The sequence below is a fragment of the Pistacia vera genome, unplaced genomic scaffold (assembly GCF_008641045.1).
Source record: "Pistacia vera cultivar Batoury unplaced genomic scaffold, PisVer_v2 Contig174, whole genome shotgun sequence".
NCBI classification, from domain to species: Eukaryota; Viridiplantae; Streptophyta; class Magnoliopsida; order Sapindales; family Anacardiaceae; genus Pistacia; species Pistacia vera.
Window position 1 is genome coordinate 111,905 of NW_022195833.1, and position 275,615 is coordinate 387,519.

Below are 275,615 nucleotides of genomic sequence, written 5' to 3' on the forward strand. Positions count from 1 at the left end.
CCTACCACTCATAGTGAGAGACGGAATTAAGGAAATGCCACAACCTCACATGATTACACACACTTCAGTGATTAAATCTAAGGATAATATGAAGAGCACCATGCAGAAAACTATTAAACCCTTGGGTGGAATAATTTGGTGAGAACTAACCTTGTTGTACTAAGCATCTGCATTAGCTTTTTTGAATTGGAACGACACTGATTGACAAGATCAACAATCACCTCATCTTTTACCGCCTACATGTAGTAGCCAGAAAACAGTTAAAAAAGATTTTACTCTGTAGTAGAATTTTGGAAATCCTCATTTTGCATACCTCACGGTCACCCGGGTTCACAGCTTGCAGCATGTCACCTAACAGTTCCATAACATCCCGCATTGAATCCAAGCTTGACAAACTAAATGGTTAAATAAAATATCAGCTACAAAGATATTTTAAGAACACACACTAAAAAAAAAAAAAAAAAAAAAAAAAAAAAAAAAAAAAAAAAAAAAAAAAAAAAAAAAAAAAAAACGCAGAACAGTACTTCGAGACGATTGCAAAGTACGGCAAACAAGGACAGGAGGGATCACAATAGGGTGAGTAAGCCAAAAAAATCCTGACCTTAAACTTTCCACTTCTGATGCCATGGTTTCATCAAGCCTTCTGGATGAACTGCTTGGCATTCCATAACCAGCTTGGGCAGGTCCAAGGGCGGGATGGGTAACAGGCGGGGTAAATATTGGAGCAGCATCTGGGGAACGCTGGGGAAATTGTACTCCAGAACGCTGCCATCATACAGGTCACAATTAATAAATTCCAGTTATAAGAATTCAATTGCTTCCTAATCATATAGTGATAGATGGAATGTCAGTATCCAGAATAAAGCAATCGTATCCTTCAGTGAAAGACAAAATTAGAGGTCAAAGTATCAAAGGTAATTGATACAACTGCATCATCTTTATCAACAAAGTATTTATCATTGTTGACAAAACCTTGAGAAGGAGCTGATCGAACCTAAAAATCCTCTCATCCCTAGGAAGTGAAAATCACAAGAGATTGAAATTGAATATAATAAGCTATATGCTTACCCTTAATTCCTCATATGCCCAGTAGTACTGAGGATGTTTTCCTCCGCTTCCACCAAATGCTTCCTGCCAAGAGTCTAACAAAACCAAGATTTTATCTCTCACTTGCATATCCGCCTGCAAAACACATCCAGATATGTGATTTAAAAACCCTAAACAGACATAGCTGCTACCATAAGAGACAGAAAGTTCCATGCAATAGATGATGGTAATAAACATAAGAACAGAGGGGGCTGGCACCAATGTGTCTCCCCAAAATCCAATTAAATTCCAAACACAAAACCCCCAAAAACACTACTGGAAATTTATCAAGTCATTTCCGCTAATTCAATGATTTCTTGAGGAACTTAAAACAACTCTTACAATCCTTCTAAAAGCAATCTCTATTCACTTCGTTCAAGTGGACAAAACTTAAAATAACCACCCCTACAAGGCCATGATGCAAGTTCTTACTTTCTGATTCTAAGGAACACCGAGGCTTATCACAGGTAAATAGAATAGTTGCTTCTCTTAAGGGCAGGGATTAATATCAGATTGCCTTCACATGGAGCAGTCAAAAAGGAAACAAGAGCACAAAGAATCCCATGAGCCTGATTTCTACACAACTTATCAACATCTTTTCCACAGTACTGAAAGATAGAGCTCAGCAATATCAAGTCCAAGCTCTTCATGATTGATAAGCAAATAAACAACAAAACTACAAGAAGAAAGGAGAGCAAACATGAAATAAAAAGCTGCAACCATGTAAATTATAGCTGCCATGCATTTCATGCTACAGTACAAGTGAATTAAAGAGTCACCTTCTTCCTCACAATTTTGACCATCTCCCCCAATACATTTCTCTCCGCAATTTGAAAATGAACAAAATCACCACAATTCTTCACCATCGTTTCTAACAGCTAGAAAATAGATGCAGCACACAGTTGATCAGTACTAATCCCAACTCCCGAACAGATGAGTTGAAACCCAAAACTAAAAAAAATAAAAATAAAAAAAATAAAAGCCCATAAAAAAGAGAAGAAAACAAAGGCTAAGCCAGTAAAGCTTAAAGGTTCCAAGTCAACAAATATGGAACAGTTGCTACAAAAATACCGTCAAAGCTAGAAGTTGCACTTTCCCGTTCTTGTGCTGTAACCTTTTCTTCACTGCTTTTACAACATCTTTTGCCTGCCTGAACAATTCAACAAATACTCATCAACAAACACACACACACACACAACACACACACACCACAAAAAAAAAAAAAAAAAAAACAGTTTGTATTGAAAGAAAAAACAGACATAAGCTAAAGGAATTATCTCCTTTTCCCGAACGCAAGGATACTTTACAGTGAAGCTTCATGTTTAAATAAAATAAAATCTACATAAACCGAAAAAAATTGTTCCTTCGATTATAATTACATGTTTCATCATGTAAATCCTCCAATTAAGCATAATTAAGAAAATCAAGAAAATTAAATAAACAACATAAGTCAACAAACAAAGTCATCAATAAGCTTTTAACATCAGTCTTCATCATCATAAAACAGTAAAAATTACAAAAACAAACAGCTGATAGAATCAAAATAAACAGCAGTACCATAATATCAACCGAAACAATATGTTTTCATTTTCAAATTTAATTAACAAAACCCTAGTTATAAAAAATTAAAATAAAATCAAAACCGTATGAATTATTTACCACTGATGAGAATTGATTGAATCACAGATATCGATGTTCATAGTCCAATCAGGACTTATTAAAAGCTCGCTCGTCGCCTTCTCCACAGCAACTGTAGCTGAAGACGAAGACGAAGATAAAGACGAAATCATTTTCTCTCTCTCTCTTCTCTTCTCCTCTCGTCAAAATTTCAGACATAATACAACACGAAAAGAAATTTTCCTCGTCTTTGTTTGGTTACTAAGAAAATCTCATCCAAAATACTCTCTCAATTTCCCGGAAAATACACCGTCATGATTGCTTGTTTCATCTTAGAATTCTCTATTATTTTTTCTCTCTCTCTCTCAAATTCTTTCTCCAATGTGTAGTTATTATTTATTTATTTAACTTGTAACTGATTCTCTCATTTATTTCTTTTGCGGAGACTTCGTTTTTTCGTACCTTTCTTTTTCCGTCATAATAATCCCAGTTTTAGCGTGCCCTTTTCAAAGCTTCAACCTCCACGCGCTCACTCAACACGTGATATCACGCACTAATGAATAATGATCACAGGTTGGGATAAGTTAGAAGTATCCACGTGGAGCGAGTATGTTAAATGTGTACTTGGAGGCAATTCATGTCTTTTGCTGCTTTTTAGTTTTGGTAATTAATAAATGAAAATTGAAATTTTAGTAAAAAGAAAATAATAATAATAAAAGGTGATAAAAAGTCGTAGTGGAATATGGAATTGAGTGGACAAAAAGATAATTAAAAGTCACAATCGGGGCCGGCATGGTCTGTTTTATTTGAGTGAGTTGCAGTTTTGTCATATGGGCCAAGCCTTTTACTAAGAAATTTATAGATATTGTCAACTTTTTTATTAAAATAAAATAAATAATAAAAACTTTATTATAGTAGAAGTACCGGTCTATACAAAACTGCTTCTCCTATTATTTTGACATTATTTGATAAGATTCCTTGTCTTGGTTCAACACAAAAACTTTAGATTTAATTATTTATTTTCAAAAAAATATATGAAGGTGGGACGAGTATATATTCGGGACAACATTTTATTGGACCAATTTATTAATAATAATATACATGTTTAACTTTATCTTTTATTAAGGTACTTAACTTTATACCTCAATATCATACATATTCCTTAAAAAATTTTATAGAGATATTTACAATATTTAAGTAATATGTTAATTAAATAGTTATGCTACATTCATTGGCGTAGCGAATATTTTTAATTGATGAGATCAAAAGATCTAAATTGATAAATGTACTATAAAATATAATAAAAAATAAACATCATCTTACCTTATAACATGGAGAAATTATGAGAGAAGTCAAAAGACGACAAAAAAATGAAAAAAATATATGGGTATTTTTGAATCCTAAAATCAATAAAATATGAGTAATTTTTAACAAAATTGTTAATTACTATAAAATATATACCTATTCTTCGTAATTTTAGAATTTTAATGGGGTCAAATAATATAAAAAAAATATATGGGTATTTTTGAATCCTAAGATGAATAAAATATGAGCAATTTTTAATAAAATTGTTAATTACTATATAATATATAACTATTTTTCGTAATTTTAGAATTTCAATGGGCTCAACTAATATCAATTTGTAAATTGATGGTATAAAAGAAATTCAAAGTGTAATTAGTTACTTATGGATGTTAATCTGATATTGATTGAGATTAGAAGGGAAGACACGTAGAGATACATTAATTGGAGTCAGCTTATCCAGTGTTATTAAATATTTGATTATGGTGATAATTAAAGGGCAGGAAAGATAACATGTGGTTTCTTAAAAATATTCCACCATTCAATACTGGACAACGATGGCTAGTAGTTGGAGCCGTAGAGCTTTGACTACTGACTAGAGCAATGTGACACTAATTAAAAAATTTAAATCTTAATTACTTAACTTAATCCACTTGTTTAATTGACATTGAAAACGACAACGTAAAACATTCTATTCATTCAATTGCCAGCTACCTTAATTAATGGACAATAGTAATTCCCATCACGCTTTGATTAGGAAAAAGTTTTCAGAAAAAAGAAGGAAAGAAGTGGATGGTTTAGAGGCATCCAAAGCTCTCTGATAGAGAGCAATGGCCATGCCGCGGCGCCATGGGCATTTTCAATGGCTGATGATGTTTCATGGGACTACAATCATTGTCCATTTACTGCAATTTGCAACAAAGGGCATTCATTTCTAAATCTATTTTTATTTTTTTAATCATGTTATGTAGGGTCCAAGGTGAATTATATTTGAACGTTTTTGTCGAAATAAGATTGAGTAAACGACTTTTTCCAACCCAAGGTTTACCTTAATGACACTTTTCCACCCAAAAAAATTTAAAATATTACATTTTCATCCAAAGTTAATATTCTATTACTATCCAAAGCCAATTTTAACGGCGAATATTCTCTCTGTCACTACCATTTAAACCTTTGTCTCCTCTTTACAAAACCCCTCTCACTCCAGCATCTGATTTTCCGTTGATTGTCAGCTACCTCAAAACTAGGGTTTATTGTTCTTAGATAATTTCCAGTTGATTCTAGTGGCGAATATTCAATCGGTCACTATCATTCGATCCACCGGCCTCCACTCTATAAAACCACTTTTACTGTGACTTTTGGTAACTCGTCGAAGGTCGGTTGAGAAAGTGAAATGTATTTTCGGTATTAACGGAATATAAGCTCTGGGTGGGAAAGTGTCATTAAGGAAAACCTTGGGTGGGAAAAAGTCATTTACTCAAATGATTTTACACGTGCATACAACAAACTAGAACAGAATAAAGCAGCAACATTCTACACCACAAGTATAAAATTTGATACTTATTCCTACAATAAAATTATACTCCATAACCAAGGATGGACAGGAAAATAGTCTACAAAGTAAGATGCATTTGACCAGCCAGGATAATCATCAAAACCACTCAAGTCACAATAATAAAAGCCTGAATTATAACAGTCATACGCGATAACATATATGTTAGGATAAGAGTTGGCGACTATCACACTGTGACCGACGCTAACATTTCGATATAAATGTTAATGTATGTCGTATCTAGACAGATGATAGATGAGTTTTCAAAGGTATTGTCCTCTTTGGGTCTACACGGTTTTGTCCTGAAAAGGGTGATGAGGGTATCCTTGTGTTATATAAACGATCAAGACCCTTGTACCCTCCTCTCTTAGAGGCGTCTTTTCAGAACAAAATTGTGCAGATCTTAAGATCGAAAGCAGAAAATATCTCTAGAACCCATCTACATATGTTTAGATCTGGCATACATCAACAATAAAGATATGATACATAATTTTTCTGTTGGATTATCAATTCTGGATCTCCTGCCTCCATGGCTTTTAATTTTGATTTTGACCGGCGTGATTAATCTCATCAAGAATCACAATTAGCGCAACAATGAATGCGTAATCAATGTTCGGATAAACTGTCACCATAAAGTTGTCCTTCTCCTTCCCAATCAAGACGCTTTCAGCTGTATGCTTCTTATGCATCTGCAGTATTTCCACAGTTACCAAAGACAATATATTACCATGTCAACATTAATACTGTGATTAATTAGTCTAATCAAAAGATTAAGCACCATTTAATAATACCTGAGCAATTATAGTGTCTGAATCACCGGCATAAATGACACAAGATCGATCAAGCCAGCTGCCTTTCACCTTAAAATCGCAAACCTCCTCTTTTGTATTACTTCCCAAAAACACGTCTAATTTAGTCTTGAGTTGCAGTATAGAAGATGTCTTAGCACTGAAAAGCAAATCCTCTGCCTCTGTGCTTTCTCCCTTAAAAACTTGCCATCTATAATGGGCCGTCATTACCTGCTTAAACATATTAATGCATAATTAAAAGGCTAATCCATTTCATTAATTACATGTTTTCATAACTAATGAGAGGGTAATTAAATTACCTTTTGTCTAAGAGTAGCAATGGGATTGCCCGCGCCATCAAGCAAGACTCGGCGCTGGTGAGAATGAAGGTTAAGAGGACGCCTTTAACTTTGAAAAGGATGTTGCTATTTGTGTCTGTGACAACAAAGTTGCCATCGGAACCACAACAGGGTTTTTAGCTGACGCTGCATCACTGCTTGGAACTTGATTGTGCCATGAGATATGCAGAAAGTATGGGACTGTGTACACTTTTGATTTCTTTCTTTGCTCTAATGAGACCTTTGAATATGCAAATTGTAAAAGAAGGTACAAAACAGAGGACTAAGTCATGAAGTAGAAGTCAAGTGAGGAGGATGTGTTAGGATCCACATCAGGATCTCACACCCACGAAGTGTGGTATTTAAGCCTAGGGGCTCTCCTATCAGATCAGTCTTTTGGGTTGGGCTTAAGTTCTAACATTGATGCTTTTCGTTGAGAGTTGGACTACGGAAAGAGTTACCTATTGGCTAGATTAAGGTGTTGTATGCTCTTCTTGAGAGGGGGTGCTAAATCAAATAACTGATAGGTAAGTGAGACCACCCAAAGGGGGAAAGGGCTACCATCGAGTCAATGTCAATAGAGTGAAAGCTGTCGTGGACATCGGCTCTTGAAAGTGGGTGCAATGTTAGGATCTTACATTAGGATCTCACACCCATCAAGTGTGGTATTTAAGCTTATGGGCTCTCCCATCTATCAGGCATGGACATTGGCTCCTGAAGGGGGGTGCAATATTAGGATCTTACATTGGGATCTCACGCCCATCAAGTGTGATACTTAAGCTTATAAGCTCTCCCATCTATCGGACCGATCTCTTGAGTTGGGCTCTCTCCTGGGCTGGAGTTCTAAAAGGATGAATACACCATTGAGTATTTAATGGACTACTGAACTGGATTTTTCTTATTGCTATCGTCAAGTAGTCAACCCCCTTGGTTGGTCGACCGAATCCGCCATTAATAAAAAAATTTAGACTGTTGACTAATGTTGTGCTTGCACTAGTTAAAGAATTAAGACTCCGGTTTGCCTTGGAAAATTACACTTTGTTTTGGCTAATTCAATGAAGTTCAGATTGATGGTTTTCAGATTTATATGAAGTTAATCCTAATTGTCAAAAGTTTTCAAACCCAAAACGTAGGACTCTGTTGTCTTCCTCTCCCAATTGGACTATAGCCTAATAGTTAGGTAAGATAAACCCACATGCAGCTTTTACGTTGCTTTAAAACTCAAATGGAGTCCCCATTTCAACAAAATTTGACATAAAAAAAATATTATCTAGAACAGTATCTATGTAAACCCTCGAACTGGCAGCAACCATCTTATTCATTAAAAGTACAGGGGATTCCAAATGTTACAAAGGCACATAAAGCCAGACAGAGTCTGAGATAAAACATCATATTATTTCTATTTATAGTAGCGATTATTTATGAGCTTCAACTTCTCACACGTCAACATCATCATCAGCGTTAATTGCATCGAGGATAACGATAAGGGCTACTATAAACGCATAATCAATGTTAGGATAAACTGTCACCATGAACTTGTCCTTTCCAACCAAGACGCTTCCCACAGTGTGCTTTTTGTGCATCTGCATTTCCAAAAATTCCCAGCAAAGATTAGTTTAAGTAATTAAACACTCTATATCTTCTTCAATTTGTTAAGGTAACAAAACCAAGCCACATCTTACTTGTGCAACAATGGTGGAAGACTCTCCAGCATAAACAACACAAGCTCGTTCCAGCCAGCTGCCTTTCACCTTAAAATCACAAACGTCCTCTTTAGTGTTACTAGCCAAGTACACATTCAAGGTTGTCTTAAGTTGGATCACTGAAGATCTCCCCACCGTAAAGAGGAGATCTTTGAAATCTGTGCTCTCTCCTCTAAAAACATGCCATTTTTCGTGTAAAGACATGATCTGCATAAGCCCAAAAAAAAAAAACGAATTGTTAAATAATACTTATATAAGATTCTTAGCTTTTCATAAAATTAAAGGGGAAAGAGCTAACTTTTCGTCTTATTGTGACAAGAGGATTTCCAGCACTATCGAGCAAGACCCGATTGTCATGAAGGCTTAAAACTTTGCCTTTCACTTTGAACAACATATTGCCATTGACGTCAGGACGGCAAAATTGCCATCACTAAGGGTCAGAACTTTTCTACAATTGAAAGATCCACAGGATAGGAGCACAAAACTGAGGGCCGATAACCGAAACAGGACTGGAAATGCATTTGGCGCTGGTGGAGCTGGTTGCAAGAGCGAACTCGGCTGTGCCATAGAGATGAAAAGTGGGAATCGCCTGTGCTAGGGAGATACATTAGATAGGATGTTTCTTATACAAAACGTGAAGGGCCGTCATTGGTAAGTGGGATGTGACATGCAGCAGGAATTTACCACACAATGAAGAAAATATCTGGAGGAAGTCTGAAAAGAAGAAATAGTTCTTATAATTTGTCCTGCATCAAATGATACAAAGATAGGTTGATCATTATCAATGTCTTAAAGCACTGAGAGATGGACCTCACCGAGTGCAGTCAGTGACAGGCACGAGTAAAGCAATGCCCACTAAGATGAGATTCGTCTGCTTCCAGAAGCAGAACCTTGTATAGTGGTGAGGTTGAAAAACGTGTAAGTAGTAAGACTTTGGGTTCGCCGGAAGTTGACATCCGATAATCTCCTCAGTGACCAATCTTACCAATCTCTTGAATATTATCCCACAGTTCTAATTGACATTGGACTACTAAGTTATTGAAACCCTTTTAAATTATTTATAATTGTATGATAATTTATTAATCATATTCTTATAATCTAGAACTTGGAATTTGTTAAACTTTCATGATTAAATAATAAATTGACCCAAAATTTTAAATTATTAAACAAGGTTTCATTAATATTTAAAACTAACTCAAAACAAGCAGCATATCTTATTACACGAGAATAATCACTTGATAGAAAATGAAAAATACAATTTGATGGGGATAATAAAATCAACATATCCTTTTCTAATCAATATCTTTGAGCTGACACCCTTAAGGGTCGATATGACATAAAGACTCTTGGGTGTATTACTTAAAGGTTCTAATTTGATTCTTCTTAGTTGTAATAAGGTGACATGAAAGATTTATTTTGGCATTAACTTCAGGATCTTGAAAGATTTTGTTCAGCTAATTTATAATTTTCAAGTTGTTTTTCTAATTCTCTGAAGCCTTTCTATAACTCGTCCGCTGATCAGTCCCCATTTCAACATAATCAGCCACTGTCTTCCAGTAATGTTCACAAAATTTATGGAAAAAGTGTGCACTCTTTGCTTAAAAAGTCTAAAAATTATGATCTAGAACAGAATCTATGTAAACCCTCAAAACTAGAATCAACCATCTTATTCATTAAAAGCAAACAAGAACAGAGTCTTGCATGAAACACCCATATTTTTTTCATTTATAGTAGCGATTATATCTCAACTTCTCAGTCATCATCACTGTTGATTGCATCGAGTAACGATAAGGGCTACTAAAATGCATAATCGACGTTAGGTAAACATGTCACATGAACTTTGTCCTTCCCCAACCAAGATGCCTCCCCACGAGCATTTTCTGCATCTGCATTTCCAAGATTTGGTTAAGTAAACACATTATCTCTTTAAGGAAACATAAACAAAAGCCGCCCTTACTGGGCAACAATTGTGGAAGACCTCCAGCACAAACAACACAACTTTTCCCGCCAGCTGCCTTGTGACCTTAAAATCACAAACATCATCTTTAGAGTTACTTGCTAAGCACACTTTCAAGGTTGTCTTAGCTGGATCACTGAAGATCGCCCCACTGTAAAGAGAAGTCTTTGAAATCTGTGCTATCTCTCTAAAAACATGCCATTTTTCGTGTAAAGAATTACTGCGAAACCAAAAAAAAAAAAAAAAAAAAAAAAAAAATCGGTAAATATGCCTCCATTTTGTTAATAGTACATTATTACTTCAATAAGATTTCTTACACTTCCAATATCAGTCAATAATAAAGGGAAAGAGTAACTTTCGTCTTATTGTTACTAAAGGATTTCCAGCACACATCGAGCAAGACCCGCTTGTCATGAAGGCTTAAAAGTTTGCCTTTCACTTTGAACAGATATTGCATTGATGTCAGTGACAGCAAAATTGCCATCACTAAGGGCGGAGCTTTTCTAACAATTGCAAGATCCAAGGATAAGGAGCACAAAACTGAGGGCCATAATCGAAACGGACTGGAATATGCATTTGGTGCTGGTGGAGTTGGGTGCAATTTAACTTGGCTGTGCCATGAGTGATAAAGTGGGAATAAAAAAAAAAAAAAAAAAAAAATCAAAGAGAAAGGCGTTGGATTGAGATCCTGGGATTGTGGAGAGAAGTTACGGAATTTTGGGCGGAGGTGAGAGAAATTCCCAAGGATATTATCGAAAGTGGGATAGAGAGAGAAACGAAAAAAAAAAAAAAAAGATTTAGAAATATTGGAGAAAGCACAAGAGGTTTAAAAGTTTCAATATATTTCTGCCTTTTTTTTTTATTTAGTTCATCTACGTTCTACAATTAGGGTTGAACTGTAGTGTTAAGAGAAAATTTAGCTGACTGAGAAAATTGGGAGAACTTGGCTGTGCCATGGAGATGAGAAAGTGGGGAATCGCCTGTCCTATATCAATGAAGAAACTACTTCGTGGAGACACGTTAGATATGAGTTTCTCAGAAGCGCCCTCTTAAGTTATTTTATAAGCACGGGTAATTACAAAATTAACAAGTAATTTTATCTTATTGCACTAAAATAATCTACTGATTATATGGAAGAAAAATACAATTTGATGGGGGAAATAATAAAATCAACAACCGTCACCAGCTGCAGTTGCACAAAGGAATTTTCCAGTTTGTAGGGATCCATGACTGCATTCTACAGACTTAATTGCATCAAGAATGTATCAAGAATCACAATAAGGGAAATGATAAATGCATAATCGATGTTAGGGTACGCTGTAACCGATGAAATTCAAGGGATGACATGGTGTTCTTCTGAGTTACTGGGACAAGAAAAGTAGAGGAGAAAGCAAATTAAAAGCACATATTTTTATTGATAACAAAATCTATGCAAACCCTGAAACTAGCAGCAGCAACCATCTTATTGATTAAAAGCTCATATTGATTTAATGAAAGTTACTAAAGGAGGGGATCCGAAATGTTGCAAAGACACGTCGAACCACACAAAACACTTGCATAAAACAGCAGATTATTCCATTGATAGCAAGCATTTTATAGCAGAACTTTTCAGTCAGCACCATCATCATCGTGAATCGCATCGAGGATAACGATAAGGGCTACTATAAATGCATAATCAATATTGGGATAAACTGTCACCATGAACCTGCCTTTGTCTCCCACAGAAAGCTTTTTGTGCATCTGAATTCCCAAAAATTGCCAACAACATTAGTTTATGTAAACACTCTTATGTCTTCTTCAATTTGTTAAGCAACGCAAAATCATCTTACTTGGGCAACAGTTGTGGAAGACTCTCCAGCATAAACAACACAAGCTCGTTCCAGCCAGTTGCCTTTGACTCTAAAATCACAAAAATCCTCTTTTGTGTTACTGGCCAAGTACACATCCAAGGTTTTCATAAGCTGCACCACTGAAGATTTACCGACGGTAAAGAGGTGGTCTTTAAAATCTCTGCTCTCTCCCCTAAAAACATACCATTTTTTGTGTAAAGAAATTATNTAAGACGTTGGGTTCCCCGGAAGTTGACATCCGATAATCTCCTCAGTGACCAATCCTATCAGATCTCTTGAATAATATACCCAACGATTCTAATTGACTATTGGACTACCTAACAGTGGTTATTGAAAATCCTTTTTAAATTATTTTATAATTGTATGATAATTTATTAATCTATATTCTTTATATAATCTAGAACTTGGAATTTGTTAAACTTTCATGATTAAATAATAAATTGACCCCAAATTTTAAATTATTAAACAAAGGTTTACATTAATATTTAAAACTAACTCATGAAACAAGCATCATATCTTATTACACGAGAATAATCACTTGATTAGAAAATAGAAAAATACAATTTGATGGGGAAATAATAAAATCAACATATCCTTTTTAATCAATATGCTTTGAGCTGAACACCCTTAAAAGGTAAGATAAGAAGATAAAGACTATTAGGTGTATTACTTAAAAGGTTCTAAATTTGATTCTTCTTAGTTGATAATAAGGATGATCATTGAAAGATTTATTTGGTCATTAACTTCAGGATCTTGAAAGATTTTGGTTAGCTCAATTTAGATAATTTTCAAGTTGTTTTTCTAATTCTCTGAAGCCTTTCTATAACTCGTCCGCTGATCAGTCCCCATTTCAACATAATCAGGCCACTGTCTTCCAGTAATGTTCACAAAATTTATGGAAAAAGTGGTCACTCTTTGCTTTAAAAGGTCATAAAAATTATGATCTAGAACAGAATCTATGTAAACCCTCAAAACTAGAATCAACCATCTTATTCATTAAAAGCAAACAAGAACAGAGTCTTGCATGAAACACCCATATTATTTCATTTATAGTAGCGATTATATCTCAACTTCTCAGTCATCATCACTGTTGATTGCATCGAGGATAACGATAAGGGCTACTATAAATGCATAATCGACGTTAGGATAAACTGTCACCATGAACTTGTCCTNTTAAATACAGGTCTAATATTAATATTATAAACTAAAATTAACAAAGATAAACAATGTATTTTACCACACTAAGATAATGGCTCAACTACATAAAAAGAAAAATACAATTGAGCGGGATCAACAACCGCCACCAGCTGCACCAGATGCTCCAGCTGCAGCAGCTGCTGCAGAGTTAATTGCATCAAGAATCACGATAAGGGAAATGATAAATGCATAATCAATGTTCGGGTTCACTGTCACCATGAAATGGTCCTTTCCGATCAAAATGCTTTGAGCCGTGTGCTTTTTATGCATCTGGGCAACAATTGTGGAAGAGTCTCCAGCATAAATAACACAAGATCGTTCTAGCCAACTTCCTTTGACCTTGAAATCGCAAACATTCTCCTTTGTATTGTTTGCTAAGAACACATCTAACTTGGTCTTCAATTGGAACATCGAGGATCTTTTAACTGTAAAGATTAAATCACCGGACTCTGTACTCTCTCCCCTGAAGACTTGCCATCTGTCGTGAGCTGACACTGCCTGCATGAACGAAAACAATCAACTAGTTGAAGAAAAAGAATCAAGATAGTAATTAGCAGGAAAAAAAAAAGATAATATCAATCACAATACCTTGCGTCTTAAAGTGACAATGGGATTCCCAGCGGCGTCGATTAAAACACGGCGATCATGGATGCTCAACAAGGCGCCTTTGACTTTAAAAAGGATGTTGCCATTGATGTCTTGCACAACAAAGTTGCCATCGGTTATGGTCATAACCTTTCTCACGATTGCAAGATCGATGGGATAATTATGAGCACAGAAATGGGGGCTTATAATTGAAACGGGATAAGTTACCGGTGGAGAAGAACCGCTGAAATGTGCCATATTGAAAGAAGTGTGATGAAGTATATCTTTGGTTTGTATTTTGATGAGAAATTCTGAAGGGTAGTTTCTTATATATATATATATATACACAAAATAATGAAAGACCTGTCAAACGCGGATACATGGATATAAACATGAAAGAAGTCAAGAACAAGATGATCGGATTGAAGAATTTTCAAAGAGACGACTTTTCGCAAGTTAGAATTTTACTTTTGAAAATTTTGTACTTCAGTTTTCTAAAGCCTCCATCGTTGACCCAACCAAGCTAGACGAAACCACCCCACCCCAGCCCATTTGGATCCAATACTGTGGTAGGTTGGTTAATGGGTACGATTAAGTTGTGGGTTTATCCACCTAACCTACTTTTAGTATTTATTTTTAATATATATTACCATAACTTGCTTATTCAGAATTATTTTCTAAAACTAAATTTATTATTTTTAAAAATAAATGTGACATTAATAGTTAATTAAAAATAATTAAGAATTAAGTAATGAATGAGGTGATATTGTAGTTGGATTATGGAATGATCGTAGAATACTAGAATAGGTGCTCTCACCTGGTTCAATTTGGTTTTTCGGTTCAATTCGTTTTTGGTTTTTCTTTGCACCCCTAAGTATAACCGATCAACGGAAGAAAATCAAGAGCTGTTAATGGCTTTATTTGGGTTTAATATAACAATAATGCTAGGGACACTGAAAATTTTACACCGAAAATGTGTACCGGCCAACGTGTAACACGCATCTGATTTGTTTAACAATCTTTTTCTAGTGAACGGTCGTCCATCAAATTTAGACGACTGTTCACTCACATGGACGGCCGTCCATATTATATGAATGGGCGTCCATATACAAGGGACGGACGTCCCCATTTAAAGGACACCCGTCCCTGATTAAAATACAATAAATTTTTTTTATAAACATTAGGGACGACCGTTCATAAATTTTGGACGGCCGTCCCTTACGTTTGGACGGGCGTCCATGCTTTAAAAAAAAAAAAAAAAAAATTTCAAAACCTCTTCTACTTCGTTCTTCTTCTTCGTCTTCATTCCCCATCTCCGTCTTCATTCCCCATCTCCTGGGTTCTCATGTTAGTTCTTAGATTACTGCCAGTTTCATTAATTGGCATTCCAACATCACCATATAAATCTAGGTTTCTTGATTCTCTCTCTCTCTCTCTCTCTCTCTCTCTCTCTGTGTGCTGTATGTGCTTAGCTATTCTTGCCATCCTCGCCCATGAAAATGTATTTTAATTTGCATATTGTTCGTATGAATTATTATTATTCGGCTGGGCCACTTGGTGATCTGGAAATTTCTGAAAGGCACATTTAGTGGTGTTTAGAGAACTATCTGGTTCATGTCCTGTGGTATTTGTGAAGGCAAGAGAGATCTTCTTCATGTTTACAGCAAATTAAAATGTATTATATTGTTGCTTATATGGTTGGCCAAGTCTCATTGTTTTCTTTTTTCTTCTGTTCAGGCTGCCTGTGAGGAATTGAGAAATAGCAGAATGTTTCTAAAGCTTCTAGAGGCTGTACTTAAGACTGGGAACCGCATGAATGTTGGGACAAACCGTGGTGATGCTCACGCCTTTAAGCTTGACACACTCCTCAAGCTTGTTGATGTCAAGGGTGCCATGGAATGAAGACGAAGTTGATATTCTTTGTGCAGTGATTTGGCCAAAAAAATGGAATGTAACAATAATGCTCGTTGTTAGTGATTGATTATTGCCAGTTTCAATAAGCAAAAGAAAGGAAAGCAATTAATGCAACTGGCAGTAATCTAAGAACTAACATGAGAATCCAGGAGATGGGAATGAAGACGAAGAAGAAGAGCGAAGTAGAAGAGGTTTAGAATTTTTTTTTTTTTTTTTTTAAAAGCATGGACGAAATGGACGTCCGTCCAAACGTAAAGGACTGGCGTCCATTCTTAATGGACGCTTATCCAAACGTAAGGGACGACCGTCCAAAATTTATGAACGGTCGTCCCTAATGTTTATAAATTTTTTTTATTGTATTTTAATCAGGAACGGGCGTCCTTTAAATGGAGACGCCCGTCCCTTGTATATGGACGCCCGTTCATATAATATGGACGGGCGTCCATGTGAGTGAACGGCCGTCCAAATTTGATGGACGGCTGTTCACTAGAAAAAAATTGTTAAACAAATCAGATGCGTGTTACACGTAGACCGTTACACATTTTCGGTGTATCTAGCATTATTGTTAATATAAAGTTCAACATTGTCTAACATATAAAATCAGTAATATATTTTATTACACTAAAATAAAAACTTGACAATGTACATTTAAGGAAAATACAAATTATTGAGGAGAGAAAATCAAATTATCGTCGTTATCATCATCTACATCTTCTACTTCAACCATTAGACTGAGGCTTTCAGGGAATGAGGATTCATATATCATAGTCTTCATCATCATTATCGTCAGCTACATCTTCTACATCAACCATTTGATGAGGTTTTCAGCTGCATCAACCATTTGACTGACGTTTTCAGCTACATCAACCGTTTGACTGAGGTTTTCAGGGAATGAGGATTCATAATAGTCTTCAGCATCGTCTTCGGAGTTAATTGCATCAAGAATCACAATGAGGGCAATAATGAATGCATAATCCATGTTGGGGTACACTGTCACCATGAAACGCTCCTTCCCAATCAAGATTCTTGGAGCCGTGCGATTCTTATGCAGCTGCATAAACAAGAAGAATTGAATTAAGCTTTAAACATGATCAGTAAAAGATGAGATAGACTGTGCAAAATACAAAGTAAAAAAAAAACTTAATGGAATAAAATATTGAAGTTCTTACTTTGGCAACAATTGTGGAGGACTCTCCGGCATAAATAACAGAAGATATGTCCAGCCAATTTCCTCTGATCCTGAAATTACAAAGACTCTCCTCTGTATTTTTTGCTAAGAACACATTAACGTTGTCCTTTGATTGGAACAATGAGGCTCGTTTAGCACTAAATATTAGAGTCCTAGATTCTATACTCTCTCCCCAGAAAATTTGCCATCTCTTATGAACTGACCTTATCTGTATAAAAGAAAAGAAATTATCTGGTTGAAGATAGTGAATAATTCAAATCCTTACTGATTGTGTAACACCCCGTACTTTTTTGTATGGAATTTTATTAAAGTTTATTTTATGATTCTGGGGTAAAGTGTAAGAATTTGAAAGTTTTGGAAGAGTATACAATAGCTGAAACAAGTGGGGGTTAAAATAAAATTTTTAGATATTTTTATGAACATCGGCCATTCAAAGAAAAGAAAAACGGAGAAGAAGAGGGAAAATAGAAAAAAAAAAAGAGGAAAAAGAGAGAAGAAAAAAGAGAGAAAGAAGAAGAAGAGAAGGAGAGGAAGACGAAAAGAAAGAAGGGAGAGAAAGATGAAACCCAGAATAGAGAGAGAGAGAGAGAGAGAGAGAGAGAGAGAGAGAGAGAGAGAGGGGAGAGAAGAGGGTGGTGGAGGTGGCTAGAAAAGTAGCTGTGGCGAGCAAAACTCCAGTGATCAGAGAGTGAGGAAGATCAAGCATATGGGAGGTGAGTAAAGCTTAAAATTTCCCTTTTTGATGAGTTTTAGTTCATTAGATTTGTGTTGATTATAATTAAGTGTAATGACATAAGATTTCACTAAAATGGAAAGATCGAGTTCAACAATGTTATATGCATAGAACACATATGTGTTTTCTAAACAAAATTTAGTTAAAGATGTGATTTTGATACAAGGGTTCACTGTATAAAAATTTGACCACCTGAAATTTCGAAAATTGTTTGTATGTTTTGGGTTTTTGTTTGAAGCTAAATTTCGGATACATTGTTATAGACTTCTTGAGGAGTGTTTAGAAAATTATTTCACTCAAAAACTCGAAGAACTGAATTTTATACGGATTTTTTAAGTTGTCATGTGAATTTTGGAATTTTCATTTTCTGCAAAACATATATTTTTGGATCATACCCCCCATTCCGTAACCATCAATTTTACCGTCTACAAAAGTGAATTGTGAAGCCATGAGTTTCAAGGGACCAATTCCAAGAAGCACATAGGAATTCTTCAAGCCCGTGTTAGGCTGTTACGTTATATAATAAATGAACCACGTAATAAATGTAATATATATAGTTTAAAAGAGAAATTCTGATAGGATGTATATGTAACTAAAAATAAAAGAAGGGATTAAAATATAATAGTAAAGGAAGAAACGGGGTTTTATGTTTTATGTTCATTTACATCACTCTATTTATGTATGCATGAGATGGTCGATATAATTTTGTGTCAAAATTAGAACGTGGTGGAATCTCCACTCACAACAATATATTCCATATTGTTAATTATATGATTTAAAATTGATTAACTTGGTCATTCTTATTTATCGCTTTCATAAAGAACAGTTGCAATCCTGGAAAACTTCAGAGTTGATCAAATTTGACCAAGTTTACCTATAAAGCAAGCCATGTAATCAAAAGATTCAAAACTAACACAAATATAAGTAGATTAAAATAAATCATTCAATCACTCGAACTAGCTAGGTGTAAATAGTTGATTTCGTTTCTTTTATTTTTTTAAATAATGAAAACAAGATACAGTTGCTAGAGGAAATAAAATCAGAAATCAAGCCCGGCCGCTTAGCTAGCTACCCACCGGCGTCCCCACAGAACTTTGAATCGCATCAAGAGTCACGATAAGTGCAATTATGAATGCATAATCTATGTTCGGATTAACAACCACCATTTTCGTCTCCTTTCTGAAAAAGGCATGGCCTGTGTGCGTCTTGTTAATCTGCATTACCCAAAAAATCAGTTGAACTAATGTGCTTTGTTATAATATTAGCATATTATTTATTACTTTCTATAGACAACAACACATAATTTATTGGTTGCTTCTTCACGTAGAATTTATTGTATAAGAATTCTTACTTGTGCAACAGCTGTGGAGGACTCGCCGGCATAAACAGCAAAAGATCTTTCCAGCCAACCTCCTATGAGCTTGAAATCACAGAAATCCTCTTTTGTGTTGTTAGCTAAGATCACATCTAACTTGAGCTTTAATTGGAACATTGAAGATCGTTTAACACTAAAAATTAGATCACTGGTCTCTTTACTATCTCCCCTAAAAACTTGCCACCTATCATGAGCTGACTTCATCTGCATAAAATGGAAATCTTGTTCAGTTGAAATATTGAAGATGGTGATCAAGTCGAATCAAAAGCAAGAAATTAAAAGATATTATAAAAGATAGATTAATCAAGTACCTTTCGCTGTATAGTGACAATGGGAGTTCCAGCAGCATCATATAATATGCGGCGGTGGTGAAAAACACTAAACGCCACACCTTTCACGTTAAAAAGGATGTTTCCATTGCTGTCTTGTATAACAAACTCATTAACATATTTACCGTCAGTTATGGCCAGAGTGATAGGATGATTGTGAGTGCAATATTGAGGGCCGATAATTGAAATAGGATTACGTACTGGTGGATTAATACTAGTACTGGGGAAATCTGCCATTGAAAGAATGTTGATGAAAACTCCTTCTGTGTGAAGCTTAAATATAGATGATCAAGGGCCAGTCGCCCACGGATACCTATGAGACCAGGGGCGGATCCAAAGTGTATTAAGGGTGGGCCATGGCCCTCAATTTAAAAAAAATAAAAATTAAATACATTATTCTATTTAGTTGGACTTTGGCCCACCCTTTACTGTTATTGTCAAATATTAAAAAATTATGGCCCACTCTCAATTTTAGAACTAAAAGTCTTAGCCCACTCTTCCCTTTAATACTCAAAAACTTGCCCACCACCTTCAAATTTTTAATAAAACGTGTAAAAATAAAATCTTCCTTTGCAGGTGCAATTTGCAGATTATTATTGATAAGAAATACCGGATGGGATAATCTACTTGATGAAGTTTCTCATTTTTGCATTGCTCATAATATAGATGTGCCAAATATGTAAAAGAAATTTGTTGCACGAGGGAGATCACGGCGTAATGTTCAAAAGATGATAAATTTATTTCATTATCGTATTGAGTTGTTCTATGCCATAATAGATTTATAACTATCAGAGCTTAACAGTCGTTTTAATGAAGGTAAAACAAAATTATTTATTTGCATGGCTTCCTTAAATCCAAGTGATTGTTTTCAAGCATTTGATAAGGGAAAATTAGTTCGTTTTGCTCAATTTTATCCACTTGAATTTTCTTCTACTGATCTTATGGCACTTGAACTTTAACTTGATAATTACATTGATGATATGTGCTCAAATAGTGATTTTTTAGAATTAAATGATATTACTAGTCTTGCTCAGAAAATGGTTGAAAAAAAGAAGCATCTTATTTATTCATTGGTATATTTGCTCATCACATTAGCTTTAACCTTACCAGTTGCAATTGCAAGTATAAAAAGGGCATTTTCTGCTATGAAAATTATGAAGACTCATTTACGCAATCGGATGGGAGATCAATTCTTGAATGATAACCTAATTCCATATGTTGAGAAAGATATATTTGACAGTGTTGATAAGGAGATGGTCATGCAATGATTCCTCAATATGAAGCCCTGCCGAGGACAATAGTAAATGTTGTTTTTGTGACAATATTGATTGGAAAAACAGAATATGATACTTGTTTATTTTAACTTGTAAGTACTTCACAGACTATTACACTTTTTTTTTTCTTTTTTAAGATGGAGAATCGAGTATAAGACCGTGCACATATTTATAATTAATAATGCTAGATGTACAAAGAAATTTACAAAGATTTTTTATACAAAGTGATGTGATAGAAAATGATTAGAATAGTTTGTATTCACTCTTCCATTCATCTCCTACCGCATCACTTTGTACAAGAAATCTTCATAAATTTTTTTGTACATCTAATATTATTGATCTACAATATCCTCAATTCGTCATAACCATCTAAACTATTCACAGATGAGTTTGGTTGTTGATGATGTTAGAGTGTGAATCATTTCTAAGTATAATTTAATAATTTTTAAATAATAAAATGGTATTTTAAAAATCTACTGAGTAGAAAAGTGTTATTAAATCAATTATTTAGGTGGAAAAAAGTCGTTTACTCCTCAACCCAAAAGAAAAATACAATGAATTTAGGAAATAAAATAATTAACCGCCAAATTAACCAGGTATGCCAAATACACCAAGTACTAGATCCAGGAATACATGATCATGATCATCATCTTCATCTTCATTGGAAACTCCGGAGTAAATTGCATCAAGAATCACAATAAGAGAAACTATGAATGCATAATCCACGTTAAGGTTCACTCTCAGCATGAAACTCCCCTTTCCATTCAACAGATTTTGAGCGATTTGCTTCATATGCAACTGCATTTCCCAAAAGCAGTAAAATTGGTTGCTGTTCAACAGAAAACTTGGGTTAGGAATCAAGGTATTAAATTTCTTTACCTGTGCAACAACTATGGAGGACTCTCCAGCATAAATAACAGTAGAACGTTCCAGCCCATTTCCTCTAACTTGAAATCACAAACATTTTCCTCAGTGTGGTTCGCTAAGAACACAGTTAACTTAGGTTTTGTAATTGATTGCAACATTGAGGATCGTTTAACACTAAATATTAGATTTCTGGACCCTGCACTATCTCCCCTGAAAACTTGCCATCTTTCATGAGCTGTTCTTATATGTATAAACCAAAATAAATCAACTATTGCAGAAAACAGTGATGAAGTGAAGTGAAATTCGTACAGGCAGATACAAAAAATAGTGATACAAGATCTGTTAGATATAAAAGTATAGGCTGTCCCTGTTTTGCTAAGCGGTGTCGTTTTCATCAAAGTGACAGTAGGATGGTGTGACGTCGTTTTGTAAAGACAATGGGTAGATAAAGTGAGTCTTCAGTACTTACTAAACTTAACGAAAATTAGCTGAATGAAGAACTGAAATTCTCTCTAAATTTCATCCTCTATTCGTGAACCCTAACCTCCTTTCATGGTATCAGAGCACCATTGACTAACGTAAAAAAAAAATGGCAGGAAACTCTGATAGTTCAAGATCTGATGATTTTGAGAAGATTGCTCAACAGTCATCCAGCTCGCCAGTATCTGCAACTTCTGCAATTTCATCAAGTCTTCAGGTCATCACTCCAAAGCTCACCAAAGACAACTATAGATTCTGGCGTTCTCAAGTGTTATTCGCTGTAGGAGCTCATGAGTTGGAAGATCACTTAACAGGCCTGCTTCCATGTCCATCTCCTCTAATTTCTTGCAAAATAGACAATTCGAAAGATAAGAACACAGATCAAATTAGTGATTGTTTGATAATTGAGAAAATTAATCCAGCTTATTCCTTGTGGAAAAGAACTGACAAGTTCTTAGTTAGCTGGCTTCTTGCTTCAATTTCGGAAGGAATGTTTAGAACAATTTCGAAGNAAAAAAAAAAAAAAAAAAAAAAAAGTTATGAGCATGCAATTTTAGTATGATGTGAATTTTTTTTAATGGATTATATAATCAATGTGTTTAATAGACAAGGCATATGAATTTGATAATACAACCCTGTGGTGAGGCAAGTGACTAGTAAAAATAGTGATTCAGGGCATGTTAGATGCGGTTATTATATTTACTATAATGCTACGGACACCGGGATACTTACACAGAAATCTTGAACCGGCCTACGTGTCCCCTAACTCACACCAAACACGTTTGACGTTATTAAATTTTTTTCTAGTGAACGGTCATTCATCAAATATGGACGGCCGTTCAATTACATGGACTCCCGTCCATATTATATGGACAGGGGTCCATTTACTACGGACGGGCGTCCCCATTTAAAGGACACCCGTCCATCAGTAAATGTAATAAAAAATATAAACAAAAATTAGGGACGGTCGTTCATAGGTTATGGAAGACCGTCCATAAATATTGGATGGGCATTCATATGTTAATGGATGCTTGTCCATTAACAATCGTTTTTAAAAATTAAAAAACATTTAGGGACGGCCGTTCATCAATTATGGACGACCGTCCCTTAATTTTGGATGGGCGCTCGCAAATAAGGGACGCCCATCCATAATGTAAATATAAAATTAAAAAAAAAAACTTTGGACACCCATCCATAACTTGTGGAAGTGCGTCCCTAACGTGTGGATGGACATCTGTAAGGAATGGACGCCCGTCCATAATGTGGTTTTAAAAAAATTTAATAAAAACTTTGGACGCCCATCCATAAATGGTGGATGGGCGTCCCTTACATGTGGACGGGCGTCCGTAAGTAATGGACGCCCATCCATTATATTGTTTTAAAAAATTTAATAAAAATTTTTGACGCCCGTCCATAAATTGTGGACGGGCTTTCGTAAGGAATGAGCACCCGTCCATCATGTATGACCAAGCGTCCGTAAGGAATGGACGCCCGTCCATTATGTAAGGACAGCCACCCGTAAGTAATGGACGCCCGTCCATAAAGAATGGACGACCATCCTTTAGTTTTGGACGGGCATACGTACTGTAATTAAAATTTAAAAGAAAAAGTAACAACGTATTAGGTTAAAAAAATTTGGGGGAAGTTTTTAAAATTAAAACACAACAGCCGTGGTCTTCTTCTTCGTCTTCCATCTGCGCTTTTGCTCTTCGTCTTCCTCATCTGCGCTCTTGTTCTTCGTCTTCCTTATCTGCCATTGGTAATTAGACACTTTCGTTTTTCAAATTTTTTTTTTTATGTTGGATGAATGTGTTGGATTCTACATTTGTGTTGAATGGATTGAGTTGATAAAGAGAAATCCAGTCAATTTGGTGGGATTGATTTGTGTGATTGATAAATAGAAGTGTTCTGCTATTGGTAATACTTCGAATGCTCTGTCTTATGCCTCATTCTAGTTTATTTTAAATGCTGAGAATTTAAGAATTACAATGAAAGGAAAATTGATATATACATTGCTAATTTAAACTATTTTTGATTTACCAAGTGTTGGATCTGTAGTTCTTTTACGCTAGGATGAATGTTTTGTGATGAGACCATCAGATATGTGGTATACAATAAGAAATCCAAGGGAGGCAAGTAGGAGACTTTGAGTTGTAAAAAGAAGATTCCGGTGAGTAAGGTGTTAAAAGCTAAGTGAGGTGTTAAGAATCAATTATTGGGTGGCCAGATGGCAGTAAGGGATGGGATAAGGGAAGAATTCTATTAGGAGGAAAAGAGAATTAAAAGGGAGGCAAAAGAGAGGCAGGGGTATCAGAAAAATATATGGGAAATGGATGTCAAGGTTGTATATAATGCTCAATGGATGGGTTTGTTATTACTCTAGGCAGCTTATGTTTTGGTTCTTTTAAAGCTTATTGAAAGCTAGTTCATTGCTGAACTGGTAGTTATTTCTGACAATTGAGGATATTGCATGTGCCCTGAAAAGTTTTCATCTTTTTCTAATTTGTTACTTCATCTTTCTAGGCTATTGACTTGAATATTGCACGAAACTGAATAAAGCAGGTTTATTGACATTATCATCTAGATAATGATGGTGAGGCCTCAAGTAATGGTCAGAACTCAGATATTCATATTGAGAATTTACGGAACAGAATATTAAGGATTTGTATATCCTGTTAAAAGAAGAAAAATTTTGCCTTGCTAATGACTTATACTTTTTGGATAAAAAAAATATTAAAACAAATAGAAGTTAGTTTTTTGGGAAATAAATCATGAAATGGAAATGCAAGTTAGAATTATTATTATCAAAATCCTTTTTACTTGACATAAAATGAATACTAAATTCAGATGTCACAATGGCATTTTCAGCAGTGTTTTTTTTTATTAATGGTGTTGATGTTGATCGTAATTAATTTTACTCTGGGATGGCAGCTGAACCATGCATTAATTTTTAGTAAGAAGGTAATCTAGAACTAAGAAGAGCAAGCCCCCACACACCGAAAAAAATAAAATAAAATAAAAAATAAAAAAAGAAGAAGAAAATGATAGAAGGTAAAAAAATCTAAGGAGGTTTCCCACTGCTTTGCTCACTACATATTTGGTTCTTGTTTTGATGCTCTTGCTATGTAAAATTTTTGGGATATTCTGCTCACTGTAAATGGTCTTGGTGAATTGTAGCTTTTACTCTTCGTTGTTCTAATATGTTGTTTCAGCTCTTAGTGTTCATTCCATTAAATCTGAAATTATTTCATGTTTGTCATAACTGCATGCACTCTAATCTATGTAATCAATTTAGTTGTTCTACTTTGATTTTTTGCAATTGATTTTTTTGAGTCTTTGTTAAAACTGTAACAATCAATTCATAGGTCTTCATAGATTCAATAGAACGGAAATGGAGCCTTGCGTGTAGTTGAGCAAACTATTTCCACTAGCTCTATAGCAGAGCATATTTGTTAACAAAATATGCATATTATAATTTCCTCTAAGAGTGTTGTCATTCATGATGAAAAATTGTTTCGGTTTTGAAGTGCATGGGACGGGGACTTTTACTGGATTTACGGAGTAAAAGTTTTGGTCAACATATATAGCTCTTTTGAAAGATACTGGTGTGCCTCAATCTTGAATTTCTTATTTGGTGACTAATTATCCACTTGCAGCATGCTCGAAACATTCTAAATTTTTCAAGATTGTCAATGAGGTTGAGGAAATGAGATTCAATCCTGCCCAAACTCTTTTTGTCTTATGCCTCAATCCATTGTAATAGACAGTCTTAGAATGCATATGAAAGTGTATTGGTGCTGTTCCATTTTAGTTGTTGCCATCATTTCCTGCACATGTTTGGAGGTTTTATATGTAAATATTATTCGTGGTCAGACCACGATCCTAATGTGGTCTGTTTATATCTTTATATCTTTTCTCTCTAGATGGAATCATGATGTTGGCATCCTATTGAATGAATTCATGATTATGTATTGAATATTGCAATATTAGCATTTGAAATGATATTAATGCTAAAAGCTAAGAGTCTTATCTGTTTAATTTAATCCAATTTATGTGCATGATGTTATCTGTCGGTTTATTAGGTATCCATATCCGTTGGTTTAGGTTTGGCAGATTATGATGATGACTTTTTTATGTATACAGGTTTTAGAAGAAAACAGAAAATGGTGAGAACAAAAAATATAACCATTCCTCATGAAGGCACATCATCATCTGCAATTCAATTTCGAGACTTGCGACATAAAAAATAATACGAGGACATGTCGAAAAGGGATATTTGCCTTGGAAGAAGTTTGGATTTAGGACTTCTAACAAGTTTAGGTTTAGGTAATGAAATGAATGGTTGGATTAATAATTTGAAATGGGACCTTGGTCAGTATTAGATATGATGGATATAAACATTTGATCTATGAGTTTTTTGGTAGTTTGGAAGTTGTGGAGACAGATACTGATGAGTTTCTGGCGTATATAATGTTTTTTAGATTAAAGAATCAGAACTTTGCAGTGAGACCACAAGATTTAGCAACCTAGATATGATTTGATTTTGAAGGTTTGGAAAATGTATCTAGAACCTGGGATTCCAAACAAGCTTGGATTGATGTTTTCGGGATAGGGACTTACCATCCACATAGGTGTAAATCTACAAAGTTAAAGAATTTTGCTATGAGAGTATTTCATAGATATCTGACTTACACATTTAATGGTAGGAAAGAGACAAATGGAAATGTGACGGTTAAGGATTTAATGTTCATGGAAGCAGCAGTAGCAAGGAGGCAAGTTAATTCAGTGAAGTTATTGATTAAGAAGTTGTGAGAGATTCAAGCAGAAAAAAGAGAAATACATTGGGGGATGCTTGTTACATTAATATGTGAGAAGTTGGGTATTGAGATCACCCCTAATGATGTAGCAAATAAGATTAAGTTTTCTGCAAATAATGTGTTAGGGGATGTGATATTGAATAAAATGGGTTTGATTAAAAAGAATATGGCAGGAAAATAGTTTGTGATTAGGGATGAAATGGAGGGAGATGCAACATTTCAAGAAGGTGTCAGTGTTTCAGAAGGGGTTAATAAAGGACAAGTCTATGTGCGCAAAAGAAGAAGAACGAGTATTGAACCTGGATCATCTGAGAATGTAGAAGATATGTCTTCTCATACTTTAGAGGAAATAGAAAGCAGATTTGAGCGGATGAAAAAGTTTCAAGAGGAGCATTTTTCACGTATTGAGAGGCAAATGCAAGAACAACATGATCAATTGCAAAGTGATTTCAACACGTTTGCATCACAAATAGAAGAAACATTTTACATCATTGGGGAACGCATGACAGAGATTTTCAGCATGATGAAGAACTTCTCAACAGCCTCCTCCTCCTCTAGTCAACCTCCACCCCCTGCACCATGATGAAGAATTTCTCAACAGCCTCCTCCTTGTCAACATTCTTGGGGAACGCACTATGAATGTTAATTATGATTATGTGTACTTCAAATATTTTGCTTTATGTACGAAGATTATATTTGCATTTTGCTTATAAATAGATTGATTTCAGTGGATGTTCTTGATAAAGATTGTCTTTTGTTTATAAATAGATTTGCCTTTTGTTTATACATATCTGAACTACTCTTTTAATTGCATATGTATATGTAATACTAGACATACCCAAAGACATCAAAATTCAAATCTCAAATGAAATGCATATCCAAAATTCCATCTACAATCGGAGTCTGCAATGTGACGATAATATATACTGAAAACATTCATAATAAGTTACATTAAGGTCATTATCATGAATTCACTACCCTACGCAACCAATGACAAAAATATTAAAAACAAAACAACTGAATCAGCATACAACTCAACTACATTCGACAGAAATTAACCAAAACATGAAAAATTTCTACCAAATACAATTCTATATGCTTCAACCTTTCAACAATATCAAACATCTCCCAACGAGACATGTTCATCATTTACAAACTCCTGTCCTATGTAGAAATTACTTTATCCTGCAAGATTCTGAACTGGACCAGTGGACATCTGTCATTGTTTAACAACCACAATTTAGCACATGTTATAGAAAACTTAAGCCAATTACAATTATACAAAATACATAACACATACCTAGGTAGTAACAACATCATTCGACAACACTTGAGTTTTCGTATCGGCCACAGAAGTACATGAAAGAAACTGTTCCTTTTGTCGCTATACTGATGATCCTTTTCCTAAAAAGTACCCTAACACATTAATAATCAAGTCGATATTATTCTAAACTTCAAATAAGTAAATAATGTTTCAAAAAAAAAAATCATGTAAGCATAGGTGTATAACTCATACCAATTCTTTGTTTTTGTAATTTTTTCTTTTTAACCCTACGTACAATTTCTTCAACCTTTGATTGCTTTCTTTTACATGGAGGACGAACTTTGCTACGAACTACCTGTGGACTAATAATTAGACTATTCCTCTCTTTCGGAGGACTGTCCCCATCTTGACTACTCAAACTGGTTGTGGAAGAGATGTTCACTTTTGTACCAAGCCCTCCCTCACTTTCCTTTTGCTCTAACTTGTTCCTCGTGTCAATCATAAACTCTGTTAACATATTATAATCTTCCTTATTGTTTGATGCCATATTAGCTACTGTCAACATTAAATTAGACAACTTATCAAAACGTTGTCCTTCAATGTTGGTGCTCCACCTATTATAACTCACCTTAATTTTCGTATGACATCTGTTTATATTTTCCCTCCAACGCCATAAAATGTGTGAAACTCTTTTATGAATCAACACCATAATGGCATGTCTGCATAAAATCCCTCTGAACTCAAACAAATGACAAGTACAATGAATATCACACGAACTTTCTTCAAAGTATACTGCAAACGGAATACGGTGACTACTATCTCCAAACCAAACATCTTCCAAAACTTGATACTCCTCGTATGAATCACATTTATTCAAAAAAGATAACTCACAATAAATCTTCCCCGCAATCTCTTCTTGAAACTCTTTAAACTTTGCAGTTGTGTATGCACTTTGAAATTGTTTCTCAATAGGGTAATTAGTTATGCATGGTATCCAAGATTTGAAAGATCTAAAATCAGCCTCCATTTCTTTTTCCACTTTATCTCACAATGCATTATCATATTGTTCCACAAATTGTCTCAAAGTAGTTTTGGAATTTACATACCCATCAAAAAATGTATGCATACTTTCACTATGTTGGGTAGTAGACATACCTGCCCAGAAAGTATCTTTAAGAAATGCAGACACCCATCGTACTCTTTCTTTGTACAATCCACATAACCATGCATTCTCGTGAAAGTTGTGCGCATCAATAGATTGGTTCCACCATTCTTCGAACTCTTCACGAGTAAAGGAATCATACACAATATTTTGCAACTTAAACTTTATAGTTTCATATTTCTTATACCTTCTTAACTTTTCAAGTAGTTTCTTCATTATATGCCACAAACACCACCTATGTCTTGTACCAGGGAAAACAATCTCAATTGCATTTTGCATGGCCTTATCTTGATAAGTGATAATTCCATTAGGAGCAAGATCCATGCATTCAAGCCAAGAACAAAATAGCCATACAAATGTCTCAGTGTCCTTATGAGAAATTAATCCGCAACCTAATAAAATCGAATGTCCATGATGATCAACCCCCACAAAAGCAGCAAATGGCATATCATACTTGTTTGTCAAATATATTGTGTCGAATGTGACAACATCACCGAATTCTTTATATGCAGCCCTACATCTAGCATCAACCCATAGCACATTCTGTAATCGACTCTCTTCATCTACATCAATCATGTACCGGAAATTTGAATTCTCCTTTTGCATTTTCATAAAATACTTAAGTACTGCCGAAGCATCTCCAACTCCAAGTCGTAGCCTTCTCACTTTTTCAATGTAGTTCCTACAATCTTTTTGTAGAAACGTCAAATTCTTTACACCTCCCGCCTCAATTGAACATGACTGAAAATTTTTACATGGTTTAATCCTAGCCACATCATTAACTTCAAGTCGCCTTTTCACATAAGGTTGTGTTGTTCAGTTAACCTTGAAATATCTTATTTTTATTGAACTTGTAAGATCATAGTTATGTTCAAGTACAACTGATTTAATTTCTCATTTGCATTCACCATTCAAAGCTGCATTAATCCGACTCTTACAATCTGTTTTGGCAATAGGTTATTTTTTCAAGGTATTTCTAGACTTACATCTCTCCTTCCCAAAACGAACATGCCACTATCACATATCTCATCTCTCTATCATCACCTTTTTTTGACGTACGTATCATTGCTTCAAATCCCATTTTGTTACCATACCGTTTGTAATACTTCACCACACTATCAACTGAATCAAACGTCATTCCAATATGAGGCTCGACTTCTTCCTCTGCACATTCGATATCTTCTAATTCATCACGTTTATTTTCCTGATCATTTAATAGTTTTATAATAGACAAAATTAGAATGTACTAATACAACACATCAAAAGAAACAATACGATACAATAAATTTAAAATTATGTTAACGAAAACGTTAAGGTTTCAAGCACAATTTACCTCAACATCATTGAAATGAGGCAAATTGGACTCTTCCATATTCTGTAATTTAATGCAAAACCAATACTAGTGTTCGTGTTCACGAATTTGATTAATAACAATCACCAACAAATATTCTCTATCAGATTTTTGCTATTGTAACATATATTCAATCCAAAATAGAATACCAAACTAAATAAATGCATAAGTTAAATAAAAACCAGTTAACAACCTCAACAAATCTTTTTAATCTGGACAAATTTTGATCTTCTTATCTCCCTTTCCACTGTAAACAATTGTTGGACAAAAAATTTATAGCTTTCATTCTTGTCACAGTAGCTAGAAAATGAGGAAGAAACGGCTGTTGAGGAAGAAACTCGAGAAGAATGCAGACGCGAAGAACAGACGGGAACGATGAAGCAGAAGCCAACGATAGGTATAAAATGGGTTCTTTCTTTTTTCTTTCGCTCGAAAAATTTTCACGTTGGTTTTTGGAGAAGTGTATTGGAGAAGCTAATGTTTTTTGGCAAATAAGTAAAAATTTTTAATTAAAATAACAATTTATTATATTATGGACGGTCATCCATATTATGTGGACGACCATCCTTTACATAAGAGACGATCGTCCATACATAATGGATAGGCATCCTTTCATTACGGACGCTCGTCCATACTTTAGGGATGTCCGTCCACAATTTATGGATGGGCGTCCAAAATTTTTATTAAATTTTTTAAAACAACATAATGGATGGGCGTCCATTCCTTACGGACGTCAGTCTACACGTAAGGGACATTCGTCCACAATTTATGGACGGGCATCCAAAATTTTTATTAAATTTTTTAAAACAACATAATGGACAGACATCCATTACTTATGGACGCCCGTCCACACGTAAGGGACGCTCATCCACCATTTATGGACGGGCGTATTAAATTTTTTTAAAACCACATTATGGACGGGCGTCTAAAGTTTTTTTTTTTAAATTTTATATTTACATTATGGACGGATGCCCCTTATTTGCGAGCGCCCGTCCAAAATTAAGGGACGGTCGTCCATAACTGATGAACGGTCGTCCCTAAATGTTTTTTAATTTTTAAAAACAATTGTTAATGGACGGGCGTCCATTAGCATATGAACTCCCGTCCAATATTTATGAACGGCAGTTCATAAGTAATTTTTGTTTAGATTTTTTATTACATTTACTGATGGACGGGTGTCCTTTAGATGGGGATGTTCGACGGGAGTCTATGTAAGTGAATGACTGTCCATATTTGATGAACAACCGTTCACTAGAAAAAAATTTAATAACGTCAAACATGTTTTGTGTGAGTCAAGGGACACGTAGGCCGGTACAAGATTTGGGTATAAGTATCCTGGTGTCCGTAGCATTATTGTTATATTTATTATTGAAGTTGACAGAAAATAAACAAATGAGATGATGGGTATGGAGAAGCAATCTATGTAACTTCATTTGGGATGGGAAGTAAACTATATTTATGATCTTCAAGCTTACTGGTTAGCGTGTAACGCGGTTGATGGAGAAAATGATGCGCAGAGCAGTATTGAAGAAACCTTGTTCTGTAAATTTCATTCATAAATTGCTTCGTCTTATACAATGACATTCAGTGGCTTTTTTCTAGAGATTTTGGATTATCAGATTTTGACGACAATTCAAACCGTGTTGTTGGGGAAGTTGACAAAGTCTTGTGCGTGTTCACTTGTTGCTAAGTTTATAATATGAAGAGAATATTAGATATGTATGTTTTTTAAATTTCTCATAATTATTAGATATTAAAAAACAAAAAGGGAGGCAACTCAAATTTAAAAACAAAATAGATTAAAATAATACAGAAAATATTTAATTAATTAGGTAAATATTGTGTAACTCCTCTGGTGGTTGGTGGACTGAAGTGGTTATTGCAAAATATTAAAAACTCCGCTTTGGTACGGAGGGATCCATGCTCCAATCCAAGTCCTCGTCTTTCGAGTCTGTTGGTGTCCGATGGTAAGGAGAGTAACAAGTAGAGCTACCACAACACGAAAAAAAGCACGACATGATAAGACATCATACACAAAAAAATGTGGTATAACACGGCTCATGATCATGCAGACTATGTCGTGGGCATTAAAAAAAGGCACGCGGACTAGCATAGTATGACACAAAAAAAAAAAAAAAAAAATTTCTAACTTCGTATTTGTAATTTATAATTATAACTTATAAACAATAAAAAGTATTAAAATTTAATTAATATTTTAGGATGTGTTTGATTTATTATTTTGGATAGGATTTTGGGAATAGTATTGGATAGTTGGATAGGGTTATGATTATGAGAATAGGATTTGCATATATGTGTTTGATAGAGTATTTTGACCTTGATATTTGTGTTGAAAATTTAATTAATATGTTTTTTTATAAATGATTTACTAATATAATATTTTGTTGCATTTTGTTAAAATAATGTATTATTATATATATAACTTATCAAGTTACATTTTAATAATACTAAATATTTTATTGGTAATTTTGTCACCCATAGATATTAGAAAACAAAAACTCATATTAATTTCAAGTACTAATCCAACTGTTTAAAAACACTGTATTAATACATATATGACAAAAGTACTAATTATCAACCCTTATAATCATTATTACACGTATACTCCATTAACAACTACGACATGGTTCACTGTACTGCCCACAGTGCATTCGTTATATTATCCCATACAGTTGTCTATAATACTTTGTTGCGATTGACTCGGTCCTTCTCCATTTCGGGCATATTCTGCCCCGTTTTGACGATCACAATATACTTTTCAAAGTTAAAAATGGTGGTGAACTGAGAAAGTTAAAAATGGTGAAGTGTTAAAGTGAGAAATGTCAGTGAAGAATAATGAAAAAGCTGAGAAAAATAAAAGCCAACGGTTAAAAAAAAAAAAGTGGGAAATGTCAATGAAGAGAAAGCTGAGAAAAATAAAAGCCAACGGTAAAAAAGAAAGTTAGAAAACTGTCAGGAAACATATTTTGTAGATTGGATTGTGCAAATAATAAAACAAACATTATTTGAAAAATCAGATCCAGAATATGGATAATAATACTGAACTTTTATTATATTTCATAATGATTATATAGTTTTTAATTAACATAAATACAAAATTCACTAAATATAATATATAAAATATTTTTATAATAATTATTAATAGTAAATCAAAATTACTTTAACTTATAAATATTAAAAAAATAATTTATAGGCCAACCCACAAAGCATGCGAGCAAACCCATAGCATGACCCACGGCACGACACAATATATAGCTGGCCGTGCCATGGGCCTTCAAATGTGGTAGGTCAACACAACACGACAAAGTATTAATTTATGTGGGCTTTGGCACGACACAACCTACGACATGACATGCTTCGAATTTTTAAGCCCGGAATAGCACGAATCAGCCCACCGCCAGCTCTAGTAAGAAGAAAGGACAGTAATCCTAGTAAAATCAAGAGCTGCTAATGACTTTATTTGGGTTTAATATAAAGTTCAACATTGTCTAACATATAAAATTAGAAACATATCTTATTACACTAAAATAAAAACTTGACAATGTACATTTAAGGAAAATAGAAATGATTGAGGAGAGAAAATCAAATTATCGTCGTTATCATCTCCTACTTCAACCATTAGACTGAGGCTTTCAGGGAATGAGGATTCATATATCATAGTCTTCATAGTCTTCATAGTCTTCATCGTCAGCTACATCTTCTCCATCAACCATTTGATTGAGGTTTTCAGCTACATCAACCATTTGAGTGACGTTTCCAGCTGCATCAACCATTTGACTGACGTTTCCGGCTACATCAACCATTTGACTGACGTTTCCGGCTACATCAACCATTTGACTGACGTTTTGAGGGAATGAGGATTCATAATAGTCTTCATCATCGTCTTCGGAGTTAATTGCATCAAGAATCACAATGAGGGCAATAATGAGTGCATAATCCATGTTGGGGTACACTGTCATCATGAAACGCTCCTTCCCAATCAAGATTCTTGGAGCCGTGCAATTCTTATGCAGCTGCATAAACAAGAAGAATTGAATTAAGCTTTAAACATGATCAGTAAAAGATGAGATAGACTGTGCAAAATACAAATTAAGTAATAAAAAAATCTTAATGGAATAAAATATTGATGTTCTTACTTTGGCAACAATTGTGGAGGACTCTCCGGCATAAATAACAGAAGATCGTTCCAGCCAATTTCCTCTGATCCTGAAATTACAAAGACTCTCCTCTGTATTTTTTGCTAAGAACACATTAACGTTGTGCTTTGATTGGAACAAGGAGGCTCGTTTAGCACTAAATATTAGAGCACTGGATTCTATACTCTCTCCCCGGAAAACTTGCCATCTCTTATGAATTGACCTTATCTGTATAAAAGAAGAGAAATTAACTGGTTGAAGATAGTGAATAACTCAAATCCTTACTGATTGAATATACATACATACATACATACATACATACATACACATACAATGGAAATTAACCGGAAAAGAGATGCTATCAAATTATCAAGCACAAGACCTTATCTCTTAGAGTGACAATAGGATTTCCATAAGCATCGATTAAAACGTGGCGATCGTGAAAGATTGAGTCTGCAGCTTTCAATTTAAAAAGGATGTTGCCATTGATATCTTGCACAACAAAGTTTCCATCTGTTATGGTCTTGACCTTTCTCACTATTGCAAGTTGAACAGGATAAGTATGAGCGCAAAACTGAGGGCTTATAATGGAAAAGGGATTAGCTACTGGTGGATGAGTACTACGGGAATGTGCCATTGAAAGAAAGGTGATGAAGAATCTTTGATATGATTTTGGGATGAGTAATTCTTCAGTCTAGCTTCTTTTATGTACATACATGACCAAGGGCATGTAATACGCGGAAATATAGACTAACAAAGAACAAGTGGTGATGACTGAAGTGAAGAATTTTCCAAGAAAGCAAAATCATGACTTGACTTTAAAGTCTTCTCAAAATTTAATTTATTTAATTATTTCCACTAAAGCTTTTCTTTAGATTAATAGGAATATGATTGGTGATGTTGTCACGATCATCTTCTGAGATGGGGAAAGTACTGCAGGGTAGTCTGGTAGATATGAGATTAAAATTAGAATTTAACAAGTTAATGCACAATTGTTTAAACAGTCGAATGAAATTAAAATTAGAATTTAACAAGTTGATGCACAATTTTTTAACCAGTCACATGAAATTAAAATTAGAATTTGACAAGTTGATGTACAATTGTTTAATCAGTCACATGAAAAGGCCTTTCAAAGAAGAAAGGAGCATGTCAGAGATGCCCAATCGACCTTGGAGGGATTAGATAGGGTGTGTGTGAGGTTACGAATAATCAACTAGGAACATACCAGAGAACAAATAATGGATGGGAAAAAAACGATTTTTAAAGTGGTTTGGCGAGTTAGAATCAAGCTTATGTTTATTGTTATTAGAGGTGGGTATTTGGGACTGAGTCCAAAAACCCGGTCCTAGGAGGCTCGGTCCCTCCATTGGGCCCTCTTTCAAGGCCCAGGCCTGGGACCAGGCCCAAATTTTTTTAAATATTTTCATTTTAGTCCTTTGTACAATTACTAAAACCCTCTATAAATTTTGAAATAAACATAAATTATAAGGGTTAAAAGAAAAAGAAAATTTTATAAAATTTATAAAAGAAAAATTTTTTTTACTTTTCTTTATAACCGTTGGCAGCAGCCAGCCAACGGTTATATAACCATGCCTCTCATTTTATTTTGATATTATCTCTATTTATATTTTATTTATTCTTTTATATGTTTTCTCCATGTAATATTTCTATTTTCTTTTCATTTACCATGGATTTTTTAAATTAAAAATCTTAATATAGATATATATATATTTTTTTTTTTAATTTAAGTGAAGTTTCATTAATGTTTATGCAATATGATATCATATTCAAATAATTAACTAGTATTTTGCACGAATTATTGAGGGCTTATTATCAAGGAAAGAAAAATTTATTATGCATAAATTATTTCAATCTATTTTTGTGAGATTTTCCCGTTATTAATTATTATTAAAAAATATTAAATAAATTTTTAATAAAAAAATAATTATTTTGTCTTTCTATATTCTTTTCATTATAATACTTCATATGAATCAATATCATTCATAAACACACTTTATTGATTTAACTTATGAGTTATTTCAAATACAAAACAATTTTTTAAGCTTATTATAAATAAACATAGATAAGTTTAATAACTTTTCCCACCCAAATAATGCTTAATGACACTTTCTCACCCACAAACTTTTAAAATATCATTTATTACCTAAATTTATATTTCGACGGCGAATAAAGAGCAAACTTAGTACAGGCTTTTAAACTTTTAAAGAGTCCCAGCCGATGAGACTAAAAAAATATTTTACAAATGAATTACTATCGTGGTTTGCTCGACAAGTGTGGGATTCGTGTTTTTAGAGCCACCTGCTTGGCAAATAGTCCTATCAAATTGTAGGGTCCAAGGGTTTAGGGCTTAGTTTAACATCATATACAGTTGGGCCTTTTTCTTTGTATGAGAACTGTACAATGGAAGTGGAGTGGAACGTTCATGAGAGACATCAGACCCTGATGCAGACCTCCTCAAAGATCGAGCAAGTGGACATATATGGAATATGGCAGAAGTAGCAGCTCCAGTTTGTACATACATGAACCAATGAGCTGAATTGCTACCTACAAGTGGACCTGTCCTTATACGATGAAAGAGAAACGGACATGGATACTCTTCAATGGTCGAACCAACATGAAAGTCGATTCTCCATTGTAGCCTAAATCACGTGACATTTTATCTGTGCTAGTTTCTACAATTGCATCTAAGTCAACATTTTCAACGAGTGGTCGGATTGTTGAAGACATGAGATGTTCTTTAACCGATGAGATGATTGAAGTGATAACGTGTTTACGGGATTGGACTCATGCAGAAAGAAGACTACAACAACATCCTGAAGATCTTGAACTACTCGAACTCTTTAGGATATAGATTGAATGATGTAAATATTATTGACGATGAAGATAAATATTTAATAAAAAATTATTTAATTGTTTTTGTGAAGCGTGAATGTGTGAAATGTGAATATTACATTTATATTAATTAACTATTAATATAAAAAAAGATCATGGGGGAAAATAAATTTTCCAGCCCATAAGACCGGTCCAGGTCCTAAAATTGTCATGGTCTGGGACCGACTGGTCCCATTTGGACCAGTCCCAAACGGGCCCAAGCTCGGGCCTGCTTGGGACTGGTCCTGACCAACTCTAACCGTTATGCTATTGCTTTGTATTTGTCTTACACTCAAATTGATTATGAAAAATATGTAATAACAAGGACAAACTCTCTCTAAGTGGTCTTCTATTCTTGGTGAATAGTCAATCCCCCCAGAACGAAGGTATCCGCTATCTAGCTAGCTTATCTTGGCTATTTTATGTTAATTGATGTTGGTTTACTTGGAGTTATTTTACAGAGTCAAAAATTATGAAGGATGCTTTGATGTCTTGCTTAACAAATTACCATAAACCATGGTCATAACGTTCTCTGTGGATAAAATTTTGTGCATTAAAATGCCTATAAATTAACTGAAACGCTAGCTTATTGCAACTGTAGGTGCGTAAATATTGTTAAATGGTCATCGAGAGTAGTTTATTGAAAAATTACACTTTATTTATTTATTTTTATGAGAAATTCGTTTTAAGGCTCTTATTATACGAGGGCTTGTCAGATATACGGTTGTATTATTAGAAGTTGACAAAAAAATAACAAATTTATATGGGTGAGGAGAAGTTTCACAGAGACCAAGCCATCCAAAGCAATATATGTAACTTATTAATTTGTAAGCAATATAAGATACTGTTTATTCAAGTTAAGTACTTCCACAAACTTTCATTCTGTTTTTTTTTTTTTTTTTTTTTTTTTTTTGAGATGTGGAATTGAACATGGACCGTGCACATATCCATAACTAGTATTTAAACATGGATAAAGAAATTTATAAAGATTTTTTGTATAAAGTGATGTAGCAAAAAATGATTAAAAGTGTTGATATGATGAGTTTGACTTTTTATATTCACTCTTCCATTCATCTCCTACCACATCACTTTGTACAAGAAATCTTCGTAAATTTTTTTGTACATCTAGCATTATTGATCCACAATATCCTTAGTCTGTCTTAACCATCTAGACTATTCACGGAGGAGTTTGGTTGCTGATGATGTTTAAGTGTGAATCCTTTCTAAGTATAATTTAATAATTTTGGATAACAAAGTGATATTTTAAAAATCTACGGGTGAAAAAGTGTCATTAAATCATTATTTAGGTGGAAAAAAGTCGTTTACTCCTAAACTAATCACTGAACAAGGCAAAAGAAACAGAGCAATGCTATAGTTACCGAAGAGTACACACTGAATTCATGCACTGAATGACATGGTACCATCATATTTTCTTAAAAAAAGAAATTCATAATTAATCAACGGTTAAGATGATATCACGTTATTCGGTGCATGAATTCAATGCACATTCTTCGGTAACTGTATTATTTCCGAAAGGAAAATACAAAGAATTTAGGAAATAAAATAATTAACCGCCAAATTCACCAGGTACGCCAAATAGTCCAAGTACTAGATCTAGGAATACATGATGATGATCATCATCATCTTCATCTTCATTGGAAACTCCGGAGTAAATTGCATCAAGAATCATAATAAGAGAAACAATGAATGCATAATCCACGTTAGGGTTCACTGTCACCATGAAAATCTGCTTTCCATTCAACAGATTTTGAGCGATTTGCTTCATATGCAACTGCATTTCCCAAAAGCAGTAAAATTGGTTGCTGTCCAACTGAAAACTTAGATTAGGAATCAAGGTATTAAATTTCTTTACCTGTGCAACAACTGTGGATTACTCTCCAGCATAAATAACAGAAGATCGTTCCAGCCAATTTCCTCTAACCTTGAAATCACAAACATTGTCCTCAGTGTTGTTTGCTAAGAACACATTTAACTTAGGCTTTGTAATTGATTGCAACATTGAGGATCGTTTAACACTAAATATTAGATTTCTGGACCCTTCTACTATATCCCCTGAAAACTTGCCATCTTTCATGAGCTGTTCTTATATGTATAAACCAAAATAAATCAACCATTGCAGAAAACAGTGATGAAGTGATATTCGTACAGGCAGATACAAAAAATAGTGATACAAGACCTTCTCTCTTAGAGTGACAATGGGGTTTCCAGCAGAGTCGATTAAAATGCGGCCAGAGCTCGACTTCTTAACTTCAATTTGAAATGGATGTTGACATTCATATCTTGCACAACAAATTTTCCATCGGTTATGGTCTTAAGCTTTTTATCTATTGCAAGCTCAACCGGACAAGGATGAGCACAAAACTGAGGGCTTATAATTGAAAAGGGATTAGCTACTGGTGGAGAAGTATAAGCGAAATGTGCCATTGAAAGAGAGGTGATCAAGGAATATCTTATACAGCAAACTAACAAACAAAACAAAAATCGGATGAAGAATTTTCGAAGTGACTAGTAATGGAAAGCCTTTTGATACTTGTTTATTACAAGTTAAGTACTTCACAAATTTTCATTCTATTTCTCTAAAGCCTTATCTAGATTTGAATTGGTTAAAGGGATTTAATTGGCGAGTAGCCAGACACTGAACGAACACACCTTACCGAATTGAATCCAGTCAAGTGGGAGGCATGAGAAAATGGGGAGGATATGCACATTCCAAGATTTATAATTCGAAGTGAAGCCGAAAGGCGAGAAGAGAATTGAACAGTACCGTTGGCGCTTACCAAAAGCAAATTCTATTGGTTATCATTTCCACAACTTCAACAATTAATGAAACAAAGGTCCTGTTCTGTAAATGTCATTCATAAAGCTTTGTGTTAGACCACATACATGTTGATGCTTGATTTTGACACCAACGATTTTTACGTATAAAGTGCAAGCAGACTTAGAAATTACATGTGATATGAAAATTGCAATGAGAAATAAATAAGGAGCGGTTTTTAAAGTTGTTCGGATGCTTAAAAGTAAATCCTACATCCTTAATAGGTGGTTACAGTCAGGTCACGTACATCGAGTTAAATTACAATCTAGAGAGATAAAATAGAGAGAGAGAGAAGAGAGGGAAGGAGGAGAGGAGAGAGAGAATATGCTTTTTTAGACTAAAGATGAGCTAATCTCGTAAATGAGAGAGGAGCCCCTATTTATAATTGGGGGATTCAAGGTAGTAATCATGACATTTGCAGTCGGACAAGTGTAGTACAATTCCTAACCCACTTCTCATTGGTTATCTGCACAGAGAGACATCCTTAAATCGCATAGGACTTGGACAAGTAGACAATTTCTACCTCTACAAGCTTGGCATATTGGAAATTTTTTAGTAGTTCCTGAGGGATTGTGACTGTTCTAAGTATAAATGAAATTTCATAATTATTAGACATTAACAGTTGAATGCTATAAACAAAACTCCATAAAAAAGATCACTAGTAGACTTGGAAAACTTCAGAAGCGACCAATCAAGCCCCAGAAAGCCAAGCAATGGCAAGTCTCAAGTACATATTGACTTCAAATAAAAGAATAGAGGAAAATCAGAATTCAACGCCAGAAAGGATGTCAGAGCCACCCCAGATCCACCACCGGATTCGGTTGTTGATTGCATCAAGAATCACAAAAGAGAGACTATGAATGCGTAATCGATGTTAGGATATACTGTCACCATGAACTTGTCCTTTCCAAGCAATATGCTTTCAGCAGTGTGCTTCTTGTGCATCTTCAAATCAAAGAATTAATTCAATTAGTGACTAATTACTTGTATATTATCATCTATTATCTGATTAATAATACCATATGGTTTTATTAATGTTCTTACCTGGGCAACAACTGTGGAGGACTCTCCAGCATAAATAACACAAGATCGCTCAAGCCAACTTCCTTTGATCTTGAAATCACAAACATCCTCTTGTATTGTTTGCTAAGAACACTTAACTTGGTCTTTAATTGAAACATTGAAGATCGTTTAGCAGTAAAGATTAGATACTTAGCTCTGTACTTTCTCCCCTGAAAACTTGCCATCTATCATGAGCTGTCATTATCTACAACAAAGAAAATAAATAATTAGTGAGATATACTTGCAGATAGAATGTTCTCTTGCAAAAAAAAAAAAATAAAAAAATCAATCACGAGACCTTTCCGCAGAGTGACAAGGGATTCCAGTTGAGTCAAGTAGAACCGGCGATCATGAACGGTTAATAAGGTCTTTCACTTTAAAAAGGACGTTGCCATTGATGTCTGCACAACAAAATTTCCATCAGTTATGGTCAAAACCTTTCTCACAATTGCAAGATCAATGGGGTAAGTATGGCCACAAAATTGAGGGCCTATAATTGAAACGTATTAGCAACTACGCTTGTGGTGGTGGTGGAGGAGGAGGAGGATAAATATCAGTTGGTGTGGTGGTAGTGCCAGTAAAATGCGCCATTGGAGTGAGTTGCAGAATGAATCGCTTTGATTTTTGATGAGAAATCCTGCTGTGATGCTTCTTAAATATAGTGATTCAGGGGGTGTCAGACGCGGTTATTATATTCATATAGAAGTTGACAGAAAATAAACAAATGAGATGATGGGTATGGAGAAGCAATCTATGTAACTTCATTTGAGATGGGAAATCCTATTTATGATCTTCATGCTTAGGTTAGCGTGTAACGCGGTTGATGGAGAAAATGATGGCGCAGAGTAGTATTGAAGAAAACCTATTGAATGAGGTTTGACAGAAAACAAAGGGTCTTGTTCTATAAATTTCATTCATAAAAGTTCGTCTTATACAATGACATTCAGTGGCTTTTTCTAGAGAGTTTGGATTATCAGATTTTGACGACATTCAAAAACGTGTTGTTGGGGAAGATGACAAAGTTGTGCGTGTTTACTTGTTGAATTTGTTGAATAGATCGACACGACAAGACATGAATTTGTTTGAGTTTTGGTATGATATAGCCCACAACACGACAGACCTTGAATTTTTACGCCCAACATAGCACGATGCAGCCCACCATCAGCTCTAATAAGAAGAAAGGACAATCATCCTAGGTTTTTTTCGTTTTTCTTTATCGTATAGCCAACGTGCTCTTGGGCGTTTGTATCCCTTGTTGTGTCTCTATTTGGGAGGGTGTCTGCTTTGTGTTCTATTTTCGAGTTTGCGTGCTTTTGAGACGGGTTCGTGTGCCTTATCATTTTTGTCTTGGCTTCGCGGTACTTCGTAACCTCCTTTTATAAAAAAACTTACTTACCCATTGTAGAAGCCTTTAAATATCATTCCAAAACCCTTATCTTCGTTTCAGATCTGTTCACATAGTCCTGAAACTCAAATGGTCAGGTCCTCTCCCTTAAAGCGCGCCAATCCTTACCTTAGAAAGCACAGAAAATGGCCATTGTCACCCTACAAAGCCAAATGGCACCAAACTTCAACCAACAACAAGCCATGCAAAATCTTAAGCAATCTTTAACAATGCCACCGGCAATACAACAACAACAACAAAAATCAAACCAACCATATATCCTCTCTTCTCTTTTACACTCCTTTGACATCTATAATGTGAACCAACCCGGAAGCCTACCACTTTATCATCAAAACCCTAGCAGAAACCTCACAATTTTGTCAACTTCTCTCTGTTCTTGACTACCTTGAACAAGGAATGAAAAATTCGAAACACCTGAGATATATGTCTGATCTTATTAAACTTTATGCAGATGCTAATAAAATTCATGATTCTATTAATCTGTGTTATAGGATTTCCAAGTTCAGGTGTGTCCCTTCTGTGTACTCACTCAATACTCTGCTTTCTGTTCTTTGTAGAAATAAAGAACGTATTAAAATGGTCCCTCAAATCTTGTTAAAGAGTCAGCTATGAATATTAGAATCGAAGAATCATGTTTTCGGTTATTGATCCGTGCTCTTTGTAGAATAAATAGAGTTGTTTGCTATTGAGATGTTAAATGGAATGATAAATGATGGATTAGTGTTGATTCAAGAACTTTCTCTTTAGTATTGGCACAGTTTGTGAAGAAAAAGATTTGTCAAGTGTTCAGGTTTTAGGCTTTTGAAGGAATTAGAAAGTTAGGGTTTTGTCCTGGTATGGTTGATATATACTATGGATTAGGTGTTTGGTGAAGAAAGAAAAGGGTTTGGAGGCTTTGAATGTTTGAATAAGATGAAATTAGATGGTATTAAAACTGATATTGTTGTTATGGTATGGTTATGAGTGGGGTTGTTGCAGATGAAGATTATGTGAAAGCAGAGAAGCTGTTGATGAATGCTTGTGTTGGTTTGGTTCCTAATGTTATACCTACAATGTGTATATAAGTTGTTATGTAGAAAAAATAATGTTGAAGCCGGAATCAAGATGATTGCTTGTATGGGGAGTTGGGATGCAAGCCAATGTGATTACTTATTACACGTTACTGAGGGAGGGTGTAAGGTTGGGGAGCTGGGGAGGTCAAAGGAGTTATGAGGGAGATGGGATTGAAAGGCAATGCAATGAATTTGCAGACGTATACTATTATGATAATGGTTTGGTCAGTAAAGGTGAAGTTATTGAAGCTTGCTATTTGTTGGAGGAAGTATGGATAAAGATTTTTGCCCGCCAAGTTTGATGTTTGATAAGGCAATTGTGGGGTGTGCCATAGAGGTTGGTTTGTAGAGCCCTTGAATTGCTTAAAAAATGGGTGAGAAGAATGTATCTCCAGGGGCTAGAGTTTGGAAAGCGCTTCTTCTTAGCTCCGGGTCCAAACTTGATTTTTCAAATACCTCTCTGACTGGTTTGGTGGATAACTATCTTGATAACTTGAAGTATGATATTTGATCAGTAACTGAGTTACTGTCGGTGGTGTGCGATCTCTGTGTGTATTAATGTATATGCCTTTCTCTTTCCCCGTAAAACAACTAATAAATAGCTAAAGATCTAGTGGTGGCTTATCACTGCTTCCATGTGCAAGTGTCTCTTTGGAGTCCCTTTGAGTGAAGTAAAAGGACATCCTCGTTGATTAAGCACTAAAAGGTCTTTGCTTGAATTACACTCTGTGGAAATACTGAAGATCATTTCCTTCTGATTTCAGCCTCTGTATCAAGCATGCCATTCTAGCTACATAGCATTTGCTTGTAAAGGTGATCAAGCTGATTCCCTCTCCCCCGGTACCGACATCATGGTGTACAATAATCTGATGACATGTTTGTTTGTAAGCTTGCGGTGTAACTAGTTTACTCATATGATGAATTAAATTTACAAGTGATTCGATAAATGAGAAAACCTACGCCAGAAGATTCAATTCGTAGCTCAGCACTTCAAAATTTTCAGGGCAGTACTATCAGTTTTTTGCAACTGGTCTCAAGTTCCCTTGTATTGAAAATATTCACCTGCAGCCCATTGGCTTTTCTAATTTGACTTCATTTGTTTCGTTCCTGTTGTTATGTCATTTTCTTTAGAGAGATTGTACAAAGACTCATAGTAAAAGATATTTGAGAGTTGTGAACGTTATCCAAACTTTTAAGTCTGTGGTTCTAATGACAGATACGAAGGAAAAAGAGTACTACTTTAATGATTCGGGCATACTTTCCCTTACATGGGACAAAAGTTATAATTTATTTAGGATGCCTCAATCATTTTTAAAGGAAAAGTTAAAAGTAAGAAAATTTATTTAGGGCACCTTTACTTTTGTCGGTCAGAAAAGTGCTCTTTGGTGCAAGAAGAAAACGTATCAATCTCAAAACAAAACTACAGTCCACAGGCATGCAAAAATGTGAAGCTGCTCTCACTGTGTCATTATTTCATTGGCAAACCCTTTACTCAAAGGCTTTTTTTTACAAGTTCTGCAAATCTGTAAATTATTTGCCAACTACAACATTTAACTGAAACGTTAGTCAGATGTCTTGAGTTCGATCTATTTGGATTGCTAATAAAAGTGGTTATTGAGAAATTTATCTGCTATCAACTTCAAGACCCTAAAAGATTTGTAAAATACAAAAAAGTTGGCCCGAACAACCCTGCCCCCATGTCACAAAAAAAAAAAAAGAAAAAGAAAAAAAAATATATATATATATTTAACATGAAACAAGAACAATTAAAGAAGTGGGTCATCTGAATACATGACAAGCCCAGGAATAGAAGTAAATTGTCGCAATTGTCAATTTTGATAAACCTTATCTTATACTGACTGCATGCAATTAACTCTCTGGTTAACACTTAACAGTTAAAAAATCATTCAAAAGTTAAATAGAAATTAAATGCGGTGCTGTTACCTAACAAAATAATGATAATAATGAAGAACAGATTGGGATCAGATTTAAAAAAGAATGACCATCCTTTTCTGTACTACCTTCCAAAACTGCAACCGGGAAAAAGTCCGCTATCTGGGTAAATGGAAAATCATACATTCTTGGAATCAAAGAAAAGAGTTTCTGTGCTGTGTATGGCTTTTCATTGTCAATCAACGTGGATTTGAAGGAAGAGAAGGAAGAGATAGAATAGGCATGTGGTGGTTCCTTGTATTGTCCCCAGGTGGTGCTACCGACTTTGCCTGTTCAAGAAAGACCAAAAGTAATCTCTTTTATCATAAATATGATGAGTTAGTTAGCTAGATTTACATAGTGCTGATTACTTGATCCTATCAATGGCTGAAAAAGAAAGAGAAAAGAGAAGAAAAGAAAGGAAGCTAGATGAAAAAAACCCCCTTAATTTCTCCTTAAATCTTTCTTTGATGTTCGACTGCTGCTTTCTTTTTCTTATCTTTAAAACAACTAATCATCCTAGAGGGCTAAAAAGAATATTGAAGAAGAAATTGTACTCTTGCCACTTTAGATATAAATGATAATTCTATTCAAAAGTTGCACTGCATGGTGGTTTGGATGAAATTTCTTTGAATTTCTTTCTCAGGTACTCTTTCTTTACTTCTGTAGTACCACTCACAGAGTTGTCTTAATATAAAAAAAAAAAAAAGCAAGGAAATTAGAAAACAGAAGAAAATCATCACTCAAAGTCGCAGGAGAACAATTTTTAGCTAAAATGAGTTCCTTGATTAAGCTATTAATCACATAGAGTACATTTTGTCAAGGAATTGTTATGATATATTACATATATACCACTTAAATCCACAAAGCAATTTTTTATGCATTACCAGATTATAGTTACCTTGTTTTTGCTGCATAAAAATTTGCATTCGTTCAAATTCGCGTTTTGATTGTTCTGTGTCGTCTGTGTGTTATCTTGAGGAAAAAGGAATCAGCAAATTAAAAACCCTCAATTGGAGTTTAACCAACTCACGGCGCCCCAGATTCTGACTCCAAAACCTTGAATGGTCTCATATTTCTTTTATTATGACAATAGTATGATAATTCGGTCAATGTTTATCCAACCCCACATTGCTGAAATTTCACTCTAATCATTCTCAAAATCAGTGCCTGCTCATCTTCCTTAGCCTTATCGATCCCTACATTTTCTAAAAAACTATTCATAACATAAATCTTCAGATATACGAGACGACCAGAACTTACACAGAACGGTTTTGTTCAGGGAAAAAAAATGTCATCAAATAAATATTTAAAACAAGATTTTGATCATAAAATCACCTGAAATGGAGCTTTACTTCCCTTTCTTGATTGGTTTGATGATGATTTTTGCCGTGAAAATCTTTCGCAGTAGTTTAGTTGAGTACTGTTTATTAATTAAGGTGCAGTGGTCATGATGGGGAAGATGGGCACAGAAAAACTAACTCACTGGAGATAACACAGAACTTTTGAGTAATTGAAGGTATTTAAAACTCGCAGCCAAAAATGTGAGTTAGTAATGCACGTCCCCTGCTTCTCCATCTTGCTCTACCACAACCTTCTCTTATTGCCGCAACTTGAAGCACCCAACTCATTAAAATGGTGTTGGGATGCACAGCTGCAAAAGTATGGAGTTGATGCTCCTCATTATAACGAAAGAGGCAAATCTTTGAGTTTAAAGGGCTAGAAATGAAAAGCTATGTAAATTCATTTGGGATGGGAATTCAACTATATTTATGATCTTCATGCTTACTGGTTAGCGTGTAACGCGGTTGAAGGAGAAAATGATGGGCAGAGCAGTATAGAAGAAACCTTATTGAATGAGGTTTGACAGAAACAAAAAGGTCTTGTTCTATGAATATTCATATATTGCTTCGTCTTATACAATGACATTCAGTGGCTATTTTTCTAGAGTGTTTGGATTATCAGATTTTGACGACAATTCAAACCGTGTTGTTGGGGAAGTTGACAAAGTCTTGTGCGTGTTCACTTGTTGCAATCTGCAGAGAATATTATTCTCATCATATTAGATATTAAAAAACAAAGAGGAAGGCAACTCAAATTAAAAACAAAATAGATTAAATAACACAGAAAATATTTAATTATTAGGTAAATTTTGTGTAACTCCTCTGGTGGTTGGTGGACTGTTACTGCAAATATTAGGATTCGTTTGGTTCATTATTCTGATACTTTTTATAATAATATTTTGAAAAAAATTAAATTGAGTGACTATTACAATGAAGATTTAGAAATTAACAAAAATTATCTATGTTTGTTTATTTACTAAACACCTTTATAATAAGATATTAAAAGTTAACAAAAAACTCCAATCCATCATTAAATACGGACAGTCGGCCACACCGTCGGAGGGTGGTCGGAGTCACCGTATCGACGCATGACCGGTTGAATCTTGCATGTCATGCGTTGATATACTTTTCTAGCCAAATCTACGATGGATTAATCGAAAAATGTCAGATCTACAGCTAGATCTGGCCGCATTTGGGCGTCAACGACGGCCAAGATATGGTTGTCGTTGACAATCAACGACGGCCAAGATGGTCAACGACGGCCGAAGGCACTCACGAAAATCTCATATTTAGTGAGAAAACTTTCAATTTTTTTATTCAAATTCGTATAATACATGAAAATTAAAAGATATTATAAAGAAAGAAAAATAATAATAAAAGAACACGTATGGAGCTAGAAAATAAATGAAGGTCCAGTATTAATATTTGTGAAAATTTTCTGATTAAGTACAGGTCTAACATTAATATTATAAACTAAAATCAACAAAGATAAACAACATATTTTACGACACTAAGATAATGGCTCAACTACATAAAAGAAAAATACAATTGAGCGGGATCAACAACCGCCACCAGCACTAGCTGCAGCTGCAGCAGCTGCACTGGCTGCAATGGCTGCACCAGCTGCTACAGAGTTAATTGCATCAAGAATCACGATAAGGGAAATGATAAATGCATAATCAATGTTCGGGTTCACTGTCACCATGAAATGGTCCTTTCCGATCAAAATGCTTTGAGCCGTGTGCTGCTAGAAACATATCTTACACACTAAATAAAAAACTTGACAATGTACATTCAAGGAAAATACAAATGATTGAGGAGAGAAAATCAAATTATATATCGTCGTTATCATCATCACTCTTCTACTTCAACCATTGACTGAGGCTTTCGGGAATGAGGATTCATATATCATAGTCTTCATCATCATTATGTCAGCTACATCTTCTGCATCAAACATTTGATTGAGGTTTTCAGCTATATCAACCATATATTGTTATGCCTGGAAAATCAAGGGCTGACGTAGGAGATCACGTGATTGGTTTGGGGGGGGGGGGGGGGGGGGGGGGGGTTGACCTGCTCCCGTCAGAATGGTAAGCACACGTCAGGCCTGCTAATAGCTACGGAGCTCCCACGTGTCCCTTCCCGCTCCAAATCGCGTGAAATCAGTTTGGAAGATGGAAAATGTGACATAAAGCCGGATTTAATCCTGACATTCACACCAAACATGGATTTACTGATGATTACTTGCACTCACCTCACTATAAAAAGAGGAAGACCCTTCATTAAGGGGATTCGGGCTATTTTACACTTGGAGTTAGCTCTCTCTCTCTCTGATAACTTTGATTTTTTTTTTTTTATCAATCATTTGTAAGTCAGTCCGCTATTGCGACGCATCTGATGCACTATATTAATACAAATCAGTGGACGTAGGACTTGCTACCTTAGCATCCGAAACCACTTTAAAAGGCTCTCATTGCATTTATTCTACATTTTATCCATAATCAGTGTGTCTCTTGACCAATCAACGTTACGCACGTGTCAGTTAGTTGGTGCCAAAAATCACGCATCAAACAGTTTGGCACTAGAAGGAGGGGTCAGATTTAGTGTTCATCCTTCCAGGAGAATCTCTAACCTACTAGTCCTACAGCAATAGATGGCCCGCAATCTAAACCTGAACAAGCTAACCAGTGCGTTGAGGGAGTTCCAGACCAAGGGGATACCTCTTCCAGAATATTCCATCCCCACAAATTGCCGTGGTGGATATCCAGCAACTTCGCAGCTTGACGCCGCCATCAGAGGCTACCTGGAGAGGTTCGACAATACTCTCCAGATGGTCAACCAAAGGTTGGACGTCTGGACCAAGGCGTGCCCTCTAGAACAGTTGGGGCGGTGCAATGCCAAAAACGCTTGCAGGTTGCGCGAAAAGCGCGGCAAAGGGTAATAGCCCGTGCCGCGAGCACTGCAAAGCGTAGACGTAAGGGTAAGCAAGTGGCAAAAAGCAAGCCTACAGGCTACAAAGGGCCAACGAACACAAACGTACCCCGAGCAAGGTGCCGGCAAAACTAAGACTTGGCGAAAAAAAATAAATCCCGAGCTGTCCCATGCCACATCGCAGGTGAACCCAAACAAAAGTGCTGGGTGAGGCGATTCTTATCACCGCCAGCGGAACGATCCTGATCGCTATCGTGAGGATGGCCTACACCTCGCGGGGTGGTTGTACCACCGCGAGGGTCGTGAAAATACCCGACACCACCACCGCCTTCACACGCCTTTAGCCAGCGTGTGTCGAGAGCGGCCGAAAACGTCGATCAAGGCGAAGAGGAGTCCGACCTCCAGACTCTCTGAATCGTAATCGCGAGGGCCGGACTCGCGTGGGTGAAAGCAATCCCCAATGACTCTATTACCGCAAATTGAGGAGTTACAGCGAGCTCTGGACAGGCTGAGGAGAGCAGAGAACGAGCAGGCCCAGGTCGCCCCATCCCCCTTCTCTCCCGAAGTGTTAGTTGTCCACTCTACCAGGTTTTTAGAATGCCCGACATGCGGCTGTTCGATGGGAACCATGACCCGCAGGATCATTTGTATGAGTTCAAGGACTGATGGAGCTCCACCAGGTTTCGGATCTTGCAAAAATGTCGTTGCCTGGCTGTGACTCTAAACTCCATGCCAAGCGATGGCTAAGGTCGCTCCAACGCGGAGAAAGATCAGTTCGTGGCCTCAGATGAGCACGAGTTCCTATGGCATTTCCAAGCAAATCGGAAGTTCTCGATGCCTTGAGCTATCTCAGGAATATAAGGGCAGAAAGGGACGAGTCCCTACAATTATATCGACGCTTCCATAGGAACTCAACAAGGTGCTCATGCCCCGAAGAGTCAATCTGAACTCTCATAATAGCCGGAATTCGCCCGCAAACTGACTATGGAAAGAATACAGGCTGAGGACGATGCTTCCTCTCACAGATTCTATAACTCCACGGAAAAGTTCCTCCATATAGAGGATTCATTGGCGGCACATACGACGTCGCGATCACGGATCTTCGGGCAGTATGTTTGGTGGGGGGAGAAGGTAGAAGAGCTGATCGTCAAGGAGACATTGACGATCAGCGAAAAGGAAAGAAAACCCCGCTACGAGCACAAGAAAATCTTATGCCCGTGGTTCCTCGTCTGACCGCGAACAGGCCCCAATATACTCTGCTGAACGCCTCTGTATCTGCCATCCTTGATAAATTTGAAGAAGCCAGTCTGCTCAGAGAACCGAACCATGAAAACCCTGCAACAGCCAGAAATAATAAAAAGTACTGTCAATATCATCGGGACAATGGGCATCATACGACGAGTGCCGAGCCCTGAAACAAGCAATTGAAGAACTATCAAGAAGGGGCATTTCAAGGAATACATCGATGACTTTGCTCCCTCGAAAGAAAAAGATCGGGGGGAGCCAAGTAAGAAGAGTCGCGATCAGAAAGGGGGTGCTCGTCTCAACTTGATTTTTGGGGGACCACACTTCGCTGGAAATTCACGAGGTGTCCAAGAAAGGTATGCTCGTGAAGCTCATCACGACCCCATAGAGTAATGAGTGCGGATCGACGACCACAAAAAGGTTCGCCGGGAGGAAGAGATTTCCTTCTCCGAACAGGATGCGGCCAGGTTACACCATCCCACGATGACGCCTTGTAATCACTCCCTGATAGGGCGCTATAACACCCAGAATGCTGGTGGATACGGGAGTACTGTGAATATCTTGTTCGTATCTACCTTGCGAAAATATGAATTTGGAACGAGGCCGAACCTGAAGCCACCTCGTCCCGACTATACGGATTCATAGGAGACCATCTACTCCCCAAAGGAACAATCTCACTCTCGGTCACGCTGGGCGATTTTGACGAAGTGACCAAAGAATGATGAATTCTTGTGTGGACTGCGTCAGCCTTAACGGGATCTTAGGCGACCTCTACTAAGACAGTTTAGGCGGGTCACTTCAATTTACCATCTGAAAATGAAGTTCTCCACCCCGACGGGGATCGAGGAAGTCAGCGGCTCTCAGCGCGCATCGCGCGACTGCTATGTAAAAGCAGTCCAGAGAGAGCGCACAAAGGAAAGGGCATTCCACGAAATGCACCTCGCCAGCCATGGCGATCAATAGGATCGATCCACGACCTGGCCCAGTTGAGGATAACCTAGACCCTCGCATTCAAGATGCCCTCCAGTGGGCTAGTTGAGGACCTGACTGAAGTCCAGGTCGACAGAAAGAGCGAGCGAGGGTGTTAAGAGTCGGTAAAAATTCAAACCCCAGCTCGCTAACGAACTGATAGGTTTCCTCAGGAAAACGTCGATGTGTTGTTGTGGTCGCATGTAGATATGCTCGGGATCAGTCCAGAGTTATTTGCCATGCGTAAACATCGACAGCAGGCCAAGCCAGTTCACACAAAAAAAAGAAGAGCAATGGATCCGGAGCGGTATACTGCGTTGAAGTCAGAAGTGGAAAACCTCTTCCGAAGTGGATCCATCCGAGAGGCACTCTACCCAATGTGGGTTGGCCAACCGCGCAGGTCCTAGTAAAGAAGCCAAACGAAAAATGGCGGACATGCGTTGATTTTAGCGACCTCAACAAGGCTTACTCGAAGGACAGCTTCCCTCTATTGGAATCGACCGGCTTGTGGATGCCACCTCGGGCGCACGAGTGCTAGTTTCATAGATGCATATCGGGATACAATCAGATCCCTATGTATGGCCCGACGAGGAACACACACCTTCATTACAGACTGAGGGTTGTACTGTGTATCAAAAGTTGCTTTCGGCCTCAAGATGCTGGCGCAACCTACCAGTAGCTGGTTAACCGAATGTTTCTCCGACAAGAGGAAGAACAATGGAGGCTATGTGGATGACATGCTGGTCAAATCCCAGGTCGCCTCAGAACACATTGGACATCTCGTGAGATGTTTGACATCCTCCGGCTTACAGAATGAAACTGAAATCTCAAGTGTTCATTTGGGGTATCATCAGGAAAGTTCCTGGGATACATGGTTATTAACGAGGGGATAGAAATAACCCGAGAAGATTCAAGCTCTGCTCGATATGGAGAGCCCCGACCAGCAAAAGCAGGTCATGAGCCTAAATGGGCGAATAGCAGCACTAAGCCTTTCATACGAGACTAACAGATTGTTGTTTGCCCTTTTTCAATGTTTGAAGGCCAATAAGAAGTTCGAATGGACTCCAAAGTGAACGAGTGTTCCAAAGTATAAAAGAACACCTCGAGAAGCCCCTCTCCTCTCTAAGCCTCTCCTACAAGAGATTTTGCCTCTGTACCTGTCGTCGTCTCGCAGTCCATGCGCGGTCAGTGCAGCCCTAGTTGAGAAGAAGAAAAAGTTCAATGGCCATATTATACCCGACGAGGAAGGCCTTGTCCGGCAGTGCCCCGCTATGCGATATCCTGAAATGAAATGGTTAGCTTATGCTATACTGATCGCTTCCAGAAAGCTACGACCTTACCTTCACGCCCATACAATCCATGTAAGACTAATTACCCCCTCAGGCAGGTCCACCAGAAGCCGGACAAGCCTCAGGCAAACTGCTTAAATAGGCAATGGAAATTAAGCTAGTTCGACCTGAAGTACAAGCTAGGTCGACCATCAAAGGGCAAGTTGTCGCCGACTTATTTCAGAATTCTCCTATCTCCCGAAATGAGTCAGACCAACAAGCCCAGTGAAGTCATCCAGAGAGCATCCAGAACCTATCGACCTGGAACCTCTATGCGACGGATCATCGACCCGAAAAAGGGCAAGAGCAGGCCTCCTGTTGAGTCCGAAGGGGCATCAACATCATGGACCTGCGTTCGGATTTAAGGCGACTAACAACGAAGCTGAGTACGAAGCTCTGCTCGTCGGATTACGGTGGCCAGAGAAATGGGTGACTCTATGATGCGGTCGTCAACCAAATCCCTAGGAGAATACCAAGCCAAGAAAGAGAGAACATGGTCCGGTACCTAAAGAAGCCAAGGTCGCGCTTGAGCAATTCAAGCATTTTCACGATTCACTCAGATCCCCAGAGATAGCAACTTGTGGCTGATGCCTGGCAAAAATAGCCACGTCGCTGTGGACTCTGAGGCACCTGATGACATTCCTTGTGTCGTTATATCGAGACCCAGCTCAATCATCAACGAGACAGGCCATGAATGTAAACACAATCAAAACTCTTGGATGACGCCCCGTTTACAGGTATCTCAAGGATGGGATCTTACCCGATGACAAGATCGAGGCGCCGGGTCCTCACGAACAAAGATCTAAGTTACACACTCATCGGGGATTAGCTGTACAGGAGGGGATTCAGTGCCCTCTCCTCCGATGTGTGCAGCGGAGAGGTAGATTATATCATGAGGAGAAATCCATGAAGGGATATGACGGTAATCACACCGCCGCACGATCTCTCCGCGAACAAGGTTGTGTCCAAGGAAGGTTATTGGCCCGGAATCCCAAGAAGACTCCACAATTTGTCAAGAGGTGTGAATAAATGTCAGAGTTGGTCAAACATTCCGTGAGCCCCATCTACGAACTGGTAACGATGTCTAGCCCCTGGCCATTCTTTATGTGAGGGATCGACCTCATCGGCCCCATGTCGGTCGGAAAGGGAGGAGTTAAATATGCCGTGGTCGCGGTAGATATTTCACAAATGGGGTGGAAGCTGAACCACTGGCGCGATCACGATCAGGAAAGCTAAAAGACTTGTATTTTCAAGAACATAGTGTGCGCTACGGAATTATCACACCTCATTTCGGATAAGGGAAACAATTCGACAACGAGGAGCTCAAGCGTTCTTGCGCCGAGCTAGGCATTCATAAAAAATTTGCCTCAGTCGCAGATCACAAGCAAAATGGCCAAGTGAAGCTGTCAACAAAACCAATCAAGCACACTCTAAAAGCCAAACTTGGGGCGGCCAATGGAAATTAGGCTGACGATCCCCCGGAAGTCCTATGGGCATACAGGACAACTCCAAGAATCTCCACCTCAGGAGACGCCCTTTCACTAGCCTATGGCTGCGAAGCAATGATTCCCGTGGAGGTGGGAACTGGTTCTCTTCGGGAGGACTATACGATGAAGTTGAAAACGAGATAAAGCACTTATGAGGGCGAGTCTGGATCTTATTGAAGAGCATCGAACAAGGCTTCGCTAAGGATAGCAGTCTACCAAAACGTGTGAAAAGGTTCTTCGATTCAAAGGTCAAGCGAAGAGACTTCTAGGTCAGAGACCTTGTGCTGAAAGAAGTTCTCCTTGGAACCAGGGAACCAAGTCGGGGGGTACTAGGACCTAACTGGGAAGGTCCATACGGGTCGACAAGGTGATCAGATCGGAGACTTACTATCTCAAAAGGTTGAAACGGTTCCAAAGTACCCCGAGCTTGGAATGCCGGGCATCTCCGACCATACTATCAGTAATCCCGAACTCAACCCTCGTTATAAGTAGTTGATTTGTCAGTTCCTAATTATTGTAAAGTATTATTCTGTTCGCTTATAATAGTTCAAATTTTCTGCTCGCTTGTAGCAATTGTCGTGTAATATTGCTATGTAAACAAACTGAATATGAATAGCAATCTATGTATGATAAAGCGAACAAATTGAAAGCCAAATGTATTCTCATTTATTTACAACAAAAGTTAAGGACCTGTTAATTCAAAAAGGGGGGGGGGGGGGGGGGGGGGGGGGGGAGGGGGGGGGGGGGCAGTCTCATTACACTAGCCTGGTCAGTGGGGGGATCCTTCGAAGCAAGACCCCTAACCCTTGCCTGATCGGACCCTTGGACGGCACGGCTGCTGCTGTGCTGCTGCTTCATCATCTTCCCTCGCCAAGATCTGCAAGGTATCTTGCCACCCGGTGGTGAGGGTCAGACATATCCAGATCTGGGTTCTTTGCGTTGCCAGCGTATAAATAGACCCGATCGCCCAATCGACGGCCTTATCCGCGATCTCCTCGGACTGAATCCAGTATTTCTTGACTCAGGGGAAGCAAATTTTTTCCCGACTCTCTTGGAGTTCAGCCCGGAGAGCTAGTTTTCGTTTCAAAGGCCTCTCTCTCTTGCTCTGCTTGTGTGAGTGTGAAGGTCAATGTAGCTGTCTTGTCTTCTCTCGACTCCTTAAGAGCTAGGTTGTCCTGGGTCTTCTTTTAATCTTACACGCGCTCAGCTCCGCTTTTGAAAGTCACACTATCCGCGATCGCACGCCAACTTCTGTTGTTAGAATATTTACTTCGACTTGCGCAGCGGGCAGTGCGGTCTTTCTGACACAACGTCATTCAGGCTCTATTTGAGGCTTCGCGATCTCATCTTCAGGTTTTTTCTCCCTTCGGGCCGGCCCCAGCCGAGCCTTTTCCAGGGACATTCTCATGGCGAGCCAGAGCCTTGCGAGAAAAAAAAAAGAGTTAGACAAGAAAGGCGGAACATTCTACAGAATAAGTCGTTTACCTGCTTAAGTGGTGAAACGACATGGTCACAGGTCGACGTTGGCCCGAAGGCAAAATGATCATATAACTCCGATAGCCCACACTCGAGTAGGAGAGTAGACTATCGGCTGCAGGTATTCAGGCAAGTTCCAAGTGCATCCAGCATTGGTGGTCCTTCGCATTGTCGGCAGCCACCGTCTCTTCCTCGGGTTCACTTGCCCGACCTCTTGACTTCCTGCTCCGACCTCAGTGGTGTCTTCCTCAGACTCGGTCTCTAACTCGTCGGCCTGAGATCTGCTTCTCTTCTTCGATCCGCTGGGGCCGGCGCCTCCGCTTTAGGCGAGAGCAGGTGGTGGTTTACGACGATGTTCTGTTATGGTCACTTCTTGGCTAGAAGAGGTCTGCGGAGGCATGGTAGTTCGCACCAGTTGTACCACCGTGCGGGGGGAGCAGCTTCGGCCTCCCTTTCTCTCCTCGATCAGGGGAAATGAACGGCGCTCGTCGGGGTTGTCCGGACTCCTTCGGAAGGCATGGTCGTTGCATTGTAAATCGCTTAGTAACCAACACAAAATACTATTTCTAACGACCAGAAGGGTATCAGTGAATTAACATTCTGGAGGACTCTAAGATGCTCTCTTCTCACTAAGAAAAAAACGTACTATCACGCAAAGTTCGCGGCATCATGAGGCTATCCTACCCATCCCGGCTTTCTTCGGGGAGGGACTCCAAATGACTCATGCGCATGTCTGGGTCGGGTGAAGCAAAGTCTTGGTGAGTCGTCTGTTAACTGCAAAAGAATGCAGGTCGTTAGAATAAAGGAGGCTACACCAATGACCTAGCAAGAAGAAAACCTACTTGGGTTTTGAAAGTGGCAGTGGGCCGTAGATAGCAGGAAAAAGAAGAACTTCGTCTCATAGGCCCCCGCATTGTTGGATAGCTATGTATCCTTCGGCGATGGTAGGTCGCCGAGACAAGTAATAGGAATCCTTGTCCTACTTTCTTAAGAAAGTTACGCGCACAAGAGCTCCGCTGCCGTTTAGTTCGCTCAAGCACTCTCGCAGGCACGCGATGTACATCGCGACTGCCAATGACATACGCGTTTGGCGCAATTATATTGGTGCGATCCCGAAGGTGATCCAGGACCGCGACCTAACAAAAGGGTGGAAAGGAATCACCCCCCACCTGAAGATCTCTTTAAGATCACGGCTAGGCCATGGCAGGATGCGCGACGAGATGCGGGGCATCAAGGAGAACACCATCTGCTCGGACGTCAGAACTGTCTTTATCCTCTCGAACTTTCTCAAGTGAGAACCGAGAAGACGCGAGGGATGCGTTCGGAAACATCCGCGGAAGACGAAACGCTCCTTCCTCAGGTCGAGACATTGAAGGTTCCATTCCAAAGTCTGCACCAACGACAGGACAAAGTCATTTAGCATCGCACGGTGCCTAGCACGGCGGTGTGAAACAGCCCATAAACTCAACAGTAGCTCGAGCCGCCATTCACGACTCGAACCTGATTCCGCGTTGCGTCTCTAATGAAACACAGGCGACCCAACGCCGTTGCACCCCCAAAATAAAATAAAATAAATAATAAAAAAAAAAGACCTTACCTTCTGGGGCACAGTGAACTGAGGACAAGTTCTGTTTCAGATATCGGAGAGATGCTGATCGAAAAAAGAGAACTTTCGGTTTGCAAAAGTCTTTCACTCGAGGCAAAAAGAGGTTCTGGTGGAATGATTGAAAAAAACGTTGGCTTTAATATAGACTATGAATCGATGGTTACACCCCTAGAACGAAACGACGCGCTTCTTCTCTCTCCACATTAAATGCGCCCCACGTCGCATTCAATGTTGTGATAGAGGGTTGTGTCGTTCGAAATATATCGCGCATAATGCTCTGTCAAAGCAACTTTGGGTCAGCAAACAAAGCATTTAATGCTCTTGACAGACGCCAGACATGCGCAGAGCGCTATCAGCGTAGAGACGACTCATTTAGTTCATCTCTAAAGCAGTAAGAGTGCCCGATGAGGCTAGGTCACTTAGGGGATGATGTAAGGTCGTTCGGGCGAAGTTTGTGCGAGGATGTGTTCACAAAGGCCTTGTCCCGAGCTCCTTCCATTCGGGTCGAAATATCCGAACCTCTAATTGCGGCATGATGTTAGTTTCAAGGTTCGATCCTCAAAACCTTAAAAACTAGGGGACTTTGTTATGCCTGGAAATCCAAGGGCTAACGTAGGAGATCACGTGATTGGGGGGCGGGGGTGACTAGATTTCTGTCAGAATGGTAAGAGCACACGTCAGGCTGCCAATAGCTACAGAGCTCCCACGGTGTCCTTTCCTGCTCCCAAATGCGTGAAATCAGTTTGGAAGGTGGGAAATGTGGAATTAAAGCCGGATTTAATCCGACATTCACACCAACCATGGATTTACTGATGATTACTGCACTCACCTCACTATAAAAAGAGGAAGACCCCTTCATTAAGGGGATTCGGCTATTTTACACTTGGAGTAAGCTCTCTCATCTCTCTTGATAACTTGGTATTTACTTTTTTTGCCAATCATTTGTAAGTCAGTCCGCTGTGCGACCTGACCCACTTATTAAAATAAATCAGTGGACGTAGGACTGCTATCTTGCATCCGAACCACTTTAAAAGGCTTCATTGCATTTTATAATATATTTACCCATAATCAGTATCTCTTGACCAATCAAACGGTTACGCACGTGTCAGTTAGTTGGTGCCAAAAAATTCACGCATCAACATATATGATTGCGTTGTTCAGACTACACAACGTTTTACTGAGGTTTTCAGGAATGAGGATTCAATAATAGTCTTCATCATCTCTTCGGAGTTAATTCATCAAAGAGAATCACAATGAGGGCAATAATGAATGCATAATCCAGTTGGGTTACACCGTCACATGAAACGCTCCTTCCTAATCAACAATCTTAAGAGCCGGTGATTCTTATTGTGAATAACACTAAACGCCAACCTTTCACGTTAAAAAGGATGTTTCCATTATGTCTTGTATAACAAACTCATTAACATATTTACCGTCAGTTATGGCCAGAGTGATAGGATGATTGTGAGTGCAATATGAGGGCGATAATTGAAAATAGGATTACCTACTAGGGACTAATACTAGTACTGGGGAAATTTGTCATTGAAAGAAGTTGATGAAAATCCTTCTGTGTGAAGCTTAAATATAGATGATCAAGGGCTAGTCGCCCACGGATATATATGAGATCAAGTCAGCAAGGCGACTTCTTATTTTATTTTTCCCGGTAAGCCTTTCCCTTGATTTGAATGACCAAAAGGATTTAATTAAACAAGTTGCACGCAAGGTTTAAGATGCAAGTTGGTAGGGTTCATCGAGAAATGAAAAAAACAAAGATCTAGTCTAAAATATCATACGGTTACTTTAGTTGTTCAGATTATAAAATAGATATAAGCCATGTTATCTTATAAATTTTAAGATCATATATGGTCAATGTATCAGACGTCTAAAACTTCACTGTAAGAAGCAAAAGTTGACAAGTCTTGTTCAGTTCATAAATCATAAATCCCTTTAGACGGTGCTTTTAGCCTGGTGATTATGTCATTTGTTGTATACTTGTTTATGACAGTATTCTGAATCTGCTGAGTAGCTGCTTTATCTTGGGCTATTTATGTAGGGTTGTGCAAAAAAAAATTCTGATATCTGATCCAAAAGAACCAGATATCCAAAAATTCGGATTGGATTCGGATATTAATTTTTGGAAGATCCAGATTTGTGGATCAGATATAGTATGGCTCTGCAAAGAAATCAGGATATCGGATCTGATCCGTTTTGTCCATAATACAAGTTTTAAGAAGTTATTCAGGGTGCTAGATGAAAAGTGGTAAAGTATGTGGATTTTTCTGAAATATGATGAAAACTTTGGGTTCAAAAGGAATGAAATGCTAAATGTGGTAGGGGAGTAAGAGTAATGCAAAATTTAGGGTTGCAAATTATATTTTCATGAAAATTCGGATAAAATTGGATTTTCGGGTTATCCGATCTAAATATCCAAATCGGATCAAAACCGGATCAGGCGAAATCCAGATCGGATTCGGATCAGGTTTCGCCTATTCAAATTTTCGGATCGAATCAGAGAAAATATGCAAAACAGATCGGACTATCTAGTTATGACACTCCTAATTTATGTTAATTGGTGTTGGTTAATTGGAGTTATTTTACAAGGTTAAAAATTAATGAAGGATTGCTTGAGGTCTTGCATAACAAAATACCCATAAAACATGGTCATAACATTTTCTAGGATAAAAATTTTGTGCATTAAAAGGGCCTATAAATTATAAAATGGAAACGCTAGCTTATTAGCAACTGTAGGTGGAGGTAAATATAGTTAAAATGGTCATCGAGATGGGTTTATTGAAAAATTCCACGATAGTTATTATTTTAAGAGAAATTTTGTTCAAGGCTCTGATTTACGAGTGCTTGTCAGATAATACGGTTGACAAAAAATAAACAATTTGTAGGGTGAGGAGAAGTTCACAGAGACCAAGCCATCCAAAGCAATATATGTAACTTATTTTGTAAGCAAATATGATACTTGTTTTTGTAAGTTAAGTACTTCACAAACTTCACTCTTTTTTTTTTTTTTTTTTTTGAGATGGAGAACGAAATGAGACTGTGCACATATTCATAATGAATAATGCTAGATGTACAAAGAAATTTATAGAGATTTTTGATGTGGCAGAAATGATTGAAGAGTGGAATAATGAGTTTGACTTTTTATATTCCCTCGTCATTTCATATCGACCACATCACTTTGTACAAGAAATTTCGTATTTTTGTACATCTAGTATTATTGATCTACATAATATTCCCAATTCGTCTAACCATCTAGACTATTCACAGGATGTGTTGGTTGCTGAATGTGTTGAAGTGTGAATCTTTCTAAGTATAATTAATAATTTAAAAAATAAAAGTGGTATTTTAAAAATCTCATGGGTGAAAAAGTTCATTTTAAATCAATTATTAGGTAGGAAAAAAGTCGTTTATCCGTAAACTAATCACTCAACAAGGGAAAAAAAAAAAAAAAAAAACGTTGAAGATAGTTGTTAAGTGTAACCAATACTTGCAGATAGAAAGTTCTTTGAGCAGCAGCAAATCAATCAGAAGACCTTTTTCCGCAGAGTGACAATGGGCTTTCCAGCTGAGTCAAGTAGAACGCGGCGATCATGAACTGTTAACAAGGCACCTTTCACTTTGAAAAGAGTGTTGCCATTGATGTCTTGCACAACAAAGTTTCCATCAGTTATGGTCAATAACTTTCTCACAATTGCAAGATCAACGGGATAAGTATGTTCGCAAAATTGGGGGCCTATAACTGTTACGCTATTCGCAACGGGTAGTGGTGGTGTTAGTGGAGGGGTAGAATATATACCCGTTGGTGCATGTGGTGGTGGAGGAGGAGAATATGTGCCAGTTGGTGCTGGTGTTGGTGGAGGAGGAGAATATATACCAGTTGGTGCTGGTGGGGGTGGATGAGGAGAATATGTACCAGTTTGTGCTAGTGGTGGAGGAGGAGGAGGATATGTACCAGTTTGTGCTGGTGGTGGTGGAGGAGGAAAATATATACCAGTTGGTGCTGGTGCTGGTGGAGGAGGATATGTACCGGTTGGTGGGTAATTGCTGGTTAAATGTGTCATTTTGAGAGTAAGTTTGCAGAAAGAATTGCTTTGATTTTGATGTTGATGAAAAATCCTTGTGTCTGAGGCTTAAATTTATATGATCAAGGGCCACTCACAATATTATGAAAGAATTGATAAATAAAGTATGAGGCCGTGGTCATCCAAGGCGACTGTTTATATATATTTGCAACTTCTTTTTGGGAAGTCACTTAAGTACTAATCGGAAACTTCTAACTGTATTTCTCCCACAAGCTTTTCTCTGAATTTGAATGAGCAAAAGGATTTAAATCAAACAAGTTGCAGGCGAGGTCTGAAGATATGCAAGTTGTAGGATTGCTCCAGAAATGGAAGTCTGATATGTCATGCATTAATTTAGTTGTTTAGATTATAAAATTAGATATAAACCACGTGATAAAATTATAAAGTGTAAGTCCCTTTAGCCGGCGCCTTTTAGCCTGGTTGATATGACATGACTTTGAAATATGCTTAGTCTCTAGCTAGCTTTATCTTGGGCATTTTTATGTTAGTTGATGTTGGTCTAATTTGAAGTTATCAAGGATGCTCTCACTGTTGTCTTGCATAACAAATTTAACTACCATAAGCCATGGTCATAAGACTCATAACGTTTCTCTCTATTGCAAGAACGATAGGATAATTCTTGTCGGAGTTGTCAATCACTCCAACAATAACGAGCCATGAAAACGCATTAAGGCGTAGGTTGATAGAGAAAATATAAGGCAATATATCTCTATAATGAATTATTTATCCTTACAAATTACGAAAATAAATTAGCATAACGCAGGTTGATAGAGAAAATGATGTGCAGCAGCATGAAAGAAACCTTCCGAATTGAATCCAGTCAAGTTGGGAGGNATTTGCAACTTCTTTTTGGGAAGTCACTTAAGTACTAATCGGAAACTTCTAACTGTATTTCTCCCACAAGCTTTTCTCTGAATTTGAATGAGCAAAAGGATTTAAATCAAACAAGTTGCAGGCGAGGTCTGAAGATATGCAAGTTGTAGGATTGCTCCAGCAATGGAAGTCTGATATGTCATGCATTAATTTAGTTGTTTAGATTATAAAATTAGATATAAACCACGTGATAAAATTATAAAGTGTAAGTCCCTTTAGCCGGCGCCTTTTAGCCTGGTTGATATGACATGACTTTGAAATATGCTTAGTCTCTAGCTAGCTTTATCTTGGGCATTTTTATGTTAGTTGATGTTGGTCTAATTTGAAGTTATCAAGGATGCTCTCACTGTTGTCTTGCATAACAAATTTAACTACCATAAGCCATGGTCATAAGACTCATAACGTTTCTCTCTATTGCAAGAACGATAGGATAATTCTTGTCGGAGTTGTCAATCACTCCAACAATAACGAGCCATGAAAACGCATTAAGGCGTAGGTTGATAGAGAAAATATAAGGCAATATATCTCTATAATGAATTATTTATCCTTACAAATTACGAAAATAAATTAGCATAACGCAGGTTGATAGAGAAAATGATGTGCAGCAGCATGAAGAAACCTTCCGAATTGAATCCAGTCAAGTTGGGAGGCATGAGAAAATGGGGAGGATATGCACATTCCAAGATTTATAATTCGAAGTGAAGCCGAAAGGACGAGAAAGAGAATTATGAACAGTACCGTTGGCGCTTACCAAAAGCAAATTCTATTGGTTTATCATTTCCACAACTTCAACAATTAATGAAACAAAGGTCCTGTTCTGTAAATGTCATTCATAAATTGCTTTGTGTTAGACCACATACATGTTGATGCTTGATTTTGACACCAACGATTTTTACGTATAAAGTGCTAAGCAGACTTAGAAATTACATGTGATATGAAAATATGCAATGAGAGAATAAATAAGGAGCGGTTTTTAAAGTTGTTCGGATGCTTAAAAGTAAATCCTACATCCTTAATAGGTGGTTACAGTCAGGTCACGTACATCGAGTTAAATTACAATCTAGAGAGAATATAAATAGAGAGAGAGAGAGAGAGAGAGAGAGAGAGAGAGAGAATATGCTTTTTTAGACTAAAGATGAGCTAATCTCGTAAATGAGAGAGGAGCCCTCTATTTATAATTGGGGGATTCAAGGTAGTAATCATGACTTTGCAGTCGGACAAGTGTAGTACAATTCCTAACCCACTTCTCATTGGTTATCTGCACGAGAGACATCCTTAAATCGCATAGGACTTGGACAAGTAGACAATTTCTAGCCTCTCACAAGCTTGGCATATTGGAAATTTTTTAGTAGTTCCTGAGGGATTGTGACTGATTCTAAGTATAATAATGAAATTTCATAATTATTAGACATTAACAGTTGAATGCTATAAACAAAACTCCATAAAAAAGATCACAAGTAGACCTGGAAAACTTCAGAAGCGACCAATCAAGCCCCAGAAAGCCAAGCAATGGCAAGTCTCAAGTACATATTTGACTTCAAATAAAAGAATAGAGGAAAATCAGAATTCAACGCCAGAAAGGATGTCAGAGCCACCCCCAGATCCACCACCGGATTCGGTGTTGATTGCATCAAGAATCACAATAAGAGAGACTATGAATGCGTAATCGATGTTAGGATATACTGTCACCATGAACTTGTCCTTTCCAAGCAATATGCTTTCAGCAGTGTGCTTCTTGTGCATCTTCAAATCAAAGAATTAATTCAATTAGTGACTAATTACTTGTATATTATCATCTATTATCTGATTAATAATACCATATGGTTTTATTAATGTTCTTACCTGGGCAACAACTGTGGAGGACTCTCCAGCATAAATAACACAAGATCGCTCAAGCCAACTTCCTTTGATCTTGAAATCACAAACATCCTCCTTTGTATTGTTTGCTAAGAACACATCTAACTTGGTCTTTAATTGAAACATTGAAGATCGTTTAGCAGTAAAGATTAGATCACTTAGCTCTGTACTTTCTCCCCTGAAAACTTGCCATCTATCATGAGCTGTCATTATCTACAACAAAGAAAATAAATTAATTAGTGAGATATACTTGCAGATAGAATGTTCTCTTTGCAAAAATAAAAAAATAAAAAAATCAATCACGAGACCTTTCGCCGCAGAGTGACAATGGGATTTCCAGTTGAGTCAAGTAGAACGCGGCGATCATGAACGGTTAATAAGGTACCTTTCACTTTAAAAAGGACGTTGCCATTGATGTCTTGCACAACAAAATTTCCATCAGTTATGGTCAAAACCTTTCTCACAATTGCAAGATCAATGGGGTAAGTATGGCCACAAAATTGAGGGCCTATAATTGAAACGCTATTAGCAACTACTGCTTGTGGTGGTGGTGGAGGAGGAGGAGGATAAATATCAGTTGGTGGATTGGTAGTGCCAGTAAAATGCGCCATTGGAGTGAGTTTGCAGAATGAATCGCTTTGATTTTTGATGAGAAATCCTGCTGTGATGCTTCTTAAATATAGTGATTCAGGGCGTGTCAGACGCGGTTATTATATTCATATAGAAGTTGACAGAAAATAAACAAATGAGATGATGGGTATGGAGAAGCAATCTATGTAACTTCATTTGAGATGGGAAATCAACTATATTTATGATCTTCATGCTTAATGGTTAGCGTGTAACGCGGTTGATGGAGAAAATGATGCGCAGAGTAGTATTGAAGAAACCTTATTGAATGAGGTTTGACAGAAACAAAAGGGTCTTGTTCTATAAATTTCATTCATAAATTGCTTCGTCTTATACAATGACATTCAGTGGCTTTTTTCTAGAGAGTTTGGATTATCAGATTTTGACGACAATTCAAACCGTGTTGTTGGGGAAGATGACAAAGTCTTGTGCGTGTTTACTTGTTGAATTTGTTGAATAGATCGACACGACAAGACATGAATTTGTTTGAGTTTTGGTATGATATAGCCCACAACACGACAGACCTTGAATTTTTACGCCCAACATAGCACGATGCAGCCCACCATCAGCTCTAATAAGAAGAAAGGACAATCATCCTAGGTTTTTATTCGTTTTTCTTTATCGTATAGCCAACGTGCTCTCTTTGGGCGTTTGTATCCCTTGTTGTGTCTCTATTTGGGAGGTTGTGTCTGCTTTGTGTTTCTATTTTCGAGTTTGCGTGCTTTTGAGACGGGTTCGTGTGCCTTTATCATTTTTGTCTTGGCTTCGCGGTACTTCGTAACCTCCTTTTATAAAAAACTTACTTACCCATTGTAGAAGCCTTTAAATATCATTCCAAAACCCTTATCTTCGTTTCAGATCTGTTCACATAGTCCTGAAACTCAAAATGGTCAGGTCCTCTCCCCTAAAGCGCGCCAATCCTTACCTTAGAAAGCACAGAAAATGGCCATTGTCACCCTACAAAGCCAAATGGCACCAAACTTTCAACCAACAACAAGCCATGCAAAATCTTAAGCAATCTTTAACAATGCCACCGGCAATACAACAACAACAACAAAAATCAAACCAACCATATATCCTCTCTTCTCTTATACACTCCTTTGACATCTATAATTGTGAACCAACCCCGGAAGCCTACCACTTTATCATCAAAACCCTAGCAGAAACCTCACAATTTTGTCAACTTCTCTCTGTTCTTGACTACCTTGAACGGAATGAAAAATTCGAAACACCTGAGTATATTCTTGCTGATCTTATTAAACTTTATGCAGATGCTAATAAAATTCATGATTCTATTAATCTGTTTTATAGGATTTCCAAGTTCAGGTGTGTCCCTTCTGTGTACTCACTCAATACTCTGCTTTCTGTTCTTTGTAGAAATAAAGAACGTATTAAAATGGTCCCTCAAATCTTGTTAAAGAGTCAACTTATGAATATTAGAATAGAAGAATCATGTTTTCGGTTATTGATACGTGCTCTTTGTAGAATAAATAGAGTTGGTTATGCTATTGAGATGTTAAATGGAATGATAAATGATGGATTTAGTGTTGATTCAAGAACTTTCTCTTTAGTATTGGCATCAGTTTGTGAAGAAAAAGATTTGTCAAGTGTTCAGGTTTTAGGCTTTCTTGAAGGAATTAGAAAGTTAGGGTTTTGTCCTGGTATGGTTGATTATACTAATGTGATTAGGTGTTTGGTGAAGAAAGAAAAGGGTTTGGAGGCTTTGAATGTTTTGAATAAGATGAAATTAGATGGTATTAAACCTGATATTATTTGTTATGGTATGGTTATGAGTGGGGTTGTTGCAGATGAAGATTATGTGAAAGCAGAGAAGCTGTTTGATGAATTGCTTGTATTGGGTTTGGTTCCTAATGTTCATACCTACAATGTGTATATAAATTGTTTATGTAAGAAAAATAATGTTGAAGCCGGAATCAAGATGATTGCTTGTATGGAGGAGTTGGGATGCAAGCCTAATGTGATTACTTATTATACGTTACTGAGGGAGTTGTGTAAGGTGGGGGAGCTGGGGAGGTCAAAGGAGCTTATGAGGGAGATGGGATTGAAAGGCATTGCAATGAATTTGCAGACGTATACTATTATGATTAATGGTTTGGTCAGTAAAGGTGAAGTTATTGAAGCTTGCTATTTGTTGGAGGAAGTATTGGATAAAGATTTTTGCCCGCCAAGTTTGATGTTTGATAAGGCAATTTGTGGGTTGTGCCATAGAGGTTTTGTTTGTAGAGCCCTTGAATTGCTTAAAAAAATGGGTGAGAAGAATGTATCTCCAGGGGCTAGAGTTTGGAAAGCTCTTCTTCTTAGCTCCGGGTCCAAACTTGATTTTTCAAATACCTCTCTGACTGGTTTGGTGGATAACTTGAAGTATGATATTTGATCAGTAACTGAGTTACTGTCGGTGGTGTGCGATCTCTGTTGTTATTAATGTATATGCCTTTCTCTTTTCCCCGTAAAACTAACTAATAAATAGCTAAAGATCTAGTTGGTTGGCTTATCACTGCTTCCATGTGCAAGTGTCTCTTTGGAGTCCCTTTGAGTTGAAGTAAAAGGACATCCTCGTTGATTAAGCACTAAAAGGTCTTTTGCTTGAATTACACTCTGTGGAAATACTGAAGATTCATTTCCTTCTGATTTCAGCCTCTGTATCAAGCATGCCATTTCTAGCTACATAGCATTTGCTTGTAAAGGTGATCAAGCTGATTCCCTCTCCCCCGGTACCGACATCATGGTGTACAATAATCTGATGACATGTTTGTTTGTAAGCTTGCGGTGTAACTAGTTTACTCTATATGATGAATTAAATTTACAAGTGATTCGATAAATGAGAAAACCTACGCCAGAAGATTCAATTCGTAGCTTCAGCACTTCAAAATTTTCAGGGCAGTACTATCAGTTTTTTTGCAACTGGTCTCAAGTTCCCTTGTATTGAAAATATTCACCTGCAGCCCATTGGCTTTTCTAATTTGACTTCATTTGTTTCGTTCCTGTTGTTATGTCATTTTCTTTAGAGAGATTGTACAAAGACTCATAGTAAAAGATATTTGAGAGTTGTGTAACGTTATCCAAACTTTTAAGTCTGTGGTTCTAATGACAGATACGAAGGAAAAGAGTACTACTTTAATGATTCGGGCATACTTTCACCTTACATGGGACAAAAGTTATAATTTATTTAGGATGCCTCAATCATTTTCTAAAGGAAAAGTTAAAAGTAAGAAAATTTATTTAGGAGCACCTTTACTTTTGTCGGTCAGAAAAGTGCTCTTTGGTGGCAAGAAGAAAACGTATCAATCTCAAAACAAAACTACAGTCCACAGGCATGCAAAAATTTGTGAAGCTGCTCTCACTCGTGTCATTATTTCATTTGGCAAACCTTTATACTTCAAAGGCTTTTTTTTTACAAGTTCTGCAAATACTGTAAATTATTTGCCAACTACAACATTTAACTGAACCGTTAGTCAAGATGTCTTGAGTTCGATCTATTTGGATTGCTAATAAAAGTGGTTATTGAGAAAATTTATCTGTCTATCAACTTCAAGACCCTAAAAGATTTGTTAAAATACAAAAAAGTTGGCCCGAACAACCCTGCCCCCATGTCACAAAAAAAAAAAAGAAAAAAGAAAAAAATATATATATATATTTAACATGAAACAAGAACAATTAAAGAAGTGGGTCATCTGAATACATGACAAGCCCAGGAATAGAAGTAAATTGTCGCAATTGTCAATTTTTGATATAACCTTATCTTATACTGACTGCATGCAATTAACTCTCTGGTTAACACTTAACAGTTAAAAAATCATTCAAAAGTTAAATAGAAATTAAATGCGGTGCTGTTACCTAACAAAATAATGATAATAATGAAGAACAGATTGGGTATCAGATTTACAAAAGAATGACCATCCTTTTCTGTACTACCTTCCAAAACTGCAACCGGGAAAAAGTCCGCTATCTGGGTAAATGAGAAAATCATACATTCTTGGAATCAAAGAAAAGAGTTTCTGTGCTGTGTATGGCTTTTCATTGTCAATCCAACGTGGATTTGAAGGAAGAGAAGGAAGAGATAGAATAGGCATGTGGTGGTTCTCTTGTATTGTCCCCAGGTGGTGCTACCGACTTTGCCTGTTCAAGAAAGACCAAAAGTAATCTCTTTTATCATAAATATGATGAGTTAGTTAGCTAGATTTATCTCCAATAGTGCTTGATTACTTGATCATATCAATGGCTGAAAAAGAAAGAGAAAAGAGAAGAAAAGAAAGGAAGCTAGATGAAAAAACCCCCTTTAATTTCTCCTTAAATCTTTCTTTGATGTTCGACTGCTGCTTTTCTTTTTCTTATCTTTAAAACAACTAATCATCCTAGAGGGCTAAAAAGAATATTGAAGAAGAAATTGTACTCTTGCCACTTTAGATATAACTGATAATTCTATTCAAAAGTTGCACTGCATGGTGGTTTGGATGAAATTTCTTTGAATTTCTTTTCTCAGGTACTCTTTCTTTACTTCTGTAGTACCACTCACAGAGTTGTCTTAATATAAAAAAAAAAAAAGCAAGGAAATTAAGAAAACAGAAGAAAATCATCACTCAAAGTCGCAGGAAGAACAATTTTTTAGCTAAAATGAGTTCCTTGATTAAGCTATTAATCACATAGAGTACATTTTGTCAAGGAATTTGTTATGATATATCTACATATATACCACTTAAATCCACAAAGCAATTTTTTATGCATTACCAGATTATAGTTACCTTGTTTTTGCTGCATAAAAATTTGCATTCGTTCAAATTTCGCGTTTTGATTTGTTCTTGTCAGTCTGTGTGTTATCTTGAGGAAAAAGGAATCAGCAAATTAAAAACCCTCAATTTGGAGTTTAACCAAACTTCACGGCGCCCCAGATTCTGACTCCAAAACCTTGAATGGTCTCATATTTCTTCTGATTATGACAATAGTATGATAATTCGGTCAATGTTTATCCAACCCCACATTGCTGAAATTTCACTCTAATCATATCTCAAAATCAGTGCCTGCTCATCTTTCCTTAGCCTTATCGATCCCTACATCTTTCTAAAAAACTATTCATAACATAAATCTTCAGATATACGAGACCAGAACTTTACACCAGAACGGTTTTGTTCAGGGAAAAAAAATGTCATCAAATAAATATTTCAAACAAGATTTTGATCATAACTCACCTGAAATGGAGCTTTACTTCCCTTTCTTTGATTGGTTTGATGATGATTTTTGCCGTGAAAATCTTCGCAGTAGTTTAGTTGAGTACTGTTTATAATTATAAGGTGCAGTGGTCATGATGGGGAAGATGGGCACATGAAAAACTAACTCACTGGAGATAACACAGAACTTTTGAGTAATTGAAGGTATTTAAAACTCGCAGCCAAAAATGTGAGTTAGTAATGCACGTCCCCTGCTTCTCCATCTTGCTCTACACACACCTTCTCTTATTGCCGCAACTTGAAGCTACCCCAACTCATTAAAAATGGTGAATTTGGGATGCACAGCTGCAAAAGTATGGAGTTGATGCTCCCTCATTTATAACGAAAGAGGCAAATCTTTTGAGTTTAAAGGGCTAGAAATGAAAAGCTATGTAACTTCATTTGGGATGGGAATTCAACTATATTTATGATCTTCATGCTTACTGGTTAGCGTGTAACGCGGTTGATGGAGAAAATGATGGGCAGAGCAGTATTGAAGAAACCTTATTGAATGAGGTTTGACAGAAACAAAAAGGTCTTGTTCTATGAATTTCATTCATATATTGCTTCGTCTTATACAATGACATTCAGTGGCTTATTTTTCTAGAGTGTTTGGATTATCAGATTTTGACGACAATTCAAACCGTGTTGTTGGGGAAGTTGACAAAGTCTTGTGCGTGTTCACTTGTTGCAATCTGCAGAGAATATTATTTCTCATCATTATTAGATATTAAAAAACAAAGAGGAAGGCAACTCAAATTTAAAAACAAAATAGATTAAAATAACACAGAAAATATTTAATTAATTAGGTAAATTTTGTGTAACTCCTCTGGTGGTTGGTGGACTGTTACTGCAAAATATTAGGATTCGTTTGGTTCATTATTCTGATACTTTTTATAATAATATTTTGAAAAAAATTAAATTGAGTGACTATTACAATGTAAGATTTAGAAATTAACAAAAATACTATCTATGTTTGTTTATTTACTAAACACCTTTATAATAAGATATTAAAAGTTAACAAAAACACCTCCAATCCACTCATTAAATACGGACAGTCGGCCACCACCGTCGGAGGGTGGTCGGAGTCACCGTATCGACGCATGACCGGTTGAATCTTGCATGTCATGCGTTGATATAGTCTTTTCTAGCCAAATCTACGATGGATTTAATCGAAAAATGTCAGATCTACAGCTAGATCTGGCCGCATTTGGTCGTCAACGACGGCCAAGATATGGTTGTCGTTGACAATCAACGACGGCCAAGATGGTCAACGACGGCCGAAGGCACTCACGAAAATCTCATATTTAGTGAGAAAACTTTCAATTTTTTTTATTCAAATTCGTATAATACATTGAAAATTAAAAGATATTTATAAAAGAAAAATAATTAATAAAAGAACACGTATGGAGCTAGAAAATAAATGAAGGTCCAGTATTAATATTTGTGAAAATTTTCTGATTAAATACAGGTCTAATATTAATATTATAAACTAAAATTAACAAAGATAAACAATGTATTTTACCACACTAAGATAATGGCTCAACTACATAAAAAGAAAAATACAATTGAGCGGGATCAACAACCGCCACCAGCACTAGCTGCAGCTGCAGCAGCTGCACTGGCTGCACTGGCTGCACCAGCTGCTACAGAGTTAATTGCATCAAGAATCACGATAAGGGAAATGATAAATGCATAATCAATGTTCGGGTTCACTGTCACCATGAAATGGTCCTTTCCGATCAAAATGCTTTGAGCCGTGTGCTGCTAGAAACATATCTTATCACACTAAAATAAAAACTTGACAATGTACATTCAAGGAAAATACAAATGATTGAGGAGAGAAAATCAAATTATATATCGTCGTTATCATCATCTACATCTTCTACTTCAACCATTTGACTGAGGCTTTCAGGGAATGAGGATTCATATATCATAGTCTTCATCATCATTATCGTCAGCTACATCTTCTGCATCAACCATTTGATTGAGGTTTTCAGCTATATCAACCATATATATTGTTATGCCTGGAAAATCAAGGGCTGACGTAGGAGATCACGTGATTGGTTTGGGGGGGGGGGGGGGGGGGGGGGGTTGACCTGCTCCCGTCAGAATGGTAAGCACACGTCAGGCCTGCTAATAGCTACGGAGCTCCCACGTGTCCCTTTCCCTGCTCCAAATCGCGTGAAATCAGTTTGGAAGATGGAAAATGTGACATAAAGCCGGATTTAATCCTGACATTCACACCAACCCATGGATTTACTGATGATTACTTGCACTCACCTCACTATAAAAAGAGGAAGACCCCTTCATTAAGGGGATTCGGCTATTTTACACTTGGAGTTAGCTCTCTCTCTCTCTCTGATAACTTTGTATTTTTTTTTTTTTTATCAATCATTTGTAAGTCAGTCCGCTATTGCGACCTGATGCACTATATTAATACAAATCAGTGGACGTAGGACTTGCTACCTTAGCATCCGAAACCACTTTAAAAGGCTCTCATTGCATTTATTCTACATTTTTATCCATAATCACGTGTGTCTCTTGACCAATCAACGTTACGCACGTGTCAGTTAGTTGGTGCCAAAAATCACGCATCAACAGTTTGGCACTAGAAGGAGGGGTCAGATTTAGTGTTCATCCTTCATCAGGAGAATCTCTAACCTACTAGTCCTACAGCAATAGATGGCCCGCCAATCTAAACCTGAACAAGCTAACCAGTGCGTTGAGGGAGTTCCCCAGACCCAAGGGGATACCTCTTCCAGAATACTTCCATCCCCACAAATTGCCGTGGTGGATATCCCAGCAACTTCGCAGCTTGACGCCGCCATCAGAGGCTACCTGGAGAGGTTCGACAATACTCTCCAGATGGTCAACCAAAGGTTGGACCGTCTGGACCAAGGCGTGCCCTCTAGAACAGTTGGGGCGGTGCAACTGCCAAAAACGCTTGCAGGTTGCGCGAAAGCGCGGCAAAGGGTAATAGCCCGTGCCGCGAGCACTGCAACGCGTAGACGTAAGGGTAAGCAAGTGGCAAAAAGCAAGCCTACAGGCTACAAAGGGCCAACGAACACAAACCGTACCCCGAGCAAGGTGCCGGCAAAACTAAGACTTGGCGAAAAAATAAATCCCGAGCTGTCCCATGCCACATCGCAGGTGAACCCAAACAAAAGTGCTGGGTGAGGCGATTCTTATCACCGCCAGCGGAACGATCCTGATCGCTATCGTGAGGATGGTCCTTACACCTCGCGGGGTGGTTCGTACCACCGCGAGGGTCGTGAAAATACCCCGCACCATCCACCGCCTTCACACGCCTTTAGCCAGCGTGTGTCGAGAGCGGCCGAAAACGTCGATCAAGGCGAAGAGGAGTCCGACCTCCAGACTCTCTTGAATCGTAATCGCGAGGGCCGGACTCGCGTGGGTGAAAGCAATCCCCAACTGACTCTATTACCGCAAATTGAGGAGTTACAGCGAGCTCTGGACAGGCTGAGAGAGCAGCAGAACGAGCAGGCCCAGGTCGCCTCCGCATCCCCCTTCTCTCCCGAAGTGTTAGTTGTTCCACTCCTACCAGGTTTTAGAATGCCCGACATGCGGCTGTTCGATGGGAACCATGACCCGCAGGATCATTTGTATGAGTTCAATGACCTGATGGAGCTCCACCAGGTTTCGGATCTTGCAAAATGTCGTTGCCTGGCTGTGACTCTAACCTCTCATGCCAAGCGATGGCTAAGGTCGCTCCAAGCGGGAACGATCAGTTCGTGGCCTCAGATGAGCACGACGTTCCTATGGCATTTCCAAGCAAATCGGAAGTTCTCGATGCCTTTGAGCTATCTCAGGAATATAAGGCAAGAAAGGGACGAGTCCCTACAATCTTATATCGACTGCTTCCATAGGGAACTCAACAAGGTGGCTCATGCCCCCGAAGAGTCAATCTGAACTCTCATAATAGCCGGAATTCGCCCGCAAACTGACCTATGGAAAGAATTACAGGCTGAGGACGATGCTTCCCTCACCAGATTCTATAACCTCACGGAAAAGTTCCTCCATATAGAGGATTCATTGGCGGCACTACGACGTCGCGATCACGGATCTTCGGGCAGTATGTTTGGTGGGGGAGAAGGTAGAAGAGCTGATCGTCAAGGAGACATTGACGATCAGCGAAAAGGAAAGAAACCCCGCTACGAGCACAAGAAATCTTATGCCCTGGTTCCTCGTCGTGACCGCGACAGGCCCCAATATACTCTGCTGAACGCCTCTGTATCTGCCATCCTTGATAAATTTGAAGAAGCCAGTCTGCTCAGAGAACCCGAACCCATGAAAACCCCTGCAACAGCCAGAAATAATAAAAAGTACTGTCACTATCATCGGGACAATGGGCATCATACTGACGAGTGCCGAGCCCTGAAACAAGCAATTGAAGAACTTATCAAGAAGGGGCATTTCAAGGAATACATCGATGACTTTGCTCCCTCGAAAGAAAAAGATCGGGGGGAGCCAAGTAAGAAGAGTCGCGATCAGAAAGGGGTGCTCGGTCTCAACTTGATTTTTGGGGGACCACACTTCGCTGGAAATTCACGAGGTGTCCAAGAAAGGTATGCTCGTGAAGCTCATCACGACCCCATTAGAGTAATGAGTGCGGATCGACGACCACAAAAGGTTCGCCGGGAGAAAGAGATTTCCTTCTCCGAACAGGATGCGGCCAGGTTACACCATCCCCACGATGACGCCCTTGTAATCACTCCCTTGATAGGGCGCTATAACACCCAGAGAATGCTGGTGGATAACGGGAGTACTGTGAATATCTTGTTCGTATCTACCTTCGAAAATATGAATTTGGACGAGGCCGACCTGAAGCCTACCTCGTTCCCGCTATACGGATTCATAGGAGACCATCTACTCCCCAAAGGAACAATCTCACTCTCGGTCACGCTGGGCGATTTTGACGAAGTGACCAGAATGATTGAATTCTTAGTGGTGGACTGCCCGTCAGCCTTTAACGGGATCCTTAGGCGACCTCTACTAAGACAGTTTAAGGCGGTCACTTCAATTTACCATCTGAAAATGAAGTTCTCCACCCCGACGGGGATCGAGGAAGTCAGCGGCTCTCAGCGCGCATCGCGCGACTGCTATGTAAAAGCAGTCCAGAGAGCGCACAAAGGAAAGGGCATTCCACGAAATGCACCTCGCCAGGCCATGGCGATCAATAGGATCGATCCACGACCTGGCCCAGTTGAGGATAACCTAGACCCTCGCATTCAAGACTGCCCCTCCAGTGGGCTAGTTGAGGACCTGACTGAAGTCCAGGTCGACCAGAAAGAGCCGAGCAGGGTGTTAAGAGTCGGTAAAAATCTCAACCCCCAGCTCGCTAACGAACTGATAGGTTTCCTCAAGGAAAACGTCGATGTGTTTGTCTGGTCGCATGTAGATATGCTCGGGATCAGTCCAGACGTTATTTGCCATGCGTTAAACATCGACAGCGAGGCCAAGCCAGTTCACCAAAAAAGAAGAGCAATGGATCCGGAGCGGTATACTGCGTTGAAGTCAGAAGTGGAAAACCTCTTCCGAAGTGGATCCATCCGAGAGGCACTCTACCCAATGTGGGTTGCCAACCCGGTCCTAGTAAAGAAGCCAAACGAAAAATGGCGGACATGCGTTGATTTTAGCGACCTCAACAAGGCTTACTCGAAGGACAGCTTCCCTCTATTGAGAATCGACCGGCTTGTGGATGCCACCTCGGGGCACGAGCTGCTAAGTTTCATAGATGCATACTCGGGATACAATCAGATCCCTATGTATGGCCCAGACGAGGAACACACAACCTTCATTACAGACTGAGGGTTGTACTGTTACAAAGTTATGCTTTCGGCCTCAAGAATGCTGGCGCAACCTACCAGTAGCTGGTTAACCGAATGTTCTCCGACCAGATCGGAAGAACAATGGAGGTCTATGTGGATGACATGCTGGTCAAATCCCAGGTCGCCTCAGAACACATTGGACATCTCGCTGAGATGTTTGACATCCTCCGGCTCTACAGAATGAAACTGAATCATCTCAAGTGTTCATTTGGGGTATCATCAGGAAAGTTCCTGGGATACATGGTTAATTAACGAGGGATAGAAATAAACCCCGAGAAGATTCAAGCTCTGCTCGATATGGAGAGCCCGACCAGCAAAAAGCAGGTCATGAGCCTAAATGGGCGAATAGCAGCACTAAGCCTCTTCATATCGAGACTAACAGATTGTTGTTTGCCCTTTTTCAATGTTTTGAAGGCCAATAAGAAGTTCGAATGGACTCCCAAATGTGAACGAGTGTTCCAAAGTATAAAAGAACACCTCGAGAAGCCACCTCTCCTCTCTAAGCCTCTCCTACAAGAGATTTTGCCTCTGTACCTGTCCGTCTCGCAGTCCATGCGCGGTCAGTGCAGCCCTAGTTTGAGAAGAAGAAAAAGTTCAATGGCCTATCTACTACGCGAGGAAGCGTCTGTCGGATGCCGAGATGCGATATCCTGAAATGAAATGGTTAGCTTATGCTCTACTGATCGCTTCCAGAAAGCTACGACCTTACTTTCACGCCCATACAATCCATGTAATGACTAATTACCCCCTCAGGCAGGTCCTCCAGAAGCCGGAAGCCTCAGGCAAACTGCTTAAATAGGCAATGGAATTAAGCTAGTTCGACCTGAAGTACAAGCCTAGGTCGACCATCAAAGGGCAAGTTGTCGCCGACTTTATTTCAGAATTCTCCTATCTCCCGAATGAGTCAGACCAACAGCCCAGTGAAGTCATCCAAGAGAGCATCCAGAACCTATCGACCTGGAACCTCTATGTCGACGGATCATCGACCCGAAAAAGGGCAAGAGCAGGCCTCCTCCTGTTGAGTCCCGAAGGGGCTCAACATTCATGGCATCCTGCGGTTCGGATTTAAGGCGACTAACAACGAAGCTGAGTACGAAGCTCTGCTCGTCGGATTACGGTTGGCCAGAGAAATGGGTGACTCTATGCTGGTCGTCAACCAAATCCTAGGAGAATACCAAGCCAAGAAAGAGAACATGGTCCGTTACCTAAAAGAAGCCAAGGTCGCGCTTGAGCAATTCAAGCATTTCACGATCACTCAGATCCCCAGAGATAGCAACTCTGTGGCTGATGCCTTGGCAAAAATAGCCACGTCGCTGGACTCTGAGGCACCTGATGACATTCCTGTTCGGTTTATCGAGACCCCGAGCATCAGTTCAACCGAACAGGCCATGAATGTAACACAATCAAACTCTTGGATGACGCCCCGTTTACAGGTATCTCAAGGATGGGATCTTACCCGATGACAAGATCGAGGCCCGGGTCCTACGAACAAGATCTGCTAGTTACACACTCATCGGGGATTAGCTGTACAGGAGGGGATTCAGTGCCCCTCTCCTCCGATGTGTGACCAGCGAAGAGGTAGATTATATCATGAGAGAAATCCATGAAGGGATATGCGGTAATCACACCGCCGCACGATCTCTCGCGAACAAGGTTGTTCGCCAAGGATATTATTGGCCCCGGATCCAAGAAGATACCCACAATTTTGTCAAGAGGTGTGATAAATGTCAGAGGTTCGTGAACATTCCGTGAGCCCCATCTCACGAACTGGTAACGATGTCTAGCCCCTGGCCATTCTTTATGTGAGGGATCGACCTCATCGGCCCCATGTCGGTCGGAAAGGGAGGAGTTAAATATGCCGTGGTCGCGGTAGATTATTTCACAAAATGGGTGGAAGCTGAACCACTGGCCGCGATCACGATCAGAAAGCTAAAAGACTTTATTTTCAAGAACATAGTGTGCCGCTACGGAATTCCTCACACCCTCATTTCGGATAATGGGAAACAATTCGACAACGAGGAGCTCAAGTTCTTCTGCGACGAGCTAGGCATTCATAAAAAATTTGCCTCAGTCGCCAGATCACAAGCAAATGGCCAAGTTGAAGCTGTCAACAAAACCATCAAGCACACTCTAAAAGCCAAACTTGGGGCGGCCAATGGAAATTAGGCTGACGATCTCCCCGAAGTCCTATGGGCATACAGGACAACTCCAAGAATCTCCACCTCAGAGACGCCCTTTTCACTAGCCTATGGCTGCGAAGCAATGATTCCCGTGGAGGTGGGAACTGGTTCTCTTCGGAGAGACTTATACGATGAAGTTGAAAACGAAGCACTTATGAGGGCGAGTCTGGATCTTATTGAAGAGCATCGCACCAAGGCTTCGCTAAGGATAGCAGTCTACCAACAACGTGTGAAAAGGTTCTTCGATTCAAAGGTCAAGCGAAGAGACTTCTAGGTCAGAGACCTTGTGCTGAAAGAAGTTCTCCTTGGAACCAGGGAACCAAGTGCGGGGGTACTAGGACCTAACTGGGAAGGTCCATACCGGGTCGACAAGGTGATCAGATCGGAGACTTACTATCTCAAAAGGTTGAACGGTTCCAAAGTACCCCGAGCTTGGAATGCCGGGCATCTCCGACCATACTATCAGTAATCCCGAACTCAACCCTCGTTATAAATTAGTTTGATTTTGTCAGTTCCTAATTATTGTAAAGTATTATTCTGTTCGCTTATAATAGTTCAAATTTATTCTGCTCGCTTGTAGCAATTTGCGTGTAATATTGCCTATGTAAACAAACTGAATTGTGAATAGCACTCATGTATGATAAAGCGAACAACAATTGAAAGCCAAATGTATTCTCATTTATTTACAACAAAAGTTAAGACCCTGTTAATTCAAAAAGGGGGTCTCATTACACTATGCCTGGTCAGTGGGGGGATCCTTCGAAGCAAGACCCTAACCCTCTGCCTGATCGGACCCTTGGACGGCGGCTGCTGCTGCTGCTGCTGCTTCATCATCTTCCCTCGCCAAGATCTGCAAGGTATCTTGCCACCCCGGTGGGAGGTCAGACATATCCAGATCTGGGTTCTTTGGTCGCAGCGTATAAATAGACCCGATCGCCCAATCGACGGCCTTATCCTCGATCTCCTCGGACTGAATCCGTATTTCTTTGATCAGGGAAGCAATTTTTCCCCGACTCTCTTGGAGTTCAGCCTCGAGAGCTAGCTTTTCGTTTTCAAAGGCCTCTCTCTCTTGCTCTGCTTGTTGAGCCCGTGTGAAGGTCATATGTAGCTCTTAGTCTTTCTCTCCGACCTCCTTAAAGAGCCTAGCTGTTGTCCTCTGGAGCTCTTTTATTTCCTCTACACGTCGCTCAAGCTCCGCTTTTTGAAAGTCAACTATCCGCATGGCAGCCAACTTCTGGTTTAGATATTTATTCGCTGCCTCAGCGGACAGTGCTCTTTCTGACTCAACGTCATTCAGGCTCTATTTGAGCTTCGCGATCTCATCTTTCAGGTTGTTTTCTCCCTTCGCGGCCCCCAGCCGAGCCTTTTCCAGGGACATTCTCATGGCGAGCAGAGCCTGCGAGCAAAAAAGAGTTAGAACACAGAAGGCGGACATTCTTACAAGAATAAGTCGTTTACCTTGCTTAAGTGTTGAAACGACATGGTCATCAGGTCGACGTTGCCCGAATCGGCAAACTGATCATATAACTCCGATAGCCCACACTCGAGTAGAGAGTAGACTATCGGCTGCAGGTATTCAGGCAAGTTCCCAAGTGCATCCAGCATTGGTGTGTCCTTCGCCTTGTCGGCAGCCACCGTCTCTTCCTCGGGTTCCTTGCCCGACCTCCTTCTGACTTCCTGCCTCGACCTCAGTGGTTCTTCCTCAGACTCGGTCTCTAACTCGTCGGCCTGAATCTGCTTCTTCTTCTTCGATCGCTGGGCCGGAGCCTTCCGCTTTAGGCGAGCAGGTGGTGGTTATGCGACCTGTTCTGTTATGGTCACTTCTTGCTTAGGACGAGTCTGCGGAGGCATGGTAGTTCGCACCAGTTGTACCACCGCGGGGGGAGCAGCTTCGGCCTCCCTTTCTCTCCTCGATCAGGGGAAATTGAACGGCGCTCGTCGGGGTTGTCCGGACTCCTTCGGAGGCATGGTCGTTGCATGTAAATACGTTAGTAACCAAACAAAAACTATTCTACGACCAGAAGGGTATCAGTGTAACTTACATTCTGGGGACTCTAAAGATGCCTTCTCACTAAGAAAATCGTACTTCCGCAAGTTCGCGGTCATCATGAGCTTCCTCACATCCCGGCTTTCTTCGGGGAGGACTCCAAATGACATGAGCCTGTCTGGGTCGGTGAGCAAGTCTTGGCTAGTCGTCTTGTTAACTGCAAAAGAATGCAGGTCGTTAGAATAAAGGAGGCCTACATCCAATGAACCTAGCGAAGAAAAACCTACTTGGGTTTTGAAAGTGGCAGTGGCCGTCATAGCAGAAAAAGAAGAACTTCGTCTCATAGGCCCCCGCATTGTTGGGATAGCTATGTATCCCTTCGGCGATGGTAGGTCGCCGAGACAAGTAATAGGAATCCTTGTCCTTACTTTTCTTAAGAAAGTACGCGACACAGAGCTCCGCTGCCGTTAGTTCGCTCAAGCCACTCTCGCAGCACGCGATGTACATCGCGACTGCAATGACATACGCGTTTGGCGTCAATTATATTGGTGCGATCCCGAAGTGATCCAGGACCGACCTAACAAAAGGGTGGAAAGGAATCGTCCCCCCGCCCTTGAAGATCTCTTTAGAGATCACGGCTAGGCCATTGGCAGGATGCCGCGACGATCGGGTGGCATCAAGGAACACCTCTGCTCGGACGTCGAACTGTCTTTTTATCCTCTCGAACTCTTCTCAAGTGAGAACCGAGAAGACGTCGAGGGATGCGTTCGCAGAAACATCCCGCGAAGACGAACCGGCTCCTTCCTCAGGTCGAGACATTGAAGGTTCCATTCCAAAGTCTGCACCACCGACAGACAAAGTCATTTTAGCCATCGCACGTTGCCTAGCACGGCGGTGTGAAACAGTCCCTAAACCCTAACAGTAGCTCGAGCCGCCATTCACGACTCGAACCTGATTCCAGCGTTGCGTCTCTAATGAAACACCAGGAGACCCAACGCCGTTGCACCCCCAAATAAAATAAAATAAAATAAAAAAAAGACCTTACCTTCTGGGGCACGTGACTGAGGACAGTTCCTGTTTCAGATATCGGAGAGATGCTGATCGAAAAAGAAGAACTTTCGGTTTGCAAAAGTCTTTCACTCGAGGCAAAAAGGGTTCTGGTGGCATCATCTGAAAAAAGTTCGGCTTTTATATATAGACTATGAATCGATGGTTACCACCCCTCAGAATCGAAACGACGCGCTTCTCTCTCTCCACATTAAATGCGCCCCACGTCGCATTCAATGTTGTGATGAGGGTTGTCGTTTCGAATATATCGCGCAATTAATGCTCTGTCAAAGCAACTTTGGGTCAGCACACAACGCATTTAATGCTCTTGACAGACGCCTGACATGCGCAGAGCGCCTATCAGCGTAGAGACGACCTCATTTAGTTCATCTCTAAAGCAGTAAGGAGTGCCCGATGAGGCTAGGTCACTTAGGGGATGATTGTCAGGTCGTTCGGGCGAAGTTTGTGCGAGGATGTGTTCACAAAAGGCCTTGTCCCGAGCTCCTTCCATTCGGGTCGAAATTATCCGAACCTCTAATTGCGGCATGATTTAGTTTCCAAGGTTCGATCCTCAAACCTTAAAAACTAGGGGACTTCTGTTATGCCTGGAAATCCAAGGGCTAACGTAGGAGATCACGTGATTGGGGGGCGGGGGTTGACCTGCTTCTGTCAGAATGGTAAGCACACGTCAGGCCTGCCAATAGCTACAGAGCTCCCACGTGTCCCTTTCCCTGCTCCAAATCGCGTGAAATCAGTTTGGAAGGTGGGAAATGTGACATAAAGCCGGATTTAATCCTGACATTCACACCAACCCATGGATTTACTGATGATTACTTGCACTCACCTCACTATAAAAAGAGGAAGACCCCTTCATTAAGGGGATTCGGCTATTTTACACTTGGAGTAAGCTCTCTCTCTCTCTCTGATAACTTGGTATTTACTTTTTTTTGCCAATCATTTGTAAGTCAGTCCGCTGTTGCGACCTGACCCACTATATTAATATAAATCAGTGGACGTAGGACTTGCTATCTTAGCATCCGAACCACTTTAAAAGGCTCTCATTGCATTTATAATATATTTTTACCCATAATCACGTATCTCTTGACCAATCAACGTTACGCACGTGTCAGTTAGTTGGTGCCAAAAATCACGCATCAACATATATGATTGACGTTTTCAGCTACATCAACCGTTTTACTGAGGTTTTCATGGAATGAGGATTCATAATAGTCTTCATCATCATCTTCGGAGTTAATTTCATCAAGAATCACAATGAGGGCAATAATGAATGCATAATCCATGTTGGGTTACACCGTCACCATGAAACGCTCCTTCCTAATCAACAATCTTAGAGCCGTGTGATTCTTATTGTGAATAACACTAAACGCCACACCTTTCACGTTAAAAAGGATGTTTCCATTACTGTCTTGTATAACAAACTCATTAACATATTTACCGTCAGTTATGGCCAGAGTGATAGGATGATTGTGAGTGCAATATTGAGGGCCGATAATTGAAATAGGATTACCTACTAGTGGACTAATACTAGTACTGGGGAAATTTGTCATTGAAAGAATGTTGATGAAAACTCCTTCTGTGTGAAGCTTAAATATAGATGATCAAGGGCTAGTCGCCCACGGATATATATGAGATCAAGTCATGCAAGGCGACTTCTTATTTTATTTTTCCCGTAAGCCTTTCCCTAGATTTGAATGACCAAAAGGATTTAATTAAACAAGTTGCACGCAAGGTTTAAAGATGCAAGTTGTAGGGTTCATCGAGAAATGAAAAACAAAGATCCTAGTCTAAAATATCATGCGTTACTTTAGTTGTTCAGATTATAAAATTAGATATAAGCCATGTTATCTTAAAATTTTATAGATCATATATGGTCAATGTATCAGACGTCTAAAACTTCACTGTAAAGAAGCAAAAGTTGACAAAGTCTTGTTCATGTTCATAAATCATAAATCCCTTTAGACGGTGCCTTTTAGCCTGGTTGATTATTTCATTTCGTTTGTATACTTGTTTATGACAGTATCTTGAATCCTGCTAGCTAGCTAGCTTTATCTTGGGCTATTTTATGTAGGGTTGTGCAAAAAAATTCTGATATCTGATCCAAAAGAACCAGATATCCAAAAATTCGGATTGGATTCGGATATTAATTTTTGGAAGATCCAGATTTTTGGATCAGATATAGTATTGGCTCTGCAAAGAAATCGGATATCCGGATCTGATCCGTTTTGTCCATAACTACAAGTTTTAAGAAGTTATTTCAGGGTGCTAGATGAAAAGTGGTAAAGTATGTGGATTTTTCTGAAATATGATGACAACTTTGGGTTCAAAAGGAATGAAATGCTAATGTGGTAGGGAGTAAGAGTAATGCAAAATTTTAGGGTGCAAATTAATATTTTTCATGAAAATTCGGATAAAATTGGATTTTCGGTTTATCCGATCTAAATATCCAAATCGGATCAAAACCGGATCAGGCGAAATCCAGATCGGATTCGGATCAGGTTTCGTCCTAATTCAAATTTTCGGATCGAATCAGAAAAATGCAAAACCAGATCGGATATCTAGTTTTGCACACTCCTAATTTTATGTTAATTGGTGTTGGTTTAATTTGGAGTTATTTTACACGGTAAAAAATTAATGAAGGATGCTTTGATGTCTTGCATAACAAAATTACCATAAACCATGGTCATAACATTTCTCTAGGATAAAATTTTGTGCATTAAAAGGGCCTATAAATTATAACTGAAACGCTAGCTTATTAGCAACTGTAGGTGGAGGTAAATACTAGTTAAAATGGTCATCGAGATTGAGTTTATTGAAAAATTACTCTATAGTTATTTATTTTTAAGAGAAATTTTGTTTCAAGGCTCTGATTATACGAGTGCTTGTCAGATAATACGGTTGACAAAAAATAAACAAATTTGTATGGGTGAGGAGAAGTTTCACAGAGACCCAGCCATCCAAAGCAATATATGTAACTTATTTTGTAAGCAACATATGATACTTGTTTATTGTAAGTTAAGTACTTCACAAACTTTCACTCTTTTTTTTTTTTTTTTTTTTAGATGGAGAATCGAATATGAGACTGTGCACATATTCATAATTAATAATGCTAGATGTACAAAGAAATTTATAGAGATTTTTTTGTATGTGGCAGAAAATGATTGGAAGAGTGGATATAATGAGTTTGACTTTTTATATTCCCTCTTTCATTCATCTTCTGCCACATCACTTTGTACAAGAAATCTTCGTAATTTTTTTGTACATCTAGTATTATTGATCCATAATATTCCCAATTCGTCTTAGCCATCTAGACTATTCACGGATGTGTTTGGTTGCTAATGATGTTTAAGTGTGAATCTTTTCTAAGTATAATTTAATAATTTTAAAATAATAAAGTGGTATTTTAAAAATCTATGGGTGAAAAAGTATCATTAAATCATTATTTAGGTAGGAAAAAGTCGTTTACTCCTAAACTAATCACTCAACAAGGGAAAAAAAAAAAAAAAAATACAAAGAATTTAGGAAATAAAATAATTAACCGCCAAATACACCAAGTACTAGATCCAGGAATACATGATCATCATCATCATCTTCATCTTCATTGGAAACTCCGGAGTAAATTGCATCAAGAATCACAATAAGAGAAACTATGAATGCATAATCCATGTTAGGGTTCACTGTTACCATGAAACTCTCCTTTCCATTCAACAGATTTTGAGCGATTTGCTTCATATGCAACTGCATTTCCCAAAAGTAGTAAAATTGGTTGCTGTTCAACTGAAAACTTAGATTAGGAATCAAGGTATTAAATTTCTTTACCTATGCAACAACTATGGAGGACTCTCCAGCATAAATAACAGAAGAACGTTCCAGCCAATTTCCTCTAACCTTGAAATCACAAACATTGTCCTCAGTGTTGTTTGCTAAGAACACATTTAACTTAGGCTTTGTAATTGATTGCAACATTGAGGATCATTTAACACTAAATATTAGATTTTTGGACTCTGTACTATCTCCCTTGAAAACTTGCCATCTTTCATGAGTTGTTCTTATATGTATAAACCAAAATAAATCAACCATTGCAGAAAACAGTGATGAAGTGATATTCGTATAGGCAGATACAAAAAATAGTGATACAAGACCTTCTCTCTTGGTGTGACAATGGGGTTTCCAGCAGAGTCGATTAAAACGCGGCAGAGCTTGACTTCTTAACTTTCAATTTGAAATGGATGTTGACATTCATATCTTGCACAACAAATTTTCCATCGGTTATGGTCTTAACCTTTTTAACTATTGCAAGTTCAACCGGATAAGTATGAGCACAAAACTGAGGGCTTATAATTGAAAAGGGATTGGCTACTGGTGGAGAAGTATAAGCGAAATGTGCCATTGAAAGAGAGGTGATCAAGGAATATCTTATACAGCAAACTAACAAACAAAACAAAAATCGGATGAAGAATTTTCGAAGTGACTAGTAATGGAAAGCCTTTTGATACTTGTTTATTACAAGTTAAGTACTTCACAAATTTTCATTCTATTTCTCTAAAGCCTTATCTAGATTTGAATTGGTTAAAGGAATTTAATTGGCGACGGGATCAAGACTTGTCACGATCTTCTTCCTGATGGAGACAACTTAAAGTAGAGATGAAAAACAAATTATAATTATTAAGTTGATAGAAGGTTACCGAAAGGAAAGTTTAGGCACGAACTAGGTCGTCAAGCGATTCGATAGAGACCCTTGGGTGTATTGTTCAAAAGGTCGTGAATTAAAGTCCCTCCTCAATTACTAATAAGGGTAGCTAGTAGAGCTCTTATGTAGCTGGTAGTTTCAGGGTCTTTGAAGATTAGTTGAGAGACGCGTAAGTTTATCCGAACACCCTTAATCATAAAAAAAAAAAAAGTTTTGGGCATGCAATTGCAGTATGATGTGAATTTTTTTTAATGGATTATATAATCAATGTATTTAATAGACAAGGCATATGAATTTGATAACACAACCCTGTGGTGAGGCAAGTTGACAATGTCCTGTACATGTTCATAAATATCTTTAGCTGCCTTAATTATTTCATTTCAGTTGCATATTTGCTTTCCTCTGGGTACTAAATTACTACTTTGTTATGTGAAAAAATATAGTTAATTATCTTAAGCATACATAGTTCCCGGTTGCTACCTTGAATTGGTTTCGAGTTGTTTTACACTGGAAACCGCTTTTATAGTTGAAATTTATAAGGATTTTGGTAGAATTCAAGTTTCTATTAACCTTCAGAATACCCAAATTCGGGTGTGTTCCCTTCAGTTTACCCATGAAGGATAGTGTTGAATCAACAAATTGCTGTTAATATTGATGTAATAGGGTTTCTTGACTATGAGAAAATTAGGGTTTTGTCAGGGTAAGGTTGATGATACTAATGTCATTAGGTGTTCGGTGAAGAAGAAGACAAAAGATTTGAATTGCTTTAAGAAAGAAGAAATTCAGACGGTATTAATTTGGTTTTGTTTGTTGTACTACGAATCTATGATTATGAGTGGGGCCGTTTCAGAAGGGGATTATGCAAAAGAGAAAAAAACAGAGGAGTTGGCTGCTGTATAGATTGTATAATTGGGTCAACAATTCTATCTCGTAAAGTGTAATTATATTCCATATTCTTAAAGGATTAGACTTTTGCACCAGTCTTTCTTCCTTAATTTAACAGCTAATTATTGAACCGTTTTTAACATTTATTAGTCAGTCCATCAAAGAGATCAATAAATAGACTTGGAAAACTTCAGAAGCGACAAATCAAGCCCCAGAAAGCCAAGTTATGGCAAGTCTAAAGTCGACAACAAGCAGAATATTTTATCACACTGAAAATAATCACTCAACCACTCTTTTTTCTTTTTCAATAGAAGATACAAACAAAAGAGGAAAGAAAATCAGAATTCAGAAAGGACGTCAACAGCACTCCCTTCAGAGTTAATTGCATCAAGAATCACAATAAGAGAGATTACGAATGCATAGTCGATGTTAGGATAAACTGTCACCGTGAACTGGTCTTTTCCCAGCAATATGCTTTCAGCAGTGTCCTTCATGTGCATCTGCATGGTGCATATCCAATAATTAATATTCAATTAGTCGCTAATTACTTGTATATTATCATCTATTATCTGATTATACCATATGGTTTTATATTAATGTTCTTACCTGGGCAAGAATTGCGGAGGAGTCGCCAGCATGAATAACACAAGATCGTTCTGACCAACTTCCTTTGACCTTGAAATCACAAACATCCTCCTTTGTATTGCTTGCTAAGAACACATCTAACTTGGTCTTTAATTGAAACATTGAAGATCGTTTAGCAGTAAAGATTAGATCACTATGTTCTTTACTCTCTCCCCTGAAGACTTGCAATAGTCATGAGCTGTCATTATCTACATATATGAAAAATAAATTTAATGAGTTGAAGATAGTTGTTAAGTGTAACCAACACTTGCAAATAGAAAGTTCTTTGAGCAGCAGCAAATCAATCACAAGACCTTTTTCCGCAGAGTGACAATGGACTTTCCAGCTGAGTCATGTAGAAATGACGATTATGAACAGTTAACAAGGCACCTTTCACTTTAAAAAGAGTGTTGCCATTGATGTCTTGCACAACAAATTTTCCATCAGTTATGGTCAATAACTTTCTCACAATTGCAAGATCGACGGGATAAGTATGTACACAAAATTGGGGGCCTATAACTGTTACGCTATTCGCAACGGGTAGTGGTGGTGTTGGTGGAGGGGTAGAATGTATACCAGTTAGTGCATGTGGTGGTGGATGAGGAGAATATGTACCAGTTGGTGCTGGTGTTGGTGAAGGAGGAGAATATATACCAGTTGGTGCTGGTGGGGGTGGAAGAGGAGGATATGTACCAGTTTGTGAATGTGGTGGTGGAGGATAATATGTACCAGTTTGTGCTGGTGGTGGTGGAGGAGGAGGATATGTACCGGTTGGTGGGTAATTGTTGGTTAACTGTGCCATTTTGAGATAAGTTTGCAGAAAGAATTGCTTTGATTTTGATGTTGATGAAAAATCCTTGTGTCTGAAGCTTAAATTTATATGATCAAGGGCCACTCACAATATTATGAAAGAATTGATAAATAAAGTATGAGGCCGTGGTCATCCAAGGCGACTGTTTATATATATTTGCAACTTCTTTTTGGGAAGTCACTTAAGTACTAATCGGAAACTTCTTACTGTATTTCTCCCACAAGCTTTTCTCTGAATTTGAATGAGCAAAAGGATTTAAATAAAACAAGTTGCAGGAGAGGTCTGAAGATATGCAAGTTGTAGGATTGCTCCAGAAATGGAAGTCTGATATGTCATGCATTAATTTAGTTGTTTAGTTTATAAAATTAGATATAAACCACGTGATAAAATTATAAAGTGTAAGTCCCTTTAGCCGGCGCCTTTTAGTCTGGTTGATGTGACATGACTTTAAAATATGCTTATTCTCTAGCTAGCTTTATCTTAGGCATTTTTATGTTTGTTGGTTTAATTTGAAGTTACTAAGGATGCTCTAATTGTTGTCTTGCATAACAAATTTAATTACCATAAGCCATGGTCATAAGACTCATAACGTTTCTCGATCTCTATTGCAAGAACAATAGGATAATTCTTGTTGCAGTTGCCGACCACTCCAACAATAGCGGGTCACGTAAACGCATTAGAGCATAGGTTGATAGAGAAAATATAAGACAATCTATCTCTATAATGAATGATTCATCCTTACAAATTACGAAAATAAATTAGCATAACGCAGGTTGATAGAGAAAATGATGTGCAGCAGCATGAAAGAAACCTTCCGAATTGAATCCAGTCAAGTTGGGCGGCATGTGAAAATGGGGAGGATATGCAGGTTCCAAGATTTATAATTTGAAGTGAAGCCGAAAGGACGAGAAAGAGAATTATGAACAGTACCGTTGGCGGTTACCAAAAGCATATTCTATTAGTTTATCATTTCCACAGCTTCAACAATTAATGAAACAAAAGGATCTTATTCTGTAAATGTCATTCATAAATTGTTTCGTGTTAGACTACATACATGTTGATGCTTGATTTTGACACCAACAACTCACACGTGCAAAGTGTTAAGCGGACTTAGAAATTACATGTGATATGAAAATATGTAATGAGAGAATAAATAAGAAACGGTTTTTAAAGTGGTTCATATGCTTAAAAGCGAATCCTACATCCACTGTGGTTGTATTAATAGGTGGTTACAGTCAGGTCTCATACAGCGAGCTGAATTACAATCTAGAGAGAATATAAATAGAGAGAGAGAGAGAGGGGGAGAGAGAGAGAGAGTGTGCTTTTTAGACTAAAGATGAGTCAAACCCGTAAATGAGAGATGAGCCCTCTATTTATAGTTGGGTGATACAAGGTAGTAATCATGACCTTGCAGTCGGGCAGGTGTGGTACAATTCCTAACTCGCTTCCCATTGATTGACTGCACGGGAGACATCCTTGAATCGTGTAGGGCTTGGGTAGGTGGACAATTCCTAACCACTCACAAGCCTGACATTCACTTGCCACACTGACGATGGCCTTACCTCTTTCGTCCTTGCGCGACGTGGCAGTGTCTAGAAGCACAAAGTCTTCCTGAATTCTAATTTGCCCTTGCTAGCGTGAGCTCACGTCAACCCTGATTTTTTAGGCATAACAATACATATAGTGACACAACAGATTGTGTTGTTGGGGAAGTTGACAAAGTGTTTATACTTTGTTGAGTGATCGATTATTTGATTTCATTTGTATGAGTTATTGTGTTTCTGGTAGCTGAATGTATCATCTGCACTGTAGAAGATATTCTTTACATGCATATTGGAAATTGGAAGTGGAAACGTGTCATGAGAGACGAGCAGGACCTGATGCAGACCTCCATCAAAGATCGAGCAAGTGGACATATATGGAATATGGCAGAAGTAGCAGCTCCAAGTTTGTACATACTGAACCAAATGACTGAATTGCTACCTACAAGTGGACCTGTCCTTTATGACGATGAAAGAGAAAACGTGACATGGATACTCTTCAATGGTCGAACCAACATTGAAAGTCGATTCTCCATTGTAGCCTAAATGGCACGTGACATTTACTTGTGCAGTTTCTACAATGCATCTAAGTAAACATTTTCAACAGTGGTCGGATTGTTGAAGACATGAGATGTTCTTTAACCGATTGAGATGATTGAAGTGTGATAAGTGTTTACGGGATTGGATCATGCAGAAAGAAGACTACAACCAACATCCTGAAGATCTTGAATACTCGAACTCTTTAGGAATAGGATTTGAATGAGTAAATATTATGACGATGAAGATAAAATAATTTAATAAAAAAAATATTAATTGTTTATTTGTGAAGCGTTGAATGTGTGAAATGTGGATATTACATTTATATTAATTAACTTTAATATAAAAAAAAGATCATGGGGGAAAATAAAATTTCCAGGCCCATAAGACCGGTCCAGGTCCTAAAATTGGCTCATGGGTTGGGACCGACTGGTCCCATTTGGGACCAAGTCCCAAACGGGCCCAAGCTCGGGCCTGCTTGGGAGTCTTGACCAACTCTAACGTTATTGCATGCTTTGTATTGTCTTACACTCAAAGTGATTATAGAGAAAATATGTAATAACAAGGACAAACTCTCTCTAAGTGGGTCTTCTATTTTGTGTGAATGCAATCCCCCCAGACGAAGGTATCCTGCTATCTAGCTAGCTTATCTTGGGCATTTTATGTTAATTGATGTTGGTTTTAACTTGGAGTTATTTTACAGAGTCAAAAAATAATGAAGGATGCTTTGATGTCTTGCTAACAAAATTACCATAAACAATGGTCATACGTTCTCTGGGATAAAATTTGTGCATTAAAATGGCCTATAAATTATAACTGAAACCTAGCTTATTAGCAATGTAGGTGAGGTAATATTAGTATAAAATGGTCATCGAGATGAGTTTATGACAAAATTACACTTTATTTATTATTTTTATGAGAAATTCTGTTTTTTAAGGCTCTATTATACGAGGGCTTGTCAGATCATATAATCTTGTGTATATAGAAAGTTGACAAAAAATAAAAATTTATATGGGTGAGGGAAGTTTCACAGAGACCAAGCCATCAAAAGCAATATATGTAACTTATTTAATTGTAAGCAATATAAGATACTGTTATTCGTAAGTTAAGTATTCACAAACTTCATTCTGTTTTTTTTTTTTTTTTTTTTTTTTTTTTTGAGATGTGGAATAATTGAACATGAGACGTGCACAATATCCATAACTAGTAATGAAAAGATAAAGAAATTTAAAAGATTTTGTATAAAGTGATGTAGCACAAAAATGATTTTAAACGTGTTGATATGATGAGTTTGACTTTTTATATTCACTCTTCCATTATATCCTACCACATCACTTTGTACAAGAATCTTCGTAAATTTTTTGTACATAGCATTATTGATCAAAATCCTCTGTCGGTTAACCATCAGACTTATCACGGAGGAGTTGGTGCTGATGATGTTAAGTGTGAATCCTTTCTAAGTATAATTAATAATTTGGATAACCAAGTGCTATTTTAAAATCTACGGTGTGAAAAAAGTGTAATTAAATCATTATTAGGTGGAAAAAAGTCGTTTATCCTAAACTTCCTGAACAGGCAAGCAGAGCAAGTATAGTACGAAGAGTACACACAACATGCCTGATACATGGTACCACTTTTTTAAAAGAAATCATATTAATCAACGGTAAGCGAATCACGTTATTCGGTGCAGAATCAATGCACATTCTTCGGTACTGTTATTTACGAAGGAAAATCAAAGAATTAGGAAATAAAATAATTAACCGCCAAAGGCCACCAGGTCGCAACTAGTCCAAAGTACTAGATCTAGGAATACATGATGATGATCATCATATCTTCACTTTCATTGGAAACTCCGGAGTAAATTGCATCAAGAATCATAATAAGAGAAAAATGAATGCAAACCACGTTAGGGTTCACTGTCACCATGAAAATCTGCTTCCATTCAACAGATTTTGAGCGATTTGCTTCATAGCAATGCATTTCCCAAAAGCAGTAAAATTGGTGCTGTTCCAACTGAAACCTAGATTAGGAATCAAGGTATTAAATTTCTTTACCTGTGCAACAACATGTGGATACTTCCAGCATAAATAACAGAAGATCGTTAGTTGCAGCAATTTCCTCTAACTTGAAATCACCAAACATTGTCCGTGGTTGTTCTAAGAACACATTAACTTAGGCTTTGTAATTGATTGCAACATTGAGGACGTTTAACACTAATATTAGATTTCGGACCCTTTAACTATCATCCCCTGAAAACTTGCCATCTTTCATGCGTGTTCTTATATGATAAACCAAAATAAATCAACCATTGCAGAAAACAGTGATGAAGTGATATTCGTACAGGCAGATACAAAAAATAGTGATACAAGGACCTTCTCTTAGAGTGACAATGGGGTTTCAGCAGAGTCGATTAAAATGCGGCCAGAGCTCGACTTCTAACTTCAATTTGAAATGGATGTGACATTCATAAATCTGCACAACAAATTTTCCATACGTTATGGTTAAGCTTTTTATATTGCAAGTTCAACCGGCCAAGGATGAGCACAAAACTGAGGGCTTATAATTGAAAAGGGAATAGCTACTGGTGGGAGAAGTATAAGCGAAATGTGCCATTGAAAGAGAGGTGATCAAGGAATATCTTATACAGCAAACTAACAAACAAAACAAAAATCGGATGAAGAATTTCGAAGTGACTAGATGGAAAGCCTTTGGATACTTGTTTATACAAGTTAAGTACTTCACAATTTTCATTCTATTTCTCTAAAGCCTTATCTAGATTTGAATTGGTTAAAGGGATTTAATTGGCGAGGGATCAAGATTGTCACGATCTTCTCCCTGATGGAAACAACTTAAAGTAGAGATGAAAAACAAATTATAATTATTAAGTTGATAGAAGGTTACCAAAGGAAAGTTTAGGCACTGAATAAGGTGGTCAAGCTGATCGATAGGGACTCTTGGCCATATTGCTCAAAATGTGTGAGTTCAAGTCTCTCTTCAATTACTAATAAGGGTAGCAGTAAAGCTTTATTGCAGTCGGTAGTTTCAGGGTCTTGAGGGATTAATGAGAGACGTGTAAGTTGATTTGGACACCCTAATCATTAAAAAAAAAAAAAAGTTTGGGCATGCAATTGCAGTATGATGTGAAATTTTTTAATGGATATAAATCAATGTGGTTAATAGACAAGCATATGAATTTGATATACAACACCTTTGGTGAGGCAAGTTGACAAGTCTGTACATGTTCATAAATATCTTTAGCTGCCCTAATTATTCATTTCGGTTGCATATTTGCTTTCCTCTGGTACTAAAATACTACTTGTTATGTGAAAAAAAGTATAGTTAATTATCTGAAGCATACATAGTTCCAGGTTGCTAGCTCGAATGGTTTCGAGTTGTTTTACACTGGAACCCGCTTTTATAGTTAAAAATTTATAGGGATTTTGATAGAATTCAAGTTCTATTAACCTTCAGAATACCCAAATTCGGGTGTGTTCCCTCAGTTACCCATGAAGGATAGTGTTGAATCAACAAATTGCTGTTAATATTGATGTAATAGGGTTTCTTGAATATGAGGAAAATTCAGGGTTTGTCAGGGTAAGGTGATGATATAATGTCAATAGGTGTTCGGTGAAGAAGAAGACAAAAGGTTTGAATTGCTTTTAAGAAAGAAGAAATTCACGACGGTTTAATTTGGTTTTCTTTGTTGTACTACGAACTCTGATGATAGAGGGGGCCGTTTCAGAAGGGGATTATGCAAAGAGAAAAAACAGAGGGGTTGGTTGCTGTATAGATTGTATAATTGGGTCAAACAATTCTATTCTTCCTTCTTTAGCAGCTAATTATTGAAACCGTTTTTTAAGTTTATTAGTCAGTCCATCATAGAGATCAGTAAATGACTTGGAAAACTTCAGAAGCGACAAATTCAAGCCCCAGAAAGACAAGTTATGGCAAGTCTAAAGTCCGACAACAAGCAGAATATTTATTACACTGGAAAATAATCACTCAAACCACTTTTTTTTTTTTTTTTTTTTTTTTTTTTTTTTCAATAGAAGATACAAACGAAAGAGGAAAGAACTGAATAAGGTCAGAATTCAGAAAGGACGTCAGACAGCATCCCTTCAGAGTTAATTGCATCAAGAATCACAATAAGAGAGATTACGAATGCATAATCGATTTTGGATAAACTGTCACCGTGAAGTGGTCTTTTCACAGCAATATGCTTTCAAGCAGTGTCCTTCATGTGCATCTGCATAGTGCATATCCAGAATTAATATCAATTAGTCGCTAATGACTTGTATATTATCATCTATTATCTGATTATACCATATGGTTTTATATTAATGTCTTACCTGGGCAAGAATTGCGGAGGAGTCGCCAGCATGAATAACACAAGATCGTCTGACCAACTTCCTTTGACCTTGAAATCAACAAACATCCTCCTTTGTATTGCTTGCTAAGAACAATCTAACTTGGTCTTTAATTGAAACATTGAAGATCGTTTAGCAGTAAAGATTAGATACTAGTTCTTTACTCTTCCCCTGAAGACTTGCATCTGTCATGAGCTGTCATTATCATACATAAATCGAAAAATAAATAAATGAGTTGAAGATAGTTGTTAAGTGTAACCAATACTTGCAGATAGAAAGTTCTTTGAGCAGCAGCAAATCAATCAAAGACCTTTTTCCGCAGAGTGACAATGGGCTTTCCAGCTGAGTCAAGTAGAAGCGGGATCATGAACATGTTAACAAGGCACCTTTCACTTTGAAAAGAGTGTTGCCATTGATGTCTTGCACAACAAAGTTTCCATCAGTTATGGTCAATAAACTTTCCACAATTGCAAGATCAACGGGATAAGTATGTTCGCAAATTGGGGGCCTATAACTTTCGCTATTCGCAAGGGTAGTGGTGGTGTTAGTGGAGGGGTTAGAATATATACGTTGGTGCATGGGGTGTGGAGGAGGAGAATAGTCCAGTGGTGTGGTGTTGGTGGAGGAGGAGATATATACCAGTTGGTGCTGGTGGGGGTGGATAGGAGAAATGTACCAGTTGTGTAGTGGTGGAGGAGGAGGAGGATATGTACCAGTTTGTGCTGGTGGTGGTGGAGGAGGAAAATATATACCAGTTGGTGCTGGTGCTGGTGGAGGAGGATATGTAACGGTTGGTGGGTAATTGCTGGTTAAATGTGTCATTTTGAGAGTAAGTTTGCAGAAAAGAATTGCTTTGATTTGATGTGTTGATGAAAAATCTTGTGTCTGAGGCTTCTAAATTTTATGATCAGGGCCACTCACAATATTATGAAAGAATTGATAATAAAAGTATGAGGCCGTGGTCATCCAAGGCGACTGTTTATATATATTGCAACTTCTTTTGGGAAGTCATTAAGTACTAATCGGAAACTTCTAACTGTATTTCTCCCACAAGCTTTTCTCTGAATTTGATGAGCAAAAGGATTTAAATCAAACAAGTTGCAGGCGAGGTCTGAAGATATGCAAGTTGTAGGATTGCTCCAGAAATGGAAGTCTGATATGTGCATGCATTAATTTAGTTGTTAGATTATAAATTAGATATAAACCACGTGATAAAATTATAAAGTGTAAGTCCCTTTAGCCGGCGCCTTTTAGCCTGGTTGATATGACATGACTTTGAAATATGCTTAGTTCTAGCGGCTTTATCTTGGGCATTTTTTATGTTAGTGATGTTGGTCAATTTGAAGTTATCAAGGATGCTCTCAGTTGTCTTGCATAACAAATTTAACTACCATAAGCCATGGTCATAAGACTCATAACGTTTCTCTCTATTGCAAAGAACGATAGGATAATTCTGTCGGAGTTGTCACATCACTCAACAATAACGAGCCATGAAAAAGCATTAAGGCGTAGGTGATAGAGAAAATATAAGGCAATATATCTCTATAATGAATATTTATCCTTACAAATACGAAAAAAATTAGCATAACGCAGGTTGATAGAAGAAAATGATGGTGCAGCAGCATGAAGAAGAAACCTTCCGAATTGAATCCAGTCAAGTTGGGAGGCATGAGAAATGGGGAGGATATGCACATTCCAAGATTTATAATTCGAAGTGAAGCCGAAAGGACGAGAAAGAGAATTATGAACGTACCGTTGGGCTTACCAAAAGCAAATTCTATTGGTTTATCATTTCCACAACTTCAACAATTAATGAAACAAGGTCCGTTCTGTAAATGTCATTCATAAATTGCTTTGTGTTAGACCACATACAGATGTGATGCTTGATTTTGACACCAACGATTTTTACGTATAAAGTGCTAAGCAGACTTAGAAATACATGTGATATGAAAATATGCAATGAGAGAATAAATAAGGAGCGGTTTTTTAAGTGTTCGGATGCTTAAAAGTAAATCCTACATCCTTAATAGGTGGTTACAGTCAGGTCCACGTACATCGAGTTAAATTACAATCTAGAGAGATAAATAGAGAGAGAGAGAGAGAGGAGAGGAGAGAGGAGAGAGAGAGGAATATGCTTTTTTAGACTAAAGATGAGCTAATCTCGTAAATGAGAGAGGAGCCCTCTATTTATAATTGGGGGGGTCAAGGTAGTAATCATGATTTTGCAGTCGGACAAGTGTAGTACAATTCCATAACCCACTTCTCATTGGTATCTGCACGAGAGAATCCTTAAATCGCATAGGATTGGACAAGTAGACAATTTCTAGCCTCTACAAGCTGGCATATTGGAAATTTTTTAGTAGTTCCTGAGGGATTGTGACTGATTCTAAGTTAATATAATAATGAAATTTCATAAATTATTGACATTAACAGTTGAATGCTATAAACAAAACTCCATAAAAAGATCATAGTAGACTTGGAAACTTCAGAAGCGACCAATCAAGCCCCAGAAAGCCAAGCAATGGCAAGTCTCAAGTACTATTTGACTTCAAATAAAAGAATAGAGGAAAATCAGAATTCAACGCCAGAAAGGATGTCAGAGCCACCCCCAGATCCACCACCGGATTCGTGTTGATTGCATCAAGAATCACAATAAGAGAGACTATGAATGCGTAATCGATGTTAGGTATTACTGTCACCTGAACTTGTCCTTTCCAAGCAATATGCTTTCAGCAGTGTGCTCTTGTGCATCTTCAAATCAAAGAATTAATTCAATTAGTGACTAATTACTTGTATATTATCATCTATTATCTGATTAATAATACCATATGGTTTTATTAATGTTCTTACCTGGGCAACAACTGTGGAGGACTCTCCAGCATAAAAACACAAGATCGCTCAAGCCAACTTCCTTTGATCTGAAATCACAAACATCCTCCTTGTATTGTTTGCTAAGAACACATCTAACTGGTCTTTAATTGAAACATTGAAGATCGTTTAGCAGTAAGATTAGATCAATTAGCTCTGTACTTTCTCCCCTGAAAACTTGCCATCTATCATGAGCTGTCATTATCTACAACAAAGAAAATAAATAATTAGTGAGATATACTTGCAGATAGAATGTTCTCTTTGCAAAAATAAAAAAATAAAAAATCAATCACGAGACCTTTCGCCGCAGAGTGACAATGGGATTTCCAGTTGAGTCAAGTAGAACGCGGCGATCATGAACGGTTAATAAGGTACCTTTCACTTTAAAAAGGACGTGCCATTGATGTCTTGCACAACAAAATTTCCATCAGTTATGGTCAAAACCTTCTCACAATTGCAAGATCAATGGGGTAAGTATGGCACAAAATTGAGGGCCTATAATTGAAACGCTATTAGCAAACTATGCTTGTGGTGGTGGTGGAGGAGGAGGAGGATAAATATCAGTTGGGGATTGGTAGTGCCAGTAAAATGCGCCATTGGAGTGAGTTTGCAGAATGAATCGCTTTGATTTTGATGAGAAATCCTGCTGTGATGCTTCTTAAATTAGTGATTCAGGGGTGTCAGACGCGGTTATTATATTCATATAGAAGTTGACAGAAAAAAAACAATGAGATGATGGGTATGGAGAAGCAATCTATGTAACTTCATTTGAGATGGGAAATCAACTATTTTATGATCTCATGCTTAATGGGTTAGCGTGTAACGCGGTTGATGGAGAAAATGATGCGCAGAGTAGTATTGAAGAAAACCTTATTGAATGAGGTTTGACGAGAAACAAAAGGGTCTGTTGTATAAATTTCATTCATTAAATTGCTTCGTCTTATACAATGACATTCAGTGGCTTTTTTCTAGAGAGTTTGGATTATCAGATTTTGACGACAATTCAAACACGTGTTGTGGGGAAGATGACAAAGTCTTGTGCGTGTGTACTTGTTGAATTTGTGAATAGATCGACACGACAAGACATGAATTTTTGAGTTTTGGTATGATATAGCCCACAACACGACAGACCTTGAATTTTTACGCCCAACATAGCACGATGCAGCCCACCATCAGCTCTAATAAGAAGAAAGGACAATCATCCTAGGTTTTTATTCGTTTTTCTTTATTATAGCCAACGTGCTCTTTTGGGCGGTTGTATCCCTTGTTGTGTCTCTATTGGAGGTTGTGTCTGCTTTGTGTTTCTATTTTCGAGTTTGCGTGCTTTTGAGACAGGGTTGTGTGCCTTATCATTTTTGTCTTGGCTTCGCGGTATTCGTAACCTCCTTTTATAAAAAACTTACTTACCCATGTAGAAGCCTTTAAATATCATTCCAAAACCCTTATCTTCGTTCAGATCTGTTCATAGTCCTGAAACTCAAATGGTCAGGTCTCCCCTAAAGCGCGCCAATCCTTACCTTAGAAAGCACAGAAAATGGCCATTGTCACCCTACAAAGCCAAATGGCACCAAACTTTCAACCAACAACAAGCCATGCAAAATCTTAAGCAATCTTTAACAATGCCACCGGCAATACAAAACAACAACAAAATCAAACCAACCATATATCTCTCTCTCTTCTACACTCCTTTGACATCTATAATTGTGAACCAAACCCGGAAGCCTACACACTTTACATCAAAACCCTAGCAGAAACCTACAATTTTGTCAACTCTCTCTGTTCTTGACTACCTTGAACGAATGAAAAATTCGAAAAACCTGAGTATATCTTGCTGATTTATTAAACTTTATGCAGATGCTAATAAAATTCATGATTCTATTAATTGTTTTATAGGATTTCAAGTTCGGTGTGTCCCTTCTGTGTACTCACTCAATACTGCTTTCTGTTCTTTGTAGAAATAAAGACGTATTAAAATGGTCCCCTCAAATCTTGTTAAAGAGTCAGCTTATGAATATTAGAATCGAAGAATATGTTTTCGGTATGATTCCGTGCTCTTTGTAGAATAAATAGAGTTGGTATGCTATTGAGATGTAAATGGAAGATAAATGATGGATTTAGTGTTGATTCAAGAACTTTCTCTTAGTATTGGCATCAGTTTGTGAAGAAAAAGATTTGTCAAGTGTTCAGGTTTAGGCTTTCTGAAGGAATTAGAAAGTTAGGGTTTTGTCCTGGATGGATTGATATACTAAGTGATTAGGTGTTTGGTGAAGAAGAAAAAAGGGTTTGGAGGCTTTGAATGTTTTGAATAAGATGAAATTAGATGGTATTAAACATGATATTGTTTGTTATGGTATGGTTATGAGTGGGGTTGTTGCAGATGAAGATTATTGTGAAAGCAGAGAAGCTGTTTGATGAATTGTTGTGTGGTTTGGTTCCTAATGTTCATACCACAATGTGTATATAAGTTGTTTATGTAAGAAAAATAATGTGAAGCGGAATCAAGATGATTGCTTGTATGGAGGAGTTGGGATGCAAGCCTAATGTGATTACTTATTACACGTTACTGAGGGAGTGTGGTAAGGTTGGGGAGCTGGGGAGGTCAAAGGAGCTTATGAGGGAGATGGGATTGAAAGGCATTGCAATGAATTTGCAGACGTATACTATTATGATTAATGGTTTGGTCAGTAAAGGTGAAGTTATTGAAGCTTGCTATTTGTTGGAGAAGTGATTGGATAAAGATTTTGCCCGCCAAGTTTGATGTTTGATAGGCAATTGTGGGTTGTGCCATAGAGGTTTGGTTTGTAGAGCCCTTGAATTGCTTAAAAAAATGGGTGAGAAGAATGTATCTCCAGGGGCTGAGTTTGGAAAGCGCTTCTTCTTAGCTCCGGGTCAAACTTGATTTTCAAATACCTCTCTGACTGGTTTGGTGGATAACTATTTGATAACTTGAAGTATGATATTTGATCAGTAACTGAGTTACTGTCGGTGGTGTGCGATCTCTGTGTTGTATTAATGTATATGCCTTTCTCTTTCCCCGTAAAACTAACTAATAAATAGCTAAAGATCTAGTTGGTTGGCTATCACTGCTTCCATGTGCAAGTGTCTCTTGGAGTCCCTTTGATGAAGTAAAAGGACATCCTGTTGATTAAGCACTAAAAGGTCTTTGCTTGAATTACACTCGTGGAAATACTGAAGATTCATTTCCTTCTGATTTCAGCCTCTGTACAAGCATGCCATTCTAGTACATAGCATTTGCTTGTAAAGGTGATCAAGCTGATTCCCTCTCCCCGGTACCGACATCATGGTGTACAATAATCTGATGACATGTGTTTGTAAGCTTGCGGTGTAACTAGTTTACTCTATGTATGAGAATTAAATTTACAAGTGATTCGATAAATGAGAAAACCTACGCCAGAAGATTCAATTCGTAGCTTCAGCACTTCAAAATTTTCAGGGCAGTTCATATCAGTTTTTTGCAACTGGTCTCAAGTTCCCTTGTATTGAAAATATTCACCTGCAGCCCATTGGCTTTTCTAATTTGACTTCATTTGTTTCGTTCTGTTGTATGTCATTTTCTTTAGAGAGATTGTACAAAGACTCATAGTAAAAGATATTGAGAGTTGTGTAACGTTATCCAAACTTTTAAGTCGGGTTCTAATGACAGATACGAAGGAAAAGAGTACTACTTTAATGTTCGGGCATACTTTCACCTTACATGGGACAAAAGTTATAATTTTTTAGGATGCCTCAATCATTTTCTAAAGGAAAAGTTAAAAGTAAGAAAATTTATTAGGGCCACTTTACTTTTGTGGTCAGAAAAGTGCTCTTTGGTGGCAAGAAGAAAACGTATCAATCTCAAAAAAAAAACTACAGTCACAGGCATGCAAAATTTGTGAAGCTGCTCTCACTCGTGTCATTATTCATTGGCAAACCCTTATACTTCAAAGGCTTTTTTTTTACAAGTTCTGCAAATACTGTAAATTATTTGCCAACTACAACATTTAACTGAACCGTTAGTCAAGATGTCTTGAGTTCGATCTATTTGGATTGCTAATAAAAGTGGTATTGAGAAAATTTATCTGTCTATCAACTTCAAGACCTAAAAGATTGTTAAAATACAAAAAAGTTGGCCCGAACAACCCTGCCCCCATGTCCACAAAAAAAAAAAAGAAAAAAGAAAAAAATATTATATATATTTAACATGAAACAAGAACAATTAAAGAAGTGGGTCATCTGAATACATGACAAGCCCAGGAATAGAAGTAAATTGTCGCAATTGTCAATTTTGATATAACTTATCTTATACTGACTGCATGCAATTAACTCTCTGGTTAACACTTAACAGTTAAAAAATTCATCAAGTTAAATAGAAATTAAATGCGGTGCTGTTACCTAACAAAATAATGATAATAATGAAGAACAGATTGGGTACAGATTTACAAAAGAATGACCATCCTTTTCGTACTACCTTCCAAAACTGCAACGGGAAAAAGTCCGCTATCTGGGTAATGAAGAAAATCATACATTCTTGGAGATCAAGAAAAGAGGTTTCTGTGCTGTGTATGGCTTTCATTGTCAACCAACGTGGATTTGAAGGAAGAGAAGGAAGAGATAGAATAGGCATGTGGTGGTTCTCTGTATGTCCCAGGTGGTGCTACCGACTTTGCCTGTCAAGAAAGACCAAAAGTAATCTCTTTTATAATAAATATGATGAGTTAGTTAGCTAGATTTATCTCCAATAGTGCTGATTACTTGATCATATCAATGGCTGAAAAAGAAAAGAGAAAAGAGAAGAAAAGAAAGGAAGCTAGATGAAAAAACCCCTTAATTTCTCCTTAAATCTTTCTTTGATGTTCGACTGCTGCTTTTCTTTTTCTTATCTTTAAAACAACTAATCATCCTAGAGGGCTAAAAAGAATATTGAAAGAAGAAATTGTACTCTTGCCACTTTAGATATAACTGATAATTCTATTCAAAAGTTGCACTGCATGGTGGTTTGGATGAAATTCTTTGAATTCTTTCTCAGGTACTCTTTCTTTACTTCTGTAGTACACTCACAGAGTTGTCAAATAAATAAAAAAAAAAAGCAAGGAAATTAAGAAAACAGAAGAAAATCATCACTCAAAGTCGCAGGAAGAACAATTTTTTAGCTAAAATGAGTTCCTTGATTAAGCTATTAATCACATAGAGTACATTTGTCAAGGAATTTGTTATGATATTCTACATATATACCACTTAATCACAAAGCAATTTTTTAGCATTACCAGATTATAGACCTTGTTTTTGCTGCATAAAAATTTGCATTCGTTCAAATTTCGCGTTTTGATTTGTTCTGTCAGTTCTGTGTGTTATCTTGAGGAAAAAGGAATCAGCAAATTATAAAACCCTCAATTTGGAGTTAACCAAACTTACGGCCCCCAGATTCTGACTCCAAAACCTTGAATGGTCTCATATTTCTTGATTATGACAATAGTATGATAATTCGGTCAATGTTTATCCAAACCCACATTGCTGAAATTTCACTCTAATCATATCTCAAAACAGTGCTGCTCACTTTCCTTAGCCTTATCGATCCCTACATCTTTCTAAAAACTATTCATAACATAAATTTCAGATATACGAGACCAGAACTTTACACCCGAACGGTTTTGTTCAGGGAAAAAAAAATGTCATCAAATAAATATTTCAAACAAGATTTTGATCATAACTCACCTGAAATGGAGCTTTACTTCCCTTTCTTTGATTGGTTTGATGATGATTTTTGCCGTGAAAATCTTCGCAGTAGTTTAGTTGAGTACTGTTTAATTATAAGGTGCAGTGGTCATGATGGGGAAGATGGGCACATGAAAAACTAACTCATGGAGATAACACAGAACTTTTGAGTAATTGAAGGTATTTAAAACTCGCAGCCAAAAATGTGGTTAGTAATGCACGTCCCCTGCTTCTCCATCTTGCTCTACACACACCTTCTCTTATTGCCGCAACTTGAAGCTACCCCAACTCATTAAAAATGGTGATTTGGGATGCACAGCTGCAAAAGTATGGAGTTGATGCTCCCCATTTATAACGAAAGAGGCAAATCTTTTGAGTTTAAAGGGCTAGAATGAAAAGCTATGTAACTTCATTGGGATGGGAATTCAACTATATTTATGATCTCATGCTTACTGGTTAGCGTGTAACGCGGTTGATGGAGAAAATGATGGGCAGAGCAGTATGAAGAAACCATTGAATGAGGTTTGACAGAAACAAAAAGGTCTGTTCTATGAATTTCATTCATATTGCTTCGTCTTATACAATGACATTCAGTGGCTTATTTTTCTAGAGTGTTTGGATTATCAGATTTTGACGACAATTCAAACCGGGTTGTTGGGGAAGTTGACAAAGTCTTGTGCGTGTTCACTTGTTGCAATCTGCAGAGAATATTTTTTCATCATTATTAGATATTAAAAAACAAAGAGGAAGGCAACTCAAATTTTAAACAAAATAGATTAAAATAACACAGAAAATATTTAATTAATTAGGTAAATTTTGTGAACTCCTCTGGTGGTTGGTGGACTGTTACTGCAAATATTAGGAGTGTTGGTTCATTATTTGATACTTTTTATAATAATATTTTGAAAAAAATTAAATTGAGTGACTATTACATGTAAGATTTAGAAATTAACAAAAATACATCTATGTTTGTTTATTTACTAAACACCTTTATAATAAGATATTAAAAGTAACAAAAACACCTCCAATCCACTCATTAAATACGGACAGGCGGCCACCACCGTCGGAGGGTGGTCGGAGTCACACGTATCGACGCATGACCGGTTGAATCTTGCATGTCATGCGTTGATAGTCTTTTCTAGCCAAAATCTCGATGGATTTAATCGAAAAATGTCAGATACAGCTAGATCTGGCCGCATTTGGTGTCAACGACGGCCAAGATATGGTTGTCGTTGACAATCAACGACGGCCAAGATGGTCAACGACGGCCGAAGGCACTCACGAAAATCTCATATTTAGTGAGAAAACTTTCAATTTTTTTTATTCAAATTCGTAAATACATTGAAAATTAAAAAGTATTATAAAAGAAAAAAATAATAAAAAGAACACGTTAGGAGCTAGAAAATAAATGAAGGTCCAGTATTAATATTTGTGAAAATTTTCTGATTAAGTACAGGTCTAACATTAATATTATAAACTAAAATCAACAAAGATAAACAACATATTTTACGACACTAAGATAATGGCTCAACTACATAAAAGAAAAATACAATTGAGCGGGATCAACAACCGCCACCAGCACTAGCTGCAGCTGCAGCAGCTGCACTGGCGCAATGGCTGCACCAGCTGCTACAGAGTTAATTGCATCAAGAATCACGACTAAGGAAATGATAAATGCATAATCAATGTTCGGGTTCATGTCACCCTGAAATGGTCCTTTCCGATCAAAATGCTTTGAGCCGTTGCTGCTAGAAAAAATCTTATCACACTAAAATAAAAACTTGACAATGTACTCAAGGAAAATACAAATGATTGAGGAGAGAAAATCAAATTAATATCGTCGTTATCATCATCTACATCTCTACTTCAACCATTTGACTGAGGCTTTCAGGGAATGAGGATTCATATATCAGTCTCATCATCATTATCGTCAGCTACATCTCTGCATCAACCATTGATTGAGGTTTTCAGCTATTCAACCTATATATTGTTATGCCTGGAAAATCAAGGGGGGACGTAGGAGATCACGTGATTGGTTGTTTGGGGGGGGGGGGGGGGGGGGGGTTGACCTGCTCCCGTCAGAATGGTAAGCACACGTCAGGCTGCTAATAGCTACGGAGCTCCCACGTGTCCCTTCCCTGCTCCAAATCGCGTGTGAAATCAGTTTGGAAGATGGAAAATGTGACATAAAGCCGGATTTAATCCTGACATTCACACCAACCCATGGATTTACTGATGATTACTTGCACTCACTCACTATAAAAAGAGGAAGACCCCTCATTAAGGGGATTCGGCTATTTACACTTGGAGTTAGCTCTTCTCCTCTCTCTGATAACTTTGTTATTTTTTTTTTTTTATCAATCATTGTAAGTCAGTCCGCTATTGCGACTGATGCACTATATTAATACAAATCAGTGGACGTAGGACTTGCTACCTTAGCATCCGAAACCACTTTAAAAGGCTCTCATTGCATTTATTCTACATTTTACATAATCAGTGTGTCTCTTGACCAATCAACGTTACGCACGTGTCAGTTAGTTGGTGCCAAAAATCACGCATCAACAGTTTGGCACTAGAAGGAGGGGTCAGATTTAGTGTTCATCCTTATCAGGAGAATCTCTAACCCTACTAGTCCTACAGCAATAGATGGCCCGCCAATCTAAACCGAACAAGTAACCAGTGCGTTGGGAGTTCCCCAGACCCAAGGGGATACCTCTTCCAGAATACTTCCATCCCACAAATTGCCGTGGTGGATATCCCAGCAACTTCCAGCTTGACGCCGCCATCAGAGGCTACCTGGAGAGGTTCGACAATACTCTCCAGATGGTCAACCAAAGGTTGGACCGGTGGACCAAGGCGTGCCCTCTAGAACAGTTGGGGCGGTGCAACTGCCAAAAACGCTTGCAGGTGCGCGAAAGCGCGGCAAAGGGTAATAGCCCGTGCCGCGAGCACTGCAACGCGTAGAGTAAGGGTAAGCAAGTGGCAAAAAGCAAGCCTACAGGCTACAAAGGGCCAACGAACACAAAACGTACCCCGAGCAAGGTGCCGGCAAAACTAAGACTTGGCGAAAAAATAAATCCCGAGCTGTCCCATGCCACATCGCAGGTGAACCCAACAAAAGTGCTGGGTGAGGCGATTCTTATCACCGCCAGCGGAACGATCCTGATCGCTACGTGAGGATGGTCTTACACCTCGCGGGGTGTCGTACCACCGCGAGGGTCGTGAAAATACCCCCACCATCCACCGCTTCACACGCCTTTGCAGCGTGTGTGTCGAGAGCGGCCGAAAACGTCGATCAAGGCGAAGAGGAGTCCGACCTCCAGACTCTCTTGAATCGTAATCGCGAGGGCCGGACTCGCGTGGGTGAAAGCAATCCCCAACTGACTCTATTACCGACAATTGAGGAGTTACAGCGAGCTCTGGAAGGCTGAGAGAGCAGCAGAACGAGCAGGCCCAGGTCGCCTCCGCATCCCCCTTCTCTCCGAAGTGTTAGTTGTTCCACTCCACCAGGTTTTAGAATGCCGAATGCGGCTGTTGATGGGAACCATGACCCGCAGGATCATTTGTATGAGTTCAATGACCTGATGGAGCTCCACCAGGTTTCGGATCTTGCAAAATGTCGTTGCCTGGCTGTGACTCTAAATCTCATGCCAAGCGATGGCTAAGGTCGCTCCAAGCGGGAACGATCAGTTCGTGGCCTCAGATGAGCACGACGTTCCTATGGCATTTCCAAGCAATCGGAAGTTCTCGATGCCTTTGAGCTATCTCAGAAATAAGGCAAGAAAGGGACGAGTCCCTACAATTTATATCGACTGCTTCCATAGGGAACTCAACAAGTGGCTCATGCCCCCGAAGAGTCAACTGAACTCTCTAAATAGCCGGAATTCGCCCGCAAACACTATGGAAAGAATTACAGGTCGAGGACGATGCTTCCCTCACCAGATTCTATAACCTCACGGAAAAGTTCCTCATATAGAGGATTCATTGGCGGCACTACGACGTCGCGATCACGGATCTTCGGGCAGTATGTTTGGTGGGGGGAGAAGGTAGAAGAGCTGATCGTCAAGGAGACATTGACATCAGCGAAAAGGAAAGAAAACCCGTACGAGCACAAGAAATCTTATGCCCTGGTTCCTCGTCGTGACCGCGACAGGCCCCAATATACTCTGCTGAACGCCTCTGTATCTGCATCCTTGATAAATTTGAAGAAGCCAGTCTGCTCAGAGAACCGAACCCATGAAAACCCCTGCAACAGCCAGAAATAATAAAAAGTACTGTCAATATCATCGGGACAATGGGCATCATACTGACGAGTGCCGAGCCCTGAAACAAGCAATTGAAGAACTTATCAAGAAGGGGCATTCAAGGAATACATCGATGACTTTGCTCCCTCGAAAGAAAAAGATCGGGGGGAGCCAAGTAAGAAGAGTCGCGATCAGAAAGGGGTGCTCGGTCTCAACTTGATTTTTGGGGGACCACACTTCGCTGGAAATTCACGAGGTGTCCAAGAAAAGGTAGCTCGTGAAGCTCATCACGACCCCTTAGAGTAATGAGTGCGGATCGACGACCACAAAAAGGTTCGCCGGAGGGAAAGAGATTTCCTTCTCCGAACAGGATGCGGCCAGGTTCACCCCCCCACGATGACGCCCTTGAATACTCCCTTGATAGGGCTATAAAACCAGAGGATGCTGGTGGATAACGGGAGGACTGTGAATATCTTGTTCGTATCTACCTTCGAAAAAATGAATTGGACGAGGCCGACCTGAAGCTACCTCGTCCCGCTATACGGATTCATAGGGACCATCTACTCCAAAGGAACAATCTCACTCTCGGTCACGCTGGCGATTTTGACGAAGTGACCAGAATGATTGAATTCTTAGTGGTGGACTGCCCGTCAGCCTTTAACGGGATCTTAGGCGACCTCTACTAAGACAGTTTAAGGCGGGTCACTTCAATTTACCATCTGAAAATGAAGTTCTCCACCCCGACGGGGATCGAGGAAGTCAGCGGCTCTCAGCGCGCATCGCGCGACTGCTATGTAAAAGCAGTCCAGAGAGCGCACAAAGGAAAGGGCATTCCACGAAATGCACCTCGCCAGGCCATGGCGATCAATAGGATCGATCCACGACCTGGCCCAGTTGAGGATAACCTAGACCCTCGCATTCAAGACTGCCCCTCCAGTGGGCTAGTTGAGGACCTGACTGAAGTCCAGGTCGACCAGAAAGAGCCGAGCAGGTGTTAAGAGTCGGTAAAAATCTAAACCCCAGTCGCTAACGAACTGATAGGTTCCTCAAGGAAAACGTCGATGTGTTTTGTCTGGTCGCATGTAGATATGCTCGGGATCAGTCCAGAAGTTATTTGCCATGCGTTAAACCTCGACAGCGAGGCCAAGCCAGTTCACCAAAAAGAAGAGCAATGGATCCGGAGCGGTAACTGCGTTGAAGTCAGAAGTGGAAAACCTTTCCGAAGTGGATCCATCCGAGAGGCACTCTACCCAATGTGGGTTGCCAACCCGGTCCTAGTAAAAGAAGCCAAACGAAAAATGGCGGACATGCGTTGATTTTAGACCTCCAACAAGGCTTACTCGAAGGACAGCTTCCCTCTATTGAGAATCGACCGGCTTGTGGATGCCACTCGGGGCACGATGCTAAGTTTATAGATTCATACTCGGGATACAATCAGATCCCTATGTATGGCCCAGACGAGGAACACAAAACTTCAACAGACTGAGGGTTGTACTGTTACAAAGTTATGCTTTCGGCCTCAAGAATGCTGGCGCAACCTACCAGTAGCTGGTTAACCGAATGTCTCCGACCAGATCGGAAGAACAATGGAGGTCTATGTGGATGACATGCTGGTCAATCCCAGGTCGCCTCAGAACAAATGGACATCTCGCTGAGATGTTTGACACCCGGCTCTACAGAATGAAACTGAATCATCTCAAGTGTTCATTGGGGTATCATCAGGAAAGTTCCTGGGATACATGGTTAATAACGAGGGATGAAATAAACCCGAGAAGATTCAAGCTCTGCTCGATAGGGAGACCCGACCAGCAAAAAGCAGGTCATGAGCCTAAATGGGCGAATAGCAGCACTAAGCTCTTCATATCGAGACTAACAGATTGTTGTTTGCCCTTTTTCAATGTTTTGAAGGCCAATAAGAAGTTCGAATGGACTCCAAATGTGAACGAGTGTTCCAAGTATAAAGAAAACCTCGAGAAGCCACCTCTCCTCTCTAAGCTCTCTACAAGAGATTTGCCTCTGTACCTGTCCGTCTCGCAGTCCATGCGCGGTCAGTGCAGCCCTAGTTTGAGAAGAAGAAAAAGTTCAATGGCCTATCTACTACGCGAGGAAGCGTCTTCGGAGCCGAGATGCGATATCTGAAATGAAATGGTTAGCTTATGCTTACTGATCGCTTCCAGAAAGCTACGACCTTACTTTCACGCCCATACAATCCATGTAATGACTAATTACCCCCTCAGGCAGGTCCTCCAGAAGCCGGAAGCCTCAGGCAAACTGCTTAAATAGGCAATGGAATTAAGCTAGTTCGAACTGAAGTACAAGCCTAGGTCGACCATCAAAGGGCAAGTTGTCGCCGACTTTATTTCAGAATTCTCCTATCTCCCGAATGAGTCAGACCAACAGCCCAGTGAAGTCATCCAAGAGGATCCAGAACCTATCGACCTGGAACTCTATGGGACGGATCATCGACCGAAAAAGGGCAAGAGCAGGCCTCTCCTGTTGAGTCCCGAAGGGGCTCAACATCATGGCATCTGCGGTTCGGATTTAAGGCGACTAACAACGAAGCTGAGTACGAAGCTCTGCTCGTCGGATTACGGTTGGCCAGAGAAATGGGTGACTCTATGCTGGGCGTCAACCCAATCCTAGGAGAATACCAAGCCAAGAAAGGAACATGGTCCTTACCTAAAAAAAGCCAAGGTCGCGCTTGAGCAATTCAAGCATTTCACGACACTCAGATCCCCAGAGATAGCAACCTGTGGCTGAGCTTGGCAAAAATAGCCACGTCGCTGGACTCTGAGGCACCTGATGACATTCCTGTTCGGTTTACGAGACCCCGAGCATCAGTTCAACCGAACAGGCCCTGAATGTAACACAATCAAACTCTTGGATGACGCCCGTTTACAGGTATCTCAAGGATGGGATCTTACCCGATGACAAGATCGAGGCCGGGTCCTACGAACAAGATCTGCTGTTACACACTCATCGGGGATTAGCTGTACAGGAGGGGATTCAGTGCCCTCTCCTCGATGTGTGACCAGCGAAGAGGTAGATTATATCAGAGAGAAATCCATGAAGGGATTGCGGTAATCACACCGCCGCACGATCTCTCGCGAACAAGGTTTGTCGCCAAGGATATATTGGCCCCGGATCCAAGAAGATACCCACATTTTGTCAAGAGGTGTGATAAATGTCAGAGGTTCGTGAACATTCCGTGAGCCCCATCTCACGAACTGGTAACGATGTAGCCCCTGGCCATTCTTTATGTGAGGGATCGACCTCATCGGCCCCATGTCGGTCGGAAAGGGAGGAGTTAAATATGCCGTGGTCGCGGTAGATTATTTCACAAAATGGGTGGAAGCTGAACCACTGGCCGCGATCACGATCAGAAAGCTAAAAGACTTTATTTTCAAGAACATAGTGTGCCGCTACGGAATCCTCACACCCTCATTTCGGATAATGGGAAACAATTCGACAACGAGGAGCTCAAGTTCTCTGCGACGAGCTAGGCATTCATAAAAAATTTGCCTCAGTCGCCAGATCACAAGCAAAGGGCAAGTTGAAGCTGTCAACAAAACCATCAAGCACACTCTAAAAGCCAAACTTGGGGCGGCCAATGGAAATTAGGCTGACGATCTCCCCGAAGTCCTATGGGCATACAGGACAACTCCAAGAATCTCCAACTCAGAGACGCCTTTTCACTAGCCTATGGCTGCGAAGCAATGATTCCGTGGAGGTGGGAACTGGTTCTCTTCGGAGAGACTATACGATGAAGTTGAAAACGAAGCATATTGAGGGCGAGTCTGGATCTTATTGAAGAGCATCGCACCAAGGCTTCGCTAAGGATAGCAGTCTACCAACAACGTGTGAAAAGGTTCTTCGATTCAAAGGTCAAGCGAAGAGACTTCTAGGTCAGAGACCTTGTGCTGAAAGAAGTTCTCCTTGGAACCAGGGAACCAAGTGCGGGGGTACTAGGACCTAACTGGGAAGGTCCATACCGGGTCGACAAGGTGATCAGATCGGAGAATACTATCTCAAAAGGTTGAACGGTTCCAAAGTACCCCGAGCTTGGAATGCCGGGCATCTCCGACCATACTATCAGTAATCCCGAACTCAACCCCGTTATAATAGTTTGATTTTGTCAGTTCCTAATTATTGTAAAGTATTATTCTGTTCGCTTATAATAGTTCAAATTTATTCCTCGCTTGTAGCAATTTGCGTGTAATATGCCTATGTAAACAAACGAATTATGAATAGCACTCATGTATGATAAAGCGAACAACAATTGAAAGCCAAATGTATTCTCATTTATTTACAACAAAAGTTAAGACCCTGTTAATTCAAAAAGGGGGGGGGGGGGGGGGGGGGGGGGAGGGGGGGGGGCAGTCTCATTACACTATGCCTGGTCAGTGGGGGGATCCTTCGAAGCAAGACCCTAACCCTCTGCCTGATCGGACCCTTGGACGGCGGCTGCTGCTGCTGCTGCTGCTTCATCATCTTCCCTCGCCAAGATCTGCAAGGTATCTTGCCACCCGGTGGGAGGTCAGATATCCAGATCTGGGTCTTTGGTCGCAGCGTATAAATAGACCCGATCGCCCAATCGACGGCCTTATCCCGATCTCTCGGACTGAATCCGTATTTCTTTGATCAGGGAAGCAATTTTTCCCCGACCTCTTGGAGTTCAGCTCGAGAGCTAGCTTTTCGTTTTCAAAGGCCTCTTCTCTTGCTCTGTGTTGAGCCCGTGTGAAGGTCATATGTAGCTCTAGCTTTCTCTCGACCTCCTAAAGAGCCTAGCTGTTGTCCTCTGGAGCTCTTTTATTTCTTACACGTCGCTCAAGCTCCGCTTTTTGAAAGTCAACTATCCGCATGGCAGCCAACTTCTGGTTTAGATATTTATTCGCTGCCTCAGCGGACGTGCTCTTTCTGACTCAACGTCATTCAGGCTCTATTTGAGCTTCGCGATCTCATTTCAGGTTGTTTTCTCCCTTCGCGGCCCCCAGCCGAGCCTTTTCCAGGGACATTCTCATGGCGAGCAGAGCCTGCGAGCACAAAAAAGAGTTAGAACACAGAAGGCGGACATTCTTACAAGAATAAGTCGTTTACCTTGCTTAAGTGTTGAAACGACATGGTCATCAGGTCGACGTTGCCCGAATCGGCAAACTGACATATAACTCGATAGCCCACACTCGAGTAGAGAGTAGACTATCGGCTGCAGGTATTCAGGCAAGTTCCCAAGTGCATCCAGCATTGGTGTGTCCTTCGCTTGTCGGCAGCCACCGTCTCTTCCTCGGGTTCTTGCCCGACCTCCTTGACTTCCTGCCTCGACCTCAGTGGTTCTTCCTCAGACTCGGTCTCTAACTCGTCGGCCTGAATCTGTTCTTTTCTTCGATCGCTGGGCCGGGCCTCCGCTTTAGGCGAGCAGGTGGGTGGTTATGCGACCTGTTCTGTTATGGTCACTTCTTGTTAGGACGAGTCTGCGGAGGCATGGTAGTTCGCACCAGTTGTACCACCGCGGGGGGGGAGCAGCTTCGGCCCCCTTTCTCTCCTCGATCAGGGGAAATTGAACGGCGCTCGTCGGGGTTGTCCGGACTCCTTCGGAGGCATGGTCGTTGCATGTAAATACGTTAGTAACCAAACAAAAACTATTCTACGACCAGAAGGGTATCAGTGTAACTTACATTCTGGGGACTCTAAAGTGCCTTCTCACTAAGAAAAACGTACTTCGCAAGTTCGCGGTCATCATGAGCTTCTACATCCGGCTTTCTTCGGGGAGGACCAAATGACATGAGCCTGTCGGGTCGGTGAGCAAGTCTTGGCTAGTCGTCTTGTTAACTGCAAAAGAATGCAGGTCGTTAGAATAAAGGAGGCCTACATCCAATGAACCTAGCGAAAAAAACCTACTTGGGTTTTGAAAGTGGCAGTGGCCGTATAGCAGAAAAAGAAGAACTTCGTCTCATAGGCCCCCGCATTGTTGGGATAGCTATGTATCCCTTCGGCGATGGTAGGTCGAGGACAAGTAATAGGAATCCTTGTCCTTACTTTCTTAAGAAAGTACGCGACACAGAGCTCCGCTGCCGTTAGTTCGCTCAAGCCACTCTCGCAGCACGCGATGTACATCGCGACTGCAATGACATACGCGTTTGGCGTCAATTAATTGGTGCGATCCCGAAGTGATCCAGGACCGACCTAACAAAAGGGTGGGAAAGGAATCGTCCCCCCGCCCTTGAAGATCTCTTTAGAGATCACGGCTAGGCCATTGGCAGGATGCCGCGACGGATCGGGTGGGCATCAAGGAACACCTCTGCTCGGACGTCGAACTGTCTTTTATCCTGAACTCTTCTCAAGTGAGAACCGAGAAGACGTCGAGGGATGCGTTCCGAGAAACATCCCGCGAAGACGAACCGCTCCTTCCTCAGGTCGAGACATTGAAGGTTCCATTCCAAAGTCTGCACCACCGACAGACAAAGTCATTTTAGCCATCGCACGTTGCCTAGCACGGCGGTGTGAAACAGTCCCTAAACCCTAACAGTAGTCGAGCCGCCATTCACGACTCGAACCTGATTCCAGCGTTGCGTCTCTAATGAAACACCAGGGACCCAACGCCGTTGCACCCCAAATAAAATAAAATAAAATAAAAAAAAAGACCTTACCTTCGGGGCACGTGACTGAGGACAGTTCCTGTTTCAGATATCGGAGAGATGCTGATCGAAAAAAGAAGAACTTTCGGTTTGCAAAAGTCTTTCACTCGAGGCAAAAAGGGTTTGGTGGCATCATCTGAAAAAAGTTCGGCTTTTATATAGACTATGAATCGATGGTTACACCCCTCAGAATCGAAACGACGCCTTCTCTCTCTCCACATTAAATGCGCCCCACGTCGCATTCAATGTTGTGATGAGGGTTGTCGTTTCGAATATACGCGCAATTAATGCTCTGTCAAAGCAACTTTGGGTCAGCACACAACGCATTTAATGCTCTTGACAGACGCCTGACATGCGCAGAGCCGCTAGCGTAGAGACGACTCATTTAGGTCATTCTAAAGCAGTAAGGAGTGCCCGATGAGGCTAGGTCAATTAGGGGATGATTGTCAGGTCGTTCGGGCGAAGTTTGTGCGAGGATGTGTTCACAAAAGGCCTTGTCCCGAGCTCCTTCCATTGGGTCGAAAATATCCGAACCTCTAATTGCGGCATGATTTAGTTTCCAAGGTTCGATCCTCAAACCTTAAAAACTAGGGGACTTCGTTATGCCTGGAAATCCGGGCTAACGTAGGAGATCACGTGATTGGGGGGCGGGGGTTGACCTGCTTCTGTCAGAATGGTAAGAACAGTCAGGCCTGCCAATAGCTACAGAGCTCCCACGTGTCCCTTTCCCTGCTCCAAATCGCGTGAAATCAGTTTGGAAGGTGGGAAATGTGACATAAAGCCGGATTTAATCCGACATTCACACCAACCCATGGATTTACTGATGATTACTTGCACTCACCTCACTATAAAAAGAGGAAGACCCCTTCATTAAGGGGATTCGGCTATTTTACACTTGGAGTAAGCTCTCTCTCTCTCTCTGAAAACTTGGTATTTACTTTTTTTGCCAATCATTTGTAAGTCAGTCCGCTGTTGCGACCTGACCACTATATAATATAAATCAGTGGACGTAGGATGCTATCTTAGCATCCGAACCACTTTAAAAGGCTCTCATTGCATTATAATATATTTTACCCATAATCACGTATCTCTTGACCAATCAACGTTACGCACGTGTCAGTTAGTTGGTGCCAAAAATCACGCATCAACAATATGATTGACGTTTTCAGCTACATCAACGTTTTACTGAGGTTTTCATGGAATGAGGTATATAATAGTCTTCATCATCATCTTCGGAGTTAATTTCATCAAGAATCACAATGAGGGAATAATGAATGCATAATCCAGTTGGGTTACACCGTCACCATGAAACGCTCCTTCCTAATCAACAATCTTAGAGCCGTGGTGATTCTTATTGTGAATAACACTAAACGCCCACCTTTCACGTTAAAAAGGATGTTTCCATTACTGTCTTGTATAAAAACTCATTAACATATTTACCGTCAGTTATGGCCAGAGTGATAGGATGATTGTGAGTGCAATATTGAGGGCCGATAATGAAATAGGATTACCTACTAGTGGACTAATACTAGTACTGGGGAAATTTGTCATTGAAAGAATGTTGTGAAAACTCCTTCTGTGTGAAGCTTAAAATTGATGATCAAGGGCTAGTCGCCCACGGATATATATGAGATCAAGTCATGCAAGGCGACTTCTTATTTTATTTTTCCCGTAAGCCTTTCCTAGATTTGAATGACCAAAAGGATTTAATTAAACAAGTTGCACGCAAGGTTTAAAGATGCAAGTTGTAGGGTTCACGAGAAATGAAAACAAAGATCCTAGTCTAAAATATCATGCGTTACTTTAGTTGTTCAGATTATAAATTAGATATAAGCCATGTTATTTAAAATTTTATAGATCATATATGGTCAATGTATCAGACGTCTAAAACTTCACTGTAAAGAAGCAAAAGTTGACAAAGTCTTGTATGTTCATAAATCATAAATCCCTTTAGACGGTGCCTTTTAGCCTGTGTGATTATTTCATTTGTTTGTATACTTGTTTAGACAGTACTTGAATCCTGCTAGCTAGCTAGCTTTATCTTGGGCTATTTATGTAGGGTTGTGCAAAAAATTCTGATATCTGATCCAAAAGAACCAGATATCCAAAAATTCGGATTGGATTCGGATATTAATTTTTGGAAGATCCAGATTTTTGGATCAGATTAGTATTGGCTCTGCAAAGAAATCGGATATCCGGATCTGATCCGTTTTGTCCATAACTACAAGTTTTAAGAAGTTATTTCAGGGTGCTAGATGAAAAGTGGTAAAGTATGTGGATTTTTCTGAAATATGTGACAACTTTGGGTTCAAAGGAATGAAATGCTAATGTGGTAGGGAGTAAGAGTAATGCAAAATTTTAGGGTGCAAATTAATATTTTCATGAAAATTCGGATAAAATTGGATTTTCGGTTTATCCGATCTAAATATCCAAATCGGATCAAAACCGGATCAGGCGAAATCCAGATCGGATTCGGATCAGGTTCTCATTCAAATTTTCGGATCGAATCAGAAAAATGCAAAAACAATGGATATCTAGTTTTGCACACTCCTAATTTTATGTTAATGGTGTGGTGTTAATTTGGAGTTATTTTACACGGTAAAAAATTAATGAAGGATGCTTTGATGCTTGCATAACAAAATTACCATAAACCATGGTCATAACATTTCTCTAGGATAAAATTTTGTGCATTAAAAGGGCCTATAAATTATAAATGAAACGCTAGCTTATTAGCAACTGTAGGTGGAGGTAAATATAGTTAAAATGGTCATCGAGATTGAGTTTATTGAAAAATTACTCTATAGTTATTTATTTTTAAGAGAAATTTTGTTTCAAGGCTCTGATTTACGAGTGCTTGTCAGATAAACGGTTGACAAAAAATAAACCAATTTGTATGGGTGAGGAGAAGTTCACAGAGACACAAGCCATCCAAAGCAATATATGTAACTTATTTTGTAAGCAACATATGATACTTGTTTATTGTAAGTTAAGTACTTCACAAACTTTCACTCTTTTTTTTTTTTTTTTTTAGATGGAGAACGAATATGAGACTGTGCACATATTATAATTAATATGCTAGATGTACAAAGAAATTTATAGAGATTTTTTGTATGTGGCAGAAAATGATTGGAAGAGTGGATATAATGAGTTTGACTTTTTATATTCCCTCTTCTCATCTTCTGCCACATCACTTTGTACAAGAAATCTTCGTAATTTTTTGTAAATCTAGTATTATGACCATAATATTCCCAATTCGTCTTAGCCATCTAGACTATTCACGGATGTGTTGGTTGCTAATGATGTTTAAGTGTGAATCTTTTCTAAGTATAATTTAATAATTTTAAAATAATAAGTGGTATTTTAAAAATCTATGGTGGAAAAGTATCATTAAATCATTATTTAGGTAGGAAAAAGTCGTTTACTCCAAACTAATCACTCAACAAGGGAAAAAAAAAAAAAAAAATACAAAGAATTTAGGAAATAAAATAATTAAACGCCAAATACACCAGTACTAGATCCAGGAATACATGTCATCATTCATCATCTTCATCTTCATTGGAAACTCCGGAGTAAATTGCATCAAGAATCACATAAGAGAAACTATGAATGCATAATCCATGTTAGGGTTCACTGTTACCATGAAACTCTCCTTTCCATTCCACAGATTTTGAGCGATTTGCTTCATATGCAACTGCATTTCCAAAAGTAGTAAAATTGGTTGCTGTTCAACTGAAAACTTAGATTAGGAATCAAGGTATTAAATTTCTTTACCTATGCAACAACTATGGAGGACTCTCCAGCATAAATAACAGAAGAAGTTCCAGCCAATTTCCTCTAACCTTGAAATCACAAACATTGTCCTCAGTGTTTTTGCTAAGAACACATTAACTTAGGCTTTGTAATTGATTGCAACATTGAGGATCATTTAACACTAAAATATGATTTTTGGACTCTGTACTATCTCCCTTGAAAACTTGCCATCTTCATGAGTTGTTCTATATGTATAAACCAAAATAAATCAACCATTGCAGAAAACAGTGATGAAGTGATATGTATAGGCAGATACAAAAAATAGTGATACAAGACCTTTTCTCTTAGAGTAACAATGGGGTTTCCAGCAGAGTCGATTAAAACGCGGCCAGAGCTCGACTTCTTAACTTTCAATTTGAAATAGATGTTGACATTCATATCTTGCAAAACAATTTCCATTAGTTATGGTCTTAACCTTTTAACTATTGCAAGTTCAACCGGATAAGTATGAGCACAAAACTGAGGGCTTATAATTGAAAAGGGATTAGCTACTGGTGGAGAAGTATAAGCGAAATGTGCCATTGAAAGAGAGGTGATCAAGGAATATCTTATACAGCAAACTAACAAACAAAGCAAAAATCGGATGAAGAATTTTTGAAGTGACTAGTAATGGAAAGCTTTGATACTTGTTTATTACAAGTTAAGTACTTCACAAATTTTCATTCTATTTCCTAAAGCCTTATCTAGATTTGAATTGGTTAAAGGAATTAATTGGCGACGGGATCAAGACTTGTCACGATCTTCTTCCTGATGGAGACAACTTAAAGTAGAGATGAAAAACAAATTATAATTATTAAGTTGATAGAAGGTTACGAAAGGAAAGTTTAGGCACGAACTAGGTCGTCAAGCGATTCGATAGAGACCCTTGGGTGTATGTTCAAAAGGTCGTGAATTAAAGTCCCTCTCAATTACTAATAAGGGTAGCTAGTAGAGCTTTATGTAGCTGGTAGTTTCAGGGTCTTGAAGATTAGTTGAGAGACGCGTAAGTTATCGAACACCCTTAATCATAAAAAAAAAAAAGTTTTGGGCATGCAATTGCAGTATGATGTGAATTTTTTTTAATGGATTATTAATCAATGTATTTAATAGACAAGGCATATGAATTTGATAACACAACCCTGTGGTGAGGCAAGTTGACAATGTCGTACATGTTCATAAATATCTTTAGCTGCCTTAATTATTTCATTTCAGTTGCATATTGCTTCCTCTGGGACTAAATACTACTTTGTTATGTGAAAAATATAGTTAATTATCTTAAGCATACATAGTTCCGGTTGCTACCTTGAATTGGTTTCGAGTTGTTTTACACTGGAAACCGCTTTTATAGTTGAAATTTATAAGGATTTGGTAGAATCAAGTTTCTATTAACCTTCAGAATACCCAAATTCGGGTGTGTTCCCTTCAGTTACCCATGAAGGATAGTGTTGAATCAACAAATTGCTGTTAATATTGATGTAATAGGGTTTCTTGACTATGAGAAAATTAGGGTTTTGCAGGGTAAGGTTGATGATACTAATGTCATTAGGTGTTCGGTGAAGAAGAAGACAAAAGATTTGAATGCTTTAAGAAAGAAGAAATTCAGACGGTATTAATTTGGTTTGTTTGTTGTAACGAATCTATGATTAGAGTGGGGCCGTTTCAGAAGGGGATTATGCAAAAGAGAGAAAAACAGAGGAGTTGGGCTGCGTATAGATTGTATAATTGGGTCAACAATTCTATCTCGTAAAGGGTAATTATATTCCATATTCTTAAAGGATTAGACTTTTGCAACAGTCTTTCTTCCTAATTTAACAGCTAATATTGAACCGTTTTAACATTTATTAGTCAGTCCATCAAAGAGATCAATAAATAGACTTGGAAAAAAACTCAGAGCGACAAATCAAGCCCAGAAAGCCAAGTTATGGCAAGTCTAAAGTCGACAACAAGCAGAATATTTTATCACACTGAAAATAATCACTCAACCACTCTTTTTTCTTTTTCAATAGAAGATACAAACAAAAGAGGAAAGAAAATCAGAATTCAGAAAGGACGTCAACAGCACTCCCTTCAGAGTTAATTGCATCAAGAATCACAATAAGAGAGATTCGAATGCATAGTCGATGTTAGGATAAACGTCCGTGAACTGGTCTTTTCCCAGCAATATGCTTTAGCAGTGTCCTTATGTGATCGCAGGTGCAATCCAATAATTAATATTCAATTAGTCCGAATTACTGGTATATTATCATCTATTATTGATTATACCATATGGTTTTTTATTATGTTCTTACCTGGGCAAGAATTGCGGAGGAGTCGCCAGCATGAATAACACAAGATCGTTCTGACCAACTTCCTTTGACCTTGAATCAAACATCCTCCTTTGTATTGCTTGCTAAGAACACATCTAACTTGGTCTTTAATTGAAACATTGAAGATCGTTTAGCAGTAAAGATTAGATCACTAGTTCTTTCAAAATATTGATGTTCTTACTTTGGCAACAATTGTGGAGGACTCTCCGGCATAAATAACAGAAGATCGTTCCAGCCAATTTCCTCTGATCCTGAAATTACAAAGACTCTCCTCTGTATTTTTTGCTAAGAACACATTAACGTTGTGCTTTGATTGGAACAAGGAGGCTCGTTTAGCACTAAATATTAGAGCACTGGATTCTATACTCTCTCCCCGGAAAACTTGCCATCTCTTATGAATTGACCTTATCTGTATAAAAGAAGAGAAATTAACTGGTTGAAGATAGTGAATAACTCAAATCCTTACTGATTGAATATACATACATACATACATACATACATACATACACATACAATGGAAATTAACCGGAAAAGAGATGCTATCAAATTATCAAGCACAAGACCTTATCTCTTAGAGTGACAATAGGATTTCCATAAGCATCGATTAAAACGTGGCGATCGTGAAAGATTGAGTCTGCAGCTTTCAATTTAAAAAGGATGTTGCCATTGATATCTTGCACAACAAAGTTTCCATCTGTTATGGTCTTGACCTTTCTCACTATTGCAAGTTGAACAGGATAAGTATGAGCGCAAAACTGAGGGCTTATAATGGAAAAGGGATTAGCTACTGGTGGATGAGTACTACGGGAATGTGCCATTGAAAGAAAGGTGATGAAGAATCTTTGATATGATTTTGGGATGAGTAATTCTTCAGTCTAGCTTCTTTTATGTACATACATGACCAAGGGCATGTAATACGCGGAAATATAGACTAACAAAGAACAAGTGGTGATGACTGAAGTGAAGAATTTTCCAAGAAAGCAAAATCATGACTTGACTTTAAAGTCTTCTCAAAATTTAATTTATTTAATTATTTCCACTAAAGCTTTTCTTTAGATTAATAGGAATATGATTGGTGATGTTGTCACGATCATCTTCTGAGATGGGGAAAGTACTGCAGGGTAGTCTGGTAGATATGAGATTAAAATTAGAATTTAACAAGTTAATGCACAATTGTTTAAACAGTCGAATGAAATTAAAATTAGAATTTAACAAGTTGATGCACAATTTTTTAACCAGTCACATGAAATTAAAATTAGAATTTGACAAGTTGATGTACAATTGTTTAATCAGTCACATGAAAAGGCCTTTCAAAGAAGAAAGGAGCATGTCAGAGATGCCCAATCGACCTTGGAGGGATTAGATAGGGTGTGTGTGAGGTTACGAATAATCAACTAGGAACATACCAGAGAACAAATAATGGATGGGAAAAAAACGATTTTTAAAGTGGTTTGGCGAGTTAGAATCAAGCTTATGTTTATTGTTATTAGAGGTGGGTATTTGGGACTGAGTCCAAAAACCCGGTCCTAGGAGGCTCGGTCCCTCCATTGGGCCCTCTTTCAAGGCCCAGGCCTGGGACCAGGCCCAAATTTTTTTAAATATTTTCATTTTAGTCCTTTGTACAATTACTAAAACCCTCTATAAATTTTGAAATAAACATAAATTATAAGGGTTAAAAGAAAAAGAAAATTTTATAAAATTTATAAAAGAAAAATTTTTTTTACTTTTCTTTATAACCGTTGGCAGCAGCCAGCCAACGGTTATATAACCATGCCTCTCATTTTATTTTGATATTATCTCTATTTATATTTTATTTATTCTTTTATATGTTTTCTCCATGTAATATTTCTATTTTCTTTTCATTTACCATGGATTTTTTTAAAAATTAAAAATCTTAATATATATATATATATATATTTTTTTTTTTAATTTAAAGTGAAGTTTCATTAGATTTTATGCAATATGATATACATATTCAAATAATTTAACTAGTATTTTGCACGAATTATTGAGGGCTTATTATCAAGGAAAGAAAAATTTATTATGCATAAATTTATTTCAATCTATTTTTGTGAGATTTTCCCGTTATTAATTATTATTAAAAAATATTAAATAAATTTTAATAAAAAATAATTTTATTTTGTCTTTCTATATTCTTTTCATTATAATATCTTCATATGAATCAATATCATTCATAACACACATTTATTGATTTAACTTATGAGTAATTTTTCAAATACAAAACAATTTTTTAAGCTTATTATAAATAAACAAGTAGATAAGAGTTAATAACTTTTTCCCACCCAAATAAAAGCTTAATGACACTTTCTCACCCACAAACTTTTAAAATATCATTTTATTACCTAAATTTATATTTCGACGGCGAATAAAGAGCAAACTTAGTACAGGCTGTTGAAACTTTTAAAGAGTCCCAGCCGATGAGACTAAAAAAATATTTTACAAATGAATTACATATCGTGGTTTGCTCGACAAGGTGTGGGATTCGTGTTTTTAGAGCCACCTGCTTGGCAAATAGTCCTATCAAATTGTAGGGTCCAAGGGTTTAGGGCTTAGTTTTAACATCATATACAGTTGGGCCTTTTTTCTTTGTATGAGAACATGTACAATGGAAGTGGAAGTGGAACGTTCATGAGAGACGATCAGGACCCTGATGCAGACCTCCATCAAAGATCGAGCAAGTGGACATATATGGAATATGGCAGAAGTAGCAGCTCCAGTTTGTACATACATGAACCAAATGAGCTGAATTGCTACCTACAAGTGGACCTGTCCTTTATGACGATGAAAGAGAAACGTGACATGGATACTCTTCAATGGTCGAACCAACATGAAAGTCGATTCTCCATTGTAGCCTAAATGGCACGTGACATTTTATCTGTGCTAGTTTCTACAATTGCATCTAAGTCAACATTTTCAACGAGTGGTCGGATTGTTGAAGACATGAGATGTTCTTTAACCGATGAGATGATTGAAGTGATAACGTGTTTACGGGATTGGACTCATGCAGAAAGAAGACTACAACAACATCCTGAAGATCTTGAACTACTCGAACTCTTTAGGAATATAGATTTGAATGATGTAAATATTATTGACGATGAAGATAAATAATTTAATAAAAAAATTATTTAATTGTTTATTTGTGAAGCGTGAATGTGTGAAATGTGAATATTACATTTATATTAATTAACTATTAATATAAAAAAAGATCATGGGGGAAAATAAATTTTCCAGGCCCATAAGACCGGTCCAGGTCCTAAAATTGCTCATGGGTCTGGGACCGACTGGTCCCATTTGGGACCAGTCCCAAACGGGCCCAAGCTCGGGCCTGCTTGGGACTGGTCCTTGACCAACTCTAACCGTTATGCTATTGCTTTGTATTTGTCTTACACTCAAATTGATTATAGAGAAAATATGTAATAACAAGGACAAACTCTCTCTAAGTGGGTCTTCTATTCTTGTGTGAATAGTCAATCCCCCCAGAACGAAGGTATCCTGCTATCTAGCTAGCTTTATCTTGGGCTATTTTATGTTAATTGATGTTGGTTTAACTTGGAGTTATTTTACAGAGTCAAAAATTAATGAAGGATGCTTTGATGTCTTGCATAACAAAATTACCATAAACCATGGTCATAACGTTTCTCTGGGATAAAATTTTGTGCATTAAAATGGCCTATAAATTATAACTGAAACGCTAGCTTATTAGCAACTGTAGGTGCAGGTAAATATTAGTTAAAATGGTCATCGAGAGTGAGTTTATTGAAAAATTACACTTTATTTATTTATTTTTATGAGAAATTCTGTTTTAAGGCTCTTATTATACGAGGGCTTGTCAGATAATACGGTTGTATTTATATAGAAAGTTGACAAAAAATAAACAAATTTATATGGGTGAGGAGAAGTTTCACAGAGACCAAGCCATCCAAAGCAATATATGTAACTTATTTAATTTGTAAGCAATATAAGATACTTGTTTATTCTAAGTTAAGTACTTCACAAACTTTCATTCTGTTTTTTTTTTTTTTTTTTTTTTTTTTTTTTTTNCATGGAAAACACAAGAAAAACTTGTCACCAGATGGGTAAGACCACCCACCCCATTTCCAATAATTAATTTTTCTCGAGGTTTCAGAGTTGTTATTGTTTGTAGTTCCAGTTCTAATATTTTTTTCACGAAAACCAAAAGTTCCATCACCTTGTAATTGTGTGCCATAGTTATCTTCAAGTTCTCATCATCTCAAATTTGAAATGGAGAGACAGAACATCATGGTGTAATTTGTTTCATGAAACATTACTCAATCTCCTCTCTAATTGCTTGTATAACAAGGCAAAGACAACTTTATTTGAATCACAAATTACGTTTCTTTAAGAAAAACTGTGGAAGCAGATTTAGTGAGGCACAAAATAATGTAACTTTGATAGTTTTTAGAATAATATTTTGAAAAAAGTTAAATTGGACGGGTATTAAGATGTAGGATTTGCAAATTAACAAAAATATTTCTTATGTTTGTTTATTTACTAAACATTCCTATAATAAAATATTAAAAGTTAACAAAAACACCTTCAATCCATCTATTAAATATGGTCAGTTGGCCACCACTGTCAGAGAATGGTCGAAGTGTTTTTGTAATTTCTAAAAAAAATATTTGAGGGTGTTTAGTTAAATTAACAAATTTAAGAGGTTTAAAAGAAATTGAAAAATATAGAATAATATTTTAGGCTCCGTTTGGTTCATTATTCTGATAGTTTTTAGAATAATCTTTTAAAAAAAATTAAATTGGGCGGGTATTACGATGTAGGATTTGAAAATTAACAAAAATAACCCCTATGTTTGTTTATTTACTAAACATCTCTATAATAAAATATTAAAAGTTAACAAAAACACCTCCAATCCACCCATTAAATACGGACAGCCGGCCACCACCGCCGGAGGGTGGCCGGAGTATTTTTGCAATTTCTAAAAAAAATATTTGAAGGTGTTTAGTTAAATTATCAAATTTAGGAGATTTAAAAAAAATTAAAAAATATAAAATAATATTTTAGGAATAATAATATTTTACTGTTTAATTTTTTTGAGAATATTAATAATAATATTTCCAAAAACGAATCAAACGAAGCCTTACTGTTTAATTTTTTGGGGAATAATAACAATAGTATTCCCAAAAGTTTGAATAAATTATAAGTCAGCAAAACTACATGCTTAGCTTGAAAGAGAAGGAATGTAGAGGAAAAGTGCTCAAATTAATAATAAGGATTTTGATTATTAAAANATACAGTTGGGTTGCAGGGATTTTTGGATTATTATTAGAAAAGGAAAAAGAGAAGAAGAATGAGGAAAACATATATTTCATTTGAGTTTGTCTCAAGCTTCGGTTGAAACTTGCAAAGGCGAAATTAAATTGTGAAACTGTGTTATGATTTTCAGGTGCAGAGTGTGCAGCCAGATTCTGCCAGCATTTTGCAAGCTGAGTAATAACTTCCCCAAGCTTTCCTTCGTATATGCGGATATTGATGAATGCCCAGAAACAACTCAACATATTCGTTACACACCCACATTTCATTTCTACCGTGATGGCGAAAGAGTCGATGAGATGTTTGGTGCTGGAGAGGAAAGACTTCACGATCGATTGTGGTTGCACTCCTGAATACATATGTTTAGCTTAACGTTTGTAAGCAATTTGATGTCAATGATTTTTACTTTTCCAGACTATATACTCTTGGCTTCAAGTCTTGTTATAATACACTTGGCTTGTTATTTTAGGGATAACTTTCTCATATCAAACAGTACATCTGATTAATGAACAGCTTCATAACGGGGGCATTATAAATTCAGAATTTGATCAAATCAAATGAATCACATAATATTCTCGGTAAACAAACTGGATGGTTCCAGAAACAGTAACTAGCTACAAGAAATAAAATGGATTAAGAAGACAAATGACAAATATAACAAGTTCCCTAAATTTGCTAATATCTCAACTTTAAGGCATATATATCCCGGTGCCACCTCGGATCTGAGCCAAAAATTTCGATTAAAGTTCAGACATATGCATTGAAGACATATGCATTGAAGCCTTTCTTTATTCCCCCCACATGCAGAATAATGGTTGTGAAAATAAGCTTTTCTTTATTTCTTCCCCACAAGCAGAATGTTGGCTACGATAACAACCATTTCCCGAAAGATACCATTAAAAAATCACACACTTAGGCCTTCGGCTGAAGGGGCTTAACAGTCTCCCAGGTGAAGTCTGCATCGTCACGACCAAAGTGACCATAGGCAGCAGTTTTCTGGTACCTGAAATTGCCTCCTCTCTTCAAATCAAGATTGATAGCAATCATTCCAGGCCGGAAGTCAAAATTCTCCTTAATCAAAGCCAGAATGTCACTGTCTGGAATTTTTCCTGTCTTGTAAGTGTCAACAAACACTGAAAGTGGTTCTGGCACACCAATTGCATAAGATACCTGCACAATACAACGACGTGCAAGCCCTGAAGCCACCACACTCTTTGCTGCCTGCCTAACAATGTATGCAGCACTCCTATCCACCTTGGTGGGATCTTTTCCAGAGAAGGCACCTCCACCATGAGCACCCCACCCACCATATGTATCAATGATGATTTTCCGACCAGTGAGTCCAGCATCTCCATGTGGTCCACCAATAACAAACCGACCGGAAGGATTGAGGTGGAAGATGGTATTGTCATCAAGATACTGAGCAGGGATAACAGGCTTAATCACATGCTCTTTCAAGTCTTGAGCAATCTTCTCATTGGTCACAGTCTCTTCATGTTGTGTTGAAATGAGAACAGTATGAACTCGAACGGGAACCATGGCTCCACCTTCGTTGCGATACTCAACAGTCACCTGGGTCTTACCATCAGGCCGCAACCACGGGCAAGTCTTGTTCTTTCTGACCTCAGTGAGCTTGGCACCAAGCTTGGTAGCAAGGACATGAGTTAGTGGCATGAGCTCAGGTGTTTCATCAGTGGCATAACCAAACATGTGTCCTTGATCACCAGCTCCAATTTCCTCAGGTTTCTTACTGAGATGGCCATGAACTCCCTGGGCAATGTCAGGACTCTGTTGCTCAATATTGACAAGGACCTTGCATTTTTCAGCATCAAGGCCAACCTCAGCTGATGTGAACCCAATACCTCTGCAAGTATCGCGAACTATTTTCTCATAGTCTATTTTAGCCTTGGTTGTGATCTCACCAAACACCATAACCATATTAGTCTTGGTACAAGTCTCACAAGCAACTTTGCTCTCAGGATCCTGCTCTAAACAAGCATCAAGGATAGCATCCGACACCTGATCGCAAAGCTTGTCGGGGTGACCTTCATTGACAGATTCAGAAGTGAAGAGAAACGTTTCCATCTGAACTGAGAGAGAGATCATAGAATAAACGTTAGCCACAAAGTTCTTAAATTGCCAACACTCCCCATCCAAGATCAGATCAATAAAATTAGTACTCAATAACAGATCAATACTATCAAACAAAAAATATTCTTTTAGTCAAAACAACAAGCATCTCTACACCCAAAATCGAAACCATATGAAACTCAATCAATACGCCATTGATTCACAATGCAACAAAGATCAAGTGATAATATTTGAAAATAAACACATAAGACTAAAACTTTCATAAACCCAGATGCCAAAACATTAGTATTAAGAATCTAACAGTCTATCTCGAACACCCAAATGAAAACACAAGTCAAAGAATACGTAGAAGATCTCAGAGGAAGTACCTTTAACTGAAAAGTGAGTTCAGTAGATAGATCTGTGAAGCGAAGAAAAGGGTTGGTGTGAGAGAGAGAGAGTGGTTTATAGAAAGAGCAGTTCCGAATGACTCGTTCTCGTTCTCTCACTTCCTTGGCCTTGCTTTCCCCGCTCTTTTCGCAACTTTCCACTTCTTCTCTTCAGTTTTTATGGGCAAACGGGGGTTTATTCTTTACGACTTGGAGTAGGTTCATGATTGATATGGACGGTTGGATTTTGTTGGGTTTTTGTAAGATGGGAGAGTTAACGGTGGTGATGAAGTGTAAAGATGAGAGTGATTACAGGTGATTGAGCTTTACAGCTACCAACCAGTGTTGTTGGTTGGTAAGTGGGTCCTTTTCACACCAAATTGGAAGATTGGTGGCCAATCCACTGCTCAGATCTGGCCACGTCACCACTGAGCCCTGCACATTTGATTTTGTATTCTTACAGAAGTGAGAAGAAAATAAAATCCAAGTTGATGGGCATTATCAAGACTTAAATTGATCCAATAATTCTTTAATCTGAGGTTCAAAAGGAGTAAAATTTAATCCAATTTCAAGTTTTTCAAATTGGTTTCTACGCAAATCATTTTATCTTTAGTCATCTGAACCAATCAAGAAGATTTTTGAATTATTTTAATTCACATCTAGATGGGCATTTTTTTTTAATGTTAAACAATTGATTTAGATATTTGTTTAATAATAAATATAATCCACAATTCAATCTTACAAATTTCTCTTAGAGCTTTGATATAACAGTTTGTAATTGAGTAAACGAGACTCATAATAAACAGACAGAACCATTTGTGACTTAATCTATTATAATCTGTTACATCGGGATTGTGAAAGAGATTAAATTGTAAATATGACGTTACCTTTTATTTAATAAGTAGATGTCATTTGGGTTCCAACCCGCTCGTAAACACTTCCACGATCGAAAACTATTGTTTTACGCTTTTCAAAGATTACAAGGTTTGAAAGGAACTCCAATTTCAAAGTCATACTTTCTGGATTCTAAAAAAAGAAAAAAAAAAAAAAACATTCTCATCACTTCATTGGATGGCATTGTTTGTATCTTCTATAAATAATAGCTACTTGCATTTGTGTTTTTTGAAATGAGGCCTTCAAGCTACAAATATCAAACACAGATCGCCTTGTGAATTTTTCTGCATAATTATCACTGGTTGTGTACAGTCTCTTCTGCCGATGATCCTTGTATGCAAAAACGAATAACAATAAATAACAAGGTTGGTTGTTGAAGTTAGTAGCTGAGGCCAAGTTGAAGTCCGAAGGCGGCATGGATGAGAAACAGAGTCATGATCCCGCTACCTAATATGCCATGAACATTTCTCAATCCAGGATTCCCCTGCACCATGATTGAAATTGAAGAAATGAAAATGGGAATCATCAAATTTTGGAAGAAAATGAAGGATGCGAAGTCCAAGAAATTACTATAACTTCTATTATTGTTAGTTTTCGGAGCAAAGACTTCAACCATTACCTCAAATAATGAGGGCAAAAATGTTTGTATGGTCAACAGAGCAAGGCCAATGAAGCCTGTGACAGCATGAGGACTACAAACAAACATATATAGTTATCAGCTAGTTTCTGACCAAATACAAAGAAAACATTTGCTTCATTGCCTGGGGATAATGTACCTTTCGAAGATAGGTCTGTCCGAAGTAAGAAGTGATGTAACTCCACCGGTGGCGCCTAGAGCAAAGAAGAAAAACATTCCACCAAGAAGCTTTGGGTGCAAGTCCTTGGCATTGGCCTTCTCTTCCTGCAGTAATCCAACTATGTTAAGGTAATTGTGACAACGGAAAGGCTGCTGTTAAGAATGTTTTGCGATGAATTTTTACTTACCAGATCATCAGAAAAACGTATGCGGAAACCCAGATACGTTCCATAACCACCCATGGCAAAGAGCACAACAGCCTAAGAATTATAAAACACGTCAATAGGCATAACAAACTTGGTGTTTGCAGTAAGTTCCATTAATGAACATATAAATATTAGGTAAACAGGAGGGAAGTTGAAAGAAGAAATGTATACCATGTTGCCGGGGTGACCCCAGTGCACAAGCCAGTCAGGAAGATTCCAAGACTTCACAAGCTCAACAAAAGGCCCAAAGAGAGACCTTACAGTCCCAGCTACTCAGATATTTGAACCATTATGAGTAAAATTAGACATCAGACTAAGTTGGAAATCAAGTTAATGCCTGCCTAATTATGAAACATGAGGTTCTAAGTTGGAAATCAAGTTAATGCCTGCCTAATTATGAAACATGAGGTCGATGCTTTCCGATATTTGAAGCTTATGTTGATCAAATCAAATTCTACTGGTAAAATCACACTCAAAGCTTGTAATTTAGTAACTAATTCTAGATTTAAATTTGTCACTGTTACTGATACCAATCCGAAATTTACAACAGTGGTGACTCAAATAGAGTGTCACTAAATCACTCCTTTTAATCCGTCTAGACTCACGAAGAAAGCTACCTTAGCTTCGTTTGTTCTGGAATTCTAGTAATTAGTAAGTTCAAAATTAGCCTACTGTTGAAACAGTGATATTTTGCTGGAAATATAACTGAAATTCAGTTAGTTTTGAAAAACCTTTTTTGGCGCCAAAAGAGCTCTCTGTTTTGCCTTGTATTCTGCTGTGAAAGAGCTGCTGAAGTTGATTGGTTTTGGTGATATGTTTAGGTGCTCTCAGCTGTGATTAAGGGTGTATTAGTTGTAAACTTTGTTTTTAAATTTCAAACTTGTAAATGTCACTAATTAGTTGGTGTAACAGTGAGCTGCCATGCTGTATAAAAAGTGTAATGCTATTGCAATGAAATACAACTTCTTCTCAACTTATATTTCTCACTTCTTTCCTTAGCATTCTCCGACTTAAGACACCTACAATTGGTATCAGAGCCACACTAAAAACCTGAAATCTCTCGCTCCCACGTTCAATCATTCATCTCAGCTCAAAAACACCTCTGTTTCAGACTTCATATTTCTCCTGCTTCAGATATCTAAATTGAGCTGATGGTTGCTCAATCAGCCTTGATGTCACCTCCAGTTTTCAATGGAGAACACTATCAGATATGGATTGTAAAAATGAAGGCTTTCCTCCGGGGTCAAGGCTTGTGGCAATATGTAGAAGAGAATAGGCAGCCAGCACCGTTGGGACCAAATCCCACTCTGAATCAGATCCAAATGCATGAAGAAGACGCTACCAAGGCATCAAGAGCCCTATCTCACATCCATGCTGCTGTAACAGACCTTGTATTCACAAGGATTATGACATATGAAACTCCAAAGGAGGCGTGGGACAAGTTAAGAGAGGAATACATGGGAAGTAACACAACAAGGAATATGCAAGTGTTGAATCTAAGAACGGAGTTTGAGATGTTGAGGATGCAAGAATCAGAGAAAGTTAAGGAGTATGTTGACAGGTTGATGAGTGTGGTCAACAAAATCAGGTTGCTTGGAGTGGAGTTGGCAGATAGGAGAGTTGTGGAGAAGGTTTTGGTAAGCTTGCCCAAAAGGTTTGAGTCCAAAATTTCCTCTCTTAAGGACTTAAGGGACATGTCGTAGATCACTCTTACTGAGTTGGTCCATGCGTTGCAAGCACAAGAGCAAAGAAGGCTCTTGAGACAAGAAGATTCAAATGAGGGTGCAATGATAGCAACTCACAAAGGCAAGTCTGTACAAGGGAATAATAGGAGATATGCCGGTGATAAAAACGGGAAAGAAAAGAGCAATGGTCAATGGGGAAAACCAGGTGGGATGAAGGAGTATCCACCTTGTTCTCACTGCAAAAGGAAATGACATTCTAAGAAGAGGTGTTGGTTTTGGCCAAGGATATAATGCAGGGCCTGCAAACAATTTGGCCATATAGAGAGGGTCTACAAGAACAAAGGAGAGCAGTCCCAATAGAAAGCTCAAGTGACTAATGATCAACAACCAAAGCAAGGGATAAAACAACTATTTGTAGTCTCCTACAGTGCAACACAAACAAGCAATGAAGGCTGGCTGGTTGACAGTGGATGTACAATCCACATGACACCAAACCTGCGGAACTTTGTCAAATTGAATCATGCATATCAGTCCAGAATCAAAGTGAGAAATGGTGAGTTTGTGGACGCAAGAGGAAATGGAGATGTCGTTGTCCAGACACCAACAGGCACAAAACTCATTACCAATGTACTCTATGCACCCGAAATTAGCCAAAGCCTTCTATATGTAGGACAAATGTTGGAAAATAATTATGTCTTGCATTTTGAGAACCAAACCTGCCAAATCTTGGACAGTAAAGGGTGTGAACTTATGAGAGTAAAAAAGGTGGGAAAGAGCTTCCCTATTAAGTGGGAAAAATCTGAAGTTAGAGCCTATAATGCTAGGGTAGATGAGTTTGAAAAATGGCATAAGAGATTTGGTCATTTCCATTATCATGGCCTTAAAGAAATTCAGACCAAAAAATTGGTCCAGAATCTGCCCGAAATTGAAGAAACTAAGGCTGTGTGTCTAGCTTGTCAACTTGGCAAGTTGAGTAGGCAACCCTTCCCTATAAACCAAGCCTGGAGAGCTGCTGGAAAACTTCAGCTCATTCATTCAGATGTGTGTGGACCTATGGAGACATTATCATTGAGTGGAAGTAGGTACTTTGTGTTGTTTATAGATGGCTGGTCCAAGATGTATTGGGTGTATTTTTTGAAGCAAAAAGGTGAGGTGGCTGGTGTGTTTAAGCAATTTAAGTAGCTAGTGAAAAACCAAACAGGAAAAACCATCAAAACCTTGAGAAGTGATAATGGTACTTAATACACTTCTCAAGAGTTTGAGCAAATTTGCAAAGAGGTTGGAATTAGACATCAGTATAGCAGTCCCTACACTCCACAGCAAAATGGAGTTAGTGAGAGGAAGAGCAGGTCAGTTGGGCAGAAGCTATCAACACTACAGTGTACTTGCTCAATAGGCTTCGCACAAAAGCCTTAATCAACCAAACTCCTCATGAAGCCTGGTATGGAATCAAGCCAGCAGTAGACAATCTCAAAAATTTTGGGAGTATATGTTATATCTTAGTTCCAGCAACAAAAAGATCCAAGTTGGATGAGAAGGCCTTGATTGGAATTTTTATTGGCTATAGCAGCCAATCCAAAGCTTATCGAGTGTATGTTCTAGAATCCAAAAGAATCCAAAAGAATCCAAAAAGATTTTGATCTCCAGGGATGTCAAAGTAGATAAGGATGGAGCTTGGAATTGGGAAGAAAGCAAAATTGATGTAGAGACAAGACATAAATAGACAGAAGCTGGAGGTGATCAGACTTTTGAAAAAGATGAGAATGATGCAGAAGAGGAACTCTCGGTTAGAGGAACTAGACCTTTAGCTGAGGTTTATAAGAGGTGCAACATGGCTTCACTTGAACCAACAAACTACTTTGAAGCAGCAAAATCAGCGGCTTGGAAAGCTGCCATGAAGGAGGAGCTAGCAATGATTGAGAAGAACCAAACCTGGAAACTTGTGGACAGACCTGAGAACAGAAAAGTAATCCAAGTTAAATGGATTTTCAAGAGAAACTCAATCCGAATGGCTCAGTTCTTAAGCATAAAACTAGGCTGCTTGCAAAGGTCTTGCTCAGCAATATGGAGTTAACTTCTTGGACACCTTTGCATTGGTAGCTAGGCATGACACAATCAGATTATTGCTTGCTGTGGCAGCTCAATTTGGCTAGAAAATTTTTCAGTTGGATGTTAAATCAGCATTCCTCAATGGATGGCTGAATGAGGAAATATGTTGAACAGCAGGAAGGGTACAAGATCATAGGAAGTGAAGATAAAGTATATCTCCTGAAGAAGGTTTTGTATGGCCTGAAACAGGCACCAAGGGCCTGGTACAGCAGACTTAATGATCATTTAATAAGCTTGGATTTTTTATAAGTCCAAATGAACATACTTTGTATGTTAGAGAGGTTGATAAGGATGTGATGATTATCTCCTTGTATGTTGATGATCTTCTTGTGACAGGGAGTAAATTAGCTCAATTGGAGGAGTTCAAGAAATCCATGCTTAATGAGTTTGAGATGACAGATTTAGGGGAAATGTTTTATTTCCTCGGGATGCAGGTTTATCAAGGTTCAAATGAAATTTGTGTCAACCAAGAGAAGTATACAAGTAAAGTTTTAAGGAAATTCAACATGGAGAATTGCAAATCAGTGGACATTCCATTGGTTCCTAATCAAAGCTTTCAAAAGATAATGATGCATAAAACATTGATGAAGGGCAGTATAGGAGTTTGATTGGTTGTTTGTTGTACTTAACAGCAACCAAACCAGATATAATGTATGCTACAAGCTTGCTATCCAGGTTTATGAATTAGCCCAAGGAAACACACTTCAAAGTTGCAAAAAGAGTGCTAAGATATGCAAAAGGTAGCACGAACTTTGGAGTATGGTTTAGGAGGTCAGAAAACTTTGAATTGGTGGGATTTTCTGATAATGATTGGGGTGGTTCTATAGAGGACATGAAAAGCACTTCAGGTTATGCTTTCTTCCTGAATTGCGGTGCAATTTTTTGGCTCTCAAAAAAACAAGAAACCGTGGCTCAATCCACAACAGAAGTAGAATATATTTCAGCTGCTGTTGCTGTGAATCAAGCTATTTGGCTGAGAAAAATCCTGGAAGATATGAAGTTGAAACAAAGAAATCCTACTGCAATTATGTGTGACAATCAATTGGCTGTGACTATGGCTAAAAATCCAATTCATCATGGAAGAACTAAACACATAAAGATCAAGTTCCATGCGGTAACAGAAGCTGAGCAAGATGGGAAAGTTAAGTTGGTCCATTGCAGAGGTGAGAATCAAGTGGCTGATATCATAACCAAAGGCTTGTCCAAAACCAAGTTTGAAGACTTTAGGCTCAGACTTGGTGTTTCCAGCAAAAATATCAAGGAGGAGTATTGAAACAATGATATTTTGTTGGAAATATAACTGAAATTCAGTTAGTTTTGAAAAACCTTTTTTGGCGCCAAAAGAGCTCTCTGTTTTGCCTTGTACTCTGCCGTGAAAGAGTTGCTGAAGTTGATAGGTTTTGATGATATGTTTAGGTGCTCTCAGTTGTGATTAAGGGTGTGTTAGTTGTAAACTTTGTTTTTAAATTTCAAACTTGTAAATGTCACTGATGAGTTGGTGTAACAATGAGCTGCCATGCTGTATAAAAAGTGTAATGTTATTGCAATGAAATACAACTTCTTCTCAACATATATTTCTCACTTCTTTCCTTAGCATTCTCCGGCTTAAGACACCTAAACCTACTCTATTCAAGATTGGAGTATTTCCATTTTTAAGTAAAGCAAAATGAACGAATACTGGAGAGATTAATTTGAGCTGCCCTCAATCAACCTCAAGCTAAAATGACATTGACCAGAACACATTTAATTCATCTCAAGAACAAAGACACATATTAAGAGGTGCCATAAAAGCCTTCTTATTTCAGATAAAGGGGGCATTCAACAAATAATGAAAATCTGTCAAACTTAACTGGAAATACTTGAAAGCTGATAAATGAGAATATATCGACAGAATAATATTTAATACCTCCAGGAAGTGCAGCCACAAATAGCAAAGGTAGAGGAGAGAGAGAGTATAACACTGTCTCACTTGGCTCTTGCATTTCTTCTTCTACTTCTTCAGCTACTTCATAAGCTTGAACAATCTCATTCTTCAATGCAACAGACTGACTGAAGACACCCCTTCTCTTTCTTGAAGCAGACAATGCAAAAGGCAAGAACCCAGTTGAGATTCTATAAGCAGTTGATGGAGCAAAGGGAAATGAAGAGGCGGGTAAATGAGAAGAAGAGGTTTTCAAGCTCAGAGTTGTAGCTCCAAAAGCATTCACCACTGCCATTTATGAAAAGACTGCCACTTTAGTTTTACACTTTGTTTCTGGTGTAATGGATGGAGTTGTTTCTCAGTTAAAGAGTGTGAAGCGGAGGTAGAGAAGAGGTGAAGTAGGAAAGGTGAGGAAAGAGACACGCCAATACAATGTATATTAGATTTAGACCTTTCCACGTGGTCTCAACACGCTCTCCTACCAAAATCAACCCACCTTTTTTGTTTTTAGTACTTAACTATCATTTGTATTCAACATTCGAGAGCATTCTCGTCCATCGATGTTGCCATGCCTGCTGCATCCATGAAAAAGAGCCAAAATGATCCTAACCCATCATCTACTGGCTACCAATGAACAATTTTCTGTGTCCAATACGATAGTGACACTAGATAGTTGATTCCAGAGTTCTTTACAATAAGCTATAGAGGTTTATGTGAACAAGTGTAGAAAAAAAAGAACAATTTCTTTTCTTTATAATTCAGATCCCACTTGAGAAACTCAAGTCCCACTAGGAAGTAGATATTTTGCAAATTTTTATCATTTAACGATCCTAAAACATCGAAAACTGTAATCTTTGAGATGCAGAAAACTCATTTTTTGGTTAGTTAAGCGACTGTGAGATAGATATCAAATCTGATACCTTCAAGAGTAATCGACAAACTATCTGCAGAAACTCGAGGCTAAAGAAGAATACTAATAAACAAAGATAGTTAAGCAGAAACAACTTTTTATGTTTCTTATTAACTGATGCTGTCCAGCTCAAAGACAACATGTAGAGTTTTGCAGCACATTCTGCATTATGATTTTCTACTCATCAAATCCTAACAATGAACAGTTAAGAACTCTTGTTCTTGTGGAAGTGAAAGGAACAATAAAATCGATAACATGTATTAACATGGAAGAAATGCTTCCTAGCAACTAATCTAACTTCTGTACATTGGCAGCAGCGGCAACTGATTAAGTGCGTTGATGTTAAGCCTATTCCCCTCTTCATCAAAAGTCCCATGATTCTTGAAGCAGACATTCCCATGTTCTCGTAACAGTAAAATACTCATCTAACTGAGCAGTGAAGGTATTTACAAAAAAAAAAAAAAAAAAAACAAAACAAAACAATATAAAATTAAAAATACATATATTCATACATTTTGTACAATAAGCTAAATCCCCTTTTCTGTTTTGTACAAAATAGCAGGCATCGATCCAAAATCTACATAATCAGCATGTGCCAGCCCCATTTTTACCATGTGGAGATCAAGCTGAAGGATTTCCCATTCAACGGCACAGGGCATTAAACTGATCCATTGTTGTTCTCTGTACACTGAGCATGATAAATGTAAGTACGCTTTGTTGTGCCTCCCACCAGTCTTAACACTTTAAATAGCAGACATAAACTAGATATTACAGAGATAAGAAGAAAGACACTCGAGATAATTGGAGATGGAGATGCTATTAAACAGCCATTTCAATCAAGGAAAAGCTGACATTTGAAATTTTATGACTCCAAATATTACATTGCTCCATTTCAAACGAATTGTGATATAGGATATGACTCTCATGGATTCGGGAGTTATCATTCGTGGACTTAAGCCATCTCACTAGAATTTATCTAACACTTACCTTATTCCGCTGCGTTAGATTGCAATTCAAAAATCAAAATCCATAATCAGAGATTCTCTTTTTGTTTCTTTTTTATACCTCGAAATCCATTGATTGACCTTTCTTATGTTTTCACTGATTTCTAAACCAAAAACTACAACCTAATCCTGCACAACCTAAGTAGTCAACCTAAGTAGATAGCCTCAAGAGAGTTTAATCACATGATTATATACTGTCATAGTAGACAAAAAAATCAAAAAGGAGGAGAAACGTGTAAAATACCAATAGCGATTGACACGAACTTCCTATGCATAATTTTAGTAACCAAGACTTTTCATAAGACAAGACAATCCAGTATTGGTGCTTCAACTTAGGATTTGAGATTAATCTGCAATACAATACCTTTGCCAAAGAATTATAGGTTCACCATTGTGAACTGGGATTTGGAAACAATAATTAGGAACTTTGAGAATTAAATAATTAATTTACCTAGGAGATAGGAATCATATCAAAAACTCCTCCCATCCAAAATCGTGTCATCTGTCAACTCGGAGAATGTTATTCAATATGCCACCCCGGGTAACTGACTCTCTCTTGGGATCATTCTTCCATTCACCATCAACAATAAACTTGATCTGCAGTTGAATTTCAAAACAAAATATTAAATTGTCATAAACAACACGGAAAATCGTTACAATAATACAGCTCATCTCTAAAAGATCTTTTTATATATTAAAACACACAAAAATATTGACTTAGAGAGTAGAAGTTACAAAAAAGAACAAATATAAAGTAAAGCCCTTTCTCCACGATAACAGCACAAGGTTCAGAAACATGCAAGGCACTAGACACCTTTGCCTCTATTTCCAGTCTATCCTCCAAAAGGGCCTGAGTATCACTAATAATGAATTAAGCATAAACAAGGATTGCCCTTTCATTGTAATATGTTACTAAGAATATAAGCAAAATGTAGTCAAAAAGTGCCAGATGGATACATGCTCTAATCTAAAATTCATGTGTCTGGAAGCAATTTTCAATGAGAGATGGCTATTGATCACCAGCAGATACCCTCTGCAGTTACAATTTTCTTTCCCATCCAATTAACATTTGCTTTTATTGCTTATATAACGAATGACAGACAATCTGTGCATCTCTTTTGCAGCTAGCTAAGGAAAAAACACTGAAAGAATGGTTAAAAATGTTAATCATCATCTCAAGTTGAACTATTACAAATCTATGCCCCAACACCAGCTATTCTCCATCTTTTGATAATTCTGGTACTAGATATTGAAATAGCTGCATAACGGCCAAACTTAGCACTTGGCAGTACTTGGCCAAAAGTGTTGCAATAGTATCTGTAAGGCACTCTCATCATTCCTTCCCTTTCTCAGAACCCACAATGTCGGGACCAGCACTAAATGAATGATTCTTTGAGAACAGCATACACATTGAAGTCTAAGTGACATACAGAAAAAGAAACCATGGCCAGAACTAGAGGAATTCATAGTTGATATTTGTTAATTCCCCTTTCTTTCACCCAGCATCTGGATTTATTTTCATAGGAAAAAAGCCATAATATGATAATCCGGCTCACAAATATGCACCAACATCAACAGGAAGCGTCAATATTGATCATGGTTACCGTTGTCAGCAAGACGAATTTCTAATTGCATTACAAACTAAAAAGACTACTCTTCTCAACAATTAAACCTGTAAGATGGACCCATTCGATCCAATTTAAGCAGTAACGCAAGATTTTTGGAAAATCTCCACTTCTACAGGCATTATAACGAAGATATAATTGCAAATGCTCACAAATTTGATATGAACAGAAAGTACATTCTCACTTCATATTGGTTGCAAAATACTTCAAAAGATAAAATGGAAAAAGTAATCTTTATTATAAGGCAGTAGATTTCCACACCTCATACATCCCAGGATAAAGCCACAGCACGGTTGACCAAGTTCTGGATTTCCTGGAAAGTTCAAGAAGTGAACATGCATAACCGACGGAAAGCATGAAATATTATAAATACTTTCCAAGTAAAACACCATAGACTAAAACAAATACAGAACTTGCAACAGTTGTCATTTTTTGCACGTTGATGATTGACAGACAACTACTTACAAAATATCCAGACAATGAGTATCTTATTCTACTGATTCTATCATAGAAAGGTTCAGACTTTAGAACTCTTGATTGTAGGAAAAAGGCCAAAAGGCATAGACTTTAGACTCGTTTACACTGTATTTGCTAGATTTCTAATTAAACATAAACTACTGACCCTTAAAACCAACACATTAGTTAAAACCAGTTTAAATTAAATCGGTGACAGTAATGTCACACCCAGAGGAGATCCTGAGCTGCTTCCCATGGTATGACATCTGGAGATAGAGATCTACTGAGCCAAGATAGGTATGAAACCTTTTTCTGGCATCATATGATTTGCTTTGTATTTGTGAGGTTTTGTGATACATCATATAGGTTATGTAATTAGCATCACAGACCAAAACAAACTATGCCTACATTAATAACACAAAATACAAAGTTCACAGAACAAAAGTAGTCTCTAAATTGAGCTCTGTCTCTCCACATAGTTTACTAATTCCTTGATGGGATTTATGCAAGACAAATGCCCGTTTACATCACACTTAAATTCAATATGGAATATCCTAAGACTACCAAATTTGCCAGAGTTCTACGAGAATAACCAAAAGAGCAAAAGCACCCAGAATTTTGGGCATAAGAAAATGAACTGCTGCTGAAATAGAATAAAACAACTAATGCAACTGCAATGCTTCTTAAAGATGGAAATAGCAGGAAACAGCCAAAAACACCTTAATAGAATCGACAAATTAAATATCTATGCTAAAACAATAAAAAAAGACATATACGAAATATCAAGAGTGATCCTTTAAAGACAGTAATTTGAAAAGAGAAAGAACAATAAACACCTTGATCCAATGGTTTCTATGATGCTAGAAGATGGCTTAGGATCCATTTTGATTCGATGATGCCAACCGTTAAAGCTGCCAGCCACCTCGACAATTTCACCATCTCCAGAGTATTGGATCTCAACCTGATAAAATTAATTAATTCCTGTCAGCTGGCATTGCAGATACAGATCATACGTCATTCATTTGGTTGGTGCAAGGAGTCATTGACAAAACTTAAAAGCCAAAACGTGAATGTCAATGAGCTCTCTCTATCTATCTCTCTCTTAGTTGCACTACTCATAATCATTTGCGCTGAGATCTCTAACTTCATCATCATCCCCAGACATAAATATAACAACGCAAAAATGTCATTGTACTGTGATTAAGCTGTGGCAGCTCTTAAGCAGTTGGCACTCTATGTCGACATCCAAACTTTAGACATCTATCTTCTGTACAGAGAAAAGCCAAAAAGCACAGGATGTGCAAATAAAACCATCCCAACAAGCCAAAAAGGCAGAGGGAAAGTGTATATATATATACACTTGTTGATGTCATCAAGCGAACAATCTAAAAATTTTCAAGAGTTGAAAGTAGACTTTGAACAAAAGTTATTCATTGATATAACTTTGACAGTTAATTAAAAAAAAATGCATCAATATATTTATAACACCCAAAGTTGAACTCCAGACATTGCTCTATTCAGGGAAGCACCCCACTCACCTCCAAGATGGCCTAGCTAAGTAAGTCAGATATACATGAAAAGATTCTAACAAAAAGACAGATGCCATACCTCCTCTAATCCTGAGAGGCTTTCTTCAACAGCATTCAATTCAGCATCTTTTTCAGAGATAAGTTTTTGAGCTTTAGAGATTTCTGTTTCAGCTTTGGTTTGCAAAACACATAAAGCACGCTGAAGGAAAAAGGAAAAGAGCAAATTAAGAAATCTAGTAGTTAATGCCAATAGGAATTGCAGTTGTGTAATTCAAAGTTACACATCTATAATCAAGCAGTAATTGTTAGATAATGTCTATTTGTATGACAACAAAATTCAGGAAACAGTCACATAACACTACCAAAGAAACTAAAAGTAAAGTAAAAAAATCCAAGAAGCTGCAATGCAGTACATGGATTTTTCAGAGGTTTTTCAAGATGTTCTCATGGTTCTACACAGATTTAAGCAAAACCACACATTAAGATATGACAGGAGGCATGGCCTTCAAAAATGTATTCAAAATTCTAATTCAACAGACATTTCAACCTTTCATCATTCTTGCAAGTTCTGTTTTCCAAAGGAATGCTAAAATTAGATCCCACAGAAAAATTCTATATTCAGCATTCCCTATCGAGACCATTCTCAAGGAAATGAACTGGTGAATTGGCAAATTTAAAACTCAATCATTCAAAACCTTAACTTGTATGCATTTAGATGAGTTTTTATGCACTAAACACCTCATTGACATAATGAATTCCTGATTGAACAAGTCTTATATGTTTGGTTTCATGTCCTCATCAATAACTGAAAGGAAAATTTGTTCATCAGAATATTTGAATGACAAAGGGAAGATAAATAGTGAGTAATCTAGCTATTTTGAGCATGCTGGATAGCAAGAAAACTTGAATGCAGGCCCCACAACAACACATGCATTCAAAAATAGCACATACTTGCTCCTTCTCAATCTGGTCCTTCAATCGGGACAATTCCAACTCCATTTGTTGCTAAGCACACCAAAAGAGAAAGAAAATATAATTAGTTTATCCATATAACAAAACTTAGTACAAAGAAGAACATTAAAATACCAGGCCACAAAGACATAAATATTTAATACCAGCATAGATTTTAGATTATTAATCTCGAGTTGATTCTCAATTCTGCTAGTCTGTCTCATAGAAATATGAAGGTCAAGATATACATATGCAAAGAAATATCATTCAACAGAAATCACAATGTACTAAGACAGAACACGTAATGACCTCAATATCCAAATCCTTGTCAAAATCAACATTAAGTAGTCCTTCAGCCACCAAACCATCATCCCTGCAAATATTTAAATAAATCCAGTTCAACAAACAGAACCAGCAAAAAATAATAATAATAATAATAAATAAATAATAAAGGAAGTGCAAAACCATTGTTTTAAAGTAGACTAAAATGCAATACAGCATTAATCACTGACATTTGACAAAAATTTGCCGAACTCCCTAACAGAAGAACAAAGGGGAAAAAATTTGTAATTGTGGATTGTGACTACTTGGAAACTGCATCCACTAGAAAGGCCAGAGTTTTTCATTCTTTTCTCTTCTTTCTCGGTGAATACATATAATAGAAGTTAATGTCAGTAATCCCCCTGAGATTTCAGAAATAATAGAAATCTCCCAACCATTAAATTTTATATGCTAATATAAACAGCAAGAGGGTAATTTGGTATTGATTAACTCATAATCATATAAGTTTTAAAGGCTCAGTAACAATTCACCAACAGCAGGGAATTTGGGTTATTTTTAGAAACCTCATGGGGCTTTTTGTTATTCTATCATACCTCACGGGGGTCAATTCTTTTAACTCTGTAATAAGTCGTTTTGTACAAGAGAAGTAAGCAAATAAAAAATGATTTGAAGCATCAGAATCATCTCTATCTATCCATAATACACGCCAATTATTCAGCCATATGTTAACAATTCCATGTGACAAGAGAGAGATGCGCTAATGGAACAATCAATCAGAAGTAGGAATATTGCAGAATTCGTTTACACTTACATTAAAAGGTTCATGTTGATTCTAACAATAATGCAACTAGGTCATCTATAGTTGATAAGATAATGTCAAGGCATACAGAAGCAGAAAAACTCATTTTAACAGTTCCATTTTTCAAGCAAATAAACAATAAATATAGCTGTAGCAGACACCTTAGTTGATCTACCACACGCTAACCTGAGAGGGTGATTTACAGTCGCAAAAGAAGCAAGTTTGTTGGATGTCAATGCACTCCCATTCAATGTCACAGCACCATCTGCTCTGTGATTATAAACACGTTCTAGCAGATCTGGACCAGGTATCCCAGATTTGTTCCCTCCTTCAGTGACTTCCTTACTTTCTTTAGCATCACTTTCATCTAAAATGTCATACACATCATCTGACCATCAAGCAAAGTTGGGTAACGGGAAGTGCCATCAGAGACAAAGAAATCATTCGACAAAGATATATGAACAGCTTGCCAAATAAAATATAAGACTAGGAAAAAGCAAAAGCGCATGTCAACACCACCAAAAAGGGAAAAAGAAAAAGTGACGACTGAAATTAGAGTAAAAGAAAAAGAAAGAACATCGAGCTTTAAATGAAATCATATTACGGTCAAACGCAATAAAATAATATATAATAGTAATAAATATATAAACAATTTACTAAAAACTGGATCATGAAGTATTTTAGAAAGGTCATTATAGAATGAGGATGTGTTTGGAGTGTTCCCATATACTTGGGAGGGAAAAGAGGATAACAAATGTGAAAAAAAGTTGCTTTTAGACATGATTTTACAGAAGTTGCTTCCAAGTAAAATCACTTTTTGCACAAGCACCTAAAATTGCACATTATAGATAAGGACTCCAAGTGATTTTCTATCCAAAACATGTTTTTGTCTGTTTTAATTAAAAATTAAAAGGAAAAAAAAAAAAGTATTTGAGAGCATTTACTACAGAGCCAAAAGTACTCCTCTATGCACCCAACCAAAAATCTCCAAAAGTTTCTTGGTCATAATCATATAAATTACAAGTTTTTTATAGTACAATCACAGAAGCATCAAACATTTGTGTCTACAATAGATAATACATCAAAATATCTTTACTACAAGATACAAATACAAGCACAGTAAAGCTTTATGATAATCATATTTACACTAAAAGCATGGCAGCATATGAGTAAGAATGTAACTCTGATAGACCTCTTTTCTTGGTTTAGTTCTCCTATTCTCAGTGCTAGATGCAACAGTATAACCCAAACACACAACTACAGCCAGCCCCAATTTAAATCATCTCTGAAAACTACTGAAACTTATTATTCAAGCACCATTTAGCACCAGTGCTTGTTCCATAAGACTCACAACAATGATTGATAAAGCAAATGAAACTACAGTAATTAAGAACCCACCATCTATCATATCCAAATCTCCATTCTGAATAAAGTTTGCAACCTTTTCCTCCAAGGTTAGAGGGGCTGAAGCTTCTGGGGCTGTGTAATGATGTTCAACAAAGTTGGAAGATGATTCAACATTTGAACTACTGGGATAACTTTCCACAATGAAGACATCATTTGATGACGAAACCTTTTCCTCCAAGGTTATGGAGGCTGAGGCTTGTGCAGATGTGTAATGATGTTCAACAAAGTTGGGAAATGGTTTAATGTTTGAACTACTAGGATAACTATCAATGATGGAGTCATCATTTGATGTTGAAGCTTCTGAGGACGTGTAATGATGCTCAACAAGGTTGGGAAATGGTTTAATGTTTGAACTACCGGGATAACTTTCCACGATGGAGACATCATTTGATTCTGAAGCTTCTGGGGATGTGTAATGATATTCAACAAAGTTAGGAGATAGTTCAACGTTTGAACTACTGGGATAACTTTCCAAGATGGAGACATCATTTGATGATGAAACCTTTTCCTCCAAGGTTACAGTGGCTGAAGCTTCTGGGGAAGTGTAATGATTTTCAACAAAGTTGGGAGATGGTTCAATGTTTGAACTACTGGAATAACTTTCCACAATGGAGACATCATTTGATGAGGAAACCTCTTCCTCCATGGTTATAGTGGCTGAAGCTTCTGGGGACATGTAATGATGTTCAACAAAATTGGGAGATGGTTCAACGTTTGAACTACTGGAATAACTTTCCACGATGCAGACATCATTTGATGAGGAAACCTCTCCCTCCAAGGTTATAGTGGTTGAAGCTTCTGGGGACGTGTAATGATGTTCAACAAAGTTAGGAGATGGTTCAACATTTGAACTACTGAAATAAGTTTCCATGGTGGAGACATCATTTGATGATGAGATATTTTCAGCGATATTCTTCTTTTCATGCTGACCTTCTATATTGTATGAGGTTGAGGCTTTCTCCTCCAAGCCTAAACTGGATGAGGATTCTAAAGGTAGCAAACCAATTTCATCAGATATGAGATCTGTATTACTAAAGGACCCACCGGAAAGGTTATTCATGACAGACCTATTGGACTCTGTATCATTCTGACCATTATATGCATATGAATGATTTTCCTCTAATGATGAATCGGCTGAAGATTCAATTGGCAACCCAATATTATCATCAGAGTTGAGATTTGACTCTGTATTTGTGCTTCCAAAATAGTTTCTTAGACTAGGTTCTTCAACCAACAATAAAAAATCTTCAGCCTCATTGCCCACCTTTTCATTCTGACCTTTTAAATTATACAAGGGTATCAATAACAGCAGAATAATAATAAAATGAGAATCATGACCATAAAATGGAATGTATATTGACCTGGTAAGCCCTTCTCTGCAATAAGACCATCACAATCTATTTTTGTTGAGTTCGCAAGAAGCTCCCTAACAAATTTATAGCCTCTCCGTCTCACAATATTCGCAAGGTCATTTCTGAAAAGGGAAAAAATGTCAAAGAAAAATATAGCATATAAAGTAAATAAGTATTTCCCTTCTAAAATTAATACATAACTTCATAGATTGTTTTCCTTTCAACTGTTTTAAAAAAAAAAATTATAACTTCATGATAACTTTCTGAAAGAAAAAGATTATGTGTATATTAACTAATCTCTAGATTATATCTTGTAACCAGTGAAGGACCGAAACTGGCGAAAATAGTAAGTACACATTCAAAATCAACTACTAAGACATCATAAAACCAGTCCTCCTAAAGCCAGCTTCAAAGGAGTTAACCACTGTGACATATAATTTAATTACCAAAAATTGTAACGCAAAATAAACAGCTCCTAACCATCAATAGGTTCCACAAGAACCAAATCAAATAACCAAACAGAAGATAACAATAATAAAGTAATTGAAGAAGAACCTTCCATGCTCTGAAAGCTCCTTCATGGTGGGCACATGATCGTTGGGAAGTCCAACCCTAGACAAGAACTCCCTTAAATCATTTCGCAATTCTTCATTGCTCTTCACCTTTCTACGGGACCTGAACCACCAAACAACAAACCCAGTTAAACCTTCAAATAAATAAATTTGAAAAATGAATTTTCTTTAAAAAAAAAAAAAGAGAGAGAGAAAAAGAAACAAACTTTAAAACTTAAACCTGGATGTTTTGTTGAGTGAAGAAGCATAAAGGCGGTATGTAAAGTGTTTCCGAAGTGGGTATTGTTGAAAGTTGTTAAAACTGAGGCGGTGGTGGTTGTGGTGAAGGGATAAGAAGATTTTATGAGAAGGAGGGAAAGGAAGAAAGGTTGAAGAAAGAAAGAGGGAGGCCATGGACGGTGAGCTTTTGCAGCATTGAATGATTGAGGTGGAATTGAGAAGAAGCGAAAATCAGTGACAGAAACAGAACTCAAATGAACATGTGATTGTGACTTGAGTAAGCAATGAAAGACATTGGTGGTATGTTGTTTTGTTCATGTTTGGTTGGGCTTGTTAATCCAAATCCATGGCCCAGTTCGTTCATCCAGATAATGATGAATTTTTTAAAACTTTCAAGTTTCAATCCAATTTTAAGTTTCCCATCCCATCAAATACAGTTTCAGATATTTTCATTCATCTTCTTGTTTAGTTGAAATATTAATATAATGAAAATCACTTGAAAATTTCTTTCTTCAACTCTGAATTTTAACACAATTTATTAAAACTAATAACATTTTTGGAGTAATGCAATCTCATATGAGAAAGATCCTGATCCTGATCCTGATCCTGATCCCGATCCTGATCCTGTTTGTTATCTGATTGATATCAAATAAAAAAATTTGAAATGTTTTGAAAAAAAAAAAAATTCGGGTACAAATTCTAAAAACAATATAATCAAGAAACAGTATAAATAATTGATTTAGCTTTTATCTAAAAACAATTTGAGCAAAATTTGAATTTCTGAAACAAATATCTTTAACTTTGCCCAACCGACTTTTAATGATTATTTTTGAAAAAAATACACTTCTAATTTTCACGGCCCATTAATTAAGGTACAATATATCAAATTACAATAATGCTACAGACATCGATGCTTTGTACCAAATTTTTACACTGAACGACGTGTCCACTGAATTAGACAAACCACGTATTACATTAACAAATATTTCGCGAATAAACGATATTCCATTAAATATGGATGATTGTCTATTATTATTAGACAATCGTTTATTTAAAATAGACTCCTGTCCATATTATATAGACGATTGTCCATCTATAATTGTTTAGGGAGAGGGCAGGCGTCCATAGTTATGGACCACTTTTAATATTAACAAATTTTAATTTTTAAATTTATTTATTACTCTTGTCCATCTTTTTCTTCTTCCTCTTCCTCTTGCACCACTGATGGAATGAAAAGGAGTCACGCCTGAATTCCTGGACCAAAGAAACGTAGCTCGTAATCCATTCACATATGCATCTGAAAACAGAAACCAATCTGACCATACTTGCAATCCTTTTAAAACTCGTTCCTGCCGAAACTCAAATAATTATCACATCAAAACCAGAAGCAGAACAAATGAAAAATACAACAGGAAGTCAAAATGAAAGTTGCCATTACTGCTCACCTTTAGGGCCTCAGCAGTAATCCTTCCAGTTATACTACGATACAAGTCATTAAAGCTCTCCATTATGTCCGGTAATGTTGCTTCAAATTTGGTACGGTAAGCAGATGCATTTTTTACAGGAGCACTACTATTATGGAGAACATCAGAGACGAGCATGAGCCTAGCAACTTTGGTTGGAATAGGGGTTTCCTTAAGAGTCAAAGATTCTGTCAGGACTTCGACTATCTACAAGATAAAAACCACCAAATACGTCTAAATTTCACAATGAAGAGCTCAGGAGATGACATGCAGAACTGATCTTTTCAAAAAAAAAAAATTAAATCAAACAATGGACAGGCGTCCCTTGCATGTCCTTTGAATATGTATGTCTGTCTATATAATATATGTACGTCCGTCCATATAATATATGGACGGACATAATTTTTGTTTTAAATTTTTTTATTTTAAACAATGAATCGGCGTCCATTTTAAGTCCATCCATTTACTATAGACTCCCGTCCATTTTTATATGGACGCCCGTCCATAGTAAATAGATATTCATCCATATTATTTTTCATTTAAAATTTTTTGAACATACTTCCATATAAATGGACACTCGTCCATGTAATATGAACAATAATCATTAAATATAGACGGACATCCATAAATATTAGACAATCGTTCATTGTCGAAAGACTCCAACATGATCACACTGATTGCCATGTCCTCTGTACAAAAATTTGATGTCTAGCATTACTCATTCAAGGCTGAGTGCAGTTCATTAGATAGAGAATCACATGGGTGCAAGACCCATTTTGATTTCAAACGGCCTTTGACCTAGACACACCCCGCCTTAGTACTGAGATACTTCCCGTTTTTCATTTTTTTCAATTATATATATTTTTAACAACTATTTAATGAAAATCTTTTACTAACTTTCAAGGCCCACTAATACCGTTTAATTGATCTAAATTCAGGCCAGAACAATAGTGGCCCATAAGAATTAGGCAAACGAAAGTTAAGACTAGACTTGGTGGGGTGCGCCAGGCCCTTGCTGTAGTGCAACGCTTGGGCGACGCTCGAGAACCCCAGTAGCAAGCTACTGTAGCAGGTCATCCCCCTAAAAAAATTAATTTAATATCATGTGGACCGATAGCCCACGTATCAGATATTAAACTGATAAGAACAGATACTACACTTGATCTTAGCCAAAAGGCCGAGAAAGGTATGATTTACCCAGCCCTTTCACCTTTCTTTTATATCACTCTCAATGCAACTACCCTTAAATAATAGGCGATGTGGGACTTCCTCATCTCCTCTCTGAACTCAGCAACACCTCTTTCTCAAGAATTATAGAATAATGTTTTCTCAATATATTTCTCAATTTTATCATTAATATCATAATTTCAAGTAAACATGAAATATGGTTTTTTAGTAATAGAGATTATATATATGAGACACAAGATGGTTATTAAATTATGAAAAATCAATTTTCATTTTTACGATTCCCAAGGAATATTTGTACTTTTTTTTAAAATGAAATGGAAGAATTGAAGTCATCTTCATATTATTCAATATTCATTATGAGTTGGTTAAATATAAATTAAATATACTGACATCAATTTGACTCATATAAACGTTTTTATCTTTTTGAAACTTAATGCTTATTGTAAAAGTAATTAAGCAAATAATTAAAAAGGAAAAAATGTGTTGTTCTCTTGGGTGAAAATAATTAAATGTTAATATAAGTTTTGTTTTCATAACATGAACACCATCGTATTTTCACATCTATCTTAGATCATAATCTCATTTCTGTAATAAGAATCCAACACTGCTGTCAGAAAAACATCATTACCACCCAGAAAAAAAATAAATAAATAAATAAATAAAGGTTTAAAACATTTACCTCCCATGAAGTATCCGAAATTTTTTAGGTCTAAAAGTAGACATATTATACAAACACCTTCCCTATCGTCGTTTTGGCTGTTAAAACTAACGGCTTGAAGAATAAAAAAATAATCAACTCTGTAATAATGATTTAATTAAAAAAAAAGTGCTTTGAAAAATGTTCCGTAACCATAGACTTACTATATTCAATTATTAAAAAGTATTTATTTATGAAAAAAATCTGTTTTATCTATTTTAATAATGATATAATTTTTCTTTTTTATACTCCCTCTTATTTTATATAAGGATGTTTTATTTTTTCAAATTAAAAGTCGATCCTTGTCTTGTTCTTTCTCCACTTTTCGTTATAGCCTACATCTCCTCTGTCTCTCTCTGTCCTATCTTATCTCTTCCCCTCTTCTCCTCTTTTCCATATTTTTCATCGCCCACTTCTTCTTTCTCTACTCTACGTCTTTGCTTCCATATTCTCTCTCTTTTTCGGAACAAACTTTATCAACTATAAACCATTAAATTGGTTTTTGGCTGACATCAAGTTTCCTCTTCCCCGCAAGGATTTCTTGTTTGGATATCTGACCAATGCTCATGTGTTCTCCAAGTTTGATCTTAAAGCTGGTTTTTGGCAATCGGCAAGGGTATTGTGTTTTCCTTTGATGTGTTTGACAGTGAATTGGTATCTGGAAAACCATTGGGCCCTCAGACTTTACCGGAGGTCAATTCTTCGACTTCAAGAAGCCATGTTTCGCCGAGTTGTTGTGTGGAGTCGAGGGGTTCGAAGGCGTAAATAAGACAAATGTAAATTATTTAAATATGCAACAGGAAAGTTTCCCACTTGCAAAATCAGGAGAAAAAGTTAGGTGGGAGAGACAAAATTTTTTTTTATTAAAAATTGTGTCCAAGCTTAAAAAGACTTTTATATAAAAATGAAGGAAGTATTTCACAATTTATTTTGGGAAATTATATTAAATGACATTGTTTTGGGGTTGAAATTGAAAAAGAGCACATTTAATTTTTTGCTTTCACAAAATAGCACTTTTCCATTTTTCACCAATTTAACCGGCGAAAATACCCTTGCATAAAAGAAACCCTAACCTTTTCCACTTCATCTTCAACTCCATTGAACCAAAGCTTAAGCCTTCCGTCCTTCATCTTAATTTGAAAAGAAAACGTAGATTTTGTGCCATAATCGAGCGGATTTAACATGGTTATTGTTGTTTTTGGCAAAACAAACTATCCATATTCACTTTTTTGGGGGGGAAGTAAATCACAGTAATTGTATAAAATATAATAAAAAAATTTACAACCTAAGAAGGGGGAGTCCTTCTCTCAAAAGAGCCTTGGACAAGCTTAATGATCAAACTAAACAAAACAAAGGCCACAGACAAAAGGATAAACAATCTTTTACAAGCTAAGCCTAATAAAAAAAGAAGGCTTAGGCAACTGACCTAAAACCAGCTATACAGAAAGTTCTAATGGAAAAAAATGAGAAACTGCTAGCCCAAAAGCCTAAACAAAACAATCCGGCCCAGACAACACAGGCCTAGGCTCTTCATGCACAAGCTAGTAACAGCTCGACGCTAGCTCAAGAAGGCACAACCCAACCCAAGGTAGACTGAAGTTCGCCCAATACTTTGTTCCAGATAGAAGCCGAGAGGCAAAATTCCTTCCAAATAAAACATTCCCAGAATCATATTTTATAAAGGAGGATTCCCAAACTTACGACACCAACGATGATTATTCTTTCCCTTTTCAAGGATAAACTTACATCTTCCCTTTACATTCTCCTTTCTCATGACATCAGTCCAAAGTGCACTCCATTGCATATACCAATGTCAATAGACTAGATGAGGTTCTCCCGAGCTACACGATGAATATGTTAGGAACCCGATTCTGGGATGATTGGGAAGATATCCAAAAAAGTTACGTTAAGTACAATTAAACAATTAGAATATTTGTAATTAGGATATTATTTAAAATATGAGTTATAATCACTCTATTAAGCAATTGAAATATGAATTAAAATCTTTTGAGAGTCATTTGGAGTCAAGTGTAAGGCTATATGATAGCCTAAATCTAGATTGTGGGGAGGAATGAAGAATTTTGTCAATTAATGTCTCTATCTCTTGTTCTTAGAGGTCTTTGTTCCTTGTATAAACAGATCATGTCTCAAACCCTATCAAAATATCTGTTCGGATTTAAGGTGTGTAATATGCTTGTTCTCCTAATTTTTTTAATAAACTTATTGTGAAATGTTGTTATATTGCTGTGAAATGTTTTTGTGTTGCTTATTTTTATATTGAGGAGTGTAGGGTTGATGGGTGTTGGTACATAAATGCACCAACCAGCGAGATCCGATCGACCTTGCTGGGATCGAAACCAATGTATGCGTGATTAAGAACAATCAGCAATGTATATAAAAAGAATGCAATAAAGTAAAGACAATGAGAATTTTAAAGTGGTTCGGCGAGGTTAACTTTGAAGCCTACCTCCACTGTTTTTGTATTTGCTGTGAGAGCTTACAATATAGTTCCTATGTGAAATTCGTAACCCCTTCCTCATCGTTTAAGGGGGTTTATATACAAGATTTGTACAAAGAAAATAGCGAAATTAAGGGGATTACAATTTGATCTGAATCGCAATTCCAACATTCTGGCGATTGGGAGCTATGATTACGCAATATTCGCGGTTGATCTAGTCATTCCCGTAATATCTAGGATCTGAAATAATCTGGAGGTTGATTGAATGATTTCTTAAACTATCCGCGACTAGCTTGTGCTGGGTCGATCAATCATTGTTGCCGATCTCATTCTAGGTCGAGCTATATCCTCGCATTGGCCCAAGCCCGGCGAAAAAACCACACACAACATCTGCCCCTTAGTGTTCGATGCTCGCTTTGGGCTTCGAAGATTATTGCTCGATTTGATGCCAAGCTTGACTTCAACAGCGTATCTCTACGTGCATGTCTTAACGGGCCCCTATGGTCAACCTTACGCTTGGCCGATATACCTCACACTTGGATCTTTACTCCCCATGGTACCTGTCAAAATTCAGAATATGAAAAATCAGTTTATAAAGGTAATTTCCATGTGGTCATGTCGCATTAAATGTAGCAGCCTTTGTTAATTACGTTTCGTTGTGCGTGGGCGACGAAAACTGTTCACGCACGAAGACGAGGCAACGTGCGGGGACGGTTATTATTACTATAATATGACAGTTCATCGCTCCCCGTGGATGGTTGACATGTGGACACGTCTAAGGGCCGAGATTGCTCGACAATGAAGGTTGAGGATCGCTTTAAGTCGACGGCCACGATTAAACCCTGCCCTTTCGTCTCCCATGCAAACCACAATAAAAGGTGGTGAAAAACTTCAGAATAGTCACTCCGAAAGTTATTCTGACTCTCTTGCTGCTCTCCGCTACTGCTCTTGAGTTGTCGCGATGGTCTTTCTCATGAGTTTCCGGCACTTTCCCCATTCCGGTAAGGCTTCCAAGAAAATGATGTTTGTCGTGCTCCTATTATCGACCATAACTCTTAACACCCTTGTATTATCAATCCTGGTCGTGATTACAATCGCGTCATGATTATGACGAGGGGATGTTTCACATTCGTCGACTGTGAACACCACTACCTCGCTTTCCTGTTTGGGCCGCTTAGACGACTTCTGTTCGCAACTCATTATTTAGGGAACAGAGTCTGGTTTGGCCTCCCGAGCATATTGCTCGCGAGCTCATCTCGAGCTTCCCGCTAGATCTGGTCCTCCATAGATCATATTCACAAAGACCTCATTGAGGTTTGGCGGAGCCTGTTGAGTCGAGGTCTATGCCTGACTCGGGATCGGGCTACTTTGCTCGCCAGGATTCTCTCGAGCTGGTTCTGCTTTTACAAATTCTTTCAAATGACTTCTTCTTATCAGGTCCTTAATAGCATCCTTCAAAGCTCAACAGTCATTCATGTTATGCCCAACATCCCTATGGTACTGGCAATATTTCTGCTGAACTCTTCTGCCTGGTGCCCCCCTCACCCTATCTGGAGTGGGTAGCCTTTTTGCCTCTCGGGATACTTCATAGATGTGGGCAATGTCTTGAGTGAGGAGGGTGTACTCTGCATACTGCGGGAAAGGCTGCCTGTCTCCGCGGTTATCTACTCTCTATTTCTTTTGAAATTTGTTGCGATCCCTGTTGGTGCGGTCTTAGCCCCAACGCTTATCTGAGGGGCGATCCTATCTTCTGTCATCCCCCCCTCTCCCACATTGAGCTTCTGGTTAGTGCCGTTAGCGAGCTTTCTACTCGCTGGTACTTCGCGACCATATGGTAGAATTTGGCCAGGCTCACATGATCTTCACTCTAGAGCTCTTTCTACAACTCCGTGTTAGGTCTAATCCCTATGATCAGCAAAGTCCAAATGGATTCTTCGGGGGCATCAACGACCTTTGCTTGCTTTTAAATACGAGATCAGTGATTCGTCCCGCTCTTAGTGAATGTTGCTCAAGTAGCTGAGCGGCATTGCGAACTATCTCCTCGCCTGGAATTGTTGTAGGAACAGTGCGGAGAATTGTTGCCAAGAGTTGATGGAGTTCGCTTTAAGCTGCTTGTACCATCTCTTGGCATCCTCGATCAACGTGACTACCGACATTTTGCTAAATCACTAACCTGGTGTAGGTCTATCAGGTCATTAAAGTTATCGAGGTGATCTCTAGGGTCTTCTCTCTCATCGAACTTGCTCTCTAGTGCCCTGAACCCTTGTGGGAGCAAGGCTTGGCAAAATTCCTCCGTAAAGGGGAACTTACTATTTTCTCCACCAGATTATTCTGGCAAGCTTTTAGATCATCGAGCTTCTTTTGCATGTGATCTAAGTCTTCACTTTGGTTGCCCTAGTTGGCTCTGTTAAGATGTGCCTTGAGCAAATGAGTTCGCAAGTCTGTTGTTTGTGAAGCTCCTCTAGTGTGTGCGTTGATGCGCGATGTCGAGTCATAATGGCTGGGATGGTAGGTGCTATCATACTCGTCAGTACGTTGCTCGCAATGTCGATCATAACTGGAACGTCAGTCATTGCCAGATTTTCGCACATGGCTCACTTCGCAGGCATGTACAGATCAATCTGGTCTTGGGCGTGGGTTAAAACTGGCACGCTGATGTTGGGGATATCGCCGAGGTTCTCGGTTGTGTCTGTTGCCTTCACTTTCCCTCAGCGGCTGCTTCCCTGATCGCCTTCCGGGGTTTGTTTGCCCACGGGACTCACGCTCATGCGTGAAGTGCTGCCTGCGAGGTTGGATGTGTTGATCGCCCCTTGGCGGTGATGAAACAGACTGTCTACCTGCAGAATTCATGCCTGTTGGGGTGGCGTTGGCGAAGGGCGACTAGTCAAGGTTCTGGGTAATTGGCTGTTGGTTCCTCAGCTCAGCTACATTATGTTGCACTGCCTATGCAACCATTGTCCTAATCATTTCCATTAGCTAGCCATTCTCAGGGTTTGACGTCCCTGCCCCCTGGTTGTTTGCAGCATGCTGAGCTGGCAACACGGGTGGTCAGCGCCCAGTGTTCTCTTGTTACACCTCATGATGAGTGGTTTCCTCGTTCTTGTGATTTTCGGTGGTAGTTCTTGATCTGATGAACACCATTTTGATCCTAGGACAAGTAAATTGCGATGAGCATTTGCCAGAATCTTCAAGTTATTGGCGGAGGGCCCTCCTTCTAGTGTCAAAATGTTGGTATAGAAATATGCACCAACCAGCAAGATCCGATCAACCTTGTCGGGATCAGAAATGATGTGTGCGTGATTAAGAACAGTTAGCAATGTATGTAAAAAGAATGCAATAAAGTAAAGACAATGAGAATTTTAAAGTGGTTCGACGAGATTAACTCTGAAGCCTACGTCCACTGTTTTTGTATTTACTGTGAGAGCTTACAATATAGTTTTTATGTGAAATTCGTAACCCCTTCCTCATCGTTTGAGGGGGTTTATATACAAGATTTGTACAAAGAAAATAGCGAAATTAAGGGGATTACGATTTGATCTAAATCGCAATTCCAATATTCTCGCGATTGGGCGCTGTGAATGCGTGATCGCTGTTGATCTAGTCATTCCTGTAATATTTGGGATCTAAAATAATCTAGAGGTTGATTGAATGATTTCTTAAACTGTCCGCAACTAGCTTGTGCTAGTTTGAGCTTCGGCTCGATGAGTTTATGCTAGATCGATCAATCATTGTTGCCGAGCTCATTCTGGGTAGAGCTATATCCTCGCGTTGGCCCGAGCTTGGCGGAAAAACCACACACAACAATGGGCTTAAAGTATAAAAAGTTTTTAGGGCTTAGTTTGATTTATTTATTGAGTTTTGCTTCAAAATTTAGGGTTTTTGATGGAGTTTGGTCTAGATTGAGATATTGGCTTGGTTGTTGTATTATTGTGTCAATATGGATGGATTGTATGTAGGGGCGTAGCCAGAAACTCATTCTAGGGTGGTCAAGATGTTAATTAAATTTAATAATACAATTGTAAATAAACTTATAACAAATAATATATTAGGTATAAGTTGTATAAAATATAAGTATTTATTTATAAGGCTCTTTATAATTAATATATTTATGATTGTGTTTGACGATATACAATAAATTTATAATACTTTAATGAGTGTAAAACAAAACCAAGAAAAATTATTTATGAACAAGTTATTAAGCCAACACAAATAACAATACCTCCAAATTAAGTTATAATAAAATTTATATTAATAAAATATTCAAAGATTTGTCTAGCTTTTATAGTAAAATATTATAATTTTTGTTGTAATTTCACTTTTATGTTTCTACCCCTTAAAGTAATTAATGCATTAAAATACATATTTTTGATATATTTTTTTTCCTAACTTCAATATTTTGATATGACCCATCTGTGGATAGTCTAGATAGTTAAAATGAATTGGGGATAGTGTGGATAGGCACACGATCTCAAGTTCGATTATCCATTTGAGCATCTATAATTTAAGCGGAGGCCGTGACGGTGGGTTGTAAGCTAGTATATATATATAAGTATTGAAACACAAAACAATTGACAGTAATTTAATTTGACAAACAAATTTTAGAAATGATGTTTATTTTATAAAATATATGAAAAGATATACAAACTTTCTTCATTTTGTTCTTTGTACAATTAAATAATATATATAAAATTCATTATATAATTTATTAAATATATTTGTGGGATTTTTTTTGTAAACACTGAGAATTTAATTTGATTTATTTAATAATTTTTCAAAGTCAAGGAGGGTTAACTGACTCCTTGATTAACCCCCCCCCCCCCCCCCCCCCCTCCTCTCTCCCCCCTCCTCCCCCCCCCCCCCCCCCCCCCCCCTTCTTCTCTTTCTGATTAAATGGGAATCAAACCATGAAAATGTCAAACAGATATCGATATTTTTTGGCTAAAATTCATGGATTCAGACATTTGGCCAAAAATTGTAGGTCATTTGGTGAAGAAGAAATTAGGATTTTATTGAATTAGGGGTTTCGGCTGGATTCGGCCAATGTAGGTTCTATCAAAATAATCAAATGACATGGTATCAACCTTATTCGGCAATTTTCATATCAAATTGCAAAGTGGGCCGCATCTAGCCAATACGTGGGTTTTGGCCAAAACTCGTCTTCAACCTCCAAAAAGTTTTCTACCCAAATCCTCCTAATTCCTAGGTTGGCTAAGTCTCATACCCAAATTACGCCTAAACCACCCATTTTTAACATATCCTTGAAATATGAGCTTAATCAACTATAGCAACAATAAATTTACAAATCATTTAAAAAAAAAAAAAAAACTGATTTCATTAAGGGCAAATTTGTCTGCCAAATATATGTTTCCTAGACACATATGCAACATACTCAAAATTTTAAATTTCAAACAACTTTCAAATGCCAAAACTTACCTCATCTCCCTTGTGAATCGTTTAATAAGCTAATATATCAAAAAAAAAAAAAAGCGTTAAAAAGTTGCTCCTCAAGATCACAAAATCAAATATTCAGTTGAGATTTTAAAATGGAAGCATGGGATTTGAATTAAGTGGTTAGGGATTTGTCATTAGGGGCAAATTTGCCCTAAATGGAAATGTTGTATTTCGTGAGACACTTTCCAAAAAGTGTTATTTTTCAACTCCCACCCCCTATTTGTGCTATTTGATATAATTTCTCAATATATTTTCAATATCTCTTTTAAATATTTAAAATCATAAATAAGAAACCTTTAAGTTTTAGAGAATGTATTATTGTAACGGAAATAGTTTATTATTGTTTTTTTAACAATTAAGATTTTATGAAAACAGAAAACTATTATATATGTTATATTAGAAGTAAAAATTTAACCCAAGAAAAGGAAGAAGAAAGATATCATCAAAAAATGAAAAGTAAGAATATAAATATTAAAAATTATTAAGTCTTTTACATCAAAAATCAAAATATTTTTTTTTCAATTAATATAATTTTTTTGTTGATATTTGATATAATATAACTTATCGTTAATTATATCAATATTATTTTATTATTTATTACTATAAGAAAGTTATAATTTAATAGAGGTGTAATTACAAGAATTATTGTTTTGATTTCTTGTTTTATAATTCATGTTTTAGTAGTATTAAGATTTTAATTCATTGTTTTAGTAGCATTAGGATAGTACGAAAATGGATATTAAAGAGTTATTGTAAAATTGAGTGATCAGATTTGACAACTTCATTACATTAATCAAATGGATATTAATGTCTTCCTCAATAATCCAAATGAACAATAAGTAGTGTATGTTTTAACTGAAAAAGAAATCATTACTAAAATTAGACAAGAAGAGGAAGGAGATAATCTTGAGGATGATAGTAAGGAAATATAAAAAATTTCATGCCAAGAAGCTCTAAACATGTTTGAGAGTTAGAAAGATTTTGGCTTCAACAAGAAGATATCCATGCTAGTGGCTTACTATGTACCTGCAAGATAAAAGTTGTGGTAATAACTATAAAGCATAAATCATTGTCTCAAACAACTTTAGATAAATATTTTATTTTATCTTAAACCCTTAATGTAATATAACATATATATTTTTGCAATATGTATATAATTATTATTATGTAGAGGTCAGTTCCTTAACATGAGACCTAGAAAAATTATAACTTATTACAATATGAAATTTATTCTTATTTATAACTGGCCCAAGTTGAGACCGAAAGTTATTATGACTACATGGAGGTTATTCCTATATAGAGTATCACTATATAGATGTTCTACTGTATTATATTTTAGCCATGGATCAAAATTATTTTATTTGCTCTATTTTAAAAATTATTTTAGTATTCTATTTTGAATAACATTTAATCAAATATGATAGTATTCTGAGAATGTGTTTGGTACATTTTTTGAAAATATTTTCTAAATTTATTTAGATTATTTTTTAATCAACTACATTTGTTAATTTAACTAAACATCCCCTACAATAAAAGTTTATAAATTAACAAAAACACCCACATCCAACCAACTATTATCGGCAACTAGCCACCACTGTCAAACAGTGGCTGGAAGTCACTGGAATGGCGTACGACTAGTTGGATCTAGTCGATCGTGCGCCGATCTGGCTGGGAAAAGGCCAGATCTATGACTAATGATTTGGCCGTTGACAACAACCATATCTTGGTTGTCGTTTGGCTGTCAACGATGGCCAGATCTTTTCTAACCCTATTTTATTCTACTATCATATCCTAACAAATGAAAAACGTATTTGTTTTAATATTGTTCAAAATCCAATCATATTATATTCAATTCAAAACATATAACAATTATCTTTCTCAATAAAAAAATTATAAATTAACAAAAACACCTCCACCCACCCAAGCAACAGTTGTCTGCTAGCAACCACTGCCGACCGTCGACGTCGGAACGATGCACGATTGGCCGGATCTGATCGATCGTGCACCTGTTTGTTTGTTTCTAGCTAAATTTCACGGCCAAAGATTTGGCCGTTGATGGCCAAATCTGGCCAGATGTGGCCATTGATGACAACCATATCTTGGCCGTCGTTGATAGCCAAACAACTACTAGAAATCTGGCAGTTAACGATGGCCAAGACGACCATATCTTGGTCGTCAACGATGGCCAAGATATGGCCGTCGTCAACGACCAGATCATTGGCCGTAGATCTGGCCGTTTCCAACCGGATCCATAATGACTTTGGTCGAAAACAGCTAAATCGGTGAGTGACCGGTCAGATTCAGCTGGTTGTGGGCCATTTTGGTGACTTCCAGCCATCGTCCGACGATGGTGGTCGGCAGTCGGCAATCAGTTGAGTGGGTGAGGATGTTTTTGTTAATTTATAAACTTTTATTACGGGAGGGTGTTTAGCTAAGTTAACAAATATAGGGGGTTAAAATAATGTAAATGTTTTCAAAAAATGTACCAAACACATTTTTAAAATCTTATTCTATTTGATTAAATCCTATCATATCCTATTCTAAATAAAATATTATTAAAAAAAATGTACCAAACAGAGGCACAATAACTTGTAAGAATATGATTCGGTTTTATTATTATTTAATAATTTTTGGGAATTAGGTCCCAACGGGGAGCTAGCTAAGTACTTGGAAGGCTTGTCCTATCATAGGACTCCTATGTGAAGGAGAATCCATTTGGGCAGGCAGCAGTAAACCCATCTCATCCTGATTGGGGTTTTTACTGGAAAGTGATTCGTGATATTCAAAGAGAATGATCGTTATCTTGAAGAGTTTGATTTCACTGAACATAATTGGAGTTACTTTAATTTACAATTATATCTTTGATTGTGAACGTCAAAGTTGTAATTGGTGAAATGAAGTGAGTGGCAGTTGTGATTTTTATAATCTGTTTGATGTTTATATATATCTTCAAGTATTGTGTACCCGTGTGCTGTGTAACTGGTGAAATTGATGAGAAATTAAGTTGGTTCTGAACTTTGTAGTGAATTTAATTGAATTTGGAGTAGCTGATTGTGGGTATAACTGTAAAATATTGAAACTGCATCAATTGTGAGGGTGTAATTACAAGAATTGAAAATTGGAATGAATAATGTGGGTACTTGCATAGGGTTGGGTACGGGTCAATATTTTAGACCCCTTTAGATCGATCTGTTTTAGTCTTTTTGCACTCGCACCTGTTTGGTTCCAACCCGTACCCCACCATATGCCCATTTTACTTGGGTTGGATCTTAGTAGTCCATTTGTTTCTTAACATAAGAGTGGTGTTATTTAAACCCCACCAAATTTCTTTCTAAACCCAATAATGATTGAAATCATTTTAAAAATTGAATTTATAAATATCTAATATTTCTTTCCATATGTACCCAGTACCCTTCTCTAATATTCCTTCCAAATTTCTTTATTAACCCATTTTTTCTCTGAAAGTAGAAGGAACTAGATCAACGGCTACTTTCCAGCTTGCTGCTTTCACTATGACCTTTCCCCACCTAATCTTCGCCTCCATATAGGTGGGGTATAGGAGAAGCCTCGAAACTATGCTTGAAGCTTTGTTCAGATCGATTCCCGTCGTTGCTACGCCACATCAATCCGTTATGGCTCGACTCTCTTCCTTAGCAACTACAGATTCTCTGGGCAGCCATATTTGCTTAAATTTAAATCATCACTACATAATTTTTTAATAAGGAATTCAAATTTCAATTTTAGAAAAAAAATAAATAAAGTGTTTAGGATATAGAGAAAAAGCGTTGTTTAATACATGGGATGTAGTAAAAGAATGAATGCCCTTCTTAGTAATTACTAGTTTGGAACAATATATTTTTGTAAAAAAGTTATTATTGGGCATGAAAAGAAATTTTGGTATGAATTAAGATGTATTAGAAATTACTTTTATAAACATCACATATATTTGAGCTGCGTTGTGAATTTATACGATTGTTTCATTTCAAAATTTTCACATATTATCATTTTTTTTTTTTTTTTGGTTACTGGTGGTGTCTAGGTCAACTTACGTATACTTCGATTAATCAACTGACTCTAAACAAAGCTACTAAAATAGAGTAAATCTTGATGCCTGAGGCAAAAAATATTAACAACCGTTTTTATGATTCGAATCTAAAATCAAAAGGGGAGCAAACCCCTTCTACAACCTATTGTCTATAATCTTTATTTTTTCTTTTTTCATGTGTATTTCTTATTCTGATTTAACGAATAACAGTACTATTGCAGCCCCTCTACAACCGCCTAGCAATATTATATGTTTAAATTAGAGATATCAAATGTCATTTTGCCACCTAGTTTAAGGTCAATTGAAATATTAATTTAATAAATAATCATATATTATTTGATAGAAAAGGGTCAAAATATATAACGGGGTAGATCTTATAGGCAAGCGCATATGACATTTGGGGATTCTCATGCAATTAATAAAAAGAAAAGAAATAGAATTTTCTCTTTGCGTTATCTAAATTTTCCCACACTTTCTATCGAGCCAGACATTACAATTTACGAAAAGTTTCTTGAAATATGTAACTCTTCCCAATAATTAAATACATCGATTTTAATTCATCACTTAGATGATTATATCTCTATTTTTAAAGTTACTAAAACCGATATTCACGTTGGTGTAATCAATGAGTATTATATTCTTTGCATTTTGGACTATCTCCATATTTTTATTTTCCATAATACTACTCCTACAAAACATAAATGATGTGTCAATTAATGGGTAATCCCTTGTCATTTTGTATACATGCAAACTTTGCAAGAGTACCAATATCCTTTTTTTTTTTTTTTTTTTTTAAATCTCAAAGTATTTTTTTTTTTAAATCTATTAAGAATTTACTTTCAAATCTTAATATATGTGAAATAACAAACGTATCTTTATAATTATTAAATTATTAAAGATTTAAATTATAATTTTAATCAAGTTTTATTCTCATCTTATTTGAATATGTAAAATCCAATGATTGGATTGAATTTATGAAAACTTATGATTCTTTTCGTGTCAAAACAAAAAAATAAGATAAACTTTAAGGGTTAAATATTATCTGGATTTTTCTAAGAATTCACGAAAGACTGAGCTATAATCTATAGAAAAAGTATAAAAAAAAATAAGAACTTTTATGTTTTAAAAGATATTTTCAATATTAAGTGGGGTTTAAAGGAAATTTTTTAACTCACAGTGGTATTCCTAGTAAAGGAGGGTTCTAATAAATTGAATGGGCTAAAATTCGTAAGTTCTTCAAGTTTTAAAATCATTAATTGATAGAGTTTTGTACTTAGAATGAGATTCTGTCTATTTAGTAAGCCATGTTACGTTTTTGCAATATTGGGCTATAGAACTGACCCAAATTAACCCAATCCAGCCCATAATATATTCTCATTCCTCTGCATTCTGCAGACCACCAAATGGTACTACCCGTCTAATAACATTTTTGGAGCAGCCCAAAGCTTCGATCTTAAGTCTAAACTACAAGAGCTCAATTATTTATTTATTTATTTTGATTTATTAATTAATATAGTATATTTAATGCGGTTTACATATAGTCTAAAAATACACGTTTAAAAAAAAAACGCCGTAATCATAGTTTCTCCGCAACCGCAATACTGCTAACTTTATCGACACCGTAGAAATCAGCATTTGACCGGAGCATTTCACTTTGTCAAATTCTCTCAGAATCAGCAAACCCCACACTAGTATAAAGGTCTACTACTGAAAACTATGCCAAAGACGAAATCAACGTCGTACGTGATATGATTGATTGATTGGTTGGTAAAATTGATGGTTCAAGTAACCCCAAACTTCTTCCTTGGTCCCACTCTTAATTAATAAAATACTCTTGAACAACATTGGATCAAATGTGGTCCCCTTCCGCCACGTTTCATGTAATGTATAATCTTTTGCAACGTGTCTCAATAATGTTGCTGGTTGGACAATACGCACCCGTGACATCACTGTAACGTGGAACTTCTTTTGATTCTTATCTCATCGTATCCCAGTTATTGGCAAATTAGGCCTCTTGTTCAGAGAAATAACAAGATTGCCACCTTCTGTCGTCTGATATTTGTAAGGTTTGTGCAGGTTCACACGCATGGTTGTCCCTTAATTCTGTATATGGCCCCCACTTTAAATATTTAGGGTACGATCTTAAAGTTCCAAATTAATTTTTGAATTTACATTATGAATTAAATATGTTTATTATTTAATTATTATGTTTGCTAATTACAAAAATTACTTCATGAAAACATTAAGAAACTTCTACGTGGATGACTTTGAACTATGTTAATTCTATTATTTCTATAACAATTATCAAAATAGTTATAAAATTAATCTACATATAATATTTGGAAAAATTTTATAATATCATTATATTTGTGTATAAATTGGGGTTTATTAAATTTCCTCCACATGAGATCGTTTATAATTAAACTCATTAGCTTTGTTTCGTAAGTATTAAAAAACCCTACTATAATTATCAATAACCTCCTTAAAAATAGCAAACACTCCCGAACAAAATGATCAAAACCCTTTAATGGGACACTATTTAATATTTTCTAAACTAAACGGATGAGTAAAATTCCAAGTTCCTAAGTTCCATGAGTTTATGAGTTCAAATCCCCCTAAACACTAATAGGGGGTGGCTATTGGGACTTTTACTCAGCCGATAGTTTTAGGACCTCAAAAGGTTAGTTGAAGTATGTGTAAGTTGGCTTGAATACCTTCGGTGATAAAAAAAAATTCCAAACAATCTCAAAGAGAAAAAAAAAAAAAAAAAAAAACCCTTGTAAATTGTCCTAGTATTTATGTGTATAGTATGAAAATGGGTTTCCAATGTTATATCAACATTAAAATGCAATTATATAACTATACTAAAAAAAAATCATATATGTAGACATTCTAAAGTTTTTAAAGTGCAAATAAATAAAAAATTACGTGTAATCTCTAGCTTTTTGTAAAGGCTAGGCAATATAAAAACTTGAAGAAGTAGTAAAAATGGACCATATGAAATAAAAACAAACTCTCTCATATTCTGTCCTATAAAAATGAAGAACATGGTAGGAATATAAGATGAACAACCTAAATTCTCAAAGGGAAGAATCTTTTTTAGTTGAGAATTCAGAACCAATCAAGAAGTAAAGCGTGTAATAAGTTACTGGTTTAGTTGTTTATGAAGACCGATTTGGTTACCCAACAATCAACACAGCCATTGTTAAAGTCTCTCCAGTCATTGTTTAATTAGTTCTAAATTTGTAAAGATTTAATAATGGATTTTGGTAGATAAAAGGACAACTTAGTGTAACTAACCAAGGTTTAAGACTTTTTAATAAAATCCCAAAGTCAATGCAGGCAAAGACGTTTGTCCTCTTGTTATAGCTTTTAGGTGATAAATCTCCAATTATAATTTGCCATGGTGTGAAATGCATGTGACATTTATTAGTGGTTCGCCCATTCATCCATTTATATTTTAATTAATTATATTATCAATTTCCTTCCTTGGATTAAGCTAACTATACGCATTCGCTTTTATAATATGCTTTAGTATCAAATTACTAACATATAAAATACTTATTTTGGCTTTCATTTGTTCGAAATCTGTTTCCTTTGATTTGTATTTTTAAGTGTAAACTTTGTGAATGATTATATATAACAATAATAAGAGTTAGTTGAATAGTGAAATTATCAAATGACTAACATATATAAAAAAATAAAATAAATTTGACTTATCATTTTACATCAAAAACTGAAATATTACCAAAACATTCATACCATTTGGCCAAAACTTTCAACCGTTTATCCAAAAAATATGAACCAGTGTTAACTAGGAATTGTCGATACTTGAATTTTGCTTAATCTACAATTTAGGTTACGTTTGACAAATGAGAATGGTGAATAATTAATGTGAAGAGAAATAATGAATTAATTAACTAAGCTACTTTATTGAAGATGACTGGTTAAAATTTTCCAAAGAGAAGAATCCTCAACAACAAAGAAAAATACAAAAAAGGGGAGTTGAAAGTTTGATAAATGATACCTAACTCGGCCAACTTCAACAAAGAACAAATTCTAAAAATCTCTGTCATTGCGGGTCAATTACTCTTTCTCTGTACCATTCTTTACAATATCTTTCTTCTATACGGAAAGAACTGGCTTTCGCTTCCTCTCTCCACCCCACCCACATCTGTAAAGTTCAATTATATTTATAATTAATCCTTTTATTCTATAATAAGTCTTGAAAGTTTTAATGTGTAGACAAAAGACTGAGTATTCAGTCACGAACTTTGTAGACCCTAAAACTAAAAGTTTATTTTTGATTCGCAAATAAAACTTTCAAGACGTTTACACCCTAAGAGTTTTCATTTGATTGGACTTTGTTGCTCACCCTTTGTTTGTTTGTATAAATAAGATGTTTGCACTTGGAATTTTTTTTTTTATTATTATAGGGAGTGTTCGGGTCAACTTGCAAGCATCTTAACTAATCATTCGAGACCTTAGAATTGTCGACTGAGTAAGAGTCTTAGTGACCATTCCTATTAGTGTCTAGAGAAACTGAAATTCAAGAGCTCATAAAACCTCATTTTATTCTTTTACTATCAAGTCACCCAATGGTGGTTAAAAAATTTATACCTGAAATTTTGCTTCCTCTTTCTTTCCACCCCGCATCTGTAAAATTCAATATTAATGATTTAATAATGTGCAAATTATAGTAAGCAAATCTTACCGTTGATTTCATAGTTGATCTCTGAGGTACGAGATTCTAAAATATTTAACATGTGGATCAAGGTGATTTTTTTTGACCTGGACTTGAGGTTTACAAAAATATTAGTATAACTCCTCAGTGTGATCGATAGAAAACTTTGGTAATCCTGAAATGTTAAAAAATAAACATATAATAAATTAGTAAAATGTGTGCCTTTTATAAATAAAATTTGTGGAAGTTTGACATTGCTAAATGATTCAAGGTGTGAAAAGGGTTTAGTATGAGAACAATTATTGTTAAAATGAAGTGTAAATGTCAACCAATTTAAATGGTTTTTAGTCAGACAATGATTTGATAATAAAAAGGGATGTATAATACAATTAGTTTAATATGTTGTTCAGTAAGGTGACAAACATTTTGCAACATTTTTTATATCTGCCATCAACAACCCATAAATTATAGCTACTCAAAATTTATTATCTCTTCCATCTCAACTATTGATTGCTTTTACTCTCATTTCTTATTATTTGATATACAAATATCTGAAATGAAAAAAAAAAAAAAAATTTGAATGAGATGAACATACTATATTATTCATTATTGTATTTAATTAAATCATATGATATGACATGATTTTATGCAAATATACTGGTCCCGTCCCAAGTCTGTATTTATAGTTTCAAATTAACTTAGATATTGATCATATTATTAACTAATTTGGACGGTGATATATATATCTAAATTAGTCTTTGATTAAGCAGTGATTCAGCATCTTCTAAACCGAATTTTTCAAAAGACCAAGTCCCTTGCTCTGACTTATGTAGCAATTGAAGAGAAATGGATGTAAACTGTAAAGCCATGTATTAATCATGGCTATATTTTATTATATCAAAGTAATTAAATAATTGATTCGTGTGAAACCAAGCAGGCTATTAAATTAATTAAAATTTTCGACTGTATATAGGCCATTAAGCAAACTATAATGTCGGCTCGTTTGAACATTTTTTATTTATTCAATAACCTTTGAAAATGAGTTTTTCATTTTGTAAACAAAGTAACCAAGTCAAAAAGTTTCGGCAATTTATTTTAAATATTATATTATAAAATCACGTATGGAAAGAATCTTGCAAAGGTCATTTGATTTATAATTCAAAATTTTGAAAATTAATTAAGATAGAATTAAATGAAGTTCATTTAAGAGAAGAAAAAGAAACAAGGTTATAGGGTTGACAAAGGTCAAAATTATCTTCTGCATGTGTTGTAGAAGGTTGAACAAGGCACAAGGACAGCGAAGCAACAAGCATTAAATTTCAATAACTTATAACATAAAATATAAACATAAATATTGTTGAAAAATTAAAACAAGATTGTGACATAAATTTTTATTTACTGCATAAATAATGGATGTAACTATCAACAACTGTTCTAGATTTTGATATTTCTTAAATTCTTACTCTCAAAATGTCGAGTCTCTGGACCACTATATGTATATATATATATATGTGTGAATCGCAAAGAGTATCTATATTAGTGTCAGCAATGACATTAGTTTTTGTTTTTATTTAAGTCGTATTTAATATACATGGGCCATCCATGTTTAATTTTACTATTAATACAATTAATTATTTATAATTTTTAAGTAAAATAATTAAACATGAAAATATTGTGGAAGTAAATTGTAAATATATGAGTGTTGATGGATGGGATTAGTTTAGGTCTTATCTGGTCTGGTCTGCCATGTTTAGCAGACTTTATTTTTATTTATTAATGCCATTTTTAGCTTTATCTCTCTATCAAAATTCAAACGGCAATAATGCAATGTATTGAGACCAAATGTGGATATAGATTGATCTATTACTTGCTAAACTTGTCCAGAATCACATGGTTTTAAGTGTCATTATCAACATACAGATATATATCATCTATTGAATTGAGAAAGAAATATGTATATAAAACCTGCATGATGACTAAACACTTGACTTTCAATTTAAGCTTATGGACTCCTTTTTTTTTTTCCCTCTATAATCATTTCTTCACAATAAGAGATTGAAGGCCATGTTTCACAAGTTAAATAAATTTATTATTAAGATCAATTACTAGAGAAAGACTTAATTCACCTTGAGTTTTTGATCTAATAGTCAAAATCCTGATATTTCAAATACCAGGAAATATCCGCCCTCAAACTAACAACCGTTGATTAAATTTAATTTTGAAACAATATATTTTATGTTTTACCATTATGTATATAAGTGAATCACATGTTCAATTCTTATGTGCGTCAATTTATGTTAAAATCAAAGAGGGTCTATCCTATAGGATTTGGATAATAGACCACAACCCTAGGAAGGTAAATCAATTATTTCGTTCAACTATTGAATTGCAATGTAAATTAATTTCAATTTCATCCTATAGATATGAAATTCAAATAAATAGTGTAAATGAAATAAAGTTCTAATAAAAAACAGTGAGACAATACCTAGATAGGTAACTAATTTAATTTAATTACACTTGACTCGAAGGAAGCCAATTAGAACACGCAGGCTCCACCACATCTCCCCTAATTGGACTCCTATTCAAAGGTGATGTGCTGATAAACATTATAAATATATCATTAATTCTTTATTATTTAAAACCATTAATTTCTTTATTATAAAGTTTGACAAAATAGGTTGATAGTGAAAGAGTAAATAAGGATATAAGTTTATATAATCTCTCGAGTTCAAGTCTTTACAGTTGTTAATAGAAGTAATTACTAGAGTTTTTATCCAATAAGTAGTTTTAGGATCCCAAAAAAAATCCTAAAAAATTAATTGAGGTACATATAAACTGACTTGGGAGATGAATACCAACAAAGATGTCTAATTAGGAATAAATTGTTTTTCAATTTCAGTATTATTTGACAAACGTCCAATAAGGGCCTTTAATTATCTTGTCTTGAGCTGTGAAGCACACAATGTTTTCAAATCAACTATATACATCAAGTCGCATTTATAATAGTTTAGAAAATATAATCTGCAAATTAATGAATCTGACATAAATGGAATCAAATCAAGTTTAAAATTTTTTCTTGCAGCTGGCCGAAAATTCCAAAGGTTCCTTAACTGGAATTAAATTTGTGTTTGAAAATGGGAAGTTTGGTGAAAGGAATTGGAAAATTAAGCTATTTCTTTTTGACAATTTGGTAATATAATATTTTTTGGTCTATACAATAATTAACGACCCCATTATATTAAGAAATTCAAAGTTGGTAATAGTTCCATTTGTAGTCGACCAAAGAAGGAACAAATTACATCAAATCTTCCATTAAGAAGGATTTTTAGCAATAATTTTATTATTAATTACTTAATTATGGTTAAAATATTTTTTTTAGCAAACAATAGTAGTAAGAATTTTTTTTTTTTTTAAGTAACTAACAATTCTTTTTAAAAAAATTAGGAAATTCTGGAAATATTTTTCTGGAAAAAGAAATTATATTCAATAAAATGCACCATTAAACATAACGAGTAATTCTCTACTTAGGACATCAATTCTCGCGTTAATTGTATTTAGACCATGCTTAAACATGATTGGATACTTATATGTAAAATATTATTTTAGTTGAATAAGTGAATCCAACTATATTAAATTATCTGACAGAATTAATATTAATACGTCTTACTAAAAAATTACCATAAATATAATTACAAATTACAAATGTTTGGTGGGGGGAGAAATTATAAGTTGCTTGTCAGTTGTGTCCTTTTTTTTTTTTTTTTGGTAATCAGGGTGTTAAACACCACGTACTCAAAAGCCCAAAGAGCCAGTTAGGTCACAAATTGGTAAGTGACCTCAAGATTGAATAAATACTCATGAAGAAGAACCTTCTTGACACGGACTAACCCTTTGGGGTTAGGTTGTTCTTCTCATCAAATAAATTTTGCCATAAATTCACGGATTGATCAAATATTAATTTGTCATCCCATTCCATAGTATATCAAATAAGAGTTGGTCTCATATTGATCCAGTCCCAGTAATGCTACCAAGTCAGTCTGTATCTCAAAATAAATAAATAAAATGGAAACCCTCTTAAAATAAAAGAAGAGTAATACTAGCCTTACAAAGAGGTATACAAAGACTCATACAAAGAGTGAAATCCAGTCCTTGAAAGAAGGGAAAAAGAGAGAGAAAAAGAGGCAATCATGAATTTCAAGGACTGAATTTGACTATTTGTATGGTTCTTTGTATGCCTCTTTGTAAGACTAGTATTACTCGTCAAAGAAAACGCTGGAGAGTTCACCAAAATAAATGTCTCTGCAGAAGTACGTATAAAATATGCAAAGACAAGTAGTCGTATTTAATTAATTAATTGGAGTATGATAACTTGGAAAAATGAAAATGGGAATACAATTAACATCACTTTCAAATGCAGATTAATTTATCTCATTGCTTGAGGAGATGGGATTCTTTTGGCTTAATTTTGTTAGAATCCAGATAGAAAAAGTAAGGTCCCTGTTAGCTAGCTTGCTGATAAAATATAATATTGTTATGTTGGAAAGTTCTCTACACCCTAATATTCAAATTATATATACAACAGATGTGATTGAAATTTGAAGAAGCCTGTTCTTTGACTTGTATTATATTTCCTCTTTATTATATATTTCCCCACTGTCCAAACACCAAGTTTTCTCTGCTTCCTCAGACACAATAATATACAACCCATCCAAGTCTTTTCTGGAAGAAACTCATCTCTCCTTGCTTTCTCAGCGAAAATATCTAAGATCATGGGTAGAGCTCCTTGTTGTGACAAAGCGAATGTGAAGAAAGGGCCATGGTCGCCTGAAGAAGATGCCAAGTTGAAGGAGTATATAGAGAAACATGGCACTGGAGGCAACTGGATTTCTCTCCCACAGAAAGCTGGTAAATATAAACATCCTGAGCAGATTATTAGGGTTGCTTTCTGGGTTGATCTCTGAGTTTTGTCTGCGTTAATGATCTGCAGGTCTAAAGAGATGTGGGAAAAGTTGCAGGTTGAGATGGCTGAACTATCTCAGACCCAACATCAAGCATGGAGAATTCTCTGATGATGAAGATAGGATAATTTACACTCTCTTTTTTAACATTGGGAGCAGGTATTTATACTATTTATCATCCATCATCTTTCTTTACTTAAAATTTTTTCCTCTTCTTTCTCTTACAAAAACAAGATTTGTCTCTCTTTACAGAAATTGATCTGAAAGTTGTATTTTTTATGGTGTACTATATCTGTCTCCTTCTTTTCTTTTCTTTTCCTTCTTGAGTGGGAACAAGAAGTTAATCATTTTAGAATTTTTTTTTGTCATCATGATGATGCTTCTGCAACTTTTCATGCATGAGACTAGTTTAGATTTTTGTTAGATTTCCTCTTATGGAACTCCTTCTTCACATGAAATTACAGGTGGTCAATAATTGCAGCTCAGTTGCCTGGGAGGACTGATAATGATATAAAGAACTACTGGAACACCAAGCTGAAGAAGAAGCTCATGAGCATGGCTAATCAGTCTCAAAGAAAGTTACTTCATCACCAAGCTGCAACCTTTTCATCTCTTCTTCAAACATCTTCATCACCATCAACATCTCCATCGCCTCAACTTTCATCACCATCATCAACAATATCGTACACCAACAACAACACTTATTACACCACCCAGGCCACAACTTTCAGTTCTCTTGATCCACCAAATTCATTCTCAAACACTCAATTGGGCAACAATTCTTGCATCACTGCCGGCTCAAACATCCTCCAGGTCCCCCAAGAGAGTACTTTGTTGAGTCCTATCCAGCATTATCAAGTGAAAGATAGTGGCTTGATGTTTGGAGGCGATCAAGCAGCCACCAGTTGCAGCCCCTCAGATGCCACCAAAGAATTAGATTATGATTATGGCGGAAGAGGGAACGGTAACACCGATCAAATGGGTCTGCAGAATTGTTTTTATATCTCAGATGGTGGTGGTTGTGGTTATAGTACTCATGAGCAAAAGCCAAATGTTAATGGGGGTTGGGATGAAACGCCATTATTGGACTATGGATTTGAGGAGATTAAGCAGCTGATTAGTACTAGTAGTTGTAACAATAATAGCATTTTGTTTGATGAAAAAAAGACAGAAGAAAAAGTTATGTACTACTGATGAATGATGATGATGATGCTGACTGTGAGTAAAATCACGAAGATTGTTGAATTTAAGTTTCAGATTTAGACTCAGTTTGTATGTATGACTTTGGTGTTTTCAATGCAATCAACTTATATTATTTTCTTTTTTTTCTGACAGTAAATGGTAAAAAGAAAATGGTTTCATTTTGTGCATTTCTACTTGGAAAATGATGTACGAATTTGCTAGTACAGATTGAACTGCAAAACAATCAGATTTAAAATTTCAAGAACCAAAAAATTAAACCTTGAAAGCCAAGCATGCACTTTTTCATTAATTTCTAAATGATGTTTGAGTAATTGTTTATTGTATTCCCATTAATCAATTTTGAATCTGGTTAAGCTGCCCAAGGAGGGATCTTTGTGTGGATATTATCATACACAGGAATATTAAAATGGGTTGATGTTAATCCTAATCTCAGTCTTCTTAAAAAATTGTATAAATTAATTAAAATATGAACTCCATCAGGTCATATAATATAATGCGAGCTTATAGAAGTGAAGGTATTAGGGTTCATTGGGTGTATTTCTTTGTACAATAATCTTGAGCTACACGTAACATGAGATTATTTCCATGACTTTGATTTGATTAGAACATAGTTATGGTTTAATTTAGACTAACAGGGGATACCCTTAATTTAGACTGCAATAACAAGGCGCTTGACTGTTGATCGATACAATTCAATTATTGATAACCCTTTGATTAGGACTTGTGGGGTATATAGAGAGACAAGAAAATTGCTTAGAGAAAATGTTTATTAATTAATTAATTAATTAACATAATAAACAAATCCAACTAGGGGAACAAAAAAGATTTAAAAAAGAAAACAAGATGAAGTCATTATAAATACAATTATATTAATAAGAATGCAAAGTGAGAGAGAATCCTCATAGGGAAGCAGTCCAAAAACCTCCAAAATTATATGATCTCAGGATAATGATGCCTTGGTCATATCATTGGTTGATGGGTTTTTGCTGTTGTGTTTAGACAAATTAAACAAAGAAATTAAAATAATTAATTTTTTCCAAGAAGAACAGTAATGCATTGACCTCTTCACCAATTTGTTTGTTTCTTCTACAGTAGGTTCAATTTGAAATTTGATTAATGGGGTTTGCCAGCTATAGGCATTATTTAAGAATCCTAATCGAATTTGTCTTAAAGCTCAGTGGGAAATGTTTTCTAGGAATGTCTTTTCTTGCGAACTGCAAAAGGTCAAAAGGTGGCAGCTCCTTCTGAAACCGTGAATTTTTTTTTTAACCATTTTCAATTTTGGATATTTGTTTCAAGGCCACCATCATCTTATTAAACAGCTCCCCATCAACACTTTAAACCATTAAATTAGTCACTAATCTAATAGTTTTGAATAACTCGATAATATTAGGATTATCACTTCTTGGTGTGTGTCCAAGGGGGGCATGACTGATTTCCACAAAATTAATTACATCCTCCACTGAAGCATCCATAGTATAAAATTCAGAATGATAAACAAAGATATTGAATGTTTTATCAATGGTATCACCACAGAAAAAAATGTCTTCTACTAACAAGTCAGATCTTATTGTTAGAATTTTTATCAGAAAACTCTATTACATTGGTGCAATAAAGTGTCAACACTCACGTTGGATAAGAAATTGGTACTCTATGTCGTATAAACGTACAATAAATATCTCACAACATAATTTTGGTGTTAAAGGAGACTGGGAACTTCTAGTAGTGAATTAAATCATTAATGGCTTGTTTAGTGTCCTAATACGAAAAATTAAGGCTTGATCCTCGAATTCAGAATTCAATAAATAAATTAAAAAAAAATGTTAAATACAATAAAATAATTATTAATTTCAAAGCATACACAGAAAGAAAAGATGAACAATGCCAACTTAAGTTGGACTTCCGGTTTCTTTCTATTGGGGATTTCTTCAGTTTAACGAGTGCCGGTCAACTTGAAATTGTCATAGCACATAGATTTTATAAAGATATGGTATTGGTTATATAAACTATAGGAACGCAAGGAAGAAGATGATTGGTGAAATTACAAATTCAAACTTGGCTTTTCTTCGCACAAATGTCATGTTGCAGGAATCTCACATATTATATGTTTAATTACCAAGGTTTTAAAGTTTATAGAAAAGATTGAGTCACTTCATCTCATTTCATTGGTTAAATTTTTTTCAACTAGATACGCGGATGTAATAAAATCAAAAGGCAAGCTTCGCATAAAGGTTTCATCGAGAAAAATAATCTAAAAACATTGGACGGTGGAGCAATAACAATAATAATAGCATATATTATCTCGCAAAAAAAAAAAAAAAAAAAACCTAAATTCATTCTTAATTGATACCTCCAGTAATTGTTTTGTTAATTAGTGTAAGTCGTTGCCAAAAAAGTTATATTTAACCGTTTTCCACTGATGACAAGTTTTGATAAAGACCCCAGTTTTGAACTCAGGCTTGCATGATGATTCTTGAAAATGGTTTTGAGTTTTACGTGAAAAAGTTTGCTATGTTTTGTGCACACCTTTGACTAAAAATGGATTCATTTCTTCTTCATTTTTCGGTTTTTATAACAGTGATTTGAATACTATTAATTTGGCTGTTGAATCCACTATTTTGGGTTTTTATAATAGTGATTTGAATGCCATTAATACAGCAGTTGAATTTTACTTGAAAATCAAAAAGAATAATAAAGTTAGGAAATAAAAATCCTCCAAGTCAATTTCTTAGGCCTTAGCAATGATTTCTCCAGAAGCATATATATATATATATAATTTGCAGATGATGTTCATGCATACGCGCAGATGCATGCATGTTATTGATTTGTTCTTCCTCTAAACATTTGTAATAAAAAGCCGCCATTGAATTAAGTTTTTTACCCCAATATCAATAATACACGTAGTCCAAAGGAAAAATGGTAGCTCAGAAGCCTAACTTTTACCAGTTACTGCAAATTAATTAATGCCTAGAGAACAACTCAGTCAGACGAGAAAATTGAATCAAAGTATTCGAGAGCATATTTTAACCATTTCTCTATGGGCTACTGTGACCTAGTTTAATTATTTAGTACTTTGATCTTCAAGCCTCTAAGAAGTTCAATTATCTCAAGTGTACATATTCATGGAATCCAAATCCGTTTCTACCACTTCAATTATATAAAATTAATGAGTTTTTGGTCGACTAAAGAAACTAGAAAAATGTTATCCTTACAAAGACAATACAAAGAGAGCTACAAAGTGACATTACTAGGAAGGAAAAAACAAAGAAAAAACGGAAAAAGAGGGAGAGAGAGAGAGAGAGAAATCATGAAGATGAAGGGTGGAAATTGTCTTTGTATGGCCTCTTTGTTTTTGTCTTTGTAAGAGTAGTATTGCTCAAGAAACTATGACAGTTTTGGGATAATTTTATTGAACTCTCTCATGATCAATTTATAATTTTTCATTTCATCATAAAATCTTTGGGATTTTAAATAGTAATAAATAAATAAAAAAAAAAAAAAAACCTTCCTTCAGAGTGACAGAAGAAGAGAGATTTTGGTAATGATGTTAAGCAGATATATCGACATTGACAGAGTTCATATGATTAATGTGATATGATAAAAAAGCAATGGGTGCTAATTGAGAAGCACTGTTATGTTTCTTAGTTTGATGGTTGGATTTGTCACGAAATCTACTTATAACTCCATATTCCTTGGAGCAACTCAACACTACACTTGATGATCAAAGATGTCTATCTTGCAGACACAGCTCTTGTTTTTTTAATTGAGTAATCTTTTGATTTTGTTTTGCGAACCTAAGTTCGAAACTGGAGTCCTGTTGAACTCTATAATTTTTGGACAGTAGAAAACAATGACTATACAGGTACTCATGAGAGGGAACTCGAACTGTCGTGGGGACAAACCCAATGTTTAGCTCTTGTAGTAAAGAAGAAACTCTATTAAAAACCTGACCTGCTGGCTTAGGAATTTGTCTGGAAAGGTGAATTGTAGACTTATTGTGCAGATATCTATACCACTAAATCTGCCCAACTCCTTATTGTTGTATAGTCACATGATGACATTTTAGGGCCTCTTCATTATTTGGATGGATCTATTCTTAATTGGGTTTCTATCAGATCAAACGCTGAGTTCTCATTTTTTATTTTTATTTTTATGACTGTTACATGAATTATATGAAAGAACAAATGCTGGAAACTTGAAGGGTGAGATGGATGATAATTTTCGAGGCTTACTCAAAAACAAGTGCCTCTCAATGATAAGAAAAAGTTCTGCCTAAATGAACTGGAAAGTGGAAACCACATAAGTTTAATAAAACAAAAGTATGGAGCAAGAAAATGAAGTTCAAGGAGAGGCTTAGAAACATAATCTCTGTTCTGGAAGAAAACATGACTTACCCACAACATGAAATTATCCTCACCAATCATTAGGATCAAGCTACTATGAGTTCTATTCTGGTCCATAGTAGTAACTATACAGATTAAGACCTTCCCATTAAAGTTGCAAAGTTGAAAACATATTTCTTTACTCCATTTTAGTGCCCCATACGAAGCACAGTGCATTGTAGTGATCAGTGAGAGCTTCCTAATAACATATCACAAAGTTCTAAACAATCTTAAGTAGAATAGAAGATAAGAATTTTATACATTGAATTGGAGTACCACAGTTTATGTACAGAATGCACAGATGATGATCATCATCAAGAGAATTTGACAAATTATTTACAAAAAATCCCATTGCCAATAAATTTTCTCTACAATCCCTCCCCCACTCTGAACAGCCAAGTGAAGTGTTTCAGAAGCAGGAGGAACACCCCACAGGTATGGCACTGCAACTGTCATGGTTAACTTTTCATGCAAACCACCTTTGCTTGCCTTCTCTGCAGCCACAATCTAAACATAGAAGATATGCATGTTTTAATACTATGGTAATTCCGAACGAGCTCAACTTTAAAACATCATACATACTATAAAATCATGTCAATGTAAAATACATTAAAAGGCAACATTATTGTCGATCATGTAAAAGAAACATTTGAAAAGGTGGAGATGATCAAATGATCAAAAGTGTTGAAACAGAACCAGAGGTTGTCATTAACACGGATGCAATTTTCCATTCACCTCTAAAATAGCCTACCCATGATACCTTGAATAAAAGATGCAGCCACTTGAGAAAATCAGAAAATCAGCTTCAATAGTGTTCCATACTCATAACTGACTTGTAGAGCCACTCAGTTTTATACCAAAATGGTGCCTTAAAGCAACAAGAGTAAACCAAGTTGGTTATGCATAATATAGCAGTCAGCAGGATTAAACTCAGACTTGTCCACTTCCAGAATTCTCAAACAAGAAAAGAAATCGAAACTAATGAGAACATACAAGATGCCTAGATATAAGACTATTATTCAATTCAACTGAATTATTCAGTTCAATTGAATAATAGCCAATAACAAATTGGGACATGCAGTTAAAGCACAAGGAGTAAAACCAGTGATCAAACAAGAAAAAACAAGGTCAGATCCAGCTACCAATACCAAAAGTCTAGTCCGCCTCTCAGAATATCAATGGAATTTTCCTTTGCCGACGGGAAAACTGATCCAAGTATACCATCCAAACTAGGATTGTTAAGATTAAATTAGAATCCCATGATCTCTGACAAAAATAAAACCGTCACATACATGTACTGATAACTCAGAGCCGAACCTAAAGGAATTAACCAGCGACAACCATATACACAGTGAGGCCGCTGTTGGAATAGTAACTATGAGATGATCTCATTTTTGGAACAAGAAACTGAGAGTAGCTCTATTGTTCTGTTTAATTTTTTAAAACAACCAGAGCAGACAAACAACAGCCATAAACAAGCATGGTACTGCATTGCTACTATGAAGTTCAATTAAAACAAGACGGCATACCTCCCCACCATGCTCCAAAACTGTATCTTCCACAACATCACTTAGCATTTCAATGGAACGGCAAAAACCAAAGATACAAAGCCTTCGGCCCATATCAAGACCCTACCATGATCAAAACAAAATGCATAAGACAGAAGGCTTATAATCACAATTTGCAAAAGTTGGCTTTAATTAGCAGCATAAAAATAGCTCACATTTGTTGCTGCAATATCAAAGAGAGCACCTAGGCATAGACTCTGGTTCGGATCCATGTAATCACTCTCTTGAAAACGCTGAAATTTTTGGGAGGCTTTTGATCTCCCCTGATTCTTCTGGTAAAAAATGGAAATCTTTTTAGCCAGTTAACAATCTAGATATTAAGCATTGCGCGAATCTAGAATGCAATTTCTAAAGTATTAAACAATTCACACAGAACCCAAATACTTTTTTCCACTTGAAATGAAAACAAAAACAAAAAGGGCTGGAGATTTTAGTTTTGATTGCAACTGCTCGATATGTAAGCCTATTCTATTTGGAAAACAAACACAATTGTTTCTGAAATAAGGAAATCAAATCTCTTTAAAAAAAAACATAGCATATTGCCAAAACAGTTTTTGGATATCCTAAAATTACTTAATTTCTTAATTCATACAACATTTCGAACCAAATTAATACAAAAAAAAGTTGATCTTGTCAAAAAATAGAATTAATATTGAAAAGATAGAAATAGCGTACATCAGAAGTAGTAACACGTCGAGGGACCATTGAGCCTCCAATCTGAATGAGCCCATCAGCAGTAAACAGCGTTACTCTCTCCTCTTGAATCCATTGAATTCCTGCAACAAATTAAACCCATAAATTTCACAAATCCCCCCAATAAAAACAATAAACCACCCAAATCAAAGATACACTACCGCTGTGACCGTCAGCCCAAGGGAAGAAATTAAAAGAATCATCACCGAGGAAGCCGGAAGAAGAATCAGAAGAAGCTTTGGGGGCCATGAATCGAAGAAAGCGAGAAGGGGGTCGAGAAAGAAAAGACGTGGAAAGGAAGGAAATGGGTTCCATTCTTCGACAGCGAGAAACGGAAGGAAGTGAAGAGAAAGAAGAGAAACACAGAGCAGACGCCTCAGCCATCATTACAAAAGAATTGAATTGAATTGGAAATGGAAAGGAGGGGGAAGGGAGGGAAAGAAAGAAAAAGAAGGAAGGAAAGGGAAAGGAGAGAGTTTTGACGCCACATGTGGAGGATTGACACGTTCCACTACAGGACATTTTTATTACGTCGAACCAGACACAAATACTTGGTTCTTGGAATTTCAGTAAAATAATGTTTAAGAATGAATAAATAATATTTAATTTTTTGGATTCTGAAAATGAAGTAATAAACTAATTGAAATTGCATTTTTTGGTTGCTTTCCAAGTGTGGATAGAGTGGAATATTCAGTTTCACATGAACAAATGTGTGAAATATCTTTCTTAATTTAATTTATAAATATTTTAGGTGAAACTTGGTTGAATATAAAACACTTGAAAAGAAAAAAGAAGAAAAATATAGAGATAGAAAGTAGTATGGGCAGTGTTGTATTTTTTAATAGATACTTCAAAATATATTGTATTATGATAATTTTATTGTAAATTTAATAAGTGTTTTATTTAATTATTTCAATCAAAGTTTTATTTTATTTAATAATTTGGGAGTTTCATTTGATTTATGGTCGCTTTTACGACAACAACTAATAAGAGGTGAGAAACCTATAGTATTTAGACTTAGAGAGATTACTCTAAAGTGTTGCATTTAAAAAATTATATATCATCAATATGGAAGATAAATTCTTTTATTACACTTAATAGAATCTATACTTGGGAATACACTCTTATACAAATAATAAGTTATTGTATCTTAAATATTGGATCGCCTCTATTTTGAGCCTGTTTTGCACTAGAAAGTCAATATATCCTAAGGGTTAAACCCCTACTATTTTGTACTAAAAATTAGACCGCTACTATTTTGCACCAAAATATTGTCTTAAGGGGTGGAATGTGCGATTAAAGATAATACATTTTAAGAATATCTTGACTTTGTTTACTATGAAATTGATGGGATCAAATTTTTAAATATCTCCAACAGCTATAATAAATGTATTGAGTTGTAAGAAAACAAACTGTTTTGGTAAGATGTAATTAATTGACAAGTACTTATTTTAGCCGCCCACCACATGATAATATATCATATCCCTTTCAAGAGATTAATATTTTATTATCATGTGCTTTCCTCTCCTGCATATGGATTTTAAGATTCTAGCATTTTGGGTCACGAGGAATTAAACCTAATTTTTGGAAAAAGCACAAAGATTTAACGAATTATAAAAAAAAAAAATGAAGACATTTATAATTCTGAAGGATAAACCATTACTATTTTGAGCTTGTTTTGCACCAAGATATTGTCCTAAAAGGGGCGGAATTTATCCTAAAGAACAAGTGTTTCAATATGCCTTAACTTTGCTTGATGTGGAATTAACGGGATCAAATTCAAGGCTTAACGAATTATAAGTCCGCTTGCTCTAAGAAGCTATGAAATAGCAAATGAAAGTAAGTGGCTGTTACGTGCACTAGAAACTGACCTGGTTACAGGACCTGGAGCTTGGGATTGATTAATGGTGGGGTTAGGTTGGGGTTTTTTCTTGGTCTTCCCTATTGTGGTGGAGTAGAATTTAATCAGGAAAAGTTGGAAGAGAAAGAATATAACGATGAAAGGTTTGCTTCGATGGAAACCTTGAGCCTTCAAAAACAGATACAATTTCCAGAAAAAAGATGATGTTTATTTCTTAAAATTTGCTTACATTTATAGGAAAATTTAATAACTATCTTCCCGAAATCTCTCAACAAAATCGCAAAAAATCTCCGGCAAAGACTTATTCAAATTCCTACAAATCAGTATGAATCTAAGACTTATTCAAATTCAACACGTAACATTCCTCCCTCCTAGAGAACACCCTTGTCCTCAAGGGTTAGTTCAAGAAATCTCAACTTGAGCTCATGATAATCTTCCCAAGTAGCAACAGCAGGTGATAACCCCTGCCAATGAACCAGCACTTCTTCTCGATGTCTTTTCTTTCGACGATCTAACATGGCTTGAGGCAACAGACTGATTATGACACCTCTTTCGATAACAACTGGTTAAGTGTCATGGATTCCTGCATTTGTTCCCAACTTCTCTTTGAGCACAGACATATGAAACACTGGGTTAAGCTTTGAACCTTCTGGCAGCCTTAACTTGTATGCAATTGGTCCAAACCTTTCAATGATCTCAAATGGCCCATAATACTTGGGAGACAGATTGAGACTTTTTTCGAAGAGCTACCGATGCTTGTCGATAAGGTTGCAATTTAAGATAAAATCTCCAACGTTGAAACTTTTATTAGTTCTCCCAACATCATAATACTTCTTCATTCGCTCTTGTGCCTTAATAAGTTGCTCACGTAGCTCTTTGATAACTTGGTCCCTGTCTTGAAGTTCTTGGTTTACAGCTTCTACAAGCGAAGTACCAGGAACATAAGATAAAAGTGTGGGAGGAGGCTTCTCATACACAACTTCATATAGAGTCTTCTTTGTAGAAGAATGGATGCTGATATTGTAACAATACTCAGCCCAAGAGATCCACTATACCCATTCACCCGGCCTGTGACTTGTAAAGCAATGAAGATACCTCTCAACAGTTTTATTGACAACTTCGGTTTGACCATATGTTTGGGGATGGTAAGAAGAACTGAAATTGAAGTTGGTCCCATGCAATATAAAGATTTCTCTCCAAAAGGCACTAGTGAATGTAGCATCTCTGTCACATACAAAACTCTTTGGCATCCCATACAATTTGAAAACCGGATCAAAAAATACTTGTGCTAGAGAAGCAGCAGTGTATGGGTGTGAAATAGGAATGAAGTGTGAGTATTTGGAGAGTCTGTCCACAATAACAAAAATAACAGATTTTCCTTTAGACTTGGGAAGTCCTTTAACAAAATCCATCGAAATATCTGTCCACACTTGAGTAGGAATTGGCAATGGATGCAAAAGCCCTGCTGGTTGGAGACTTAAACCCTTGTTTTGCTGACATGTGTTGAAATTCTTAATGAACTCAAGAATAGTCTTTCTCATGCCTGACCAATAGAAGGCATATCTTATTCTTTGCAGGGTCTTGTGGTACCCTTCATGAGTCTTTGAATGCATCTCTGTGACAATTAGAGGATATAAAGAGGATGAAAGAACAACATGCATGAAGAGTGGCGGAAATGAAGATTGAAAGCATGAAAGATTGGATGCATAGGACTCAAAAATTTCAAACAAAGTGTAAGAAACTTATACCTTCTCCTTTTCTTAAGGTTGATGAAGCCAAGACTCAAAGAGATGAGGCCTCCACACTTTAACACCACCTTGAGAGAGTAAGAGAGTGGCCTTGCCTTAGAGAGAGAGATTTTAGTTTGCTTTTGAGTGAACAAAGTGAATCATGAGCTAAAATGCAACCATTTGCATTTATATATACATGAGTCATTTTGTAATTAGTTGTTTTTTATTTTTATGCCCCAACAAAATCTTATTCTAAAAGGAGCCCACGAATTTATTATTTTGCCCTTTGAATAATCAATATTATTCAAGAGCCCATGTAAACTAAACTAGTTTACATTAACAACCCATAAAATTACCCTTTTGCCCTTTAACTATTAAAAAATTATTTTCGTTCATCTCATTAATCTTAACGCTTTAAGATATAATAATTAAATATAATTAATTATTGCTTGACCATTTTAACCCTTAAAATGTCATAAACAATTTTCTATGTAACTATTACCATAGAAATCCTGTCATTACCCTCGGAAGGTGCTAGCCCTCTTCGGATAGTCATTTATCTCTCTTATCCTTCTCTAACTTCTCAAGGCTATTGGTGTGACCATGTAGGTCCATTGTGGATTAGCCGTGAGCCGGTTCTGGATAATTGCATTTTTCTTTTTTTACAAACAAATTGTGGTTTCTCAAAATATTCAAAGCAACCTCAAGATGATTCATGTGTTCCTTCCATGAAATACTATAAATTAAAATATCATCAAAAAATACCAAGATGAACTTATAGAGATATGCTTTGAATACTTCATTCATCAAATATTGAAATATGGAAGGAGCATTTGTAAGGCCAAAGGGCACCATGAACTCGTAATGGTCTTCATGTGTCCGAAATGTTGTCTTTGATATGTCTGAAGCGTGCATTCTGATACGGTGATATCCAGATCGTAAATCCAGCTTAGTGAAGAACTTGGCTCCATGGAGTTCATCCAGTAGCTTGTCAATGACTAGTATTGGAAATTTTTCCTCAATTGTTATCTGATTCAATGCTCTATAATCAACGCAAAGCCTTCAAGACCCATCATGTTTTTTAACCAATAGTACTGGTGGAGAGTATGGACTCTAACTTGGCCGAACCACTCCTGATTTAAGCATGTCAACTACTATTTTCTTGATCTCATTTTTTTGATAATGGGCATATTTGTAAGGCCTTACAGAAACTGGTTCACTTCCCGGCTTCAAAGGAATCTGATGATCATGGCATCTTGGAAGAGGTAGTCCATGAATATATCTCCGTAGGCTTGTAAGAGTTGCTCCAGTTTTTCATTAGAGGAAATCAAATCAATTTGAGAAGCTGGTTTACCTTTTGAGATATTGGCTGTAAGGGAGTAAATCTGTAGCAAAACTCCTTCCTTCTTCTTCTGTAGTTCTTTAAATATCTATGATGCATCAACAACTTTATCCACTGGAGTTGCCAAACCTTTTAGAATAATCTCTTTCCCATTAAGATTAAATTGCATTTGTAATTTAGGGAAGTCCCGTACAATGGGTCCTAACATTCTCAGCCATTGTGCCCCTAAAACAACATCACAACCGACCAAAAGGAGTAAATAAAAATCACCAGTAATCAAGTTACCTTGAATGGTTACACATACTCCTTTGCATAGACCAGAACTTGGAAGTTTTTCTCTATTAGCCACTGCAACTTCAAACTTCCCTTCAGCGTTAGGATGGATCCCCAATCTTATAGCTATTTTGTTGTTCAAGAAGTTATAGGTACATCTTGAATCTACCAAGATTATAATTCTGCACCGCGCTAATCGAGCATGGACCTTCATGGTTTGCAGTGCTGCTGCTCCATAAATGGCGTGGATAGAAACTTCTGGGGTATTCACCTCTTCCACTTCCATGTCCACATCATCATCATCTCCATCAAACCAACAACCTTCAATCAGAAATAATTTTTTACATCGATGCCCGGGCCCAAACTTCTCGTTGCAATTGAAACAGAGGCCTTTTTCTCTTCTTTCCCTCAATTCAACAAGGCTAGGCTTCTTTATAGGCATATGAGTTGGGGTGAATGCCATTGAATGATTAGGAACTGTCCTTCGCACCTCCGATGAAGTGACCCATTGAGAAGAGTTGTTACGGGCTTCATACAACCTAGCTAAACCGATTGCAGAGGAAAGTGAGGTTGGAGTGCTAGCTTGTATGTCTATCTTGATGTTGTCCTTCAAACTGCTAACAAAGCAACCAACTTGTTGTGCTGGTGCCAATCGCCCTACTCGAATCAGTAGATTTTCAAACTGTGTCTGGTAGTCTCTCATTGTTCCAGTTTGTTGCAACTTTGTTAGATCACCAAAAAAATCTTGAAATTGAGTTGGACCATACCTACTATGAAGTCCTTGTTTGAAGTTTTCCTAGGTGATGATTGGAGTTTCTTCCTTCATGAGTTGGTACTATAGTTGTCCATCTCCTTCTAAATTGAATGAAGATAGGGGAACCTTTTTAGCATCCAGAGTTTGATGGAAGTCAAAAAATTGTTCGGCTTTGCAAATCCAACTAGTCGGGTCTTCAGTTCCATTGAATCGCGGGAAGGAGAGTTTACTAGTTTAGGGAGATAAGAATTGGCGGAGCCTTCACTGTTGGTTTCTTCGTTACCATTGCTACAACCGCTAATGTTCCTCGATTGATTTTGAGAACTCTCACCAACTGTAGCGCCATTAATTCGGTTGCAACGAATGTTGACTGTTGCAACCAGTTCTTGCATCTCCTTGATAATTCTCTCCTGTCCAGAGGTGAGAGAGTTCACCTCTGCCTCCAACTGATCCAACAGCTGCTCCTTGATGCTTGGCTTTGATACCAATTTATTACGGGCACCAGAAACTGACTTGGTAATAGGACCTGGAGCTTGGGATTGATTAATGATAGGGTTAGGTTGGGGTTTTTTTCTTGGTCTTTCCTATTGTGGTGGAGTAGAGTTTAATTAGGAAAAGTTGGAAGAGAAAGAATATAACGATGAAAGGTTTGCTTCGAGGGAAACCTTGAGCCTCCAAAAAACAGATACAATTTCCAGGAAAAAGATGACGTTTATTTCTTAAAATTTGCTTACATTTATAGGAAAATTTAATAACTATCGTCCCCAAATCTCTCAAAAAAATCGCAAAAAATCTCCATCAAACACTTATCCAAATTCCTAAAAATCAGTCTGAATCGAAGACTTATTCAAATTCAACACGTAACAGTGGCAGATAAAGGTAGCATTGATGCATTAAGTAAAAACTACATTTAATAAAACAATACAAAGTTGGCCCATTATGGTGGTCAATGTTTTTTATTTGCGGGAGCTGGCTTTTGACAAAAGGAACATAAGCTTTCTTAACTTCCATTTCTTTCATCAATCAGACATTTAATAATCTATGGATCCTCTAACCTTTTTTTTTTTATCTTTTTCCTCTTTCTTTTGTTTAAATAACTTCTCCAATTAGGAGAAAATTAATTAATATGTCCTCGTGAAACCTTTTTTTTTTTTTTTTTTTTTTTTTTGTTGAATGATAGATTTGTAGGAGTTGGATTGGGTTAATTGGTTGGCCAGAAAAATGGGCTTGACCCAAAGGGATTTATTTGGGTTAGTTTAAGATAATGTTGGTGTTATTTAAATCCGACTTAAATTTTTTTAAACCCCCTTTTTTTTTAATTACGATATATGCATCTTAAGTTAAAATTAAGCTATTAGATGTTTGTTTTTTTCCATACATGTTACAAAATAAGAATCTGAATTTTTTATATCGTTTTGTATGTGTTAATCCACCACTAAACATAAAGATGGTTATGAAGAGATAAATTAGATATTAGAGAGAAAACAAAAAGATAATGAGAAATTAAAAATTAAGAACTAAAAATTATTAGAATACATTTTTTCACGAAACTTTAACTTCGTACCTACTTGTCTCTAAACATTTCCATAAGGGAGAAACAAACTTGTAAGAAAAAGGAGAATGGGATGCACAAGAGAATGATGGATTATATATATAAGTATATTATATTATACTATAATATATATATTAGGGTAGAGATAGTATATATATATATATAAGAAGATTAGAAATGGGTATTTTTGCAATGAAAATTATCATTTTTTTAAAAGTTAATTTTTATTTATTTATTTGGTTGAAAAGAGGCTTTATAAGAGTTTTGGAGGAATCCAAATAACACCATTTGACTGGTTAATATTGAAGGAAACTCAAATGAAGGAACATAGTATAAGGAGAGGAAGGTTGATATGAGATGGATGAGCTCACAAGAAAATATGCAAAAAGATAGGGAGTGAAATTGTTGTATGGTTTGGACAAAGAACGGGTGTTTGGCCTTGAAGGGGGAGAAACCAAGGCACGTTTGCCTCTTGATAGGTCTATTTTCACTTTTAGGGAATTCTCACCGGTAAGTTATTTCAAGGGAACTTTAAATATTTAGGGGTGTTCAAAAAAATACAAAAATCGAACTAAATTGAATCGATTTTTCGGTTATCTGGAAAATCAGTTCAGTTTCGGTTTAAAGAAATACAAAAGCTGATTTTTTGGTTTGGTTACCGGTTTATGAGATTATGGGAACCGGTTAACCGAAACTGGTTTTATAAACTGGTTTATTATAAAAATAATAAAATATGAAATCAAAATATATACACTAGTTTATTATAAAAATAATAAAACGGTTTAAATTAGGGAAAAATCAAAATAAAAAATAAGTTAAAGGGAAAACTGGTAAATCGGTTTTCCCCTCAATCGATTCGGTTTTGGTTTAGGAAAATTCTTGAAATGAAAAACCAGTTCGATTCAAAAAATTGGTTAACCGATTCAGTTAATCGTTTATGAACACCCCTAACAATATCCAATGAGATAAACTTCAAGAAATTTCATAACCGTATTGATAAACATAGTGTCCCATTTATAGTAGGACATTACACAACTGTGGGCTAAAAATCTTGCCACTTACATTTAAACTAACATCACTAAGCTAAATGATAGGACACATTATCTTTGACACCTAGACTCCACTAACACAAGACTCGTTTAAATAACAACCAACACAATAACAGTAACAATAATTAAAGACTGATTCTAACTTGGCTAGCTTGGGGTGAGCACATATAAGAAATTAGAGTAGTCCTACACATACAAAGTTAATTATACAAAGTGGTATGATATTTTCATTTAATTGACATATCATTTATTTACATTTAATGCGGTGACTTCATATTTTCATTCTCCTAATCATTTTATGACACATTACTTTGTAAACAAATTTTGAAAGAGTGGCATTATTTGTGAAATTAATAGTTTATGACTAACTTTTCAGATTTATCACTCAAAGAAAAATGTCCCTATAAAAGGGGAAGAGTTAATGTAAAATGTACTTTTCATTCATTTTTAGAATATTCAATAAATAAGTGGATTTTCTCTATGTTTGTTCGCTCACTTTCTCTCTTGCCAAACACTTAAATCCCTAGTCCCTACTTCAAATTAGGAATTACAATATAGGGTCATGGGCAAGGGCGGACGCAAAAATGAAACTTAGGGGGTTAAAGGTTAAAGTAACAATTAACATAAATAAAAATAAAAATAAACACAAATATTTGTATTAATAAAATTGTCATTAACTAATACATTTATAATTGTCCTCGACGAGATTTTATCTTTCGAAAATATTGTATAATGACTTCATTATCAATACTATCAAATACATCTTTCTCTATATACATAACTAAACCATCATTCAACTATTAATCGCTCATTCTATTTCACAAATGATTCTTCACAAATTCATTGCTGAAAATGCTCTCTCTACACTAGCAATGGCAACCGGTAAAATCAATGCTAATTTTATCAACAGATAAACTAATGGAAATACTTTATCCTTCGTAGTTTCAACCATCACTTTTGCAAGATCTCCAATCCCATTCAATTCCATAAATTTGACATTAGAGCGTATATCCAAAATGTAAATATCAAATTAAGAATCAAGTGATATGAGTTCTAAGTTAGAAAAATCTTCCGGACAAAGTTTAGCAAGGCGCATCAATTTTTGCTTATCAAAAGCAACAAAACTTTCATTTGGACATAAGCATGCCAAACAAGTAAGTAATTCAGTGTTTACCTCATTGAAATGATTATTCAACTCTTGAAGCTGCATATCTAGGACACTATAAAATACTTCAATACGGTAATGATGCACGTTTGTGATACCTTTAGTGTTTCATTGTGATTGCCCTTGAATAAAAAATTTGTCATCCTTATTTGGAATATCAATGTCATGTTTGGTACAAAAAGAACAAACTTTGCTAAGTAAATTCTCCCATCCACTATCCCTCATCAATTTAAAAGCTTGCTTACACGCTTCAACCAAATTCATAACATTTACAATATCTTGATCTTTTCTTTGTAGTGCTTGAGAAAGTTCATTTGTAAAGCTAAGTAAATCTTTCATCATAAATAGATTAAACACAAAATTAAATGATTGCATCAATTTCAATAAATAATAGAGAAAAATAGGGATTGGAGAGATGGAGTGGGGCACGCCGGGCAAGAGAAAAAGTTGGAATTGGGAAAAAAAGGGAATGATACTATTAGAGAAAGTCAAAATTTTTAATTAATTTAATTTACTGTAATTTAGTTTTTTATGGGGCAAAATTGAAGAAATTGAGAAAATAAAAAATAAAACCCAAGTAGGGTCACTTGACCCCACGTGACCCTATGTGGGTCTGCCCCTGGTCATGGGTTAGGTTCCTGCGGGTCTTAAACCTTATGGATTTCCCTATGTCCAACCCCCTTCTAATTTCTGTCAACTCCCCGACTAATTCAAAATGATGTGTTGTATTCAAGTAAGAAATAAATCACATTCATTTTAAAGAGTTTGAAGGAGAATTTAATGAAATGTAACTAAAATTTGGAAGGAAAGTCACAAACTGGAGGGTTGTTCAAGTGTTAATAGGAAGCATGTGTGTCTCTTGTTGTGCATGCAATTTGTTTTCTACTAGCGGCTTTAACTATAACTTCAACTTAGCCATTAGAGAGGCCAAGATTTAGGAGTTGTGTTTTAAAACCCGATCAATTGACCTAGGCATCGGCGGCTAAACCAAGCCGGTCAAGGTAAAAAAATCTAAAATAAGATATAACCTGGTTTGACCTGCGATTGGACTGATGTTACTGAGGCGAACCACTGGTCCAACTAGTTTTATGCCAAAACCATGTTAACTCAAGAGGTGGCTCATGGTTGATGTTCGACGAGCAAACAGAAAACGGAGTTAGGGGGTTTTAAAGGGTGGATCATGGTGAGTCGAGAGATGGTGTCAGATTGAGTTTTGGTTGTTGAAATTGCCAGAATTTGGCTAAGAAATGGAAAAACCCTAGTTTGTGAATGCGGACAATCGATGGGTGGAATGGCTTAGGAACTTCAAGGGTTTTGTAGGGGAGTAGCCAGTGAGTCTAACGGTGGTGGTGGTTGGGGTTGTCGTCGCTCAAGACGGTTGAAAACCAACAAATGACAATCGCTCAATGCGATTGTCGTGGTCGACAATCGGCGAGGGATGAAAGGGGATAAAGGGTATGGGTTTGAAGAGGAGAAGGTGGGGGTTTCAGTGGTGGTGACAGGGGTGATTTTGGGTGAGGAAACAGTTAGACAAAGAGGAAAAAAGGCTAGCGGCGACGCTTGCTAACCTGCGCCTGAAATAAGAACCATGCTAACATGCATTGCAATAGTAATTTAAAAAAAAAATTAATGTTGATGTGAACATATGACATCACCGGTTCGATTGACAGGTTAGACCGATTAAACCGGAACCCGTCAGCTGACCGAGTCATTGACCAGCTTTATTATTAAAACATTACCTAGCAGTTAAGTCTCAATAGAATGAGCTATTTTCTTCAGTTGGGTTCAAATTTCCCAACTATGTATGCATTTCTTATTGATTACCTTCATCACATAATACCCATAAAAAGTCCAATTATGGAAACTAGGTTGAAAGTAAAAGTTGTAGTACAAATAAATGAAGATAAATATTTGACTCATTATCAAAGAAGTTTGATCCGCCACCTAAGCCTCCATAACAATTTGTTTGGTAATTAATCAGTGAATTAGAAGGGTTCTTTAGTAAATTAAACTCGGAAGAAATCCCTATAATTTTCCCAATTATATCTCAAATCTAAAAAAAGCGAAAAAAATTAAACCTTCCTCTTAAAAATCTACAATTTGTTAAAAATGGAACATATCTAACGTGGTGCTTTCTAAAACATCTATTCTTCATGCAAACGCTGTGTTGAAGTTTTTTTGCTTTTCAATTTTCCCATCTACATAAACCCAAAATTTTCTCACTCCCTAAACGTCATATGAACCCCCAATCAATTCACCATGGCAGCAAAATCTTTTGTCCCCAAAACCAAAACCTTCACATCTCCAAGACACCCGTCAATTTTCCCACCAACCCTAATCTCTCTTTCACCTCTTTCTTCTTCAACTCCATCTCTTCTTTCCCTCACAATCTTGTCCTCATCGACTCCGACTCCAGCCAAACTCTAACCTTCCATGAACTCAAACTCCATGTCACCAACATCGCTCACTCGCTATTTCGTCTCGGAATTGCCAAAAACGATGTCATCCTCATATTGGCTCTGAATTGCATCCATTTCCCTGTCAACTTCCTCGCAATTATCTCCATTGGCACCATTGCCTCCACTTACAATCCATCATACACCATCGCTGAACTCTACAAACAAGTTAACGATTGTAACGCTAAACTTGTAATCACCGTTCCTCACCTTTTCCACAAAGTCAAAGATTTCAACTTATCAATAATTTTCTTAACGGATTCATATTTAGAAATTTCTCACCACTCAAAAATCTATCACTACTTGAAATTAATAAAAAATTCAAATGAAGAGTTTGATGATTCATTGTTTAATAATGTAACACAAAACGATGTAACATCGCTCTTTTACTCATCGGGTACAACTAGAACAAGCAAGGGAGTGATTTTAACTCACAAAAACATGATCGTGGCGTTGATTGTTTCTAGTGTTGATCAGGATCGATACAGTGAATCAGAGAATGTTAGTTTGTGTTTTTTGCCTGTGTTTCACATATTTGGACTATGGAAGGTCGAGTCCGTGTTATCTTTCGTATGATGAAGCAGAGAATAATATTTGGGGAAAAATGAACTACTTCTTTATTGAATGTAATGTACCTCTTATATACAAATACAATAATGTTAGTTAATAACTAACTTGAGTTAACTAACTAACTACGTTTAACAACAATAACTAACTACATTAATAGTATTTAACTTCCAGTACCCCCCCTAAAGTTGGACGGTGGTAAAGATCAAGCACACCCAACTTCCCTAAAAGATGATGATGAAGTTGGTTCCCAAGAGCCTTAGTCAAAATGTAAGCTAGCTACTCAGATGAAGAAATGTAGGTAGTGCTATATGACAGTCTATATCTATATGTTTGGTCCGCTCATGAAACATGGGATTCGAAGCAATGTAGTGAGCAACTTGATTATAACAATGCAAAGGAACATGAGACAAATTGGAGAAACCAAGTTCTTGGAGAGCTGGACTATCCACATCACTTCACAAACAGTTAAAGCTATTGCCTTGTACTCAGCTTCTGAAGAAGATTTTGAGATAGTAACCTGCCTTTTGGATTTCCAAGAAATGAATGAGGAACCAAGAAAAATACAATAGCCTGTAACTGATTTTCTAGTCATCAAACAAGAGGCCCAATCAGAGTCACTATAGGCAAATAAACGCATAGAGTTGGTTGCGGGAAAAAAAAGACCTAAACCTGGAGCAGATTTCATATATCTGACAACTCTAAGGGCTGTTGCCATGTGTGATTGTTTAGGCTGATGCATGAACTGACTTAATAAGTTCACAGAGTAACTCAAGTCAAGTCTAGTCATGCACAAATACAGGAGCTTGCCAATCAATCTTGGATAGATTGATGGATCAGGAAGTAAAGGATCACTGCCAGTGGGAAACTAATCATCATAGGTTGTTGATGTAAGTTTCAAATGGGACTCTATAGGAACACTAGATGGCTTAGAAGCTGATAATCCAGACTCAGAAATAAGCTTTAGGGCATACTTTCTCTGACATAAGCTAATGCCTTTACCTGATCTAGCTACCTCAAACTCCAAAAAGTACTTCAACATGCCCAAATCTTTCAACTTAAAATTGGAATGCAATAGCTCTTTAGTTTGATTAATCAAATTATGATCATTTCCAGTTATCACAATGTCATCCATATATACCAGTAAAATGACAATATGAGAATTCAGTGTCTTAATGAACAAAGAGTAGTCTGACTTGGATTGCCGAAAACCACCATGCAACAAAGCTGAAGTCAGTTTATAATTCCAGGCCCTGGAGGCCTATTTCAAACCATATAAGGATTTATGCAGCCTGCACACAAGATGTTTTTGCCCCTTTTGCTATGTAAAACCCTGAGGAAGTGTCATGTAAATTTCTTCTTGTAAATCCCCTTGCAAGAAGGCATTATCAACATCAAGTTGAAATAGAGGCCGATGAAGCATAGAAGCCAGAGCTAAAATGGTCCTAACAATAACCATGTTTACAATAGGGGAAAAAGTTTCAAAATAGTCAGTACCAGCCTGCTGTGTGTACCCCTTAGCAACCAAAAGTGCTTTATATCTATCCAAGGTTCCATCAGCTTTGTACTTGAGCTTGTAAACCCATTTACAACCAATGGGAACTTTGCCAAGAGGTAAGGGTACTAAAGACCAAGTGTGGTTCAGTTATAAAGCATGAATTTCTTTATTCATAGCATCCACCCAATTATGGTCTTGTGATGCTTGATGAAAACTGGAAGGTTCAACCAAGGACAGATTGGATAAAAAGGCCTTATATGTGGGTGAAATAGTGTTATAAGAAACAAAATTAGAGATGGGATAGTGTATGTGATTGGCTAAGGAGGAATGAGGGATAGTAGGACAGACAAAGTCTTGTGTCCAAATAGGAGGATGGACACTCCTGCTGGATCTCCGGAGAGTAGGAGAAAGAATAGGATTATCAGGAGAAGGACAAGAAGTAGCAGGACTTGGTGTATTTAGGGAAGAAAGGTCAGTGGATAATGTGTTGGCAGGGGAAGTAATTGGTTCTGTGATCTGGACAGGAAGGGAATCATAATCTGGAAAAATGAGAGAAGGAGACTGATCTGGTTCTGTGTCAATAAAAGCAGAATCAAGTGGAGAGGTAACCTGTGAGGGGTGAGAAAAGGCAAAAGGGAAAATGTGTTCATAGAACACAACATCTCTAGTAACTGTTATGGAATGAGTAGACAAATTATAAAGGATATACCCTTTTTGAGTTAAGGAATAACCCAAGAACACTGAGGGTATGGCTTTAGGAGACAATTTGTCTTTAGAAGGTAAAATGGTAGCATATGCCAAAGATCAAAAAACCCTTAAATGATCCAATGCATTCAGTAAAAAAAATTTCAAAAGGGGATAATCCTTTAAGAACTAAAGCAGGCAGTCTATTGATTATATAAACTGCTACCTGGACATAACATCACCAAAATTTAGTAGGAACATGAGACTGAATGTGCAAGGCTCTAGCTACTTCTAAAATGTGCCTATGTTTCCTTTCAACTATGTCATTTTGTTGAGGAGTATAGGCACAAGTACTTTGATGAATTATGCCTCTACTACTTAACAAATCATGGCAAGAAGTATTAAAAAACTCTGACCCATTATTAGTTCGAATACACTTAGGATGCATATGATATTGTGTGTGAACCATTTGGAGGAATTGTTTGAGTGTAGAAAAGGTGTCTAACTTGAATTGCATAAGAAACAACCAAGTCACCCTAGAATGATCATCTACTATGGTAAAAAAATATCTAGCATTACCATTGGTAGGAATCCTATATGGTCCCCAAACATATAGGTGCAAAAGATCAAAATTATGTTGTGATTATGATGCAATATTAAGAAAAAGAAGCCTGGTTTGTTAGGCTAAAGGACACACAAAAAAGTGTATAGAAGGAAGATGTGATGTGTTTATTTTGGGCAAATTGGAATGCATAGTAGACAAAGTAGAATAGGAAACATGGCCTAATCTTTGGTGCCATAATGTGATAGTTTTGGTCATAGAAGATGACACACATGAATTAGAAAAAACAAGCATTTTATTAAATTGTAAATTGGAGTGTCCAACTTGTGAAGAAAGTAAAGGCTTACATTCAGTTTTATTAGGCTTCTCAAAAACTGATACAAATGGAGAAATATGCAAATTTGGATCAAAGTAATAGAGTCCTTGACTATGCTGCCCAATACCTTCAATTTGCCATTGCAAAGATCCTGAATTAAGCAAAAATCAGGATAAAAAGTAATGAAACTGTTGTTAGATTTGGTAAGTTTTGAAACATAAAGTAAATTGTGATGAAATTCAGGAACATGTAGGACATTAGACAAACAAAGATTACTATCCATATCAACAGTTCTGATATCTTTCACATAAGTTTTGGCTCCATTTGTTAAACCTACAAGAAATCTAGAGGATTGTTCTACAGTAACAGGTGATTTTAAAAGAGAATAGTTAAAGGTCATGTGATCAGTTGCTTTAGTATCTATTATCCACTTACTATTATCAAGACAAGAAAATAGGGCAACATGTATCCTGCAAGATTAGCAACTGGTGGAGAGACATTTTCCTTTCCCAACAATTGAAGAAGTTGATTATAATGCTCGCTTGTCAACACTGGACCTACCACAGCAGTAGAATTTCTAGCTTCAATAGAATCAGGAACTGAGTTTTGAGCGTGGGCTTGATTAGCAGAAAATTTTGTTTTGGAGGAGGATTTGTTCTTTGTGAATTGATGATCTGCTGGGTAGCCAATGAGTTTATAACAAGACTCCTTCTTGTGTCCAGGTATGTGGCAAAAATCACACTCAATATATGGTTTTTTGCCTTTATATTTTTGGCCTTGATTCTGAACCTTTCCATTATTGTGAGCATACAGGGCAGTAGTTAAGTTGGAATTCTGATTCATTCCAGCTAAGACTTTTTGACTTTCATCTTGGTGAACCACAGGGTAAGCTTGCTTAACACTTGGCAAGGGATTCATAAGAAGAATCTGACTACAGACCATGGAGTAAGAATCATTCAATCCAATTAAGAATTGTAATAGTTTCTGTTGGTTCAAGTGTTCCAAATAGCCTTTTGATGAAATACTGTCAGGAGCAGGAAGGCTAACCAAGGAATCAAGTTCATCCCAAAGCGATTTAAACTTGTTGTAATAAATGGCTACTGAGCTTGTACCTTGTGTTAGATTAATGATTTCAAGATGAAGAGCAAACACTCTCGTTCCATTCACTTTGTTGTACCGCTCCTTTAAATCTTGTCAAACTTGTGCCACACTTGTAGAGTAAACTATGCTATTAAAAATCTCTTTTGATATGGAATTGAAAATCCAGGCAAGAACCAATGAATTACACGCACCTTTCCCATTGTGGAACAAGACGCGAATGCACTAACAATTTGGTGCATGTTCCATCGACAAACCCTAACTTATTTTTTGTACAAAGGGAAATTGTCATGGCATGACTCCAAATCCTGTAGTTTTTAGTTCTAATAAGTTGTTTAGATACCAAAACAAACCCCGAAGTGTCAGATGGATGAACATAGATAGGTGAATTAGCGTCAACTGAAAGTGCTACTAACTCTTCAGTTGAGCTCGCCATAGGTACTGAGCTTAAGACAGCAAGATGAATGAAAGAAATGAGCTGAAAACGAAGATGAATGAAAGAAATTCGGGAAATTGAAGACTAATCGAAGATCTCTGAGCTAAATCAAGCTTCGATTGAAAACAGGAAAAATTTGGGGCAAAAGAGCTCTAATTGAAGGTTCTTGATTCTTTTGAGTTTGATCGGAAACAGAAACGAACTCGATTGATTTGATTCTTTGATTGAAAAACATAATCTTAATGCTCTGATACCATGTTATCTTTCGTATGATGAAGCAGAGAATGATATTTGGGAAAAAATGAACTACTTCTTTATTGAATGTACTGTACCTCTTATATACAAATATAATAATGTTAGTTAATAACTAACTTGAGTTAACTAGCTAACGAACTACGGTTAACAATAATAACGAACTACATTAACAATATTTAACTTCCAATAGTACATGCAGTTAAGGAGAGGGAACACGGTGGTTTAAATGGGGAAGTTTGAGATGGTGAAGCTTTTGACGTTGGTGGAGAAGTATAAAGTGACTCATTTGTTTGTTGTGCCTCCAGTGGCCATTGCATTGGCGAAAAATCCCGATATGGTTAAAAAGTATGATACTTCATCGTTGAAGCAGATTTTATCCGGTGCAGCCCCGTTGGGAAAGTATGTTATGGATGATTGCGCTAAGCATTTGCCTCACGTACGTTCATATTGTACAGGTTTTGAACGTTATAGATTCTCTCAGAAACTCTTACCTTTTTTTTTTTAAAAAACTATCGGCGTTATGGTTTATGGAAGGGATATGGTGTGACAGAAGCCAGTGGAACCGTTTGTATGGAGAATCCAAGAGAAGAAGCTGCCCTTTCTGGTTCAAGTGGAACACTTGTTCCAGGAGTTGAATCCCAGATAGTAACACTGGAGACGATGAACCCTCTTAGCCCTAATCAAATCGGCGAACTATTGCTTCGAGGTCCAACCATGATGAAAGGTATATTTCGATTTGAATATGCAGAGTCCTGTTTTACTGAATATATTTCTTCTTCAAAATAATACCATTTCTTTCAATTATATATTCTGTTTAACTGTCAATCAGTTATTTTGTTATACAGGCTATTTGAACAATCCATCGGCAACAAAGCAAACTATTGATGAAGAAGGTTGGTTGCACACAGGGGATATTGGATATTTCAATGAAGAAGGACAGTAATTTGTTGTTGATAGAATAAAAGAGCTTATCAAGTGTTATGGTTACCAATTACCATTAAATATTGATCCAGTGATTTTATATTTCAATAACTTTAATATCTAAAATAGAAATTGATATAATATAATAAAGTATTTTTAATCTTGCATGTAACTTTTAGAATTGCATTCAACTTTTATTCTGAGAAACATTTCAAATGAAAACGTTTTTTGTTGTTCATAAATTGAATGGTACCAGCAGAGCTTGAAGGGCTTCTTCTTTCACATTCAGAAATAATAGATGCTGCTACCGTTCCGTAAGTTAATATATAATCTTATAATGAGTGTGTTTGGATTTGCTGTAACTTAAGAATTAATCGTTTAATTATTAAGCTACAACAACAGAATTGCTTGATAATAATCATCTACCTTAGCTCGAGAGATTGTAACACATATTTAAGCATCACGCTTCTTTCACATCCTTCTCCATACTGAGCGTTGCAACACATAGTTAAAGCTTCTCCATATGCTTCTTGTAGATTTCCTGATGCTAAAGCTGGTGAGGTCCCAATTGCATATGTTGTTCTTTCCCCCAAGAGCTCATTGACTGAAGATGATGTTAAGAAATTCGTGGCTATGCAGGTATCTTTTATATAAAAAAATTCGCTTCTTTTCTTGATAATATAGTTGTCTTAACGCTATTTTTGCTGTACAGGTTGCTCCATTCAAAAGATTACACAGAGTCAGTCTCATAAACAGTCTCCCGAAATCAGCTTCAGGAAAGATTTTGAGAAGACAACTCATTAATAAGAAAGTTCAATCCAAGATATAAGATACAAATTAATCATATCACTTATCACAGTGTATAATGATTTTAAGTACATTAACCCATGGTTGTTCCTATGATTTCGGAGGCTGAAGGCATATACACTAAACTGTTAATTAATGTTTTGTTATAAGAAAATTGAACCATTAGTAATAGGAGTCCTGCTTGGGATTAGGGGTTACCAATGTGCATTTTTAAAGGGTGATTTTTTGTTGGTTTACTTTGTTTTGGTAATGGCTGTCTTGTGTATGTTTTGGAGATGGTCTTGTATAAGTTTTTGTTTTTGTCCTAACCTAAAGTTTGCCATGTGATAGGATGTGCATTGGGAGATAGTGTCTTATGTAGCTCTTTTGTCTTAGTTAGACTTTTGTTTTTTATCCTATTTCAGGGGTTTGTCTTGTGATAAGCTGACCGGCTTTATGGGCCTCTTTGTACCTTATTTTTCTTTTTCTATTAAAGCTTAATTACCAAAAAAAAAAAAAAAAATTTGAATGTATGCTCATGGAAACTTCCTTTTTTTGAAGTTCTAATTTGGATGCCAATCCTATCGTTCTATCTTTTTTGGTTATTCAGGTATGGCTCTTTCTCTAGTTGTCTAATTACCATTTACCAGCATGGTAAACTACATATATAATTTTTAAAATTATTATAAGGACTTAATAATTTTTTTTGATAGAACTTGAATAACAACACTAGTATAAAATATGGTTTTTAAGTTACGGCTCCCACGCTCATGAAAGAGGGAAAAGCAGAAATGGTAACATGGGTATTGGGTTGGGTTTCGTAGGTGTCGACCCGTTTGGGTTGTCCTATACCCAGCCCAATTCTAGTTGGGTTGAGTATTGGGGTAACTCACCGCAATCCAGTAATTTAAATTAAGAAAAACCAAGGATATGCTTGAGAGGTTTTTTTTTTTTTTTTTTTCCCACTTGTTTTGAGATATTTTTAATTAGACTAGTTTTAAAGTGTTTTAAAGCCATTATTTGTTAGATTTTTTATACACTGGTTTTGACTGGCTCAAAAACCCTCCAAAACTAGTGTAATGTATTTTTGAGGGGTTTATCAAACACCTTAAATCGGGGTGTTTTAGTTGGTTTTAAAATTTTATTCTACAAATACCTTATCCACTACAAAACTATCTCAATTATATCCAAAAAAAATTTTTAACCATATTATGCGCATCTCCAACCATATTAAATATAAAATAATTTTAAGCAATCATAAAAAAAAAAATTTATTAAAATCTCATTTCTAGATACTTTCTTGGAGAAGTGGAGCTACAATTTTTCAATCATTCCAGATATTGCAAAGAATGGGAAAGAAGGATAAAAGGACTTTATCACATTTGAAGTTACAAAATACTAATAAGTTAAAAACAAATAAATAACACTTACCTTGTAATTGAAAAAACAAAACTCCCAAGTATTGATTGAAGTATGACTATTTTTATGGGCATATATATAAATTTATCATTTTAAAAAATTGTCAGAACCGTTGGAAAATAAACTTTCAAGCACAGGTTGGGTGTTTTAAAAACTATTACTAAAAACCCCTCAAAATCGCTACGGTAGTTTACCCTCATAACCACTACCATGAAACTCTCAAGCGGACCTTAAAGTTAAATTCCATCATATACTCCTCTTTTAAAAATTAAAACAAAACTCTATTCTTTGACTTTTTTTTACGACCACCATCTCAATAAAATAAAAAATATTATCATTCTACTTTTGGATTGGAGTTCAACAAATTCAAATAAACTTTTAATGATATATTTTAATAGTTTAAAATGATAATTTTTGTGTTGTTGTCCTATATATTTATATAGTTTGATAATCTCTTTGTGTTAGATGACACGAGGAAAATCAGTTTATTACATTAGCATTCTTAATTGAATTAAATAATTAATTAATATTTTTAATTGAGATTTATGAGAAATATATATATATATATATATATATCATAAATGAATATTTAAATTGAATTTAAATTAATGATTATTATTTATTTATAAGCTTTACTTGCCCACTAGGTTTTATAATCACTATGAGTGAGCATGGATAGCGGGTAGAATCGAAATCAGAACCTACTTGGAACCGGCCTTCACAAGTTAGTTATGCTTCCAATTTTTTGGAATCAACACTATGTGTGTCAGGTTTTGATTCCCGCACATGCAAAAATCAAAACCGGACCTAAAATTTGGAATGGGAACCAAGGTCGGGTATCGAGGATGGAACTTGTCTTGGAACAGGACTGGAAATATCAGTAAAGAATGGGGTCTGTTGTAATTTTGCATATAAAAAATTTAAAATGGAATGAAGACACACATGTGTGACGTGGCGAAGAATGGAGACCCCACTTGGTTGGTCAGTACTAAGTTGATTATATTAAATAATAAATATTATATATATAATAAATATATATTATAATGTTAAATTTTTTATTAATTGCTTGATTAATTAAGTGTATAATTGGAATTAGAATCCAATTAAAAGTGTTTAATGTTATTAAAAAAATTATTTTTGAAAAAAATAGTATATTTGATTGAATAATATTTACTTCAATTATTATGTTTTAAGAATATCTATAATAAATTAGTAATTATATATAATAAATTGTTGAACATTAGTACATTATTTAATTAAATGATTAGATATTTAATTAATTATAATATTATAGTATGACAACTTATGATACATTAAGAAAGGTAAGTGTTTTGTAATCAAACTTAAATTAATGTCATATCACAAACTTAGAGTCATACTAATTATTTAATTAAATATTCATAGATCATATTAATATTAATATTTAATTTGATTCTTTTATCACAATTAATGTTAATTTAACTTATGGACAAATACAAAAACTTCATTTTCACTCTAGTAATTATAATATTATATAATATTTATATTTTTGGATAATAAAGTTCACTAAAATGTGATTCCCTAAATTAATTCCACAACTATACTTTGATGTAAAATTTTATAATTTATATATAAAAAATATATTTCCAAAAACATTTGAAATACAATATCAAATATACCCCTGTTCATGCCACATTTGAAGTAATAGTATAAAACAATGGGGGGTCTAAGGAAATTTACATTTACAAATCAAAATACCCAATTCGATTAACGTTTGGGGAAAATTGAATTGAGTATTTTGATTTTTTCATACTATATTCCACCGTTCTCTTCTGTCTCCTCTCTTATCCTGTCGTTTGTCGTCAAATCTGCCGCCTAGTCTGCCATTCTCTCCGACGAAGGTAATAGCGAGGACCAACCGGTGTTGCTAAAACTTCAATTGCCGCTTCTCCTAGGGATAGTTGCCGTTGAAGGTGGGTGGTTTGATGTTGGTAATACTTGTTTTTGTGTTAGTGTTAGTGTTTTTATATACTTCCAGCAATGTTCGATACTCCGGGTATTGCTGATCCGATGTCTACTTTCAAGTGACATTCCACCAGACCACCGCCATTACTCTCGAGTCTCGACAACGCGCATCGACCAACGGTAACAAGAATGTTATTCTGCTTTGGATTTTAAATTTTGTTGATGGATCTGTAATATTCAATTTCGATTGAATCTACAAAAAATATAATTGAATGAGAAAAATGAATAAAGCACTTTTAAATGCTTAGGAAGTTTAAGCATTATTGGTTGGGAGAGCACATTTTATGTGAATATAGTTGTTCAATTGAGGCAGTGTGGCATTGATCATATGTGCCTTTCCCGCTGGTGGGGTGAGTGATTTTTGTATGGGTTGTGTTTTCTGTTTTCAGTACTTAAAATGTTTGTTGTAGCAATGAGCCCTGAATTTCATAATGTTGGTTGCTTTTTTGCCATTGTGCTTGTGCATAAGAATGGACCGAATGGTGTTGCATTGTTGCTTACATACCATGTTGTTGGGCGTGAGTATGCGTATGTGATTATTAAAAAGTTGCTGGAAATTGCTTACTGAATGGTGTTGCATTGTTGCTTATATACCATGTTGCTGGAAACCAAAAACAAGCTTGCAACTGCTGCAAATTGGGTCTCTCAATGTGGTTTTGTTTAGGTTTGAGGCCTCCATGTGTTTAATGTTTCTGTAATTATGTCTCTATTATTCGGATAAATAAAATCAACCCAATGATTGTGTTTGCCATAAGATTAATTGTAGTCTTGTTAATACTAAAATATTATCCTTTTATTGTATACATGTTCTTAATTAGTTGAAGTAAATCTCAATTATTAATCTTTAATCATAGGATTTGATGAGAACACAACCGCAATGCTCAATAAAAATGCTATTTGTTAACACTCGACATCATCTTTAAGTAATTGGAAAATTACACTGATATATTGAAATGAAAATGATGGCCAAACAAACTGAATACAGGAAATAACAATGACAGAAAAATAAAAGGGGTGACTAGCACTTCGAGGGGCTAGTGGCCTCCGACAATAATTCCAGATTTCCTCATACCATAGCCAGCTATTCCCCTTCCAACCCCCCCAACCACCCCCCTCTTCGACACCTACCTTGTCCTTAAGGTGAAAATCTCGGAATTGCGGAAGAATCACATCATAAGCCTCCCAAGTGGCTTCAAATGGTGGGAGGTCCTGCCATTTAATTAGAACTTCCAGAGAGCCATCCAGCAGCTGGCGAGTGGAGAGGACAGTTTCGAGTTGCACTTGAAGTTCCAAGTCTTCAGTCAGAAAAGAGGGAAGTTGTTGGATAGGTACTGAAGAATGAAGACTCTGTTCAAGTTGGGAAACATGAAACACCGGGTGGATACGAGAAGTAGGGGGAAGGTCCAATTGATAAGCCATTTGACCCACCCTGTTTAACACCTTAAAGGGGCCATAAAAGCGAGGGCTTAGCTTCTCATTGAGCTTCCTAGCTAAGGATTGAAATCGATACGGTTGGAGCTTCAAGTATACTAAATCCCCAGATTGAAAAGAGACATCCCTGCGGTGTGAATCTGTAGATTGCTTCATTTGATCTTGGGCTATAGCGAAATTATGCTTGAGCTCTTCCAATATGACATTTCTCCCTAATCTGTTTGTTGACATCTTCCACCAAGGAGGGACAGTCAGTGAGCTTTAAAAGAATGGGAGGATCCTTGCCATATAGAGCCTTGAAGGGGGTCATTTTGGTGGAGCTGTGGTATGTATTGTTGTACCAAAACTCAGCCCACGCTAACTATTTGGGCCACTGCCGGGGTTAGGAGCTGCAAAAACAGTGGAGGTAGACCTCTAAGCACCGGTTAACCACCTCCGTTTGCCCATTTGTTTGGGGATGATAGGTGGAGCTAAATTTAAGAGATGTTCCCATTGATTTAAACAATTCTTGCCAAAACTGGCTCATGAATACCTTGTTGTGATCAGAAACAATGGATTGTGGGAAGCCATGAAGTTTGACCACCTCATGCATAAACACATTAGTGACATCTTTGGTGGTGTATGGATGGGCTAATAAGAGGAAGTGAGAGTATTTTGTGAGGCGATTGACCACCACAAAAATAGTATCATAACCTTTGGCCCTAGGCAACCCACTTATGAAGTCCATTGAAAGATCATCAAACACTTGGGTTGGGATAGGAAGGGGCTGTAACAACCCTGCCGGTCTGAGTGAAGAGTGCTTGTTAACTTGGCAAGTGGCACATGTTTGAACAAATTTCAGCACATCCCGTCTAATACCCTCCCAAAACACAACAACAACTATTCTTTTATAAGTCCGAAAGAAGCCAGAGTGGCCACCATACCACCATTAGGACTACAAATTCCTCTAGTAACTTAGGAATGAATGTTGAGTTTTTAGGGAGTACCAACCTGTTCTTAAACAATAAACAACCTTTACAGAGTTGGTAGTGAAGGCGACTATTGGGGTCGAAAAGGAGGTCCTGAAAAATGACTTGTAACTTTGGATCAGCTTGTGCTTCAACGACTAACTCATCATAATCAACGAACTGAACCGAGGTAATGACAGTGAGTTCCCTTGTGTCCTCTCGATGGGATAAAGCATCAACCACTTTGTTAGAATTTCCTAGAAAGTAGTGAATCTCAAATGAGTATCCTATGAGCTTTGAAATCCACTTGTGCTGTTAAGGCGTTTTAACCCTTTGGTCCGTAAGAAATTGCAAGCTTCGTTGGTCTGTCTTGATGATAAATTTGTGACCAATGAGATAATGATCCATTTACAGATGGCAAAGAATATAGCCATAAGTTCTCGTTCGTAGACTGACTTAAGCCGAGATTGAAGTGAGAAAACCTTACTGATGAAAGCATTAGGCTTAGCATTCTGAACTAGAGAATCTGTCTGAATTTTAAATGGAAGCTCAAAATTGGGTATTGTCAAGACGGGAACAATAGTCATGGTAGTCTTAAGATTGTCAAATGCCCGTTTAGCTTCATCACCCCAACTAAAGGAATCTTTTTTTAACAATTGGGTAAGTAGCTGAGCGATGGAACCATAGCCTTTCACAAATCGCTGGTAATACCCCATAAGCCCCAAAAACCCTCTCAAACTTTTCACATTGTGCAGTATAGGCCAAGATATCATCGATTCGATCTTCTGCGGATCAGCCTCCACCCACTTGGCTGAGATTAAGTGACCCAAATATTCTAACTTATATTGAGCAAATAGGCATTTCTTTTGATTGACCACCAATGCATTATCTTGTAGAATCTTGAAAGCTTGCTGCAAATGGTGAATGTGGGTAGTCATGTCAAGGTTGTAGATGAGAATATCGTTAAAAAAAAAAAAAAAAAAAAAAAAACCAGAATGGACTTCCGTAATAATGGCCGAAAAATCGTATTCATAAGGGACTGGAAGATGGATGGTGCATTCGTTAACCCGAAGGGCATCACTAAGAACTCATAATGGCCTTCGTGGGTGCGAAAGGCTGTCTTTGGAATGTCCTCCTCTTTAACTCGAATTTGATGATACTCGGACTTTAAATCTAACTTGGAAAAGACTGTAGCCCCTGCTAGCTCATCCAGTAACCCTTCAATGGATGGAATAGGGAACTTGTTGGGTATGGTAATGCTGTTTAAGGCTCTAAAGTTGACATAGAATCGTCAACTCCCATCCTTTTTCTTAACTAACAACACGAGGCTGGTGTAAGGGCTTGTGCTAGGTTGGATAATTCCCGCATCCATCATTTCCCCAACTAATTTCTCAATCTCATTCTTTTGGAGGTAAGGGTATTTGTATGGTCTAATGTTAGGTGGGTTGGCTCCAGGTTGAAAGGTGATGGCATGGTCTAGTTTTCTATAGGGAGGGAGCCTAGCAGTTTGGTCAAAAACTTGGGTGAAATCATTCAACACCTCAGCCACCACAGGTTCCAATTTTCCTTCTTTCTAACTATCCTTGACCTCTATTGAACTGCATTCCAACAAGTATCCATCCCCTTCCATTGGCCACATCCTAAGTAAAGTTTTCAGAGAAACTACTGTCTTAACAAGTGAATGATCACCCTTGAGTATCACCTGCTTCCCTTTCTTAGCAAACGTCATAGTTAACTTGCCCCAGTTGGAATAAACATCTCCCAAGGTGCTTAACCAAGCAATTCCTAGGACCACATCGGCCCCACCCAATTGAAATGGAAAAAAATCTTGTTGAACTTCCATCCCTTGCATTTCTAACTTCACATCTCTACAGATCCCTTCACCCTTGATTTTGAACCCATTACCCACCATGACCCCAAAACACTTAGCTCCATCAATCGGAATTTCCAATTTTTGCACTAAGGCATGTTAGATAAAATTGTGTGAGGCTCCGCTATCCACTAACACAACCGCCTCTTCACTCCCAATCTGTCCTCGAAGCTTCATGGTTCGATCCGATGTAATGCCAACAATTGAGTTCATGGATAGAGATAGAGGATTACCTTCTACAGTGATTTTTGCCTCTGGCTCACTCACGAGTTATCCTCTATCAAGCTCATCATCGTCAAGCAGCAATAAAACCTGGAGAGATCGACTCTTACACCGATGATTGGGACCGAATTTCTCATCACACCGGAAACAAAGTCCCTTTTTTCATTTATATTGCAAATCGACCTCTGTTAACTGCCAGAATCCGTCATTTCGGGGTGGAGTTGCTGTTCCTTCCGTCGGTTTTTCTCTCTTGTGCCACACATGAGTACTCTGTCCTGGTTTAGTGGGTTTGATTGTTGTATTCCACCAATTTAGACGACCTAGATCTGGAGAAGAAGAGACTCGATTGTAACTCTCGGGTTTGCCTGTTTGGGCTTTGGAAAACCTGAGCTTAGTTTGTCCAAGACCCAATTCTTTTCTTCTATTCGGTGGGCCTGGTCAATGAGTTCAAACAAACTTTTGGACTTACTTAGCCTTAGTTTAGACCGTAACTCTTCTCTAAGGCCATTTGCAAAGATGCCCATTAAGAGATATTCTCCTAACTCACGTAGAAGAGCTAAAAGTTCTTCAAAATGTTCGTGATATTCAATCACAGTCCCAGTTTCCCTCAACGCCACCTGTGCTTCATAAGCAGACCCCTTATACGATGGTCGGAATCGTTCAATCAGCACTGATTTGAAAGAGCTTCAAGAAATCATTGGCAACTGGGATTCGACCCATTGATACCAACTTAAAGCTCGAACCTCCATACACACCGCCACAACTTGCACTTTCTCTTCTTTCTTATAACGATTGACTGTGAAATACCGATCAGCTCTAAAGGTCCATCCAAAAGGATCATCTCCATTAAATATTGGCAACTCCAGTTTGCGAATCCTCTTGTCCTCTTTCTCATTATCACCGTTGTGTTTTCGTTCAAGTTCCTTGTCTTGGCTAGAATTCTGATTCTCCGTCGACGAGGATGATTTCTCCTTCTCCCGATATCGTTTCTCATCCCTTTCTTCCCTCATACGCATTAATTCATGCATCTCCGTTAAATACTCTTTAACACTTCCCAAGTCAATCTTCATCGTGTCCATGCTTTCTTTCACTGTTTTCATTTCCTTTTCAACGTTATCCATTCTATTCTCCATCTTGGATTTTATCATTCCCCAACTTGGCTCTGATACTAATTTGATGAAAACACAATCGCAATGCTTAATAAAAATGTTATTTGTTAACATTCGGCATCACCTCTAAGTAATTGGAAAATTATACTGATATATTGAAATGAAAATGATGGCCAAACAAACTGAATACAGGAAATAACAATGACAGAAAAATAAAAGGGGTGACTAGCACTTCGAGGGGCTAGTGGCCTCTAACAATAATTCCAGATTTCCTCATACCATAGCCAACTATTTCCCCCCCTTATATACAACTGAAATCACACTCTCCGCACTCCCTTACGTGGAGATTCCACCTAACTAACTCTAATATGAATTTCCCTTACTGCCCATCTAATTGAATTTCCCTGGTTGCCTTTTCCCTTCTTCTTCTTGTACAACTTAATTATAGGAGGCCTATCAGGATTAATCATGTAATCTTTGCAGGAAAAATGTCATCAACTAGAGAAAACATTGAGTTTTAGGAATCGCCAACTATTGTTGTAGATTCAACTTCAAATAGGCCTTCACGGCCTAAGCCAAATGTCAAGTCCGAGGTGTGGCAACATTTTTAGAAGATTGTTAACGAGAGAACCAACAAGATTAAGCGGACAAAGTGAATGTATTGTGATAAGACCTTGATGTACAATGTGGCTAATGGCACTTCTTCGATGCGCAAACATCTTACAAGTTGCAAGACGTTTCCTCACAATGTAGACAGTTTATAGACACTTTTCTCGTCGTTCAAGACCACACAAAAGGAAGGAGGGTGTAAATTATTTGTCAAATTATGAACTTAGTGTGAGAACATTGATCTCTGAGGTCATGACATTGTGTTGCCTCTACACAATCATTTATGTGTAAATTTCCAGTGTGACGACTCTTTGTCAAAGTGACCACTTTCAATTGAGTCTGATTTCTGTTATATCATGTGAGCACCTCAGAGACTGAGTGGTCACACGCATTTGGTAGATATTTTGCATAACACATATTGCATTTCAAGATTCTCGTGAATTGTTTTTATTCTCTTTATGAGTATTGTTTGTGGTACATGACACTTGTCATTTATTCAAGCTATGTGCTGGAAAGTTTGCTTACAATTGTCGGTGGTCCCAAGAGAATTGAAATAAACTTTTTCATAAAGATAAAACCATAAAGTTTTCTTGTTGGCCACATGTCCTCTTGCATTGGCTGAATATTTTCTATATAATCTCTTCTCCAATGCAATTTCATTTGAAGCCTGATTATTTCCTTGAAAGTACTCTGAATATTCTTAAAGGTATCTTTTGTTTTATATCAAGTTTCTATGCTTAAGTAAACTTACAAATATCTTTATCAAAATACTTTGATTTTATCCTTCTATGTTGGTTACGTAGCTGGTGCTTGAAGCTTTCTGAGTTGATTCAACTGAAGTGGATCTTCGGTGATTGATCCTTGAGAGATCCTCAAGGCTGACCAGGTGGTCTTGTGAACGTGGAGTTTGTTGTGGTAGTTTATAGTTTGACCAAATGGTGGAGTTTGAAACGGTGCAAAATAGGGAGTGTTCTTACAACTGAGGCTTAAACTTTGGCTTTGTAATTGAACTGAAATGTTTATCATAGTGGATTGGCTTCATCTAGACTTGGTCCCATGGACGTAGACATTTTGTCGAACCATGTAAAAACTCTTGATGTTTTTTATTTTGTTTCATGGTTGGTTGTTTTATAATGATGATGAATGAACACTAAAATCTACTTAGCAATCCATTTTGCTTAGGTTTAATACACTTGGTAAAGTATTAAAACTTTTAGAGGGCATAGTAGTGAGGTTGGTACTTGGAGATTTAATCAAGAGGAGTGTAGGCAATTGTAGGGGTGTCAACTGAACTGAGCCACTTGCAAGCAACTCGAGCTTGAGCTTGATTCGGCCTATGTCGAGCCAAGCCGAGTCGAGCCGAGTCGAGCCGAGCCGAGTCGAACCGAGCTCAAGCTTAGCTTGGCTATAGTGTCAAGCTGAGTTCAAACAAGTGGAACCTTGACTCGACTCGACAAGATCGAGCTCGAACTTGGCTCGAGCTATTACTTTTTTTTTATTTTTTTCTCTTTTTTCCTTCTCTTATCTTTTCTTTCTCTCTTTTACGGTTTTAACATTTACCCATCTCTTCTTTCTCTCTTCTTCATCCTATCTCTTATTCGTCTTCGTCTTCGTCTTTTTTTTTTTTTTTTCTCTATTTTTCTATATTCCAATTGAAAATTGATTATTTTTACTTTGAGAAAACCGTAGTGTTTGATTTGACGGTTGTGGCTAAGAGATTTTGTTTGATTTGTAAGTATTATGAAGGGCTTCTTGATGTATGGATGATGAACGAATTAATACGGGTTGAAGGAATCTTGGTTTAATTTGGTATTGATTGATTGAAGTAGCATGATTACTTCCTTTAGTTTCTTGAATCCACCTTCAAGGGAATGGAATAATGGTATTGATGTTTTTCTCTTGGAAGTGAATAGGTATGAAGAACCTGTAGTGTATGATTTGAAAAAATAAAGTGTTGAGACTGTGATGGTTAATGGTAAACCAAATTTGTTTACGGCACACTTTTGTGTGGAAAGCCTCGTTCAGGTTGAGCTTAATACAACTAATTGCAGAACAATAATTGAAGAGAAACAATAGAAAGATCAAAAAGTGGTAATTGACGAGAAGCATCAGTTGAAGCTCAAGTTCGAGCTCGAGCTCACTGTAGATTTCACGAACACGAGTTCGAACATGGATTTCTAAGCTCATCAGGCTCAAGCTCGAACTCAAGCTCGTTCTAGTAGCAATTGAGCCGAGCTCGTTTAGTTAAAAACTCGACTTGACTCAACTCGGCTCGGTTACAATCCTAGGCAGTTGGTTGCTGAAATGTTAATTATTATGGAAGATCATTTTCAAAAAGGTTGAGCATCCAACGTTTAGAGGATTTCTGGGTACAATGCAACTGTTATGGAAGAATGTTTCCCATTTCACATTGGCAATGGATTGTTCAAAGATCTACAATTGTGAGAAAGTTTCACTCAAGAACAAGTTGTAGCATTTGAAGTCCATAATTGCTCTGACAACCGATGTATGGACGTCTATTTAGAATTATAGCTACTTATGTCCCACTGGTCATTTCATGGACAAGAAATGGGTTCTACATAAGAGAATTCTGAGTTTTGTGAGGATTAGTAGTCACAAGGGTAGGGAGATCAGAAAGGTGGTGGATAAGTGTATTATTGACTGGGGAATTAAAAATAAAGTTTCCACTATAATGGTGGATAATAAAACCGCTAATGATATGACAATGACTTACTTGAGGGATAGGAATGCTTTAATTCTAAATGGTGAACATTTTCATATAAGATGCACAACTCATATTTTGAATTTGATTGTGAAGGATGGTCTTAGTGAGATTAAGGGTTGTGTTAGCTGAATTCTTAATTCAATTAAGTATGTGAGGAGTTCTCCCAATAGAGCCCAAGCGTTTGAAAGATGTGTCAAAGAAGGAATGGTAGCTTGTAAAGGTACGATGTGTCTTGATATTGCTACTCGATGGAACTTGACTTACCTCATGTTATATTCAGCAATAAAATTCAAAAAAGCTTTTAAAAGGTTGGAAGATGAGGACCCCAACTACAGTATTGATTTGTTATAGGATATTCCTTTAGATAAAGATTGGGAAAAAGTAATTGTGTTTGCCAAGTTCCTAAGGAAATTTTATGAAGCTACAAACAGTATGTGAGGGTCCAACTATGTGATTTCTAACAATTATTTTCATGAAATTGTAGGCATTGTCACTTCTTTAAGTGATTGGGCGAAAGACTTTAATTCTTGTCTTCACACAATATCAAAGAAAATGAAGGAGAAATTTAACAAGTATTTTGGGAGTATTGACAAAGTCAACGTGATGGTGTTGATTGCAGTGGTGTTAGATCCTAGAAATAAAATGAAATATGTGAGTTGGTGCTATAAAAAGATATATGCCGATGACCTAGAAAAGGCTGAAAGGATGTTCGGAATTGTGAGACATGTTACAATAATTGTATGAATTTTATGAAGGACTTCCATCAAATTTAGATGAAAGTTAAGCTTTTAGTTCCTGTCCACCAATCGAAAATGATTAGTCTTTACCTGTTGATAGTAGTGAGTGTGATGATATTGCCTCCGACCCCTTGGGAGAGGCATATGTGGAGGAGATAGAGGAAGAGGTACATGATGTTGCATAGTCAGAGTTATATTGGTACCTTGATGATAAATGTGAATCCATTAGGTTTGAGTTGAATGTATTGGAATGGTGGAAAGTAAATGCTTCAAAGTATACAATTCTCTCACGTGTGGCCAAAGATATCCTTGCAATCCCCATGTCTGTTGTTGCTTATGAGTCAACTTTTAATACATCGGATTGTGTACTAGATCAATTTCGGAGTTCTTTATCTTTGCCAGTTGTTGAAACGTCGATTTGCACAGGCTATTGGTTGAGATCTACACCAACTCAGACTGAAGATGATTTCTGAAACGGGTATAATATCTATCTATTACATTCTTATCTCTTAAATTTATTTTAATTTATTGGTAAATAAATTTATTCACTGTTTTTACTTTTTAAGCTACTAATTGACTTTCTTGTGTTTATTTTGCAGAAATGATTGGACTTCAGTCACTTGACAAGGGAACATCCATGCCTAATTTGGAGCATTAGACATGAGTCATGTTATGCTTTTTGGGTTGTTTTGTATTTTTATAATTGTAGTGAATGAAATTAGGGGGAGAATCAAAGAAGTTGGTGACATCTCAGTTTCTATATTGTTGTTTATTTGAATGATTTTGGTGAAGTTATTTGATGTTTCTAATTATTGTGCGTTGTGGGTATTGTTTGTCTTTTGAAATTGTGATGTGGGTAGTTTCCATTTCTTGGTTATTTTTAAAGTTGATCTCTTTTGAGATAATGTTAAATCTACTACTTACTTGTTTGGTTTAGTTGTTCTCTCATGCTTCTTTTTCTTATTTCAATAATCGCTTGTGTTTTGGTTTTGATTGAAAAATTTGTGTAATGAATTGATTGAATTCAAGTGTTGCCTAGAGATTATAGGATCTGTGACTGTGATTTGACACAAATAAATGAGTAATGAAAAGTGAAAACTACTAAATGCTCGTTTTCTTAATTTTCAGGGGTGTATTTGTAAATTTTTAAGGTTTATTTGTCATTTTTAATTTAATAAAGGGTAATTGAAATTTTATAGGGTACTCAGGTAAGGAACAATAACCTGCATTTTAGGTTTCGGTTCCAGGAACCTAAGAACCGGAACCGACTGGTTCCGATTCCAAATCTTAGAAATCGGTCGGTTTCGATTCCTTCAGAAATTGCAAGGTACACGGAACCACTCACCCCTAATAATCCCTACTGTTCTCTACTAAATTGTTGATCAATTGATATTTTGGTATTATTTTCACTGTTTATTCAATTATTTATTTCAATAAAATGAATAGCATTTTGTTACACTACGTTATAAGTAGAATCAATTATATATATTGTTGATAAGTAGAATCAATTATATATATTGTTGATGCGATTTTTCGCACCAACGAAAAGTTCATAAATCTCATGAGGAAATTTACGCAAGGGTTTTATAAACAGGTAATTAAGTGTGGGACTACTGCTAAATTGATAAATAAATAAAAAAAAAAAATGATTTTTAAAATGGTTCGGATGCAAGGTACAATTCTTAGGTCCATTGTTGTTTTATTGCTTTTTTGGTGTGCTTTTCAAGTACAAACGAGCTCTAACTAAGGCACAAATGAGGTAGTTTCTACAATATGAAAATAGAGTGTTCTAAAAGATCATTTTATTAGGGTGAGAGACCCTTATATATATTGCTATCTTAGTGGATTTATTGGTTAAGTAACCCTTACAAAAAGCAATACACGGCCTATAATGGTCTTGTACATGAAGTAACTTTTTCATGAGTGATCCACGACCTGACTTTTACCACAAATTGATGCTTACCAATCAAGTATCCTATGGTAAACTTACAAATGAAGTAGTCCTCTATCAGGTAACATGCAGCCTGGTGACAGTGCAGTCTTTTTGAGAGACGTGGCGTGAGCACATGCAGGGTGGATTTACCGCACAACACAAATCAAGACCACAAATAGTAACAGCAAATATGAAAAAAAAAAAAAAAAAAAATTCCAACCAGATCAACTTATCCCATAATGAAATTTCGTCAGGTGAAAAGGTTGGTGTGACAACTGCCGACTGTCGACTGACCCTAGGTGGCAGCCGCAATCTGTGAATAAAAGGTTGGAGTGACGTTTAGGATTGTATATTATCTTCTTTTTGAAATTTTTTGAATTATTTTTTATTCCTTTTTGTAATTTAGAAAAATTCATAGGTGGTTTTTATATTTTAATGGTTTTAGTTAGTGAGAGTATTCCTAGTAAATTTTAAAAAACTCTTCGGAGGTTTTTCATACTTCATAAAGTTTCAATTTGTATGAAAAGTTAAATTGTTTTATCAGTTGAAGGACGTTTTTGCTGATGAAAAACAAATTTGTCCTTGAATTTTAGTGGACCAAAAACGTAGGAACTAAAAGAATTAATCCAATTTTTTTGTCTTATTCACAAGGCATTTTGGTCTTTTTACCCGTAACCCAACAAATTTTACTAACTACAGCTATTTTTTTTTTTTTTTTTTTTTTTATAACTAGAGTGTTCGATTTACGCATCTCAATTAGTCTTCAGGATCTATTAAACATCTTATAAGTCTAATAAGCTAGGTAAATTATCACTTTGTGAGACCTGATCACAAAACCTCTAAGTAATCCACCCAGATGATTAATGTCTTACCATTCGGGATCCGACCACCAGACTAGCGGTTAACTGCAACTAATTTCAAAGATTAGATTGTTAGTAAAATATTAATGTATGTAAAATTATCATTATGACCAGAGTCCAGAGATCACATATTATTTTCTTCTATGGTGAGAGGTCTGTTCATTTAGCATTCACTCTGTTTTATTTTCATTTTTTCACCTTGAAATTTGCACAAAGCGTGTTCGGTTACCGTTCTTTTATTTGCAAATTTGAAAACAAACGAAAGAACGGGCTACGTGAGAGAAGGCCCAAAACCCGGTCCCAGGATCGATCCTAGGACTGGACCAGGCCCAAGGGAGGAGGACTGACCTGCTAGGTCCGGGTCTGTTAATTTTTAAAAACCCCACCCAATTACATAAACCCCTTAACAAATATTCAAAACCCACCCTATAAACATACATAATAAATTTAGGGGTTAAAATAATTTTACAAAAAAATAAAAAAATTTCCAAGCCCATAGAACCCATCCAGGCCCTAAGAAAACTCATGGGCCCAAGACCGGTTCTTGAGGATTTGGGCTCGGTCCCTCAAGGATCGGTTCCAATTTGGGACTAGACCTTGAGAGCCTAGGCCTTGTCCACCTCTATTTTAAATAATATTTTTCACATGAAATTACAAACGAAAATTAATAATTGACATCTTTAAGACAAGTTCTTCGAGACAGAACAAAATAAATGGTAATTTGGAACAATTCTATCGGTTGTGAAGGAGACAAATTTCGTATTTTTAATTTTCATTTTTGGTGTTTTCATACAAACATATTGAACACATTGTCATTTTTTACATTTTCCATTCACTTTCAATATTCTCAAAAACATAGAAAACAAAAACACAAAATTCATAAAAGAACACACCCATAACTATTTCTTCTATATAGCCTAACCCTATAAACTCAATTTGTACGTATTTCCTTTGACACTTTTAACTTTTACAAGAAATGAGTTTGAGCTTCTCTTTGTTCTATGTCTTGTATTTGTGGTTCTTGAAGGCTATGTTTTAGTAGCACCAAGAAATTTGTCAGTTTCGGAATAAGACCTAAAATAAGGTATTGAAGTGAAACTGAAGGCGAAAGGTTCAGATTTCTGTGATAAGTGTATCAAATCCTACGGAAGTTGTGGTTATGACTTATGATAATTTGTTGAATAAATCAATTTGCTACTGCCGAAATCTAGAAGCATGTACAACCTCAGCAGACCAATCCCTAGTAGACCCTGATGCCCCAAAAGATCCTCCAACTCTCTCAGGTAAGAACCTCAATTTTGGGCACTCAAAATGAAAGGCCATATTTCCCGTGCCTTTTAACTTCCTATATATTTTACACCCAATCTTAATCTTTAAATTAGAAAGTGATCAATTCTTTAGATATGAATTATGATAACATAGAAAAGTTACGAAGACAATAAATATAGAATTATTGGAACGAGATCTTTTAACGTAAATTTCTTACTAAATTGTTAATATAAATTTTTAACCGTTGATCCATTACAATTCAATAGTTTCGGAGATGATGACGTGACAATGAAAATAATCACTTTCAACTTCCATCTCAGATGATGACAATGAAAATAATCACTTTCAACTTCCATCTCAGATCCATTAGACTGCACTAAATACGTATCCATAAATTTATGTTTTAATTTAAGTCATTAATTTAAATTAAAAGATTCTATTCATGCATAAGAATTTTTTTAAATGATTTTTATTCTACCTTTCTGCTCTCCTTTATCTCCTCTCTCAAACATATTTTATTAACTTGTTCATTATTTTTTTCTTTTGTTTAATATTGAAGTGTATTCTAATAATGAATGGTTTAAATAAAGTGTCTAAAATTAAGTAAAAAATCATAGTATCCCAACTCATAAATAAATAAGTAAAGTAATCATTCCTTTCTCATGTTTATGTTTCAAAAATAAATACATTAAATTTTATCAAATAAAATTGTAATTTCTTAAATAAAAAAGGGAATGATTAGTATATTATATATTTAAAAATAAAGTAAAAATGAAATATTGTATTTATTTATTATTTCTAAAAATAAAAATAAAGAAGGGATTCTTGTTTCAATTATTTATTTATAAAAATCAAATAAGAAAAAAGAATTTTTTGTTTTAAATATTTATCATACTAAACTCAAAATACAAAAGAATTTTAATTTCAAAATTTCATTTATAAGATATATCAAAATAACATTTATTTTAATTTTTTATTCCTAGGAAATGAAAAAAAAAAAATTAACAGTTCTTATAACTTTTTACTTATAACAAATGAAAATAAAAAATGAAAGGTTACTCAGTTATTTGTTATAAAACAGAAAATATAAAGGAAGGTATGTTTCATTTATGTATTTATAAAAATTAAACTAAAAAATGTTGACAATTATTCATTTTTTTCATTAAAAATAAGAAAAACGAAATATTATTTTAATTAACAAAATAAACCTAACAATCTGTTTTATCTCTCATTTTACTCATTAGTGTTAAATAGTTTGAGTCTTTTAGGTATGAATATTAATAACTTATAACGTTTGATTATAATCTTACAAATGATTAAATAACATAATTAAGTACCTAAATATTTTAAAGATTCGAATATCAAAAATTAAAGTAGTTATGAAGTTATAATGAAACTAGTTTAAGGCCCGCGCGTTGCGCCGGTTGCTTTTGAAATTGGATTTGGACATATTATATTTTGGATTGTTTATTTACTTATGAATTTTATGTGAAAAAACAATATTTTATTGCAGGCATTTTTTGATACACTAGATAAAAGATTTTCATATTCTATTAATGAATAGTATTTTATTTTAATTGCATATTAATTTATGTGAAAAAGCAATATTTTATTGTATGTATTTTTTAATATACTGGATAAAAGAATTAATAATAGTAATTTTTTATTCATTATTACACATTTATATATACTTATTATTTAGTCCAATTTGCTAAAATTAATTATAGTGGATATATATTGTCAAATATATTTAATTCAAAAGACCGGATAGTTAATGCTCTTTCAGTTGTTTGGCTGGGTTTTATTTTAACTTTTTTTACTGTTGTATGAATTGTTTGGCCGGGTTTTATTTCAAATTTGTTTACTATTTACTTAGGGTATTCTTCAGTACATTGTCATTGTCTCTACCTCGCTGTCTTGTATCTATTTTTGTTTTTTTGTTTTTTTTTTTTTTTTTGGGTTTCTTCCACTACCATTTTTTGTTTGTTTAAAGCTTCGGCAGTATCTAAACAATATTTTGTAAGAATGTAAGTAATATTTATTTCGCCCCTTTTTCTTTTTTTTTGTTTGTAACTCTTTGTTTTCGTTCTTTTTTTTTAATTATTATTGTTTTGTTTATCTGTGGTTTATATTATATTCTGTAGCTTTGTTTGATGTACATTGGATAATGACAGTGAGGATTAAGTATTTGTTTGGGCTTTTATAGTTTTGCAAGATTGATTTTTGAAATTTGATTGTAGCATGGAGATCTAAAATAAAGGGTTGAAGAAAGTGAAGCTTTATTTGGTTTTATTTTTTATTGTTTGAGTTATTGTACTGTTGTTCATATTATATTGTAAAGCTGTGTTTGATATGCTGTGGATAATGAGAGTGATGATTAAGTATATGTTTGGGCTTTTATAGTTTTGCAAGATTGATTTTATATTTCGCTTTTGTTTTTGTTCTGGTATTGTTGATAGCATGTCAACCTCAAATCAAGCGTTGAAGAAAGGAAAACGCCCTATTAATGTTAATCCTAGACGCTCTGTTCATTTTCAAGAAACAGATCTTGAAAAGCGAAATGAAGATATTCAGCGTCTTATTGATTCTGTTGTTTATAGTGAAAGTGAAGAAGAAGATCAAAGACCAAGATATGTGATTATGGAGAGTTCTTAGTCCAATAGGAAAAACAAAACTCTGGAACAGAAAATTGATTACTTGATTGAACTAATAGAAAGTAAACAAAGCAAGCTTACTTCTCTTGATAATTCTTGTACCTGTCAATTCAAATGCCGAAGTTTATATTTTAGTTTGCAGAAAGAGGTATTATCTGCATAGTTGTAAAAGTATTGTTTTTTATATGGATTTTCATTATTGTATGATTTAATTGTTTTATTTATTTATTTATTTATTTTGTTGTTGTTTTGTTAAACAGATTAAAATTTTAACTCAAGAGAACCATAAACTTGCTTTAAAGCTGGAAAACTTGCTTGGTAAACTTGAAGTGGTATGTTTATTATGGCTTTTATATTTGTCTGATTTATTGAATTGTTTTTATTCGGGATTCAAGTTTTTTAATTAGTGTTGTTTGGAAGGTGTTTTGAATATATGTTCTTTTTCATAACATATATGTGTTTGTTTATATTGTAGAACAATTTTATTCTAATAAATTTTTTTATATTTTTGGATAAATAACTTACAAATATTTAATTTTATTGTAGCATAAGAAACATGTTGAATCATATTCTGGATTTGTGGAGAAATGGAAGGATATGTTTTTGAGCTCAAATGTTTCAAAATATGTTGAAAAGGCAGTGGATATATGTTGTCAATCAAAACTAGGGAAAAAGTGTGGTCGCAAACCAAAAATTCAACTATCCGACAAAAGGAATTGGATATGTAAGTTATTTGTAATTAGTTTTTGTGAAACTTTGTTGTTTTTTTATAAATTGTAGTGTTGAATATGATATTTACATTTGTATAATTATGAATTTCTCTTATTTATTGTCTAATTATAATTTATCATGCTTAAAATTAATTAATAGTTGTGTTACTTGTTATCGTAATTTATTTTAGGTTATAAAAACGATTTTTAGATTAAGCAAGTATATATTTTGATTTTTTTAGGTTAATATTATGTATATGTTATTTATTATTGTTCGGAATATGGGTTGTTAACAAAAAAGAATAAAAAACTTAAGATGATGTTGGAAAATTTGAATATTGTAAGTTAATGAGAAACAAAAACTGTTGATATTGTACTTTGGAATTCAATATATTGTTAATTATAAAAGAAATGTGTACATTCACATTCTTCATTTCTTATCATGATGATTTGCCAATTCCATTTCGTTTGCAGCAATTTGTAACTCCAATATCATTAGATTAGAAATAATAATGATTGTTGAATGCATGATATCCACCAACCTGTCAATGAGATGTTTCGCTTTTTGTCTTTCGGTATTTATATTCTCTACGTTGCTTTCAACATTTTCTATAATCTGTCTCAATTCGTACTGTCTGTTAAGTATTGCTGATTCAACTTTTGAAAAAATAAAAAATAAGTGTTAGTTTATGACAACTAAACAATTATAGAGTTTATGTATATAAAAAAATACAACCAAATGAGTAAAATGTTTGGTACCGCTTTCAAAGTTCTTCAGATTTGATGTTTTGTCTGGCATTGCAAAATAGTCAGGAGAAGCAGAAAACATCAATGAAAATTAAGTATTTTGGGAATGCATTATGAATACAAATTTGCTTAACCTTCTAAATAGATATATATCAAGAGTCGGTTTTAATAGCAATTGAATGAATAGAAAACGAAAAGACATGTTAAACAATAATCACAGGGATTGAAGAAGATAAAAAATTCGATTGGATAGTGTGCAATGAAACGGTAATAAGTATTTATTTGGTAGTTTAATTAGTATTATTAAAAGGTTTGGTAAAAATAGTTATGGCAGTAGATCAAAACCATTGTTCGAACAATATGTAAGGAAACAGATTCAATGGTTTGTTATTGTAATGCCCCACTTAAGGTACATAGTAACATTTGATGATTGGCTTGAATGTTTATTAATTTGTCCTCAATGGAGCTTGCATGTTGTCATTTTCGGTTGGTTGGCCCTTAGTTGAATTGATGAGTTGCTTTGGTTGAGTGTTTGCCCTAAAAATTATGAAGAATTGGCGAAATTTTGGGGTTATAGGATTCGCCGAGGCAAAGAAGAAGCTTCATCGCAACGAGGAGGTGCTGCTGCCCATGGAGTAGCTGCTGGAGTTTTTTGCCGCGGCGACGGAACCTTCTTCGCCGCGGCGATGGGCTGGCTGAAAAAATTGTTAAGTTTTAGATATTTTTCCCTAAGGGCAATTTAACCATTCTACCCTAATTAGTAGGAAAAGTGGGGAGTAAAATGTAAGGAAATTTCATGGAGAATATGTTAGTGTGGGGGTGTGATTGTTATGAATCAAAGGATATAGGTGGAATTTCCAAGAAAGAGCAAGGGCATTATGGGAATGAATGAGGATATTTTGAGCTAAAAAGGGTTGAAGCTTAGTAAACCCTTCATTCATTCTTTTTCCACCGCCTCCTTCATTCGCCATTCCTCTCAAGTTTTCCTTCAATCTTTCAAGGATTCAAGAGGGCTTTTTAAGTAGTTTGAAGTGGGAAGTTAATCTAAAACATCCTAAGGTAAGGATTCTTGCTTTAGATGTTAATTTTTCCTTTATATGAGGTGAAGTCTTATAGCATGGTTGGTTAAAGTTGTAGAGAATAGACAAGTTATCAAAGGTAAAGAGAAGTGCTAGTGGAAGCACTCCATCACAAGTAAGTAAAATCCAACTCAAGCTAAAGTTTAAGAAATCATTTGAGTAGAGATTTCTTTATGTTTGTATGTATTAAGCTTGTTGAGAAATTGAGTTGAGATGTTATGAATATTTATTCATGTTGTGATTGATTACACTTCATTTAAGAGAAGTGTTAAAATGTGATGAGAGGATGTAGTTTGAGATGGAGTTTGGAAGGTTTTGAGTGAACCTTTTTAGAAGTTTTTTATCTTGATAGGAATTGTAGCTTGTGGGGGAGTTTTCTCCCATTTTGGATGGTTAGAGAAAGAAATATAGCTATTGTTATGTAGAGTTGTATAGCCTTGAGTTGTTTGTGAAATGCCTAAGAGAAACATGAGAATGAGTTATGAACCTTAATTATTGCAACATTATATATTGGCATTTCATAAGTGCATTAGTGGAGATGAACCATCCATATGCATTATTTTTGCATTGAAAGTACTTAGAAAGAGTGAAACTTTGTGTATGCACTTGCTTTATGAGTAGAGAACTTTGTAATGCAACTACTCACGGGTTGAGAGAATGAGAAGTGCGAGAGTAGAGATAGTTATAGAAATGGGTTGATGTTTGTGATCGTCACCCGATAGTTATTAGAAACGGGTTGATGCTTTGTGATCGTCACCCATAGTTATTAGAATGGGTTGATGCTTTGTGTTCGTCACCTGATAGTTATTAGAAACGGTTTATGCTTTGTGATCGTCACCCAAAATCATGAGAAACGGGTAGGTGCTTTGTGGTCTCCACTCGATAATTATGAAAACCGGGTAGATGCTTTGTAATCCCCACTCGGTATCACTAAGAGCGGGTTGGTGCTGTGTGAACTCCACCTACAGTCATGAAGAGTGAGATGGTGTTGTGTGAACCCATCCGCCGTGCCTCCTGTCAGAAGAGGTCGGGACATACATTAGAGAACTTATAAGAAAGATATGAGCAATAGAAATAGAAATAGAAAGAAAACAGAAATGAGAAAGGTCACGAGTAGTGGGAGCTTTGTGATCTTCCAACCGTGCCTCCGTTAAGACGGGGTCGTGACATATGAGTGAGTAAAAGTCCGCAGAGCGGCTTGAGTTCCTGGCCGTGCCTCCAGTGAGATGAGGCCGTGACATTCAAATGAGAAAGACAGAGAAGAAAAAGTATAAGTCACGAAGAGTGGAGCGAGTTCCAACCGTGCCTCCTAAGATGGGGCCGTGACATTTAAGAAACAGTTGATAGAAAATAGCTGGAAGAGAAACAAGAGAACGAGAGAGTATTGAAGGAAAAGAATTAAGAAAGAGTTATGGGGATAGATTATAGAGGATTTACTTACTGAGCCTTTTTGTTCTCACCCCGTCATTTTCCTTTGTGGTTGCAGTTCTAGGTGAGTAGCAATCAATGGGCGTCGGCAACGAAGGAAAATAGTACACTGTCCACCCTGTTTTTGAGAGCTTTTGTATATATAATACTTTATATTGTGTAAAGTATATGTATATCTAATAAAAGAAAATTTTGGGCCATCTATTTATGTTATAATACATGTATTTTATTATATGTATTTTCTGAGTATATGAGTAGAAAGCAGCTGTTACAGTTATGCACAGTTATCAGTCAGATTAATAAATTGTTCGTAACTCTTCACATTCTCATAAATATCTGTAACCGTTTCTATTAAAGGCACACTAACACATACAATGTAACAAAATAAAAACTTATCAAATGATTCATATTCACAAACCCCTTAAATTGACATAAATGCATTGTGAATAACATACAACGTATAAGACCCCTTACATTCAAAAAAAAAAAAAAAAAAAAAATCATGAACGTTGAATATTAATAGATTAATATTTATTGTCAATGTGAAACAAACAACAATCAATAAGAATGAAGTTTACCACAATGAAAAGTTAACAATTGGTATTTGAACAATCAAGTTTAATAAATATTAATCATTATCAATGACGTGTAGTAAAATCTAAAACTCAAAAATCATGGCTTATAACATGGTATCATGTGTTGGAAAATCGTTTACATGTTATGTTAATAACATACTTTATTATTATGGTTAGGATATAGGATTATGCAATTTGAAATTTTTTGTTCAACAATATAATTTGGAATGCACATATCATTAGTAGGATTAATTCTGAATAATCACTGGTATATTAAAATTCAGTAAAATATTATGAAGATCCTAATTTGAAGATTCTATTACAAATTGTATTTTACACATACTATTTGGTAATCTATACAACAATTTTGGTAGGTGATATTTTCTAGTGTTGTTATTCTGTCCCAGTGCACAACACTTTCATCTTGTTTGTCACAAATCCCAAATATCTTTCTTTTGATAAGAATTGTTGTTGTTGGAGTTAGGGATTTGTAGGTTTCTTTGCAATTTCTCATCCTCACAAAATAGTATGGTTGTTTGACCAACTTTAGTAGAATTTGTATACCTTTCCATTCATATATGGTTAGCAGAGCAATTGCCAAGTGATAGCTTGCATTGTATTTGTTCTGCAAGTTGCATTCAACATCAATATACCTGTGTGTACATCATGTTCGATGAAGACTAAGTACGTTCCAAGCAGTAATAATGCATGTATATTTTATGTGTTTGCAAACGTTTTTAGAATTGAAAGTCCCTGCGGCGTGATTGCTAGTAGCTTGGATCTTTGCTTGTAGATATTTGTTTTACACAGTACCTTTTTTGTATTTGCTTGTTTGTTAAGATATTTGCATCTGCAAAATGTTAGATAAATAAAGTGTAATTTATATCTTGCGATAATATTTTGACATAGTAATCAATACCACTGGTGCTAGTAGTACTTACGTCAACCGAATTGCACATAGAGTCTAGATGCCTCTTTGAGTTGATTTAAAAATGATTTGTTGTAGTATATCTGCCAGTAGTTGTAAAATATTACTGATTTGTGTTGTTGAATCTTCGTCAGCCATTGTAAGATTTTTGAGTGTATGAAAACTTTGGATTTTGGATATTTGCATTGTAGTTTATATAATTTTTTGGTTGATAGTGAATAGTCATTATACGTTATTGTTTTAAATAAAATTGTTAATTGCATCTGGCTTTTAGTATTTCTGAACATTGATTTTGTTATTGAGCATTGAATTGTATTTGAGTAATTGTACATCATTTGTCAAACGATTTATCATGTGAAAATGGTTTGCCAAAGACAATCTCTCTATGTGTCAACATAAACGTATCCTGGAAACATTATAATCAGTATTAGCTGATTATTAATGTTTATTAATTATTGTTCGGATAACGGTTTTGTAATAATTACTTGCCATGGTTCGCAAAGGCAAATTCTACATTAGCAACATATCTTGATATATGTGTGTTACCAAAACAGTATGTAATAAGTATTGGTCATTGGAAGATTCGTTGTAAATATTCAAAATACATGATACAATTTGTTGATGCGCGATTTAGGCACCAACTAATTGACACGTGCGTAGTGTTGATTAGACAAGGAACGCACGTGAATATGGATTATGAATATGGAATAAATGCAATGAGAGTTTTTAAAGTGGTTCGGATGCTAAGGTAGCAAGTCCTACGTCCACTAATTTGTATTAATATGGTGGGTCAGGTCGCTAAAGCGGACTGACTTACAAATGATTGATAAGTAAATACAAAGCCTTCTTTTTTTTAGAGAGAGAGTTCAAATGTCAAATGATCGAATCCCCTTAATGAAGGGGTCTTCCTCTTCTTATACCCAGCTGAATGCGTGTAATCATCATTAAATCCTTGGGTTGGTGTGAATGTCAGGACATAATCTGGCTTCATGTCCCATTACGCATTTCCCAAACTGATTTTACGCGATTTGGAGCAGGTAAGCGGACACGTGGGAGCTCCAGGGTGCTTGGCAGGTCTGACGTGCGCTTACCGTTCTGACGGGAGCAGGCCACGTTTCGTCACGTGGCTACACATCAGCCCTTGATTTCCCAGGCATAACACAATTGTTCGGCAAAACGTTGGTATATGTTGTTCTGTAATTGAAATGGCAGGAGTATTGTTTATTAAAATTGTTTGACATATACCATTGATAATGGCAAGTTTTAATTTTATTTAATAAATTGTTCAGTTTGTTCGACTTGTTTGTTGAATACATAATTGTAATGTTGATGTATAATATTTTATTAGAATTGTTTGATTATTTTGCAATTTGATAATCTGCATAATAAAATAATGTTTATCATATAAGAGGTGTAATTATTCAAAGTTAAAGAATTTTTTTAGTATAAACGTTGTTAAATTATTGTTCAGCATGTAGGTTATTATACACTAAAATTGTTAAACTTATATTTATAATAATAATGAGTTATTTTTGTTAGTTTGTTGTTTTAAGTATTTTTTCAAATTTGGACTGTTGCTATTGTATTTTTTAATGGAATATATTTTTATTTTTATTAATTGTATTGTAAACATCAAAAGATTGTGTACATGAGATTTTTTTATTTCTGCTGCTGATGAATTTCGAGTTCTCTTTCCTTTGCAGCAATCTTGAACTCCCTCTTGGTTAGATCAGAAATAACACTGATGGTTGACTGCATGATTTCTATCTGTCCATCAATTGTTTCTTTCAATTTCTGTCTTGCAACATTTAGTTTCTCCATATTGGTTTTCGATATTGTGAAGGATCTCTTTCAAGTCCACCTATTTGTCGATTGAAGCAGGTTCATATGTTAAGTATAACAATCAAATCTTGCTAATTTAAAAAAATATATAAAGATACAGAGTTTCTGTATATAAATGAAAATATTAGAATGGTTTAGATGTTTGTTACCGTCTACAGAATTCTTTGGAATCGATGATTTGTTAGTCATATTGAGATAAGCAGAGAAAATAAATCAAGTATTTTGTAAAGGCAAAACAAATACAAATTTACTGATCCTGATATAGATATTAACAAGGGAAGACGTTTTGAATGACGTTAGAATATGAACAATTGGGAACTCAACATATATCTGTTCATAAATAAAGGCATTAGTTATTAAAAATGATTTAAAGGACTCTTCATATAATGTGGAGTGTAAAGTCAGAATATTAATAGATTTCTGTTAAAAATTAAACACAGGCATTTATGAAGAAAAGAAAAAAAAGTTTTGGATAACGTGCAATTAAACGACAGTAAAGTATTTATTGTACATTAAAAATTTTAAAACAATACAAATACATATTTATATTGTTATGTTTTTAAATATATATAGATATACTTACTTTAAATTTAAATGGTTTGTATTTTTTAGTATGTTATGGAATTAAGCACATCTAAAATATTTGAGAACAATACAATGGTTCGCCAAACCACAGTTATGGAAGTAGATGAAAGCAAATGTTCGAACAATATGCAATAAAATGGGTATATAATTATATATTAAATGTATAAATTCGAAAACGATTAGAAAACTTATTAATTCAAATATTTTTGCTAATAGTTGAATATTGCTGCGAATGAGTTATACTTTTTTTGAACAATAAAGTTTACAACACTTAAATTTTAACAGTTGGTATTTGAAAATGAATTCTAGTTTGACAATCAATTTTTACAGAAAAAAATATTAGGTATTTTATAATGTTTTATGAGCAAATGTTATGTGTCTCTTTTATAAAATTGATTTGTCTATTTTCCTTCTTGTCATTCATCTCTTCATGGTATTGCTTGATTAATTGTTTGATATAATTAAACATTGCTCATTCTGTTTTTTTATTAGTTACTATCACTGATGCTCAATATCAATTGCTTTTATTATAGTATTTTAACGTTTGATATTGTATCTAACAAACATTATTTAGAACATGTTATAATAAACTTTTTAATAAGTTAAACATTTGACAATGAGACAATTGAAAAATAATTTTATTTATTATATCTGTATTGTAAACATGATTACATCATCATTTTTTACTATTAGGTATGTTTGGATGATGTAGAGGAAAGATCTTGAACTTTCTATTTAAGAATTTTCAATTCCTCTTCAACAACCAAACTCTCTTATTTATTTAGATCAGAGACAATGCCCATGCAAGAATCCATGATGTTACCCATTTCATTGGTAACATCTTTCAGATCAAGTCTTGCCGTATTTAAATTGTCCAAATTTGTCTGGACTTTTTGCAGAAGTTGCTTCAAGTTTTTCGGTTCGTCCTTTTTATTCATCGGCGAACCAACTGACCAAAAAAAAAAAAAAAAAAAAAAAATTCATGGAATTGTATCAATTTACAAAATATTACAAATAAAAAATTCTTTGTACTTTAATTCAGATAAACATTATCAATGCAAACTGATTTGTTTCTTACCTTTTTATTTTTTTTGTTGAAAAACTTGAAATATTTTAGTTTGCTTTCTTCTTGCCTTTATCAACCATTTTAAAAAACGTGAACAAAGCTTAAGCAGATAATTAAAATATAATAAAATTTTATATAATGATATAGATGCAGTTTTAGTAATCGTTCTAGATATATATATATAAGCATGAAAGTATCATTTTAATGTCTATGGAAATCGAACAATTAGAAAACGATGAGACGTATCATAATAAATAAACTGGTTGATTGAAGAATGTGCAAAAACTGTTTGGAAATTGTGAAAGACAACGGTCCTTGATATTATATCAAATTTAAAACCAAATAAATGTTAACAATTTATATTTAAATTGTAATCAGTATTTTATTTATTATAAAAATAATGTTTGTTTCAAATCACTAAGTTTTTATTCGAATTTGAATCTAATGTTATTGTAATGTAAGATGTAAAGAAAATCAGACAACATTTTCATAAGATATTATGTTTTTTCACTAATTATTATATTTGATTAGTGGTAATCATGTTTATTTTATTTTATATTTTTCTATGGCAATTGGATTTCAAGAATTTATAATTGTTCATATGATAAATTATTTAGTGAAAATATTTTTTTTTAATAAGAATAATATGCAATTATTATTATACCATGTGTATTCATTAAGTTTAAAATAAAATATGTAGTTATTGTTATTCTGTTTTAAAGGAATTATTATTTAATGATAAAAACACTGGCATTATTATTTTGATGTGCGAGGTTGTTTAGATTGATAAAGTTTATATGTTCTTTAAACGTTGACGTTCAATATGTTTATTACTTTTAAGGACATTTTATTGCTTAAGAATATTTTTTTTAGCTTGATTCAAACTCTCTAACCCTAAAGTATCTATTTTTGTTTCCATCACACCGGATTTGTTGCTGTGATTTTAGGCAAATTGATAATATTGAACAGTTTCGTTAAAAATCCTATCAGTTTGCACAACTTTACAACGGTAAAATTTATTTCTTTGTTTATTTGGATATGCATTTACACACAATCTGTATAATAGAATATCCAAATCAAAATCAGTGAGGAATTTCCATATTTGAATGGTTTGTAATCACTTTGAACTCCTGATTGTTTGAAATTTTGTTTATAATTTGTCTTGTTGGTTTGTTGTAGTATTTGTTACTGCAATTTTTTAAAAAGGTATGAATAAATCTTTATACTATTATTTTTCTTTGCTGACGATTTTAGGCAGTTTGGAAATATTATTTTTTTAGGCTGACTGATGCTTCTATTGTTCTTTTTTTTATAAGTCATGAAGTGTGCTTTTTAAATTTTAGATATGGCTTCTGAAAAATTGTTGAAGTTTATGGATAGAGTCAAGGCCAAATCAACATCTAATACAGGACCAAGCATTGCCACGACAATAAAGTTTATAAATCAATTACAGAGTTATGTTTCATCTGTATTAGTGCCTAATCCTATTGTATCCCTTTATGTTTCATGTCATGTCGAAGTTATTGAAGAGAAAGATGATGCAACAAAAGAGGTTCCATTATGTAGGTTTATAAAGCGACAAAAAACATCCTAGGAAGAGAGTGAGAATATAAAGAGTGTGAGGAAATATAGAACACTATCTAAGAAAGAATTAGATAATAAGATATCTTTTGTTGGTAGTGAGGTATTATTTTTTTGGAACAATTTAATGGTCAGTTAAGTTTGTACTTTTTTTAAACGTGTCTCATTGAGATTTTATCTTCTTCCCTTGTATTTTTGCAATAGGGTTTTGAACTTTGGCAAGAAGCTCGGGAGCGTTGGCTGGCAGCGGAGAATGTTATTTCAAAATTGCAAAAAGAAATCAAAGTTCTGAATTCTGACAAACAAAAATTAGAAGAAGTGAGAAAGGTTTTGAAAGAGAGGTAGATAAAGTTGAAGATGACTTGAAACATCTTCATGAAGCATTTAAATCCGTTGAACAATCTATTGAAAATCAACAAAAAGAAAAGGAAGTTGTGATAAAAAGATTGAACGAATTGTCTAATGAGAATAGAAAAATCCAATCTTTGGTTTTCAAAGAGAAAGAGAAGAATGAAGCTGAAGATTGGGTGGCAGACATGTTTATGGCTGCCAGAAAAGCTTGTGTAGATGCTTTCAAGTCAAAATTTCCAAACGAAGACTTTGAATTTTTGGAAAAAGTTGTGTCGAAGAAAGGGCAGTCTAATGAAGTTTGTACTAATGATAATGCTACTAAAAATGTATCTACACCATGCAATACTACTTGTACAAATAATGAAACAGTATAATGGTGTTGTGAAATGTAATGACTCTCTCTCTAGCTAGTATACTCGTAACATAACAGTAAAAACTCATTAAATATATATAAGAAAATATATAAACGAGTATAAAAGTACGGGCCCATATTTAATTTTCTTTATACACAAAACTTTACATAATAGAATAAAGTCTCAAAATATTAACTTGACAGTTTTGCCCAACCCTTCCGCTGCGTGACTGTTCCAAATGACTGCATTTCACTTGTTACCTGCAAAAACATTGGAAACAACGAGGTGAGCACTAATTGCTCAGTAAGTAAACCCGCTATGCTACCCTTGTCTCTCCGTTGCTTCAATTCTGAATTTCTTTCCTTACTTCACACTTCCCCATTCTTCTCTATTCTTTCTCTACTCTTACTCTGTTTTTCTCTCTGTTCTTTCTCTGTTTTTCCTTCTATTCTTTCTCTGTTATTTCTCTATTCTTTCTCTCTCTGTTCTTTCTCTTTGTTCTTTCTCTCTGTTCTTATTTCCCACTACTCAGATAACGGGCATGGTATGATGCATATATATATGCAAATGCACAAATGTATAAAATATGCATTTTCTTTTCTATTCTTCTTTCTTTTCTGTTTTCTATTTCTTTTCTCTGTATTTCTTTCTTTGCTTCCTTTTCTAGTCTTTCTTTCTTTTTATTCTTTCTTTTCTTTTCTAATCTTTCTTTCTATTCATTCTTTTCTTTTCTTATTCTTTTGCCAATCGGACTCAGTTGAGGCATGGATTTGGAACCTTGGCCATGTGAGTGTATTCTTCTTTCTTGGGTACAACCCTCATCCACATGCACTCTCACTGACTATACCAATTCTTCTTTCTTCTTCTTAGGCCGCTCATTAAAGGTGGCGTGCATGTGGGGAAAATTCTTCTTGTAACTCACGGTTCCCCATCGCAACAACCTTTTCTTCTTTTTATCTTTTTACACTTCTTTAAATAAAATTCAGATTTGAAACTTCTTTAATATTCTCATTTCTTTCTATTTACTCTTTAACATTCTTTAGTGCTTTTTCATGCTCTTATGAATATGTATGCATGTAGATGGTCTCATACTTATAATTCTTTCTAAATTCACATATTTAAATGCAATTATGCAATATGCAATGCAAACATGTCATTCTCTACCATCTACAAACTCATCTCAATATAATACATAATGATACTCATACAAACACTTCTCTTTGACATTTCATCAAACAACTTATGTGCACAAAGCAACTTTAATTTGACTACACTTCTTTCTCTTTTCTAAGCCACCAAAAATTGGGAATAAAACCCTCCATATTTAATGCCAAATCTACCCAAAATATACACTCCAAAATTTCCACTCCAATTCTTCCAAATTTCATCCAAACATTCATCAAACATCAAATACACCAACACAACTTCTCATGGATAAGTTATAATCATCATTCAACACCAAATCTATATATACATAAAAGAAATTCTCTACACAACGTAACTTAAATCATACTTAGGGCAGGATTTACTTACCTTATATGTGAGCAATCCAACCCTTTAAGAATCTTTATTCATCCAACTCTCTTCCACTTAAATCCTATGAACACAAACCATCAAAATTCAACACTTTAAAAATTAAAACTCACTTCTTAGTGCAAAGATCTTGCCTAAAGATGCTTGGGATTGAAAATCCACTCAAAATTATCCAAAATCTATGAATTTCCTTTGAAGAAGAATTGGAGAAATTGAGAGAATATGGAGGTGAAGGTGGCATGAAAATGGATGAAGAGCGGCTAGGGTTTCACTCTTCAATCCTTGATATAACATAAAATTATATATTAGTTTCCCATTTTGCCCTTGCACTTTCTTTAAAATTCCATCTATGTCCCTTTATCAATTACCATAATGCCCTCATTTTATTGCATTCTCCATGAAATTTTATCTCTTTTCACTCCCCACAATTTCAAATAATTTTGAGTGAAAAGACCATTTTACCCCTAATGAAAATTTAAGGCATTTTCTTCACATTTTCTCAAAATAACTTTAATAAAAATCAACTAAGGGTATAAGGACAGAAGTTAAGTTACGTACCTTAATGTGGGCGTTACATGAAATATTTGACAAATATTCTGTATTTGAAACTTTGCATTGCTATAGAATAAGTATCATATCTAATTTTCTATCCTATGGAACACTTCTTTGAAAACAATATTTCGCAACTTTTCTTCTGGTTCATCTTGTTGTTGGACTAATAAGATCTTGATACCTTTTCTCAAAGTTACTCTTGATAGGGCAACATATAATTGTCCATGGGTAAATACTTGGTGTTTTACGTACAATCTCACCGTTTTGAGTGATTGACCCTGACTTTTGTTTATAGTCATGCAGAAGCTAACTGCAATTGGTAATTGCCTTCTGTTCAGTCTGAAAGGCCATTTCATATCTGCATTGGACATTGTTATTCTAGGAATCACAACATTATCACCAATATTTGATCCTGTAATAATTGTTGCTTGTATGCACCACTTCCCTAGATGAGTCACAATCAATCTTGTCCCATTGCAAAGGCCATTTAATTGATTCAGATTTCATAGCAACATAATTGGAACTCTACTTTTTAATTGCAATTCATGTTTTGGCATACCAGAGCACATCAAAGAGTTAAGGAACTCTGTTGGATATAGAATGTCATCATCATTTGAAGTCCCTGCTACTTTGCAAGTGCTGGCTGAACTGTAATAGGTCTTTGATTCTGATTGCAATTTTTGAATAATGTAGTCGTTCAATTCATGTGTTGTATCATTTCTAGCTGTCAATATTGCCCTTCTCTGATATAATAAACATTGCCTATCTCAGCAGATAGAATCGAGAAAACAACATTCACAATTCTTTCTTCTGGATTTCTGTGTTGAGAAATTTTCAAATCTTCAGGAATTTCTATAAAGCTTTCATCTTCTGATACTCATGTTCCTTCACCAATTTGAAGTAACCATCTGTCAAAAGTAGTCAACTCATCCAATTCTGCATCGCTTTGGAAATTCTTTTCAATCTCGTATTTTTTGTTAGCTTCAACACGGTGACATGTTCCCAAAGGGGAGATGAAGATAAACATGCTTGCGTCACATCATATTTTTTCCCCTTTAGTATAATTGGTAAAATCTGTCTAAAGTCTCCACCCAGTGAAACAGTTATGCCTCCAAATATTATATTAGCATTTCACGAATCTTTATCAGACAAAATCTCCCTCAAAGATCTGTCAAGTGCTTCAAAGCAATACCTATTTGCCATTGGTGCTTCATCCCAAATTATCAAAGATGTTGTCAAAATCAGTTTTGCCAATTGTGTTCTTTTCTTAATATCACATGTACTCTTGTTAGTTACATCCAAAGGTATCCTGAAACTTGAATAGGCTGTTCTTCCTCCTGGTAATAGCAAGGCAGCAATACCTGACGTAGCAATAGAAAGAATAATTTTACCTTCAAACCGCAATTTTGCATTTCTTGGTTACCATAGGAATGTTTTGCCTGTTCCACTATGCTCGTTAACAAAAAACGACGTTCCTCTTTCATTATAAACTGAATCAATAATTGAATTGTAAATGTATCTCTATCCATTGGTTAGACCATTGTATAAGTCATTGTGCAGGATTTTGTTGTTGTCAATATCGTAATTCAACTCCTCAGGAATAAACTTATTCTGCATATTTTCAAATTCAGCACGATTTGGAGTTGGCAATCCATGAAAATTAGCCATTGTTTTTCCTCCTTTTTTAATGAAGTCTTCAGTCTCCATCATTGCATGATTGTGTAACTGCTCCGTATTGTATCTCATCGTTCTCATTCCTGTTTTTTTCCTGAGATTATATGCGATGTCTTTAGATGGTTCATCTGCATTTGCTCACCATAATTCTGCTGGGTTTACGACTTCATTAAATAAAAGAATTGTTAAAAATAGTTGTGATAAGAGCTTGAAAATACACATTTAGTTAGTGGTTTTGGGGGGATTAATTGTGGGAAATTAGGCTTAATTTGGTAAAGTTGCTTAATATTTTTATAATTGCCTTTTATGGGATCACGGGTGTTTTTGATTTTTTTTAAGGTCACCAGTGCTTAAATTTTATGCTCGGATGAAGAATCATGTTGGCAATGGAATGAGTGATAAGTGGAAACAAACGGATCAAGAATCGGAGTTGAATTGAAGAAGTTATGGAAGTTGAAGTAAAGAGAAGATTCTAGATTACATTCCAGCTTGCGCATACCTTGGTATTTTAAGAATATATTGAGCTGTAGAACTCAGATTAAGACTATTCTTGAACCGTTGGAAATCTAATTGAAAGGGCTACATTTCATATGTTTACAACTTTTCCACATTCCATTTGTATCAAGTTAAAAAATCAACATCTTTTAAGAACAGTGGAATGAAGCGGGGAAAAGGGCAGCAGCTACTGTGCCGTGGCACACTTTTTCTAGTAGCTACTGTACCACAGCACAGTGCTGCGGCATAGTCATGGAAGTCACTAACTTGTTTTCCATTTTTAGCCAAGAGAATAGGGTTAAGGGTTTTAAATCAAATAGAATTAAGGAAAAACAAACCCTAACCCTTGTGGGATATAAATAGAAGTCTTTTAGCATTATTTGGGGGGATTCTTTGGTGAGAAGAAAGGGAGGAAAATCTAGAGAGAAGAGAAGTAACAAGAATTTTGGAGTTTTGATTCACAATATAGAGAAGTTTTCCTTATTCTTTTCTTGTAAATTCATGATGAATGTTTTAATAAAGATGATTGTTTCTTTCATGTTTATTATGAACTAATTCTCTTTTCTAGGGCTAAGATGTAGCCCAATTTATGAATATGTATTGACTTAAATTGTTGTTAATTCCTATTGAGCTTTTAATTCTAAGTTTTATTATTGTGCATAATGCTTTCAATTCTTAAGGGCCTGAGAGTTGATTGATATCATGGGTTGGGTTGAGATCGAGAGATGAAACCTAATTTGACTAAGGTAATAAAACCATAGATTGACCGAACGCTAGAGATAGGTTATAGCGGTTTGTGAAGTTCTGGTAAATTCCATAGAACTTAATGATCTCTTAGCTTCTAAATCCGACTTAGAGATATCTTGGGTTGTTGCTTAAGGGTTAATTTCTTAATTGTTCGAGAGAAAATTAGTAGAATTTTAGGGAATCTGGCTTTTAGAATATGCTTAATTAGGTTAGCAATAATTGTCAATGCATAGGATTAAATTGGTGTGAAATCTGTGCCCTAGGTTTAGTTATATTGATCTTGACTTCAAAATGTTTACAAATTCTGCATTTGTTTAGTTTCTAGTTTATTACTTTTTCATTAAAGTCATTCTTAAAATTCTGTTTTATCAAATAGCAATAGAATAGACTAGTTTGGTACTTGGTAGGTACTTCCCTTGGGATTCGACACTCGTTTACTCGAGCTTTATTACTTGCACGATTTCATATACTTGCGAAAAGCCTGTCAAGTTGTCGTAACTGTGTTCCAGTAGCCCATATTGATGCTTCAGTCAAGCAATCATTCCATTCTTTGTTATCATCCACAAGCCTAATGCATAACATTCATCTTTGAATGCAGGATATATCCTTCCATTAACAGTTTAGATATTTTCAAATGATGTTGCTCCTCTATCCAAATTTAACAACATCCGCAGATAATATTTTTCACTGCTGCCTGGAAATGCAAAGTAAATTCTACCAATGCATCTTCCACCTTCCCGTTGACTCCATCTCCTTTCTTTGTCATTCCAAACCCATTATGTTGGGAAGTCAGAATAAGTCAATGATCTCGCCTCTTCATATTGTTGATTACATTTCATCCACTCTGTTAATTTTGTCTGAGTAACAACATTGCTCTCCAAATATTTGACTAAATTCTGATTTGGATCAAAGACAACTGTTTCTTCATTCTCCAAGTGGAAAGGAAGTCTTTCAACAACTAGTTCTCTATAGTACACATCAAATTGATAAATTCTCCAACTAGCCTCCATGGCAGAAATATATCTATAAATATAGTAATTGCATTTTTCAATATTATATTTATAACAAATAACAACAAATATATTATATTTTATTCTTCTATATACATACTTGCAATCGACATAAGCTTTAATTTCATGATCCTCTGTAATATTTGTGCATCCATAACTCCCTTCGTTATTTTTTGCAACCTCCATAGAAACTTTGATTCTGTCGGGTCCTTTGTTGACATACTTGAATAGATTCTTGATTGATCTATGCTGGTTACAGATCTCAATGTTTATGTGACCATCGTACTTAACCATCAGATTTATATTATAGGGAACAACAAAACGGTTGTCAATTTTGACACTTTTTTTCTCAATAATTGATCCAGTATCTCGCCTTCTATATATCAGGTACCCTTCATCCTCTACAGTTGTTGCATTCACAAATTTCTTTGGAAAATGTTTTTTGCATTTCCCGTTCTCCATGCAAGGTGAACTTGTATTTAAATTTCCACATGGACCATGGATATTGTGGTTCCCAACGGCTGCATAAGTAAGAGGATCCTTTTCTTTATCTGGTATTTCAGCAGATATCATCATATCAATCTTTGATGGAGAAGGATTCTTATATTCACCGCAGAGGAAAATCAATACATGTACATGTGGGAGGCCTTTTTTTTGGGATTCAATAGTATAAATAACTGGGAAATATAATAGAATATTGTCAATAATTGTTGATATATTGTAAATTTCATATTATAAATCGTAAATGAACAAATATTTTAAAAGAAAATATACATATTACTTATAACAGAACTTACTTGCTAGAGTTTCTTTATCTCTTTCATCAGTTCAAACAATTTCATCTCGAACACTCTACAAACAGTAGTTACTCTTCCTTCTTCATCACATTGACCAATAGCATTATGTATATATTGTATCTCTGGCCACTTTGGGTTACATGTGAATGTCAAAAAAATATCAGGATATCAATGATATCTGCAAATTGTCATAGCATCTTGATAATTTTGAATACAATATCTTGGGTTGCCAGTGTCAGAGGATGGTAGTGATGTACACTTGCCTATATTCTCTGCATTAACATCCCCATTTGAAATAGCATCCATCAATCCGCTATAAAAATCACTTCTTAATTTTTTTTTTTTTCTTATGCAACGAAACCTTTTGTCTTCAATAGCCATATATGCATCTACAATGTATTATTGCAATAGTCTGCCAGATTTCATCAAAGTGTGTCCTTCATTCAATCTATACTGCAATCGAAAGGCATAAAATTGTCTTATAGTCAGTTTATGCCTTGTAGAAGTTTCTCTGTCTCCTGATTCTCTATGCTTAATGCCAACCCTGTATCCATCCTCTCCATACAGAAACAAAATCAGATAACTTAATGCCATAAAACTGGAATGTAAGCCAGTAATTCTCTGTAAACCATTCTTTGAATGATAAACAATAACATCCTTTCCAACATCCAACAATCCAACATCACCAACAATTATTCCTGCAATTTCAGATGCAAGTGGCAGATTATACTGTCTTCCATCTTTTTCTCTATGGATTTTTAACTGCAAGTGGACTTCAAGAACATTATTTGATTCAATATAATCCCTGGCAAACCGAAAACTTTTAACCATCTCATTGTCCCTATCAAGTATCAATTTCAATTCTTTGATCAATTCCTTGTCAACACTATTATAAGTTGCTTGCCTTCCCATACAATTCAATCTTTGACTGATTTGACATTGTGTATCATAGATGTAAAGCTATGCAAAAGTAGGTTTCTTTCCAGCAGGTGGAAGCAATGCCCCTATACGGTGATAATTTTGCCCACAAAATCTGAAAACATATGGACCACTATTTCTATTGATATCAGTATCAATATCCCCTCCCATTGATGTAAATGAGAATATCGAGTTGTATATTTTTATCTTGTTTCTGAATATTTTTCCTTTAGAACCATTGTTTACATCCAATAATTCTTTCAACAATTCAGGTGGTTCTTTCAACAGTGGTAACTCAATTTTCCCATCCACACAACATAACGAAAATACAGGAGAAGTTATCTTTCTACTCTTAATTGTAAACTCTTCATACCACATGATTGCCCTAACAATGCTTGCAATGGTAAATGGTAAACTCTTCATACCACATTTTGTCATTCGCACTATCACCGGTTTCAGTTCTAGCAGCTTTTGCAGCTCTTTGTTGTGTACAATCATTCTCAATTTCCTATGTTCCTTGCACACTCTTCTTCTCAATTCAACAGCAGTTGTATTTCCAAAATCAAATTCCAATTTATAACTTTCTATCATTTCCAAATATAATTGTATGTTTGCTGAAACTCCATCAGTAGTCTCCATACTATGCTTTTCCACATGAACAAACAAAATTAGACTCGAACAATTTAATAGTCACTCTTTCTATTTTTTTATAAAACAATTATACAACCATGTTGATAATAATTTAATACAATGAAGAAAGCGAACAGACATCATATCTTTTAGAATTGCCCAAAATTTTGGTTCAACAACAACTTATGACATTTTTATATTTCTGTATTATGGTTCGGCATACTTATAAAAATAAATTTATAAATGATTATTATATAGTTATATGTAAATTATCGCTCGACAAATAATACAGATATAATATATGCACCAGTTACATTTAAATCATAGGTCAATATTACCTTAACACAATTCTAAGGATCTAATACATTGTTCGGCATCCAGCATATCAAAAAGTAATAATACACCAAATAAATGGATGGACATTGAAAATGTTAATTAACAAATCTATTACAATCAAAACCAAAATTATAATTCATTAAATAATTTACTACAACTCTATAGAAGAATTGTAGTCAAGTTTTTTTAATACTATCATATACATATTACAATCCTATAGCCTAACCAACATAATTCTATAACCAGTATAGAAAATTGCATAATATAGTGATACACAAAAATTTGAGAAAAAAAAAAATAAAGCTTCATTACCTGTAAAAAGAAAAATATTGCAATAATAAATTTCAAATTATTTTCGTTGATTGTATATACCTACGTCAAACAAAAACAAAAGATATTTACAACACATGGACACTAATGAAAAGCACATAACAATCATCTACAAATTGTTATATATATTACAAATTTAAAAAGTAATACATACAACATTTAAGTATTAAATTGTTAAAAGAATCAAGACCATTACATTACCTTTACCAGCAGATATATTGTAGCTACGAAGAACAATTTTTATCTTGTTCTATAGATATGATAAGACCAAATAATCAGGAAAAGGAAAAAACAATTATTTATCAATCTAATATTGATTACATAAATATATTTATATGTATACGAAGTACATTAATTACAATAATTCAATGTATAAATCACTAAACATTTAATTTTTGCAATAGTACAACGTATCAATCACTTCCTATTAACATAAATACTTTGAATGTTTTCTATTAATTTCACATAACAATAAAAACGAACTATTTTTGCAATAGTACAACGTATCAACCACTTCATATTCACATAAATACCTTGAATGTTTTCTATTAACTTCACATAACAGAAATAATTAACACATATAACGTATATGTTCACATTAAGAAGCATTAACTGAAAGCAAATCAAAGAGACCAGATACAATATACCAACTGATTAATATCCAATAATTTATTTAAAAAAAATTACAATAATAGAAACAACGTATAAATCGTTTGACATCCAAATAAATATTTATATCAATTAATTTAAAAAATATTGTGTTAACAATACTTCATTAATGGCATAATTAAATTCATTACATAAATAAAACATTAAAGTATCAAATATGTAATTAATATGCAGTCAATACAACAATTATCAGACGATATAATTGAAAATTTAAGAATGTTTACCATACCTGGGCTTAATCATATGCAATATGAAGGATTTTGTACGATCATTAATCTGGGTTTAAGAGAAGAACATTGTAATCATCGATGAGGATTTAAGAAAACAATTGTTGAAGTTTTAAAAAGAAAAAACATATAGATCAATAAATTGAATTTCAATTTGTTTGTGAACACAAATAAAAGAAAAAAATTGCTATATATAAATCACTGACATATTCTTCTGACAATATATACCTTTATTAAGTATAATAATGTTCAAAAATTTGTAAAATCTACAATTCAATAAAACGCCGCTGTTTAGCTTCTTGCTATGTATTTAAAATAATTTTGGGGATTTAGGGTATTTGTTCTTGTTCTATGTATTGCAGATTCATTCAACGTCTTTAAAACCAATTAGTAGGTAAGTGAAATTATTTCCTATTCCACTGGTTCTTAATATAATTTTTCTTCTTGACAACGTCTCATTTAGAAATTAGCAGTACCCTTTTTGATGAAGAAGTTCTAAACTTCCGAAAAGAATACAGTATCTCTGACGATTATGATTTATTGCCTTGTGATTCGCTTGGGTTTTATATATTCGCTATTCCTCCTTTTGGGTTTTTTTACCTCTTGTGAAATATTTTTGCAATATGGCTCAGTTCCTCCATTCTCTCCATTTGCAAAAGAAGTAATGATGGCTTATAAAATAGCACCGAGCTAGCTCCATCCAAATGGTTGAAAAATTGTTATGGCTTTCGAAGTTATTTGCTTGATGAATACAATTGAACCAATGTTTTCTATTTTTAACTATTTTTTATGCAATTAAAAAGAGACCCAATAGTCCCTTTTACTTTATTGAGAGTAGGAATGGTAAAGTGTTGTTAACAGGTTTGAGCAATAAGTTCCGAGGGTGGAATGATAGGTACTCTTTATTGGGTTGTAAGAAAGGTTGGGGTGGATTACCTACTGAGTGGTCAAAATTCAAAAAGAGGGACAATGAAAGCGGTAGTAGTAAGGGAAATGAAATTGCAATCAAAAGATTGGAACTTCTTAATCAGCAACAGCAGACTTTTGACATCTACAATATGTTGAGCAAATACTCAGATTTTAATTCAAAAAGTGGTATTAAGAATTTTAATATAATTGCACCTTATTTTTGTTAGAAATTTATTGTTTTTTATTTTGTTAATGAAAATTATATTTGTGAAAGCAGGTCCAATTGCAACAGCTGCAGTAACAATTTCTCCAACCAAATTGATTGTTTCTACACATCCTGCACCATCTACATCTGAAAAAATATATTCACCAATTGAACCAAATGATGAAGATATAGAAGAGAGTCAATTGTTAAAGAGAAGGAAGCGTGAGAACAACAGCAAGGAAGTAAATATAGTTCTTAATTATGAAAGAATTTGAAGAATATACATGCAACAGATCTGGATAGACTTACACCAGATTAGGTAACTTTGTTGATATAAAATATACAATTTGTTTCACTTTATTTTTTGGCTGATCATATAATTTTTTTAATTGTTCTTGTCTTGTTTTATTAACAGAATTTGTATAGTTTGCTAGAAATGAAGCAACGTTGGTAAGGGTCTGGCAATATCATTGTTAAACTACAGAAAAAGAAAAAAAAAATCTATAGACATTCAAAAGGAAAAATTTACAGCTGAAAACAACTATCTACATAACAAATATGCAGAAGTTATAATTGAATTAAAGGATCATGAGGAGATAGTTAAAGTTGTTGGACAAAATTGTGAAAAAATTCATGAAGAAGTTTGTCTTCTTAAAAGACAGGAAAAAGAATTAATTGACTCCAATACTAAAATAGAATCTGCAATTGCTCAAGTCGAAGCAGACAGGAATGAAGCTTGTGGTTTACTAACTCAAATGTTCTTTGAAACTTGAGCAACCTGTGTTAACGAATTTAAGTTGCGGTTTCCAAATGAAAATCATGCTTTCTTGGAGCAATTACAATTGCAAGCAAACAGATCAGGTTGTTTCTGACACTACTCTAGATGTTGTTGATACTTGATGTATTGTATTCAAATACTGACCATTTGTAAATATTTTCTTTGTTTTGGAACAATGTTTATAAACATATGTAAATATTCAATGTGTTTTTGCAACAATGTTTATAATATGTTTTAAAATATATATTACTTCTGTCCAAAAGTACTGTTAAAAATAATTTTTTTAAAACCCTGTTTCGTTTCAATATAAAAATAATTATATAAGAATGTTAATGAATAACATTTGTGCAAACTACTGTTTACACATTTTATCACAGCTTTTGCTTTTTCTTTTCATTCCCCTAAAAATTTTGCTTAGCATATGTACTTTGTTCAATCCTATCTTTTTTCTGTTCACTTCATTCTTCTTTTCGAACTGCTACATCTATCTTCTCAAAAGTTGATTTGTCTTTTGCATGTCATGGTTACGATGTTCAGCATCAGGTTTGGTAACATCTACCACTAATACCTGTAATTCATCTTCTTCTTCAGTTTTTTGGTCTATGCCATCTTCTCCACCCGTTGCCTATTGTTTAATGCAATATGCTCGTATTACTTTATAATCTGGACAAATTAACAAATTCATATCAAAGTCTATACTAACCTTGTCCAATTCCTGTACTTTGTACTCATTCTCCAGATTATGATTGACTGGAAATACTTTCATTATAGTATAAGATTGATACCCTTCCTTGAGGTTTGAATCTCCCAACCTGATCTTGAAAACAAATGTCTAGCCACACAGTTCATACAAACATTTCAGGATTTTTCTTGGGTCATTCTCTTGTTTGTTCAGCAATTGAGAGCAGGATAGTCCAATCAATTTCTGGGCTATTGAATCAAACAATAAAAAAGTTGTTTTTGCACTTTCATCTGTCACTTTCATTTCTATCTTGTACCTATTGTAACATTAACAATAATTACATAAACAATAGATTTGCAAAGGGAAAAAAAAAAATTACATACCTCATCTGTGCGAATTTCGATTCTTTTATGCATTTCTGACAATACAAATTCTTTGGGATCTTTTTCTTGCAAAAATTGCAAGACAAATAGCACCAACCAAATCTAGAAACAACATCACTTAGCATAGCCTTTATTGTGAAATCAGTGACCCATTCAAATGAATTTTTTATATAAAAAATAAAGGTGTAATGACCTACTCAAATGAATTTCTTATATAAAAAATAAAGTTGTAATAATCAATTTAATTACATAGTAAATATTGTACCTGATCATCATTGTTATACCACACCAGATCAGTAATATGCTTCAATGTTACTCTATTCTGAAACATCTCCTTTTCTACAGATACTTCATTGAAAATTCTCTTTTGCAATTGAACAACTGGCATGTTTTGGTTCCTATAATAATAACAATACATAAGATATCAATGTTATATAACATTTAATATCATAATATACAATTTCTTGATATCTTACATGTCTTGAAGGGAATGCACCTCCTCAATATCGTGATTTACATAAATTCTTGATGCCGAAGTTGTATTCAGAAATAATCGCCTTGCATGTTACACAAAAAAAAAAAAAAAAGTTAATTATTCACAATATAATAATTTTCTATAATATGTTTAAATTACCTTGAAACTCCTTCATATTTGTTGATGTAACAATCATAACAATAGCCTTGCCATTTTCCATTTGCACAACATCATTGATTTTATCACAGATTTTTCCCCACAAAGATATAGTATTTGTTTCTCTTAAATTAATAACGATGTTAGTTATATTAATTGATAACAGGGTGTAACAATATTGGAAAAAAAAAAAAAAACTTACTATTCAATCTGCAGTCTAATGTCTCTTTTATTACTCTTTGTTGATACAATTTCTTGAGTTTCTCCTAATCTATTCAGAATACCAATCAAATCTGCATATCATTATTTATGTTAAATATAATATATAACTTCATTTTTTATAGACTTGAAATATCTATAAGTAAAACTAAATATCATGTGACCTATTTTCAAGATCATGAATACCAGAAAATTTAAAATAAAACTTTGGAATAGCTATTCTTGGTTCCTTGATCTCCTTCAAAGATGTGGTCAATTAAAAATTGTATACGATATGTGCCTTCCACAGGTCTGTAAGAAGCAGCCCATCCTATAACCCTTACATATCTGATGAGATATATACAACCTTCATGAATCTGGCTTCTAAACTTAGGAACCTTATTTTTTGGTATAGTTCCATGCATGCATCACATTGCTCTGTAAAACCAATGCAAATGAAAAGCGTTAATAAATATGTGTAATTTATAAATAATAAAACTTTTAACTAACATAAATATTTATATTTTGCACCTGTTCATCCATCAAAACCATATCAATGCTAAACACATCGTTATTCATTTTAAAATTAATGCATTTCCAACATCTTATTAATCTGGCAATGATTATCCAATCATCACGTGATTGGTTAAGATCTTTCAACAAATAATAAGACATTGCAATGAATTGCCTACAAGGGAAAAAAAGACAATTATCAATAACGTATAGTAATGGTGAAACATCATTCGGCAGCTGAATTTTTACAATATAATCAAAAACTACATGTTTTGCTATGTCAAGTTCATGTGACATAAAAGCAAACATACCAATGATACATTATGGTTCAACTACTGAATCATAACTATAATATTAACCATTATAGTTCGCTCTTGCAAATTTTGTCTGACAACATCACTATGGTTCGCCATATAAACATTAACTTGTTATATATGTAATTATAATTAGAAAAATAGTTGTTATATCAGTAATAAACCAACATAATTCGCCTGTGCCATGCCACTGTAAACATACTAATGGTCCATTATGGTTCGCCTATGGAACCATAAATTATAACATAAATCATTACACTTCGGCCGCTCATGATGCTCTACATGATTCGCTATGTGGAGTTCCAGTGACATAATGACAAACATACTAATGGTTCATCATGGTTCGCCTGCCAACCATAATTTATAATATAAATCATTATATCGCTATGTTTCGGCATATAAACATTAACTTGTTATATATATAATTATAATTCAGTCAAATGGATTTTTAATGAAAATAAACAAATAAAAAAAGTCATTACCTTCACAGGGATATATGAGCAGCACCTTTGTTTCTTCCAAAAATCGTATATACCTAAATCAAATTTGAGGAAATAAGTAGTTGTTATATCAATAATAAACAATAGAGGTGGAACAAATGGGCCGGGTTAGTTGGGTCAACCCTAACCTGACTCGCCTCAACCCAAGTTCAACCCAACTCAAGTATACCTCCAACCCAGCGACCCGACAGGTTATATATATTTTTTTTAAAAAAAAAAAAAACCCGTCCAACCCGCCAGGTTGGAAAAAAAAATAAAAATTAAATTAAATTAAATATTTTTTTGCAAAAATACATTTTACCCTTGAAATATAGCCGTTTTATAGTAGTTGGAAGGGTCTTTTTGGTCATTTTCTTTTCCCCTTTTTTTTTCTATGAATAGGGCCTAAACACTCATATTTCCTCACATCCCAAATTCTCCCATTCTCTCCATTTCTCTATTGAAATCTCTCAATTTCTTTATTGTCAATTTGCTCTCATTTTAATTTTTATTAGTTTTTGCAATTTTCAATTCATATTTCCAAATTCCAATTCTCTTTCTTTAATTCTTTATTTCTTTTATATCCAAGTTTTTTTTTTTTTTTAACTATAAAGGATAGATATTTCCATCCCATCAATTTTGATGATGAAGAAAATTATCCAAGTCCCCCTGAATTTACTAACGTAAATGCAGTTGATTCAAATAGTCTCGCTTTCCCATTCTCAGAATCTGATACACCTCATAATATTCCCCCCTTCCTCCCTATGTTGCTACAGCTCCCAGTGGTTCTAGAAGTCATCCTCGTAATCGTCTTCCTCGTCCAACTCCATCTCAAGCATAAGCGGGTTCATCAACTGCAGTCGAAATCGACGACAGGCACACATCAAACGTTTGGGTGCATTTCAAAAAGTTTTACGAGACAAAAAATGGAGTTCAAGTGAAGAAAGCAAGATGCAAGTATTGTAGAAATAGTTATAAAGCTGATGTAGGTAATGGTACTAGTACTTTATAAAAGCATGCTAGGAAACATATGAATCAACATAGAAATAGAGAAACCAATCAAACTCAAATAACTAATATGGGTACTACTTGGCGTTATAATTTGAATGTATATAGGGAACAATTAGCTTTATATATTGCTGCAACTGATCAACCTATTAATATGGCTGAAGATAAAATTTTGAAAGATTTATTAAAAGTTCATTTTTTCTAGGACTAAAAAATTATTCTAAAACTGCAACTAGAAATGATTAAATAAAATTGTTTGGGAAAAATTAGAATTAAGAAATAAAATACATAGTTGTCCTAAATGTAAATTAAATTAAATAAGATTATATTTGTATGACTAGTCATTATTTTGATAATGAATGTAAATTAAATAAATCTTTATTGGGATTTAGATTAATGGATGTAGATCATAGTGGTCAACAAATTTATGATAAAATTGTTGAAGTTTTAGAAGATTATGATATTGTTGACAAAGTGATAAGTTTAACTTTAGATAATGCAAGTGCTAACAGTAGAGCTATAGATTTTTTTAAAAGTAATTTTCCTTTTTATGACAATTTGAAGGTTTTTCACCAACGTTGTGCATGTCACATTATTAATTTAATTGTGAAAAGTGGTATGAAAAAAATTAGAAATAATATTGATAGAATTAGGGATTCTTTAGCTTGGATTATTAGTAGTAATCGAAGAAATATTGAATTTCAATATGCTTGTATAAAATCAAATATGTCTTTTAGAACTTTTGCATTAGACATGCTTGTTAGATGGAATAGTACTTGTTTAATGTTTGGTTCATGTTTACCTTATGCAAATTTAATTAGTTATTTTTTAGCAAATAATAGGGGTCCTCATTATTTGGTAGACAGTGATTGACATATAGCTAAAAAATTTCATTCTTTTCTTAAAATTGTTTATTAATCTACTTTAAAACTTTCTGGTGTGTATTATCCTACTAGTCCATTGGTAATACATACAATTATAAAAAATTTTGATTTATTTAAAAAAAAAAAAGATTCAATGAAATTTTAGCAGGACCAATAAAGGCAATGGAATTCAAATTTAAAAAATATTTGAAACCCATTCCTTTTTCTTTTTGTTTAGCTACCATATTTGATCCTAGAATTAAATTAGCGGGTTTAGAAAATGATTTAGACACGTTAAGTAAAAATTTACGAGACGAAACATATGCCAATAAACTAGGAGAGATAAGACAGTGTCTTGCAGAGGTATATTTGCAATATGAAAACAGGTATGGGAACCTGCGAAGAGGCGAAATCCCTGAGGAAGTAGCATCAGAAGACACAAATTAAGACTTCGACTCCTAGAATGCACTTAATAGGCCGAAGAGGACCCAAACTCGAAGCATAGCCTTCTCTTCAAAGGCATCAACAACAAATATATTGTTCTCCATGAAGCTATAGAGTAATGAGCTTCACCAATATTTGGGAACCCCCGACGTGCTACCAGCAGATCCACAACAAAGAGCCAACTTTGATGTTTTAGAATATTGGAAAACAAGAAAATGTGTTTTTTTCGGTATTATAGAGACTTGCCCTGGATGATTTCTCTGTTCCTGTCTTAACTGTCTCATCCAAACAAACATTTAGTGCAAGTGAATGAATTTTAAATGACAGGAGGACTAAACTTTCACCAAAATTGATTGAAGTCCTCACATGTCTTCGAGATTGGGAACAGTCGCGCCATCAGGATCAATACGAGGTTGTCAACGATACTTTAATATAATTATTTCAATTTTGTAATTTAGATGATACAGATGAGGGAGGTCCTAGTCAACCCTAAAATTAGTTGTTTTGTAAATTGTAACTTTATAATTTGTAAATTAACTGTTAATTATTGCACTCTTTTTTCCTTACCAAGTTTTTGTCCCAATTAGGTTTTTCTTTGTAAGGTTTTAACGAAGCAATAATTGTCATAATTTCTTATTTCTTATTTTATTTTTTGATAAATGAATAAATCTAATTTTTCTTATATTACAATTTAATTGTATTAAAATTGAAATGTTAACAAAAAAAATTAATTTAATTGAATTATTGATATTTGAAAAGTTAGCTAAAAAAATTACAGAAAAGAAAAAAATAAAAAAATTTCGGGCCGGCCTGTACAAAAACCCACCGGGTTAGGGTTGGCGGGCCGGGCTAGGCCAACCCTTCTGGCCAAAGAGGCAGGTCAGGTTGTTTGCCCGACCCGCAATTTGGCTTAACCCAGCACGAGCCGGGCCGGCCGGGTTGTTTTTCCTCCTTTAATAAACAAACATAATTCACCTATGCGACGCCACTGTAAACACACTAACGATCTATTATGGTTCGACTGGCGAACCATAAATTATAACATAAATCATTATACTTTGGCCGCTCATGATTCGCTTGCCGAACCATAACTTATAATATAAATCATTATAAACTAAAAAAATATTAAAAATAAACTGGAACTGGCAAGAATATCACATATAAACATATAAAAATTACAATATCAAATAACTTTACTTTCACCAAGATATATAAGCAACAGCAACTTTGTTCCTTCCACAAATTGTATATACCTACATGAAATTTCAGGAAAAAGTTACTAGTATGAACATAAGTGAAAAAAAATAAACAAGAAACTAGCAAGAACATGACATATAAACATATAAAAATGAATAACTATACCTATGTTTCTTGTTCAACTTCTTGCTGGTAATAATATACCAAATTATACAAATATATATATAAATCCAATTAAAGTATACAACTATTCACATTCTCGTAAATATTTGTAACCGTTTATATTAAAGAGCAACACATAACACAAACAATGTAACAAAATAAAAACTTATCAAACCATTCACATTCACAAACCCCCTAAATTCACATAAATGCATTGCGAATAACATACAACGTATAAGACCCCTTACATTCACAAAAATTTGTAAACAAATAGCAATCAATAACGTTATGTGTATAAGGTTATGTAAATGTAAATGACAATATTTATTGTCAATGTGAAACAAAAAACAATTAATAAGGTTATTAAAATCTGTCATTAATAACAAACAATATCAAACATCAATTACATGAAGCCACATATACCATAAAATACAACTCATCAATTTATGCCACATCATCACCAATCAAATCCAGCCATGTGTTGGGCAATCTGCAAACGTGTCAAAATGAAGGAATTCTAGCCCCTCAAAATGGCAATCATATAGCCTATGCCTCAGGATTTTATATATATATATTGATTCTTAAAACACAACACATGCATACAAGATGTTCGTCTATATATTAAACAAAACAAAAAATTCAATATTTGTATTTTAACTAGTAGAGTTGCCCGCACTCGCAAATTTTTCTGGATGCATCATTGATTGAGTTGATAAATAAAAATTGAAAAAAACACAAGGTAAATGAAAATAACTCCATAATTATAATTATATGATCATACTATAGATTAATTGATAGAAATGTACGGTTGATATTTCCATTTTTAAGAAGGCATTTTTTTATTTTTTTGCCTTTCAAGAAAACCCAAAGTCTAGTGATATATTGCCTATTTCAGACAATTGTGAATGCGTTTCAACTCAATCGATCTTTTAGGGGTATATAAAATTAATTCTTGGTAGGTTTTTGTTATGAAAGGGAGAAAATAACTCTTATCCATGAATTCATGTCAAATGGATCTCTACATAAGTTTATATATGATAATAAACCTTCAAGTACCATGAATCTTAAGTTGAATTGGAAGACAATGTATAAAATTGCAATTGGTATTACTAGAGCAAAGTATTTATGCCGACGGTGTAACATAAGAATTGTGCATTTTGACATAAAATCTCATAACATTCTTTTATATGAAGACTTTAACCCAAAGGTATCTGATCAATGTTGGATGCAAGAGGAACTATTAGGTATATTGCACCAGAAGTGTTCTATCAGAGTTTTGAAGGAGTCTCTCACAAGTCCGATGTTTATAGTTACGTGTTGGATGATGGCTTGAAACACTGTCGTATTAGAACTTAAATGGGACGACGTCGTTTTGATCCAAACTGAGAAAACAATCCTAAGCGTTGATGAAGAGAAGATCCAACTGCTGGAATTAAACCCTAATGTCAACCATATAAAAGCAGAGTTGTTTTGGCATTTTGAACGCAGTATTCTTTTTGGCAAATCTCTCTCTTCTTCATTAAACACCATTTTGAGTCTTTTAGGGTTTCAATCTAGGTTGAGTGAATCTTGTAACTTGTTGATTGAGTGACTAGGTTAGGTCATTCTGGGTGTATTTGTATACATTGTTTATAGGGATTCAAAGGGTGTAATCTCTAGGGTGAGTTACGGGTTAAAGAAGTGTTATTGAGGGTTTTGTGTTGCTATGTGTAATCTGTAATCTTGACAGTGATTTAGTGCAGCGAGCTCGTGTGTTTCCCGAGTTCAACGTGGACGTAGAATAGAGTAGGTGAACCATGGTAAAATTCCGGTTGTTCTTGTGTGTGTGATTTGTGATTCTTGATTGTGATCTTTGTTTGGTTGATTCTTGTGTGAATGGTTATAACAGTGGTATCAGAGCCATTTCTTGGAGATTAGGGATTTTACGAAAATTAGGGTTTTGCAAATTTGGGGATTTTGCAAAATTAGGGTTTCTGGAAATTGGGGGTTTTTCGAAACTATGATTCCTTCTAGTCTCCAATAGGATCTAGGGAGTCAAATCTTGGCTAAGTTTAAAGGTATATAGGTTGGAAACCAGTAACCGCCTTAAAAACTGCCTGGCAGTAATTAGCGACTTCTGGTGTAACAACGTCGCGTACCTTCTTAAGTTTTTCTTTCTTACCATTATAGTATAATGAGTAATACTCATATGGAGATCTCCCAATATGATGGGAAGATCGATTTTGGGAGTTGGAAGAAAAAGATGAAAGCATTGCTTTCTCACAACAAGGTTGCCATCGCACTAGAAGAGGACTCCAAAAAGTGGCCAGAGGAGAAGTTGAAAAAGAAAGGGGAGATCAATGAAGAGGCGTACAATCTGATAATCATGAATCTGTCCGATAGTGTCCTCAGGAAAGTAAACGGAATTGAATCACCGATTGAACTTTGGGGTAAACTCACTACCGTGTATGCTTTGCAATCTGCCCCCAACCTAGTTTTTTTAAAAGGGGCTTTATTCTCTTATAAAATAGATAGTTCTAAGAGTATAGATGAAAACCTAAACGAGTTTCTGAAAATGACCTTGATCCTAAAAGGGACAGACCAAGCATTAGGAGAAACCAGTCTAGCCATGATCCTATTGAATTCCCTTACTGATGACTACCAGGTAGTCAAGAATGCCCTACAGTACTCGAGTACTGTACCAAATCTTGACCTAATAACAGCAGGACTTAGGGCCAGAGAATTAGAATTGAAAACCCATAAATGAAATGGCACAAATCTATTTGTTAAGAGTAGACCAGAACCTAGTCAAACTGGTAAAGGAAATCAGAATAATCAGGGGGCTAGAAATAAGAAAAAATGGAAGGGTCATAGAGAAGAGTCTAGAAAATGCTTCTTTTGTAATAAAACTGGGCACATTAAAAAGAATTGTTTTGAGTGGATTAAAAAACAAAAACAAGGGAATACTGAGAATAACCTAGCCACTACTAGAAACCTGGTAGAGGAACCTGAAGTACTTACTGTGTCAATGAATGACACTGGGGAAGAGTGGATGCTAGACTCAGGCTGTTCATTTCACATGAGTCCTAGGAGAGACTGGTTCCAGGAATTTGAAAATGTTGACAATGAAACTGTTTACATGGGAAACAATAATGCATGTAGAGTAAGAGGGATAGGCACAGTGACTCTAAGGGCTAACACTGGAAAAATGGTAAAACTAACTACGGTTAGGTATATACCAGAACTTAAAAGAAATTTGATATCCCTTGGCATCTTAGATGAATCAGGATGCTGTTATAAAGCAGAACATGGATGCTTGAACATATATAGAGATAACAACCTAATATTGAAAGGAGAGAAAAGAAATGGTCTTTATATACTCTGTGGGAACCATTCCTAAAACTGCTTTAATTCTGTGATTACTTCTACTAACTTGTCCAATACAGAAAAGTGGCACCTTAGATTAGGCCACATGAGTCAAAGAGGCATGGACATTCTGAAGCATAAAGGGCAGTTTGGTAAGGACAAGACTACACCCCTTGAATTCTATGAGAATTGTGTTTTAGGGAAACAGCCTAGAAATAGTTTCACCAAGGGGACACACCTAGCCACTAGTCCACTAGAATATATACACTCTAGCCTTTAGGGACCTGGAAAAGTAAAATCTTATGGAGGGAATAATTACTTTATGTCTCTGGTGGATCATTACAGCTAGGGGTGTTCAAAAGAACCGTTTGGAACCGGAACCGTTGGGTACCCGGTGTTTGGTTCCGGTTCCTACCCAGAACCGATGGTCAACGGGTAGGTTCCGGTTCCAAAAATCTGGAACCGTACTGTACGGTTCTGGTTCCGGTTCCTAGAATCAGGAACCGGAACCGGAACCGAGAACCGGGACTGAAATGAAATGTTATTAAAGAGTGGGGGGGTTATTGTAATTTACCTGCCACATATAAATACTTTAGATTAGGGCAAAAAAAACTCATCTTCTTTCTTCCCTTCTCACGCTCTTCATCTGCTCCNAACAAGAAGATATAGAGGAATGAGGAAGAATAAAGTGTTAATGGCGGAGGAACAAGAAGATATAGAGGAATGAGGAAGAAGAAGATGTAAAGGAAGGAGGAAGAAGAAGAAGATGCAGAGGAAGAAGAAGATGTAGACGAAGCTAAGAAGAAGAAAAGAAGATGCATAGGTAGAGATGCGTTAATGGCGGGAAGGTGTTTGGGTTTGTTTGCAACAATTTCGGGTTTGTGGGAATATAGTATAATTTTGAAAAGATTACATAATACTTCATTGATCCTAATTAAGCACTAATTACCCTCAATCAATAATATGGCTATTTAGTTAACACTTTAAAACTTGATAGCCTTTTAATTAAATGCAAACTTGAGATGTCCTTCTAGTAAATTGCCCCGGATTAGTTGTCCAAACACCCTCGGTCACAAAAAAAAAAAAAAAAATAAAAAAATCAATTTGATTAGCCTAATAATAATAACAATGAAAACTAATAATCTACTACTGTTTGAACAAATAATGACTCCAAAAAAATGAGTGGCAACAAGGAGCAGCATCCTCTCCTTCCCATCTTCCTCCGCTCCAATTTTTTAAACAGTCGCAACTCCTGGAATTGAAATCTTCTGGTTCAGTATTGATTGTTATCATATTACAAGTCCACATCCACCGAAAATTCTCTCTTATTTTCATCCTTAACTCTCTTGTTCTAAACCACTTCAAAGAAGCTAAAAGCTTTAAGCCAAGTTGCTTTAGCTTACCTCCCAAACATATGAGGATGATACTATAAACATAACTGGACTCAACGTGTCCTTTATCAGCAGCTCTCTTTAAATAATTCAATCCCTGACTAGTTTTGGACATATTGAAATATTCATACAAACCTAATATGTATAACCATTCTGGGTTTGCACTCTCTTCACAATGTTTTAAGAACTTGGAGACTTGTTTTGGTCATATTCCGCCATGGAAATATGCTAAACTTGTCTACAGATGCCTTCTCAAAGATGAAATCATCTTTTGATATTTGAAGAAGATATTTACAACTCAACTTGGCATTAATAAGATCGGTTATGGACTTTGAGGCAACAAGAGCAAGAACCGCAGACATCACCTCTTTCGGAAGAGATTATATAGACGTATGAACATTGCTTTTTCTTTTTGCCCTTTGCTTCAATGATTTACTTCTTCTTTCAAGAGCCATTGGGCATGGAACCAAACTGAAGTCTGTATTAATATATATAACACCTTGAATCGTGTCTGGGAGAGATTTCACGAGCCAACAACTTGTTAGGAGTAGGTTTTGGCGAACTGCCAATTAAGATACTATTGGATGATGGCTTGAAACACTGTCGTATTAGAACTTAAATGGGACGACGTCGTTTTGATCCAAACTGAGAAAACAATCCTGAGCGTTGATGAAGAAAAGATCCAACAGTTGGAATTAAACCCTTATGTCAACCATATAAAAGCAGAGTTGTTTTGGCATTTTGAACGCAGTATTCTTTTTGGCAAATCTCTCTCTTCTTCGTTAAACACCATTTTGAGTCTTTTAGGGTTTCAATCTGTGTTGAGTGAATCTTGTCACTTATTGATTGAGTGACTGGGTCAGGTCATTCTGGGTGTATTTGTATACACTGTTTATAGTGATTCAAAGGGTGTAATCTCTAGGGTGAGTTACGAGTTGAAGAAGGGTTATTAAGGGTTTTGTGTTGCTGTATGTAATCTGTAATCTTGACAGTGATTTAGTGCAGCGAGCTCGTGTGTTTCCCGAGTTCAACGTGGACGTAGCTTGCTCAAAAATAGAGCAAGTGAACCCGGTAAAATTCTGGTTGTTCCTGTGTGTGTGATTTGTGATTCTTGATTGTGATCTTTGTTTGGTTGATTCTTGTGTGAGTGGTTATAACAGTGGTATCAGAGCTATTTCTTGGAGATTAGGGATTTTACAAAAATTAGGGTTTTGCAAATTTGGGGATTTTGCAAAATTACGATTTCTAGAAATTGGGGGTTTTTCGAAACTGTGATTCCTTCTAGTCTCCAATAGGATCTAGGGAGTCAAATCTCGGCTAAGTTTAAAGGTATAAAAGCTGGAAACCAGTAACCACCTTAAAAACTGGCTGGCAGTAATTGACGACTTCTGGTGTAACAACGCCGCGTACCTTCTTAGGTTTTTCTTTCTTACCATTATAGTATAATAAGTACTACTCGTATGGAGATCCCCCAATATGATGGGAAGATCGATTTTGGGAGTTGGAAGAAAAAGATGAAAGCATTGCTTTCTCACAACAAGGTTGCCATCGCAATGGAAAAGGACTTCGACAAGTGGCCAGAGGAGAAGTTGAAAAAGAAAGAGGAGATCAATAAAGAGGCGTACAATCTGATAATCATGAATCTGTCTGACAGCGTCCTTAGGAAGGTAGACGGAATTGAATCACTGATTGAACTCTGGGGTAAACTCACTACCTTGTATGTTTTGCAATCTGCCCCCAACCTAGCTTTTTTAAAAGGGGCTTTATTCTCTTATAAAATGGATAGTTCTAAGAGTATAGATGAAAACCTAGACGAGTTTCTGAAAATGACCTTGATCCTAAAAGGGACAGACCAAGCATTAGGAGAAACCAGTCTAGCCATGATCCTATTGAATTCCTTTACTGATGACTACCAGGTAGTCAAGAATGCCCTACAATACTCAGGTACTGTACCAAATCTTGACCTAATAACAACAGGACTTAGGGCCAGAGAATTAGAATTGAAAATCCAGAAACGAAATGGCACAAGTTTGTTTGTTAAGAATAGACCAGAACCTAGTCAAACTGGTAAAGGAAATCAGAATAATCAGGGGTCTGGAAATAAGAAAAAATGGAAGGGTAGTAACAAGCATAGAGGAGAGTCTAGAAAATGCTTATTTTGTAATAAAATTGGGCACATTTAAAAGAATTGTTTTGAGTGGATTAAAAAACAAAAATAAGGGAATACTGAGAATAACGTAGCCACTACTAGAAACTTGTAGAGGAACCTGAAGCAAGGTTCTGAAACTCGGACCAGATCGGGCGGTCGAACCGATCCGACCGGGACTCGCTTGCATTTCCGGTTTGAAGAGAGCAAATAACCGGGATTTACAGTCAAGCCGTTTCAAACCGTAGTTGGATCGTCGCACTATAGCAAACCAACGGTCCAACTGGTATTTAACAGATTTCCGGTCCACACCTTTCCAGTTTAACACATGAAATAAAAAAAAAATTTAAAAATTTAAAACCACAGTTGCGCACACATAAAGTCAAAGTGTCATACTCAAACCAAACCCTCAAAATTTTTAACACATTTTCAATTTGCTTTTGAGCTCCAGATATAGAGCCGTCTTGGCCCTTCTTCAGTTTTTCACTTTTTCATCTTGGTTTGCTACTGCCATTCGCGATCTCCTCCACTCTCCAGTCTAGTCCTCCTCTTCATGTCCTCTATTAGCGATCTCAGAAGTCAGATCTCCTTCAAGCTTTCAGCTAAGGTTTAGCGATTCAGCCTCATGTCTTCACTCTTCAGTCTTCAAGTCTTCGATCTACAGTCTGCTCTACTCTGCTTCAGCGCTTCTTCCTTGCCGTGGCTAGTCTGCTGCCTGCAACTCTTCATTCTTCAACTTCCAGTCTTCAACGTGAACTCTTCAATCATCACCATCGTCATTGCTGATCTGCCGGATTAGTCATTTCAGCTCCGCTTCAGCCTTCACATATGTTGCCATCTGCCACCGTCTGTCGCCATCTACGAGCTGTCATTTGCCGTGACCAAGTAACAATCGACAGATTCCTATCTTTCTCTGTCTTCTATGCTTTATGTACAGATTTATGAACCATGTTAGTGGCTTATAGATTTATGAACCTGCATGTTAGTGGCTGGCTTTTGTATTTAATATTTATGACTTTAATGTTGTTTGAAACTTTATAGTTTAGACTTGCGGATTGAATTTGTAAACTTTAACTATCAAACTTTGATGGTTTTATTATTGTTGTAGGATTGGTTTGATGGTTTTTAAACTTTAATTAGATGGAGAAATTATTGTTGTAGGGTTGATTTAAAAGATTTTAAAAATTTAATTAGATGGAGAATCAATTTTTTTTTCCTTTTTTACGTTTTTGCTTATTTCAGCATGCTGACGTCACTGACTCGACCGACCGGTCGGACCTATCAAACCGTTCGAACTAGGAACCGGCCATTTGGCCAGGTTGGCTCCCGGTCCGATTTTCAAAACATTGACCTGAAGTACTCACTGTGTCAATGAATGACACTGGGGAAGAGTGGGTGTTGGACTCAGGCTGTTCATTTCACATGAGTCCTAGGAGAGACTGGTTCCAGGAATTTGAAAATGTTGACAATGAAACTGTTTGCATGGGAAACAATAATGCATGTAGAGTAAGAGGGACAGGCATAGTGACTCTAAGGGCTAACACTGGAAAAATGGTAAAACTAACTAGGGTTAGGTATATACCAGAACTTAAAAGAAATTTGATATCCCTTGGCACCTTAGATGAATCAGGATGCTGTTATAAAGCAGAACATGGATGCTTGAACATATATAGAGATAACAACTTGATACTGAAAGGAGAGAAAAGAAATGGTCTTTATATACTTTGTGGGAACCATTCCCAAAACTGCTTTAATTTTGTGATTACTTCTATTAACTTGTCCAATACAGAAAAATGGCACCTTAGATTAGGCCACATGAGTCAAAGAGGCATGGACATTCTGAAGCATAAAGGGCGGTTTGGTAAGGATAAGACTACATCCCTTGAATTCTGTGAGAATTATGTTTTTGGGAAACAACATAGAAATAGTTTCACCAAGGGGACACACCTAGCCATTAGTCCATTAGAATATATACACTCTGACCTTTGGGGACCTGGAAAAGTGAAATCTTATGGAGGGAATAATTACTTTATGTCTCTGGTGGATGATTACAACCGCAAGGTGTGGGTGTACCTACTGAAATCCAAAGATCAGGCTCTATCTAGGTTTAAGGACTGGAAAACCCTAGTGGAAAACCAAATGGGAAAAAGGGTGAAGGTTCTTAGAACAGACAATGGGCTGGAATTTTGTAACCAAGAATTTGACAAGTTTTGTTGTGACCAAGGGGTTTTAAGACATAGGACAGTAACCTACACCCCATAATAGAATGGAGTAGCAGAACGAATGAATAGAACCCTCCTTGATAAAGTTAGGTTCTTATTAGTAACCTCCAAACTCCCCACCTCCTTTTGGGGAGAAGCCCTTACAACAGTAGCATACCTGGTAAATAGGAGTCCATCTACTGTAATAAACCTAAAGAGCCTTGAGGAAATGTGGACTGGTAGAGTCCCAGCTCTAAGCCCCCTAAGAGTTTTTGGGTGTGCAGCTTATGCACACACCACAGGAGGAAAATTGGAACCAAGGTCAACCAAGTACATATTCTTGGGGTATCAAGAAGGGACCAAAGGTTATAGACTTTGGGATAGAGATTCTCCAGGGGTTAGAATCATTGTGAGCAGAGATGTGGTATTCAATGAGGGAGTCTTTCCTTGTAAGGAAACTAGAACTAGATCTGACCCCATTTCAAGTTCAGAGGATCCCTTCACCCAACCTGAAGTTACACCAATTGAGGTGGAGCTTCCTGCTCAAACTCAAACCAGTCAAGAAACTGAAGCTATTACTGAACATGGAGGAGAAACTAGACAAACTGATCCAGAACATGAGGATGAGATAGAAACAGCAGATGACACTGAGATTCAGCCTGAAAACTTGCAAGACTACCAGCTTACAAGAGACAGAACCAGAAGACAGGTAAGGGCACCCACAACATATTCATATGCTAATCTAATATATACTGCCTTCCTTGCAGGTACTAAAGTACAAAGAAAGAACCAGAAACCTATGAGGAAGCCATGCAGTAAAAGGAATATGACCAATGAAAGGCTGCTATCGAAGCTGAAATGAAGTCCTTGGAGGTGAACAGAACTTGGAAACTTGTACCAAAGCCTAAGGACCAGAAACTTGTATAATGCAAGTGGTTGTTCAAACTAAAGGAAGGTATCACTGAAAAAGATCCCCTCAGGTATAAGGCTAGATTAGTAGCCAAGGGTTTCACCCAAAGAGAGGGAATAGACTTCAATGAAGTCTTTTCCCCAGTAGTTAAGTACAAAACCATAAGGCTCATGTTGTCCATAGTAGCCCACTAGGATCTAGAGCTTGAACAATTAGATGTTACAATTGCATTCCTACATGGAGATCTTGAGGAAGAGATCTACATAAGCCAACCTTTAGGTTTCATAGATAAAAAGGCCCCCAACCATGTTTGCCTACTGTTGAAATCTTTATATGGTCTAAAGCAATCCCCTAGGCAATGGTATAAGAGGTTTGACACCTTTATAGTAAGTATAGGATTCACTAGGAGTAAGTATGACAGTTGTTTCTACTTTGCTATTTTGGATAAGATACCTATTTACTTACTGCTGTATGTAGATGACATGTTACTGATAAGCAAATCAAAGCCTCCGATCTGTGTGTTAAAGAATAAACTGAATGCTGAATTTGAAATGAAAGACCTAAGGGATGCTAAGAAGATCTTAGGCATGCAAATTGATAGAAATAGAAGTAAATGCAAACTGAAAATTCACCAGTGCTCATACCTGCATAAGTTAGTAGAAAAATTTGGAATGTCAGGGACTAAAACTGTCTCAATGCCTTTAGCTAACCATTTCACATTAAGCAAGGCTCAATGCCCTAATACTGATGCTGAGTTAATTAAAATGGAGACCATACCCTATGCAAATGTGATTGGATCCTTGATGTATGCTATGATTAGTACTAAGCCTGACTTATCATTTGTGATATCATTGTTAAGTAGATTTATGTCCAATCCTGGTATGGAACATTGGACAGCTCTGAAATGGGTACTCAAGTATGTTAATGGCTCTTTGAATGTGGGATTGGAATACTGTAAAAGATCGGCCTCATTGGAGCTGGCTAGTTTTGTAGACTCTGATTTTGCAAGTGACAGGGACACTAGGAAGTCAACCACAGCATATTACTTTATCTTGGGGGGCAACTGCATTAGTTGGAAGTGACATTACAGCCTATAGTTGCACTGTCATCAACCGAGGCTGAGTATGTGGCTGTAGTTGATGTATTTAAGGAGGCAATTTGGCTCAAAGGTATCTTGAGTGAAGCAAACCTGTCTGAACTGAAGCCAACCATTTTTTCAGACAGTCAAAATGCAATACACCTGAGTAAAAACCCGGTGTACCATGAGCGAACCAAACATATAGATGTTCGCTATCACTTTGTGAGAGATCTGGTCACTAGGGAGGAGATAACTCTCAATAAGGTTCCTACTGAGCCCAATCTAGTAGACATGGGTACGAAGATTGTTACACTTGCTAAGTTCAAGCATTGCTTGAACCTGCTATCCATTCAGTAAGCAAGGGTAACAAAAGAACCATGAAGGACTCACTAAAGGCAAGCTGCACTGGCACAGGGGTTGTTTCAACCCATCAAGGTAGAGATTGTTGGATGATGGCTTGAAACACTGTCGTATTAGAACTTAAATGGGACGACGTCGTTTTGATCCAAACTGAGAAAACAATCTTGAGCGTTGATGAAGAGAAGATCCAACGGCTGGAATTAAACCCTAATGTCAACCATATAAAAGCAGAGTTGTTTTGGCATTTCGAACGCAGCATTCTTTTTGGCAAATCTCTCTCTTCTTCGTTAAACACCATTTTGAGTCTTTTAGGGTTTCAATCTGGGTTGAGTGAATCTTGTAACTTGTTGATTGAGTGACTGGGTCAAGTCATTCTGGGTGTATTTATATACGCTGTTTATAGGGATTCAAGGGGTGTAATCTCTAGGGTGAGTTACGAGTTGAAGGAGGGTTATTGAGGGTTTTGTGTTGCTATGTGTAATCTGTAATCTTGACAGTGATTTAGTGCAGCGAGCTCGTGTGTTTCCTGAGTTCAACGTGGACATAGCTTGCTCAAAAATAGAGCAAGTGAACCACGATAAAATTCCGGTTGTTCTTGTGTGTGTGATTTGTGATTCTTGATTGTGATCTTTGTTTGGTTGATTCTTGTGTGAGTGGTTATAACAGCTACGAATGATAGCCCGCAACAGATCGTTCCCTGCTCTACACTCTGCTAGCTCCTATGCTTCCACTTTCAAACAGTTCCTAGAAAAGAAGTACTAGATGGGAAGATACCTATTTAAGTTTAAGAAAGATATCGCTTAACTGATTGCGCCACGCCTCTTTCTAATATATTTTACTGATTGCAGCAGGATATATTTAAAGGAAGCGAAATTGGGAAAAAACTTGGATTGTGGGAATACGGTTCAAACTTTGAATAGCAGCTCTTTAATCCTTCTTTGACCCGGAGTTGTATTCTGAAACTGGAAAATTTATAATTACTACTAACAACTTTGATTAAAAATTTTAATTGGTGGTTGATTTATCATAAAGCATCCTACTTCTTGTTTATTATTGATGGAACAAAACAAGGCATATCTACTAATGCCTGAGCATGAGGCATGAAATAGGCCTGCTTCACCTGATCATTCACTAACCTCACAACTTGCTTTCTCCAAGGACAATGCAATCCCTCTACCAAATCCTCTAGAGGCTCTAAGTAACTATAGGCTACCGGCACATGTAAGACTTGATGTGGCCACATGCCACAATTATGTGGTTTAAATGAGTTATTTAACCACCTCTCTTGATCTTTGATGAGAGATTAAAGATGGTTGATAGGAGTTATCTTGGTCCCTAGCCTAGCCATTTTATAAGGATATTATCGTCTCCATTAAAGAGATATCACACAATGCAAAACTCTGGAGACATCTCTCAAACACTCTCTCACAAAATATCTATATCTTGTGTTGACTGCTGTTGATACGTGATCTTGACACCAACTAATCGACACGTGCGTAACGTTAGTTGGCCAAGAGACACACGTGAGTATGGATAAAGTGCGTAGTAAATGTAGTAGTGAGAGCTTTTTAAAGTGGTTCGGATGGTAAGGTAGCAAGTCCTACATCCATCGATAATTGTATTAATATTGTGGGTCAGGTCGCAACAGCGGACTGACTTACAAATAATTAGTGAAAAGTAAATGCAAAGATACAGGAGAGAGAGGGATAGCTAATTCAGAGTGTAAAATGGCCGAATCCCCTCAATGAAAGGGTCTTCTCCTTTTTATAGTGAGATGAGTGCAAGTAATCATCATTAAATCTGTGGGTTGGTGTGAATGTCAGGACAAAATCCGACTTTATGTCACATTGCCCACCTTCCAAACTGATTTCACGCGATTTGGAGCAGGGAATGGACACGTGGGATCTCTACAACGTCTGGCAGGTCTGGCGCGCACTTATTGTTCTGACAGGAGCAGGTCACACTCCATCACGTGATTTCCCATGTCAGCCCTTGATTTTCCAGGCATAACAGAAGTCCCTTAGTTTTTAAGGTTTGAGGATCGAACCTTGGAAACTAAGCCATGCCGCGATTGGAGGTTTTCTGGAGGTTCTGACAATTCCGACCTGAATGAAAGAAGCTCGGGATAGGGCCTTTTGCGAACACGACCTTGCATGAACCTCGTCCAAACGACCTGACAACCATCACTCAAGCGACCTGACGGCCCTCGCCTAAGCGACCTGATAGCCATCGCTTAAACGACCTGACGGCCCTTGCCTAAGCGACCTGACAGCCATCGCCCAAACGACCTGACTTCATTAGGTGTTCCTTGCTGTACCTTAGGGATGGAGATTTATGAAGCATTTTCTACGTTGACAGGCGCTCTGCGTGTGTTAAGCGTCTGCTAGGCGCATTAAATTTGTTGTGTGCTAACGCGTTATTGCTTTGACAGAGCATTAATTGCATGACACACTCGAAACGACAACTCTTATCACATCATTAAATGCGGCGTGGGGCGCAATTAATGCGGAGAGAGAGAAAGGCATCGTTTTGATTCCGAAGGGTGGTAAATGCCAGTTCATAGTCCATATAAAAGCCCAAATTTTTCAGACGATACCACCAGAATCTCTTTTACCTCGAGCGAAAAATCTTCGCAAACCAAAAGCTTTTCTTTTCTGATTGGCATCTCTCCGATACCCGAAGCAAGAACCGTCCACGGACACGTGCCCCAAAAGGTAAGGTTTTTTTTTTTTTTTTTTGCTTTCATGGTGGTGCAATGGCATTGGGTCTTCTGATGTTTCATCAGAGACGTGACGCTGGAGTAGGGTTCGAGACATGACGCTGGAGTAGGGTTCGAGCCGTGAATGGCAGCTCGAGTCACTGTTAGGGTTTAGAGAATTTGTTCCATGCCACCATACAGGGCAATGTACGATGGCTAAAATGACCTTCTGTCTGTTGCTGTTGCAAACTACGGAATGGAACCCTCAGCGTCCAGATCCGAGGAAGGAGTTGGCTCGTCTTTGCGGGATGTTCTCGCGGACGCATCCCTTGAGGTCTTCTCAGTTCTCACCCGAGAGGAGTTCGAGAGGGTAAAGAGACAGTTCGACGTCCACGTGGAGGTGTTCCTCGATGCCACCCAGTCATTACAGCATCCTTCTGATGGTTTAACTGCGATCTCCGAAGAGATCTTCAAGGGTGGGGGGATGATTCCTTTCCACCCTTTTATTAGGTTGGTCCTGGATCACTTCAGGATCGCACCAATGCAGTTAACGCCAAACGCGTATGTCATCGCCGTCGTGATGTACATCGCGTGCTGCGAGAGCGGCTTGGGCGAGCTAACAATGGTGGAGCTTGGCTGCGCGTATTTCCTCAAAAGGAGTAAGGACAAGGACTCATATTACTTATCCCGACGAACTACCATTGTCGTAGGGATACATAGCTATCCCAGCAATGCGAGGGCTTACGAGACGAAGATTTTCTTCTTTTGTTACGATGGCTACTGTCGCTTTCAGGATCCAAGTAGGTTCCTCTTTGCTAGATTCATTAACTGTGCGTTTCTTTTTCTAACGACCTGTATTCTTTTGCAGTTAACAAGTCGACCAGCCTGAACCTGCTCACTGACCCGGACAGGATTGTGTCTTTTGGGGTTCTCCCCAAAGAAAGTCGGGATGCGAAGAAGCTCGTGACGACCGCGAACTTGTGGAAGTATGGTTTTTTCAGAAATAACGCATCTTTAGAGTCCCCAGAGTGTAAGTTGGGCCGACTGACTCCTTTCTAGTCATAGAATAATTTTTGTTTAGTTACTAACGTACTTGCATGCAGCGACCATGCCTCAAAAAGAGTCCGAGCAGCCCCAACGAGTGCCATTTAACTTCCCTCGATCGAGGAGGGCCAAGGCGGCCGAAGCTGCTCGCCCCATAGCTGCCCAACCGATGCGAACTGTCGGGCCTTCCCAGCCCCGTTCTGAGGAAGAAACGACCAGGATAGAATAGGTCGCTCAGCCATCGCTTGCTTGCCCGAGGCGGAAGACAATGGCTCAACAGTCGAAGAAGAGGAAGCAGATTCAGGTCAACGAGTCAGAGACCAAATCTGAGGATGATCAACCCCTGAGGTCGCAGCAGGATGTCGGAAGGAGGTCGGGCAAGGAACCCGCGGATGAGAAAATTGCTGCCGACAAGGCAAAAGACACACCAGTGCTGGACGCGCTGGGGAACCTGCCCGAATACCTATAGTCGGTAGTCTACTCTCTACTTGAGTGTGGACTATCGGAATCATATGATGAGTTCGCCGATATGGGTGATGTTGACCTGATGACCACGTCGGTTCAACATCTAATCAAGGTGAACAAACTGTTCTTGAAGAGTTTGTCCGCCATTTTCATTCTAACTCATTTCTTGTTCACAGGCTCTGCTCGCCATGAGAATGTCCCTGGAGAAGGCTCAGCTGGGAGCCACGAAGGGGGAAAATGATCTGAAAGAGGAGATCGCGAAGCTCAAACAGAGCCTGGAAGACGCCAAAGCGGAAAGAGCGCTGTCCGCTGAGGCAGCGAACAGATACTTGAACCAAAAGACGGCCGCTATGCGTACAGTGGACTTCCAAAATACGGAGCTTGAGCGACGTGCGGAGGAAGTAAAAGAGCTTCAGAAGACAACCGCTAGACTCTCCAAGGAGGTCGGAGAGAAGGACCAGGAGCTCCAGACAACCTTAATGCGGGCTCAGCGAGCAGAACAAGAAATGGAGGCCTCCGAAAAGAGAAGGCTAGCTCTTGAGGTCGAGCTCCAGGAGAGTTGGGGAAAGGTTGCTTCCCTAACTGAAGAAATGCGGAGCCAGTCAGAGGAGGTCGAGGATAAGGCTGTCGACTGGGCGATCCGGTCCATCTATGCCCTGCGACCAAAGAACCCAAATCTGGATATGTCCGACCTCCCGGGGGACTGAAGCCTTGCAGACCTTGGCGATGGAAGATGATAAAGCAACAGCCGTTGGAGGATCCGACCAGGCAAAGGGTTCGAGTTCTGCTTCGAAGAATCCCCCCACCAACCAGGCTTAGTGCGATGAGGCCGACCCAATAGGAGTCAATAAGGTCAACAGTTTTTGTTGTACATAAATGAAATACATTTTGTTTTCAATTGTTGTTCGCTTAATCATACATGAGTGCAGTTTACAATTCAGTTTATTTACATAGGCAATATTACATGCGAACTGTTACAAGCGAACAAAATAATATTTTACAAGGAAAAACGAAACTTTAACAAAATCAAAAGCTAATTTACAATGAGAGCTGAGTTCAGGATAACTGATAGTATGACCGTAGGTGCTCGGCATTCCAAGCTCGGGGTGCTTTGGAACCGTTTAGCCTTTTGAGATGGTAGGTCCCCGGTCTGATCACCTTGTCGACCTGGTACAAACCTTCCTAGTTTGGTCCTAGAACCCCCGCACTTGGCTCCCTGGTTCCGAGGAGAACTTATTTTAGCACAAGGTCACCAACCTGGAAGTCTCTTCGCTTGACCTTTGAATCGAAGAACCTCTTCGCGCGTTGCTGGTAGGCTGCTATCTTTAGTAAAGCCTTGCTGCGGTGTTCTTCAACAAGATCCAGACTCACTCTCATAAGTGCTTCGTTTTCAACCTCATCGTACAAGTCCCTCCGAAGAGAACCAGTTCCTACCTCCACAGGAATCATTGCTTCGCAGCCATAGGCTAGCGAAAAGGGCGTTTCTGAGGTGGAAGTTCTCGGAGTTGTCCTATATGCCCATAGGACTTCGGGGAGATTGTCGGCCCAATTTCCCTTGGCTGCCCCAAGTTTGGCCTTTAGAGTGTGCTTGATGGTCTTGTTGACAGCTTCAACTTGGCCATTTGCTTGCAGTCTTGCGACTGAGACAAATTTTTTATGGATGCCCAGCTCGTCGCAGAACTGCTTGAACTCCTCATTGTCGAATTGTTTTCCATTATCCGAGATGAAGGTGTGAGGAATTCCATAGCAGCACACTATATTCTTGAAAACAAAGTCTTTCAGCTTTCTAGTCGTGATCGCTGCCAGCGGTTCAACTTCCACCCATTTTGTGAAATAGTCTATCGCGACCACGGTATACTTGACTCCCCCTTTTCTGACTGGCATGGGACCGATAAGGTCAATCCCCCACATGGAAAATGGCCAGGGGCTAGTCATCGTTATCAGCTCATGCGAAGGGGCTCGCAAAATGTTCGCGAACCGTTGACACTTATCACACTTCTTGACAAAATTGAGAGTATCTTCTTGGATCCGGGGCCAATAATACCCTTGATGAACAACCTTGTTCGCGAGAGATCGTGCGGCAGTGTGATTACTGCAGATCCCTTCATGAATTTCCCTCATGATATAATCTGCCTCTTCACTAGTCACACATCGAATGAGAGGGGCACTGAATCCTCGCCTGTACAGCTGGTCTCCAACGAGAGAGTAACGAGCAGATCTTGTTTGCAGGACCCGTGCCTCGACCTTGTCGTCGGGCAAGATCCCATCCTTGAGATACTAGTAAATGGGTGTCATCCAGAAATCTGATTGTGTTACATTCACGGCCTGTTCGGTCGGACTGATGCTCGGGGCCTCGATGAACAGAACAGGAATGCTATCAGGTGCCTCTAAGTCCAACGATGAGGCTATCTTTGCCAATGCGTCCGCCACAGAGTTGCTATCTCTGGGGATCTGGGTGATTGTAAAGTGCTTGAATGGCTCGAGCGCGGCCTTAGCTTCTTTCAGATAACGGATCATGTTTTCTTCCTTGGCTTGGTATTCTACTAGGATTTGGTTGACGACCAGCATAGAGTCGTTGTGGATGCTGATCGCGGTTACGCCCATTTCTCTGGCCAATCGTAATCCAGCGAGAGAGCTTCGTACTCAGCTTCGTTGTTGGTCACCTTGAATCCGAACCGCAAGATGTCGTGAATGCGAGCCCCTTCGGGACTCAAGAGGAGGAGACCAGCTCCTGCCCTTTTCCTGGTCGATGACCCATCGACATAGAGGCTCCAGGTCGATAGGTTCTGAATGGTCTCTTGGATGGCTACGCTGGGCTGTTGCTCTGACTCATTCGGGAGATAAGAGAATTCTGAAATGAAGTCAGCAACAGCTTGCCCTTTGATGGTCGACCTGGGCTTGTACTTCAAGTCGAACTGGCTTAATTCCATGGCCCATTTGAGCAGTTTACCCGAGGCTTCTGGCTTCTAGAGGACCTTCCTGAAGGGGTAATTAGTCATTACGTGGATCGTATGGGCGTGGAAGTAAGGTCGCAGCTTTCTGGAAGCGATCAGTAGGGCATAGGCTAATTGTGCCATTTCCAGATACCGCATCTCAGCATCCGACAGGCGCTTGCTCGCGTAGTAAACAGGCCATTGAACTTTTTCCTCTTCTCGAATTAGGGTTGCACTGACCCGAACTGAGAGACGGACAAGTACAGGGGCAAGATCTCTTGCAGAAGAGGCTTGGAGAGGAGAGGTGGCTTCCCGAGGTGTTCTTTTATACTTTGGAATGCTTGTTCGCATTCGGGAGTCCATTCGAATTTCTTATTGGCCTTCAGAACATTGAAAAACGGCAAGCAGCGATCTGTTAACCTCGATATGAAACGACTAAGTGCCGCTATTCGCCCGTTAAGACTCATAACTTGTTTTTTGTTGGTCGGGCTTTCCATATCGAGGAGAGCTTGAATTTTTTCGGGGTTGATTTCTATTCCCTGCTGGTTAACCATGTACCCTAGGAACTTACCCAAGGATACCCCGAACGAACACTTGAGCGGGTTCAGTTTCATTCTGTACAGCCAGAGGATATCAAAGATCTTTGCGAGATATGCTACGTGATCTGAAGCGACATGGGATTTGACCAACATGTCATCTACGTAGACCTCCATTGACTTGCCGATCTGGTCGGAGAACATCCGGTTAACCAGCCGCTAGTAGGTCACGCCAGCGTTCTTGAGGCCGAAGGGCATGACCTTATAGCAATACAGTCCCTGATCTGTAATGAAAGATGTGTGCTCTTCGTCTGGCGCATACATCGGAATCTGATTATACCCCGAGTATGCATCCATGAAACTTAGCAGCTTGTGCCCCGAGGTGGCATCCACGAGCTGGTCGATCCTTGGCAAGGGGAAGCTGTCTTTGGGGCAAGCTTTATTGAGGTCGCTAAAGTCAACGTAGGTTCGCCACTTGCCATTGGGCTTCTTTACCAGAACCGGGTTGGCGACCCAGGTCGGGTATAGTGCCTCCCGGATGGATCTGTTATTGAGAAGGTTGTCCACCTCTAGCTTTAGGGCGGAGTACCGCTCTGGATCCATCGCTCTTCATTTCTGGCGAACTGGTTTGGCTTCGCTATCGATATTTAATGCATGGCAAATGACATCCAGGCTGATCCCGACCATATCTGCGTGCGACCAAGCGAACACATCGATATTTTCCTTGAGGAAGCCTGTCAGTTCGGTAGCGAGCTGGAGATTGAGATTTTTACCGACTCTTAACACCCTGCTCGGCTCTTTCTAGTCGACCAGCACTTTAGTCAGGTCCTCAACTGGCCCACTGGAATGGCAGTCTTGAATGTGAGGGTCTAGGTTGTCCTCGGTCAGAACAGGTCGTGGATCGATCCTGCTGATCGCCATGGCCTGCCTATGATTGCTGCACGAGGTGCCCTTTCCTTTGTACGCCATCTGCACCGCTTTTACATAGCAGTCGCGCGATGCGCGCTAAGACCCGCTGACTTCCTTGATCCCCGTCGGGGTGGAGAACTTCATCTTCAGATAGTAAATTGAAGTGACAACCTTGAACTGTCTTAGCAGAGGTCGCCCAAGGATCCCATTGAAGGCTAATGGGCAGTCTACCACTAAGAACTCAATTACCTTGGTCACTTCGTCAAAATCGCCCCGCGTGACTGGGAGTGAGATTTTTCCCTTGGGGAGTAGATGGTCTCCCGTGAATGTACAGAGGGAATGAGGTAGGCTTCAGGTCGGCCTCATCTAGATTCATCCTTTCAAAAGTGGATGCGAACAGGATGTTCACAACACTTCTGTTATCCACTAACATTCTCTGGGTGTTATAGCGCCCTATCAGGGGAGTGATTACAAGGGCGTCGTCGTGGGGATGATGCAACCTGGCTACATCCTGTTCGGAGAAGGAGATTTCCACCTCCCTACGAACCTTTTGCGGTCGTTGTTCCGTACTCATCACTCTAATGGGGTCGTGATGTGCTTCGCGAGCATACCTTTCTAAGGCACCTCGCGAATTTCCAGCGAAGTGCGGTCCCCCAAAAATCAAATTGAGAATAAATACCCCTTTCTGATCGCTGCGCTTCTTACTCGGCTCCCCCCGATCTTTTTGTTTCGAGGGAGCAGAGTCATCAATGTATTCCTTGAATTGCCCCTTCTTAATAAGCTCTTCGATTGCTTGTTTCAGAGCTCGGCACTCATCAGTATGGTGCCCGTTGTCCCGATGATAGCGACAGTACTTTTTGTTATTTCTGGCTGTCGCGTGGGTTTTCATGGGCTCAGGCTCTCCGAGCAAACTAGCTTCTTCGGATTTATCAAGAATGGCAGATATAGAGGCGTTCAGTGGAGTATATTGGTGCCTGTCGCCATCGCGACAAGGAACAAGTGCATAGGACTTTCTGAGCTCGTAGTGAGGTTTCTTCCCTTTTCGCTGATCATCGGTGGCCGCTCTGCGATCAGCCCTTCGGCTTTCCCCCTACCAGACATACTGCCAGAAGCGTCGAAGTCGTGACGGCGGAGTGCCGCCAGCGAATTTTCTATCCAGAGGTATTTCTCCGCAAGGTTATAGAATCTGGTGAGGGAAACATTGTTCTCAGCCTGTAATTCTTTCCACAGGTCGGTTTGCGGGCGAACTCCAGCTATTATGAGTGTTCGGATGGACTCTTCGGGAGCATGAGCCACCTTGTTGAGTTCTTTGTGGAAACAGTCAATGTAGGATTATAGGGATTCATCCCTTTCTTGCCTTATGTTGCTGAGATAGCTCAAAGGCATCGAAAATTTTCGATTTGCTTGGAAATGCCGTAGGAACGTCATGCTCATCTAAGGCCACGAACTGATCGATCCCGCTGGGAGCGACCTTAACCACCATTTGGCATAAGAAGTTAAAGTCACGGCCAAACAACGGCATTTTGCAAGATCCGAAACCTGGTGAAGCTCCATCAGGTCGTTGAACTCATACAAATGATCCTACGGGTCATGGTTCCCATCAAACGGCCGCATGTCGGGCATCCTGAACCCCGATGGGAGTGGAGCAACTAACACTTCGGGAAAGAAGGGGGATGCAGATGCGACCTGGGCCTGCTCGTTTTGCTGCTCTCTCAGTCTGTCTAGAGCTCGCTGCAGCTCCTCAATTTGTGGTAATGGAACCAGTTGGGGATTGCTTTCACCCATGCGAGTCTGACCCTCGCAATTATGGTTCAGGAAAGTCCAGAGGTCGGACTCCTCTTCGCCTCGGCCGACACTTCCGGCCGCTCTCGACACATGCTAGCTAGAGGTGTGTGAAGGCGATGGATGGTGCGGGGTATTCTCACGACCCTCGCGGTGGTATGAACCGCCCCGCGAGGTGTGGGGACCACCCACATGATAGCAATCAGGATCGTTCTGCTGGCGGTGATAAGAATCGCCCTGCCCAGCACTTTTGCTTGGGTTCACCTGTGACGTGGCATGGGCAGCTCGGGATTTACTTTTTCATCGAGTCTCAGCTTTGCCGACACCCTGCTTGGGGCACGGTTTGTGTTCGCTGGCCCTTTGGAGCCCGTAGGCTTGCTTTTTGCCGCTTGGCTTTTGCCACTTGCTTACCCTTACGTCTACGCGCTGCAGTACTCGCGGCACGGCCTATTTCCCTTTGTCGCGCTTTCGGGCGACCTACAGGCGTTTTTGGCGGTTGCACCGCCCCAGCTGTTCTAGATGGCACGTCTTGGTCCAAACGGTCCAACCTTTGGTTGACCGTCTGGAGAGTACTGTTGAACTCTCCAGGTAGCTTCTGATGGCGGGGTCAAGTTGCAAAGTTGCTGGGATATCCACCGTAGCATTTTGTGGAACTAGAAGTATCTTGGAAGAGGTATCCCCCTAGGTTAGGGGAACTCCCTCAGCGCGCTGGTTGGCTTGCTCAGGTTCAGATTGGCAGGCCATTTGTTGCTGTAGGACCAGTAGGTTAGAGATTCTCCTGATGAAGGATAAACACTAAATCGGCCCCTCCTTCTAGTGCCTAACTGTTGATGCGTGATTTTGACACCAACTAATTTACACGTTCGTAACGTTGGTTGGCCAAGAGACACAAGTGAGTATGGATAAAGTGCGTAGTAAATGTAGTAGTGAGAGCTTTTTAAAGTGGTTCGGATGGTAAGGTAGCAAGTCCTACGTCCACCGATAGTTGTATTAATATTGTGGGTCAGGTCGCAACAGCGGACTGACTTACAAATGATTAGTGAAAAGTAAATGCAAAGATACAAGAGAGAGAGTGATAGCTAATTCAGAGTGTAAAATGGCCGAATCTCCTCAATAAAGGGGTCTTCTCCTTTTTATAGTGAGATGAGTGCAAGTAATCATCATTAAATTTGTGGGTTGGTGTGAATGTCAGGACACAATCCGGTTTTATGTCACATTGCCCACCTTCCAAACTGATTTCACACGATTTGGAGCAGGGAATGGACACGTGGGATCTCCACAGCGTCTGGCAAGTCTGGTGCACGCTTACCGTTCTGACAGGAGCAGGTCACACTCCATCACGTGATTTCCCACGTCAGCCCTTGATTTCCCAAGCATAACAACTGCATTCCACGTTTTGCTTTCTACAACACTTCAACAATATGATTGGAAGTAAATGATTAAATTCGGCATTATATTCCACAGCACATGGTAAAGTAGCATTTTGATTAACAAAACCTTCTTCCAGTGAGATTCTGGTCTTCGAAACGCCCTCATTTAGATTTGACAGTGGCTCTCGATTAACCATCTTGATCAAGAACACAACAGGCAAAACTATCATAAAAGCCGCAAACAACCTTGAGAATCTCCTGAGTCTAAAGTTTCCTTCAGTCTTTGATGTGATGGCAATGCTCTGAACATATTCGGATGCATTGGGAATGTTGTTGCTCAAGATTATTCTTCTGAGACTGTTAATTTGATTCCTATACTGATGGAGCCAGTAAGAAGACCTGTCACTCTACAATTATTATTATTATTTTTTTTATTGTTAATTAAAATCTTGTAATTTGATTGTATAAAAGCCCTTATTGAAGGGTGTTTTTGGACAAAAAAATTATAAATTCATTCCTTTTAATCAAATACATATAAAGGAAGCCTATGAAATTTTTTTAACACTTTTTTATATTTCATTTATGTAAGGAATTTTATTTCTATTTATAAAGTAACCGACCTACAATTTAAATTCAGGCTTAAAAATGGTAAAAATGGCATCCTCAAATGCTGTAGAATTTAGCTCAATAACTCAAGAAAAATATTTTAATTTCGAGTCTATATATTGTAATTATTTTTTTGGCAATTAAAATTCAACACGATAAAACTTACCCGAAAAATAAGAGAGAAAAGAAAAAAGAAACAGAGTTTTTTTTTTTAGTTGAATTTTTAATCTTGTAAAGACAACAATATCCCTAAAACATTGAGGTTCATTAAATTTTTAATGGGCAGTTTAGTCATTTAAATTTTTAAAAAGATAAAATAAAAAAGAAAGAAAGAAAACATTTTATAAAGACGTATATAACCCTCGAACGTTAAAGATTTTAAAATAGATTTGCATTCAGGGTGGCTTATAATTTTCAAAATATCGGGGTGTTAATTGAAATTATCCCTGCACTTCAAGCCATCTATTTAATCAAATATTTTCGTAATGAAGTGTTATTTCTTGCTGGATTGGTGAATGGCTTTCACCTTGCTATTTGTCAAGTAGTTTCTAAACTGGGTTGTTTTTTTAATTTAGGCTAATGTTACTAAATGTGTACAAAGCTGTAATGTGATTTTGAAGCATTAAATAGTCCCATGACTACTTAGTTTGAACAATTCTTGAATCTTTGGATTATTTGTTCGATTCTTTTATTTTATTGGCTTGTTTGTGGCTGTGAATCCTGTGAGTTCCCAATTTGGATTTGGAGAGGATTATGTTGATGAAGAAAAGGAGAAAAAAAATTCAAAGAAATCTGGGTTTCACTGGGGATTGTTTCAGTGCTGAGAAACTGTGGGAAAAGATTCAATTAGGTGAGAATAGTCGTAGAGATTATTTGGCTTTTTTCAATATTGTCAGTTTTGACATGGCCATTATTTAAACATTCAATATTTGGCTTTTTCAAGATTCAATCTAGTTTTGATGAAAATTTGATTACAAATTTGATTACAGGGTTGAAATGTCAGAGTCAAAGGTGGTGGGCTTTGCAATTTCAACATGACTAGGTAAAGCATCATATCTGCTTTTTTCTGCAATTATTTGATCTGTTGTTATTTTATTCTTGATGCATGTCAGCTCTATTTTGCGAAATGCGAACAGCTGTTTTATAGTTGAGCTAATATATTATTTACAAACCAGAAAATTGCCATGGTTGAATTGAAAGTTGGAGGAAGTAAACTGAAGTCTCTCCAAATCCTGAAAGGGTAGGGTTTGGTATAATGACCATTTGCAGTTTATTATTTTTGCAGCACTCCATTTACCTACCCTTTACAAACAATCGACAATTACCTTCATTTTCTTTTAAACATTTTTGTATTTAGAAGATTTTAAAATGCATGACCTTTTTTAATGTTAAAAAGTCATGGGATAATGAGTAGATAATATTTTATTTAAAGGATAAATAAGAGAATTTATTAAAATATGGTGAATGTTGATGTAATTGAAATGAGATGTGATAGGAGGGTTCTCTTTGTAATTTTTTAAAATTAATTGGCTCGCTTTAAGAAGAATGAAAATATGAGGTTTAGTTAAAAAGATATTAGAAAGAATGAGAACTAAAGTGTAAGTGATGTAAATAAATGCCGAGATTTCTCTCATTTCAGTGGGGTTAGGATACATTTGGTGATAAAGAGAGAAGTTATGGAAGCTCTAAGTCAAGCACATTTACCAATTTCCTTCACCTTAAATACTTTCTTGATTTACTTTGTGAGTGATATTAAAGATTTAAGGTTTTATTTAGTTTATAGCCTCTTAAGTATTCTTTTCTATTATTTCAACATACTGGGGGGACAAGCGGTGCGAGGATCCCGATATTTCTTCGGCTTAAATGTCAAAATAGTGAATGAAACTTTTCTTAAAATGTTTTTATGATAAATATTTTGCATTAATTATGTTAGTTAAATTATATTTGATAAAATCTTAAATTACATATAATGTATGTTTATTCTAGATACATTTAATTGCGAATTTGAGTTTTGGCATCTTTCTTATTACATACATTTATTAAATTTTATTTTAACATGTTATCCAAAATTTAGTGTTTAATAAACATGCATGTTGTTTCCCTTGATGATTAATTGGTTAAATCACTTAAAAGCCTTAAAAGAGTATGATTTAAGTTTTTTACTTATTTAAAATAATTTTAATTTAATGATAGGCCTTTTCATATAGACTCATGAATGGTTAGGTTTTGAGTATTTCAAGACAAATTGTGTTTTCAAATAATGACTTGATAAAGAATCAAAATTTCCTAATCTGGAAAATCTTATAAAGTTGGGATGTTACTTATTTGAAAGTT

General features: G+C 36.5%; 17 protein-coding genes, 1 non-coding gene and 10 pseudogenes across 20 annotated transcripts in view; 5 read left to right on the top strand and 23 right to left on the bottom strand.

Moving 5' to 3' along the window:
• LOC116126044 (TOM1-like protein 6) overlaps positions 1-2,899 on the bottom strand; it is a 4,764-nt gene extending 1,865 nt beyond the window's left edge. Inside the window, exons 1-7 of the mRNA XM_031411738.1 lie at positions 2,746-2,899; positions 2,158-2,236; positions 1,866-1,964; positions 1,069-1,182; positions 602-765; positions 314-395; positions 151-236 (exon numbers count right to left, since the gene is read on the bottom strand). Of these exons, the coding sequence (XP_031267598.1) occupies positions 151-236; positions 314-395; positions 602-765; positions 1,069-1,182; positions 1,866-1,964; positions 2,158-2,236; positions 2,746-2,876 (755 nt within the window). The 5' untranslated portion in view covers positions 2,877-2,899. The remainder of the gene's footprint in view (positions 1-150; positions 237-313; positions 396-601; positions 766-1,068; positions 1,183-1,865; positions 1,965-2,157; positions 2,237-2,745) is intronic.
• Positions 2,900-6,061: 3,162 nt separating this feature from the next.
• LOC116125969 (protein LURP-one-related 15-like) lies at positions 6,062-6,811 on the bottom strand (the record flags this gene model as incomplete). The annotated part of the gene is given in 4 exon segments (XM_031411683.1): positions 6,062-6,246; positions 6,349-6,576; positions 6,666-6,725; positions 6,728-6,811. Coding segments are annotated over 4 exon segments (525 nt in total), but the record flags the coding sequence as incomplete, so codon positions are not given.
• A 1,143-nt stretch (positions 6,812-7,954) lies between these two features.
• On the bottom strand, positions 7,955-8,990 carry LOC116125970 (annotated as a pseudogene).
• Positions 8,991-11,902: 2,912 nt separating this feature from the next.
• LOC116125971 (protein LURP-one-related 15-like) lies at positions 11,903-13,181 on the bottom strand. The gene is made up of 3 exons (XM_031411684.1): positions 13,160-13,181; positions 12,173-12,456; positions 11,903-12,083 (listed from the first exon to the last, which is right to left on the bottom strand). The coding sequence occupies exons 1-3, from the start codon at positions 13,179-13,181 to the stop codon at positions 11,952-11,954; spliced, it is 438 nt and encodes a 145-aa protein (XP_031267544.1). The 3' UTR covers positions 11,903-11,951.
• A 197-nt stretch (positions 13,182-13,378) lies between these two features.
• Positions 13,379-14,334, bottom strand: LOC116126067 (protein LURP-one-related 10-like). The gene is made up of 2 exons (XM_031411778.1): positions 13,979-14,334; positions 13,379-13,888 (listed from the first exon to the last, which is right to left on the bottom strand). Exons 1-2 carry the CDS (start codon positions 14,231-14,233, stop codon positions 13,484-13,486), a joined length of 660 nt encoding a protein of 219 aa, XP_031267638.1. The 5' UTR covers positions 14,234-14,334; the 3' UTR covers positions 13,379-13,483.
• Positions 14,335-16,657: 2,323 nt separating this feature from the next.
• LOC116125972 lies at positions 16,658-19,752 on the bottom strand. The gene is made up of 5 exons (XM_031411686.1): positions 19,498-19,752; positions 19,163-19,390; positions 18,881-19,025; positions 17,059-17,333; positions 16,658-16,940 (listed from the first exon to the last, which is right to left on the bottom strand). The coding sequence occupies exons 1-5, from the start codon at positions 19,750-19,752 to the stop codon at positions 16,689-16,691; spliced, it is 1,155 nt and encodes a 384-aa protein (XP_031267546.1). The 3' UTR covers positions 16,658-16,688.
• A 1,625-nt stretch (positions 19,753-21,377) lies between these two features.
• On the bottom strand, positions 21,378-22,210 carry LOC116125973 (annotated as a pseudogene).
• A 12,185-nt stretch (positions 22,211-34,395) lies between these two features.
• LOC116125974 (protein LURP-one-related 10-like) lies at positions 34,396-35,569 on the bottom strand. Its single transcript, XM_031411687.1, has 3 exons — positions 35,267-35,569; positions 34,885-35,112; positions 34,396-34,761 (listed from the first exon to the last, which is right to left on the bottom strand). The coding sequence occupies exons 1-3, from the start codon at positions 35,519-35,521 to the stop codon at positions 34,396-34,398; spliced, it is 849 nt and encodes a 282-aa protein (XP_031267547.1). The 5' UTR covers positions 35,522-35,569.
• Positions 35,570-39,343: 3,774 nt separating this feature from the next.
• Positions 39,344-40,221, bottom strand: LOC116125975 (annotated as a pseudogene).
• Positions 40,222-41,375: 1,154 nt separating this feature from the next.
• On the bottom strand, positions 41,376-62,522 carry LOC116125976 (annotated as a pseudogene).
• A 2,359-nt stretch (positions 62,523-64,881) lies between these two features.
• On the bottom strand, positions 64,882-66,016 carry LOC116126077 (protein LURP-one-related 10-like). The gene is made up of 3 exons (XM_031411788.1): positions 65,581-66,016; positions 65,258-65,485; positions 64,882-65,158 (listed from the first exon to the last, which is right to left on the bottom strand). Exons 1-3 carry the CDS (start codon positions 65,881-65,883, stop codon positions 64,976-64,978), a joined length of 714 nt encoding a protein of 237 aa, XP_031267648.1. The 5' UTR covers positions 65,884-66,016; the 3' UTR covers positions 64,882-64,975.
• Positions 66,017-66,625: 609 nt separating this feature from the next.
• LOC116125977 (pentatricopeptide repeat-containing protein At2g38420, mitochondrial-like) lies at positions 66,626-68,294 on the top strand. The gene is made up of 2 exons (XM_031411688.1): positions 66,626-66,676; positions 67,277-68,294. The coding sequence occupies exon 2, from the start codon at positions 67,296-67,298 to the stop codon at positions 68,292-68,294; it is 999 nt and encodes a 332-aa protein (XP_031267548.1). The 5' UTR covers positions 66,626-66,676; positions 67,277-67,295.
• Positions 68,295-85,739: 17,445 nt separating this feature from the next.
• LOC116125978 lies at positions 85,740-86,595 on the bottom strand (annotated as a pseudogene).
• Positions 86,596-88,118: 1,523 nt separating this feature from the next.
• On the bottom strand, positions 88,119-89,206 carry LOC116125980 (annotated as a pseudogene).
• Positions 89,207-95,377: 6,171 nt separating this feature from the next.
• On the bottom strand, positions 95,378-96,482 carry LOC116125981 (annotated as a pseudogene).
• A 1,709-nt stretch (positions 96,483-98,191) lies between these two features.
• Positions 98,192-114,958, bottom strand: LOC116125982 (annotated as a pseudogene).
• Positions 114,959-116,290: 1,332 nt separating this feature from the next.
• LOC116125983 lies at positions 116,291-119,325 on the bottom strand (annotated as a pseudogene).
• A 1,467-nt stretch (positions 119,326-120,792) lies between these two features.
• LOC116125984 (protein LURP-one-related 10-like) lies at positions 120,793-122,077 on the bottom strand. Its single transcript, XM_031411690.1, has 4 exons — positions 121,775-122,077; positions 121,393-121,620; positions 121,194-121,294; positions 120,793-120,835 (listed from the first exon to the last, which is right to left on the bottom strand). The coding sequence occupies exons 1-4, from the start codon at positions 122,027-122,029 to the stop codon at positions 120,793-120,795; spliced, it is 627 nt and encodes a 208-aa protein (XP_031267550.1). The 5' UTR covers positions 122,030-122,077.
• Positions 122,078-126,520: 4,443 nt separating this feature from the next.
• On the top strand, positions 126,521-126,993 carry LOC116126057 (thioredoxin-like 3-3). Its single transcript, XM_031411762.1, has one exon. The coding sequence runs from the start codon at positions 126,641-126,643 to the stop codon at positions 126,869-126,871; it is 231 nt and encodes a 76-aa protein (XP_031267622.1). The 5' UTR covers positions 126,521-126,640; the 3' UTR covers positions 126,872-126,993.
• A 68-nt stretch (positions 126,994-127,061) lies between these two features.
• LOC116126056 (S-adenosylmethionine synthase 2) lies at positions 127,062-129,188 on the bottom strand. Of its 2 annotated transcripts, none has more exons than XM_031411760.1 (2): positions 128,978-129,188; positions 127,062-128,603 (listed from the first exon to the last, which is right to left on the bottom strand). In XM_031411760.1, exon 2 carries the CDS (start codon positions 128,601-128,603, stop codon positions 127,431-127,433), a length of 1,173 nt encoding a protein of 390 aa, XP_031267620.1. In that variant the 5' UTR covers positions 128,978-129,188; the 3' UTR covers positions 127,062-127,430. The 2 variants fall into 2 exon arrangements, with proteins under 2 accessions (XP_031267620.1, XP_031267619.1); XM_031411759.1 differs by having other exon boundaries at positions 127,062-128,608; positions 128,978-129,184.
• An 831-nt stretch (positions 129,189-130,019) lies between these two features.
• Positions 130,020-136,975, bottom strand: LOC116126092. Its single transcript, XM_031411804.1, has 6 exons — positions 136,574-136,975; positions 131,045-131,142; positions 130,856-130,927; positions 130,648-130,772; positions 130,491-130,563; positions 130,020-130,355 (listed from the first exon to the last, which is right to left on the bottom strand). Exons 1-6 carry the CDS (start codon positions 136,881-136,883, stop codon positions 130,251-130,253), a joined length of 783 nt encoding a protein of 260 aa, XP_031267664.1. The 5' UTR covers positions 136,884-136,975; the 3' UTR covers positions 130,020-130,250.
• Positions 136,976-137,983: 1,008 nt separating this feature from the next.
• Positions 137,984-148,141, bottom strand: LOC116125985 (protein PTST homolog 3, chloroplastic-like). Its single transcript, XM_031411691.1, has 13 exons — positions 147,696-148,141; positions 147,459-147,578; positions 146,913-147,025; positions 145,543-146,829; positions 144,331-144,532; positions 143,373-143,436; positions 143,228-143,278; positions 143,064-143,117; positions 142,192-142,311; positions 141,420-141,544; positions 140,389-140,440; positions 138,954-139,099; positions 137,984-138,186 (listed from the first exon to the last, which is right to left on the bottom strand). The coding sequence occupies exons 1-12, from the start codon at positions 147,866-147,868 to the stop codon at positions 139,001-139,003; spliced, it is 2,460 nt and encodes an 819-aa protein (XP_031267551.1). The 5' UTR covers positions 147,869-148,141; the 3' UTR covers positions 137,984-138,186; positions 138,954-139,000.
• A 2,010-nt stretch (positions 148,142-150,151) lies between these two features.
• On the bottom strand, positions 150,152-150,347 carry LOC116126094. The gene has a single exon (XR_004127431.1). It is a non-coding gene; the product is annotated as a U2 spliceosomal RNA (small nuclear RNA).
• Positions 150,348-172,274: 21,927 nt separating this feature from the next.
• On the top strand, positions 172,275-173,962 carry LOC116126043 (transcription factor RAX2). The gene is made up of 3 exons (XM_031411737.1): positions 172,275-172,585; positions 172,668-172,797; positions 173,103-173,962. Exons 1-3 carry the CDS (start codon positions 172,450-172,452, stop codon positions 173,830-173,832), a joined length of 996 nt encoding a protein of 331 aa, XP_031267597.1. The 5' UTR covers positions 172,275-172,449; the 3' UTR covers positions 173,833-173,962.
• Positions 173,963-178,453: 4,491 nt separating this feature from the next.
• LOC116126046 lies at positions 178,454-180,983 on the bottom strand. 2 transcript variants are annotated; one of them, XM_031411741.1, is made up of 5 exons: positions 180,646-180,983; positions 180,467-180,567; positions 179,947-180,060; positions 179,753-179,854; positions 178,454-178,730 (listed from the first exon to the last, which is right to left on the bottom strand). In XM_031411741.1, exons 1-5 carry the CDS (start codon positions 180,869-180,871, stop codon positions 178,560-178,562), a joined length of 714 nt encoding a protein of 237 aa, XP_031267601.1. In that variant the 5' UTR covers positions 180,872-180,983; the 3' UTR covers positions 178,454-178,559. The 2 variants fall into 2 exon arrangements, with proteins under 2 accessions (XP_031267601.1, XP_031267600.1); XM_031411740.1 differs by having other exon boundaries at positions 179,947-180,063; positions 180,646-180,980.
• Positions 180,984-192,469: 11,486 nt separating this feature from the next.
• Positions 192,470-199,832, top strand: LOC116125956 (annotated as a pseudogene).
• Positions 199,833-236,600: 36,768 nt separating this feature from the next.
• Positions 236,601-237,407, bottom strand: LOC116125987. Its single transcript, XM_031411692.1, has 2 exons — positions 236,935-237,407; positions 236,601-236,847 (listed from the first exon to the last, which is right to left on the bottom strand). The coding sequence occupies exons 1-2, from the start codon at positions 237,405-237,407 to the stop codon at positions 236,601-236,603; spliced, it is 720 nt and encodes a 239-aa protein (XP_031267552.1).
• Positions 237,408-264,948: 27,541 nt separating this feature from the next.
• Positions 264,949-265,852, top strand: LOC116125988 (coiled-coil domain-containing protein 18-like). The gene is made up of 2 exons (XM_031411693.1): positions 264,949-265,095; positions 265,322-265,852. The coding sequence occupies exons 1-2, from the start codon at positions 264,949-264,951 to the stop codon at positions 265,850-265,852; spliced, it is 678 nt and encodes a 225-aa protein (XP_031267553.1).
• Positions 265,853-275,615: the final 9,763 nt, after the last annotated feature.

What these genes read in the sequence shown, in the direction of transcription:
- LOC116126067 (XM_031411778.1), bottom strand. Translation starts at nt 14,233, where the DNA reads ATGGCACATTTCAGCGGTTCTTCTCCACCGGTAACTTATCCCGTTTCA. An exon ending in TTGTCACTTTAAGACGCAAG is followed by an intron (nt 13,889 to 13,978) that starts GTATTGTGATTG and finishes TCGTTCATGCAG; the next exon opens with GCAGTGTCAGCTCACGACAG.
- LOC116126092 (XM_031411804.1), bottom strand. Translation starts at nt 136,883, where the DNA reads ATGGCAGTGGTGAATGCTTTTGGAGCTACAACTCTGAGCTTGAAAACC. An exon ending in TGTGGCTGCACTTCCTGGAG is followed by an intron (nt 131,143 to 136,573) that starts GTATTAAATATT and finishes ATATCTGAGTAG; the next exon opens with CTGGGACTGTAAGGTCTCTC. An exon ending in TTTTGCCCTCATTATTTGAG is followed by an intron (nt 130,356 to 130,490) that starts GTAATGGTTGAA and finishes ATCATGGTGCAG; the next exon opens with GGGAATCCTGGATTGAGAAA.
- LOC116125972 (XM_031411686.1), bottom strand. Translation starts at nt 19,752, where the DNA reads ATGGCAGATTTCCCCAGTACTAGTATTAATCCACCAGTACGTAATCCT. An exon ending in TTGTCACTATACAGCGAAAG is followed by an intron (nt 19,391 to 19,497) that starts GTACTTGATTAA and finishes CATTTTATGCAG; the next exon opens with ATGAAGTCAGCTCATGATAG. An exon ending in TGTGGGGACGCCGGTGGGTA is followed by an intron (nt 17,334 to 18,880) that starts GCTAGCTAAGCG and finishes CAGTAAGGATTT; the next exon opens with GAATTATTCACTATCTTCAA.
- LOC116125977 (XM_031411688.1), top strand. Translation starts at nt 67,296, where the DNA reads ATGGTCCCTCAAATCTTGTTAAAGAGTCAACTTATGAATATTAGAATA.
- LOC116126056 (XM_031411760.1), bottom strand. Translation starts at nt 128,603, where the DNA reads ATGGAAACGTTTCTCTTCACTTCTGAATCTGTCAATGAAGGTCACCCC.
- LOC116125987 (XM_031411692.1), bottom strand. Translation starts at nt 237,407, where the DNA reads ATGATATCTGCTGAAATACCAGATAAAGAAAAGGATCCTCTTACTTAT. An exon ending in AAAGCTTATGTCGATTGCAA is followed by an intron (nt 236,848 to 236,934) that starts GTATGTATATAG and finishes CTATATTTATAG; the next exon opens with ATATATTTCTGCCATGGAGG.
- LOC116125985 (XM_031411691.1), bottom strand. Translation starts at nt 147,868, where the DNA reads ATGGCCTCCCTCTTTCTTTCTTCAACCTTTCTTCCTTTCCCTCCTTCT. An exon ending in GAGCTTTCAGAGCATGGAAG is followed by an intron (nt 147,026 to 147,458) that starts GTTCTTCTTCAA and finishes TTCCCTTTTCAG; the next exon opens with AAATGACCTTGCGAATATTG. An exon ending in TTTATCCTGGGATGTATGAG is followed by an intron (nt 139,100 to 140,388) that starts GTGTGGAAATCT and finishes ATTCAACTGCAG; the next exon opens with ATCAAGTTTATTGTTGATGG.
- LOC116126077 (XM_031411788.1), bottom strand. Translation starts at nt 65,883, where the DNA reads ATGGCGCATTTTACTGGCACTACCAATCCACCAACTGATATTTATCCT. An exon ending in TTGTCACTCTGCGGCGAAAG is followed by an intron (nt 65,486 to 65,580) that starts GTCTCGTGATTG and finishes TCTTTGTTGTAG; the next exon opens with ATAATGACAGCTCATGATAG. An exon ending in CCTCCACAGTTGTTGCCCAG is followed by an intron (nt 65,159 to 65,257) that starts GTAAGAACATTA and finishes TTTGATTTGAAG; the next exon opens with ATGCACAAGAAGCACACTGC.
- LOC116126043 (XM_031411737.1), top strand. Translation starts at nt 172,450, where the DNA reads ATGGGTAGAGCTCCTTGTTGTGACAAAGCGAATGTGAAGAAAGGGCCA. An exon ending in TTCTCTCCCACAGAAAGCTG is followed by an intron (nt 172,586 to 172,667) that starts GTAAATATAAAC and finishes AATGATCTGCAG; the next exon opens with GTCTAAAGAGATGTGGGAAA. An exon ending in TTTTTTAACATTGGGAGCAG is followed by an intron (nt 172,798 to 173,102) that starts GTATTTATACTA and finishes ATGAAATTACAG; the next exon opens with GTGGTCAATAATTGCAGCTC.
- LOC116125984 (XM_031411690.1), bottom strand. Translation starts at nt 122,029, where the DNA reads ATGGCACATTCCCGTAGTACTCATCCACCAGTAGCTAATCCCTTTTCC. An exon ending in CCTCCACAATTGTTGCCAAA is followed by an intron (nt 121,295 to 121,392) that starts GTAAGAACATCA and finishes ATGTGTTCTTAG; the next exon opens with CAAGCAATACAAAGGAGGAT. An exon ending in CCTCCGCAATTCTTGCCCAG is followed by an intron (nt 120,836 to 121,193) that starts GTAAGAACATAA and finishes TGTCGACTTTAG; the next exon opens with ACTTGCCATAACTTGGCTTT.
- LOC116125988 (XM_031411693.1), top strand. Translation starts at nt 264,949, where the DNA reads ATGGCTCAACAGTCGAAGAAGAGGAAGCAGATTCAGGTCAACGAGTCA. An exon ending in AGAAAATTGCTGCCGACAAG is followed by an intron (nt 265,096 to 265,321) that starts GCAAAAGACACA and finishes TCTTGTTCACAG; the next exon opens with GCTCTGCTCGCCATGAGAAT.
- LOC116126046 (XM_031411740.1), bottom strand. Translation starts at nt 180,871, where the DNA reads ATGATGGCTGAGGCGTCTGCTCTGTGTTTCTCTTCTTTCTCTTCACTT. An exon ending in TTGGGCTGACGGTCACAGCG is followed by an intron (nt 180,568 to 180,645) that starts GTAGTGTATCTT and finishes AATTTGTTGCAG; the next exon opens with GAATTCAATGGATTCAAGAG. An exon ending in TTGATATTGCAGCAACAAAT is followed by an intron (nt 179,855 to 179,946) that starts GTGAGCTATTTT and finishes TGATCATGGTAG; the next exon opens with GGTCTTGATATGGGCCGAAG.
- LOC116125974 (XM_031411687.1), bottom strand. Translation starts at nt 35,521, where the DNA reads ATGGCACATTCCCGTAGTACTCATCCACCAGTAGCTAATCCCTTTTCC. An exon ending in TTGTCACTCTAAGAGATAAG is followed by an intron (nt 35,113 to 35,266) that starts GTCTTGTGCTTG and finishes TCTTTTATACAG; the next exon opens with ATAAGGTCAATTCATAAGAG. An exon ending in CCTCCACAATTGTTGCCAAA is followed by an intron (nt 34,762 to 34,884) that starts GTAAGAACATCA and finishes TTGTTTATGCAG; the next exon opens with CTGCATAAGAATTGCACGGC.
- LOC116126057 (XM_031411762.1), top strand. Translation starts at nt 126,641, where the DNA reads ATGATTTTCAGGTGCAGAGTGTGCAGCCAGATTCTGCCAGCATTTTGC.